This window comes from Jaculus jaculus, chromosome 1 (genome assembly GCF_020740685.1).
Source record: "Jaculus jaculus isolate mJacJac1 chromosome 1, mJacJac1.mat.Y.cur, whole genome shotgun sequence".
Taxonomy (NCBI): domain Eukaryota; kingdom Metazoa; phylum Chordata; class Mammalia; order Rodentia; family Dipodidae; genus Jaculus; species Jaculus jaculus.
In genome coordinates, this window is record NC_059102.1 from 21126598 (window position 1) to 21414955 (window position 288358).

Consider the following 288358-nt stretch of genomic DNA (forward strand, 5'->3'; position numbering starts at 1 on the left):
AGTGGCTGGAGGCCCTGGAGTGCCCATTCTCTCTCTATATATATCTGCCTCTTTCTCTCTGTGTCTGTTGTTCTCAAATAAATAAATAATAGACTACATGAAAGTATGAAGCACCAAAAACCTCAGCACCTTGTCCTCATCCATCCATCATTCCTCTCTCTTTAAAATAAAGTGATATGTAAGGAAATTAAAATCATTTCTGACCCCAAGAGCTTTTATGAACAATACAATCCAATATCTATTTTTTTACATCAATTTAAGGCCAAATATTCAATCCTTAAAGCCACATTAGGTTCACACGTAGAAATGAGGAGGGACCACAAGTTACTGACCTCGGGTGTCCCCACACATCCTTTCTCTATTGCAGGCCTCTGGGGAAAAGACAGAAGCTGTAAGCCGTTCCATGAGGCAGCTGCCTTTGACCAAGGGTCTGAAGAAATGAAAAGCTTTTAAGGCCATACAGCTTGGTGGTCATGTGGGGTGTCAGACTTGGGGAGGGATTTAATTTTGGTAAGTCTCCAAAATGATATCAGACAGAATGAAAGAAGGACAGAGAGAGAGAGAATGGGCACACCAGAATGGGTACACCAGTGCCTCCAGCCACTGAAAGCAAACTCAGACATCTGGCTTATATGAGCACTGGGGACTTGAACCTGGGTCCTTTGGCTTTGCTGGCAAATGCCTTAACCACTAAGCCATCTCTCCAGCCCCCAGAATTCTCTCCTTTAAATTCTTCTCCAGTGGTTCCCAGGAAAGCTGGCTGGAACCCAGGTCTGATCAACGAACACAAGGAAATGATAGAGATGTGGATGGAGGGTTAAGAATAAGGAGACCAGGGTTGGGGAAGCACCTCAGTGTGAGAACACTAACCTCAAATGTCCCAGGTTCAAACCCCCAAAGAACAGGTAGATGAGAGACACAAACCAATGTGTACAAAGAAGCTGACTGGAGCTCCTTTCCTTGGGCTCAGCGTTCATTTGGTCCTCAGAGCCTAGGAGCGTCCACAGCACATCCACTGCCTTCAGAGTGAGGCTCCAATTCTAGAATTTTCCTCCTTCCCTGACACACTGGGCTCAGTGCCTACTTTGTATGATCTTAGCTTACAAAGGGAAGCAGCTGTAGTCAGATTCTAGACATGACATTATTGTTTTTTTTGGAGACAGAGTCTCATGATGTAGCCCAAACTGGACTTGAACCTTAGGTCCTCCTGCATCAGCCTCCACAATGCTGGGGTTACAGGCGTGAGCCACCCCACCTAGCACAGGGCAGTTATGACTAAGAGATGCCAGGGGTCTCTGTGGATGCGTGTGTCCCTGGCCCCACACTGAGGAAGGACAGTGTCACTAGACAAGCCCCACACAGTACAGTGCATGTCACAGTCATTCCTCCGTGTCTACAAAGCACTTTCAAGAGTCCTTTTCTCACTTGCCGTGGGTAATCTCATGAGGCGAGCGCAAGTGGCATGGATGCCTTTCCCAGAAAGGAGACGTTAATCCTGGGATCGAGCCCACCTTCTCAGCCTACCTTGGCCTTAAGCTTGTCCTCTCTGCTCTCTATCCAAGGTCTTTTTTACTGCAACATTAAACACACCTCCACCCCCTGCAGGAAGCCAAGGTTTTAGTAGCAGAGGAAATCAATTGGCCCCTGGAAAGGTGTCAACTGCGGAGAACAGAAGACAAGGGCCAAATTTCGGAAAGAGACATTTGAGATTCCTATTAAGAAACAATGCAGGGTTTGTCCTGAAGAGAAACAAAGACAATCAGTCACTACATCGTCCATGGAGACATGGATGGAAGCAAGGGGGGGCCACGTTTCAAAGGGGGCAGCTTTCCCCCACAGAAGTGACAAGGGCAGGTGGGGGAGGAGTGGAGAGGGTCACGGACATAAATGCAGTTAGTGCCACCTCCTGCATACTGGATGGATGTCATTTCAGATAACATCCATGACAGCCCCGTGGATTAGATAAGGATTAGAGCCTGCAGTTTGGATCTGAGGGAACCGAGGCACTGAAAGCAAGTCTATCCTCTGGGATCATGGTTGAGATGCCATGGGCTTTATCTTGAACGGGGACTGGGCTAGTGGCTCGGATGTTTTTGTTGTTGTTGTTCATGTTTATTTGTTTATTTATTTATTTGAGAGCAACAGAGAGAGAAAGAAGCAGCTAGATAAAGGGAGAATGGACATGCCAGGGCCTCCAGCCACTGCAAATGAACTCCAGATGCATGAGCCCCCTTGTGCATCTGGCTTATGTGGGTCTTGGGGAATTGAGCCTCAAACTGGGGTCCTTAGGCTTCACAGGCAAGTGCTTAACCACTAAGCCATCTCTCCAGCCCCAGTTTTGTTTGTTTTTGAGGCAGAGTCTCACTCTAGCCCAGGTTGTCTTGTTTTATTTTATTTTATTTTTATCTTTTCACAATTTTTATTAACATTTTCCATGATTATAAAAAATATCCCATGGTAATACCCTTCCCCCCCGGCACTTTCCCCTTTGAAATTCCATTCTCCATCATATTACCTCCCCATCTCAATCATTCTACTTACATATATACAATAATGTCTTGTTTTTTAAATCATTTATTTATTTGCAAGCATAAAAAGAAAGAGAGAGAGAAAAAATGGATTCATCAGGGCCTCCAGCCACTGCAAAAGAACTCTAAGTGGATGGGCTACTTTGCACATCTGTCTTTATGTGGGCACTGGGAATTGAACTCGAGTTGTTAGGCTTTGCAGACACATGCCCCTGAGCCATCTCTCCAGCCCCAAATGATCTAGCATTTATGGCGGAGAAAACTGTATTGTAGAGACAAAACAAAACAACAACAAAATCTTTAGCTATTATAATGGCTTGGGCCCTCATCTTTACCCAACAAAACCATCTTCCTTGATATTTAGTTTATATGTTTAGGGAGAATTTAAATTAAATTGAGTGTTTTTGGGGGGAGTGGGAGAAGTAGATGGTAATTAAAGAAAGGTTGAGGGACTGTGCTCAGTGAAAGAAGCCAGATACCAAAGACCACAAAGCGAACATGAACACTTCCAAAGAGACAAATCTACAGGCAGGGCAAGTGCGTTGGCTGTCACCCTGGGCTGGGCGTGGAGTAGGAAGTGACTGCAAACCAGCGCAAGGACCCTGCTGAGGGTGATGAAAATATCCTCAATTGAACTGTGTTGATGGCTGTGCAACTCTGTAAGTTTTCTAAAAGCCATGGAGCTGTACATTAAAATAAGTCAGATATCTAAGTTACATTCCAAGAGGCTGGAGAGATGGTCAGCGGTTAAAGGCGCTGGCTTGTAGCCTCAAGGGAATTCTCTAGTACCCACGAGAAGCCAGATAAACACAGTAGCTCCCTTGCATCTGCAGTAGACTCTGGTACACCTATTTTTGCCTTTCTCCACTTTTCTGTCTTTTAAGTCAATCAATCAATATATAAAAATAAATGAATTATTTTAACTAGTTAATTAAAAACAAATAAAATAACTTAAACTAATAAAACTGTATTTTTTTAAAGGAAGAGCACAGACTTGAGAGACCCAACTCCAGTTCTCCCATTCCTATGCCTGCCGAGGAATCAGCTGCAGGTTTCAGTGTCAGCCTTGATGAAGTGAATGTTTTGTTGTTTTTTTTTTTTTTTTTTTTAGCCAGAGCTTTAGGAAGCTGTACAGATCCATATGAGATCAATGTTGCTATAACAGAATGCCTGTCACTAGGTAATGTGTAAAGAAAAGAGGTTTGTTCTGTCTAATGATTAAGGTGGCCAGAAAATCCAAATAGCATGAAATTCGTGCCTGGCGAGAGATTCCTGGCCACATCACAATATGGTGGAAAAATAAAGAGGAATTTGAGTATGTGTAGAAGGTGCCAAATGCATGGGATAGGTTGACTTTATAACAACCCACCCACTCATGAGAGAACTCATCTAGTTCTGCATGACCTAACTCATTCCCATAAAGTGAACATTAATCTTTGGTGGGGGTACCCCAATGATCTAGTAGTACCCACTCTGACTTCTTTTTTTAAGTTTTTTTTTTTGAGAGAGAAGGGGAGACACACACACAAACACACACAAACACACACACACACACACACACACACACACACACACACAGTGAGCACTAGGGATTACTGCCACCGCCAACAAACTCCAGACACACGCACCACATGGTGCATCTGGCTCCATGTAGGTACTGGGCAATAGAACCAGGGCTGTCAGACTTGGCGAGTGAGAGCCTTTCACCACTGAGCCATCATTCCAGCTCATGTCTTCTTAAAAACCCACCACCTCTCTTGGGCTGGAGAGTTTGCTCAGTCGTAAAATGCATGCCTTGCAAGAAGAGTGAGGACGTGACTTAAATCTCCAGAACTCACATCAAAGTGCCAAGCATGGTGATACTCCTTCATAGTCCCAACACTTGAGAAGTAGAGACAGAATACCTGGGCCTTACTGGCCAGTCAGTCTAGCCTTCTTGGTGAGTTCTAGACCAGTGAGAGACCCTTTCTCAATAAGAGATTGTCCTCTGGCCTCCACACATGCTCCTTTACACACACATATACACACGTACACACACACACACCACTTCTCATTACCATTACACTGGGGATTCAGTTCCAGCCTTTGGAAGACACATCATACCTAAAGCCTAGCAGATATGCCCTTAACACTGTAATGTAACCTCAGGACACTGAATCTGAACAGATGACAACTTCTTTTGTCTTTAGGCATGAAGTAAGATAGCCTTTCCTTGAGAGCCATCCTTGAGCCCTGAATGTTGTCACCCAGCGTGTTTGCTAGGTGAGATGCCATGTGGCGCCTTGGCTGGTTCACTCACTCACTGGAAAGTCAGCTCCAGGTGGGAGGCACTTTGTCTCCTGTGCCCATTTTTGTTATAAGGGCACCCATGCTGGCACAAAAGAGGGGCGTCTACATATCAGTTATTATCATTATTGATTGAATAGCAAATGAATGCAGACATATGTTTGGAGTTTATTTATCACAAATGTGCAAATTCCCAGAGCCTTCTTTACTTAGGAAAGACTTCTATGTCAGGTGTGTGAAAGGCTGAACAATTCTAGGAGGCAGGAGGGATTGCCTTATTAACGGCATTGAGTCACTTGTCTTATGGGTCAGTAGAGCGATTCTTACCCTGGGATCCAAGGAGCTCATGAAAAGGAAAAGTGGCTGTTTGTAGTCTAGCATTGCATTTGGGGTGGGATGATGGCGATGAGCACTTACCAGAATCTCCGAAGGGTTCATGAGGGACAAAGTCATGACTGTCTTGTGCTCTGGGTAAAATCAAGATTCCACATCTCCTGGGCTTGTGCTTCCTTACACACACACACACAGCCGACTCCCAAGCTCTGGGTTTAAAGAACTTCAGGATGGACAGGGATGGGGAATCTTCTGGAAATTGCAGAGACCAGCTTCGACAGGCTGTCAGGGAAGTGGACATATCAGCTCCTGGAGTGATTTAAAAGTAAGAGCCTGCGGCTGGGTCTGGGTGCACACACTATGAAAGCGTCAGAGATCCAGTGAGGCAAAACTTCCTTGCTCCTCAGCTATCAACCTGGGACATCTGTAAGGGAGGAAGGCTCAGGAGGGTGGGGCCTGCCAAGCCCTGTGGGACCTGAGAACAAGGCATTCTGGGAAAAATGCTGAGGCTGTGATAAGAGGCTCCTCCAGGTGGGTTTACAGGGTGTGTGTGTGTGTGTGTGTTGCTTGAGAGAGAGAAAACCCAGTTATCTACAGTGCGCATCCTCAACTTTTAAAACAGTGAGGAACCCAGGGCCAGTAGTTTCAATTCTCTGAATATCCACTGTGGCCCTTGCAGAATAAAAACAAGAAGGGGAGAGGCCCAGGGAATGGACTAATTACACCTACCAAGCGACAAATCACTCAGAAAACATAAATACGATTTCAAGGACACTCCTCCACTAACGACACTAAAGTGTTTTTCTTTCAGACCCCGGCAAGAAAATCCAAGGGATGAAACAATCTTCGCTTATTTTAGTTTCTACTCAATTACCTGTTAATGGAAAAAATCTGGCACCAGCAGTAATGAGGGCGGCATGAGCTCACTGGCGCGGGGCTCGGGCTGTCAGGCAAGGCTGCAACAAGCACAGCCTTTATCTGCTTCTCTATAACCCTTTTCAAGCCACTGTCACGGAGCCCACCGGAGCAGGCGGGAGAGGAGGAACTTGGAACCCGCTCCAGGCCTCCAAGGCCCTCTGGGGAAAGGAAAATTGTTGTTGGCAAGTCTGCCTGGCTCCAGAAATTGATCCAGTGCCCCCCACTTGCCCGAGCAGCAGCAGACAGAGCTAAGAATTCTGTTATAATTAAATAACAGTGCTGATTGGTTGCTGGAGGTGGTCTAGAAACTGGTGTTTAAAGGCAGAGAGAACAACCGTTACTATTCATAGGAAAAGCCCAGCGTCTTAAAAAAAAAAAATCCATCTGTTTCATTCCCAAATTTAGGCCAAAAAAATGCTCACTTGCTGTCTTTAAAAATACCACCTGCTTTGCGACGTTTTATAATGTACCATTATATAAGGGACAGGGGTTAAGGGGAGGGCCAGGCAGGAGGGATGTGATGTGGTAAGCGGAGGCCCCTTCTTCAGAAAACAGCCTTGTAGGGCCCCAGCCATTCTAGGCAAAGGCAGCGCCTTCATGACAGATATCCAACACCAAAGGCACTGAGAGCCTTACAAGTGTCACCCCAGTGAGCTGCCGTCAGGAGTCTCCAGACGCTTGGTCCTGGTCATTACGGACACCCACTCTGCTTCCCTCTGGTCCTAAGGACTGGCTGTGGGTTAGTTCCACCACGGCTGCCTCGGGCTGTGATGTTAATGCATAGGTGACCTCAGCTGGGCTGCAGGGTGAGGCTAAGGCTCCTGAAGCCTATTAGCCCGGCCACTACACACCATCCTAACCCTAGGGTGTGGCAGCTACAGGGTTCACATGGAACAGCCCTGTTTTTTTTGTTTGTTTTTTTTTTTTTTTTCCAAGAGGATCAATGTCCCCGTCTGGCCAGGCCCTGACAGCATTTCCCGAGACTTATGGAAACACCAGGGATCGGTTTCTTCGTATGATTCCTATTCACAGTGAGTGAAGAAACCTGGCCCTAGAGTCCTAGGCCTTATTGGAAGCCCAGATCTGCCACGTTCAGGCTGCACCATCCTGAGCATACCCCTGGGCTCCTTCCAATGGCGATGGAGGTAAGACTGGCGTTATAGCACCAAAGCAGAGAATAGAAGAATGTCTGCTGTCCTGGATGTCTGTGAGCAGAGTGATGTCTGTCACCCCAGAGGCACCACTAACAGGTGGCTGCTGGGCCGCTGGGAATATCACACTAGAGTTCTTCATCACACTGGAGTCCCCAGAGATTGAGACTTGGAGCTGGCAGCAGGGGCGAAATTCTCCACCTCAAAGGAAGCGAAAGGAGAAGACAAGACAGCAATATCATCAGAAAGATCCCTGGTCTAGGTTGTAAGGAATCATGGCATTCACCCAGACCTTGTTGCATTCTGCGACGTGGCCTCAGGCAAGACACGCCTGGGCCCCTTCTCTGAGCTTCAGGTTGCTTTGGCCCATCTTTCCTCCTCTTAGAAACTAGGAGGTTTAGCAGGGCATGGTGGCACACGCCTTTAATCCCAGCACTCAGGAGGCAGAGGTAGGAGGATCATCATGTGTTCAAAGGCCACCCTGAGACTACATAGTGAATTCCAGGTCAGCCTGGCCTAGAGTGAGAGAATGGCTATACCAGGGTCTCTAGCCACTGCAAATGAACTCCAGACACATGTGCCACCTTGTGCATCTGGCCTACATGGGTATTGTGGAATCCAACCTGGGTCCTTAGGCTTCCCAGGCCAGCACCTTAACCACTAAGCCATCTCTCCATCCCAGCCATTTGCATATTTTGTTACAAATTCCCTGCCATACTTGATCTCCTAAAACCAACAAAATGTGTGTGAGGAAGTGGGCAGTAAGTAGCTCATTTTATCTAAGTAGCAACTGCTACTACCTTTAGAATCCAGTGGAATTTAGCACTGCTTAATTCGGACTCTTCATCATTCCACAAATCAGTGAATAAAGGGTGTGAGCAATTTTGGGGAAAGGTCTGTGTACCGACAACCTGATAACACCCTCTTTAGGTCTCACTTCATAGCCCACATGGAGACCACAGCCTCAGGGTTTCAAACAACACAACAACTGCAAATGAACTCCAGACACATGCACCACCTTGTGCATCTGGCTTACATGGAACCTGGAGAGTCAACCCTTGGTCCTTTGGATTTGTAGACAAATGCCTCCACAGCTAAGCCATCCCTCCGGCCCTCTTTTCACTTCTTGATTTTAGTTCTTCGTCACCTACTGTGTCACATGCATTGTCTTCTAGGCTGTGGCTTGACTTTGGCTATTTAAATGACTTTGGGATAATTTGTTATTTAGCAAACTAAGACTAGAAAAGAGTTTTATTAACTTGATTGACAAGAACACACAGCTGCCACCAGACTTACGGTGAAACAGTGATCGCTCTTCTCTGAGTTCAGGAAAACAAGAGTGAGCCAATGTCTCCCCTCCTGTTAGTCAACATTCAATCAAAGTTGTTGCTAGAGCGCGACTTGAAATCCCTACACCGTACTTTACTCGCATGTAAAATAGGGATGGCAGTTCTATCTACCTTATAGAACTGTAGTGTTAAATAAGATGCAAAAAGCAATTAGTGCAATGCTTAGAGAGAATTATATAATCATGATACCCTTGCCATTAGACCTCATGGTTTCTTCAGATATAGGCAGTGTATGATTTGCCACCCCACTGATATGTCACTGAACCATATGTTTTGGCCAATGGAAAGCTGGCAGAAATAACAATTGGATATCTTCAAGCTGAGTCCTTAAGAGGACTCATATTTATGTCATAACTTTAGGAGGGTGCTCTGGGGAGCCACAATCTCAAATAAAGAGACACACTGAGAAGATCTGAACCCACCTTGCCTGGACATAATCATAATCAATCCCTTAATCAATTCCCTAGAAGAAAGAAGCAGAAACACTTGCTCCTGTAAACCTCTGGGGTTTGGGGTAGTGTGTTACATGGCATAAGTGAAGAACTAGCTGACAAATACACCTGACATATTAGTGCTTAATAGACAGTACTTACTTCACTTAAGCCTGTTTCCTCATCCCAATGTGGGAAATACTGCTACAACATGGCACTGTCAAGGGGATTAAGGTAGTGCTATGCATGAAGAGGATTAGATTCCCAAAGACTTATTCCAAGGAATATTAATTTGGAAAGATGTGACAAGTATCTTCCTTGTTAAAAAGATCTTCTAGGGCTGGACAGATTGCTCAGTGGTTATGGCGCCTACCTGCAAAGCCTAAGGACCAAAGTTTGCTTCCCCAGTGCCCATGTAAAGTCAGATGCACAAGATGGCACGTTTGTGTCTGGAGTTCATTTGCAGTGACTAGAGGCCTTGATGCACCCATTCTCTCTTTCTGTCTCTCTCACCTGCCTCCCTCTCTCTTTCTATTTCTTTCTCTCATGAATAAATAACTTTTTTTTTTTTTTAAAGATCTTTTATGGTCAGGGCTGGGGAGATGGCTCAGAGGTAAAAGGTACTTGCTTACAAAGCCTGTTGGCCCGGGTTCACTTCCCCAGTGCTCACATAAACCAGATGCACAAAGTGCTTTGCATGCATCTGGAGTTTGTGGTGGCAAGAAGAGCGCATACTCTTTCTGCTTATAAATGAATAAATAAAATTATTTTCTTAAAAATAATGGGGGCTTTAAAAAGAGCAATGGTCTATGACAACTGGAGAAATGTTGTATGTAAAGAGGAGTCTGATAAATTCCTGAGCATTTTGCAGCCAGAAAAGGAGACATAATAGAAAATGTTCCAAGAGATTTGACCATGTAGGACTAAGACACCAATGAACCTATCTGGGGAAATGCTAAATGCTTAGTAAAACATTTAGTAAGTTGTCCATCAACAAACTTTATTCTAAACTATATTTTATACACATGGATGATGCATTTAAAATATTAAAATTGTTGTTCTCAATATATTACAGCTACCGTTTCGAGTTGGCTTTTGTACTCCCCCCCAACCATAGTAAGAAAGATTATACACAATGTAACACACACATTCAACAATAGACTATTTTCATAAAGGCTGGCCTTGGTTCATTAACTTGATCACCTGACCTTCAATGGGTTACAACCCAATCTGAGAAACACTATATAACTTGACTATACAATACTGCAAAATAAATCTACATATTCCTAATTTTCTTGCCATTCTGAAATTCTTTACTTTTAGTGCTGAGCCCAAAATGGCTCAATCCAAGCAATTATCAAATGTCTTTCTTATTACTACATACCTAGAAACCAGGATGAGAAATCACAAACAGAAAGAAAACCCATGCACATAGCCAGGAAAGGGGCACACCGCAGCTGGTCTCAGCAGCAACCTCTCAGGTGCATGTCTCCAATTAGCCCCGTCCTTCAGGTCACGTGCTGAGGCCTCCACAAATGACTTGGTTGTCTGCGTGTCCATCATCAATCACACATCGCATTCAGCTCCAGAGTCGGTGCCTAGTTCAAACCTTAGGCTTGTGGTTTTTCAGATAGGTTCCTTTGAGAAACCCACTAAGCCTAAAGCTCATTCTCCACTTTTATAAAATGATCATAAAAACAAATTCTGGGAGGGAGAGATGGCTTAGCCATGAGGCGCATGCCTGCAAAGTCTAAGGACTCAGGTGCAATTCTCCAGGTCCCATGTAAGCCAATGCACAAGGGAGTGCATGCGTCTGGAGTTCGTTTGCAGTGGCTAGAGGCCCTGGTGCACCCGTTCTCTCTCTCTCTGTCTCTAATAAATAAATAAATGAATATAATTAAATCTTTTAAAAAACAACTTATATCTTCATGCAGGCTATATGAGAAGAGAGGGAGAGTTTTTAGTGTATTCCTTCTTATTGCTCTTGGATAAAGAAAGGTGTGTCCTATGAGATTTGCACAGGATTGAGCCAGTGCCTAGAACCACTCTTGGTACAAGAAGTTGTCACTGAATGAATGAGCTGCTGGACTTGACTAGTGCTGCCTGCCACACCTATGCTAGAACTCACTGCACTAGGCCTGGGCACGCTCAGCCAGCCCTGTGGAAGGAGATGAAGATGCCAGGCTCAGCAGGGAATACGTACCTCTAGTCTATGGCGCTGTTCCTTGGTGACCCCAGTTCTGGTCTATGGCACTTGTTTCAGGCACCATTCACAAGAGACTTTTAGGTTGCATTTGAATTTCTTTCCAAAGGGCTTTGATTAAAAATCCGTTTTATGTCACCGAAGCACTCTAGCCAGGAATGCAGATCTCTAAGGAGTGAGCATCGTTTCTAGAGGGTCATTAAGCTTTGGATGAGTCACCACATTCCTGGGCCACGTGCATGTGCCGTCTACATCAAGAATCTTTGATTCTCCAGCTTGCCTATGAAGAGTTAGGACTGCAGAATCCCAGAGAGAGAATAAAGACAGAGCTGGGGTGCAGGGTAGCTGGTAGAGTGCGTGCAAAGCTCATATGAAGCTCTGGGTGTGGATCATAAGCAGGCCATCGTAGCACACAGCTGCAATCCCAGCTCTCAGGAGCCAAAATGATCTGAAGTTCAAGGTTGAGGCTGAGGCAATGCCTCAGTGGGAAAAGTGCTCACTGTGCAAACATAAGAACCTGGCATCAAATCCCAGGCACTCGTGCTAAAATGCCAGGTATGGTGGTGCATACCTCTAATCTCAGCGCTGGGACAGCATAGCCAGTCAGATTCCTAGGGCTTGCTGCCTAGCTAGTGTAGCCTAACAGGTGAGCTCTAGAATCAATAACAGACTGTCTCTCTATATATGGTGGAGCTGGAGAGATGGCTTAGCGGTCAAGGTGCTTGCTTGCAAAGCCAAAGGACCGAGGTTTGATGCTCTAGGACCCATGTACGCCTGATGCACAAGGTGGCACATGCGTCTGGAGTTTGCTTGCAGTGGCTGGAGGCCCTGGTGTGCCCATTCTCTATCTGCCTCTCTCAAAACCAAATGGAAAATCTTAAAATATGAAAAATATGTTAGAGAGCAATTAAGATACCCTATTGTGACCTCCACACATAGTTGTACATACATTCATGTGCAACTGCATACATGTGCACTCACACACGTATGAACATGGATGAATTACCCTCCACACACACACAACTAAAAGGAGAGAAAGTTTAAGGTCATCCTTGAACTCATAGTAAATTTGAGTCCAGCCTTGGCTACCATGAGGCTCTATTAAAAAAAAAAAGAAAAGGAAGGAAGGACTGGAGAGATGGCTTAGCAGTTAAGGGCCCTGCCTGCGCAGCCTAAGAACCTAGATTAGATTTACCAGAATCCACTTAAGATGCACATGGTGGTGCAAGCATCTGGAGTTCGTCTGCAGTGGCTAGAAGTCCTGGCATGCCCATCTTCTGTCTGTCTCTTTCTCTCATTCTAACAAATAAATAAATTTTAAAAAGGCATATACATGACTGGCTTTGGGGTTTTGTGATCATAATAAACACTTAATGATTATCATCCCGGGCACTCTGCACTTAGTCCTTGGAAGAATCTGGAAATGAACAGTACTTGTCGCCACTGGGCTGAAGAAGCAGGGATTCAGGGGGACGAGGGAAGTGGCCAAGGACACACAGTGAGAATCAGAGAATCCAAGCTCGGACGTCCCCGTGCCTCCAGCTGCTTCCCCTCTCAAGGTCATACATCTGGATGAAAGGCACCTGGCCTCACATACAACCACATCACTGCACTAAAAAGTGAAACTTCTGTTATCTGCAATGGGAAAGTATCTGCCTATCGACAGTGGAACAGCTCTCTGAGGTCAGTGGTTGTCCCAAGATCAGCAAAATGGGCTGAATGATGTTCTCCCCAAATATCTGTCCATATCATGAGGCATGGTAGACACTCCTGTAATCTCAGCACTCTAGAAGATGAGGGTGGAAAATTAGGATAAGGTGGATGTAGCCAGTATGAGCTATATACTAAGTACTAGAGAAGCCAGGGCTATATTCCAAGACCTTGTCTCAAAACACAAACACACGCATCCCTGCACCTCTTAGAAATCCTAGCATTTACATTACTTTACATGAAAAAAGATATGACTAAGGATATAAAGAGAATGGCATATCCAGGATTACCCAGAGATACAGAGCACATTTGGGGACAGACACAGAAGAAAAGGCGATGTGAAAACAGAGGCAGAGAGAATTTGAGGACAGACACCAATATGACTCAAGAGGGTGAGAGTCATATTCTCTTGAAGTTGTCTTTGGGTCTCTCAGGAACAAAAATACTCAGTATGCATTCTTAGGGATAGAATCGGAAGATGCTCAGTTTAGAGAAAAACTTGAGGTAGGAAGACATCAACTAGATTACCGTGAGGGATGGGGAAGGAGCAGACTTGGCCCACCATTTGGGAGACTAGAATATCCATGACCCAGACCAAGACAAACATGGGAGAAAAGGAAGTCATATTTTTGGGAGGAAAAAGACCTTCCAAATTATTTATCAATCTGTATATGTCAGGAAAGCCCTACCCCTAATTTGAAATTTTAAAAAATATTTTTATTTATTTGCAAGCAGAGAGAGATAAGAGAGACAGCTGCTGCAAACAAACTCCAGACACATGTACCACTTTGTGCATCCGGCTTTACGTGGGTCCTGGGGCATCAAGCCTGGGTTGCTACGCTTTGCAGGCAAACACCTTAACCTCCAAGCCATCTCTCCAGCTCCTTTTATTTTTTAATTTTTTAAAATTTTGTTCATTTTTATTTATTTATTTATTTGAGAGCAAAAGACACACACACAGAGAGAGAGAGAGAGAGAGAGAGAGAGAGAGAGAATGGGCACACCAGGGCCTTCAGCCACTGCAAACGAACTCCAAACACATGCGCCCCCTTGTGCATCTGGCTAACGTGGGACCTGGGGAACGAAGCCTCGAACCGGGGTCCTTAGGCTTCACAGGCAAGCGCTTAACCGCTAAGCCATCTCTCTAGCCCCCTTTAATTTTTTTAATAAGAGATCTCAGGACCCTCATGCACAGCAACAAACATGAAAGCCACATTCCCTTTCTAGATAAAGAAAGAGGGTTCAACTGGAGTAACATGGCCTCCCCCAGGGAATATCTGGAAACAGTTCGGTTTGCCTTGGCTGTCAGGGATGGGGGTGGTGTGGACAATTCTGCTGCTGGTGGGTGGAGGCAGGGTGTTGATAAACATTTTATAATGCACACACCACTCCAAAAGGTCAGTAGTGTTGAGCTTGGGAAATGCCTTCAGGGTAGGAAACACCATGGGTGCAGCACCTGACGTCAGGTAAGGGGTTGCACAGAGACCTCATCGTCACTGGATTGAGGGGGTTGTTGAGAACGGGGTGTCTATGAGGAGACCTGAGGCAGGAGGGGGAGATTGCAAGCAGGAAAAGCAATAGTGTTTGCAGGGAGCCTTGCTCTGGGGAGATGTAGAATTCTGGAATCTGAGTGCACGGTGGAGGAATGGAAGGATGTTCTCATGACTTCTGTCAAGGAAAAGGCCCTCTGTATCATGTGAGGGTTTAACTTGGGGTTGAGAACGCAGCTTGGAGTCAAGTCTCCATTGAAGTCTCAGTTCTACCACCTACCAACTATGGCTTTCAACAAGATGCGCTTTGTGCTTCTCAATCCACTTTTAGCATAACAAAGCAGAGGGCGCTGGGCTCACAGTGTATTCTCAAAGGTCACTCTGGGCCCAGTGTGCAGAGGTGTGGTAGGGAAGAACAGCCTCACCAGGCGTACAAACACAGCAAAAGCAAACTACCAAAATTTCACGCAACAAAAGCTAGCTCAAGCAAGGCAAGGTTTCCAAGGAGCTTAAACATCCTGGATACAGCACCATTGTGGTGACCCTAAGTAACAAAGGCAACAGGAACGGCTTCTGGGACTGTTGAAACCACCATCCTTTAAAGGTACAGATGTCCGAGATACGTGGACAACATATACATTCATCCACCACACCAGTGAGAGAAGACATATCCGGGCAACTGTAGGAAGGTCTAAGGTGACAATGACAAACCTACATTCATGCCAGCAAACAGCTGGGGACATGGGTCCCATACACAGAAAGACCCTCTCCCTACAAAGCTAAAATGATCATCTTGATCCAATTTTCTAAGACCCTGCTACAGGACGCCTACACCCTCACCTCTCACCCGGGCAGCTCCTGGAAAAAAGTCAGGATGCATGCCCTGTCACCATCTTTAAGCGCTACCCACACAGATCCTTCATTCCACTCTGCGTATACAAGTCTCGCTTGCTAGAATTCAATCTGTTCTATTCCATATTGCAGGTTGAATAAGTACGCTGGCCAAACCAGTGTCCTTTCCTCTGCTACCGTGCATTCCCTTTGGAAATGAGCTGCTGGTGACGGCAGAGTTGGTCAGAGGAAAGATCTGAGGAGCCCCTTGAATATGGGCAGTCTTCACTACAAACAAAACAGGACACCAACCAAGCACACAGAACACACCAAATGGGCATCAAGGATGGGGGAAGGGAGTCAAGAGCTTAAACCACCTTTTCTGGGTCTAGTTACCACCCACCACTACACACTAAGCCCAAGGAGTGTCCAGAAGAGATGGAACCCCCAATCACAGAAGCAAGTGACCAGCCTTTCTCTGCACATACTAAGTTGCTTTTATTAATCCAGAACGGCATGCTACAGATACTGTACAGCATGAACATTTATTCATTACAAAAATGGCTTCCAAACCATTAAAAATGAACTTGGAATAAGAGCATAAAACAGAACAGTAACATCACAACTGTTAGGAAACATTCAAAGTATTCACAAAAAAATGTTATAGTTAGCATTTTAATAAACCAGAGAAAACCGGAGACAGTTTTACAATCGCGTCATGTCAACTACAATGGCACTGAATGGACAGAATTTAGCTTTATACAGCATTTTGCAACATCAACATGCCTAGGTTTTCTTATTTTTAAAGTTCGCTACCTACTTGTATGTCATATGCGTCCATAAAAGCGGCAGCTGGATTTTCATTTAAGAGTCATCTAATATACAGAATTTTGGCCCTTAAGGGTTTAGACCTCTTCATTTAAAATGCTTTCCGGACAGTCTGCTACCAAACACATTTTGTTATAGGTGACATTAAAACTACATACAAGTCTACCTATGTAACATCACAGCAAAACATGGTGAACGAAAAGTACAGCATCAGAAGAGGGAGTCAGCGGAAGTCACTGAGAATTTTGGCACATAGTTTTGCACACGGTCAGTCCATGTCCTAAGAGCACAGGGCATTGGTCTAAGTCAAGGGGCGAACGGGGTGCTTCCCACTGTGGCTCGGACAGCGTCACAAAGATTCCCTCTAATGTTCAAGTCTTGTTGGTTTTACATAATGGCTTTTAAAGCAACTTTTGTTAATGCTACTGATCCTTAATGCAACTATTAATGTCCATTTGGTGGCATCTGGGTTCCATACGGAAACAACAACAACAAAAAAGTCAAAAAGGGAAACAAAAAAATATATACACATTTTATATATAAACTTAAAATCCTTGTACAAATGAGTTGTTATATATATAAGAGGCTTATGCTAAGGGGGGAAAACAAACTTTATACAGTTTCAAGAAAAAGGAAAACATATTTAAAAAGGGACAACATACAGGTACAGACAAGCAAACTCTAAAGCAATAAATACTACTGGTCCAACAGCGCTGTGATTTCATTAATTGTTGAGTAGCGTTCCCCTCCCCCCAAAAGAACAACACCATGGAACAAGGTATATTAACACATTTTTAACCCTTTGTTTCTGTACATTTAAACAATAACAAGTAACATCACAATAAAAGTTGTTTCACACAGAAAAAAAAAAAAATAATGGCACGGCATTCATTGTGCCCCTGCGGTTTAAAAACCAGATGTAAAATGATTGGTTCGCAAGCTCGTATTTAATACAAATAATACAGAACCAACTCCTGCTGGAGGGTGCTCCAAAACTGCTTCTCTTTTTTTTCCTTTTTGTTTTTTAATCAGTCTTTTAAAACTAAGCTATCCGAACTACATAACAGTTATGTATATATATATATATTTTAAACGCTACAAAGACTTTAAACAGCTGTTGATAAAAATTTTGGTAGAATCATGAGGTTCTTCTCTCATCTACATATTTAAAAGGAGAAATCGAAATAAGGATGGGTCAAATATTGACCAATGAACTCGATAAACATCAGCTCATGTAGCCACGTGGCACAAAATTAAGAGTACAAAACAGAAAGCTTTCAAAGTGGGTGGGGGAGGGGCAAACCAAGATCTGGAAGGAGACACTGGGACCGAGGGGGGCAAGGGCAGAGCTATTCTAAAGACTTGGTTACAAGGGACAGGGGCTGGGGCTGGGTCCCTGCCAGCGAGCTGTGGGAATGTAAGGAAGATGTTGACGGCTGTGGGAGCGATGAGGTGGGGACCATGGGCGGCTGAAGGGCGGCGGGCGGCAGGTCCAGGGCCCCGTTGGGACAGAGGGCAGAGGCCTTGCCGTGGGTGGCCTCGGCCAGCAGGAGCGCAGGCGGAGGAGGCATCATGGATAGGTGGGCTAGGGGGTCGGGCTTCAGGGACAGCGAGAGTGGCTGGGTCTGCTCAGTCTGTGACTTGGCGTCGTGGGGAGGGGAGCCTAGCAGATGCGGGGAGGGGGGCGGCGAGTCTAGTAAGCTTCCATCTGAAGAGGGTGGGCTGAGGCAGCTGCCTTCACCTTGTATGTAGCGAACGCACTTTTTTTTTCTCCTAGAAACAGGGGGAGAGAGTTATCTGTGAATAAAGGGCAAAGATGCCAGGGGAGAGAGTTATCTAATGCTCATGGCCAAGCTGATGTCACCTAATGGATGTCCCCAAGCACAGCATGGCTGGTGGCCAGAGTCATTAAAGGGATACCACCAGGCTGTGTAGTGTCCTTAACCATGGCCCATATCTAAATCTTCTCTGGCTAAGAAGGCACCTTCCTTCTTACTTCCCTACCCCCTACTAGATTACCCATGGGCCCTCCCTTGCCCTATACGTGAGCAGGCTGAAGCGGTCACCTGTAAATGGTGGTACAAATTTGCCTGAAAGTAGCTTTGTCCAAACTGAGACTCATCGAAACACTCACTTCTCTCTTCGGGCTTAGGTAGGTTTTCCCTTTCCCATCAACTCGCCTTGCCCACCTCCCATCATTTCCCAGCAGTCCCACCCCAGGCCTCCCCCCAAGGATGCGTGAGTGTATTTCAAACAGAAAGAGAGCTCCTTCCCCAGCCGCCTCTTATCAATATGAAACTCTCAAAATGCTGCCTAGTGAGCCACATAGCTGAAGGCAGTGCTGGCAAGAGGCTTAAAGGTTTTAAACACACCACCACCAAGAGGCTGCTGGTGCCCAGAGAGCTTTTGGGCTTGTCTGTTAAGAACCACACCAAATCGAGAGGTCAGAATCAGGTGAGAGGGGAGGGGGCGAAGGTGGGGGAACAAAAAAAAATATATATAACAAAACAAACTAAAAAAAAAAAAAAAAAAAACCAAAAAAAAAAAAAACGAGAAACAAAAAAAGAACCACCAAAAAACAGGTAAAGAGGATAAATGAAGGTGGGGGAGAAGGAAGAATAAGAAAAACAGAAAATGATTCAAAAGAACAAGAATAACTGGTTGTATGGCCTGCAGGTTGTGGGTTATTAGGTTTCAAAGTTGGGCTTTAATTTTTTTTTGTTTTGCACATATATATATATATATTTTTTTTTTCTCTTAAAGATTTGGGGCTTCCCTTCCCCCACCCCCTAGTGAGAAGTTTGGAAGGTTGAGGATGGGATGCAAGGGCACCTTTCTCTGGTCAATATGCCAAGGCTAGGAAATGGAGGGCACAGCACAAGCCAGTCACAGAGAAGTGACCAAGGAAGAAGTGGCAGGGACGGCAGTATGGGCCTTTGTGGGTTGGGGTCACTGTGATTAGGGTCGGAACCACCGAGACTAAATCTGTCCTGCACCAACACCAGAGTCTTTCCTCTCCACCACTCATTTATGGAAGAAAAAGAATGAGAATTTCAGAGCCTTTCTTGCTTATCATCAAAGGATGAAGTCAGGGGAAATCAACTCAAGAAGCAGGGGCTATAACTTCAAAGCTTCTCCCACCATTAATCCCAGGCTGATGGGATCGCTCTTGGTAGCAAGGGCGATCTTGCAGATCAACCCACTAACCCTATAAAAATCATGCAGCTAAGAGAATGTGTTTATTTAAAGACCCCTGGGTATATAGTCAGAACCATAGCTGGTACCTCTGCCTCTGAAACCAAGTGTGTGAGCACTGGCCAGCTTTCTACCATTGCAGATGTGTCTAGATATTGCCTGTGTGAAGGCCACCACTGTGGGATGGTACCTGTGACCTTTGCAAAGAAGGGGAGGCACTGCGTTCCTCCTCTAATCTGAGCCCCAGAGCTGCGTGATCATGGCGGTCGGTGCACGAGGCAAGGACTCTGCAGGGTGGCCGGAGGGTAGGGGAGAAGGGGAGGGTGACAGAGGACATGCTCAGCCCTCCCTCCCTTCCAGAGGCTGAGACTCAGGGCAAGTGCCCTCACAGTCTGTCTAGGGCAGCTCCCTCTCTCTCTATCTGGTAAGGGTCCTTTCTTTGGGCTAGACTGGCGTAGACGGTGGGTTCAGTTTCCGTTTCAGGAATGAAATGCATACTTCAGCCTCTCCGTTTTTAAACCACCTTAGTCTGCAGATCAAAACATGCTCACGAACTAGGAGGTCCATGCATTTTGCAAATGGGGGAAGGAAAGGAGGCAGGGGTGCGGAAGGCATAAGCAAAACTGCGAAAGCCACAGGGGGAAAGAGAGAGAGAGAGAAGAGAGGATGGCAAAGGAGGGTGTGGAGGGACAACCAGGAAGACAGGAAGGGGCAGCACGAAGCAGCATTCCAGGCTCTATTAGGGCAAAGTGAGAAGATGGAGAGCAACTTGGTGGGCTCAAAACAGAGTCTGGTTCAAATGTCCTCTAATGCCAAATAAAGTCAGAGGCCCTGTGTGGCAAGCTGGGAGCCCTGACAGCCTAAGAGTAGAAGCTTTCCTTACCCTTCCCACCTTCCTCCTTTCCAGAGGTTGCGTGCGGCACTCTGAACACAGGACATTAACACTGAAGGCGGGGTGCCCCCCCCCACCAGGGCTGGCTAAGCAGGGACATACACACTGCTGCTGGGCCACAAAAATGTTTCTATTTGATTTCACATCTAGCTCAACAGATCGATGGCAGAGTGAAAAGGAAGAGTTACGGAATGGGACTGGTGGCTCCTTGTTTAAGCGTGATAGCGGGACCCACCCCTTCTGGTCAGAGGGGTGGACTCATTTCTAGCATCTCCTGGATGTATTCTGAAAGGAAACTACGGTTCTATTTTAGGAAGGACACTCTCAAATGGACAGCAGAAAAGAACTTGCTAATGTCCCCCACAGAAAAAATATGGATGCTGAAAACAGCAAGGGAACTTGGAGGGCAGGAGGTGATAGGGACCATTGGATTCTGGTTCCTGCCCAGCGCTCCATGTTACAGAACCATGTCACTAAAGCACACATTGAGTTTGGGGCCGTCTCTGCCCCCCCCATTTTTTTTTTTTTGGTAAAAGTATCAAGAAATTTCTGGTCTAAGCAAGACTCCCCACTATGGCTTTAAGCAAGCTGTGGGTCATTTCTGAAGAGAGAATATTTATTCTGATCATTGTTAGTAATAAGTTCCAGAGGATGATGAAAAAGCGAAGCGTAACTCTGCGGCAACTGATTCTGAAAAACGGGATTCATAAACCACCACTCACCCTGGACCCCCATGGATAAAATCCCCAGGCCAGGCATCGGAGCCAGCCTCACTGTGAGGTCCACGCAGCAGCACCAGTTGTAATGTTTCTGAAGAGCCCTCTCTACGGAATGCTTCCTGGCAACTGGTGACATGCTAGGATAGGGTCTCACAGATTGGCTTCCATTCTCTTCCCATCAAGTGTTGACCAACTCACTGCCTACAGCAGGTGCATAGGAGTCTCTAGCCTCCCTGGCTCATCCAAATTCAATACTAACACCCTCAGGCATTTCATCATGAAGCTCTTTCCTGGGGCCCAGAGAAGCCCCCTAGATCGGTGCTGTGGGGACGATGAACACAGCACTGTCCCTGGAAGATGGGATTGTTTTCCTGTTGTAAGTTTAGCTTACGCCCAAGTCCCTTACTCTTGAGTAGTCACCCTTGTGGCTCCCTGTCAGTGAAGATTCTTGGGCCACCTCTCTTTCTCTCCCCTGGGGTCTATGTGGTCAGCAATCTCTCAGACTGGCACCAGAGAAGGGGGATCAGAGACACAGCAGACTTGTGGGCATGCATGTGATGGGATGAACATCTGATCTAACGTCTAGACACGGAGCACGGCAAAGGGATGGAGCAGAGGGACACGTGACGTGGGAGGCACTACAAACAGGGACGTGTGTTCGGGGTGTTGAGATACCTACCATCATAATATTCCAAATTCAAAGACTGCTTGTATCAGAACAAAGAAACAACAAAATTTAACCAAAGGTGGTCAGTGAAGGGTAGGAAAGGAGACAGGAACTAGTGCGCATCCCTCCATCAAAACGGAAGTACCTACGCCTTCCCTGCCGATACCCTGAGAGTGGGAAACCTGCAGGCAGAATACGGGGCTCAATTTGGATTCTTTTGGGCTGATCTGATTGATTTTGGGGGTCCGTGCAGAGCCATTAGCAACTTTTCACTGCAGGCCTGGCAACGCTGCAGCGAGGGACCGCAGGCCGTGTTGCGTGCAGACCGTTAGCTGGTGCATGCCGTTCAATGCCACGCTTCGTTTTCAGCACTGTAAAACACTGTCAGCTAACAAGCTCCTCTGGATAGATAGGGGATTCGTAAACAGAAAACAACCAAAGAGGGGAAAAAAGGAAAAAGAAAAGCAAAGCAAAAATAAATAAATAAAAACACAGCCTGCCCCAGAGCACTTCTCCGAGCAATTTGACTCTTCTAAGTGAATGGGAATGTTCCTGCTGCCAAGCTCAGGTTCCAGCTCATTCACACCTCAGGGAACGGTGGCTGTCTAGGCTCAGTACACAGGCCGCTGAGGTACTCATCAGGCCAGCCAGTTCCAGGATGCTGGCTTTCAAAGGAAAAGCATCAATGCCCATCTTTGTTTATTAAGGACATGGTCTTGGTCCTGCCACCAGGGACATGTTATTCATAAGAGCAGGGATGAAAGAGAACGTGAAAAGTGGGGAGAGGAAACAGCATGGAATCAGCAAAGAAAATTTGAAGAATGGGGTTTATTAGTCATTGGTGCCAGTGGGGGAAAGCAGATGGGAATAAGGGCAAAATAAATCGTCCCACTAAGGTAGCAGAAGGACAGAAGGCTCTGATTTGTCCCCAAGGCCTCGTAATGGTGATGTACCTGCAGGGTTTGCACCATAAAGTCTGTCGGTCAAGCCCGAACAGTGCCCGACACTTCTTTGGAGTATTTGCATCTGTTAGCATAAGGTAAACATAAAAAAAAAAAAAAACACAACACAATGGTGGGTCTTGCTCGGCTGGATGTGAGACCTCAGCTACTGTCTTCTGCATCACTTTGGTTCTACTTGACAATCTTTTCTCACCAAGGGCATGAAAGGAAAGGACTTCTATGAGTCAAATGAAAAAAAAAATCAAATAAAACAATAAAACACACACACATACACGCACACGCAACAAAACAAAACAAAAACAAAAACAAAAAACCAACAAGAAATCAAACCAAACCAAACCAAACAAAAAGTAACAATGAAAAAAAAATAGAGAGAGAAAAGGAGGGGAGAAGGTGACATCATTGGCTTCTACCTAGGCCAGGATGGGGATCCTGGGCTGTCACAAGGCAGGGGGAGGGGGGTTGGCAGGCAACATTCCCTGGAAGAGGGCACACTGGGAGCTGAGTCGCAGCCCCGAGGAGGCACACACACTGTTTTACAGTGGCATTTTGGCTAGCAGCAGCGGGCAGACAAGCACACCCTCATTGAGCCCACACGCTGGCAGTGTCCCGCTCCCTTGTGTCTCCTATGATCCACACACAGAGCTACAAAGCAACAGGCCAGAGGGGGGAAAGAATGGAAGAGACCAGCTGCAAACCAGCACAGCGAATCTGGGAGACTATACACACCTGCAAGGGCCGCACCAGTTATTCTGTTGATCAAGGCCAAAGCGCGCTCGGCATTTCTTAGGAGCGCTCAGGTCTGAATGAGTTCAAGAAAGGAGCGAGCAGAGGAGGAGGACGTGGGAGAAAGGGAGAGAGAGGAATAGAGGAGAGAGAGAGAGAAGGGAGAAAGGGGGGGGGGAGAGAGATACAAATAAGAAAAAAATAAAAATAAAAAAGGGAATAAATCAATGACCTGGTTACTAATAGCAAAATAGTGACTTTGTTTTTTTTTTTTTCAACTTTCTTTAATAAAAAAAAATAGATAAAAAAACACAATCTCATTCAACTTGTGACATTAGCTGTGGCAAATAAAGCTGCAGTATCCCTTATTAAGGACTGTCCCAGTTTCGGTTCGAGCCGACCAAGGGAAGTTAAATACTAAGAACTCGCTTTTTCAATTTTGTTTTTTTTTCAGGTTTTTTTTTTTTTTTCCAGTTCTGCTTTCCCCTTTTTAAAAATTTACTCTCAATCTTCTTTGTCTTAAAGAAGAAAATTAAGCGGAGGAGGGAATTAAGTTTGTAACATGCTTTTTTCCTCTTAGAGTACAACAGTTTTCAAAAGAAAAAAAAAACTACAAATAAAAACAGAACGAAATGAAAATAAAACAGAAAGAAATAAAGAAAAGAAAAAGGTCGTGGATATTGGGATATTGCAGCTTTTGGAATGTTTTCCCTTGCTTTTTAATCTCTTTTCATTAACATGGAGAGGAACAGATGAGAGTGAACAGGCTATGAGATGAGCGGTTAGGTGTTAGGAACTCACAGCAGCGTGGAAGCAGGCACCACAGTAAAATGCTAGCGGATTTGCTAACGGTGAGCAGAAAAGCAAAGGAAGGAAAAAAAACAAAACAAAATAAAACTAAAAGCAAAAGAAAAAAGTAATCATACTGCGGATGCATGCTGGCGTGAGAAAACTTAGTGGGAGCAATGAAAAAATGCCATTAGATTAAGGAGGTTTATTACTGAATTCCTTCCATTTTTCTTTTCTTTACCAGTCTCTTTTAAAGAAATACTGCATATTCAATTTGCACAGTTAGTTCAGCTCTAAACCACTGTCATTGCTGCTTAAACAACTGTTATGGGAAAAATAAATAAACGAAACAGAAGTTAAATTAAATTAAAAAAAGCAACTGAAAAAAAAGAACATCTACCGAAACACATGAAACCATGTAGATGGTCATTTTAAAGAATGTTCAAATGTCATACGTGTTCAATGTTAATAAAACTATAATGGCAAGAAAAATTTAAAAACAGTTTATCAACTATTTTAATGACTCAAAATGACACCAGCACCTGTAATCGGAGGAAGTGAAAGGCAAGGGTTTAGGAAACATTCGCTGTGTTCTGAAAAAAAAGAACAAATTATACAAAGTCTTCAAAATGTATGTTTGTTTGTAAAAGCCTGGTCTTCTGAGATTGCCTATGCAGTATTTCTAATTTCTTCTAGAGAATGACAAACCTCCTTAATTTAAAATGGGTGCAATTTACCACTGTAAAGGCATGCATCAGAACATTCAGGAACCGCCCAGTTAATAATACCCAGCACTCACACACGCACCTCCCCCTTTGGTCCCCTTCTCAGACACATACAAAGTAAGCAGACTGTCTACCCCCCCCCCACCCCGCAGAGGCATGCCTACCGCTGGCTCTCCAGTTACAAGCTTTGCAGTTATTCAAAAACACATTCCGCTAGAGTTACAATGTGCTTTTTCATGCAACAATGGATGCTACTAGCTTTAAAAGGGCAGTCATGAAGCAATTAATTAAAATGCATAAACAAAAAGGCTGGCTAAGATGGGCTCCTTCCCCTAATGTCCTGGCCTTGAATTTCTCCTGCCTCCCCCACACGGAAGCCTGACATAAGAGTGGCCCTCCAACTACTGCTTCTTCCTCAACCTGATGAATGTCACTTACCATTGGTCTCTCCCGGCTGCTTGTCCCTTTTCCTTTTTTTCTTCTTCCCCTATAGAAAAAAAATGAAATTAGTTGAAGAAACACACAAGGCAGAAGACACCTAGGCTCACCTAGAGGGAAGGGAGAGGGCGAAGAAGGGGACTGGCCTTTCATGCCACCTATACCTATCCAGGATGCCACTCCTGAAACCAGATGTCCTTGAACTGTGCCTGGCTGGAGGGACACACAATTCTTAGTAGAAGGTATTAGGGGGTAGAAAAGAACTTAGGGCCTCTGTCCATCCTCAACTCTGACCCACGGCATCTGATTCTGTAAGAGGGAAGGGGAGAAGGAGGCGAGGATGATTCAGGGAGATGTGGAGAACCAGGGCAGGTAGCAGTGTGAGCACAGGTCAGGCAAAGAGAGCCCGAGCTGCCCCTGCATGCCCCAGCCAGCTGTCACTTATGAAGGCCAGAGAGGTGCTCTTCTGAGCTCAGAGGTTCATCACAGTAAGAGGGGCTTCCCTTGGAGCTGTACTGTAAGCCTTTGTTTTGTTTTTTCTTTATTTATTAGAGAGAGAGACAGAGAGACAGAAGAGAGACAGAGAATGGGTGCACCAGAATCTCTAGCCACTGCAAACGAGCTTCAGATACACATGCCCCCATGTGAACCTGGCTTACATGGGTTCTGAGGAATCAAACCTAGGCCCTTAGGCTTTGCAAGCAAGCACCTTAACCGCTAAGCCACCTCTCCAGCATATGGGGTGGTGGGAAGCAAAACAGAACAGTAATCATCTTGGTTCCTTTCAAAACCGGGCTCAAGGGTAGGTAGAACACTTGCCTAGCATGGACAAGGGCCTAGGTTCAATCTCTAGTACTGCAAAACTGGACCTCTTGCTCCAGGGCAGCTGTGTGGCCTCCAGGTCCCTAAGAGAGGGTAAATGTCCCCTTCTCTCCTCAGTCTGATCCAACAGTGACAGTGTGGCATCCCAATAAGGCCAACACTAATCAGAATTATCATAATTCAAAAGTGTATTTACCAATAAACTCCACTGAGAACCTGTGACCAAGCTAATAGCTGGGTTCCTTGGAATACTCACTCATAACTTCCAACATCACAAGCTTAGCCAGCTTTAACAGTGCCCAGAGCAATAAAAGTAGCCTACAGGTGGGTAGAGTCATCTGACAAGAAGCTGTTTATAATAAAGTATTGAATGGCTTCTGTTTGTTGGATGTTTTATTGAAAATGAAGCACAGATTGGTCATAGGCAGATGCTTTCAAACCACCATGAAGTTGAGAAATTGTTAAGTTCAACCATGGCAAGTTGGGGACCATCTGTATAATACATATTGTCACACTCATTATAATGGATAGCTCCTAGTAATTATTAAAATTATGAATCATTATAACAGCTAGCTCCTCATTATAAGAGCCCTTTACAATCATAATGGCCAGCATTTGTGGAACATATACTAGGTCTGCCTGACATGATTCCAACTGAGTCCTCGGCTCCTCTCAACAACCCTACACAATAAAAGCACTGCCACCACCCCAATGCTAGAGATGGAGAAACTGAGGCAGAAAGGTTAGATAATGTTCCTGAGGTGGCACATCCAGCAAGAGGTGAAGCTAGGATGAGAACCCAGCTGGTCTTGGCACCACAGCCTTCAACTACAGGGCACTTCTGCTTTCTGTACAATCCTGCCCTTCACGGAAGTTCTTCTTCGAGATCTCAAGGTAAGGGACTAGACAGAGCCATTCCCACCCTCCAGCCTGGCCTTCCTGGATCCCTTGGGATAATGCCCATGGAGTGGGATGATGTTCTTGGCAGGGAGTGGCTTCTTCATTGAAGGGCTTATAGAAGTCCTTCCCCCATGATGGCACCAGGCCACCCCATGTGAGGCAGCCACCTGGTGTGAATTGAAACCAATGGTCCTACATGCTTGTGTGCTTGAGGAATTCTCAATGACACTTCTGCCTACAGTCTCTTACAGGATAGCAAAGTGGATGCCAAAGAGAGAAGTACATAGAGGGTAACAATCTGGGGAATGTGCTGGGCTCTGCAGCTGCCTCATACACCTGTTTCAGAAAGGACATCTTACCCTTCCAGGACACAGGGCCTGTGTCACTGGGAACATGTGCTGTGGCCTTCTGTGTGGCTGTGCACCAGATCATGCTCACAAAGAGCGAACAATGGAGCCAAATGCCATGTGGCTGCCTTACAGTGGGCAAGAGCGTTTACCTCCACCTGGCTGAGGTGTCAGAAGAAAAGCTCAACAGAAATGGCCCAGCCTTGGAGGCTCTAGCACCCCCTCAGTCCAGGGCCTCTCCATGGTCCCTGTAGCACATTCTGACACCTGCAGTGTGAGATCCAGAAGTGACGTGTTGGTGACCTAGCCAATGTGAACAGACCTCAGGTTTCTAGAGCCAGGGACTGACTGTGTTCTAATGGGAAGAGGAAATGATAACATTACTAAGGGAGGCAGGTCAGCCCATTTCCTTTTTAAATGTAAAGAAAGAAAGAAAAGGCTGAAGATCTGAGAACAAGAGAAAGAAAGCAGATGAGAAAGCATACGGCATGGATTTTCTCTACTTAACATTGAAGTGATGGGAAGAGATACTCTGATGTAAGGCCAGGGTCCGTAGACTCTTACTAAGGCGCCCAGCTATCTTCTCCTGGGTCTTAAAGAATGCACCGAGCCCAAGAAATCAGATGTAGCTGCTTTATGCCATTCTCCTTCCCTAAGGTGTTGGCATAAAGGATCCTGCCAGCACTTGACTGAAAACTGCTCAGAGTCCGCTTCCCAGGAAAATCTGCGGACCCTCCATGGTCAAGTTGGTTAGGAAGGAATACTAACATGTTGCCACCATAATCAAATCCATAAGAGCTAGTTCCTGTGTGAAAGGTCTAAAGAAAAAGAGGAAGGAGCCTTGAAACAGCTAGCCAGAGCAGCAGAAAGCCACCACCCCTGAGGACCACTGCCATGTCAAGGTTGGTGCACTAGCTCCAAGGGGATGGCAAGTTCTGGGAGACTAGAAATAGCTGAGTGAATTCGGAATCCCCTCGACAGCTTGTGCACAGTCTGGTCACAATCAGCAATGATGTAATGACCTCAATCCTGTGGCAAGCATCCTCCCCAGGGTAACACCCACGGGAGAGTGGAGTCAGAGGCCCGATAGGTAAACACTGTCCTGGTTCCCAGGCCTTTGCAAGGGGGGAAGGGAGCCCATGCTGGCTATGAGACGAGTTTGCTTGTGACTTCAGAGAGCAGCCCGAAGATGCCTGCTTGATGTTCCTCCTTAAGTCTGTAGGTTCAATCATGCTCCCTCCTCCCCTCTGCCTTGGTCTTCCCTATAGAGCCATACCAATGATAGTCACCACCGACCAGTGTCCTAATCTTCCCCTGGGTACCTTTGGGTGTATCATCCAACTTCATTTTTATTTCCCCGCTAAGAAGTGGGATGCCCAAAATCAGTCTCTAGGGCCCTGCATGGTAACTTGGACACCAGCATTCTCCACTTTCCCTGAGGAACCACCACACACTGGCAGAGCCACACCAGAAGCCAGGACAAGACCCCCGATTTGGGCAAGCAGGCCAGAGGAGAATGGTTCCAGAAATAGGCAGAATGAATGGGCCTGAGGCCTGGTTCAAGTCGGCAGTAACCATGCACCATGAATCTAGACAGATGGGATCTTCCCACAAGGGTTCCACCTACGTAGTTATCCCGTGCAGACCAGCCAGGGTACAGCTGCATATGAAGCTGTCGCTCCTTCCGGGCCAGCTCGTAGTATTTCGCTTGCTCTTCTCTGGACAACGCATGCCACTGGGGAGGACATGGGACAAGGGAGAAAGAAGTGAAAAGCGTCCCAAACCACACGGTGACCAACAGAGGCAGGATGCTTCTACAGAGGACCAAGAAGTCCCTCTAAAAATGGTCAAACAGCTTGCTCGGCCTCAACACTAACAGGAATCCAGAAGACGTTTACTATTATCCATGTCATTCTGTCATTTACTCTGTCTGGGCAAGAAGAGTGGGGATGTGAATGTCCTGAATGTCATATGAACGCACAATGACTGGTCCTAACCAGCGAGGGCTTCTCAAAGACTCCACTGGCTAGTGGAAAGGGACTTGAGAGAAAAGTGGACAGGGACATATGGCCATCTGACATGTTCCCTCTGTGGTCCGCTCTTGCTCCTCTTCTCCACACAAAGGGGCCCACTTACCCTGCGCCCCAGAATCTGGTTGATGGCCGCGCTTTCTTTCAACGTGCACTCAGCCACAACCTTTGCTCTCATCTCCTTCATATACAACATGAATGCGTTAAGGGGTTTTTTTATGTGGGGTTTCTTCTTTTCTTCTTCCTTTTTGGAGTCCTGGTGCTTTCTGGATAGACAAAACAGATGGATACAAATCACCCATAAGTAACCACCTGCTCAACTTCCCCCAAAGGCAAGAGCTCCCACCCCTGGTTCCTTCCTACCCAAGCCTGGCAGTTTCAAATAAAAGCACACATCCGCTTTCAGTCCCCTACTCTAGAACAAGGGACAAAAATAGTTTGGGGAGCGGAGGAGCGTGGCTGGATGATCTGAAATCACTCCCTCGAGCTTCACCAATAGACACTTTCCCAGGGCACAGGGAAAGCAGGTGGAAGCAGACCCCACCACAGAGGGCTTTGTCCTCTTGTGGACAAAACTCCCAGCACCCCACTTAGTGGGCAGTGGGCACAATGGTAACAGATCTGAGTCCATGCAAGGATGCACAACAGAGCTCTATTCCACTAGGCCGAGGGACCATCAGTGAAAGCCACCAGTGTACATTTTCTTCTACAAGGAAGCCAGAGCCCACGTGGGCATTCACCGGAGTTCTAGCATGTGGGGCTGACCTCAGGCCAAAAGCCACCGAGCCACAGCTACTGCAGAGCTCAACACCCTGGCCACGAAGGACACAGGCACAAGGTCAACACTTACGAGCTGTGGAGTGAGCCAACGTCACTCTGCGAGGATTCCTGCTTGACTGTTGGTGTGACTATGGCCGGGTGGGGAATGCCGGTCGTGTGTAGAGTATGGTGTGGTGGGACCATGTGGGGAGGGAACCTAGAAGACAGAAAGCTGTGTAAATCGTCAGAATCAAAATGAATGAATGAGGAGGGATGTGAACACACACAATTAAAAAAAAATTTTTTAAAAAAAGCTCATAACATTCACATGAAAGCAACCCAAGACATATGAAACCTGTCAGCATTAATTAGCAATAAATTAAACATAATGATTCTTATAACGTCATTAAAGCCAATCTTCCCCTTCATTATGGCTACTGACATGAGACATTATGGTTTTTAACATCTTTAGCAAAAGACAAATTCAACTGATGTACTTGGGTGGAAAAGGGAGCTTGGACAACCAGCCGGAAATTGCACGTCCACCTTCTTTCGGAGGCATGATTAGTAGCATCTAAGGAGACAATTTCCTAAGTCCTAATCAGCTCCAGAAGGAAAGGTGAAGTCTTTTGTTGTATATTGACAGCTAAATAAAATATTAACGTGGTTGAAATATACATGCATTTTTGACAATGCTGTGCGAGCCTCATTAGGCCTCATTCTGGATGGAGGGCAATGAAATTTTTATTTTTCTTTTGTTGCTGTGCCCAGTGTTTGACAGGAGTGGGAGAGAGTTATGCAGAAAGGGAAAAACTCAAATATTTCCTATTGGTTTCTCATCACAAGTCATGGACATTTCAAGCAATTTTGTATCCCCCTTCACAGAGAAATGTTTAAAAACAAAAACGTGTGCTTGCACGCAGACACACACACACACACACACACACACACACACACACACACAAATTCTAATTGGAATACCCTTTCTCCTCTAAAACTTAGGCTTTCTATGTTATATTAACCTGATATGTTATCTATACAGTACTGAAAGCCTTCTAAATGATACAGTTATGAATAAAAGACACAAAGTTCATGGTGCCTTCTGTAATACCATTTGTTTCTGACAAACTTATCTATAACATATTTTGACCCATGAATTGTTGTCTCCTAAACAAGCAAATGAGTCTGAACTCAGAAAGCTAGATCCAAACTTCTCTTACCATATCTGTCAACGGCTTTCAGGTTTTCTGGTATGTTTAGAGTCCCCTTGAATGGTGTTGGGTAGGAAAACAGCTTCCCCCTTACTGTACCCACTGCAGAGAAAAGTGGCCGGCCACCCAGGTATAAGGATCCTGGATTGAGGCAATGGCTGCTCTCCTAGTAAGCCAGAACCAGAATGGGACAACGACCAGCCAGGGACCAGCAGCAGCCTGCTCTTTAGAAATCCAGTTTCAGTGGGAATGAGGGGATCCTGGGCGAGGCTCTTATGATAAGCATTATTTCTAAAGGACCTCGTATTTATTTTCAAGGCTCTTTCTGTAAGTGGATCAAAGATATAAATACTGCAACAAATGTTCATTTCAAAACAAATTAAAAAAAATTAATAAATGCACAGCCTTTACACTAACTGACAGAGACAAAAATATTGAGATGAAGGATTGCTGGTAATTGCCAAATTCAGAGCAACTGTGGGCCCCTGACTCTGAAATTTCATCGTGAGACCTTCTACTGCAGTAGCCATTACAAACCAGCCAGTGGTGAAGTGGGAAGAATGACTCGATTTATAAGCAACAACTCTTTCATGGGAAGAAGCCGGGGAGGACATAACCTCAGCTCCCTGCAAACCACTGGACTCGCAAGATACACCCTGCTTCTTCCCACTGTTCCCAGGCCTTAGAGGAAACGTAAGTAAAGAACACGTGTTCTTAGAAGCCCTTGAGTGGAGAGGTGGGCGGAGTGGCAGTTTTTACTATGAATTTTAAAAGCTTGACATTTCTCAAATACATATGTTCCCTTCCCGCCGAATGAAAATCTGGGCATATGATGGAGAGGGCAAGCCAGGAAATGCGTATGGGGTGTACACCTGTATACTCGCCGAATAACCACAGAAAGATACTGCAATGAGTAAATTTTGAGGCTTAGGGCAGATTTTGGGTACAGCCATAAAGATCAAACACTTCTTTGGCCTGAACAAGTGTTCATGTATCTGAAAGAGTGCAAAGCAGAGAAAAAGACCGCATGAACATGCATGTGGCCCACATGCATGGCTTCGCCCTAGAAATCCCTTCCTGTAGACAACTATTTCATGGAATGCAATAAACACCCTAACAATTCTCAGAAGCTCATTATACACCCCTGTCTGCTTCTATGGCTCCAAGCCAGAATATAATGATGAACCTTAACTTGTTAAGGACAACTAATTTTTGTTTCTGGCTGTCTCAGGGGCTTCTCGTGTACTCACTCTCGCTTTGCTTCATTGTTGACACGTTTCTGTTAACTGGATGTCATCTGCCGGCCTTGATTTTATGCACAAGCAGTAGGATGCATTTTCCCGTGCAACAATCCTGCTTTGAGTTGCATTAGGTTTGTCATTATTCTCTCATTTTCCCCCTTGCACTTGTAACATTTCATCTCTTCCTGCCTTATTTTTTGTGAGCCACGGTGCACCCACATTATGGTTTATACATGATCTCGCTCCCTTTGAAGCCGGCAGATTTCAGAGCCCGCTCTCGTCAGGAGAAGAGCCTTGCACCAATTTAGCAGGCTGAGGGCCCGGAGCTCCAACATCTCAATCTAAAGGGGGTCACAGGGTGGCACAAGTGAGTGTCAGCAAGAGCTGTTTAATTGCCAATCTAGGCTTCTCCATGGTGTTTAAAGTATAATGACCCATCACTTAATTCTGAGAAGTCCTGGCCCTGCTGCTGAATAGAATGAATATCAAAGGGTGTTCTGGAACAGGGCAAGCTGCCTACATTTGCTATAACTGCCATAAGTATAATAGACCTATACTTCTGTCGCCCCATTACCACAATAATGTATTTAATTTGCTGTATACGCTATTTAACTGGCTACCTTTTCATACAGCCTACCTGGGGAATCGGCCGCCTCCCCCCACCCCCCACGCCTGCACCTCAAGCCCCTAACCTTTCTTCCCACTGCTCCCTTCCTTTCCTCTACCCCCCGCCCACCTATAAATCATCAGCTAACTCCTAATGATAATTCAATCGATAAGCTTAACCCCAATCCCTAGCCTACGATTACTTCACCGCTTTCGACCTCTGGGTGCATCAAATAAACAGGAAGAACGGTCAGGTGAGCTGTTGAAACGCTGGGATGGAAGGAGAGTGAGCTGACATCATGAGCAGCTCTCCCCTCCTCCAGGGAGACACCCCATTCGCTTCCACGCTGTGAGAAGCTGTGGTGATGACATTATTTAATGAGCATAACCTTCCTCTTCTGGCTAGCCGAGAGGACACTGAAAAACATTTTCCCGCCTAACTAATAATGATGTGAATCTTGAAATTTAGATGATGTATTCCATGTGAGAAGCAGAATCTTTACAGCCACCTAATATCTATGGTATAATTATAAATGCCATATCCACTGCAGTTGCTTCTGTGGCGGGGGTGATTGCTTACTCTGTCCCATGCCAAAACCACTGCTGTGGACATTGGAGAATAGACATTGTAGCCAATCTTTCCAGCTCTTTCTCTGGTCTTGGTTCCCCATTTTGGCCACAGAGCATGGAGGAGGAGGCCGGGGACAGCTTCCTCACCATGTAATGCATGCTAATTTAATTATAAGCCATCATCAAAATGGATCGGTTGCTTCAGCCCATCAGGAAAGTCTAAACCTCCACCGATTTAATTAACTTGACTGAAAATCAGATGAACAGAAAATAAAACTATCATTAGGAGCAATTAGTGACTACTTAAACATACTGCTGCCAACCAGTTTGTAAATAAACTAGCAGTCACTAAAAAATTAGCCAGAATTAATTAGAGGGAGGAAAATGAGACCTAAGGATATGTATGCATGCTGGACATATGTTTGCATGTTTAAATAATATAAAGATACAGGAAGGTACACACACACACACACACACACACACACACACACACACACTTTCTCTTCAATTTTCAAAGATTTAGCACAGTGCAGGCACATGTGACTACAAAGTCCCTCAAATGTGGACTGTCACATTCTAAGTGTAAGATACAAAAGTCAAGTACCAAAAAGATACAATGAAATAAAAAGCCCACCCCTAAAACCCCAAAATAAAAGTTCATTAGTGGTTGTTTTATAGTAGTAGCACACTAAAAAAAAAGACAGTCCTGCAGTCACACTGTGTACTGAGCGGAATTAGAAATAATGTTACCTTAAAAAATGATGGCTACCAGAAAATGTAAAAATGGTGTGAAAACGTAAAATGAACAAGAAAAAGTAATTCATGTGAAATGTACAACGCGTATTCCATTTCTACCAGGGATCATGACAAAAGGGAGCGTGGCTTTCTCACAGACTGAGTCAGCGCATCAGCTATGAAAACACGGGTGATTTTTTCTTTCCTCAAACTCTACAAAGAGTTTTTCATGAAAAAACGATTTCCATTCCTTTCTTTCTTGCACAACAATGACACTGTAAAAAGCTCCACCTGTCCCAAGTGCTTCCCCTGCCTTCTTTTGTGACACTGTACTGCTCCACTGGCTGACACATACAAACCTTGACCTGGAGAGGCACTGCTTACCCAGAAGTTCAAGGCATTTTTTCCCCCAGAATTTTCCAGAAGGAAAGTCCAATCCCACATAAGACCTACACACAGCCTTTCTGTATGTGCCCTGGGTGGGCCGGGGGCTGAAAGGCCTAATGCTTGGAACTCACCTGGACACAGAAGCGTTGACCGTCAGTGCTGTGGGGTAGGGGTGTCTGAAGCCTCCTGTTGTGATTGGGTACACAGGCTGACCTTGCCTGCAAAGAAGGGGTACAAAGTGAGAGACTGGAACTAGACCAGGGGGTGGGGACAAGAAAAAAAGAACAGGGAAAAGTTCTCTCTGCACAGTAAGCTTTATTCTCATTTGATCAGAACAAAAATCTTGGGGATTGTACAGGAAGGATCAAAGGGAAGAAACACAGAACAATTTGAATGCCATAAATCTGATAGGAATGGCTAATTAAATTTTATAACCTCTGCTTATGTCAATAGAGACCCTCTCCCCAAGCTGAAACTAGGTGTTTTGTTGTAATAATTAAAGGCGAAGTCTCGCTTGCTTTAATGGAGCCATCACACTAATTGAGGGCTACACTTCCAAAGGAAAACAATAATGAATGTAAATTTATACCAAAATAAAGTACAGTGAATCAAAGGACTTCAGTTGCGCTTTGGGCCTCTTTCGGTATTTAGATCTCGGTGAGAAAACATTAAATTAACAGAGCTTAATTTGTAGCCTTTTGTCAAATTAACAAGTGTTGACAAGAGTTACCGGGGGGAGAGTCCCCAAGAAGAATTGTGGGTAACCAATAGACAATCACACCTCATTACAATAATTAAAAAATACAGCAACATGCAAAATAGCATCCTCATGAAAGACACACAACTTTTCCTGACAGAGGGCTGTCTGAGTTGGCTATTCCTTTTTATGTAGGTTTCTGTATGTCCCCATCAGCTGAACAGGGTTAATGACGATTGAGAAGTTATCAAGGCTTGGCCCCATCCAGTGGAGAAGAAATAGGCCACAGGTTTGCATCTGCCTCACCAGACAAAAATAAGAACACAGAGAAGCAGAAAGTGCACCAAGGACTAATATTGTGGCAAACTAATATTGTGGCAAACTAGTGGTTTTTAAACAATCCAAAAAAAAAAAAAAAATCCATCGTGGATTCTGGAGGACACATGACTCCAAAACTTTATCTTCCTGAAGACTATGAAAGGTTATCTTCCTGCAGACCTAAATTTGAAAGATTGATCAGGATTTCTTTCAGCATTCAACACTGTTCTGTGTTTTCGAAAGAGGAGAGATCAATGAGGAACACTGAGCCCTATATGCACGGAAATCTATAGTCTGGAAACATTATACGCAAACTCACACTCACACAGCACATACGAGTTAGGTTTATATACTGGAGGCTTCTCTGCTCTGATTCTGAAACCCATAATGCTTTTAAGTTGTAGGAGGGAGGTGAATTATCCAGGTACTGTCCAGAACATGGGTCAACATCCAGGGAGGCCCCACATGAAGGGAGGGTGGTTTCAGCTGTCCCTTTCCACCCCCCCCCCACAGCTGGGTTACAAAGATCTCAAAGAGGTGCTGACTTCTGAACACCCCGAACTTCCCACTGTTGCTAACAACTTTGGAAGTCATGGCTTAAGTGAGATTGAGGAGACCCTCACCCCAACCTCCTGGATTTCATAGCTAGATTGGTCCTGTTCCCTTTATTCTCCCTCCTCTCAGGCCCCACCTCAAAGGGAGGGTCCAACCCACATAAGTCCAGTTTGGGTTACCACTGGCAGAAGAGTCATGATCAGTCTCATTAGATTGAAACCCCTTGGAGCTTTCTGCTATTGCCAAAGTATCTTAAGGACATCCTTACCCATAATGCCTTTGGGACCATAGATTCACATATATTCACATAAATTCCACAAACCATAGATTTGCAATGGCAGTTTCCACAAAGCCCACTGGAACGGTGTGTCCTAAAAATACATGTGTGCATGCACACACATACGCACACACACACACCACATACACACTTGTGCACACAGACTAAATAATAAGCGTGCCCATGCAAGAAACGAAAAGGAAATTAAAAAAAATGGAACTCCTTACTGTGGTACTAACCATCCTAGCGGATGGGGGATTTGTCCTACAGTGCCAGGCGACAGCGGGTAATATGGAGAGATATCTGGAGGGTGTGGAGGCCGTGGGATTCCTGAGAGAAGAAGTGGCACGTTTTAGGAATAGAGGAAGGACAGAAAGCAAGAGGGGAGGCTGGGGGAAGGGGACCAGGGAAGGCATGAAGAAAGGCACCCATCTCTTCTAGAACCCCAACAGGATGTCATTCCTGACTCTAGTGGCAAGGGTGAGGCCAGGCCTCCTCTCATTTCCCTGCTGCCCCCGACATGGATCGGTACGCGGGTTCAACTTACACTCCCAAAACGCCTCTTGGGTATTTCTGCCTTGTGTGACGGAAGGGATTATTTCAAGTAAAAAATAAATAACCTCAGAAGCCTGGCATACTTTTGGTGAATATGTTATGTTAATTCCCTGCCCCCTGCTGCCTTTTTTTTTTTTGAGGCAGGATCATGCTCCAGCCCTGGCTGACCTGGAATTCACTATGTAGTCTCAGGTGGCCTTGAATGCAGAGTGATCTTACCTCTGTCTCCCAAGTGCTAGGGTTAAAGGTGTGCACTGTCACACCCAGCATACTAACTCCTTTTGCCTTTTTTTTATACCTTTTTTTGGGGGGACGGAGGGTTTCAAGGTAGGGTCTCGCCTTAGCTCAGGCTGACCTGAAATTGACTTTGTAGTCTCAGGGAGGCCTTGAACTCACGGCGATCCTCCTGTCTCTACCTCCTGAGTGCTGGGATTAAAGGCATGCACCACCATGCCCAGCTCCTTTACATCTTAATTCTAATGACTTGTCAGCATGAGAGTTACTCTGATGTGTAACTTTATCTGTCTGTCTGTCTGTCTAATCTATCATCCATCATTCATCTATCTGTTACTGTGCTTTGATACAGATTCTAGCCACATAGTCCAAGCACACATGCAGTCCTCCCTCAGCCTCCCGAGTGCTGTGATTGGAGGAGTGTCTTACTCATTTTAAACCATGGCTTGCCTTCTTTCAAATAAACTGACTCCCAGAGAAGATGAACGACAAAAATCCCCAAGTGTTAACTGGTGTCTTTCCCCAGCAGTCAGAGCTGAGCTAACAGGGAGAAGCTGCAAGCGTGCGGTGCCGCCTGTGGGCACTGACCCCACAAGCTGAGTGGGTGTGCCATGTGTCACAGAGGCCACGAACCTTCTCAAAGCCCCAGGTGTACATGCTGAAGGTATAACACACTTCCTGACCGCACAGAAATACATCCTGTCATCAATTCTCAGGAAGCTCAGGGCTGGGAGCGGAGCAACTGTGCTGGCGAGGAGCAGGCGTCAGCGGCTCGAGAACGAGGCGGGCTGCTCACCGCTGCCGAGCGAACCAGAGCCGCGCATTCGCGGATGAAAACTATTTCATTTTCTTTCTTTTTTTTTTTTTTTTTTTAAAAAAATTCATTCAGGAAGCTTTTAATCTGTAAATTAAGTCTCCCTGGGTGACATTTTCACGCAGACATTGCTTTCTCTCTATTACAAAAACCAAACAGATTAGCTGGGCTTGGACCCTACGCCGAGCCATTAGTGCACTTGAAAGAATGTTCGCGAAGGAAAAGTAAACAGTCCGCAGACGTTAATCATATGTTTTACGATAACCATTTAAAAAGCTATTCCCTGGCCTACCATTATTTAAATGAGACCTTGATGCCGCCATTCGCTTCCAGAGCCTACAGCTGGCTGGAGACCTCCTCCTCCAGCCAGCCAGGCCAGCGCCCGGCTGAGCCCAGCACCAGCACAAAAGGGCTCAGAGGCCAGTGGGATCAGCTCATGCGTGGCTCCTCAATCTCACATCAGCTCCTCCCTCGGATAAGGGGCCTGGAACAAATATCTTCAACCCATCCTCGTGATGAGCTGGCTGAGAAGGGGAGCCCCGGGCCAGCCTCAAGGAAGCGCCTTGGCCTCGGCTGTTCTCCTAAGAGAGCCAGATGTGACCGTGTGGCAGGGAGGGCTACGTAAGTGGTTTTGCCTTCTTTCAAGGGAGGACAGGAAGACAGGATGGAGTAGGGAGGCCACGGCTTCTGCCTGAGATCTTGTTGGATGTTCTCATGGAATGAGGAAACCTTGCTGGGCTTTGGTTTTTCACATTGGTATAACGGGATCAAGAAATAAACACCCAAATATGATGGAGAATGGAATTTCAAAGGGGAAAGCGCTGGGGGGGGGGTATTATCATGGGATATTTTTTATTATCATGGAAAATGTTAATAAAAATTGAGGAAAAAAAAAAAGAAGGAAATAAACACCCAAGATATTGAGAAGTTGGTAAACCTCAAATTAAGCTGCAAAGATTAAGAGGAGCCTGGTGATGTTACCTCTTAGACTGCCCCCAAAAGTCCCTGTCAAGTGACTACAACCCTTCAAAGCTATGGTTTTAGGCTGTTCATCCCATCAGGAAGTAGAAAGCACTTAGGAGACACTTCCAGTCCCACCACCACTTCTCTGACTGGGAAGAGTACCATATCCCACTGCCAGGTGTCACAGGCAGCCAGCTCCCTTGAGGAACTCTGGCATCAATCCTACAAATGGGCTGCTCTAAAGAGGGTGAAAGCAGCCCCCCAGCCAACCTCCACCAGGCTCTGGCCTTGCCTGGGAGCTTCCTTTTTTAAGCTTGTGGGAGAGGAATCATAGTGGCTCCCCGCCCCCCAGTTCCCACTCCATCCCTGAACACCTGCCCCGAGATCTCCAGAGACCTCTTCAGTCCACTAGAGCCCTGGACGTACCTGTTTTGGGGTCTACGTCGGCTGGTAAGTGTGGAGGTGGGTTTCCTGGGGTGAAGTGTTCGTTGCTGTAGGTGATGAGAGGTGTGAGTGGGTGGACATGGTGGGGGTGCTGAACCACCGGCACTTTGTTCGACTGTGGGGAAAGAACAGAGGAAGATGTGGTCAGCCGGGTCCAGCAGCCCAAACCTCAGAGCACAGGCCCTGTCCCTGCCACGCCTTCCCACCTTGGTGTCGCGAGACGCACTCCCTGCCCACCCCCAACCTCCACAGCCTGTTTCAAGAAGGAGGCAGGTTATGATGGCTCTCCACACGGGTGTGGGTTTGTAATTTTCCCATCAGCAGGTGAGATGGAAATAGAGACTTTAATTGCCCAGGCCCACTGAGCTCTGCACATGGGGACAAATCTCCTCCCTAAGGGCCCCGTGGTGCGAACTCCAGGAGGCAGAGTGACTTCCTGGGTGGGGCCAGGAAAATCTTCATTGACAAGAAATATGGCAGGGACCACACCCACCCACGTAGCCCCTCACCCGCTTCCTAACTCCACCCTGACCCAGGAAGCAGCAGCCAGGTTGCTGCCCTTCACACACAGCCCAGATGAAAGCCTCACTCCTGCTTAGGGTAGGAGAGTGAACTTTACCAGAAAGCTCGAAACTGGCTGGCAAGCACCTGCATATTTTATGCAGATCACCACAGCCCTGATTCATTAGGAATTTCATTAGGAAGTCATCAGGGACCACTAATAAATTAACTGGATGATGATGAATTGGGCTAATAAAAGGTAAGCATTTGAGAAATGGGCATTTCTGGCCAACAAAGTACGTGCATTTGGGTGCCTGGGCAGAGTGAATTGGTGGAAAGAAGCAGAAAACAAATAAACAAAAAAAAAAGACAAAAGCATCTCAGATGTTTCTCTTTGCCACCCCCAGGCTTTCCCCAAATTACTGTCCTCTCCCCCCAACGCCTGGCTCAATCCACTCCCCTTCTCTTCTATGCTGGCCTATAACTCAGCCCGGCAAGATCACAAGGAAAAAAAAATTAAGCTGAAGCAAGCAAACTACTGGGCCATTTACTGAGAGTAATCCAATTGCAAAAAACCCTATTCCCAATAGAGGATTTTCACTAAAATCCTACAACAGGGACATTTAACCAGATTAGGTACCAGCGAAGATAAAGAGGCCAGTATTAGATGATGAATGGATTAGAGTCAAGTTTCATTTCAGAACGTGTCTTCATTTCCTTTTATTACTTTTAGAAAGGCACAACTTGCATTAACATCAAGGAAAAGGAACAGCATTAAAAGAAAAGAAAGCAGGTTGTAATGCTGCCCACCAGCGCCCCTTGAGTTCAGGGACCACTGAGCAGTTCCTTGTCTTACTGTTTCTTCTTGTGGGTTTTTCTCCCCCCTTTTCTTTCTTTTTTAATGAACAAGGAAGGCATGACACGCAGGAAGAACGTTTCCTACCACAGTTAACTATGGGGAAAGCATCTTTAAGAAGTATGACTTACTTTTTCTCAGGTATGTTTGGAAATAAAAATATGGTCTTCCTGGACGATCCAGAAAGAATCATAGAAAAAGAACCACTCCAACAGCTTCCTTATAGTTTCCTCTAAACCCCTAGGTTCCTCCACAGAAAAGGGCTACCTAGTGGCTCACAGAAGCCTGGTCCCCTTTCTGCAGATGAAACAAGTAAGTTAAAAGCCATCAGAGCCTTGGAAACCATAAATGGCCTCTGAGAGTCATCAGCCAGGAAGGTCTGGCTAGGATGTTTGCATCAGGGCAAAGGGCAGCTGTGCCCAGGCATGTGGCCACACCTCATGAGTATGGGAACATTCTTTAGGGGTCACTTGTCTTTAGAATGATTGACAAGGAATAAAGAGATTAGCTTCCAGGGTGTCCTGCGGTAGTGGGAAAGAGAGAAGGACAGGGAGGGAATTAAAAAGCCAAACAGAGGATGGATGGAATCGAGACCATCCAGAGGAAAAGAATGACTTTTTTTTTAAACTTCCAGAAGTTTTCAACTTGGTTGGAAAGATAAACCCCCTGATGACATGAAAGAGAACAGATGGGTCCCAAACAGGTTATAGCGTGCAGAAATGGTTGGAAATAGCAGGAAGGACCATATGTACCTCAACAGAAGGAATGGCTGTCACTTAGGAGGCAGAGGACCGGTCTGCCATTATTACAGGGTTGCCATAAGCAGTAGAAGCAGGCATGCATCATGGGGAGGGCTGGATGCAGGCATGTCTCAGGAAGCCTACTACTAATATGGACCCTCAGCGCTAGGAAATCCCTCAGCAGAAACATGATCTAATAGGTCCAGGCTCAGGACCCGGGCACGTGAGGCTGCTGTGGAGTAACACAGGTGGTTCTTCTGCCCACCACGACTGCAAAGGCCACGTGGACACAGGCTAACGCAGAGGCTGAGACATGAGTTCTAATCCTGAACGAAGCCCTAGCTCTTAGAGAACACAGGAAGGAAGGTCATTAATCGTGGGGATTTCTTATCATTGTCCTGAGCTGCAGGTGACATGGTTCTGTTACAAACCACAGGCTGTCTTCGAAGTGGGACTGATGGAAATGTGGGAGCTCTCTATTTAAAGAGGGAAAGATGACCACAGCACGTTGACAGCTGTGGCCTTTCCTCTTAGTTGTGCCTGAAAAAGCAGTTTGGACAGGAGACTGAGCTGTGACAGTTATGCACCCCGTGTTCCTCCGCGCCGAGCTCACTCTTGTGAGTGGAGTGGGGAGGGACTAGAATGTTTAGGTGCCAACCAGCTTTAGAGGAGAAAGTGGGAGTCCTACTGGGGCATGACCCTCTTTTCTGTCCTTGTCAACTGGGTCTCAGGCAAGAACGAGGAATTCCGTGGACATCTGCAGTGGCAGGGCGCACCTGCTGAGAGCTGGGCTGCACTGTGACGGAGGATTTTCTTTGTGCAAATGTCTGCATCACGCCAGCTTGGAACCTCGTGGTCTTTCCTTTCCATACCACTGCTAGGGTAGGGTGTGCACTTTTCTTAGCCACGCTGTACCTAAGTACCACACAAAAAGAACTCTGTGTTCTGGAACTGTGCAGTCCTATGCTGCCCAGGCCAGGGGAACAGTAGGTACACCCCTAAAGACTTTGAGAGCCACAGAACCTCAAGTACACGTGGTGGAAGGAGGCAGCATGGAGCTCATCACGTGGATGCGTTTCACGGAAAGGACAGGCTCAGTCACTGCTCAGAACCAGAGGTGAGGGCTGGCTGAATTGTCCTTGAGAAACCCCCTGGCCCAGAGGTCTCGTAGACCTCCTCAGTTACACCACACTAGTGCCTTTAGACACCACTGGCTTCTCACAGGGACTATGAATCCAAGGAGGCCAGGGTATAAGTTCTGCTTCACTGATATGACTGTGTTTCTTGCTTTCCTCCCTCCCTCCATTCCCTCCACCTATCCCTCCCTCCCTCCCCTCTGCCTCTGTAAGGTCCAGATTAGCACTGTGTGGGCCTCCTAGGGCTGTGAAAACTGAATGAGATCACACAGGCAAAGTGATCAGCACAGGACTAGGCTTCCGGGTATACACACAATACAAAGAAATTTTGTAAAATACCATCTAGCCAATATGAACGACAATGTAGTTAGCTCCCCCTCTAGTCTTCTCATTAAACTCACAGGGAAAAGAGCACAGCCCCAGGTCACACCCCTTGTCAAGGAAAGTTAATGGTATTGGGCAGGAGTGTGTAAGGATGATCTGTCCCATGTCCATTTTAAACATGTTGTATTTAATAAATATATTCTAATATCTCACGGGGAAAATTGTCTTTACTGTGCCAATTATAACTCTGTTACAGAGGAGCTAAAAACAAACAAACAATCAAACAAACAAAAACCTGGAGAAGACCAAGTCCTTTCAGAATCAACGTGAGAACCTTGAAAGCAAAACCTGATGTAAGTGAGACCGAAGTTTAAAAAGCAAGTGAGCCCTTCCATGTTCCTTTTCTCCCCTAGCAGCTCACACTTTGTTAAAAAGATCCTTAAATATCATGTTCAACCATCTCGCCCTAGACAGTTTTGTGAGAAAGGAAACTTTACTTGGAGAGGACCACAAAGTTCTAGAAACGTATGAAAGCAAAAGTAAGGCCTGGAAGAGGTGTTCAGCAGCCTGCAATATTTATCCCCTTTTATCTTCTCATAGACCAGAGACCAATGTTCAAGGTAACCAATTGATGTATAAACCTTCAGGTGTTTTAGGTAACTGCTTAAGTATGTCCTCCAAAGGACCTATGACCCAAAAATCAGTGGCAGCTGTGCTGGAGAGATGGCTTAATGGTTAAGCGCTTGCCTGTGAAGCCTAAGGACCCTGGTTCAAGGCTTGATTCCCCAGGACCCACGTTAGCCAGATGCACAAGGGGGCGCACACGTCTGGAGTTTGTTTGCAGTGGCTAAAGGCCATGGTGTGCCCATTCTCTCTCTCTCTCTCTCTCTCTCTCTCAACTAAATAAAAATAAAATGAACCAAAAAAATAAAAATAAAAAAAATCAGTGGCAGCTAACTAAAGCTCAAGGTCATGGTGGGGAAAGTCAGAGGCCCTTCAGTGAAGAGCCTGGTGCCAGGATTTAACCCTTTGAAAACCAGAGAAAAACTATGTACCTCTCAGCCACCAAGCAATATATAACCACAAGATATTCCATGTAATTACAAAGCTATGAGGCCACCATTATCCACACATTACCAAAATCATGACTACCTGTAACACTCAGGGAGTCATTTCTAGCTGTCTGGCTGGCTGGTTCCAGGCCAGAATCAGGACTGGCCAATGGTGGCACCAAAGCAGTGTCATCCAGGGCAGCTCAGAACTGCCCTTGCCTCACAGAACAGGGTGAAGTGCTGAGTCACTGTGTGTCAGGCACTTTCATTCTATGAAACTCTCCAAGAACTCTATGAATGGCTAGCATTCTGCTAGTGGCTCTGCAGAGCATGTGAAGAAACACTTCCTGAGAGTCACGTGCTTTGGGAGAGTGGTCTTTCCAAAATCTGCAGCTCTACCTGCCTGCCTCCACCATCCCAAAGCCCCATGACCTGAGCCGCGCCTTCAAGGGTGACGTTATTAGGACAGTAACGGCTATGGTGGTGGAGCCATCTGGGCCAACCTTCCCAAGTGGACACAGATGTGTCAGGACCAGGCGAGACTCACTCCTCACCCTCCCCAGATGTCCTGCAGCCTGTGCCCGTTTCATCCAACCATGTCCTTTGCCCACTTCATCTCCAAGGGTAAAATTACGGGTTGTTCATGGAGCTCCCTGATTCCACCAGGCAAGCCTCTTGCCATGCGCACTGGGTACTTTTAACAGAACCTTTATAGCATGTAGGGGGGCGGGCGAAGCAGCTGGGACATTTAATAGGATGCTTCTGCTTCCCAAATATAAACTGGCAGCATGGGGGGGGGGGGGAGGCGCTCAGCAGGATTCTGGTGATAAAACACTACATATGGTCAGTTCTACTACATAGGGAAACAAACAAACAAAAAAGCCCAAACCCTGAAATCCTTAAATGAAACAACACAGTATCTAGTTAGAAGGAACCCAACCCATCACCTGACTTGCCTCGCTGGAGCTTTCTGCTTGCTACCTGACAAACCCGCCACTCCCCAAGCAAAGGCTGCCCTGCCCTGTTCGTGAAGCTGCATGGGTTTGAATGCAGTTAAATGATAAAGAAAAGATTCTTTGACGGCCCTCAAAGCACACAAAACCCATGCAGCAGGAGTATTCATCCAACTACAGTAGGGGGAGTGGGGAGGGGGTGCTCTGGTGGCTGACCTTTGACCTCTCAAGGATCCTTAAGTGTAGTGTTCTGCAATTTTGCCCCTGCCACCCTCATCGCTAAGCGCCCACACACCCTCCAAAATGCTACTCATAAATCGGGACTTGGCAAGTGAAAGATTGATTAAGCCACTTCTGGATTCCTCTGCTGGCTCCCCTCTAACCCAAGCCCTTCAACCTCCCATAACTGGGGGTAACCTAAAGCGAATGAATGCTCGCCATTCACCTCCACAACCTATTAATCAAAGACACTGAAAACAAATACAGCCTCCTCTTCAGGGCTCCCCCCATTGCTCCCTCTTTCTGCAGGAGGAAGGGCCGTTAGGAGCTCGGCACAATGTAACAAAGCCACACAGAGGAGCGCTTGTCAGTCCCTTCCCTTCCCCAGCACGCACTCAAAAGGTGTTCAGGGGCTGTAAGTTACCAGGCCTCTGCGGGGCTAAAGTGGGCTTCAGGAGGGACCCACTGGCTTCAGGTGTATGGTGCATCTGTGCATTTTTTTTCCCTCTATGCTGTCTACGATGGCTTCACTGAGACCATTGGCGACTGGTAAAACATTAATGCCTCACGTCACCAGAGCCATGGCGGGTTGGTTAGGAGGAGGGGCTGGGTGGCAAGAAGGAGTAGCTATGGTTTATGAGTCATCAACAACCCCGTGGTCAGTCTCAAGCCACACACCAGAGGGTGGTGGCATGGTCAGCCAAGGGGACCATCCTGCCCCAACAACCTGGTACCTCAAACACTGAGCAATCAAACCCTGTATTGCAGAAATGGTCACTGGAGGGGGGTGGGGGGAGACTCGCAGAAGAACCAGGACCAGAGCGGCACACACCCCCACATGCAACTCAGCTGGCCAGCATCTTGTATCTTGTGAACCTTTTGCATCCACAAAGGGAAAGGCAGGCATACCTTCCGCAGCCCAAATGGACTTCAGCCTTCCTCTCGGAGGCACCAGAAGCCCAGCCAGGTCACACTCGACACAGCGGCCAAGGGCCTTTTATAAGTTGAATATTGTTCTTTTCTGTTGAAGGCTTGGCTCCCAGCGAAGGGTGCATTGCACTCTCGGGCAACTCTATGCTAGCTACAGCACGACGGAACGTAGTAAGTAAAAGAGGGCGAGTTTCTCCAGGTTTGAGTCTTACATGGAGAAATAAGGTGGTAAGAGAGAGATCTGCTTGTGAAATGTGGGGGAAGAAAATGTCCACCATCACCTTGCACCGCTAGCTGGCTGCTGTGCAAAGAGCACAAGGTGGCAAGGCTCCAGCTTCTGCAGCTGAGAGGCCCGAAGAGAAGGATGATACGCATTTGTTTTGTAAATCATCAGTCTCTCTGTCCCCCTCTCTCTTTCCCTCCCTTCCCTCCTACCTGCCTTTCTTTTCTTCCCTCCCTTTCTTCCTCTCCCTGGAATCAAATCAAATCCATTCAGACAGCAAGAAGATTTCTCCTGCTGGCTGCAAAATTCTGCCGACTCATAGTTTCACATGGACTCACACAGGCATTCCAATTCTTGCAAGGAAATGAGTGCACAGAAAGGGCAGGGAGAGGGTAAGCGGGCAGCTCACGGTCATGCAAAATCTCCACACCTCCCACGCGCATATACAGAGAAATAGCTCAAGCTACCCCTAGCCTTGGCCTTTGTTAGGGGATGGGAAGGGTCCTATAATATAACCACCCAGCTGATAACACACCAAACAGATTGCCAATCTCAGTAATGGAGGGGCTAGAGGGTCAAAGTTCAGCAATTCTTAATGACCTTTTCTTAAGTTATGGGAGGGTGGAGGAGAGCAGTGGGAGCTGGATGGACTGGGGCACACAAGCGGGGTTGTGGGGGGACTTTAAACTTGGAACGAGGTGCTCTGTCTGCTTGGCCTTAACCAGCAAAGCCATGCTTTCTCACAGCCTCTTCAACAATCACTTGTAGTTAAGTTCATTAAACATAATTTATTTCTACTGATTCTCATTTATCTTCCAATAAAAAGCAAGCATCCTGTTGTGCCTCCTCCAGCTAACCTTTAAAACCCTTGCAAGTTTAAGTCATGGCCCACTAGTCCAGGCTCACTCCAGGGCAGCTGATTTCCAGCGTTTTCCTCTGTCTGTCTTTGTGAAGCAGCACTGAAATTCTCCACCGGGAGGTCAGTAAGAGGGTGCACAGCACCCCATCCCCCTTGTCCTAATCCTCCACAGGTCTAGGGGATGAAGCAGCAGCCACTTCACCCCAAAGTCATTTCCCAGGAATCTGTAACCTCCGCCCTCCCGCCAAATATTTCTCCACTACCTGGGTATTAAATGATTAGCGTTAGCATAATCAATCTCGCTGTGCCTCTCCGTGTGCACGGAATGTTTGGGAACTGAGTAAGAGGGTACAGCTGTTTCTAGGAGAACAGATCTTCCAAACAGAGCCAGGAATAAATCTAACCTATTCCAAATGAAGACCTCGGAAAGCTCAAATCTGAAACAACTTTTAAACATGATAATGATTTCCAGGCCAGCCCTTTTGCTCTGCCTCAGAAAACACACACACACACACACACACACACACACACACACCCTCAATAACCCTAAATCTAGGGCTTCTTAAATACAATGGAAAAGGAAATCACCAATTTTGATTGAGAATAAATTTTAAGTGCATAATGGTTATTACATCCTGGGGAGTTCAAGTAGAAAGCAGTGAGCAGATCCGACAACACCTTCTGAATTTTCTTACAAGGGAACAGCTGTCTACAAATGCCTTCTGCTGTGCTTCGGCACCAAGGCCTAACTTTGCCCTCTTGGTCTATATTTGGCATATCTGTGTCAAAAAGCTCAAGCAACAGAATTCCCTTCAGAGAGCAAGTTCACTTTTGTTCCTAGAAGACAGGAAGTAAACCAAGGAGGAAGGCATGTTGCATTCATGGGGCTCAATAAGCAGGAGCCCCCAAACCCTAGAATTCACCACAGTCTACACATCACTGCAAGGACGACAAAAACAGAAGCACTTTGACCTGTTAATGTCCCAAACGTGAGCAGTCTATAAGGGGCATCTAAGCTTGGTAGGTGATCTACAGGAAAGGACGCAGAGTTGCCACGGGCACGGCAGCTCCAGCGTGGTGATAGCTCCCTGTGACCACCAGCTGAGGTGTGGGGAGTTTACGGGGAATGAGTGAATGACCCAGGCAATGTTCCATTTTTGAAAAGTCCTCTGGGTGTATAGAAGTGCTCATTTGGCGGGCATGTCAGGATTTCATTGCATTTACCAAAGGAAAGCGTTCCGTTACATAGTTCAACCAGGCTCCCTCCAACCCCAAAGCTCTAAGGAGAGGTTTCCCAGAGAAGATAATGGTTGCAGGCTCTGGTGCTTCGGGAAAATGCTGATAGAGCAGCCTGTGGTGACAATGCAAAGACTCCAATATCTGGATCACTGGAGTTGGGAACTCATCCTTTCAAAGCAAGTTCCTTAAGAATGGAGGTTTATTCTTTGCAAAACCACATGACGGCTATTAAGACCAAGTCATTTGTGTAGAGAAGAGTCTGGAGTGTCTCAGGAATCTTGACACTCTACAAGGAGCTGGGTGTGAAATCTGAAACTACATATAACTTATACAACACCAGCCATCACCCTCGTCCCTGCAGTTCTTGACACTGTCTGTACACAGCTAGACTGAACTAGAAGGCTGAGGAATGGAAGACTCAAATCGAGTGTTACTTTATGCTCCACTTTAAAAAAACTAACTACGGCTGTGGCCTTTAATATGGCATAGGGTTTAATTTATGAATTGCAAACATAACAATTCTTATAGTCTGCAGTATATTCCATTCCTTCTCTCTTTCTCTCTCTCTCTGTTCCACAAATTTGGATCTGAGCTGGTCAAATACCCTGAGTATTTGGTCACTCACCAACAAAAAATAACAGAAGTGACCATAATGAAAATGGAAGACCTGCCTGCAAATTCCAGAGAAAGCCCTCACTGTCTACAGCAGCAAATGATGTGAGCCAATGATGGAATGGGTCATAATGTGTCCTGGCCCCCAAATGTGTGATGCAGAAGAGCCTCTTTTCCATCAACAGCAGCACAATGATGACCTGGTTATAAGTCCCATGTTTGGGTGTCCCAAACAATTTTAAAAAAAGTAAGTTCAAAAAATAAAACTACAAATACCACCAGTAACACCAGAGCCCCAAAAGGTCAACATTTACATCTGGAGATTAAAAATAAATACAGCCCAAGACAGTACAAGCGAGTTAGCATTACACAGGAAAACAAAACACACAGTGTACAGGAATACTCCACTGCAAACGCCTCGTGGCTCAGGAGTGCGGGAGGCCTCGAAGGCCTGCTCTGTGAGGAAGAGCCATTTCCCTCCTCTCTCGCCCAGTGCAGCCCTCTGCAGTGGGTGAAGGGAAATCAGCTGGTTAGGAGAAACCTAAGCCATGCCACCCTCTCCTACATTCCAGTTCACTTGCCATGGATATAAGGACCAGGATAAAAGTCTGACTTTCTCTCCTCCCCATCTTCTTTTAACCCTTTCTCTTTCTTCCCCCCAAAAACTGCTGTAAAAAGAATGTCATGATTAGGCATAGCCTGAGTTGACCATTCATTCTTGGTGTTCTTTTTTTTCCCACTAGTGTCTGAATTATTATTTTTTTTTAAAGAAAAGAAAGCAGTGCTTTAATAGTCAATACCAAGAACATGGACACATACTCACACGCGCGCGCGCACATACACACACACACATATACATACACACACCACTACTCACCCAGCAATTCAAATTGAGGTGCCAAGCGCCCAACTGCTGCAAGAGAGAGACCCCGGGGGCCACTGCACCTCCCTTCCCACACAGATCTTCCATTCCCACGAGCACAGCATCCCTGGGGTACATAACTGTCTGCTTTGCCCTCACTCCACCTCAAAAAAAAAAAAAAAAAAAAAAAAACTTTCTCCCTTCAAGATGGGACTAGGCCAGCTTTTTTTTTTTTTTTTCCCTTTTCTTTCTCCCTCCCAGCTTCCCTTACTTTTCTTTTTCTTCCCAGTTTCTCCTCCCTTTATACTGCTCACTTAAAGGGCTGGAAAAAAACATCTTAAAAGACTGAGATGGCTCTAGATTTTTGGCCGGATATACTCCAAGTCCTCTCACTTGTATTACATATAATTACTCTGCTAATTCTTCCTTCTGCCCTCTATCCCTGGGGGGGGAAGAGGGAGAATGTTTAACTAAAAAAAATAAAATCCTAATAATCCAATTCAGCTGATTGTAGGTTAAATTTAAGTTGCTTTCTTTTCTTTTCTTTTCTTTTGTTTTAAAAAAAAATCAAAACCTTCTTCTAGTTCCTAATCTTTACTAGTTCGGGATCCATGAAGGAAGGGGGAAAAGGGGCCCATTTTCCCCAGCCAGCTCAGGGCACCTAAGAAGAGTCCCCCGCCCTCACCTTGTGCGGCAGGGACAAGGCTGTTGGTAGTTGTAGCAAAGAAATTACGGTCAGCCATGAGGGAAAATGATCAACCGGGTGCGGGAGGCAGGCACTTTATCTGCAAGATTGTCAAATCCCTCAAAACAAATTTCTTAGGGACAGGGCTGCAAGGGGAGAGTGGGAGGGAGGAGGAAAGTATATTTTCTTGTCATGGTGATACAGAAGTGACACTTTGCGGGGCCTTGCCTGCCACCAGAGCACGCCCTCCTCTCCTTCCTTCCAGAGAACGAGGCTGCCTGAGAGATTTCTCCCTGGAAGTGGGAGAAAGTTGGTTTCCTGTGCCCACTGGCACTGCAAGCCTTACATTTGGCAACCTGCCTTCTTTGGCTTTCGGGTTTCCTAAGCTTCCTCCCAGGAAGGGAGGAAGAGGATAGAGAGAAGGGGAGAGGAAAGGAATGGACAACTTGAATCCCACACACCTAACTTACTTTTCCCAGGGCACATACAGGATCCGGGGTTGGGCACACTGGGGTGGGTTTAACTTAATGTGAGACCTCCAGACATCACAGGCCTGAAACAGTCCCTCTGCATTCAGGAAAGCAGTGTGGGTGGGCGGCTGTCCACAGAGGGGTTAAGTTAGACAGCAGAAAGTCCAGAAGACAAAACTCTTCTAGAACAATTTCACCCTCTTCAGAAACACACAGAGACCTCTGATTTGCATGCAGGTAAGAAACCATTCCAGACTCTCTTGCTAGAAGCAAGACCAGTGGCAAAGATCTGGCGGGGGGGTGTGGGGGGAGGACACCTAATATAAAGGAGATGGTTTTAATTTATTGTACTGACTTGCTGTTTATCTCCAACTCCACAGGACTGTTTCATGATGTGGGTCTTCAGGCAATCTGTTAACTATATGGGACAAGTTAATCGCCCTTACCCCCCCCCCAAAAAAAACAAAAGTCAATAAAAATGAAAACAAAGGCTGGAAGAGCTTAAAGATTAAAAAAAAAAGTAGAATGTCTTCATTGCCTATTATCTTTCTTAAAAAACTAGTGCCTGCTCTGTGGCCCCTTTCTGGACATATCTGGCTTTCCTGTGTAAGTGCTGGGCAGCAATCTTTAAGGTCCTTAATACCAAAACAAAACCCTGCCATTTCCCTTTACATGGCGATAACAAAAGCAATGAGCTTCCAGTTTGACAAGTAAAAAGCCCCAACCGCACAGTTCCCTAATTGCCTTCCCTCCCTCTATTCAGGGAGACCACCACACTGGGGCAGCTGCCTTTGTCAAACCCGCAATTTCTTAAGTAAACTGCAAGTTCTCTGCCAGCTGACAGACAGGTCCCAATCATTCGACAACAATCACTTAGAAAGTTCTGCAAACATCCCCGGCAACTTGGACTAGGAATTTACTTTCGGGCTTTCCGGAAAGACAAGGAAGATTGGAAACACCAAGAAGCGCCAACCCATTCCGGACAGATAGCCTCCTCCCCCTTGAAAAGAAAAGGGAAATCTCTCAAAGTTCTTCAAACTCAGAACTTCTCCTAAGAAAGTCCTCAGGGTGATTTGCTGTCCCACGGTCCTGTCCTGAACTGTTCCCCAACTTGTCAGAAGTGTATCCATGCACACAGAATGTCTCCATAGAGAACTCAAGAGGGGCCAGCAGCCTGCACAGTTCTGTGAAATTAACAAGGGGGTGGAAAACAAACCTCCCTCAAACCAAAAACAGAGAGCAGTCCTTCCTTTTTGGCTGAAATTTACAATCAACAATCACGTGAAGGAGAAATAAAGTAGTGAGGAGGTACTGCACACTCACAATCCAAGGTGTGTGTCTCGCCATTGTAAAGTTTTGTTGTTTTAAATCAATAGGTTTGAGTTAGGAGGACCTGGAAAGGAGCTTTGGAGGAATGTATATATATGTCTAGATAAAATAGATGCATGTCTATAGGCTAGAGAAACATGTCTATCTACTCATCCAAAATCTATGTGTTTAGGAAAATGCATCTATTTTATGAAAATACTTGGGGCTGGGGAGGAGGGGAAGCGGTAGAGAGCTGTCACTTTAACTTGGTTAATGAAAAGAATGTAAGGACCCCCACACACACACACCCAAGAACAGATACTGACTTCCAAATTAAACAACAACAACAAAAATAAAGCCTATTTTGCGTGAGAAAAGCGTAAGCTATAGAGGTGCTGTCCGTTTCTTTTTTCGTTTCGAATGTTAAACCAAATCGACTCTCTCCTTCGGGACACCTTAGCAGTCAAAAGACATCAATCTTAAAGTTACTGCAAAGTGACAGCCGGCCCCTCACGAGCTGGGCGCGGAGCATGCACCGACGCTGGGCACGCGGGAAGGGCACGATGATGCTACGGGACTGGCCACAGGGCACCGCCCGCCCGCCCGCCCGCCCGCCGCCCACATGCGCTTACCATCTAGAGCAGGTCGCGGCGCGGTCCTTCCCGCCGCCGGCTCGCGGGCATGCTGCCGCGCCGAGGGCCCGGCCCGCGCCGGCCGCGGGCTCCACTGGAGGGCAGCACCCGCCCTGCAGCCCGAGCGAGCCCGGCGAGCCGAGCCAAGCAGAGCCGCCCGCCGGCCCGCCCGGCGCTGGCAGCCGCGCTGAGCACAGCCCCGGAGCAAGCACAGCCGCAGCGCCGCCGAGACAGGATGCTCACGCACAGTCCCATTCACCGGGAAGCGCACAATAAGCCGCAGCTCCCCGGGTTCCACAACAATCCGCCCCCCCAAAAGAGGGAGGGGGCATTATACAGATATATATAAAAAAGGCAGGGCTTTCTTACTCTTCTCCCCCCCACACACACACACCCCAACCCGGCATTCAATCAAAAGAACAAAGCCTGATATTTTGTTTGCCGACTTGGCAAACATAAAGGCAATTTCAATAGTCCAAACGAGTTCACCTAAGTTGGTGAAAGTAATGTTCCCCAGTCCGCCAGTGAAATGAAGCTTTAATAGCTATCTGATGCCGTTCAGAGAAGCAGGGGGGAGGAAAGTAGCTGAATTTAGATAAAGTTAGAGGACCACTTCACTCCCAAGTTGTGGGGTTTTGTTTTTGTTGAGTCTGTCTGTCTGTCTGTCTGTCTGTCTGTCTTTCTTTCTTTCTTTCTTTTGCCAGCTGAAGTACCCTGTAAATTCTTGACAACATCCAGAGCTTAATTATTGCTGAATTCTATTTTTGGGAAGAGGGAATACAAAAACCAAAATAGACTATTAAAAACAGTCATATGTAAGAGAATTCAGAACAATTTACTGTATAACATTTTTTTCATGACTAACTTTAAAAAAAAAAACCTACCAAAACTTGTGGATGTGTTTCTTTAAAGCAAATGGTCCTAACACATATTAAACCACCGCTGCGCATCTTCTAAGCATAGTAGGAAAAAAATGACTATTGATCTTCAAATAGCGATAATTGAAAAGATCAAAAAGATTAAACAAAATCAAGAATGTGCTGACTTACCATGCTATGCTTTTTTTGTTGCAACTTTGTAGAAATTTCACTCAAAGAAACTGCATCAGAGGTGTCAAATTTTTTAGCGGACTGTGATCGTATTATTTCCGCAGCCCTGCCTTCCAATGCTTCAGAACTTTTTCCCCTTTCTCTTTTTTGTTTGTGGTACCTAGCTTTTTGCTATAGACTTTAAAAGCCTTCAGCTCAGCAAACCAGCACAAATTATCTTGCCACCTTGCGCAGCTCTGATGCTTTGGCCGCTAACTTTGGAAGGCCCTTTACTACTGCATCAAAATTAGCATTGTCAAAGCAGTTAATGAATATTAATATTGTATTTGTCATTGGAGCCGGTCCGTTGCTGAACTCCAAGTCATCCATCAGGGACAAGATTAAGAACACAATTATTTCTGACTGACAGGGACCAAATCTGCTAGAATTTTTTTTTAAACAATTCGGGGGGAAAAAAACCCACAATATCATCATCTTAAGGTGTCTCCCAAGAGACTAGGAACCAGATTAATACGCTTTTAATGAAGTAGAGATCATTATGTATGAAGAGGAAAAAAAGAAAAGATGTACTATTCAAGCTATTTAGTTATGGTGGAGGCTAGAGATTTAAAAAAAAAAATGCAGACGGCATATCTTTTTCGACAGCTGTCCAGATTTTATTCATACTGTTCTAAAGAAAAAAAAAGATGACTTTTTTCCCCCTGAAATCTTTTCCGTTTTTAAAAAAAAGAACAGAGAATGAGCAGTTCGTCCCATCTGGGATAATTTTCCATGTCTTCACTTTTACTGTGCCGGCTTAGGAAAGACAGCACGGTAAATAATTCCTACACAAATTTGACAAGAAACACCTTTATCAGCTCGGCTCCTTCCACCCTTATTCCCCAGATTCTAAGCACTGTCTCACTTTATTCAGGATGAGCCATTACATTTACAGAAATTCTTAAGTTCCCTTTAACAGTGACATCTTCCTGTCATCTACACCCAGGAAACAACGCAACTCAACGAAAAGCCACCCCCCCCCCCAACATTCTGCGGATCCCAAAACACCATTAAGAAACAGTCCCCTCTACCCTCCTTAGCAGCCAATACTGGCTGATTTGGGGTACAGGAGAGTTGAAATGGAAGTTCTGTCAGAAATTCAACTAACAACAACTTAATGAATTGCACAACCAGCGTCAGAGCAAATGGATTATGAAATCACTACAACACAGAACCTTCTCTACAAAAGACTGATTAAAAGGAATGAAGTTTAAAAAACTTGTAGCTTACCTGCTATAACCAACTTATGTGAACTCACCCCAAGCATTTCAACATCTATAGCTCTGTGTTGTGCAGTGATCGCATGCAGAACGATATACATTTAGACACACAGATACATATATGTAGCGATTTCTTAGGCGTTTTAGGAATAGCATGCTTCACTGGCTTGCTCCATATAAACTGTCTTCGAGACGATATTTCCACCCCCCCTTTTGTATTTTAAATGTGGTAAAAGGGATAAAATGACAGATGTGATGGTTAATCTACCCAATGAATCGCGGGGGTCTAGGTAAAGCCATCCTGGCCACTGAGCTAATCTTCAACACCCACTGACCACCCCACCGGCCTTCTAATGCCATTATCAACCCTTAGATGAACATTCTAAATTAGAGTTTTGTTCGAAAAGGGTGTGAATCTGACCTTCGACGCTGGGAGGCCTGTGCTGTACATACAGATGGCAAAGTTCTTATTGCAAAAAAAAAAAAAATGTTTTAAAGGTTTCTACTTTCTTATGATTTACATCTTTGAACTCTGTGGCTTTATATCCTCCCCTTTCACTTAAAAAAAAAAAAAGAGCCCCCCCTAACCCCTCCCGCAATAGCCACTCCGCCATCTCTACCACATACCCTACATTCTGCTCATCCCGGAAGAAGGACCCAAGCCAAAAAGTCACACTAAACAAAGAAAAATTACAAACACACATACAAATATGCCACCTTGCACAGCCTATCATCTCCCTTTATCCTACTGGTTTCTTTGGGTCCCACAAGTCTTTAGAGAAGTTCACAAAAATTTATCACCCCCCTAAGTGAAAAGACCTGAGACAAAATCTTGAAGGGATATGAGGCGAGTGTGCCAAAGAATCCCATTGGTTTGCTCACACACCGAGTGATGCTATAATGAAGGAAAGGAATTTGGGGCTCAGAATTTTTTCCTGAAGTTTTTTTTTTTTATTGAATTCAAATAGACTGTTATCATTTATCAATGACTATCTAATATATACTCAAACATATGTTCCCAACAGGCTCTTCATGATGTACTCATACATTCAAAGTTCCTTTCAAAAACTACATATTGTACACACCATTTTATCCCTCCCACATTATCCATCAAAGCTACGAATGGTTCTTGTGTAATAAAGTAAGAGGTCCTTGAGCCGTTTTACTTTGGAAAGGCTAGTGCATCTCTTTCCTCCATCCGTTGTCCAAAACAAATTAAGATAAATGCAAACACACATGGGTAACAAACTAAAGAATTTTCTAGCACTGACTCGCTTTCAAATAAAGAATTTTTAAGCAGAAACCAGCTTTGAAGTAATCTGAGATGTCTAAATTAAGAGGCCCTTGCTTCACCTATCCACAGCTCCTCCATTCCTGGCCAAAGCCTGTCTTTTCAGGGCCATGCACACATCCTCAATGTGCATCATTGTGCACTCTGGCCCGGAGTTGTTAACAGACAGGCTTCTCTGCCTGCCTCTCTCCGTCTCCGTGCCCCTCTCTCTCCCTCTCTCTCTCCCTCTCTCTCTCCCTCTCTCTCTCTCCCTCACACTCTCTCTCTCTCGGCTTCCCCAGCACGACCGCATCAGCACTAGTATCAAATTAACTCTCCGACTTTGAAACGTATTGATCTGCTATTAAGACACCAGTGAACTTGATGAAATGAGTGCTGTAGGTGCGGTCATGACTTCAAAGTCTCGCACAGCCACATAAAGCAAGCGCCTTTGATCCTAACTCCCATCTACTGAGGGTTTAAAGCCCAGTTCTCCCTAAGCTGCCCTTCACTCTCGTCATGTCTGATGTCTCCCCAACCAGTGACTTGATAATGTTAATAATGCAAATTTTACAAATGATTTTTACAATGGCAAAATTAATTAGATGAATTGCCGCTTCTTGCCATGCAGGTTCCCGCTCTTCTCTGCCCTGGAACATAACAACGGGGTAATTTTGATGGCTTAGGGGGGATGTCAGGCCAGGTGACTCTGACAACACTAAGCATCGTCTCTCGCTTTTCTTTCTTGTACATAAGCTCAATTTAATAAAAATGTCCCTAATCATCCTAGTAATGCCTTTTCCTTCAATTCTCATTTCCTAGTCAGTACCTACTTTTGAACACAAGCAGCTGCTCTCAAGCAAGCCTTCCACATTCACCTCAGGGGCAGTACAAAAATCTTTTATTTTAGTGAAAGGTGCCTTTGGTGGATCCCAAATCCACACTAAAGTTACAGGATTTCACCCCCTTTGTTATTACCTCCCCCATAAGGAATGACCTAAAGTGCTAATACTGACAAGGCTCAGAATGTCCTGTTCAGATTCCATGACAGGAAATGTTTTTTTAAATATGCATCATCAATTGTCTTCACAAAACTTTGAATCTAACAGTGATGTTTTCATCACCAAAGAATATATGTTTAGGCACAGATTTGTTTTACAAATTTCCTTAAATATTCTAAATCACGATATTAAAAAATTCCGTTCCCAGTTGAATTCTCAATAGAAAGATAAACCATACTGATTCTGAATCAATGAGAAATGTGTATTTATAAAAATAAAATGGGTTAATATGTTCTAGGTTGAAAAAGAATCAGATACACAACCACAACAACAAAAACTCAGCCTCCTGATACTCGAGTGAGGAATCAATACCAAAGAATAAATCCTTTGCCAAGAGGGTTCTTTGTGTGTTGATTTTAGAAGAACGTCAGGGTAAAATGTATTTGGCTATCAGGAGCCTTATGTGACCCTGTGATTTATAGCACGTTACATAACATTAGTACCACAGTTGTTCCAAATCTGTTAATTATAGGAAGAAACTAATAGATGTATTTTCCTAAATCAGTATGGCAAAGTATTTCCTCATTCCAAATGTCAGGGCTGTCCTTAGCCCATGGCAAAAATATATCGGAAGCTTAAAAGGACCATAATTTTAATACTTGTCCTCAATCACGTGTGCACATGTGCGCACACATGTGTGTTGCGGGGATAAATCCAATTAGTTGGTTTTCCAGTGTTACTCTAATCATCATCGTAGGTGGGTAACAAGGAGTGTGTTAGTGTGCCACCCCCATGTTGACACTCACTTAATCTACTTGCAATTCTAAAGAAGTCAACACTTGATTGTGACAACGTTCAAAAGAATTTCCTCTGCCACTAGCACAGTAAAAAAACTTTCACCAATTAGTGCAGGGGGAAAAAAGGAGGAAAAGGCACAGTGCTGGCGCTCAAAGAGCCAGGCCTTGCGGCAAATCTGTCATGTCGAGAGGATTGATCAACGGGACGGCAATTTCTAATGGCATGTTGTCACGAAAAGTCAGCCACAGGGAGCCACCTGCTTTGCTCCTTGCAGACAGCCAGGAAAGGAAGGAAGAAGGAAAGAAGGAAGGAAGAGGGTGGGAGAGGGAGAGGAGAGGAAAGGGCCTCCATCTCCATTTCTGCCAGTTCCCTTTAGCTAATGACCTGGGTAAAGGTACCATGATTTTTCATTCAGTGGAAACCTGTCATGTCTCTAGTCATATTGCCCTTCCTGGAAGATTACAGTGGTCTGAAAGCTGACTCCATCTTTTACCTCAATCCTTTCCCCTCCATTTTGCAAAGAGGTTGGGGTACTACTATATTTTACCAGATTTCCTTCCCTCTTGTCAACTAGTATTGCTTAGATCAGGAGACATGTACCATGGCTTTAAATCAACAAGGAGCATCCTGACTTAACAGAATCTATGTGTGGGAGATTCTGGAAGACGAAAGAGATACAGATGACATCATCAGATATTCTTTTTCTGAGCCAAGCGTTTCATCATATCAATGTATGCATAGCTGCTGTTGGTCCAATGCTTCTAGGCCTTGTCTAGTAGAGAAGGGGTCCCCAGACTAAAGTTCTGATCTGTCTAACCCACAAGTATCTATGCTGCCATCAATATTTTCCAATGAAAGTGTACTGAGTTTATTGTCTGTTTTATTGTGTTGTAACTCAACATTCTACAACAACCTCAATAGATCCTTGAAAACAGATGATGGTTCGCTTCTGAAAGCTGGCCTAGAAGCCAATTTTTCTGGAGCCCCAAACCAATATTCCTTCTTCATTGAAATGCCTACTCAATGGTTTCTGTAGCTTTCCCAGAAGATGCTGCATCTGCCTTACTAGCATCACATAATACTCTCCCAGTGCGGATCCCAAAAATGTCAAGCTACTGAAAGAGCCTCAAGGGACTCAACACTAAATTGCAACATTTGCAAAACTCCTTTCCGTTGACTTGATCTTCCCAGAAGATGTGGTTGCTTTCCATAAAAGCTAATAACATAAAGGCCATCTCTGTCTCAGGAAGGATGGTCCAAAATATCATTGTGACCTGTTCCTGGTAACTCTCATATTTTAAATGCTCACAAATATACTACCCCTCAATCTACTTTGAACAAAGGGGGAAAAAAAAAGTCAAATAAAAGTTAAAGAACTTTTAAGTTCATGAAACCAAACCCCACTTGGCATGCAAATCACGTACTGTAACCTTTTATTGGCGGAGCCTCTGGTCTCATCAGTCGATGAAATTCTCAGCCCGCGGCAACAGCTTAGCCGAGGGACACAGACCAATGAGAAAATATTCATTGTGTTAGCATTTCAAATGGCGAGAAAGGAAGAAGCGCCAACTGATCACTGCCCGTGGAATTAATTGGATATTCCAAGAATAATGTCTCTCACTGAAGATCCTTGGAGGCCGAGCGCTGGTCGAGACCACATTTTGTGCGGCGCCTTCAAAAAGAGACCGCTTGGGGGTACTGGACATATTAGGGTTTTAGCGCATTTCCCTAAAGGCCAGAAGATAATCAGATGCACTGGACCAAACTCAACTAATCCAATCCATAATTATACACACAAATCCAATAAACTTTGTCACATTACTGGAAAATTAAACTATTATATATTGAAACCTTTGATAACTTAAGAAAAATCTTTAAGGGGCACCACAGCTAAAATATTTCTTGAGGAGGCAGAGGCATGTAGCTCAGAACTTTATTCTGTTTTTTTGCCTTCTGTTATGTTCAAGGACTGGTCTTAGTACCAATATGGTCTCTTTATTCAGGGAAGGATTTGCGTTTCGGCTTTCTTGCACATAACCCAAGCATCTACAATGACCCTGACCGATATTAGTATATCTTTCCTTAAGACACATCTTAATCTAACCTTTTTAAGACTCTTTTGCTTTCAAACTCAAGACAGCATAAAAAATAAGCATTGTTGAGGGCACCAGGAGCCTGAACTAAGGGCCTGGCGTGGTCGGCAGCAATAGCTCCCTGGATAAGCAGCTGCTGGTGAAACTAAATAATCATCGGAGACCAAAAGGTAAGGGGGGAAAAATGAGATTAGGAACTTTCCCAAATGTTCCATTTCTCCTATCGACCACTGGCCTAGCGTGAGGTGTCAATTTTGACTCCAAAGAGAGCACACGAATTCGCAGTGGTCCCATTATGCGGTCTCTGCTCTCATTGTAAATTCTGTCAACGAAGTCAATCTTATTAACTTCCGCACTGGTTCACACATGACATTTTCTTCAATTTTCTTGCTGACATCAAAAACATCAATTAGCAGCCCGAAAATAGGAAGGAACGAATGACAGGGCCTGATAACGTCGACTATTTGAAGCCAAGGGTAAATCTATTCTCCAGCTCTGAATGCGTTCATTACAATTGCATTTTCAAAGAAGACCTCCAAATAGCAAAGAAAATTAAATTTATCATCTAGAAATGCCTAGAAATTGTTTTTTTAATCCTATGTCTATCTCTCAATCCCAGAGCGTAATACAAAGTATCACAATTGAGTTTTATGATAACATACCACAACTTTAATAGAAACTTTATAAAATATGCAGCCTGGACCAAGCTTACTATCAAATAGCAAATGCAAAGCTTAGAAGAAAAACTTCTCGCAATGGAAGGCAACCTTGCCTGCAAGGGTTGATCCGTTTTCCTGGGCTGTCACTGCACACGAGGCAAGTGTGCAGGTGAACACATACACATGATTAGTTGGTTGAAAAGTGAAAAGAAAAAAATAGAAAGGAAACTAATGTCTGTAAGTAATCAATGCCATACCTTCCTATACAATTAACAGTATCTATACACCCACACCACTGGCCACCCTAATTCATAATACGTGAGCTTTGTCCAAGCCCGCTACGCCAGGGGCAAAACAGTGATTCACCTGCCCCCTCCCCATACCCAACCTAATGATCACCTACCACATTCTTATTAGCTTTTTCCCTTCCAAAATCAAATGAACAAATAATAGAAATGTCAAGTGTTCTCCCCGGTCAGAAAATGAAAACATTACAATAAGCACATCTTTTAAGAAGCTATCTCTGTTGGGAGTCTGGGAGAATCTAGGGACGGATGGAGATGGAGCAAAGAGGCACATTCCTAAAAGTGCTTGTTTGTGTAGTCTTAAGAGAAAAGCTTTTATTTATTTGCTCATTTATGAGGGAGGGGGCGGGAATGGGGGAGCCAGCTAGCGCGCAGGCTTTGTGTGCGATGTGCTAGCTCCCAGGGAGGCGGCAAGGCAACTTCGGTGGCTGCCCGGATGCCGCCTCACCTCGGACTCGTGGCGGAACAGAAAGAGCCGCTTCACCCTGGTAAACAGATCGCATTGCTGCGGCCCATTGATTTTTTGATCTTTTGACATTTTTGAGTTGTTTCTATTCCCTTCCTTGCCTTTTCTTCAGTGTCGCAAAAGACAAAAATGTCTGAACAATTGAAGGCAGAGATATCTATTAGCTGTCAGAATGCTGTTTTCCCAGCACTGACTAGGCAAGTACCACAGAGAATATGCCGAGAACCAGTAAGATGACAAATTATATCTTTTTTTTCCTTAAATAGGGATAATCATATTCCAATACCCTGCCTTCTCCTAGCCAACTAAAAGTAGGCGATAAGAGAAAGAAATCTCATTGTGTCCATTTCTGTAATTTCTGTTACATTAGCTGAGTGAGAGAGAGAGAGAGAGAGAGAGAGAGAGAGAGAGAGAGAGAGAGAGAGAGAGAGAGGAGAATCCCTTCAAGGAACACACTAACATTATTTCAGGCAGCTGCGTCTGAGAAGTAAGCATCAAGCATCTCTTCCCGATTATTTTCCCCTAAGAACTGCTTCCATAGAGTAAGTACCATATTAATAAAAGAAATAATTTGTTATACTTAGGGATGAAAGACTATGAAAGAATGAACTGATGTCCCCTAAGTTATTTGTTTCCCCCTAAAGACAAGTAGAGCCATTTTTTTTTCTTTCAAAGCAGTTAAACTGTGGATTTGACGTACAGCCAACCTCACCTTTCATAAAACCTAAAACCTGAAACTTAGCATTCCCAGTAAATAATGTCCTGACAGAAAGGCTTTAAAAACTGTTTCAAATGGGTTTTCTCTGTTTCTGATCTGACTGCAATGAGCATGTACCTCCATGATTTCAAAGTTAAAATTCAAAACACACCCTTACCATGCGCTTTCCTTCAAAACTAATAATCAACGATTTATGGACAAGAAAGCTAAATTGGATCAACTTTTCACTTACATTTAAGAAGATTAATGATTTTCTTTCAGAAACACTGTGTAAGTAACAGTAGTCTTCAATATGTATTTCTGTATTTAATAAAAATATTTTGTTTAAAACTCTATTTACCTAGACAACTATTTATCTGGAAACTGATTTTATGATGAAAGTATTTTTAGCTCTTTTTAAAAAAATAGGGTCAAATGAAAAGGGTTCACAGAGGAAAACAGATACTGAAGAAGGACTCTTTCAATTAAGAGTAACAACCTTATAATCTTCCAAACAACTATTTCAGAAATTTTAAAAAGATGTTTTGGATTTAATCGCTATTTTTATTTTCAGGGGTTTCTTTTAACATAGATTCCTACTTGACATCTAACATTTAATGTTTACTTTCCCATTTTCAATTATGCTTTCAACAGACTAACATTTGAAGAAACCAGAGTATGTTTGCTTTATTATTATGTATGGAAAATATTAATTATATATAATATATGGACTGTAAGCAGTAAAATACGTTACTCATATTCAGAGGGAACAAAGCCAGATGATGCCTTAAGCAATTATGTGAAATAATCCAGTTATAAACAGAGTAGCAAACCTACAGTTGTCAAATACGGGGTTCAAACCAACAAATAAAGGAACAGATTTGTTAATTCCAAGAGGGGAGAAAATGGTAAATATTTTCCTTGCATTATCAAGACAAAATGTTTGCAAATATAACCAACCAAATTTTTCTGCCGAATTGCAATCATGTTGGCTCCATGCACGTGCGTGTTCTTGGTAGAACACACCATACCCACAACAGACTTTCAAACATGACAGCAGGGCATACACGCCCTCTTTCCATCATTCCACAAAGATGGAAGATAGCTGCCAGTGGAGAGCTGTATAAATTTATATGTAACTTTACAACTCCTTGGGTTTTTCCTTAAGTTTATGAATACATATGACATTTAAGTCCATCATTTAAGGTGGAGTGTTAGTGAGAAAGCATGGGCCACCAACACAGACACAGACACAGACACAGGCACATGCACGAGCGCGCGCGCGCGCACACACACACACACACACACACACACACACACACACACAGTGTCACAAAACTGACCACAGGTTGCAGACGGGATGGTCGGTAGTTGTGGTTTTTAAAACCGCGCGCTGTCCTTGAAACGGAGGCCGCACACAGCTCCATTAGATACACATCCAGTGCTCTTGATCTATTATTTACAAAGAAAAACCCTTCAGTGCTTAAGTGCCCCCTCTACTTCAGCCTTCCATTTCAACAGCATCAAACAACTTCGTGGGGGGAAAATACACGACACAACAACTTGTGTTCATCCTAACGTTCCTGGCAAGTCAAAATTCTACTTGGATGGAGAAAAATGGAGAAAAACCTGAACACAGATGTCGGCTAAGTGACAAACAAATGAGAGGTTTGCACTGAAAATCTGATTGTCATTTTCTAACAAATGACACGAGTGTGTGTGTGTGTGTGTGTGTGTGTGTGTGTGTGTGTGTAAATCTTTTTTTGTAAGAGAAATTCTGCTTTGAGAAGAATGGGGCAAAATTTTACCTCAAGGAAGTGAAAAGGAATGTTTTCAAACCATATATTCAGTATGAAATTCTTTAATTATCAAGTCTGCTCTTTAAGTCGAACTGCATTCGATCTAATTAGTAAGCTTAGATCTCACCTTCGTGCTGAACTTTAAACTCTCTGAAGCCAATTAAAAACTATTTAAATGAATATTAAAAGGATTCCTGTGATCATTTTTGACATGAGAGAAAACATGCTTTTCAGCAAAAAATGGGTTTACACAGCATGCCTGCAACTCACACAGTATTTGAATTGAATCTTGCATGGAATCTATGCATTCGATTCCGTTGTCCAATGCATTATCCTGGCTGTTTTGTCATCCTTTAGACCTACCTGCTGCTAATACATTTTTAACTGCAATTAGAACTGCTGTATAATTCAGAGCACTCCAATTTCCAATAACTTATTAAGATTTACTGGATGGCACCTATTTCCCATTTCTATTTAGATCCACTATTGAATTAAGCACATAAAGCCATGTACTAGGAAAAGTTGGAATGAAAAGGGAAATTCCTGAGCAATTTCCAATTTGATAAACCAAAGCAAACTGAGACAAGTTAAATGCTTATTCTAAGTTAAGGTCTTAAAATAGCTTTTGAGAATTAATAAATTATTCTGTTTGCTTATGAAATTAAATGCTCCATGCAAAGCCGTTACAATTAACACGACTAAATGTGTTAGGTTACACTAAAGAAATCTTCACAGCATAATCATATCAATGAGTCATTTAACTCACATGTATTAAGTCAATTTATCTTCATTTTGAACTATGTCTACTGATGGATTGTCATCATTAGAAATGACAAAACTCCACGCTGGAGAAAAACACAGACCAGCTAATGTTGTGACTTCTCCCCAGACCACACACCATTGCCTCTGCAAAGGGTGCCTGCAAGTAACCAAGGGAAGAAAGGTCTTGGTAAGGAAAAGTCAATGCTTCTGACCAGAATGCAAAAGAATGTTAGCTGGCATCATCCAAGCTTACAAACTGGCATCCATAAAGAAAATTCCTATGCTGAAACCACAGAGCTAAAACAAGGACTGTTATATATTTATTTTTAGAATACTATTGCATATAACATCCTTAAAAAAAAAAATCTCCAAACCCTTTTTTGAGAGTATTACAAAACAAATGCCATTTTCCCCAACCACACAACCTACTGATAAGTAGTTCTGATTAAAATTAAACAACCTCAGCCTAGAGCAAACCTACTACCAAGAGAGCTGAGCTGGGGAGTTTGCCAAGAAATATGTTACCAACAGCAACTCCTGAATTGCTCATCAAGCTTTCCTTCCCCAAACTCAGAGGATTAGAAAAGGCATTATTAAAACTGTAACAACCATGGGACAACATTTGACCTTACTAGTGAATGGTCAAACTAAACCCACCCTGTGTGTTTTGAAAAGCAGAATCATAGTGGAACACCTGTATGTAGGAGACCAGCTCTGCATTTGTGTTTAGCTGACTAACAGAAATCTTTGGGTTTATGATGACCACAGTGTCATAGATCTCTAATGAGGAACAAAGGGAATTAATTATTACTTTAAATGGTAGTGGGATAGGAAAGAAGCCATACTGTTCTGGGTGATTTGAAGTGTAAGTCAAGACTCATCAAGACAGGAGTCTGATCTCTAAGGGGACAAGTGACTGGTCAAGGAAATGCCTCGCACCCCCCTCCCAAGGTGAGGGCAACAGCCACACGGAGTCCCATTAAGAGACCTCACCCATCAAAGGTGTGTCTAGCCCCCACCAACTCTCCTAGGAGAGTTAAAGTCTTCATAACCACTGACCAGTTAATCAAGTCCTGGGCGTGCATGTAGGGGAGAGGTGAGCTAGAAGTTGTTCATGGGGTCACAGTGAAGACAGTTCAAAATAAAGTACTCAGGAGTTTCTGGAACTATTTTCTTTACCTCTCCCTGCAGACAGGGATATTTGAGAAGTTACAAGCTGTCAGGAATTCTCTGGTTTGTCAAGGCAAACCAGCATAGCCAGTGTTTGGGGCTGGTTTTTGGTTAATGAACCCAAAACTCCTGTCACTCATGGAGGGCCTTAATTAAGTATTACCACAGCGATACGACAATAATCAGGGGAGGTATGTGACTCTCTGCTGGATGCGACAGTTGAAATTCACAAATGCATGGGGCAGTGGGAGAAGTAGTTTTCATAAACAGCAATGAGAAACACAAGCTCTCTGCCTTCTATGTTTTCTAAAGGAGGAAGATCTGAATATGTGGATACTGGCCAAATCCACCTCATTTGATTGCCTTCATGCTTAAAATACAACATTGCTCATCCCTGCAGAAAGACCACATGGCACCATAATGTCAGTGGCCAGGGGTCTGGGGTCAGCAAGAAGACATTATTCCATCCTAAAAGTCTTCAGTGTGGGGGGACTTTGAACTCATGTGCCGATGTGAAGTTTAGAAAGGTTGCCAAGGAAAGTCACCCAAATCTAGAAGTTGATGTATACTCTCCAAGTCAACACAGAGACACATTTAGAGGCTGTGTGTGAGAGAGAAATTAGATGCACACGTGCCCAAGCTCATGATCTCAAAGGGAAATTCAGGACTGGGGAGAAAGGACTTTGGGAAAAGGAGACACTTCTGAGCCTTGCCCAGGCACTGGACAGAGGGGGTTATCACCCCACTCCTTGCCCCCAGAACTACCGCTGGATGCCAAGGAAGAAAGGGTTGTGTGTGCACACTGACGTGTGCGTGCATGCATGTGCATGTGTGAGAATACACCCATCTCTTATGGTGACAAGAGAGCCAAATACAGACATGACAGTCTCTACCCCCTTCTTAAGCTCCTTGTAAACACACCCAGAGGGTAACACACAATGGCACATCCAATGAATAATAAAGTAAAATTAAATTATGTCATGCCTCCACCATAGAAACAACGCCCATTGGCTCTCGAGGAGAGAGCCTTGCCAAGGCTCCTGCCACAGCGTGGCGTCAGGAATGCGCCCACATTAGGCCCAGATGGAAAGCATGTTGCAATTGCCTGCCTCCAGTGGACTGGGTAACTGATTTCAAATGCAACCAAGCATCTTCACACAGTCTGGACTGTGGGTTGTTTTTTTTTCCAAAACCACCTTGTTTTTGTCTAGCATGTCTCTTCAAGGAAGTTTAGGACAGACTATTTCTCATACCCAAATAAAGCCTCTCCTGACAACAACCCCATTTTATAGACAGAAAAACAAACATGCTCCGAGAATGTGGAAGAAGTGATTGTTGCCTGGCTGGTGAGTAACTGCAGCAAATGTAGGGCGGGGGAGGATGGCGGCTACTGTCGTCCTGAACGTAGGAGAATCTTCCTCGCATCCTTCCCTGAATGTATCAGACATGTGCTCCCCGATTCAATAAATACCAGGTCAGCACTTAGCACATGCTGGGCACTGTTCCAAATACTGGGGCCAAATAAATAAAACAAAGGGGAGGAGAAGTCTTGCCCTCAGGGGTCTCAAAGTCTTGAGACTTGGTACTGCCACAGAGCTCACAGGCTTACCCCAGGAATATCCTGAAGGTGTCGTTTGCTCAGTGTCAACTAGCCTCAAACAGAAGCCATCTCTATGACTACTCAGCCCCACGCTCAATGCACTTCAGTTATTCCGTTCTCTGGAAAAATATAAATGAAAAACTTCTTAAGTGTTGGAGAAAAAGCAAAAGTTTTATATCACACCCCCACTTTTTCTTTTCAAGGTGGTTTTTCTCACTCTAGCCCAGGCTGACCTGGAAGTCTCAGGGTGGCCTCAAACTCAAGGCGATCCTCCTACCTCTGCCTCCCGAGTGCTAGGATTACAGGCGTGCGTACTTTTTTAACACTCTCAAATGCTCAACTATACGGAAGTCAGAGGACAGCGCAGACTGGAGGAACATGTGTACATTTTTTCCCCCCACACTACCCTAAACTCCGTGAGCTGTTGGCTACTTTCTGTGACTCATTCAGTGGGCCAATTAATCTATGACTGGGATGGAAACATTAGCAGCATATCAGTGTGAACTTGGATTTCATCTCTGCTTAGTGTGGGCTTTCCAGTATCTTCTGTGTTTGACTCAGGCTTCCTGAACTAAGGCAGCTCCAATGACTGGCATGGACACTGAACATTTTTAGCTGCTTCTCCAACTATAAATTAGGTAAAAATATATACTTGTATAATGGTCAGGGGCCCCTAGCAAGAATCCACTTTGTCCTTCACTGTAATGTTGATACTAAGCTTGTCAGGAAAAGCATTTTCTTCTGCCAATGTGGTATATAACTACAAGCTTACTGCTGTCCTGAAAAAAAAAAAAAATATATATATATATATATATATATATACACACACACACACAGGACCAATCAACACTGGATAAGTGCTCAATGAATACATGGTGCAAAAAATCATCCCTGCTGGAATATTCAGAGGAGGAAACGGAGAAGGAGGAGATAGAGGAGGGGAGCCAACAGACAAATGTCTCAATGCTGGGATAAGAAACTGTTTAAATGTGGCTCCTAAAACCAACTTCTTTAAAACAATTGTTCAGACTGTGATAGGCTGATGACAAAGGTACTAGAACCTAGTGTAACCACTGCAAATTCATTATTATCTGAAAAGGTACTATGTTTTTAAGACCTCTTAACTCCAATACACAGACATCTAAGAATTGACTTCTCTAAGAGAAGAACTTCTTAAACTCAGAGGAGGAAAGCAAGGATGATGGTTAACAATTTTTAACATGTCTCTTGATTGGCTTTAACAAGCGGCTTTTCTAGAAAGCCCAGCAGAGCTGTGTTCTGTATGGAATGATTCGTTATCTTCAAGCAAGAATTACTGTTTAAAAGATCTATAAAATATATGTCCTTATTTAAAGCACGGTTTTATGGGAACATTAAAATGATCAAAGAGTCAGGTAAAAGAGCAACACTGTGTTTAAACAAAACAAAACAAAACATGAAACAAGGATTCCACTGTACTAAGCTTCTTGCTCACAAAAGTGGGGTGGGAACTTGGGGACTGTGTGGCCCTCAGGCAAGGATGTTGGAAAGCCTTTCATAAGCACAGCTGTTACATCCTTCATTATTCCTGGAACGGATACCAGTACTGTCTCCATTTTACAGACAGAGAAACTGAGGCTGCCAAGGAATATATCACCCACTCCCCAAAGCGAACACTGCCAGTGGCAAAGTCCAAGTTTAAGTCCAAGTCTTCTGACCTCACTGCTCAATCTTCCCAGTCTTATGCCTAACCTCCCTCTTCAAGGCGAGGCTTTGTGGTAGGGCTCAGAGTGGAAAATGACGTATAGCCATTCTAAAGCTACAAAATCCTGTCTCCAGTGAACATATATATCACATCACTTTAGGTGCAGTGTCAGAGAGAGAGAGAGAGAGAGAGAGAGAGAGAGAGAGAGAGAATACTTTGCTGGGGCAATGGCAGCGGTTCTCTTTACTAACTGAACGGACAGTTGGCAGATACGATGGCACAATTAATACAGATAAGCACTCAATAGCCCATCCGCCTTTTGATTTTTAAATAAACAAAGGCTGAATGCGGTAATTAAGATCAGAAGTATCTCTGAGAGGCCATATGGCAAAAGGAAAGTGAAATGAAAAAGTTACTGGCAGGGAAGGGAATGGGGGCAGTTTTGCTATTTCTAAACTGGAAGAAGTGAATATTTTTAAAAAGTTTGTTTAAAAAAAAACAACAAACAAACACACACAACTGATGCCTGGAGGAAAACAGAGACCTCCCTGCAGAAACAATGACTCCAATCAAGGCGGAAAGAGATGAACAACCTGCGCGCACAGCCGCAGGAAGGCCTGGTACGCAGATGCTCTCAGGAAATACCAAGTGCTCCCTGTAGGGGGTGCTCTCTGGCGTGCCCAGTCTAAGAGGACCACTTCCCAACCTTTCTGATTAGGGGACACTTAAGGGACAATGCAAACCTAGAATTGCAGAGCGGTCAGCACAGTGGTCATGCACATTGATGCCTGGAGGTCTCCAGAGTCTTACTCCTTTCTTAATACTTGGGACACAATGGCATCTCTATGCCTACAATGGCTTCAGTGTGAGCCCCACCCCCCCACAATGGCCCCATTCAATCCCCTACCATGAGCGATTGCCCCAAGTTTAACAGCCTGTGTTAGGGGAGCACAGGGCACAAAAGGAGGTGTTTCCAGGTTCAGTGAACACTTTACATCCATTCATCAGAGAAGGGACAAAAGCGATTCCACTTCACCTCAGACAGGGGCATCCACCCCACCAGAGAGCAACCTTTTCCTGATGGGGGCAGGGACCTTACTGTTTAAGGATGGTTGTGCTAACATGGTTCCAGATTGTTTTTACCTCCAACTAAAGACATTTGCATGAAAATGTGATTCTTTTGTCCTATAAGAAGGACTTTTTTTTTGGGGGGGGGCAAGGGGAGAAAAAGGTTCCCAAAGAAGGTCAGCAGACAGATCCTAAATTATACACTGGAATCTTTACTAGGAAAAAATAGGCTACTTTTTTGCTTTGCTTTAAATTTTTATTGGGGTTCACTGCTATTTTTATTAAGGAACCTGGTGTTTGCTTTCTATAACTACTTTAATTACTGAGTTCCCTGCCAACAACACTTGACCAATACAAGCTGTTTCAGGAAGCATTTCATGTGACCCAGAAGCCCGACTCCCCTAACTGCAGGAGGAAGAGCTGGGCTCTCTGCTTCTACACCAAGGCTGCATGGCCAGTCAACTGTCCCCACGGCCCTCGCGCAAGCAGGAGGCTCAACTTACTTTAGCTAGTTAGGTACTTAGGGGAAAGCGCTAATATTTGAAATAGAAAAAGTCATCCCTCCCTCTCAGAGGGACACCCACCTACCCCTCTGTCCTGCCAAATGGGGTTAGTCATACTAAACACAGCCTGGTCCCAACCAACTCGCGGAGCCTTGGCAGGCGCTGACATTGCGGACCCAGTTTAACATTGCATAATGAGGGTTTCACTCCCTCCATGGGCCGCAAGTCAAAACAAACTTGCTGAACTCACCCAGGGCACCAGCATGCTTCCTGGTTACAGGGCATGGGGCTGCCAGTACAGGGGAGAATGGAGCTCTTAGCAAAAACTAGAAAATCACCAGTGAATTCTTGAGTCTAACCTAGTCGATTCCATCAGGGTTGCCTAAGCCTCCAGTTTTGGTGAGCCCCAACCTATCTTCTTCCTCAGTTTTACTATACACCCACAGTGTCAGGATCAAACCTGTTTAGAGAGGATCTTTTTTTATAGGCTTTTTATGTCTGAGTTATAAACGGAGCCCTGAAAGAATTCCCAAGTACCAGTTGTCAGGGAAAGAAAGTGCCAAGGGTCAGGTGAGAACACAAACCTCCTGCCAAAGACTAGATGCTCATTCAAAACACGCACCCAGGGTGCTGGAGATGGCAGATGGAGCGTTGGCTATGCAAGCCTAAGTACCTGAGTTCAGATCCTCCGAATCGCATAAAGCTGGACACTGCAGCACCCGCATCTGTACTTCTCAGCACAGCAAGAAAGGAGGCAGAGAGGAAAGAGCTTCCCCGAAGCTCACTGGACAGCCAGCCTGACAAACGCAGTGGTGAACAACAGAGGACCCCCCCCCCCCAAATCACCCACACCATCTCAAATGAGGTAGAAGGTAACGATCGATACCGGAAGCTGTCCTCTGACCTCCACATGAATGACATGGCATGTGCGCACTTGCAAGCATGTGCCTTCTCCCCCTATTAACAAATCTTTTCCCACTGTAGCCTCCTCTTTCCCTGTTTTCATTTCCCTCCCTCCCTTCCTTAACATTTCTTGTTGTACTTTTGTTTGTTTGTTTGGGGTTTCTGAGACAGGGTCTCACTCTGTAGCCCGGAGAGCTCCCAACAATCCTCTTTCTCAGCTTCCCGAGTGCTGAGATTACAGGTGTGAGCTGCCATCCTCAGCAAGACCTGCTTGTGTGTGTTCTGCTTAAAAAAAAAAAAAAAGGATAGCCATCTCCTAAAGATTCCCATTAATTCCCAATTAATGGGAATTCCAGCTCACCTGCTTCCTACTAACCATCAGCAGGGAAGACTACAACAATCCCTCTGCAGCACCGCACGTCCCGGGCCTCCTCTCCTCCTCCAAAAACACCCAGGGCACCCGAGAAAAATCAGGATTTCAAGTGGAAAATAAGTGAATTATGCTGAATATCCTGAATTTCACACACTAATCCACAAAATGGCTTAAAATTAATGTCATTTAACATGAACGGTGCACAAAATTAACTCTGCCTTGCGTGGGAGTGGAGGGGAGGGAGAGAAAACCCAGGAGCACTGCATTTTGCCCGAATACCTATACCCACTGCTTACAGGGACGCGGCGTCTTGTGATCTCTCTCTGGACCTCGATTTCCAAGGTTTTACAGGCTTTACGGGGTAGGGTTGTTGGTCACCTCTCTATAATTCCCAGATTGTAGGGGATCAATTTCCCCACTCCAACCACAGTGAACAAATTCCTTAGCTGGGATTGTCCCATAAGAGCCTGCAGTGTTGCATTTACATGTTTAGGACACTCCAGATAAGTTCATTTTACTATCTGAGTTACTGAATTTGCTTTTACCAGGAGCCCAGGCTCAAGAGAATAACAGCCCGCCATGCACAATCATTGTCTCTTAGGTCACATTCCATGTAGTGCAATCTCCCCGCTCTGTGCTTACCCACAGGGAAGACCCAGATCATCTCCTCTTTTCAGCCTGGGAGACCACAAACTTTTCTTAATGAATCAGGACAGTAATTACAAGATCATTGACTGTAGCCCTAGTGTGAATAGCCCCAGTTCACAGCACATTTATACTTCTTTTGAGCTCTTCCTGGAGTGGAACAGGCTAGAATGCTCAAAGATCAAGGTCAGCCTGCAACCTGAATGGGCTGCTTATAACAGACAGGTGTGTACTGTAGATCTTAGTGTTAGCAAGAGGGGTAGGCAAAGGCTTAATGCTGAAAAGGCATAAATGAAAATATGATGGGAAAATCCACTAGATATGGGAAAGGGAACAGTCGGCTTGGGACCAAAAGGACTCCAGTCATTAAGCAGAAGAAAAGACTTGACACTGGGTTTGGCAGCGCACGCCTTTAATCCCAGCACTGGTAAGACAGAGAGGTAGGAGGGCTGCTGTGAGTTTGAGGCCAGCCTGAGACTACATGGTGAATTCTAGGTCAGCCTGGGCTAGAGAGAAACCCTACCTCAAACAAAAAGGGGGAGGGGTGGAGAGAACTGACAAAGCAGAGAAATGGGCTTCATAGAATCTGGACTCTATTCAGAACCACAGCTCTGATAACGCCCTCAACTCGGAAGGTCAACTTGTCCACCAAACAGTGTGGCTTTCCTGGAACCTTACTGCCAAGGACATTCGCCCCAAACCTATTCACAACAAGATGCAAGAATCTACCCACAGACAGAGCTTTGGATCCCTGAAGCTTCCCAAGGGATTTCTTCTGGTAAGTGCCTCAGAGAGGCACAAGCCACAGGGTGGACAGGGTCCCTGCAGGAGACATCCAGGGACCAAAAGCAGTCCATGACTTGTACTGGAAGTGGGAGGGTCACTTATCTCTAGGACACACCAGTGCCCTGCACCGAAGTACTTCTTAACACTCTACGACATTTGACTCAAAATATCCCTGGGGCTTTAGTCTCTGCCACACACATCTCCTGAGAGTCACTAAGGCCTATTTTGCAGTCTTTCCATAATTCCTGTCCAAAAGCAGTTAAGAGAGACATACTTGCCTGCCCTGGCAACTCCAGCTACCAGCCTGTGTTACAGTTATTCTCACACACCATTTCCAGATTCCTGTCCACACTAAGGGGAGGATATGGGTCAGAAGTCTGACCTAGATAAATGGGATCTAAGGACCTAGCTGTGCCCTGTGTCTCCCTGCATCCCTCCAGAGCCTCCTGGCTCCCCGCCAAGCTCATCAATGGTAATGTGCCATGTCTGGAGAATCTGATCTGGGAGCCAACGCCTTAGCCAGCAGGAAGGGTAGACTAAGTGATACTAGAGGGTCACTCAATGTTACAAAATACACAGGCACATGCCCAATCTCTGAAAGCAGTTCAGATGGCAGGACCAGTAGTGCCAAAATGGTCCAGACCAAGTTGAGTAAGGAGTTTGGCATGTATATTTTAAAACAATCTGAAAGGGCTGGGGAGATGGCTCAGGGGCTAAGGCGCTTGCCTGCAAAGCCTAACAACCGAGGTTCGATTCCCAGTTCCCATGTAAAGCTGGAAGCACGAAGTGGTACATGCATTTGGAATTCATTTGCAGTGGCTAGAGGTTCTGGCATGCCCACTCTCATTCTCTTTCTCTCTCTTACTCCTTGCTAATAAGTAAATAACATATATAAAACCTCTGCAAGCCTATCAGGGCACTACATCTTTTGTCCTCCAATGGTACCACTATTCCACAATCACTTATCGTACCACTCAGAAAAGGAACAATAAGAAATGAGAGGATAGGAGGGCTGGAGAGATGGCTTAGCAGTTAAGGCACTTGCCTTCAAAGCCAAAGGACCCAGGTTCGATTCCCCAGGATCAACATAAGCCAGATGCACAAGGTGGCGCATGCATCTGGAGTCGGTTTGCAGTGGTGGAAGGCCCTGGTGCGCCCATTCTCTATCTGTTCCCCCTCTCTGTCAAATAAATGAATAAATAATAAAATAAATTTTTTAAAAAGAAGAAATAAGAGGATAGGAGACAGCAAGAGAGGTAAAATCCAATGCCTAAGTTTCTCCCAGTGCTCTGTGATACCCCTCCCTGGTGTCCAGATGACATCGATTAAATTCAGGCGCTGCTCCACATGGGATCTTGGCCTCTGGCTATGAGAAGAATAACATCAAAAAATTGCTCGCCAACAAAGCAGAAACTTAAACCAGTCAGGATGGCAAGAGGGGGCCCCCATGGGAGTCAGCACCAGCTGAAAGTCATAGCAGTGTGGTTTCAAGGACCACAGGGAATCCAGCACCCTCCAGTGGGACTCCTGTGGCAACTGCAAGCCCTCCAGCTCCCATGAGGATTAGGAAGTCGGTTCTTTGACCGTGCAACTGTGTTGAGCCTCAGAGGGACAAGGAGAGAACGTAGAGCACACGGCACTCCAGCAGACGACACACAGCGCTGGGTCAGTCACCGCACTCAGCCTCGGGCTGGCCTCTATCTTTAGGGTAAGGGTGAGGGGTGAGGGTGAACGCAGACGTGCAGGGGCCCTTGAGTTTAACTGGGCATGACAGGGGCGCCCTCGATGGTGAAGCATACCCCTTAAGAAACTAAGGACCCTGGGAGCTGACATGCAGCCTGGCATGCCCTTGCCTCAATGACTTGGTACATACAATGGGAATAGTCGCAGCTGTGCAGAGACCTCCTCCGCCCTCTCCCCCACTTCTCTCAGGCCACCACCCTCAGGAGCAGCCAGGACCACACACTGCACAAATGCATGCTTCATTCTGTCGCCGCTCACGCCCACTCTCACAGAAGACATACCATTAATCAGTACAGAAAAATGTGGGTTTCCTCCCAGACTCGTCTTGGGCATTGTGATCCCTCCCTTCACTGGCTGCCACCATGAAGATAGAGCTAGGCAAAGGGGGTAAAAACCAGAGGACCCCGGCACATTGACACATCCTTCCAAAATGGACTTCCTGCCTTAGGCTCGGTTTTAATCATTCTACTAAGTAACCCATCCTTCCCTCTCCCTCCCTCCCTCCTTCCCTCTCTTCTCCCTGCCTCTCTCTCTTTCTCTCTCTCTCTCTCTCTCTCTTTCTCTCATTTGCGGGATCCAAGAGATTTTTTTGCTGTGGGTGGTAACAAGAGTTGAACTGTTTCTAATTATTTAAAAAACAAAACCACACACACAAAAAAACAAAACAAAACTCTATGTTGCCAATTGCTGAGAGACTCAGAAGCCACAACTTCCGGTAATGGAGATGGTTCTCTTCCCAACTATCATAAAACAGCTTGTCTGGTGAGCATGTGTGCGCATCGGCTCCGAGCTGCCTGCAGCTTGGCTCACTTTCTTGTCACAGCGCAGTGGAGGTTAGGGGCACACAGTGGGAAGGTGGGCACCCCAGCTTGGAGACCATCTAAAGCCCTAGGATTCAAATCCCTGGATCCCAATACATTCTCAATGGAATAAAAAGCGACAAACCATTAAAAAATAAAAAATATAAAAATCTGTGTGTTCATTTCCTCTTTTTAAAAATGAAGGAAATGCTAGCTGCTGGCTGACAGGATTAAACGAATTATTATTCAAATCCCACTTCAAAGCAAAGCCTGGTATATAGTAGACACTCAGTAAATGTTAGCTGTTCCCTTACTGATATGCAAAATTAGAAGAGTATAAGTTTTTGTGTGGAGAGTAACTATAAGGGCAAAAGGAAGATATTTATGAAAAAGTTAACTCAGTGACTAAAGGACTTTTTTGCCCCCTTAAAATGAGGTGAGAATTTGCTCTGTTGCCCAAGCTGGCCTTGAACTCTTGGATTCAAGTGATCCTTCCATCTTAGCCACCAAGTAAATAGCTGGGACTACAGTTGTAAGCCACCCGCTTCAGGACACAGGATTTCTGTAACATGGTGAGTAGTATTAATCTGAAGCCCTACCACACCCCATGAGGGATAGGGTTCAAGTTCTTTCCTCCCAAATCAAAGAGATGAATGAAAAGATACAGATGTTTGCCAGCTTCTACATATGCCATCTGCCCCACAGGCTTGTTCAACTCTTCTGATAAATGAAGGTGGGGACAATAACCACCACCCCCCAAGTTTTACAGATGGCAAAGCTTATGCCTAAACAGGTCCTGCAACATGTACACTGGCAAGTCAGCCAGCCACTGACAAAGTCGAAGTTCGGCTCATGGGGGTGCTGGCTCCCCACTCCTAACTAACTGTTCCATAAAACCGATCCTGCTAACATAGCCAAGAACCAACACCACATACTCTTCTTCTTCTCAAGTAAACATACTTTTCTTCTTTTCAAGTAAAGTGCTTCCTTATGCAAAAGGTTTGCAAGAATGATGACTTTACTGGACTGAGCAGAGGAGACTAGAGTTCAAGGGCAGACCAGGCTATAGAGCAAGACCCTGTCTGAATAAAGCAATATAAAAATGAGGTCTTTGTCATTAAATCGGAATAACAGATGTTTCCTTTTTATGTGCATGTGGAGGTCAAGGGACACCCCTGAGCGCCAGCCTCAAGAACACCACTGACCTTTAATGCAGGATCTCTTGGGGGCCCGGGGCTCGTCACCTAGGCGAGACTAAACTGGCTAGCCCAGGAAGCCTCCTGCCTCGGTCTCTCCAGTGCAGGCATTACACGCACATGCCACCATGCCTGGCATCTTTACATGGGTTCTGGTGTTTGAACTGAGCTTCTAATGTTTCTAAGGCAAGCGCTTTACCAAAGTTCTGACTCCTCAGTACACAAATGGTTCCTTTGAATAGAAAGGATGACCACTGAGAAGGTGTCTAGTTGAGAGTCAGGAGGAGGAAGAGAGAAACCAGACAAGGCTGCTTTCTTCTGAACCTGAATTCAACTTCGCGGCCCGATCCCACAACTCGTTTTATCAACACTGTGAAATCCCCCTACTGACCAACTTCCGCTTGCTCTCCCCTGCAGTCGCGTGAGCCCGAGGTAGTGGTTACTCCAACTGCACACTGACGTTTTTGTTAATGGAATTCTAAGCCCATCAGCTTTCAGCCGGGAGGATGAGAGGATCTTTCACTGTTTTTCTAAAGCAAATATTTAGTGCTTTCATCTTTTCGTGCCCTAACATGCAATCTGTCACCCAAATAAGAGAGGGTGGGGGGGAAACCCTTCTCATGTATTTATCGAAATGACATCACACTTCAGACAAATGGCAAACACGTTCGGAGCACAGCTGATCACTTTGCACTCTGTCTGCTTGAGGCAGATGGGACACACTCAAGACCCCACACTTAGACTTGCTCCACTGGGACCAGGAAGTCGACTCTGGCTTCCGAAAGTGCTTTCAGCTTTCCAATCAGGATGCTGACGGTGTGTTTCTAGGGTGCCGGATGCTTCTTTTGCAAGGCTCTCATGTCGTACTGTCAGTGGGCGTGCAGAAGTGTGCAACCCATAAACATAAACACATACACACACACACACACACACACACACACACACACACACGTGCACGCAGAGGCCAGAGAAGGATGTCAGATGTTCTCCTCCATCACTCCTTGCCTTATTTACTTAAGACAAGGTTTCTCACTGAACCTGGAACCCAGGCTATTTTTTGGTTGGGCTGCTGACCAGTGAGCCCTGGTGATCCTCCTGTCTCCGCCTCCCTCAGCACTGAGGTTACAGTTATGTATGGCCAAGCCTGCCTTTGTATGTGGATGCTAGGAATGGTGCAAACTCAGATCCACATGCTTGCAAGGCCAGTGTTTTACTGACTAAGTGATCTTGCCAGCTTTTGTGTTTCTTTTTAAGTAAGAATCATCCTTCCATCTGGAAGACCTTGACTACAGAAACCTGTTGTTAAACAGCACTCACTCCTTTCCTTCATGGATGTCTTGAGCCCACCACACTCTCTGAGATTCCGCAGCCTGGCCAGGGAAGAACCAGAGGCTCATGTGCATAAGGCAGTTAAGATACCACTCCCTGCTTCCCAACACATTTTTTAGACACTGAAATTCCAGCAGGAAAGCTCACTCCCTTCTCCCTTCTCCTTTCTGTACTGGGTCACTGCTCCTACTCCTCAACTGACTGCAATGGCAGGTGGCCAAGTAATTATAAAGACAGGAATTAGATTGCCCAAGAATTTACATGTATGCAATTGCCGTTACCACCCCCAGCCAATGCATCATCCTAGTTCACTCAAGTGTGACACTGAGCTGGGGACTTTCAGGTCACCTCACATCATGTCCCAGGAGAACAGGCACACACATGGGAGCCGCCCTGCCTTTACCTTAGCAATCACGAACAGCACCTGGAGGGTCAGCAGCTCAGGGTCCCCACGAACATATCAAGCATCTTTAAGAACTCGGGAGACAGTGCCAGCATCTCCCACTTCTTCCTTTCATCTGGCTAATAGGCCAAGTGAGGCCAGCCTGAGCAAACCAAGTTGGGTCAATGAAATCTATGGGTCAGGTTCCATCTTCATTTTGGACATCATGTCCACACCTTGGTCATCTGTACTGACCAGGGAAAAGAACAGTACAGATAAATGTAAAACATAAGCCAGGCGTGGTTGTGCATGCCTTTAACCCCAGCCCTCAGGAGGCAAAGGCAGAAGGACCGTCATGCGTTCAAGACCACCTTGAGAATACATAATGAATTCCAGGTCAGCCCGGGCTAGATCGAGACCCTACCTTGAAACTGCCCCCCAAAAAAGGGCTGGAGGGATGGCTTAGCAGTTAAGGCATCTGCCTACAAAGCCAAAAGGACCCAGGTCCAATTCCCAAGGACCACTATAAGCCAGATGCACAAGGTCTGCATCTGGAGTTCATTTTCAGTGGCTGGAGGCCCTGCTGTGCCCATTCTCTCTGTCTCTAAATAAATAAATATTTTTTTAAAAATTTAGAAAAGAAACAAACAAAAACAAAATTAAAGCAGAACGTCCTCACCTGCTGCCTCTACGAGCAACACTACTATTGGCCTGTGACATTATTCTTTGGCAGTAGCCTGTATTTTCCTAATACATGGTAGTCCAAAGTGTCCTAGAAGTAAGTGCTGCAAGAACAGCTTGGAGGGCTGGAGAGATGGCTTAGGGGTTAAGGCACTTGCCTACGTAGCCTGAGGACCCATGTTCAGTTCTCCAGACCCCACATAAGCCAGACGCACAAGGTAGTGTAAGCCCGCAAGGCTGCACATGCATACAAGATGGTGCACACATCTGGAGTTCTACTGCAGTGGCTGGAGGCCCTGGCATGCCAATTCTCTCTCTCCTCTCTCTCTTACTTACTCTCCCTCCTGTCTCTTCTCTCTGAAAAGAAAAAGAAAAAGAAAAAGAAAAAGAAAAAGAAAAAGAAAAAGAAAAAGGAAGGAAGGAAGGAAGGAAGGGAGGAAGGGAGGGAGGGGAAAGAAAAGAACATTTCAGAATAAAAAATGAAAAGAGTGAATGTAGATGCACCAGTAACTAACAGGCTGACAAACCATGCTCTGGGGCTGGCTCTGTGCAGAAGGCCTGGGAGAAGGGACAGAGTCAACACTTAGACCAATGGTGACAGATGGGCTTCTGAGAGAAAGAGCTGGCGGGAACCAGCACGCTCCATCAAAACGAGAGCAGCATAAAAGGAAAGCCCATGCCTCCCACGGCCACCCAGGGCCACACAAGGGTGCGCACAGGGACGGAGCAGCTCCATCCTGCTCGCGGTGCTGGTGGCAATGATATGGTCTTGGGAGAAAATTCATAGAGCTGTAGGCCAAATGGAAAAGTCAATTTTCTTACCTAATACATTTAATTATTTACTTACTAATCCCATTATCTCAGAAGAAACCTCATCATCAAACTTTAAATCGAGAGTAGGTAGTAAGTACAGGGACTGGGGTATTGGCTCAGCAGTTAACAGCATTTGCTTGCAGGGCCTACTAGCCTGGGTTTGATTCTCTAGCGCACATACAAAGCCAGCATAAAGTGGCATAAGCCTCTGGCATTTCTTTGCAGCAGCAGGAGACCCTTGTGTGCCCATCCATACACACATACATGTGCAAATAACAAAAATATCTTTCTGTAGTAAGTACAAATGTGAAAAGCAGATAGCTGCAGGTGGCCCCACTTGGCAAGACTGCACGGAAGACCCAAGGAACCTGACCTGAGGGCATGTCACTATCCTAAGCAGAATCAAAAGGGGGGAAAATTCATTCCCCTTATGGGAAAATACATCCTACATTATAAAGGCCACAATTTGTCCCTAAACACTGCCATCCCTGCCTATAAGAAGGGCAAGAAGTGGCCCATGTTTCATGCAGGGCCACCATGTTTCTGAAGCCAGTTTAACAGCAGCCACAAGCAATCCTCTCTGGTAGACACCCTTCCCTCGAAGCTCCATCCAAGTTTGTTCAGAAGCCAGAACGTGACCACCACCAGGCTGGATCTCCAGATGGCTACAAGTTTCTCGTGAAGGTTTCTCATACTCCCAGGGGCAATGGAGTTTTCACTTGTCACACGGCCCCAAGCAAAACTGATGCCTTCCAGAAGCCCAAAGGACATGAACCAAACCAAGTATCTATTGAGTAAAAGGCTCCAGGAGTATGCCTGATTCCACCCTGAAGATCACATTCACTCCAGTGCTACCTAAAGCCAACTCAGGTTTCTTGAATACTAAAAGCTGCTGCCAAGAACAGGGGCCCATATGGGGTCCACCCCAAGCTTTTCAGCTCAAATGTCCAGCAGGAGCTGGGAAGTAAGCGGAATGGGCCAGCCATGTGTCCCACAGTTGCCTGTGTGCTTCTCACTTCTTTTTTCTTCTTTCTCTGCTGTCTTCGCTCCTCCCTCATCCCCACCCTCCCTTCGGGAAGGAACTAGTTCTTTCCAAAACTGAACCTTTATGAATCCAAGCAAACATCTCACTGAGACCTTTCTAGAGAAGAGCCTTGCACTCCCGTGGCAGGGGCCATCCGCTCTGCCCGTGAGCAGAATGCGTGGCCCAGCCGCAGAGGGAGACGAGTGTTCAGACAAGCACACACCCAAGAGGGCTAAACAGAATTAATCACTGTGGCTGTACAAAGGGCATCTCCTTCCTCATTCCCAGCCCAAGTAGAGGTGGAGGCCAGGGCTTCAAAAGGAAAGGCTGGCCAAAACTTTAACTTGACCTCACTGGGGACTATCCAGAGCTTCAACCACCCTGCTCCCAAGCTTAGAAAACTACTGATTAAAAAAAAAAATACAAATAGTTTTTTTTTTTTGTGACTTGTTAGAGATATGACAGAGAAATGGAAGGTAGGCATAAAGGAAGAATGATGGTATAGCTTCTTGTTTAGACTCACTAAACTAGAAGTTGAAGCAGTAGGTACCTTTCAACAGGGTCTGCAGGACGGACTGTGAAGGAAAGGTAACATCTTGCATACCTAGCAATCATTGCCCTTAATATAAATGAGCAAATTGCAATCCCAACTAGGGGGTGAGATAATGGTTCTCCTCTATGTCCAAATCCCCAATGCCTACCTCACTGATAGCACTCAAGGGACTGATAATAGGAGTCAGAATCAGACATTCCACAACATATGGCAAGTGACAAGTAAAAGAGTGTCAGAGGTATCAGTACAAGGCATGTCCCCACCCAGGTAGTGACTACTTTATGGGGGGGGGGGTGCAACCAGGAATAAAAAACTTGAGGGTCTCATATTCTTCCATGATGAAGTTTAGCCCATGAAGCAGTCATCCATCTTTTCCCAGAATTACAAAAGGGAATTATTTAAAAGAAACTGTGGGGAAAGCAGGCTGTCACAAGTTTTCTCTATTAGTGAATGACCTTTGTTATCAACGCAAAGAAAATGTGTGTTGGGCAAAGCTACATTATGCTGGAGAGCAGGACTTCACTCAGGCATGAGAAATAGCTAGGCAGGCCTTGTAGACTAACCCGCAGTGAAGGTCTATGAACTTAGTTAAACTGGAAGATTTCCACTGAGAAACAACACCAAGAATGACAGGAATATGGTGTGGTCTCACATGCTATCCACTCAATGAGTATGAACTGGGAGAGACAGGGTTTGCTGGTCCACTGTGTATAGAAGGCCCCAGGGTCGTACAAGGAAGCCATGCATCATACACACCATGAGGGCATTATAGAATGTTCCAGAATCACTGACTTCACTATCTCCAGCTTATATCATCAGCAGCACAGGAACTCAGTGAAGAGACTGTTTGCTTTGGAGCAATGGACAGTCAGGAGACATCCCATGAAGAATCTTCACGGCACAGGAACACCTCCTATGACGCACAGGTGTAGTGAGCATACGCGAGACCACCTCTGACTTTTAAAATGCAGCTTTGTGAAGTTGGAATGGAGAATGTCCAAATACGAACTTTGCCCTTAGGAGAGTTTTTTTGTGTGTGTTTTGTGCACCCGGCTTCTAATTGGGGTTTGGAAGGAATGAAACTCATTTGTTTTTAAGTTTCTGTTGAATATTTCCTAACTGAGACCTGTAATGCAGGGATTTATGGATTAGCAAAAACTTCCCTTATAATATATTGTTATGAAGAGAAGTGTTTTCCATATATACTATGTACTAAAAAACTAAGTGCCAAGGAAATGAAGTCATATCTATATTTGTTTTCAAATAACTAATAAGCAAAAATAAAGCTCTGGTAGTGATGCCACGCTTTTGAGAAATCAGACATATACTAAGCCACAGATTTATAGGATGTGGTCTAATAAACCGAAGAAAAGTTTCATTTCCTCCCACCAAACTGGTTAACTCCCTGTCTGTGACTAGCTTTGCAAATTTAGCTGAAGTCTCCTTTTCCCTTAAATTTATAGGTTGAGCAGTTCATGAGTAAGTAGCAATGATACTCTTCCCTCTTCAAAAACGCACAAAGTGAAAAATGAAATGAAAACAGGCTCAACACTTAGCAAAAGGGTAGGCCAACCAAAAAAAAAATATATATATATATATATATGAAGGGACAGAATAAGTACCATCTTACTAATTCCTCAGCCACCGATTAGGAAAAGGTTACAGAACTCCCAGAGGAAGGAAACAGGAGAGCAAGGGAAGGGTTCATACAAAGACTTTCAAAAGGGCTAGTGTGCAAATATTTCAGTAGCATGGTGTCTACTGACTAAGCCATTACAGGGGGGGAAAAAGCTCTTTTCTTATCTGACGGCAGTTATGCTGGGGGTCACACCCAATTATTGTCACTATTCAACATGTTAATAGCCGCAGTGCAATGAGTTTGTGTGACTAGCTTTAAAATATACATGAATAAGTAACTAGAAACAAATGACTCATACCTGCCCAGGTAGGTGGGTACTGACTTGCTGAGTCATATTTACTCTTTCTCTCTGAATTCCCTAGAGGAAGAGATTGAAAGGGTTAGAAGCAATATGGATTAGAAGCATAGAGAGAAACGGGACAATGGGTGTTCGATAGAGATAAGCTCAGAAGGTTTCTTAAAAACTAAAACGTTGGCTGTCCTCAAAGTTCCCTTCCAGCTCCCAAGAAGGCGTCAAGGAGGCCCACATGAATTCTCCTTCAGCAGGGCAAGACTCTAAACTGGAAATAACTGTATCTTTCACTAGCAGCATGTTTTTGATGCCCATCCATCCGCTAGCTGCGTGATCATAAGGCACGTGGCGGAGTTGCTCTGCAGCTCAGCTATCTTGTTCTCCAAATGAGAAGAATCACAGCGTTGCCCTCTGAAGGTTGCTGTCAGGTTTCAAAGAGTTAAATACAGTAGTACAAAACATTTCCAGTAGTGTCTGGACCACAGGAAGCCCGTGTTAAATGTCAAAAGATCTCCCTAGGCACCCCATGGAGCACGCCTGGCTAGTGTTCCATTACCAGCCCTTGAACAGATCCAGGGATTGCATCATGGAGGAGCGAGATCCTGGCCAACAGAGGTGACAAGGCTCAAACGTACGACTGCCAATCACGTGAGGTTTCCACTGCACTCCCTAGGGCACACTCACATAGCAGACTGAGATGTTCACACCCCACCACAATTCCTGAAGCAGCAAGGACGAGAGCAGTTACGTCTAGATTTCCATGAAGACCCACATGCCAAGAAAGCGTGCTGCACCCAAAACAGCATGGGAGCAGCACCAGCACCCCCCCCCCCCAGTCCCCAGCAGCACCGGCTGCGCATGCTCCACCAAATGCAACCTGTAGGACAGGACGCCTGAGGGCAAGAGAAGTTGCGTACTGGCCCATGCGTGGCATCTTTATGTCTGGCCTATTCTTAATTTGTGCGTAAGAACCTCCTCGCCCTAGAAGATGTTTCTGTCATGAGGACAAGGCTGAAAACGGCTCGAGGTCACTGGTCCTAAGGGCTCCTTCAGACTTGTAAGGAGAAGTCTTTCTGTTTCGGTTTCCTCATATCCAAATGGGTGCCTGGTTCTCCTTGATCCACCTCCCAACTCTGACCACAGAGGTAGCTTTGCCAGGCCCTCGTGGGTGAAGAGCCTTATCCTTGACCATTGGAGTGAAGAGCTTCACTTAGAGTGGTCAGCCATGTTGGCCAGGAAGGGGCTGCTAAGACAGGCTCCCAGCAGGCCATGGACACCGCAGAGGAGGACATTTGTGCCCTGTCATGGAGAGTGGAAGTACGGCCCACATGCAGGCACAAGAGGCTGGGAAAGTTCAAAACACACAAGAAACTCCATTCCCACATAGCTGAAAGAAGGGAACAGTTAGATCAAAGAACACCGACACAGGAAGTTCCTAACCAGAATTAACACACATCAACACACAGAAGAGCGTCCTTGGCATTCTAGTAAGTGAGAAGAGAACACAAAACTGTCTGGGGGACACCCCCAACGTTAATGCTTTTCAAGTTTATGAACATGAATGACTGGAAAGAAATGCATCTGAAATTAAGAGATTATCAACAGGTTATATAAGAGCATGGGTGTGACATTTTTCTACCTGTTTTTCTGCCTGTCTCTTGTCCTCTGAAATGCTACTTTACCACCTCTTACGTTTAACAAGGGTTTAAGCATGATTTCTTCCACATTTTCCCTCTCTAAAAGCAAAACACGGGCATACATGTCCTGTATTCCTGCATGTGCACTCCCTAGCACCTAGTAGGGACACAACAATTGTTTCTAAGACACTTTATTAGTTGGCTCATGAATATTCATGAAAAGAAAGAAGTAGCATTAATACTAAGTCATCTGTTATTTACATCTAAGAGTTACTTTATGATTATTTTAAATCTGCATTGACTTGCTTTCTTGAAGATAAAAGCGTGTTCTAGATGTTCTTTATTCTGTGGGACTACTAATTTGAAGAGAACTGTCACTCACCCGCATGGAGCAGTGTGAGGTATTGACACTGTATTGAATTATTTAAAGGAAATTAACAATGCTTCCTGTCCTTGGAGAGCAACATCTGTGAGAAGAGCTATCAAGCGGCATCCGCCTCTGCTAGGGGAGAGAGTCTTTCTCAGCACCATGAATCTGAAAAGACAATCTCTGGGTCCTGAGCTGCTAATAGGCACAGCAAAGCTGGGGTGATAACTTTCCTGCCATTGGGAGCTGTACAGAGTCCCAGGAAACTACTTCCTGGGGTCAAGTTCAGTGGGATAACATGCTGGTACTGCTTGTCATTCTCTCAGAGCCTCACGTGACACCAGATCACGTGGCTTTTACGGGGGAGTGCTCTGGGGGTACATTCTCAGTACAACTGCCTCCACCCTCCTCTTGTAAACTGGCAATTTTATGGCTGTGATTTCCCTATCAGCGGTCAGCAAACCAGACATCATGGCACCAAAACGACAGTGACAAGGAAGGCGGTGGGTGCAGGGGCCCTGCCCTCAGGAGAGGTAAACTTTGGAAGGGTGGCTTCGCCTTCAGAACTGGCTCATCTCATACCGTCATTCTGCTCCGAGACCTACCTCCAGACACCAGGGCTCCCCAGCCTTGTGTAAGGAGTGGCTGCTTTTCATGTCCCTGAAGACTTGCGTGCTGACAACGAGGTCTGAGAGGGGGCAGAAGTGCTGACAAGCACACCCCTGAGTACAGCAAGGGAGGGGGCTCTGCTGCCAGGGAGAAAGGGGGACAGCGTGAGGCTTGGCACCTGCTTACCAGGGTGAATGCAAGCCCCCAGCCTGACTGTCTCCCTAACCCACCTTCCCAGAGGAGCTCCACACCAAAGGGAAGGCAGATCCCAACGGGAGCCCAGAACTCGCCACCCCCCTGCCAATCAGCCAGTCCCGGGGGACATCTCAAACACAGCCTCTCCCATGCAGCCTTCCTGCGTGACCCTTCCCACCACCCCAGCCCTACCCATCCATGCCCCAGTGACTCCTTCCTCAGAGCCACCAGGCAATCACCTAGCTGGCATCCTCTCCCTCAGCTGATGTTACTGAACTTCTTACGGCTAAATGGCTGGTGTTTCTGCCCACATACCTGTGGCTCCCTTTACTACTTGAGCAGTTTGGGGATCTGCTGATTGCCACCTTTTCTTCCCCCAGACTATGACCCTTTGAGAGAAGCCATCATCCCAGGCCTCTCTCCCGGACACACCTCAGGTGCTCAGGAATTCCATGAAACAGGAGCTCCATCCTATGACCACCTCAGCCATGGGGGCTCTAAACAGCAATGTGCTTGCTCACAGCCGCCCCACGAGGCAGGGATGTGGCTGCCCCTCGCCCAGAGGAGGAAACTGACTCAGAGACGTTAAGGAGCATGCCCAAAGTCACACAGCTAGTGAATGGTAGAGGGAAAACATAGACCTTGTCTCAGTCAAGTCTGGTAAGTGACTGAATGTAGACATTTTCCATTACGTACATAGTCAGATGCCACTATGGGTCTATTTACAGCATAAAGAATTTAGGGGTATGAAACAATTTAGGAGAGAAAAGGGCTACTTCACAACAACAAATCAGCATTCTTTTTTTTATATATAAATTTGTTTGTAGGTTGGTTGGTAGTACCAGGGATAAAACTCGATGCCTTACACATTCTAGATAAGCAATTTACCATCGAATTCCGATTCCATACCCAGCTTGGGAGGGAGGGCGGGAGGTCCTTAATGTTCATTATAAAAGATGGAGTAGGTAAACCTGTCTACTCTTAGATGGGTCTAGATGATTCTAGGAGATAAGTGACCAATGAAAATAAAGGATGGGTTGGTAAAAGAGCAGCCATGATTCTGAGAGCAGCTAGCTTGGCTACTGTAGTACCACCTTCCCTAGGAGCCTGAGTTTCTTTCAGGTGGATTAGAGCTATCCACAAGCAAAATGTGTTCCACAGATGAGAAAGAGCCTAACTGCCTAGAAATGAGCTGTCACCGCCAGTGCTGCCTGCAGCTGACTCTATGTATGGAGGTATTTGTGGCCCACCAGCTGCCAGAAGCCAGGGACCAGCCCCCAGGAAGCCAAGCCCCAGAGGGAGCACTTGCCTCCCCTTACAGAGGTCTGGGTCTCAACAAAAAGAGCAGGGACCCCACCCTGCATCCCCCTGCTGCCGTCATGGTAAACATGGTGAGTCACAAGACAAGTGTGAGTCTATCTGTAAGATCAGCCCAACTTTACAGCTGAGGTGATCTTATCCCGCCCTGTCACGGTGGTGACTCACCTGAATGCCAAGGCAACAGGGTTAACCCTCCCATTGTTTCTGGAGGGAACCCAGAAACATGAGGCTGGGAGCAAAGAGGCAAGGCTCCCCAAATGCAAGTGGAAGGAGTTGGAAAAGAAATGATGCAACCAAACCACGGTTACATTTGCACACATCTTTTTTGTTTGTTTTTGTTTTTCAAAGTAGGGTCTCACTCTAGCCCAGGCTTACCTGGAATTCACAATGTAGTCTCAAGGTTGCCTTAATCTGATGAGGATCCCTCCTACCTCTGCCTACAAGTGCTGGGATTAAAGGTGTGTGCCACCACGTCGGGCTTTTTACACACATCACCTTTTAAATTCTCTCCCCCAGTTACTTCCTTGCCACCTTTGCCTTATATATGCAGACACACAGATACATACACACACGTGCATGCATACACCCCTCTCTACAGACCTATATAATCTTCCATGCCTCGAAACATGGGAATCTCAGAGCCAAATTTACAGATCACATTCTCCTTACCACTAAGAGCCACCAGCTTTAAACTTACAGAATTTGCCTTTCCCTTGTGTTACAGGGTTAGGATACGTGGCATTTCCCACATGTAGCTCTTGACCAGACTCTGGGAATGGGGACAGAGGGTCATGCAACAGCCACATCTATTTGAACTGCCCCAAAGTCCTGCTTCTCCCCTGTTGTCTCTAGATGTAGACCTAGGAGCACAATCACCCTAGAGCCAGGGGGAAAAGGGTGCAAATTCGTAGCAGTGCCAAACTCTGCTCTTGACTCCCCAGAAGCACTGCCCATGGCTGGCTGCATTTCTGGATATAATACCTTCCAGCAAGCAGTATCATGCTGAGAGAGAAGGCAGGCAGAATGGGGTGGGTCTGGGTCTCCCTGGCTGCCCAGCACCTAACGATGGGCAAATGTGTGAGCTAAGTCCACACAGAGCCACAGGAAGGGGAAATCTGAGGGCCAGCCAGGGCCATGGCTCTATTTGTGAATCCCACTCCTTTGCTTGCTCGTAAGCTTCCCGTGCCCTCCACCAAGTAGCTGAGTAGCAGTCTGAGTCAATACACCAGAATGGAGGCAGCGAGCTAGCAAGTCCAACCTTCTCTACTGAGAAAAATACCCACAGAATGGGAAGTATAGAAAAAGAGTTAGAAAGCATTTAAAAGGACAGAAACCCCTAAAAATACCAAGGCATGCAGATAAAATTTATATGAAATAATATCAGAGTGGAACTGACCAATGGCTGACGATCACTAGGAAAATCTGAACCAATCACTAGGCAGAAGGAAAAGGCTTGAGCATTTGACCTCACAACAGTTGCACTCAGTGAGGTCAATGTTATGCATCCATTTAACTGGACTGGGGTACACAGATATTGGGTCAAACATTTCTCTGGGCTTGGGCTGTAATTCAGTAGTAGAACATTTGTCTACCATGTTCAATGCTTCCATTTTAAGTCCCTGACATGACAAAAAAATAAAATATATAAACAAAAAAAATTAAAAAACACTCTCTGGTTGGCTCCATGAGGCATTGTGGATGAGTTTCACACTGGAATGAATACACTGGGTAAAGCAGACTGTTTTCCCTACTACAAATGAGCCTCGTGCAATCACAGATGAAGGCCTGAGCTGACCAGAAAGTGGAGAAAGGGAGGGAAGTCCTCTGGCCGAATGGTCTTTAGGAGGGAACATGGCTGAACTGTATCTCTAGGGTGCTGAGCCTCAACTTACCAGGCTAGAGAAGGAAGTTCTGCTATGAGCTCTCCTAATCTTTGGGACTTTGACAGATTGGAACAATGCCATCAGTCCTCCCGGGCTCCCTGCACGCCACCTGAAGATGTGGGGACTTTTCAGCCTTCATAACAGCATGGGTGCACTCCTTACACTAAGCCTTTTTCTGTGTCTCTGTGTCTAAGGGCTTGGGTTGTGTTTTTCCTACAGCTTCTAATTTCAGCAAAGAGAGAGGACCACCCGTGGGTCTGTAAAGAGACCAGAATTTGGACATGGAGTGAATCTTGCAATCACTCATCTATTTTTTTCTTTGACTGTTTTATAGATCCCAATGCCAGTATATTAAAGGACCTACCCAAGTCTATGTAGTGAGAAAGAAAAAGTAATAATAAAAAAAAAAAAAACACCTGAAACTAAAACCCAGATTTCAAAATACAAGCACTGAAGGTTCTATGTCCATGGAAGAATTTTCTTAGGAAAATGTCTCTGGAGGAATAATGAATCTATTTGAAAGAGAAATATTAAGAAAAGCTAATCTACAAAAATAAGCAAAATAAAAAGATGATTTTTTAAAAACAGTTGGCAAAAGGGCAGAACTTTCATTTCACACACACGTGTGCACGTGTACAAAACAAGGAGACTGAGAACCAAACAGTAACAATGATTCAAACCTACAACTCACATGCACACCAATACAGAGGGAGAGAGGGAGAGAGAAGGTCTTCATAGGTCAGGCTAATCTGGCTTTGAACACCATCAACAATTCTCACCTCAGAAGGTGAGGTAACTTGATGGAAGTAATTGCATCCAGCTAGTCTAGCTATCTTAGCAACCAAACAGTGAAAGACCCTGTCTCAAAAACTAGGTAGGGGCTGCGGAGATGGCAAAGTAGTTAGGTGCTTGCCTGCAACGTTTAAAGACCTAGGTTTGATTCCTCAGTGCCTATGTAAAAGCCAGACGCACAAACAGGCACACACGTCTGGAGTTTCTTTGCAGCGGCTGGAGGCCCTGGCATGCCCATTCTCTTTCTCTGTCTCTCTCCTCTATCTTCTCTGCTTGCAAATAATAAAGATATTTTTTAAAACTAGGTGAAAGCAGAGAACCAGCACCCTAAGTTTATCCTCGGACCTCCATGCTTAGAGCACCGCACTCACACACACGCATGCCCACACAGTTCTTTTTAAAGAATGGGACCTGGAAACATCTTGATTTTTTTATTTTTTATTTTTTATTTTTTTTTGAGGTAGAGTCTCACTCTAGCCCAGGCTGACATGGAATTCACTATGTACTCTCAGGGTGATCTCGAACTCACGACGATCCTCCTACCTCTGCCTCCCAAATGCTGAGATTAAAAGCGTGTGCCACCATGCCTGGCAACATCTTGATTTTTTTAAAAAAAGTTTTGATGGCTTGTTTCCTCTCTCTTTATATACAGCTGTCAAATATTGAGAAGTTGATATTAAGATATACTTTGTTCATTATGGTATCATAGCAGGGAAGGAAGGTACAAATGTTTTGTGGGTTTTTTTTTAAAGAGTTTGGCATAAAGTTTAACATTAAAAAAAAGAAATAAGGGCTGGTGGGATGGCTTAGCAGTTAAGGTGTTTGCCTGCAAAACCAAAGGACCCAGGTTCAATTCTCCAGAACTCACATAAGCCAGTTACACAAGGTGGCACATGCGTCTGGAGTTCGTTTGCAGTGACTGGAGGCCCAGGCATGCTCATATTTTCTCCCTCCCCCCTCCCCCCCCCTCTCTGTCAAGTAAATAAAAATTATTTTTTTTAAAAAGGAAAGAAATAGTTAACCAGGTATGGTGGTGCACGCCTTTAATCTCAGCACTAAGGAGGCAGAGGTAGGAGGATCTCCATGAGTTTGAGGTCAGCCTGAGACTACATAGTGAATTCCAGATCAGCCTGGACTAGAGTGAGACCCTACCTTAAAAAACAAACAACAACAACAACAACAAAAAGTCACTGGGTCATTATGAGGAAAGAAGATACGTTTACTTTTCAATTGGTATGGAACTGAAATTACCTCTAAAACTTAAGGTCAAGGCCTTCCTGGGGAAAAAGGCAATAGGCTGGCAACAGTAACTGCTGCCAGACATGGGACACTGGCTAAGGCATGCAAAGGGGAAAATCATAACAATGATAACGAATGAAGTGCTAGCAGTTTTGGCTGGTACACCAAATAACACCCTTCATGGGATAACCCTGTTTTCAGGGACATTCACCCATGGGATCCTCTTGGACAGCAAAGCCTTGCTCCCATTTGCTTCCTAGGGTGGAGAGCAGATGAAGTGAGCAACCCCCCCCCCCCCCGCCACCCCAACAGCCCTTATTTCCATAGGGAACTGAGTGTGTGGCTCTTAGCAGCGTCAGCTCTCCAGACACTCAAGCCACTCATAGAGCCATGCTCACCAGCGACTTAAGAGAACGCACTCGGGGGTAACACACAGACCAAGTCCCCTACTCAGCCACAACTGGCTACAGAAGAGCTTGAGGCAGGAAGCCTGGGTTGAAGGAGGACAGGCTGCAAATACTTGGGGAGCCCGACTGTTAACAGTAACCGTTACACTGTGCTGGTTGCAGGGTTCTTGTCAGCGGGTGGTACTTTCTTCCCGGCCAGCTTTGGGGAGGAATGCCAACGCATGCTGCATTGTGTGAGCAGTGCTGGGCAGAATCCTGATCAGGGGCTTAGGAGTTAAAGGTACTCGCTCTGCAAGCCCGCTGACCAGGAGTTCAATCTGCCTAGCACCTCTGTAAAGCAGGATGCAAAGTGGACTGTGCATCCGAGATCCTGACAGGGAGTCAGTAGCTTTGTTAGGTAGTTTAGGGTGAAAGAACCTCGAAAAATAGAAAGCAGAAATGTCCTTAAGTCTGTCTTTGCAATCTCCACTTTACCAGAGATCAAAGAAGGAGCTCTCCTCTCCTCATCTCTTGACTAAAAGGAGTTCCCTAGACCTGCTTTTCCAAAAACATCCTGAGCCTGTGGGGGGAGGGGGGAGTTCCCTTTTCCTAGAATGTAAATCTGATCCTAACATTGTGGATGGCTAAACTCAGCCCTAAAACTTGGCTTCATGGCTGGCCTCTTCTTGGCCCTGACCATCAGCCCTCTGGGTCACCAGAGCCTGAAGGTAAGGCCCACCACCCTGAGGTAGATGCTTAACAGGGGAGCAGGCCCCTCTTTCTGCTGGCTGTTCATCACTCCTGAACTTCCAGGTCCTGGAAAGCCCCCCTTCCACTCCCACATGGGCTCTGTATCCCCTCCTGCCCTCTAAATGGCAAGAGCTCTCTGCACTTTCTTCTCTCTCCTCTCCAATCCCCCCCATTTTTAAAAAAATTATTTATTTGAGAGAGACAGACATGGAGAGAAAGGGGCAGATAGAGAGACAGATGGGCGCATCAGGGCCTCCAGCCACAGCAAACGAACTCCAGATGCTTGCGCCCCCTTGTGCATCTGGCTAGTGTGGGTCCTGGGGAATCGAGCCTTGAACCGGGGTTGTTAGGCTTCACAGGCAGGCACTTAACCGCTAAGCCATCTTTCCAGCCCCTCTCTAATTGCTCTTCACGGCGTCGGCCCATGCTCATTTCCCCCATGGGCTCCCAGGACACATGATGTATCCATTTTCCCTTCCTCAGTGTGTGGACCCTCCTATGTTCCTGAATAAAACTTAATAATTATTCTTTTCACTCAGGTTTGTCCAATTTTTCAGTTGGAAAACAGACACGAGCTCAGGGTTTGGCTTTCAGGACTTCTCCTGAACCCCCATAGCCCTATTATAATTCCAATGTGCCTACAGCAATGGAAATGGAGCCAGAAAACTTATGATACTCTAGAGCTAGCTCAACACCCATCACCCTTACAAAATAACAAGTGATCCTGTCCCCCAGAGGGTGGAAGGAGAGGACTGACACAGGTTGTTGTCCTCCGCTCTCCACTGGCACACATATATGCCCAAATCATTTCCCACAAAGGGACAAGCTACTTAATATAAACCCGAGGGGTGGCGAAAACCACAGAGGTTGAATGTGCTGGCAAGTCTGCAGGAACCGTAGATCGCTTTGCTAAAAGGAAGCTTCCCCCCCATCAATGGGAATCAAATGTTTTAAAATGCAAATAACAGGTTTCCAAAACAACCTTGGAATTTCTCCTGGAAATGCTTCCGTAATCCACATCTTGTTAGCCACGGGAACCCCAATTATGTATCCCCCTTTCTCATTTCTACTCACCAATTATTAGCATTAGATAATACCATGCTATTTTCTGCTAATATGTTTCCAGACACCATCAAGCCCCAGAGGGTCTTCATGGTGTAATGACTGAATGATTGTGCAAACAAGGGGCTAACTTATGAGAAAATGTTGTTGGGATACAACACAGAGACTATGTTAATTGCACAAAAAAAGTTCCCTTGGAATGACTTCTTTGAAGTTTCTCCAGGTATAAGGGAAGGAGCTAAAGATACAAATATTCAAAAGCAATGATTCCCATAGACAGGAATGGTCCTGGCATCCCTGGCTCCAAAATGATATCTATTCCCACTATTTCACCCTCAGAAAGAATCACACCATTGTACCTGGGCCTTTTAGGGAGCCATCACTGTTACCTATGAGCATGATCCAAGGTCATCAAGAGCACCTCTTGCCTAAAATATGGTGATGTGGCCAAAGGCAGCGATTTATTATTTTTATTTATTTATTTGACAGAGAAAGAGGGAGTGGGGAGAGAGAGAGAGAGAGAGAGAGAGAGAGAGAGAGAGAGAGAGAGAGAGAGAGAGGGAGGATGGGCACACCAGGGCCTCCAGACACTGCAAACAAACTATAGCCCCCTTGTGCACCTAGCTAACATGGGTCCTGGGGAATCGAACCTGGGTCCTTTGGCTTTGCAGTCAAATGCCTTAACCGCTAAGCAATCCCTCCAGCCCCTATTATTATTACTACTATTATTATCATCACCATTATTATTACTATTTTATGATGTGTGTGGGCGCGGGCACACACGTGTGGAGGTCAGAGGACAACTTTGGGTATCAATCGCTGCTGTGTTTTCCAGGCTAGCTGGCCCAGGAGCTTTTTGGAAGACTCTTCTGTCTCCTCCTCCCTTCTTGCCCTAGGCATGCTGGAATTACAGACACGAATGGCACAGCGCCCACTCCTTGGGTGCTGGCAATCCAGTCAGGTCCTCATACTTGGGTGGCAAGTGCTCCTTCCAACGAGACATCCTGTGCCCCACCCCCCCAAGGCAGGGTTTCTTAGCTTGGGTTAGACCCAAGATGTCTCCATGGCTCCATAATTACTTCTCTTAGAGTGGCAGAATTTGGGGATTCCCCACATGTAAGGGTGAGTGGGAGTCCTGACCTAAGGGGCATAAAACATCTCCCATGAAAGACAAATCTTGGCCTGCTCCTTCTGACCCCAAACATCTTTATTAGTAAAGGGAATTTTACTCATGTAGCCCATTTGGCCTCAAGCTGGCTTCCTATGTAGCCAGGGATAAACTTGAACTCCTGATTTTTCTGTCTCAGCCTCCAGAGTGCTGCATGTGCTACCATGTCCAGGTTATGCAGTGCTGGGGATCGAACTCAGGGCGACACACATGCGGGGCAAACATTCTATCGTTTTGATCCCATTTCCCCCTACCAGTAAGTGAATGGATGACTGCCAAAATCCCCCCAGGATGAGAATACCAGGCACTGTATCTTTGTGTTCTGATGGCCCTGACACACACCCATTATCTAAGGTTCTCTGAAACATCGTTGAGGGCTCCATGTTTCATGAGTTGAGGTCCTCATCAAACATATAGCATGTGCAACCAACACATAATTGTTTAAGTTTTCCTTGAAAAGTCTCTCCACAAAATACTAAAGGGTCATGGATTCCAAAAGCAGCCCTGGAGAGTAGCAATGAGACAATCTGACCTAGGCTGGTTTCACCCTGAACAGAAAAGCCCTGACTCCAGCCAATCAACCACAGAGCGAGTGCGAAGTGAGTTTCCCATGTCCGGAACGCAAGCTCCACTGTGCTTCTTAAAGCCCTAAGCACCAACCAAGAAGAAACCCCAATGCAAACAGGAGGGTTCCACAGGCTGGCCCAACCTCAACTCATCAGGCTGCTGGCCGGCTGTCAACCCAGTTTCAAGGGTTTCTACAAGGCAAGAAAATGGTGACAAGGGAAGACAGCTTTATCTGAGACATGCCTGAGTCACTGGAGATAAGATCTTAATCCTTTTCCAACCTACAGACAAACTACCTGGAAATAGTTATTCTTTTATTGACTGAAAGTCTTCAGTACCTGAGAGACTATGAACTAACTCTACGTTCCTCTTGCTCCAAGGTTTGAGATACAGACTTGTTGAAATACACAGCCTTGGAAATCCTGGTCCTTAAATAGTCGTTATCATAATACAGACTCTTAACTTCCCAAAAAAGGCATATATGTTGAAAATTTAAGAAGTCTAGCTACACAGTGGAATATTACTCAGGCACAAAAAGTAAGTGCCGGCATGTGCTACAACCTAGATGAACCTGAAATTTTTATGGCAAATCACAGAAACCAATCACACAACCTGTTTTTGTGAGCATACTGAATGCTACAAATAGGCAAATCCATAGGAACCACAAGTAGATTGGCCAGTATTTAGGGCAGAGAGAGAGAGGATGACTAGAAGTACCAGCAACTGAATTTTGTGAGGAGGATTTGGGCAAGGATGGGTGAGGTGTGGGGAATGTGATGATATGCCTTGGTTGGTAAAGGGCTTGCCAGGTAATCATGAGGACCCAATTTCAGACTCCTAAGTACTCAGGTGAATAGCTGGACATGGGCTGGAGGAGTGGCTTAGTGATTAAGGTCATTACCTGCAAAGCCCAAGGTCCCAGGTTCAATTCCCCAGTACCCATATAAGCCAGATACACAGGGGGGTGATTACATCTGGAGTCTGTCTGCACTGGCTAGACATCCTGATGCACCCATTCCCTCCCTCTCTTTCACTTGCTCTCTCTCTTTCTCTCTCAATTAAGTAAGTAAATAAATAAATATAAATAACTTTTTTTTTAAGTTGGACATGGTGGTAAGCTCGTGTAATCCCAGTGCTAGGGAGGTGGAGAGAGGCAACCCTCTGAGCCTTGTTGGACAACCAGTCTAGCCAATCAGTGAATTCCATCCAGGTTCAGTGAGATGCTCTGTCTCCAAAAAATCAGGAGAAGAATTGAGGAAGAAACCCAGTGCCCACCTCCAACCTTCACGTTGAAGAGCACGCTTTCAAGGGGTGAAGCCAGTGGGATATGGATGAACTGAACTTTTGTGTTTTTAATACAGAATGGGAGCTGGTAGAGCTGCCCTTTCATCCCTGTACCTGTTTCACATTATGTACATTCTACCAGAAGGACATCCACAGCTCTGGAAGCAGGCCGGACAAGAATTATTATTCCCATTTTACAGGAAGCCACTGTCTAGAAAGCTTCTGTTTTCTTTCAGTGCTGGCTGGGCTTCCAAGGAATTGAGGAAAAGGACTGTAAATTATGGGAGAGAATGAGGGGTCACGGGACTTAGCATCCTCTGAATCAGGGAGGCATGATGGGTAGCCAGCTCTTTCCAGATGTCTTGAAATTTATAGTTGGGTCACACAGACAATGCTACTAAACAAAGGCATTGAAAAATGGCCTCTGATTCACGGGAACGCAGTTCTGAATAGCAAGAAATTCAGGTTAAACAATTTAGCTAAAAAAGCAGGGGAGGGGGAGAGTCACCCTTCCATAGCTATCTGTTGGGGTGACAATATACCCAATTAAACGTGTCCGTATAATTTTCACATCAAACATCTTGTGCTCCCAAAGGCAACTAATGGTGCGGCTCGCTGTGGATTTTCCCAAGTTTTCAAGAGCAGTGACAGCCCTCTTCAACAGAGCCATTTAACATAACCGAAGGTTAAAGGGGAACCACAAACACTTGCTTTTCTTAATTTACACCTTTCATTTGCTTTCCTAGAAATGTCACGGAAGAGCCATGCAATAGATGATGATGTTCTGTCGATGGGCGTCTCTTTTAAGAAGGGCATTTAGAAAGCAAAAATGTGAATCCTACAAGGTAATCTGAAACCCTATCTTAAAAACAAACAAACAAACAAAAAAAGCTTTAGTGTTCTAGGAGAAGCAAGAGGATTTGCTTTTGGGTGTCTCACTTTTTAAATACGGGCTTAGATGAGTAGAAAACTAAAATTATGAGAAATGCAAATGTGGATCTGTATTCTTGCTTATACAAACCAGGTTACACTAAATCCACTGCTGTATCATTAGCAAGCAGAACACAGTGGGCAGGGAGCCCCTCCATGCCACAGACCTGTAACAGAGGAAGCTACTGGTTTTCATGTCTCTATTTTAATCATTTCTATTTTTTAAGGATTATTTAACAGGGCTGGAGGGATGGCTTAGCAGTTAAGTCATTTGCCTGCAAAGCCAAAGGGCTCAGGTTTGAATCCCCAGGACCCACATTAGCCAGAGGCACAAGGGGTCGCAGGTGTCTGGAGTTCGTTTGCAGTGGCTGGAGGCCCTGGCGCACCCATTCTCTCTCTCTTTCTCTGTCAAATAAATAAATCATAAAATAAAATCTTTTTTTAAAAAAAAGTTTATTTAGCAATCTATCAAGTGTTTTTCTTTAAATCACAAAAAGTAACTGGCAACGTGAAAAAAGAAAGGAGGTAGGGTATACATTTGGGGTGTTGGTTCAGTGGATCAAGCACTTGGCAAGCGAGCATGAGTACCCGAGTTCGGATCTCCAGGTCCCCTAAAATTTGGGTCCCGAAAACCCAGCATGCTTAGGACAAAAGGGAGATGGACACAAGAGAACTGCCTACCAGCCTGGCAAGTGCAACAGTGAGCAATGAGACTTTGCCTCAAAAAACAACATGGGGCTAGAGAGATGGTTTGGTGGGTAAGGCGCTAGCCTGAGAAGCCTAAGGACCCAAGTTTGATTCCCCACTGCCCACATAAGCCAGGTGCATATGGTGGCACATGCAGTCTGGAATTTGTTTGCAGTGGCTGGAGGCCCTGGTATGCCCAATCTCTCTCTATCTGCCTCTCTCGAATAATAAAATAAAATATGATGTGGAAGGCAAGGACCAAGGCGCAAGGTTTTCCTATGATTTCCACACATATGTTGTAGCATGCACTTATTCATACACACATAAACACACATACACATACACGCCAAAAACAAAAGCAAAACATACATTTGCAAACTGTGTTGCTATTTATTTAAGGTATTTTCTTCTGTATCTTAGTTTATCCTTCAGCTATTCAATAAACACTTTCATTTGAGCAGGACTTCTCGGCTGGGGCGCTGACAAGCGTGTGCTTCTCCGTGGTGAGGGGCTGCTCTGCCAACATTCCCGGCCTCTGCGCACTGGGTGACAAACAACCCCACCCAGCTAGGTCAACCCAGCCTCAATCCAGATGTCTCCTATGGAACACAATCGCCCACTGGAAAGCCACTGAGTCAAAGATACTGGCTTGAAATTCTTCATGTGACGGGGCCAATGCTTATAAAGAACTTGGATGGTGGTGGCAGCCAGAAGCGAACCCCAAACCATCAAGCCCAAATCCAAATCGTGGATGGAGATGAGGAGTCCCAGTACATGTAAACCTGCCAGGAACCCCCACCCCTAAATAGCCTACAGCAATGTGACAAGGACCCACCCAGTTCCACAACTTTGTGTCCCTAACATTGTAAATTACAAGGCATGAACCATAGGATTCATTACTTGCAAGATTAGCCTGGCAAAAACCTGGCGTGTCATGAGAACCCTAACCTCTTCATCTAGTAGCTCCTAAAAGCTCCAACTATCCTTTGTGAACGAAGGGAAAACTGATGGTAGCAAGTTGGCAAACAATGATATTTTTATCTCGGGTCTCCTTAAAGAAAGAATCCAAAGTACAAAATAATAAACTGAGCCCAAGTCTAACTCATAAATCCAGAATGTTCTGCATAAATTCAGTCCAAGTATCTGAGAGATCCGAGACGATGTGTGTGCTCAAGGAAGAGAGGCGCTGGCACCAGCAACCTCCCTAACCTTTGGTGTGTGAGTCACTTGACGACTGCCCTCTACCCGCCAAGGGGACACGCACTCCTCTGTGGCCCAGCAAGGCCAGCTCACCAGGGGTGGACACTGAGGCTCACAGCGGCCACAGATCTGGGGTAGATAAACCCCAGGCCCGGTGTGTGACTCCAGGGACTCCCTTCCAAAGCGAAGAAGCTCTCTTAACATATCATCACCAGCCTGAGGTGTGGCTTGTTTTCTGGATTCTGTGCCAGCAACTTGTGTCGGGACTCAGTCGTCCAGGCCACAAGGAAGGGCGGCAGGCGGCAGCGGGCCAGGCAGGCTGTCACTGTGACTCACGCTGACGCTGGCAGGTTGGGAAGGGAAGGCAGGGTGGAGGGGTGGAGGGCAGAGCAGCTCCTGAGGGAAGAATCAAGAACGCCTTGTGTTCTTTTAAGTCCAAACACCCATCAGGAGCAAAGCTTTCACGGTTGACCATCAATCATCAAGATAACTCATGCTATCTGGGACCAAGCATAAAGTGAGGGGGAACTCCGCCTGTGTTCAGGAGTGCAGACTGGAAAGACACCTGGCTTGAAAAACAGAAACCTACCCATATGGATACCACGCACCTCTATCTTGCACACACACACACGACCACTCAGCTGTACTGGCTGGCAACAGCCCAGGGACAGCCCCCACCTCTGGAGGCGTGACAGGGTTGTTATTTTGGCTCAGGGTCCAAGTTCACCTCTTACGGTTTAACGCCTGAATTCATCAAGTCTCAGACTGGGTGCCATCAATAGATACTATGTCACACACAGAAAATCACACTGCTTCATTTTCCCTTGAGAGTGAGAGAGGGCGGCCGATAAGAAGGGGCACGCCAGGGCCTCCAGCCACTGCATACAAACTCCAGACGTATGTGCCACCTTGTGCATCTGACTTATTTGGGTGCTAGGGAATCGAACTAGGGCCCTTAGGCTTCACAGGCAAGTGCCTTAACTGCTGAGCCATCCCTCTAGTCCTTCATTATCACTTTCTTCCCAAAGGTCGAACAAGAAACAACAGATCACTAAAGAGAGGCGAGTCACCAGGCTAAGCAGCATCTCCAAGTCACCTGCTCTTGCTAGATGGCCTACAATGACCAAGATGTGTGTAGGTTCCCTCTATGTGGGCAATTGAAAAGCAACTGGGTAACTGGAAATGTGAATACTCCACGTATTCACAGCAAGGTGTGTGAGTATCCAAACGGGCATTCTTCTTGGGGAATGGAGAGAACATGGAGATGATCTTCCTGCCTTTGCAGCCAAGTCATCCCCTGCTCTGCAGGAACCCGCTCCTGTTAGTGGGAGGAGGCATGACAGCCCTTCCTGGATCGGCACCAGCGTGGCCTGCCTGACAGCAGACAGCACTGTCCCCACTGTCAGGGTCCTTAGTGTGCCACATGTCCAGGTCAAATCCCCCAGGGACAGGCCCACAGCATGGTGGCACACCCCCATCTCACACACGGCCACCTGGCTGTCTCCAGCTCGGGTCAGTTTCAGTTCAGGCACCAGCAGGATTTGCGCCTGAGCCCAGTTCCAACACTGATAACAATACTCCTACAGCTGCTGCCCAGAGTGGAAAAGTAACATTCCGCCCTCCAGAGGGTGAGCCGAAAAGGGGTGCAGACGGAATCAAAACTAGAACAGAGGAGGTTCCGAGAAGGGAGATGTTAATGTTCTCTGCCCTGGTTCACCCCCAAAACTAGAGCTCCCTGTGCGGGTCAATACAGGAGTAGGCACGCATGCGCCCTCCCAGCACCAGATCCCACCCAGCAGACAATTGACTCCTCATCCTAACATGGCTCTTGGACGCTCAAAAAGTCGGGGTTCTTATGACTAATGCGTGCTGAGCAAAAAGGACGATGACTTCCAAAAGGCCGCGGTGAAGAGGAGAGTTCCGTCAGGTTTCCATGGGCCGTCTCTTTCTTTGCTAAGAAAAAGAAGCCATCACTAAAAAAACACATGTCATATAATGTCACTGACCTCCAATGTGCAGAACAGGCAGTGCCTTGGACTGGGGGTGATGTAGGAAAAGGGGATAAGGACTAATGGACACTTGGGGCTTAAGTAAGTGGGGAGTTGGTGCAAAATACTGACTGGGGGGGTAGACCACAATTAGCAAGTGTACTCAGGCTACTGAATCACATGCTTGACCTGGGTGGACTGTGTGGCGTGTGAACTATATCTCAATAAAGCTATTTTTTTTTAACAGATTCGTGTTTACAAAAGTTTCTGCAGCTTTCGCCATAGCAAACAAAACTATGTTTTCACCTTGCCCTGGCTGAGTCACCTTTAAGTATTATCTCCTGGAAAGGCAGACACTTGAGACCTAGGCGCCTCACACGGTGATAATAGTATCTACTCTGAGACGTCACATTTAACGATGCATGCAAGGAGTCTAGCCTGGAGCCTGGCACATGGCAGGCACGCCACAGGCCAGGTCTGTCTTAAATGCCCTTGTAGCGCCTTCCTGTAAAGACCCAGATACAAGCAGCTCTCAGACGGCAGGTCACACAGACTGACGACTGGCTTTGCTTGTGTCACTAGTTCCCACCCTCAAGAGACTCTGATCAACTTCTTAGAAAGAAAGAAAGAAAGAAAGAAAGAAAGAAAGAAAGAAAGAAAGAAAGAAAGAAAGAAAGAAAGAAAGAAAGAAAGAAAGAAGGAAAGAAGGAAAGAAAGAAAAGTAAAAACTCCATGGAACTTTCCAGAAGCTCGCATGTCTTGATAACACATCATATAACCATTGTGTGCAAGACTCTCCTGTGGCTGGCCAAACTGCTGGAGAACATGTCTAGGATTACGACAGATTTGACAGAAAGATGCTATCCCCGACTAATGATTAGGTCAAAATATACAGAAGGGGTCTGTTCACATCCTCCTGAAGGCAGATTCTTCCACTTAGGTGAGCAGGACAGACAGTCTTCGGTCAATGACACACTTGCCCCTTGTGAGCAGGACACGGTATTCCTTGTGCCCCCTTAACACACTATCCCCTCCTGTGGGGAGGGGTCTATCATACCCTGGGCCCCTCCGACAGGAAACTAGCTCTGGACTTCCCTGTCTCGAGCATGTGAAAGGTCTCCCTACAAACTAGGATTTACTCAAGGTCAGCCAGCTTCAAGGCTGGAGAGTTGATGGTGAAATTATCTAGCACAAACATCACCCCCTATACAGAGATAAGCAGGACCTAATTCTTGTCACGCTCTTGCTTAGTGTTTTAAATTTTTTAAAATTTTTTCTGATTTATTTTTATTTATTTCTTTGATAGTGACAGAGAGAAAGAGAAAGGCAGGGAGAGGGAGAGAAAGAGAAAGGCAGGGAGAGGGAGAGGGAGAGGGAGAGGGAGAGGGAGAGGGAGAGGGAGAGGGAGAGGGAGAGGGAGAGGGAGAGGGAGAGGGAGAGGGAGAGGGAGAGGGAGAGGGAGAGGGAGAGGGAGAGGGAGAGGGAGAGGGAGAGGGAGAGGGAGAGGGAGAGGGAGAGGGAGAGGGAGAGGGAGAGGGAGAAAGAATGTGCATGGCAGGGCCTCCAGCCACTGTGAACGAACTCCAGACACATGCGCCCCCTTATGCATCTGGCTAATGTGGGTCCTGGGGAAATGAACCTTGAATCGGGGTCCTTAGGTTTCATAGGCAAGCGCTTAACTGCTAAGCCATCTCTCCAGCCCTTGCTTAGTGTTTGAATTAGGAAATACAGACAGAATTGTGAGCCCTGAGTATAGGCGATACCTAGAGGGTATGTATGCAGCAGGAAGGACCGAGGTTAAGTGTGCAGATACTTAAGTAAGGGATGGGGCAGAAGAGGGTGAGCCTAAAGGCTAAGAAGGGTGATGGGAAGAGACACAGAGGTGAGAACAAACAAGCCACATCAAACAAACCATGGCAAGGCACAAAAGTGAACAGCGTCACAAATGCTCCAGAGGTCCTTTATGAGACCTGGAATAGCTGTCATCACCAGGTGTCACAAGGCCAACAGCCAGAAGCCCATTTAGTGTTTAAGCTCTGGGTGCTATAGCTGCTGCTGTCTAACCAGGAGTTCTAGCACCAAGGGACATTTGTGCCACCTTATAATAAATGTCCCTTGACTTATAGGAAGTGACCAAAGCCCCTTAGCCTCCCCTCCCCCAATGGTGCTCTTAATATCCTTCCAGTAGCCTGGATCACTCCCAAGGGCTTCTGGGTAATTGCCTTGCAGTGGGCCCATCTCTAGCTAATGAAGCCCTAGAGTGAGGATCTTTGAATGGAGTCTAGGAAAAGTGCACAGGGCAAAGGGCCGAAAGCCTTTTGGTACAGTGCCATGACACTCTGGAAAGGAGAACTGTGCCATTTAGTACATTTTCCAGAGGATAGATGGACTCTTAGGACTGTACGTCCTCGACAGGTTTAACAAGGCATTTAATACTTCAAAAAATTTTTGAAAAGGATTTCAGGCTCTCAGTGAAGTCTATGAAATTATAGTACATGTCATGGAGGAAGACCTGAACCCCTTTAAAGGGACTTTTAAGGGTATCCAGAGACTCAATGAAAATAACGTAACAGACCATCCTGCTTCTCCAAAGATTTAGGCTACTATACCATCTCCCATTCGGTACTCAAAGTCCAAAGAATACAGCCTAGAACTCTGCGAGCTCTAAGGGACCAAAAGTGATTCTATGTAGCCCTCCCTCCTCTGGAATTGTTTATTTTCCTTCACGAGGGAAAACAATTCAAAACTTGATCAAGGTCACACAACAAGTTTATGACTACACGATGACAAGGAATCTGGCTTTGGGATCTGAGCCCGGCATTTATTCCTTTCTGCTCTGGAATTTCAGTTTCAACCCAGAGAACGACTGATTCTGTGAATTCTAGTCTGGGATTACTTTCCACGAACTCTTAACAGAAAAACATAATGCTTCCCATGAATTTCAGATAGTGCCCAGGCTGAGCATTGGGGTGGTGGAAGTTGGTTTATAAGGGAGTTTCTTGCTAATAAAAAGCATGTCCAGTCCAAACTGACCCACACTTAGAAGTCTACGTCCAGTGAATCTGACATTGGTCAATTTTGTGCTGGAGTACAAGCATTTGAAATTTTACTTTGGGTTGAGTATTACCAGAAAATTCTTCTGCCAGTGAGTGGGCTGCATTTCTGCGTATGACAACCTCAATACCCTGAGTTCTAACCCTTCTGGAACCTTTCCTCCAAGCTCTCAGCTGGTGGATTTTGTTCAAGGTCATCCATGTAGTATATATCATTGTCTAATTCGTATAATATGTTAATAACTGTGGGCTATTGTGTTGATTTATTCAAAACTGCTCACAGCAGAAATGCATATCTTTGGAACACTCTTCGGCCGTGTGTTCAAACGCGTCACACTTCAAGTAAGGTTAATGCACGGCTCCCATTCTTCCTATCAGAATACACAAGCACATTAAATGCCCTAATATTGCCTTCCGGTGAAGACTCTGTTCATTGTTTCCATTCATACTGCAGCCCAACGCCTCTCAATGGGGAGGATGCTGGGGAAAGGTTGGAATGTGGACATGTTTTTAACGACGTGCCTTTGGAGAAGCAAGCGTGCAAAGCAATTCAGTCTCTCCTGGACGGTCAGAAGCAATGAGAAAACTTCCAACCACAACATCTTTATTAACAGGGTTCTGCAGAATTAGCCGGCAGGGTCTTCTCTGTGCTGATCACATTGAAGGACAGGTTTGCTCAAGAATATAGCCTGTTCGGATCCTACCTCACGTGTGCTCAAAAGTGAGTTCAGCGCTGGGGCGATGGCGCAGTTAGTTGGCTACGTTACTGCCACGCAAGCATGAGGACCTGAGTTCGGATCCCCAGAACCCACTTAAGTGCCAGGCACAGTGGTGTGAGCATGTTATCCCAGCATTCGGGATGTAGAGACGGCAAGATCCCCAGAGCAAGCTGGCTAGTTAGACTAGCTGAACTGGGGAGCTCTGGAATCTGGGAAAGATCCTGAATCAATAAGGTAGATGGAAAGTGATTGAGGTCAGACATCTGACATCAACCTTGGCCCTCCACATGCATACATGCTCACATACATATGAACACACACATGCATGTCAAACACATATACAAATGCAAAACAAAGTAGGTATGAGGCTTCGGATTAGTCTTCAAAATCAAGTGCCCAGGTTTCAATTCAAAAGTCTATTCCCAGGCTGCAGGGATGGCTTAGTGGTTAAGGCCTGCATCCAGATTCAATTTCCCAGGACCCACGTTAGCCAGATGCATAAGGGGGTGCACACGTTTGGAGTTCTTTGCAGTGGCTGGAAGCCCTGGTGTACCCATTCTCACTCTTGCGCTCGCTAACTCTCTCGCTCTGACTCTAATAAATAAAGTTTTAAAAATTAAAATTAAAAAGTCTATTCCCGCAAGCCATTACCTCCTCCACTCTACTATATTGTTTCTATATTTCTGCATTTCTAAAACGTAGATGCCTAAGAATACAAATTTAACATAGTAGTGTTTCTTTTCTCCCTGAACTTTTTCATTCTGGATGAATCTTACAAATCATGATATAAAACCTAGTGCCGAAAAGAGTGATTCTCACACCCCTGAATCTGCATTGCTTCTTTTCTTCATGTACAACACAACCAATCAGAATGACGATAGGTAGCTTAACGTTCATGCACCACGTACCACATGCAGAGAACCCCAAGAACTAACAACAAGCCCCAGCCAGCAATGGGACACATGGAAGGCAATTCTGTCTCCATCCATCTTTCTCAGAACTACAACTCATAAGGGAGGTAGTTATTCACTCCCTTGACAGGTAAGGAAACTGCAAGATCAGTATCTTCCTGAGCTGATGCCACACGGAGACAACCAAGTCCAGGTGAATTCTAAAGCATGTCCAACTCCAAAGCCAAGTGCGCATTGCTGACTGTGTGGCCACCCCCTCTACAGTCAAGGCTGCCCCATTCTTCACGGGGGAAGATACCAAGGCTTCATTTTAAGCTATGAACATGAAACCCCAAGGCAGCGGGAGGCAAAAACAGTATGAGGAGGAAAATTCGGACAGCAGGAAAACACTTTTCCAAGTATCCTAGACAAATATACAGTTCTGGGCTGGGGATGTAACTCAGTGGTAGAGTACTTCCCTACCATGCACATGATGTTGTGTAGTTGTATGCTATATCCAGCCTCAAAAAGGAGGAGGAGGAGGAGGAGATTCCAAACAGGACCTATAAGGGACACTGATGTGGGACAAAGTCACTATCTATGAGGACAAATCTGTGAACATCCCACCGACCCACAACCATGCCCAAGACACAACCAAACTATGTAGATTCTGTGCTTTCTGCATTCAAATAGGGAGCTACTGGAATGGAGAAATGGCTTAGCTGTTGAGGTGCTTGCCTGTGATGCCTAAGGACCCAGGTTCGATTCCCCAGAACCCACATAAGCCAGGTGCACAAAGTAGTGCACACGTCTGGAGTTTGCAATGGATAGAGGCTCTAGCATTCCCATTCATATTCATTTTCTCTGTTTCTGTCCCCACCCCCCTCTCTCTCTCATAGTAAATAAATAAGAAACTACTTTGTCCTCATTCAAAAACAGGCTTCTCAGCCTGCTGCAAAGGCTGCTGCTAGGAAACAGCATGTACACAGCCCTCGTGGTGAGTACAAGTTCTCACAGGGTTCCAGAAAGGACAGCTGGAACCAGAGAGGCAGAGATATCTAGAAGTTGGAGTTCTGTCTGGTCCAAGACACAGGTCAGGGAATCTGGCTGGACTTCACTTTTAGTCTCTGTAGATTGGGATGATCAAGCCACCATTCCCACACAACCTCCAAGTCGCAGATATACACACACACAGGACATAGGAAGGCAAAGCATTGTTTATAAGGATGGTCCATAGAAACAAGTTTCATGGCATGATCTACCAATCAGTGAGTCTGGCGAGACAATGGCACTTCTGCTACACAAGAATGGGAGAACTTTCATTTTAAAGAATGACAGCCTATTTTCCCAGACCCTCATCTGCTTACATAAATACTTGCCTTATTTGGGGAGAGAGAAACCTGGCTGAAGTGCCCGTGGCAGTTTTATTTGCCGTGAACTGGCAATGTTTTGGAACAAAAAACAAGTTTTGCACAAGGGTACTTATAGCATCATTATCGCATTTTCCAAGCCCAGCGACAGTGCGTGCCAGGGAGGGAAGGAAATGGCCGGCGAACAGTAGTACCTTCACCGATGGCCGGGCTGAAACAAGGGGGCTTTAGAATAAATCGGGGTTTGTGAGCGTATTTATGGCAAAATAACCCACATGCATTTACCTTATAAAAGTGTTACAGGTAGGCATACTTATGTAATTTATTTAATGTTCTTTAACATCCATGCTTACTTAGGTTTCATACAATTTATTAAGTTTTTGAGTCTGGCCTGCAGAAAAGGGAAAAATAGAAGCAGATGTGAGCCTACAGCTCCCATTTACATGTTCAGTAACCTCCTGCAAGAGGGGAACAGGCTGGAAAAAGTGTCTGTGGCCCAGACTAGGAGCCCAGCCCGGCCCAGCCTGGCCACGCCCTCTCACCATGAGGAAGCCTGTCACTCATAAGTATGAAGGGTCTTTGCAGCCAGCCTGAGTCAAAAACAAAAATAAACCTGAAGCGAGAAAATCTTGATGTCTGATTGGAAACCTTTTACCTATTCCCTCTTGCAAAGTAAAAAGGGACAGGTCCAGCGGGCCTCCAGGAAGCCCTTAACAATCTCCTCATGCAGTCATAAACACCTCCCCTTCTTCCCAGGTGTTCCCTACCCTTTCTACTTCAGGAACCCCATGGCCTTACAGGAACCTCCTGCAACCTGCCTGGGGGAGGCAACCTACCCAATTCAACAAAATGCACGTGTATACACCCACGCAAGCACGCACCCACACATTCTTCCCCTGCTGTCTCACCTTCCCCACACTTGGCCCTTCTCCTGAATACTTACCAGATCTCCTTATGCATTCCTCTGTCTTAAATAAAAAGTCTTTCACTGCTCTTCTCCTGGCCCCTATTTCTTCCTACTTTTCCCTCTACCTATAGGCCCCCCTTTGGAAGAAGCTCAGAATCAGCCACATGAGGGGACAACGGGGTGACAGATTCAGGTAACAGAATCAAGGTCATGCCTCACCCCACGGCATGTTTCCGTTAGAGCACAAATTTCATGCATCTCTTCCTTATCTCTCTCCTCCACATCCCCAAGCTAGAACCATGCCACATGAGAGCTTCACCACATGCCATTCACCAATGCACAAAACACTCTAAAATGTCATTGCTTCATTGTTCAAGAAACTGGAGGTGGGCTGGAGAGATGCCTAGTGGTTAAGGCACTTGCCTGAGGACCCAGGCTCAATTCCCTAGCACCAAGCCAGATACACAAGGTAGTGCACGCATCTGGAGTTCATTTGTAGTGGCTGGAGGCCACGGTGTGCCTATTCTCACCAGGCCCCCACTGCCTTTCTCATAAGTAAATAAAAATAAAATATTTATTTAAAAAAAAAAGAAATTGGGGGCTGGGGATATGGCTCAATTGCATGGCAAGGGCATGGGCAAGGCCCTTGGTTTGAACAGCACCACCACAAAAAAAAAAAAAAAAAAAAACCAATGGCGGGGGGAGGGGGCACGAATCTCTGGGTGCTTGTTCTCTCCTTTCCTTGCTTGAGACAGGGTCTCCCTTGCTGATTTCATTTGTTTGTTTTTGCCATGCCTGTGAACCAGTCTAGCTGGCTCTGTGCCCCATTATCACATACACACAAACACACAGATTACAGAACACACACATCACTTTGTGTCCGGCTTCAAATGGCTGGTAAAGGATCCAACTATGGCCAGTGGGCTTGTAAGCAAGAACTTTCGGCCACTGAGCCATCGTCCAACCCCAGCACCATGCTTTCTGACCCAACATAAAAGGAGGCAAATAGTTTGGTTTGGAAATTCCAAAGCCAAAGACAGGGAAAGTGAACTGTAAACACCAGCAGGGCCCCGTCACCAGAGTGTGCACGTGTGCAGACGGTGGAGTCTGTGCGGTGGACGAACTCAGAGTCCAGTTGAGGACGCCTTCTGCCATAAAGACGGCCGCAGGTGTGCTCTGCCTCAGAAACACGGTCCTGCCTGCCAACTCCGTGATGAAGCAGGACAGAAAAACCGACGTTCAGGTCTATGCAAGGCCCCTTATACAATGCGAAATGTTGTGCATAGTCCCCCAACAAATTACTCATGATATGTGTGTGCTCATAAATGCACAGATACTCTTTATCTCTGTGGCTGCTGATATTTCCAACAAAAACATCGCACCCAGTTCAATCACTCATAGTAAAGAGCTCAAAATGAAAACCTGCTCATTTATTAAGAACCCAGAGTGTCCCTCGGGCCAGAAACTCCGGGGATAATGTAGCAAACCGCAAAACCCTGAGCTCTGTTGGGTCTTGGTTCAACTCTCTCCTGGGCTTATACAAACATGTAACTGGCCCTTAATTGGGTTGATGTTACCTGAGCGGGGGGGCGCTAAATAATCTGGCCTAGAAAGTCTAAACTTCTTTAACCATTATCTGCTTATGCCCTCACTTGCCACCCCGCTTCCAAGAAAGGGGGGATGGGGAGTGAACAAACAAAACGTACTATGACCACAAAAGAAGTTGGTTGCCCTGTGTTTCTACTGAGTCCGATGTCAGTGGAGGATTTTAGGGGAATATGATGTGGTCTGTTTCCTTATGCCTCCCAAGAATGCATTTTGAGAGCAAGTGTGAAGAGAGATCAGGTAAGAACTAATGGGGTGCTAAGGAATTCCAATCTTTGGGGGGAGGGGACAAAGTGCAGGACAGGAGCTCCGCACCTTGACATCGGCCTTGGGAAAGGCTGGTGATACCAAGCGGGTCACCACCGTAGAACGAGTCCCTCCACGGTGCCTCAATTTCTAGCACATAGGTGCCCAAACCATTTCAGCCAAGGCATAACTTAAAATTTGTATTTTCCATACCCTCCTTCTTCCTAGCGAAAGTTTAGTAAGCAAAAATCCCAGCTTTTGTCAACAACAAAAGAGACAGGTGTAGAGCCACAACAGCAACGGCCTCTTTCCTCTCATGTCTTCATGTCATGCTTCTAAAGCTCTCTGCACTTGGAAGTCACCAAAGAGATTCTTTGAGAAACATCTCCCCGCTCTTAGGATGAAGCTGACTAACGTGGGACTCTCAAGAGGACGAGCATCGCCAACTTTTAACTCCTAAGCAGCCCGTGCGTGTGCGCACCAGCTAGCAAACTGGGAATCCCCTTTGTAAGAAAAAGATCAGAACAGGAACTGTACAGCGCCAGGGGAAGATCAATAACCGTCAGGGGGAGAAGGAGAGAAAAAGGAGGCACTTAATTCACTGCCCTTTCATCTCAATGGAAGGGCAAATTTCCTAGGTGACAAGGCCTTTCCTCTCCTCCAAAGTCTTGACCAACTATGAATGCATGAAATATTTATGACTTGGGCCTTTCTCACTAATACTTGCAACACGCGTTACAAATATTCTCATTAGTACCTAGACGCAAGAGGGAATCTAGAGACTGGGGGTGGACAAGTCATGGTAGCTGCAGTCTGTCCTGCAGAAGTCACAGCCCAACACAGGGAGGTCCCTGGAGTCCATTCCCCTTCCTGGTGGGACAGGGAGGACTGCTGTCACTTGGGGAAATGACTATCAACCATACTCCCCACAAAGGCAAGGGGAGAGACCATGCTGGCTGCTGCTGTCCTCGGGAAATGGTCCCTCAAAGTCACCAGACTGTCTCGGAAGGAAACATTACAGAGAACTTTCCTAACCATCTTGGGAGCAGGGGATATGCAAAGGCAAAGTCGGGGCAGTCCTTAAATAATAGATTAAAGGGAGATGGGGGGCATACCAACAACAAAGCTTAATAAAAGAGTTACAAGACCTTGAACCTCTGACGTCCCCCGGGCACTATCACCCTTAAGATCCGGGGTCTTCAAGTAAAGTGAGGTCTCATCTGGACGTGAACTTTGCTAGGGATGTGACAGGCAGGGCTCCTCAAAGATAGCTACAACCTCCTCTTCACCCAGAAGGAGGCCACAGCCACCTCTCACAGGGACTGGAGCAGGCGCCATTCCGGGCAGTGCCCACGCCGTGGCCCCCAGCCTCGTCCCTGCAACGCTCTTCCCTATGAACTTTGGGCACTCTGTGATCACACAGTGTACCAATTTGTGCTTCCGTATCTAGAAACACAGTCTTCTGGGAAAAACATGCTCTTTTCAGTGTGGCTGGGGAGTTTTGCCACAGCTTGTAATTTTGGTGAAGGAAGTGACTTCCTGTCTGACAGGAAACTGGAGCCCAAAGCTCACTTTAGCTGCCTACAAAACTCTGGCTTAAAAGTTAAACAGAAAGAAAGCCTTAAGTTCCTCAAGAGAAGACAGCCCTTGACCACAGCCCACGGCTTCCAGGATCATCAACCTCTCCCCTGACCCTTATTTATTAGCAGAGTTTATCTAACAAACAGTGCAAACGCATTCTGTCCTGAAGAAGTAAGCCTGGCCTGGGCTTTTGAAACAACATGGCCCTTTTAAAGCTTGTAAGGACATAATTACCAGTTGAGTTTTGAACTTTGCCCAGATAAAGACTGATACAGCAGGCTGTGCTGTTTGTTTCCCTAATCAACGAAGTTCAAGTGTGAATAGAGCCCTGGCCTGGCTTTGTGCCTCCAATTCCCTCTAAGACAAAGTTACTTCGTATCCCCCCCACACACACACACACAGACACACTTTGTAGAGTATTAAGTGTATTTTTACAGGGGAGGGGTGAAATCCCATTTATCTTTAAAAAAAAAAAATTCCAACTAATTGATATTCTTATTCCATTGGAGTACCTTTTAAGAAAAATAAATATTCACAATGTTTACCAACTGAAAGTTAACATTTAAATGGTTATCAGAAATGACACTTCCTTCCCTTAAACTCCAGAGTCATATCCATGGAGGTGGGGTGGGCGTAATTATCTACAGGCAGCTATCTCTGGAACCTGACGCAATGCAAGACTGATATCCAAATTTAAGAAGCAATCCCCTGCTGTTCTTGACATTCATGTATCTATGTCCCCCACATGCTCTCCATGAATATGGAGTTCAATGGTTGATGCTAGCAAAAACAATCTGTTCTTTATCACTTACTGACATGTTTTAATAGTTTCTAAATTAAAAAAAAAATAAGATGCAGTTTTCTATTTTTGCTTTTTCCTCTCCAAGTAATTTCCCAGGCAGTCTTGGGCAGTAAACAGTTAATATTCCATTCTCCCCTGCTGCCTTGAAAAGCAAGGGAACAATTGAGACATTGTCCAGTGAACAAGACTCCCAGGGACTGACATTTTTGTTTATGTCCCAGTTCTCAGTCTGTCAATTTCCACTAGGCACGTTAAAGCCTGAACGGCACCAACACAGCTCTGTGAGCTGAAAGGGCTCTGCTTCATTTATTTTATTAAAGCTTCGGTGTCTGTTTTTGATTCAAACCCCAAACCTCCCCACCCCCGCCTTTTTCCCCAGAAAGTTGCCTCCTAACTCTGAGACTGTGTTGCAATTCCTTCTTGGAACCGGTTGCCAAGAAAAGTAACAAAATATTTTTGAATACCAATGTTTGCATGGTTTGGCCAAAAAAAAAAAAAAGTGGCGGGGGGCGGGGGGGAGAAGCCCAGACAAGTGGCCCAGCTAGAAAAGCTGAGTGTTTTTATGAAGTCACAAATATATTCAGCTAAAGAGAGTAAACGCGAGTGGGTACCTATGGTGACATCACACCCGAGCACCAGCCAAAATTCCAAGAGTCAAAAACATTTCAAAATCCACACATGCCTCACAAACCCCCATACTTCAGGTTCAAAATCAGAGGGCACGTCAATATTTTCCTCGCAACCCATGTCACTGCCTGGTGTATTGCTGGGATGACAGCCCAGGCTCCCCTCCCCATCCTGTTTCCCTATTGCTTCCCACCCCCCCCCACCCTTCGTGGGGTTAAGCGGTGGCAGGCTTGGGGCCACCCTGACACTTTATCTCTGTGAAAGTGTACGCAGCGGTGATCCGGTTTCCTGTTGGCGGAGTGGGCGCTGGGCGCTCACACCCGGGCTGCAGAGCTCGGGAATGCCAGGGCTCGCTGCTGAGGGCTGAAGCGATCTTGCTGCTTGCAACCCACCCTTCACTTGGTATCGGTGGTCTCACTTTCCCACTGGCCCCCCGGAAATCTCCCTGTGGTACGGTGCACACAGGCCTACATGCACGTGCACAAGGGCACGCACCTACTTAAAACACGGAATTCTGATAAGGAATGGGTCTCCTGACAACTGGAATGTCACAGGGGCCGGACCCCTTGTCATTCCAACCCAGGACACAACACCTTTCCTTCACAAACTGGCCAGGGAAGCCCAAAGATGGAGCCAGAGCTACTATTGCCCCAGAGGTGCCTAGTATAGACGCACACACTGCCAAGGGGATTGTGTCAAAACGTGTGTGACGCCACATTTTCCAACCAGCCGTCTACACCTCTCTTCTCCCTCTCGCCCGCTCCAAACCCAGCATTTGGCTCTCCTCCCACTGGGCCTCTCTGTGTGGGATAAGGAGGCCCCAACCCCTTTCAGCTCTCCAAGGGGCCTCTTCAGACCCTTCCAAAGCTTCCTTGGGCTCCCCCAGCCCTGGTTATCAGAATGAAATAAACCATGCTTTTATGGCATATTTGAACGTAACAAGCCACTCACCCTTCTTACTAAGAGGAAGCCCTGTTGGGCAGTCGTAAGCTTTCACCCAACACAGTCCAGTCGGAAATACAGAATCCCCCAGGGCCAAAGGTAAGATTGTAACATTTATAGCCACCACCTTGTCCTCCCTTTTAAGGGCCTAATGAAGCAGTGTAAGACACATGTCAACAGTTAGCTCCTTCTTGCCAGAAGCTTCCACGTGCTCATCACTGGACCTGTAGGGAGTATCTCCACTTTGCCACCCAATGTTCAGACATTGACTTGTAAACTGGCCTCTCATTATGCAAACCAACCTCAGGCCCGAGCATGCATGCTCTGCCCCGCTACCCTCCCAGGTACCCCAAACCCTCTCTGAAACTACCCGCCCATTTTCAGCTAAGAACAAGTGAGACCTTGACTAGTAACTACCACTGCCAGCACCTGACTTTCTACCTGTGAAGAAACCACCTTCCTTCCCTCTGGGCCTAAATTTCTTTATCTATAAGATGGAAATGATAACATAAACTCCAAAGTTCATAATGGCTAAGCTACTGTATGTAATATCTGCCACAAGATATAAGTGGACAAGGTATTACTTTGATTTCATTATTTATTAATTTATTAAGTTTGTCCCCATTATTTCCCTATTTCCTGGCTTTGGTTTCTGTGGCCTTCTTTGCTATTGCTACCTCCAACAGAATAGGAACCCTGTAAGAGTAAGAATATCTTCATGACCACTTACACACTCCCAGCCTGACCTCTTTGTAGAAAACCACTGAATATTTACTAATAGCGTGAGGTTGGAGGGAAGGGTCGAGAGATTAGCAAATGTTTGGCTTTGCCATCAAGAAACCAATCATATTCCTCTAATGATCAGTCTGCTACTGCTATTCTTCCTTCATCATATAAAGGGGACAGAGGCAAATCAAAACATTGGTGCTGGCTAGGAGGGGCCCAGATCCTTACCCACACTTGCAGCAGCAGCCACCCCCATTCTAGTCATCTTGTTTCCACACACGCGCTTCCCGGAGGGTGCGAAGTCCGGGAGATACTGAGAACCAGGCCCTGGGAAGCAGCCCCCTCCCCGCTGCCCACCCCACGTGATGATGCTTTACCAAGTGGCAAATGAATCATGTCAGACCAAAAGCCATTTTAAAAGTACACTTTGTGAGGGGGGAAAAAAACTCGTTGAACAGCACTTTCCATTTATTAATTATGCTATGGATTAGGGATCAAAGTGGTAGAAACCTCGGTGTACTCAAAATAAATGGCTTTTGTGGTTACCTAAATCCTTGGAGTCCCCTGGAATGTAATTCCTTAGGCAAAAACAGCTTCCCAGATTTCTTGCCTCCCTTGCCCCCAACAATACAGGGAGGATGATTACTCATCAGCAGACCTGCATGATGGGCTTTTAACATCTTAGTTACATGAAATATAGAACTAGTCGTTTGGAACTGCCCTCCCAGCTACAGGTTTTGTTTTGTTTTGTTTTGTTTTGTTTTGTTTTGTTTTGTTTTTTACTGGATCTCAAACTTTGTGCCCTCTACCTTTAACCCCTTCTTTGCAATTAGATTCAAGTTAAAAGCAATACAGAATGAGGTCAGGACTGAAATTCGGAGTTCACTATTGCTTCTTTAGGATCTGAGGTTTTGGTTTCTGATCTCTAAAATGGCAATCACCTGCTTCAAGAGGAACTGCTGGAAAGACAGATGGGACAGAACACAGAGGCTTTGGTCACTCAGCCGGGAGCTAGTACCTTCTGAATACAGGACAGATTTTTACTGTCCCTGCACTTGCGAATTTCCAGCTATGCTTCTGCACATATGCTTCTGCAGTCTTAGGATGTATTTGTGCATGCAGTGTGAGTGAGCCACATCTGAATCCTGGTGTAGATAGCTACCAAAGAACAGTGGTTTCTACAGATGCTGCCTGATTACCTAACAGATGTGCCGTCAAAATGAGAGTCCTTGCACTGTATGCAAATTTTGTTGCTACTGAGATTAGGTACAAAATAAAAGCATAGAGTAAAATATTATTGAATTAAGGCACTGAAAATAAAAACTTATTTACTTATTCACCTAGGTAACTTTACTTAGAAACTCATCTTCTTAAAGTTTAACACCGATGGGGAGTAGGAAAAAATATTTCCAACCTTTATAACTCAGTCTCCAACTTACATAAAGAGTGCCTATAAATCAACATGGGGAAACTACCTGAGTCTTTCAAATGAAGAAAGGAATAAATCAGGCATGCCAATGAACACACCAGATGTTCAATCCCAGAGGTCAAAGGGGTAGAACATAGATAAGCCGTCATTGCACACTCCTCAGACTGGCAAAGACCATTAACCATGACAAGACCAAATACTGATGACATGGAATGCCCGTACTGGCAACAGAAGTGCTAACTGATCCAACTGCCCTGAAGAACCTGACAGTATGGATTAAAACCAAAAGCCAGAAAACTATGTCCTCTCTACTCCTCTGTTCTGGTACAAACCCCAGAGAAAGCCCAACACGCATACCTGGTGGTGGTTGCTGTAGTATGAATCATAATCTTAAAAAACAAAACAAAACTGTAAGCAACCTAAGTAACCCTCAGAACAGACCTATGAAACTGGAGTACAGCTGGCCATACAATGGAATACTACATAGCAGTTAAATGAGTGAGCTCACTTTAAATGTACCACATGGATAAAATTCAAACATAGTATTGGGAAGGGGAGAAAAGTGGCATAATAGCATGAAACCACTTTAAAATTTCTTAAGGGCTAGAAAGATGGCTTAGCAGTTAAGCGCTTGCCTGTGAAGCCTAAGGACCCTGGTTCGAGGCTCGATTCCCCAGGACCCATGTTAGCCAGATACACAAGGGGGCACACGCATCTGGAGTTCCTTTGCAATGGCTGGAGGCCCTGGCGCGCCCATTCTCTCTCTATCTGCCTCTTTCTCTGTCTGTCACTCTCAAATAAATAAATAAAAGTAAACAAAAAATTTTAAAGCAGAGTTTTTTTTAAGTTTTTAAAACTACTACTATCAATTATAATAGATTAAAGATACATGCATACACGTGGACATCTGTACACCCACTGTACATATATAAAAAAATTGAAGTTGAAAATATATATTTAAATTTGGTTGACAAATATGGAAGAATCAAGCTGGAACTGAGCTGACAGCTTCCTCCTCACTGACTAGCTTTCCCAATGCCATAGGGTGCTCTGTAGGCTGCTGGGGGAGAGAAGTCATCTTTCCCAGTGGGAGACTCTATGCTACCCAACCACCCTGCCAGGCAAGATATGCCTACCAATGCAATAGTGGCATGACTGTGATAGAGGTAAAGCAACTGCTTTCTGATTGGATTTGAGGCCCACTCCACATGACTGGTACTGCAAATAGCTAGCAAGATCATAGACCCAAGGAGAAATCTAGTACTGTTGTTCTGTCAAACAGACATGATGCCAAACTGTTTTTCAAATATTTCTATCAATACCCATAGATGAGCCCTATTCTCAGCCAATGAAACTCTAATGAAACTCAATGACTTATCAAAGAACTAAAATAAGCAAATAAATAAATATAAAAAGGAAAGGGATATTCAGTGCAGTGAACCTGATGGTTCAGGTCTGATGCCCCAATACCCACATAAAGTCAGATATGCAAAGTGGCACGTGTGTCTGGAATTCTTTTACAATGGCAACAGGCTCTGGTGTGGCCATGTTCATATATGTATTCGTTCATTCATTCATCCTTCTTCCCTCCCTCCCTCCCTCTCTCTCAACTTGAAAATAAACAAATAAATAAAAAGACATGAAAGTAAGAAGGACTTGGAAAGAAGGATTCAGCAGGAGTAGGAAGGGGATGAAGGCATAACAGGGCATGAATATAATATCATAGATAGATAGATAGATAGATAGATAGATAGATAGATAGATAGATAGATAGGTGGGCAGGCAGCCAGACAGACAGTCAAAATAAGTAAGGCCAGGCGTGGTGACACACGCCTTTAATCCAGCACTTGGGAGGCAGAGGTAGGAGGATCTCTGTGAGTTCAAGGCCACCCTGAGACTACATAGTGAATTTCAGGTCAGCCTGAGCTACAGTGAGACACTCCCTCGAAAAGAAAAAAGAAAAAAAAAAGAATAAATATACATAATACTTTTTTAAAAAAACTATATAGGGCTGGAGGAATGGCTTAACAGTTAAGGCGTTTGTCTGCAAAGCCAAAGGATCCAGGTTCGATTATCCAGGACTCACATTAACCAGATGCACAAGGAGGCTCACGTGTTTGGAGTTTGTTTGCAGTGGCTGGAGGCCCTGGCTTGCCTATTCATTCTCTGTCTGTCTCCTCCCCCCTCCCTTTCTTGGTCAAACAAATAAATAAATAAACTACTACATAGACACCAAATTTTGATGCAGTCATTGCTTGTGAAGCAAGACTGTGGACTAAGAACAAAGAAGATAGGTTTTGTTCTCTAAACGTAGGAGATAAAATTATCATTTTGGGGACTGGGTAAATGGCTTAGCGGTTACAGCATTTGCCTGCAAAGCCTAAGGATCTGGGTTAGATTCCCCAGGACCCACGGAGGCCAGATGCACAAGGGGGCACATGTGTCTGGAGTCTGTATGCAGTGGCTAGAGGCCCTGGCATGCCCATTCTTTCTTTCTCTCTGTCTCTTTCTCCCTCATAAATAAATAAATAAAATATATTTTTTTAATTGCCATTTTGTGCTAGGCGTAGTGGCGCACGCCTTTAATCCCAGCACTCGAGAGGAAGAGGTAGAATTGCCATGAATTTGAGGCCCTGAGACTCCAAAGTGCATTCCAGGTCAGCCTGGGCTACAGTGAGACCCTACCTCAAAAAAAAAAAAAAAAAAAAAATTGACATTTCGAATGGCAGTATGTGTTATAACTAGTCCTTGTCCATCCTTGTTTGTTTGAATTTTTAAAGAGGCTACAGAGCAAATCAGGGGTCATCAGCCCTGAGAACAGACACTCAAAATAGGAAATCCCAGGAACTTCCCTCAAAGTTGCTGTCGAGACCAGGAGATAACACCTAAGGGAGACCTTGACACTGAAAGTCCAAATCCATAAGAAAGCTGATGATCTGAGAAAAATACCCAACAAAAACTGCTACCCACTGGGACCCAACAGATTTGCATTTTACCCACAGTTTGCAGTCACAAGCCAGATAGTGAACACGGTATAATCTGCAAGAATGGGGGCCGGCAGTGACGTGGCTGTCTCGCTGCTGTCCCTCTTAGGAACCCATACACCCATATCCTCCCGGGAGCTGACTTGCCACAAAGCAGCAACAAGCCTCTAGGTCCTGGAGCGTCTGGCAGGCACCAGTCTGGCATGGTGCCCAATGCAGCCCCTAGGGAAGAAGCCATGTACCCTGTGAGCCCCAGCTCTGGCTTCTAGCTGCGCGGGTTCAAATCCCAGCTATGTGGTCTTACGGCATACACCACTCTCTGCGCACTCCTCTCCCAACCCCAGCTACCTCATCTCTAGAATAGGAGTAACGGAGGCTAGTGAGATGATGCAGTGGGTGAGGCACTTGTCACAGAAGTGTGAGGGCTGTACTTTGATTTGCCAGCACACGCAGAAACGCCAGGCAGGACGGGTGGATGCTTGGAATCTCAGCGCTCTAGGAGGAGATGGATCCTTGGAGCAAAAACTGACCGCCCTAGGTTCAAGAGACAGACCCTGATCTCATATATAAAACGGAGAGCAATCAAGAAAGACATCCAACATCAACCTGGGGCCTTCACATATGTGTAAACATAAACACGTGAGAATGCTCATACTTACCAAAAAAATGAATATAAAATGGGATACCGACAGCTAACTTCTGAGGGTTCTATAGGATTAAACATGATGATTAGGGCTGGAGAGATGGATTAGCGGTTAAGGCACTTGGCCTGCGAAGCCAAAGGACCCAGGTTCAATTCTCCAGGACCCATTTAAGCCAGATGCACAAAGTGGCGCATGCGTCTGGAGGTCATTTACAGCAGCTGAAGGCCCTTGTGTGCCCATTCTCACCCTCAAATAAATAAATTTTTTTTAAAAAACTGATGATTTATGACAGGACTGGGCACAGCCAACATTTTTTCATGAAGGTTCATTTGCACCCCTCTACTTCTCAATGCATTAGTTCTGCTACCAAAATGTGGGCGTAAACTGGGCATGGTGGAGCATGTCTTTAATTCCAGCACTCCAGAGGCAGAAACAGGAGGATTACTGTCAGTCTGAGGCTAGCCTAGGACTACAGAGTAAGTCCCCGGTTAGCCTGGGCTACAGTGAGACCCTACCTCAAAACAAACAAACAAACGAAAAGTAAGCTTCCTCTGAAGGAAGTCTAACATGAAAAGTCAGACCAGGACAGATAGCATGAGAGAGAGCAAAACCCTGGTCTATAACTTGCAGTCTTGCAGTGACTGAGGCTCCAGGAGAGAGCATGACAAAACATTCCGTAAGCCTTTTACTTTGGCTTCTGTTCTGACCTTGGGTATCACAGGCCTGGGCCCAGCAAGATCCAGACAACACACACCCTTGTTCCACATCCAGCAGGTTCTACTTTGCCAACTGAAAACCTGTGGAGGAAATTCACACAGGCGTCCAGACACCACAGCACTTAGCTAAGCCTAGCACTGCTGGCTTATGGACCTGGTGTTGGCCACCCCTAGAGCCAGCTTCCCAGGGCCAATGGCCCACCCTGGCTCTCCTTCATAAGTCTCCTCCACCATTCACCTATTCCACTCAGATGTCCAAACACACACTAGCTCAACCATGTGTCCTTACTGCCCAGCTCTGAAACATCAGTGGCAGATTACTGGCATGGGACTTGTGTTAGAAGTGAACGTGTAATGTAGCAAATAAATCAGATGCAAATCACCATACACGTGCACCCAAGAAAGTATATACATAAAACATGTTTATTATAGGGGAACAAAATCAACGACACTTCTAAATTAAATGTTCAGGACTGGAGAAATGGTTTGGCAGTTAAGGTACTTGCTTGCAAAACCTACTAGCCAGAGTTCGATTTCTCAGTATCCACATAAAGCCAGATGTACAAAGTGGCACATGCATCTGAAGTTTGTTTGTAGTAGCTGGAGGCCCTGGCACACCCATTCATTATCATTCTCTGCCCCCACCCTTGCAACTAACTTTTTTTCAAGAAAACACTAATCACCCTCTTAGAAACATCATGACTTTTATGCAATGTTCCACTGAGGAATGGAAGAAAGGAGACTTGTGGCAATCCATTCTGAAATCCAGTTTTACTGCCAGAAATCCAAGAGGGCACATACTGTGAGCAGTCACAGGTACAATACCCTGAAAGTAGCATGTCACACTAGGCTCAACATAGAACGTGTGTCTCATCACAGACTGCAAAGGGATATCTCTGTGATAAGGAAACAAAGTGGGAGAAATCAAGACTGTTTAATCACAACCCTCCTCCTAACCCCTGTATTCATTTCTTGGGCATGTTCTTTCTTTTATGTTCTGATGAAAAGAATTCCTCCTCATCATCATTTCACTTGGAACAGGCGTCTAAGTGGTGAGGAGTTAAGTATATCATTTACCACGTCACCTCCATGGACATTAGACAGGACTCTAGTAGTCCAGTGAGGGGCTTAGTATTGTCCCTCAACTGTGAATACCCAAGGCAGCAATGGAAGTGGTGAGCCCTGTATTGTCCCTTGCTTTCTTCCTTCCACCAGGCAGATATGAGCCCATCCCCACACCCTCACTCTTGGAACCTTGACAAAGCAAGCCTGAGAACCAATTTCACTACACGTGATCCAAGCAGATGCTGCCCAGCCCCAGCCTAGGAACGAGCGCTGCCCTCAGCTCAAAAAATCTCACAACAACAGTTTCAGCCTTTTGTAATTGTGCCACTTTTTGGTAATGTCTAGCTGCCTTGCAGTTAGGAAAATGGAGATAGCCTCCACCAGATAGGAAAGTTGTCCTAATGAGTCAAAGAGCCAAACTGTTGTATTCTACATTTGCCACCAATTATCCATGATAAGAAAACAGTGCTACGAAAATAAGACAAGTAAGTGTTCCTAAGAAACAAAAACAAGAGAGCATTAGGGCAAAGATGAGCATGTGAATGGGAGCCAGAAAAGATGAGAAACTAAAAATATGGAAACAGGAATTTCATGAAAATACCTAAAGCTCATTTTCAAAATTCCCCATGACCGCAGAAACGAGTCATGGAAACTCCTTTTTATTTCCTTTTTGTCACACAAGCCTCCCTTTACAAATGGCTTTTGGAGGAGAGTGGTACAAGTTGTCTCCTTCTGATATTAACTCTCAGATTGACACGAACCGAGTGTTTGGCTCCCAAGACCCATTCATATAGTGGTGGAATAGGTTCATGACTCGGCACTTTTACTTTGTGAGAATTAAAAATTCAGAAGCATAAGCAAGTCTTCTGTGTGTCATAAGCCGAAGGCTTGGATAACTACTTAGAACACCTTTGGTGCTAAGTGATGGAACCACTCCCAACTAGCTAAGGTGCTGGCTTCCTGCCTGGGGTAGTCCAGGGCTGGAGCTGGCTACACAGAGTTAAACAGTGCCATCAAGGCATTCTCCCTGGCACCCATGTTAATCCACTGCAAATGAAGGTCCCCCACTCAAAGGAAAGGAACATGTGCACACCACAGAGAGAGTGCACATCAGGACATACATGAAGGCAGCTGCCAAGAGCCAAGGAGGTAAGCTCTGCATAGAAACACATATTTAGGTCACATGCCCACACCTCACTCAATCCCATATCCACCAGGACAACAGGAACAGGGGAAGGGCAGCCCTCCACAGTGATAGGAAGGAGAGTGCTATCATCAGGAAGAAAAGTGATGTAGAGACAGGTGTCATCCTTACAATGTTAGTCCACTTTTTATTTATTTATTTGACAGGGAGAAAGAGAGGGAGAGAGAGCATGGGAGCTCCAGGGTTCCAGCCACTGCAAACAAACTCCAGACACGTGCACCCCTTCATGCATGTGGCTAACATGGGTCCTGGGGAATTGAACCTGGGTCCTTTGGCTTTGCAGACAAATACCTTAAATGCCAAGCCATTCCTCCAGCCCTTAGTCATTTTTAACACCTCAGCTATCCAGGCGGAAGAAGCAGGATGCGACAGTTAGCCATAGAGTCTGTGCCTACCACGTGCTTTGCAGGAAAGCAAAGGGAATGGCTTTGAAGAACACAGGAAAGATGTTTGGCTATATTCTATGAGCACAAGTGACTTCTCCCAGTCCAGTGCACTTCCCTTGGTCTCTAACAATGCCTTGCCTGGTCAGTGAAATGCTGGGTCTCCCATATCCATGTTTGTGGGGTTTAGAGGAAGGGGGCTGCTACCGCATTTAAAAAAAAAAAGGAACAGGGCTGGAGAGATGGCTTAGCTGTTAAGCGCTTCCCTATGAAGTCTCAGGACCCTGGTTCGATGCTCAATTCCCCAGGACCCACATTAGCCAGATGCACAAGGGGGCACACACATCTGGAGTTCATTTGTAATGGCGAGAGAGAGAAAGAGAGAGGGGGGGGGAGGGAGGGAGGGAGAGAAAGAGAGAGAGATCCACTTTCTCTGTCACTCTCAAATAAATAAATAACTTTAAAAAAACCTATTTCTGATATCCAAATGAATCATCCAAAGTTTTCCCTGAAGCCTTGTGGCATACACCTTTAATCCCAACACTAAGGAGGTTGAGGTAGGATCACTGTGAGTTCAAGGTCAGCCTGGGCAAGAGTGAAACCCTGCCTTAAAAACAACCAAAACAACAACAAAAAATGTTACTGAGAAGCCCTTCTTCCCACCAGCCACATTCCCCTTCGGTTAAGAGGATTTTTATTTTCTTTCTTCCCATAGTCCCCACAAGGCAAGCTTCCTCCTTGGATGTCAAAGGGTTTGGGACACTTCATAATCTTTCATGTGTCCCTGAGTCAGGCCTAATGTCAGAGCCACTGGAAGACTCACAGTGGGGAGGGGCACAAATAAGTATTAATAAAGCCCCCCCCCAATCTACCTGATCCCTACACACCAGTCCCAAGGCTGCACAGTGGGGTTTTGGATCTATGGCGATCCCATCTCATTCTGATTAAACAGCCGCGGTGATGTGCCTGATCGTTGCCCAGATCCACCCCACTGATGTGGGCCTGTGCTGAAAAACGGGTTGCCTCACATCACGCGTGGAGCTCCCGGGCAGCTGAAGATGGCAGCAGCCTGCAGTTGGACGGAATGTAAACCTTAGGGGCAGGCAGGGCTCGAAGCCCACCATCAGAAGCGTCCAGCTCTCACTGAGGGTACAGCCATCAAGTACTGGGCCGTACTTTCACACAAAGCTGTAAGCATACAGGGTGCCTAGTTTTAGCCAATCTGGATTCTCTCCCTTCTGAATATCAGAGTCCTCCTTAAATCGGAACTGTTCCTACCTGCTCTGAGCTTCTTTCATTAGACAGGATTTAGCCTCGGATTTTCAGCAGCAGTGTATGATAGCATCTAAGGTTTTTCAAAAGGCATCTCAAGTATAGGAATGAACTATAGGGACCAAGGATGGACGATGGGAAGTTACAAAGGTACGAAGTAAGTAGGCCAACGAAGATATCCTGGCCACATCCAAGTAAGAGATGAAAGCCGAGTGTACTCCCTCCAGAAAGGGGGTCGACTTCACAGGCATGTTGAAGAGACAGCAGACATGGTAAGCCATTGGAATAGGAGCCCGGATGGACTTACAGGTTGAAAGAAGAGGCACAAGAGAGAAAGAGGCATCAAGAATGGATTCCCAGGCTGGGGCCTAAGCAACTGGTAAATGTCCCTGATCTTCTGTTTGATGGAGACATGCTAATTTTCCCATCTACGACATCCAAGTGGAGGCTGGAGCTGCAGCCAAGCCCCAGGCCTGGAGATTTCCCGGGACACTTAGCCTACTACTGCCTGTGGAAAACGACCACATGCTTCCCCATACAGGACAGGCTGGGTCCCTCCCTTACTCCAGATCTAAATTCCAGAGGTTTCCTTTTTCTATATGAATGTATCAAAATCTGATCTGTAGGCCATTAACAAGTCAATCACAAAATAACTCCCTAAAGGCTCCAGCAACATTAGCAAAATACAACCATTTCCATTTTCAGACCTCAAGTCCTAGATTTCCCTGTTGAGCATACTCTTTCCAGAGCTCACGTCTCCCATCCCAAGAGCCCTAAAGAACAGCTGGTTTCAACCCAAACTAGGAGACACAAGCCCACAGGCTGACTTGCTGGAGATTTTGTATAACCGTGCGCCACATCAGTGCTGCTTCAGCAATTAGACATGCCAGGCTGTGAGCTAGAATGTGTAAGGACGGATTATCAAGTTACCAGCAAGCTGTGCCCCAAGTCATAACCCAAAATTATGTTTCTTCAAAACATGCTACCACATCACGTAGAAAACACAAACATGGACAAGCTCTTGTGTTAACCGAGACACTCACCGAACACTGTGCAGTCAAGACGAAGTCACAGTCATTCCAAACTAAATGAGCTCCAGTCCCTCACCCGAAACGGGTTTTCTGCTTAATTACCCGAGCCCCACAGGGGACGGGGAGAAAGCCACATGCAGAGAAAAGAACCAAAGGGCTCCTTGGCTTCAAGAAACTTACAATCTGTTTGGAGAAACAAGCAAGCCCCAAACACAGGGTTCATCAGCAAGACAAGAAGTGACAAGCAGGACGGAACGAGTGCCAAAGGAACACTTTTGTTTTATTTACCGGAAAGATAAACATAGTCCAAACCATGAGTTGAGCTCTAAGTAGAGCCCTGTTAATTTAAAACAGGATCCCAAGCTTGGTATACAGAGCAGGTGCTAAAACAGAAACAACTTCCCCAAGTGGGTTCCGATCTCGTCCCTTCTGCTAGGAAGAGCTCTGTGGTGAAGCAAGCATCTTCTAGAGAGGTGCTGATAGTATACCTGTGGAGTTAAGACCCCAAATTCAGAGCTTCCCAACCCTATTTTAAGAGAGAAGCCTCCCCCACAAGGAACCTTATTAATTCTTAGGGGGACAAATGAACTAGCCAGCAGTTGCCCGAGCCACTTCCGCAAGCCCAACAGGCCCCCCCAGCATTGAGAAACGGTGGACAGCCAAGGAAGGCTGCTAACCTTCCAAATTGACAAGGGGCACAGCTAAGACACAGGAGCCAATGCATCTCCCATCAGTGGGGATGTCTGCCCAGCAACCTAATCCATTGTCATCCTCCTGACCATGCTCAAAAACATCACTGAGTAAATAATCCTTCCCCAATAAGATGTCACTAAGAGAAAAAGTCCAACCCAAGTATAATCCCAGAACCTTGGTGGTGGAGGCCGCAGATGCCATTTTTAAAGCACTCTGGCATACAAAGTAATACCCTGCCTCAAAAAGAAAAGGGCTGAGGGCTGGAGAGCTGGCTTAGTGGTTTTAAGGCGGTTGCCTACAAAGCCAAAGGATCTCAGTTCAATTCTCCAGGTCCCATGTAAGCCACATGCACATGGTGGCACATGCATCTAGAGTTCGTTTGCAGTGCCTGGAGGCCCTGGTGTACCCATTCTCTCCCTCTCTCTGTCTCTTTCTCTCTCTCAAATTATATATATACATATAAATAAAATATATATATATATTTTAAAGAAAGCGGCTGCGGAGATGGTTCAATGAGTGGTTGCTGCCCAAGCAGCCTGAGTTTAGATCCCCAGAACTCATACAAAGCACCTCTAATCCCAGGACTGGGGAGGTGGAGATGGGGGGGATCCCTAGGGCTTGCAGGCTGGCTTGGCTAGCTCAGTCAGCGAGCTTCAGAGCCAATGAGAGACCTGGCCTCAAAAATACATATATATGGGCTAGAGAGATGGATTCGTGGTTAAGGTGCTTGCCTGCAAAGCCTAAGAACCAAGGTTCAATTCTCCAGGTCCCACATAAGCCAAATGCACAAGGTGGCACATGTGTATGGAGTCCGTTTGCAGTGGCTGGAGGCCCTGGCACACCCATTCTATCTTTCTCTTTCTCTCTCTCTCAAATATCACACACACACATACATACATACATACATACATACATACATACATACATACATACAGTACAGGGCAACTAAAAAAGACACCAGACATCAACTTCTGACCTCCATACACACATGTTTATACTTATCTACACAGCCCACACAGGTGCACACATACACACACATGTACACGCACACATACACAAAGAGAGAAAAAAAGAAATACTGCATCACATCCTACAACTCACTAATATTATGAGTGCACTTAAGACCTCAAAAGTACTGAAAGTATTTCAGGGCTAAGGAATACCAAAGCATTTATGAGGTAAGAGTTATCTGAGTTGATTAAGGCCGAGTCCATGAAACAGTACTACAGCAACTAACCACTTAGGCAACCAGTCTTTGTTTGGCTAGTTTGAAGGTGAAAGGCCCTGGGGAGGCTGAGCTGGTCAGTTAGATTCTGAGCAGGTGGAGTTAAGAGCTCAGCTCTCCAGAGAAGCCTGAACTTTTTCTTTTGTTAAATTCCCCAAAGACATTAAAAACATTCTGATTGTGATAAACCTAATACTAACATCCTGGTGGCTGACAATTATAAGAACTGAGAACTTTCAGAACCTAAGAAGCCGAAGGACCCAGGTTCAACTTCCCAGAATCCACATACGCCAGATGCACATGGTGGCACATCTATCTGCAGTTCGCTTATAGTGGCTAGAGGCCCTGGTGTGCCCACTCTCTCCCTCCCTCCCTTCCTCCCTCTCTCTCTCTCTCAAATAAATAAAGTATTTAAAATACTTTAAAAAATTAATTAAGAACTCACAAAGATAATTTATGGCTATGTATGCTTGCCCCCCCAAAAAAAATTTTTTTAATTTTATTCTCTTTTACCATTCTTTTGAGGAATATATCCTGAGAGGTAAGGACAAAGAGAAGGCAAAAACTCATGCACACAGCAAAGATCACTACAGGATAATCCAGAATAGCAGAAACAAAGGGGGATGATAGAAAGGCTCAATAGCATGGCATTGATTAAGTAAATTGGAGTATAATGATATTATAAATTGTTACATGGTCATTAAAAAGCCTGAAGAATTTTAATGACATGGAGAAGTGCTTATTAACTATAGTAATTTTTGTTTTAAATAAATACAAGGCTGGAAATATTGAGCACTGCTATGAGCTCAAGTGTGTTAAAAACAAATATAAATATTAATACATTCAGAGGAGAAAGGCCTAGAAGGAAACATGCCAAATTATTCATAAGGTAACCTCTGAGTGGTAAAATTATGGGCAATTTTCCAAATTGTCTACAATGCACATTAAGTTTATGAATGACAAATGCTACATTCATTTAAAATTAATTTCACTTACTTCAGAGGCTTAATCAAACATAAGCCATTCTCATGCTTAAATAGTCTTTGGTTATCAGTCGCCAAGGAGATGAAAAGGATAATTCTGAAGAAAAGTTTTGGTGAATGGGGGATGGTGACAGCTACCTTCCAACTGACAAGACCTTTGACTTGAAGCAGATGCGGGGTTAAACAGGGAAACCTACGCCCAGGAGCCAGCACTCCACGGGCAGAGACTTCCACTCTCAGCAAGAGCAGAACTGTCCAGAGTCCACATCATTCCAAGAAGAAACAGCCTCCCGTCAGAAGATACTTCCTTCCCATCCAGGAAGTACCCAAGAACAGTCAGGAAAAGAGTCAACTACCAAACTGTAATGGGACCACAGGAGAGGGGCGCAGCAGGAGAGACACTGTAGGACTTTGAGGCCCTGGAAAATGTGGTTGTCCTATGAGGGGACACACAGAGGTTAAGCAATCACCATGGTGGTCAGCTGCCACACCAAAAACACAAACCTCGAGAACTTCAGTTTCTGGAAGGACAGAAGGACACTGTAGACTTTTGACCCTCAACTCCATGATGGCCACTTTGGGGTTTATACCACACACTTTCTTCAAAACCTCTGGATTTCATCCATCACCAGCCCCAGAAGAATACTTAGGTGCTCAGTTCTCCATGTTAGGTACATCCAGCTCTCGTCAAAAAAAAAAAAAAAATAGTCTGTTTATAGACAAAATACACACGCTCATCACAGCCCAGTCTGTGAAATGGGAGAGTTCTGACTTAGCTGCTGCCAGAAAACACACACCAAGTGTTCTAGGAAGTCTAGCTGAATCATAGATAAATGGATTAAATAAATAAATAACAGGGGAAACACATGCACATAAAGCAGAGGAAATGGAAGACTGTCTGTGGGGATTTAAAAAAAAAAAAAGTTTTAGGAAATCAGTATTAGTGTCACAATTATCACCCAAAATTCACTGCCCACTACCCCAAGAAGTACGTACACTGCCCCTTTCCACATTCACACCCAGAAGGCAAATCGCAGCCAATCAATCTTACATACGTCCTGGAGGCTGGCAGGCTGCCTTGAGCCATGCCGATGGAGCGGAGGGTTCCCAATGATGCATCACCCCGGGCAGCCCTTGGCACCACATACACTGTAGCCTTGGTACCCACTTACTTGTCTCCTCAGGCATCTCTAGGGTAGGGATCTGTATGCCAGGGGCCGGGTGGCCTTGGCTCACTTCTTGGCTCCCACTCCTCTACTGTGAAATGGAAGCACCCATTTCACAACGTCCGGCGCATGTGAAGCATCACAGTCCTCTTCGCCATCACTGGGATTGTGTGTCATGGACTCTAACTTTCTCTCAATGCCCACAACACTTTTTCATGCACAACAAGCAGTCACAGAAGATTTGCGGGATCAGACAATGAATCCATGCATTGATCATCTCTAGCCACCCACCTTCTCACGTCTGTGCCAGAATCTAATCCTGAACCAGGTTCTGTTAGGTACATGTTCCATGTTAGGTACATCCAGCTCTCGTCATTTCATTTCTGTTGCTGTTCCATCCAAATCTGTCCGCCTTCACCATCCCTGTGGCCTGCAGCTTAACACAACAGCCAAACCCCCACATGACTTCGCTCATGGATGCTAGATCGACATTCCACCATAAGTCTCCCCACCTGACTCTGCTTCTCTCAACGGCAACTCTTTCCTTTGGCACCTTCATACAGGTTGTGTCTTCTGCCTTGAATGGTTTCCCATTCTCACCCCATTCTTTGCAGCTTCATGTGCCAATTCCCACCAATCACCCAAATTCTGCTGTTGGTATACGTTAAGAGGCTGGAGAAATGGCTCATTGGCTTAAGGCACTTTGCTTGCAAAGCCTGATGGTCGGGGTTTGATTCCCCAGTACCCATGAAAAGCCAAATACACAAAGTGAGCCCATGTTCACTCTGTCAGTGTCTCTCTCAAATAAATTCATAAATATTTTTAAATACATGTGTGCATGTTTGGTTTTAGTTAACACATGCTACATGTATAAATGCATGGGATACAGTGTGATGTTTCCATACAAGTAAACAATATGCAAAGATGAGAACTGACAAATCCATCATTTCATTGACCATTCCTTGAGTACTTGTATCCACATAAGAATATTTGAAATCCTTCTAGTACGTATTTTGAAATATCAAGTTAAATGTCAACCAAAGTTAGCCTACTGTACCTAGAACATTGTAAGTTACCCCTTCCATCCAACTACACCCCTAACAATCCCATTTACCATACTCTAAATAAATCTTCTCACAGAGACACCCAGGCACATAATCTCACTGTATTTCCAGTCCCAGTCAGGGCCAATGGCCACACACGCACAGGGCCTCTATATTCTTTCTAACAACCTGGCCCACAGCTAGGGGTCATTGTGGTTTTGCCAGCCTTCTCATCTGTCTAGCACAGAGCCTCCTAGCACATTCTAAGTCTCATTGAATTAAAAATTGTACAGCAACTGCTGCTGGGCGAGGTGGCGCACACCTTTAATCCCAGCACTCGGGAGGCAGAGGTAGGAGGATCGCCGTGAGTTCGAGGCCAGCCTGAGACTACATAGTGAACTAGGTCAGCCTGAGCTACAGTGAGACCCTACCTCAAAAAAAAAATCAAAATAAAATAATAATAATTTAAAATTGTGAGTGAATTCGCCTAAACTCTAGAAACAAAAGTTACCGGCTCCTCGGGCCCTGAGCTTGCTAGTAAAGACTTTCTGTGCAGACAGGAGAGACCCTGTCTGAAGTCCTACTCACCAAGCTAAATTTCATAAGTTTTCCACTCTCAGTATTTAAGCAATAAAAACAAAAATTTGCACCACCACCATCTGGCAGGCTTTCTTCCTCGGGATTCAGTGTTCTCTCTCATCCCACACGTCGATGCTCATTACACAACGAAACACCCAAGACCGAGAAACACTGGAAATCCAGCCTAAGGTAACACTCTACACCGACTTCAAAAGGAAACCCCCGAGATAAAATTGTAAAAACTTTTGAAGCCTTTTGCTGGTGTGTAAGATACATGCTATACCAAAATACCACCATTTTTGGTCCAGAATCTTTTTTTCCAGGTACAAAGGAAGTTAAATGAAAGTCTTTGTATAGCAAAGATACCAGCGGTGGTACCCAGGGAGCGGTTCCTAACCCCGCAGCTTACCAGCTGCTGGAGGCAGTCAGCCAAGGCTCACGCAAACACGACCGCCCAGCATCACCCGGCTCCCCGGCCCTCGACTCGTGAGAGGGAAAGGGAGCAGGGAATCAGAAGTAGAAGTGTCTAAATACTGCAGAAAATGGGCAAATGGAACGAATTAGAAAATGGAACCTGAAGAAGAAAGGACCTTGGACCACATGCCTGGAAGTCAATACATGGGGGAAGAGGGAGGCAAAAGTAGTTTCTTGGTGTAAATGCTTATTTTTCATAGCAGGACAGTCAGGATCCCCCTATGGAACAAATTCTGTCCTCTGGACACAGATTTTCACAAAAATGCTCTGTCCACTAGAGGAACTAACTTTTTTGAAATTTGTTTGTTTGATGTTTGTGTCTTGAGATAGGCTCTCACTCTATCCCTAGGCTAGATTCCATAGCCTTGGCAGGCCTGGAACACAAAATGATCCTCCCACCTCAGCCTCCCAAGAGCTGGGATTAAATGGCATGTACCACTACACCCAGCAGAACTTCATTTCTTAAGATGATTTATTTACTTATCTATTATTTATTTGCAAGCAGAGAAAGAATCAGAATGGGCGGGCCAGGGCCTCCAAACCCCTGGAAACGAATTCCGGGTATATGTGCCACTTTGTGCACTTAGCTTTATGGGGACACTAGGGAATCAAACCCCAGTCACTAGGCTCTGCAGGCAGGTGCCATAACTGCTGAGCCTTCTCTCTAGCCTTCTGCAGTCTATTAAGTTAAATAATACTGGAAAGGACTAGGGTAGAGCTGGGTGGCAGAGCATTTGCCTAGCATGATCAAGACCCTGGGTTCTATCCCCTGTGCCTGAAAATGAATGAATGAACAAATGAGAATTTATAGTTAGAAAATCTGGGTTCTGCTTAAAAACATTTTGGGGGAGGGGAGAGGGTCTTATGTACCTTAGGCTGACCTTATACTTCTGATCCTCCTGCCTCCATTTATATCCCTAGTGCTGGAATTATAGGCAATGTGCCACCATGCCTAGTCTATGCAGTGCTGGGAATTGAAGATGGGGCTGCCCGCATGCTAGACAGGCGCTCTACCCACTGAGCCAACGTCCTCAGTCTGAGAACATTTATTGCACACATCAATTTTATAATATAGCAACCCATGCCCCACATGAAAAATCCCAGTCAGATCAAAATATTCCACAAAACCCTTAAAATTCCCATGCAAGGCTTCTCCCCCATACGAGTCCTGGAGAAAGTGATTTTCTTGGTAATGTGTGACAGTAGTCACAGCAGTCAGATAATGACTGCTAACAAACCCTGAACACTTCTCTATTTTCAAAGTGAAACATCAGAAATAATTATGAAAGAGCTTGGCCCGCAAGTTACCATAAATCTAAACTTCAGAGAAATTAGGAAGCAATCCTTAGAAGATTATTTTGAAATATGTCTGGTGACACACTGTGATGTGACAACATCTCATAGAACAGAATGAAAAACACAGTGTGAGGGGAAGAGCCGCAAGTGTCTGGAGGAAAGCTGGCCATTCACACTCGAATCCAAACACGAACTAGACCCTCTGGCCATTCCCATACCGAGACCTCCATGACGCATGAGCCACACTGCAGAAAGCTCCTGTGACAGACAGACATACATACATAGACTCTGTCCTGCCCGTAGTATGGGCGGTTTTGGTTGACACACTGGCCCATGAAAAGATAATTAAGCTTTTCTCATATGTGGTCTCCATTTGCCCAGACTTAGGGCTTTTCTCTTTTTTGCACTCCCAGGACTGGACTTTGTTCCACCAACCTGTAAGTCACATGCCCTGAGAAGTCCCACATCCCAAAAGCGAACTGCAGGGAGCAGACAAGACTGGGCGGCCTCTGCCAGCTCCTTTGGACACAGCGTCCCAACTAGAAGGTGGTGTGTGCGGGCCCAGTGGTTGCTGTGGTAAACACGCCTTGCATTACACAGCAGAGTCCCCACTTGACTCCCTTCACCAAAACACACACTGGTTCTAGAAAGACTGCTTTACTGTGCTATAGATCTTAATTTGCACACAAGAAAAGAGGGGCTCTCAGGATCCAAGTTGGGGCAAGTGTTCTCATGGGATTTTGAAGGGACAAGAGTGGGGCAACTGTTATGTCTCCCCAAATGGACACTCTCATATGGCCCTCATGCTCATCATTGCTACAAGCCTTGTGGACTATGCCACCAACACAAGAAGCTCAGAACCACTTCTCCTGTTTGCAGGAGCTTCCAAGAGATTTCAAGATTTCTTTGTAGCCAAAACATGTGGAAAATTCATACTAAGGGCTTCCAAAAACAGAGAGATATATTTCAGAGCCCGGACTCACTCTATGAAACCCACAGGCACCCCACTCCAGTGACTTCACACCTCTGCCACTATCCCTGGTGGCAATCTGATTTGTACTAAGCAAAACATTAAGGAACATGGTACAGGGCCCCAGAAAGCAAACAAAGAACTGGAACCGATTCTTGCTATATACTACCTCAGCGTGTGACATTGGGCAATTCACTTAAGTCATCTCTGGGCCTCAGTTTCCTTTTCTGAAATCAGGTTGGGCCTAAGGTGGTCTAAGGTTATCACCTCCATCCCTAACGTCTTAACATTCCAGGAGCACATGTAATTATGAGCATTGGCTTAATTGTAGGTTTGGAAAAGGGAAGAAATTTCTAGCTAATGTCAGCCTTCTTTCTACATGCCTTATTTATACCATGAGAAGTTAAGGCATTTTCACAAATTATTGACTTCAAATGTAGACTTATAGAAATGAATTCTTTTCTGATATACACACATACAACCGAGGCATAGCTCATTAAATAATATATAGTCAGTTACACCAAGCTACAAAATCAGGAGGCAGTTAGCTTGAAATCTGACACAATACATCTTAAGATTTCTCTACTCAAAATACTTTGTAATTTTTGGAGATTACAAGTAATACAGAGGCAAAATATACTAATGGGGAACATTTTGTGATACTTAAATAAAAAATACATGAATTGTTCCATGCTTTGCATAATTCTACCTGTTGTAGATTCATTATAAAAATGTCTCTCATTAATTATTTCAGAAGTATGATGAGGTCCAGCTCATGATATAAATATATAGAAGGGAATAAATATTCTAATAAGGCTCAGCTATCTTCTCAAGAGGTTAATTTATAAACTTTCAGAGACTACAACAGCCTAAGAAAGTGCATGAAAAATAGATGTCAACACACACTTTATGCTGAAATCTCTTAGTGCTAAAAACAAACTTTTCTATGTCAAACCCATATGTTTTCAAAGCTATGGATATACAAATTGAGTTTAATTTCAGCCTAAGTTCATATCTACTCTAGGTTTCCAATTAGCCCAAATGAACATTTCTAATATGAACATACAATGTAACTCTCTAACTAACACATAGCAAGCTCAAATGGCGGGAGAAGTGGAAAGTCTAAAACCCAGGGATCTTCCTGTCTAACTTCTCTTCCTCACCTCCCCTAAGTACATGTTTGACAACTGCTCCAATATCATTTCTAATTTCTCCCAATTATGGTGAATTATGGTGAATATTAAGTAGAACCCACAGGATGGATTCTAACCCAAAACACAAACCAACAAGGGATACAAGGAAGACTTGGAAGTTTTCCTTGTACATTACAATTGCTAAGGCACAGTCATAGAAAATAAGTGGCTTATAGATGGAAACCATGTCCAAAAATATCCCCCAGAAACAAAATTGTAAAGAAAGAAGTGACAAATAAGGGCTTTTATCAGTCCAAAAAGCATTCTCTTCTTTGTAGTCCCCCCGCCCCCGCAAAAAAAAAAATCTGTCATCAGAAGGTTACTTACAACGATGTGCGCCGGCGATGGCGAGCGGGCATCTTTGAGGGCTTGTCTGCTCTGGAGACTTCCTGCCTGGACATCAAGCAATGGCCATTTCATCTGAAGATACTGGAAAACCAGAAACAATGAATTTAACAATGAAATGTAAAACAGCACACCCAAGAAATAACTGTTACTTGTCAAAGAACTTAAAAGCATGCAAGTAAAAACAACAAAAGAGAAGTTACGCAGATCGATAAGTTTTTCCTTAGGGCTAAAAGTTCAAATACTTAAAGTACTAGCCACTATGGTTTTTCGTCTTTACCGTTAAATTACAGGGCGTGTGTGGATAAAATGGATTTATTAACACTCCCTGACTCGAAGGGGAGCGTGGAGAGGAAGAGCAGAAGGGAAGAAAGCAGGGCTCTTCCAAAGGTAGATAGAAAGCAACCTGAGTGTCAAGCCCAAATGTCCTTCAGGAGACAGTCAAGTCCATGCCTGCCCTTTGAGTGACCTTCATCTTTAAAATGCCGCTGCCCTTCACTTTAAGTGCCTGTGCAGCATTGTCCTAGGTGTAGTAGATGCTCAAGCAATCCAAGTTTATAGGATAAAAATTATTTCCTGGCAATAGATGCACACTGGAGGACTCAGTGCAATTTACACATTTATTTCAAAACGCCACAGAAAACCAGGCATGGTGGCGCACGCCTTTAACCCAGCACTGGAGGTGGGGGGGGTACAGAGGTAGAAGGATTGCCGCAATGAGTTCAAGGCCACCCTGAGATTACATAGTTTATTCCACCTCAGCCTGGGCTAGAGTGAAACCCTACTCCTAAAAAATAAATAAATAAATAAATAAAAGATAAACATACAAACAAACAAACAAAAAAAAACAATCAAAATGCCACAGAAATTCTCAAATATGTCCAGGTTTAGTGCTGAGATAAAAAATAAAGGTATAAGCCAATTAGGTCCTTCCCTGCCTTTTTCTGAGGTAGGAATTAAATACATAGTATAGGAAGATAGTGGTGTTAAAAGTGGTTCCTCAGCTGTGAGAAGGACATAACTCCAGTTTTGTTTTACAGACAAGGGAAACTGAAGTGAGGTGGCTATCTCAGTCTCAGAGATATGTCACATGCCCTAAGGCATTCCTAGGCTTTGGACTCTGGTGGGTAATAAGAGTTTCACTGAGGAAAATGCCAAAGATCTAAACAAAACTTAGAAACTACGTCATCAGTAATAGTCTCTGAAGATTCCAAAGACCATGTGCCATAGTACTCAGAAAGTATGAAAGGAAGTGAGTGCCTGGGTCATTTCAAGGACCCAAAGTAGCTGACTCGTTGTAATATGTATTCAATGATCAAAGACTGACTCTTGCTTTGTGTCCAATCTTCTAGCTAAGCCTATCCACAGACAGCGCATGAGAAGTGACCAGCACTTGCATGCACAGGTCAGTCAGGACAGACTGGAGGGAAGCTGTGGTCAGGTAATGCCAAGGTAGGATTTCTGAGAAAAGATCGCTGAGTGATTTAGATTTTGGTAAGTCAGAAAAACTTCACAAGAAAGTAAAAGGACAGCAAGGAACAGTCCAGAAAAAAGAATACACAAACCCCATGGGGTGCAGAAGGGTCCCAGCTTCTGGAAGCTAGTCCTTGTTTTTTTGAAGGTATTCCAGTTTGCTGGAATATAACCAAACTTGGTTACCTCCAGTGCTGAAGGACCTGGTCCATGGGCTCCCTGCCTAAGCATACAGAGCTCTACAACGTTAGCATGTCTTCTACAACTTGAGAGCTTAACCAAGAAGCCACCAAAATGAAGAAACCTATTTAGTAATCCCGGCTCTGTGGGTAACCTGACGGGACTGCCCGTCAAATCTGAAGATCCCAAGCCTCTACTCGTAAAAGGATGCAGGACGGCTGAGTGGGTGGGTGGGTGGTGGTCTGCACAACACACTGTAGGACCTAGGATTCTCGGCCCTCAGACAATAATTCCCAGCAGGAAACTTCCAGTCATCCTCATGATCAAATCATGTCCAAATATTGGAAGCTTTGGAGTGACTATCTCCCTGAAATTGAAAACCACTGAAATACATGTTTCCAAGATATCCTTGAGCCCCATACTCCAAGCCAGAGGGTTCTGGAAATCTATTCTGCCTGCCTCTCCCTGACTTCTTACCATTCCCACTTGCCACATAACTACAGGGACTGTGTTGGTCAAAACCACGCAATAGAGTCATTTCCTTGAGGCCGACCGAAATGAGCACCCAGCAACGCTACCTCCCCTTCTTGCAAAAACCTGAGGACAAACGTGCTGAGTTCAGTAGACACACCCGCACCTCCTGCCTTGGATGCGTGCATGAGTGGGCAAGTTTTCATCTCAGACCATCTATCTGTAAAGCACATCTGATTGAGTCTAATGCCAGCTCCATTGAATCAGGACATTTGACAGGCCTGCCCCAAGGACTCTGCCCAAGTACTATCATACCCACAGTGTAACATCAACATCAACGGAGACTTAAAATTCCTAGTTTACATAAAGCTTCATTGTGCACCATAGCCAGTCTCCGTAGGCTACCTGCGCCGCATATTTTTATGAGCCTACATTTCAGCGCTCCTAGCCCACAATACACATAATTTTCAATTATGTTAGGGCAGCCCAGGATCACTGCCTATATAACATTACTGGTTGGAGGAAATGAGACTCGGCCCTGCTGCCCGGAGAGAGCTAACCAGATCCAGATGGCAGAGGAAGCCAGGCCCGGCCCCGCTTACTGGCAGAGACTCCACAACGTCAGTCCCAAACTCTCCTTTCCGGGTGCCACCTGATGCCACAGAATAGCTGAGTACCCACAAATCTGGGCCCATTCCTAGAATCTTAGCTGGCATTTAGAATGATGGAGTTTCTTTGGGAGAAGTAAGTAGTATGTCAGGATTTTTTTTTTTTAAGGAAGTTATTAACCTCTTCCAAAAGTGGTAGTATTCCTAGGTTCCTTTATCTTTCACAATTGGTCCTTATTAATCGTTAAAATAAATAAATAAAGAGGGAAAAGGAAATTAGGCACTATTACAGCCTAAAGGGAAATTCTTTTCCTTCCTGGAGACAGTAAGCTACAGGAAATTCTATTCTGTTGGGTCTTGAAGGAAGACCTGAGGAGGCGGCCTCTCGTTTTCACAAAAGGGCTGAAACACTATGCTATATTTTCCCAACAGTTCCACTGCAGTTTTATGTGTGTGTGTGTGTGTGTGTGTGTGTGTGTGTGTATATCCTTTGAGGGAAAGAGGAAAAAAAATGTTCTCACCTTCCCACTATAAAAACAACACTGGGAGCCTGCTCTCTTCCTCTCAGGCTGTTCAACGTGGAAATTATGAATTGCCTACTAAAACATCAAGCTTTTCAACAAACGGCAATCAAAGGGAGCTGAGGGAATTCCTGCACTGAAAACTGTTGAAATGGACTTTGTTCAACTTTCATTTGTTAAATAATAATAATACTAAACCCATCTTAGATTAAGCATTTCATCCTTTGTTTTAATGACAATGTTCTGATCCTGGCCCATTAAAATCCCCCCCCACACACACACACACAACAAATCATATTTTATGATGATCTACCTCTAGAGCTATTGGCAAAGTCTCAAAATACATATACAACAGCAAGGGCCTCAACTAAGCCACTGAAAAGACTGCTAAATTATAAACAGAAAGAAAGAGGTATACATCTCTAATCTTCTCCAATAATAATAATAATAATAATAATAATAATAATAATAATGAAAGTCAAGCCAGGTGTGGTGGCACACACCTTTAATCCCAGCACTTGGGAGGCCACTCTGAAAATACATAGTGAATTCCAGGTCAGCCTGGGCTAGTGTGAGATCCTAGTTCGAAAAATCAAAAAAGGGGAAGAAAAAGAAAGAAAGAAAAAGAAAAAAGAAAGACAGGTGAGGAAGGAATGCTTCAGGATGGGTTAGTCAGAACTTGCTCTCCCAAGTCCCCTGGATCCTCCAGGACCCACCACCGCAACCTGCCACCTTACAGCTGCTACGGAGTGTTGGCGGTACATTTCTTTTCTAAACAAACAGGAGATCTCAAAGAACAATAGTGATGATGACAACGATGGTAGGAAAAGTCACATCCTTAATTAAACACTGGTGAGACTTCCCAGCACTTCCTTTCAGTTGCCCCGATCCACAGATGGGGCAGTCAATTGGAGACTGTCCCCTTTATTTATTCAGGACAGGGCTCACAAACTTTTTCTGTAAAGCACCAAACAGTAAATGTTCTGGGCTTTGATGTCCGTGACTACTTTTGCCATTGTAACTCGAAGGCAGCCCCAGGCAAGTTAGGGAAGTGTGTTGTGGCTGAGTTCCAATAAAACTTATGTAAAGGACACCAAAATCCATATTGCGTATAGTTTTCCCACGTCAGGAAAAAGTACTTGATCATGGTAGCTGTTAATCCTGATAGGTAGTTAGGTAGAGGACTGGCCCCCAGCAACGTGAGGGACACCACCTTACCCACCTTACTTACTGGTTTAAAACTTACATCTGATCCAGTCTCATCAAAGATGGCTGTTCCTCTTGGGCCCACCAATCAGTTAGGTTTCTCCCTACACTCCAACCACCTAAGCCTGATGATGAGGCTCATTCTAATTAGATGTCTGGTTTATATAAATGGGCCTGAGACACACGTGTGAGCTCTTCTCTCTACTTTCACACCTCCTTCCCTTCCCTTCCCTTCCCTTCCCTTCCCTTCCCTTCCCTTCCCTTCCCTTCCCTTCCCTTCCCTTCCCTTCCCTTCCCTTCCCTTCCCTTCCCTTCCCTTCCCTTCCCCAGTGACTATCTCCCAGGAGAGAGACTTTTCCCTACAAGAGGAAGATTTTCTCATTCCCTTCTTTTGGCTTAGACACTTTCCTGCTTTGTTTTCTCTTATCTTAGCTCTCCCTAACATAAATTCCATCATCTACACTTCTCTGAGTCTACAGTTTCAATTCTTTGGTAACTTGGACAAGGACCCAAAGTTGGGGTTCACAGGCAGGCATGGGGTCTCCTGAATCTTTGTGGAAATCTAATTCCTCCCAGGATTGCAATCCTGCATCTGTAATAACAATTATTTAATTAAAAGCTATTCTTTGCTTATAAGTCATTTAAACACAGGTGGAAAGTCAGTATGGGCTTGTAGTTTTAAAAAGAAAAAGAAAGTCTCCTAGGTCATTGTGTGAGTGGAGCTGTCTCCATCTAGCCCTTTGGTCCAGATAACCCAACACAGTCTTAAAGGAAGTGTCTGGTGGCCCAAAGCAACACTTTAGATTGAATTGTCACTGGTAGATTCAAGTGTGGGGGTAAACACTTGTGAAAGAATTTAAGCTCTGTGGCTGACGCATCCAAGTCACAAGGTCTAACCAAGTAAACCACGGTTTCACTGAAATAACTACCTCTCTTTCCAAAATGGAAGTAAATCCCTGGGCAATTCTGACTGGAGAGGGTTCATGTGTTCAAAAGCTCTCACTTAATTCCCAGGGACACCATGTCATATGACATCAGATTGCCACTCCCACCCCTAACCCCAGAGCAATGGGGGAAACTTCCTCAGGTCACAGAGAAATGACCTCACAGCCACTCTCTCCAGAACCTTTTGGCAGCCAAAACTTTCACATATAACAAGGCTGAGATGAAGCTCACTTGGGGCTCACTCTGCCCACCTCCCAAGGATGGCACCGTGCCTTACAATACAACGCAAAAGTTAAGTGGAAAGAGGAGCAGTGTGGAAGCAGACTGTTAAATCGTGCCGGTTAACACTGTCAACTTGGTAGAATCTAGAATCACCTAGGAGACAAATCACTGGGCATGTCTATGAGGAAGTTTCTAGATGGGGGTAACTAAGGGGCAAGATCCACTCTAACTGTGGACAGCACCATGCCATAGGCTTTGGTCCCAGGCTGAATGAAACGGAGAAAGTGAGCTGAGCTCCAACATTCATCCCTCTGCTTCCTGAGTGCAGACTGAACAGGATCGATCAGCTGCTTTCCGCTCCTGTTGCTGAACCTTTCCCACCATCACGGGCTGCATCCTTTTGACCTGTAAGCCAAAATAAGCCCTCCTTTAAGCTGCTGCTTCTCAGGTGTGTTATCACAGCAACAAGAAAAGCAAAACTAATACCTCAATGAGGGTGAAACTAGTCTCTTCCAAATAGCTAACTCCCATAGTCAGTCTATGGGCGTGGAGCAGTAAAATCCTCATCTTCTACAGGACAAGCATCGACACAGCCTTTGCAACCCAAGCTTTCTGACTGGGATAATTCACTTCCCACAAAATCACTCATTGCAGGCATCCTTGCAAAGGATTCCCACTGATAAGTCTCTGTAATTCACGGATGCCAGGAAGTTGTGCACATTTTGTTTCTAATAAAATGGAAAGTCAATATTAATATTGTCTTTACACCACAAAGTGAAGATTGGGCCAGTCACGGCCCATCATGTCCAAAGCCATGAGTCTTCTTCCTCTTCAAAAGCAGCTTGATCCACCCTCACAGTGAGGCCTCTCCGTATTCCACTCCTCCTGACTCCCATACCAATGGGCATCACAGGACAGGAGACATAGAACCATGGCTACCTTTTATAGCGCTAAGCTTTACAATAGCAAAATACACAAGAAAGAAAGTACCAGAAAAGCTTATGATGTAAGAAAATAGGAAGCTCAAGTGTCTCACCCATTGAGTTTCTCCAGGAGCTCACATTGAAAAGCACACCTGACAGACACGGGCACACAACACTGCTCAAAAATGAACCTGCCCAGTTCTTTCTGAACCTTTTTCGTTTCTTGGAAATGAAGGACAGAAAATTCAGCCTATCTTCTATGAGCAAACCTTGCCCTGGGGAGCAAAGAATCATCATTGATCCGCAGTGGCTAAAACACATGAAGTTGTGATTAAATTATTAGCCTTGGATTATGTTTGCAACAAGTTATCACTCGTCAAACCCACAAATGCCAAAACTAGGTGGAACTTGCTAGAACCCCCTTCAAGGCCCTGCAGAACCCTCAGGGGCAACACTGCAAAGTCTTTCTGGGCAATGCTCTCGCACATGCATAAGGTGCAGGAAATTACATACTAGGGGAAGAGGTTCTTTCGAAAGTTCTAGAGTGGCTCTATTTTTAAAAGATTTGATTTGTGTATAAAGCATGGCTTCATAGAAAAAGAAATTCAGATATGGGATTTCTGGCTTGGGGATTATAAGTATGCACTACAGGTTACTGTAGTAAAGAAAATCAAAGATCTCTGAAGGCTTGGTACTATCTAAACTTGAAGAGGGAATAAAGCCATAGAAGAATGTCAGGGAGATGTTAGATTTTTTAAAAATAAAACCCAAACATAGCAGGAACTCAAAACTCAAAGACTTTGCCTTAAAATCTCCATCTCGTTTCTCACATAAAAAGACCACAGGAGAGGGGAAACCCTACAGAGGCACCTATGTCCTACAACTTATCAAGAGCTTTACCCTCCGTTTGATGTGTAGGTCATTTTAAGATTTCCAATGCAATGCTATGGGTGACATTTTCCTTAAAAGTCTCTTAATCACAGCCATCAAAACAGGCCCGATGCTATCTTTGTGTGTGCATGCTGATGTGTAAGCAGACTGTGTGGGAAGGCCAGAGGACATGCTCAGAGCCGATCCTCAGGTGCCATCCATCTTTTTAAAGACAGTGCCTCTCGTTGACCAGGAGCACTTCTCGGACCAAGCTATGTGCCCAGTCCATCAAGAGAATCACTTCAGGGCTGGAGAGGTCTCAGAGTCAGCTGGTAAACATTCGCCTCACCTGCATGAGGACTTGAGTTCAATACTCAGTACCCACATGAAATTGCCAGGTGTGGGCTGGGGATATAGTCCGGTGGTCAGCAGTACTTGTTGCTTAAGCATTAGGACCCCTCAGGCCAGAGCCCACCAAGTTCAACTCCCCAGAGCCCACAAACAATCCTGGGCATGGCCATGTGTGTCTATAACCCCAGTCCCTGGTGCGGGGGGTGGGGGTGGAGACCACAGAATCATTGGGGATCACTGATCAACAGTAGCTCTGGATGGAGGGAAAGACCTTGCCTGTCTCAAGGAAACACGTGAATGAGTGATAAGAACACGGACCCTTCTACTCTGGCCTCTACACGCATGCACACTGGACATACTTCACACATCACTCATACCACACCACATACATACTCTACACACATGTACCTAAAGAAAAGAAAACAGCTGGGCATGGCAGCATGGGCCCGCAATCCCATGCTGCGGGAGACGAAGATCTCTAAATTTGCTCCCTAGCTAGTCTAGCCTAATTGTTAAACTGCAGGCCAGTAAGAGACTGCCTCAGAAGAGACAGACAGGGCTGGAGAGATGGCTTAGCGGTTAAGCGCTTGCCTGTGAAGCCTAAGGACCCTGGCTCAAGGCTGGATTCCCCAGGACCCACATTAGCCAGATGCACAAGGGGGCGCACACGTCTGGATGGAGTTCATTTGCAGTGGCTGGAAGCCCTGGCACGTCCATTCTCATTCTCTCTCTCTGTTACTCTCAAATAGATAAATTTTAAAAAATAAAAAAAAAGAGATGGCCAGCACACCCAAAGGGAGTAGAGACTCCATGAAGAATGGTCCCACATCTGACCATATGGTTCCCAGTACTCATGAGCTTAAGTGCATACAGTTTTCTCCTGACCAACTTCAGAACCGTTGACCCCAAGTGATGAGAGAGGATCTGGGAATCTGAATATCCTTCCAACTTGCCCAGGAATTCGGGTGCCGCTCCAGCAGTGTCGGGAGGGAGGGAGCGTAAGGTGTGCATATGGATTCGATCTTCCTCCCTCAGCGACACTTTCAAACCTGCACGGTAGTTGCCACTGGGTGGTCAAAGGCAGAGGGAAAGCACGTGACTCAGCCCTCCGCAGTCCCCAGGGGCTGAACGTCCGAGCTTCCTGTTCTCCACGCACCCTGCTACATCTTTCTGCTCTCTTTGAGGAAAAGCACCATGGGCAATGGCTGCCCAGGCAGAAGAGACATCTCCAGGGCAGGCCACAGAGAGTCCATGTGGCAAGCAGAAGGCAGCCCCAGAGGCCAGGCAGTCAGGAAACCAGACTCAGAGAAGGTCTCACTCCATGACAACCAAAGGCCACCCAGGCCTGGCCATCTGCGAGTCTTCAGCCAGCTACAAGATGGCAGTCTCAAAGGGCTGTGGTGTCTGAGCCAGTGTCAGCCCTACCCCAAGTGCCCAGGTCCCTAAGCCACGAGTCCGAGAATGTGAAGCCACTGGAAGAGCTCTTACACAGTCACCAGAGCCACACAGCTTGTTCCCTGCACCCCCCTCCCAAGCTGATGACTAACAAATAATGAATGTCTGCAAGCTGCTGCAGGAGCCTTCTGTGGAGAGGCAGACCAGAGACATGCACACTTAGGATGAGGAGCATTAATAATCACCCATTACAGCCACCACGCTCTTTAGGACTTATGAAAAGACCAAGTGCAGTCACGTTAATGGCAATGTATGAGTTATCTCCTGTGTCTCGGCAGCATGCTGAGGGAGACACGGGCATCGACAGACCAGCAGATGAGCAGATGAGACACAGAGTAGCCTGGCGGGCCAGTGAAAGTGTCAGTGTGTGTTGAGCTGAGAGGGGAGCAGTGTTCGAGTCTCAAATGGTGACTAGATCAGTAAAATGTGGTACATCCATTAAAATAGAATACTATGCTAGGATAAAAAAAAAAAAAAAAACAATGAAAGATGTCCTGGCACATGCTACATTATGGATGGCCCTTGAGAATACTGTGCTAACTTTTAAAAGCCATATAAAAGGGGAAGTCACCGACTGTACAATTCCTTTTATATAAAATAACCAAGAGCTAGAGAGATGACTCAGCAATTGAAGATCTTGCAAAGCCTGATGGCTGGGGTTCTACTTCCCAGTACCCATGTAAAGCCAGATGCACAAAGTGGTACATGCATCTGGAGTTCATCTGTGGTGGCTTAGAGGCCCTAGCATGCCCCCCATCTCTCCTTGCAAATGAACAAAAAATACAAATTTGTAAAAATAAAATACCCAATAAGCAAGTTCAGAGAGATAGTAAATAAGTGATTGCCAGGAACTAGAAAAAGGTGGGGAATATAAGAATCTTGTTAATATTCATAAAAACCAATGCATTGTGCATTTATTAAATAGACAAATTTTACATGTGTATTATATCTCAAAAGTAAATCTTAAAATATTTTTATTCGTTTATTTGAGGAGGGGGGCCTTCTGCCACTGCAAACAAACTTTACCTGGGTACTGAGGAATTGAACCAGAGCCATCAGGCTGTGCAAGCAAGCACCTTTAACCACTGAACCACCTCTCCAGCCCAAAAATGAGTTTTAAAAAGAGATGGAGTTGGGTCCTTTACGGGACATCATAAGGGACAAAGGGAAGGAGACAACACGCACATGCGCACACCCCTGCCCTTCATGCCATGCATGCTGCGTGGAAGAGTGGACAGCCTACAGGCATGGCGCTCTTCACAACATGAGACCTTGCAAAGCTTTCTGGGAAGCAAGTGCTTTCCAGCTGTGGTCGTGGTTGGAGCTGAGTCTCAGGGAAGGACAGTTACAAAGGTGAGGTGTCTGCATCACGGTCCACTGTGGAAGAAAGGTGGTAATGAAGAATGGTGGATCCAGTGTGAGAGCCACAGAGAGAACTGGGCGAGTCAACAGCCCCTCTCATTATCTATCCACACCTCAGTTTCTCAGTCTAACAATAGGCATGGAGGCCGGAGAGATGGCTTAGAGGTTAAATTAAGGTGCTTGCCTGCGTAAGGACCCAGGTTCGATACCCCAAAACCCAAGTAAGCCAGATTTGAGGCAGGCATCTGGAATTCGTTGGTAGTTGCTTGAGGCTCTAGCACTTCCATTCTCTCTCTCTCCCCCTCCCTCCCGCCCTCCCTCTCTCTTTCTCTCTCCATCCCCCACCCCAATTAAAAAAAATCAAATTCAGCAGGCATGATGGCACACGCCTTTAATCCCAGCACTCAGGAGGCAGAGGTAGGGGTAGGAGTATCGCCGTGAGTTCGAGGCCACCCTGAGACTCCATAGTGAATTCCAGGTCAGCCTGGCTAGAGTGAGACCCTACCTCGAAAAACAACAAAAAATAAAATCAAATTTAAAAAATTTAATATGAAATTTTAATAATGAAATCACTCACATCCCCTAACTGGCTTCTTCCTCTGTCATTCATCCTCAAAAGAAAAATCATGGAATTGAAATGAAAGGAAAGAATTACATAAGTCTGGGCAAGTTAAGATTTGCCTTTTTATTTTTTCCCTCTAACTATTGGAAGATTTTAAAGACCTAAAACTTCAGGTCTCTCCTGAACATTGGTACGGATTTAGCCACCAGGTGACCTCTGAGAGGCACACAGAGAGCAAGTGGCAAGGTCCTGATCCTGAAGGGACAATTTAAACGTGTAACTTCTGAATGCAGGTGATATTCTGAAATCATAACTCTTCTCAATTCTTTTCTTTCTCCATGGCTGGGAGCACTGGAGGCTTGAACTTTTCAAACTGGGGTCTCCTGCTCATCCCTCACGACAAAAGTCACTCAAAGTCCTCACAGTTGACAGCAATGAATTCACTTCCTTTAGTGAATATGGTTGGGACCAAGTTTAAGACAGCCCAGCCAGGGCTTCCAGCTCCAGATGAAATCGCAGCCCAGGCTGCCTTTTCTTTGCATTTTCTTCCCTTGTCACATCTGAAAGAGGTCAGTGGCTCCAAGGAGGTCTCGCTGTCCAAACTTTTATTGTCTGTTTCTAGCTGTGACAAGCTTGTAGAGATGCTTCGTAATGTGATACCCGGGGAGCCAGGAGGTCATTTGCACTGGGAGGAACGAACCCCTGGTCAGGGGGGGGATTGCTGACCTCCTGCAGGCCCACGACCCCCCTGCATGCCCATCTTGCTGCTTTAGCCAGCGCGGCCTGCCACTCAAGTATCATCTTGCTGTAACAAATTACTCCTAACCCAGGATTACTGCTCTTTCCAAATCCCTCCTAGAGAGCAAGGAAATAAACATTCTCTCCCAGGACTCTGTCCCAGTCGTTTCCCGGGTTAGTAATCCTCCTCTCTTACTTGCTTCTCCTACAAGCCTCATCTGGGAGGTCTGCTGAGCCATCCTAGCCCACTCCGCTTTCAGGCATAAACTGAATGTCTCAATTGTCCAGCAGGCACAGTCAAAGTGGAAGGCGGGCTTTCGGTCCTCGGGGGCCCAGCACAAAGGCTCCTCAGCCCCCAGGCTTCTGTCTGCAGGCAGACCCTGCTTCCCTAATCCCAGCCACTCCCGGAAGCCCACACCCCGCACTCCTTCCTAACAGTCCAGGAGTAAGGAGTGGACACGGCCTGACTCAGCTGCTCGGGACAGGTTAGAGCCTCCCAGAGAAGCAGTGCCATGACCCAGGGGTAGCACAACATCTGGGAACAGGTTTAATAGGGTGAGGGGGTAACAGGAGGAATATCTGAGGATTACAGACAAGGGAACAGGTTACAGGCAGAGAAACACTGAGCCGCCACCCCCAGCCTGTAGCCTCCCTTCACAAACTGGCAGGAGGTATTTCCAGCACAATAACCTCATTTGGGGAAGGAAGTACAGTTCTGTCCACTTCCCAAGGCACCTCTGAAACACTGGGAGATTCCGGGCACTTCGGACAGAGAAACTGTTGGGTATTTTTAATTATATATACAGCCTGGCTGGTATATGTCGCGAAGCAAAGGACAGAACAATGGATGTTATAATCAAAGTCGGCGATTGGGGAGATAAGGATCTGGGGGCTGTTGTAAGTATAACTTTCTCCCTGGAGAGAGAAAACAAGGTTGACAGCATACTCCCTGACACATAATCGACAAGGAGAGAAACTTCCAGAAATAACCAAGACACTGGAGGAACATTCATCTGAGACATCAAATCTCACATTCCTGCTTCCTCCCAAAAAGGAAGATGGAGAGAGAACTAACAAGCACTGGGAGCTCAGAGCAGAGTTCAGATGCCATGGTCTCGGGTGGGGGCCACCAGGCCACGCTAGGTCACCTTGCCTTTGGGAGTTCAGAGTTTAAGAGAACTTGGCTCAGGAAGGGGCAGTTATGATCCAAGGCTAACCACGTAGCTCACGAAGACGTCCTCTGGACAGGCAAGATCAATTCTAACACCATGAAGTTTGGTTATTCTCTTCTTCCCTCCCTCCCTCCTTCCCTCCCTCTCTCCCTCCCTCCCTCCCGAGGTCTGTACTATTAATAGCAAGAAAATTTCCCAGGCTTGGGTTTATTTGTAACCCCAACCAGCCCTGACCACAGAACCTGGCCATGTGCACACTTCTAGAGCTCCCAGGAATCTGGGGGATGGAATGACAGCTCTCAATATTTCGGCAGCAGTAAAAGATATAGAAAGGCAGAGGAAGGGATTCAAGTAAAGGAGAGCTAGACCTACATTCTCACTTCTTAACCAAGCAACCCCGTCCCTGGACTCTCTCTTCCAGCCCAAGCTCTCTATTCCAATCCTTGTCCCCTGCCAACACACACACACACAGAGAGAAGGACCTAAAACAAGAAGATTAATTAAAAATAAAGGCCGCCCTAGGGTGGGGAATCGAGTGGCAGAGTACTTGCCTAGCATGTACAAGGTCGTGGGTTCCATTCCCAGCACTGGGAGGTGAGCGGGGATCACTCCCTAATTCTGACCCAGGTAATACAGCTAAACAGTCACCCATACAGGCACACAGGTATGAACGGTTGAGATCCAGGGCAAATGACTTCACTTGTGTATTTCTCTGAAACCTAGCCTGTAAAATGAAACTAATAATATAGCTGTGGCAATGGTATTGCCCCACAGCCGTGTATATACCCACTACCAACCAAAGCCTGTGAGGGGTTAGGTTCACGAGAGAGCATGAGAGAAAGGGGGAAGGGCAAATGTGTGTGCACATCCCATGGTCAGTCAACAGAGGCTGCCCAGGGTGTGCATCTGATTAACAGACTAGCTGATAGCCCGTTCTTGGCCATATGCAAATAGACAAGGAAGAAATTGTTCCTTCAGCTATTTTCAATCGATCCCTTTTCCTCTCTCTATACCCCAGAAAAGGCTTTGCCTTGAGAATTCAACTCCAACTGTCTTAAGTCTCCCCTAAATGCCTGAGAAAGTGAAGACAAGTTAATGAGGTCCCGGCTGCAGAAAGAGCAAGCGAAGCCACGTTTCTGCTCAGGTAGACGTGGATTGTCATCCCAACCGATGGGTCTTTGGGAGCTCAGGCCGGCTTGCTCTGGACACAAGGGCACAGGGCATGCCACACGCTGCCAGACACAGGGAGAACGCTGCCTCAGCACATTCTCTTGAATGACAAATGTGTACGATGACGACTTCACCGCCACTGTGCCCAGGAGTACTCCAGAGCACGGTTCCTCCCTCTGCCATGTGTCTCTGTTTGTTTGTTTTCCCCCCTTGGCCCACTGAGCCCCCACTGGGTTAACTGGACTCGCTGCTATATGAAGGCATAACAAACAAAAATGAGTTAGAGAGTTGCAAGCACCCAGAGGTGGTGAAGACCTCGGTTCAACCCAAGCCCCACAACTCCATCCACTCAAAAAACATTTGCTGAATGACTAACACATGCCAAGTCTGATAGCTAAGAGAGCTGGTTCATTTTTTTTTTTATTTGCACGCATGCACAAGTGTATGTAAGTTTGCATGTGTGTGCAAGTATGCATGCATGTGTGTGGAGGTCCACATCCAGTGTATTCCTCAATCACAATCCACTTTATTCTTTAAGACAAAGTCTTTCACTGAACCCAGAGCTCACCTGTTCAGCTAGACTAACTACCTAGCCAGCAAGTCCCGGGGGATTTATGGTCCCCACCTCCCCAGAGCTGGGATCACAGGTCTGCATTTCCACACCCAGCATGTTACATGCGTGCTGGGGATCTGAACTCAGGTCCTCATGCTTTTATGGCAAACACTTAACCCACTGAGCCAGCTGCTCAGCCCCAGAGCTACATGTTCTGAAGAAAGAACAGGAAAGCCAGTTATCTAAAGGCAGGTAAGTAATGGTTTCCTCATCTGGAAAATGGGAATATAAACCATCATCGCATTGCGAATCTTGTAAGGATCAAAGGCTTGGCAAGGGGCCTGGCGTTTGGTGGGAGCTTAGTAAGTGCTAGCTATTATATTATTAGCTAGTTATTATATTGCGATTAATATAATCAGCATCATCAGAATAAACCCGTGAGTTATTGCAAGATCCTAAATCACCCGAAAAGAAAGTGCAGGGGCAGATACGCTGCGCAGTGCCTGGAGGGGAATGAAGACTAACATGTTCCAGTTCAGTAACAAACCTCCCATTCTCTGTCCCCATCACTTTTGGCATTTTTTTGTGGGTGCTGGGGACCCAAACCAAGATCTTCATGCGTGTTTAGTGACTGCTTCCCCCCCACACCCCCACCGAAGCCTCTCAGCAGCCCTAGAGCTGGGTTCTTGAAGACAACACACAGGAGATGACCATGCTGGAGAACATGCCTGGCCAGAGGAGAGAATTCACACCTAATTCACGCCCAATTCGCTCATTCTCCCAAGTCTGATGATTACGCGGAATGATGCTGTGGGTCTCTTGGGTTCTTTGGGGGTACCCACAGCTCAGCTGCAACCCAGGGCTCTTGGTCACTCTGCCTCTCATCCTGCAACTGGCACCCACACTTACAGAAGTCTTGCAAAGCCAGCAGCACTTGACACAGAATGGCCTACAGAACAGGCGGTTGCAATGCATCAGGTTAAACCTGGCATGGCTGCTCAAGGCTGCGAAGAACCACAGAGATCACCACCCAAAAGAGGTTCTGTAATGTGCGCAAGGGACAAAGAAAAGAAAAATCACACAGAAAGCCTGACACTTATTTCTTTGGCTATATGTTGATTCTTGCTTTTCCTCTTCTAGATATTTCTTTGGAGTTAGTAAGATTTAAAAAGCAAGGCTCTTGGGAAGATTGCCTAAAGAAGGATAGATAGCTGGGAAAGCAAGATTCAAAGAAGCCCCTGGTACCCCAGCTTATCACTGTAAGGCATAAAAACAAGCACCAGCCACTTGGCACCCAGTTTTGAAAAGTCTGCCAGTCCCTGGTTCAGTCCAAAGATCAGTGTGTATTTCCTCCAGCACTGGCCATGTTCTCTAAGCATGGGGAAAGCAAAAGTCCAGGCGGGATGGTAGCCAAGGGTGATAGGAAAACACTGAGAACAAACCCATGCAGTGAATCAGCATTGAGTACGGTTTAAAAAGAGGGAAAGTCAGACCAACTCTAGCATTTGACTCCCGGCCACCAAGTCAACTTAATTTCTCTAAGCCTCAGTTTCACTTTCCATAAACCAGGAGATGCTAGCTCTTTCTAATCACAACTATTGGCAAGTCGGCAGCTTAGGGACACTCTGAGCACGTTATCAGTACAGAAAACAACAGTTCTCTGGATAGCCTGGGCTCATAGCAAAACTGTCAGAAGAGAGGGGTGGGAGAAAATAAGAGGGAAGGGCTTATTGTCTTTTTATACACCTTTTTTTATTTCTGTGTGGTGTATGTGGTGAGTGTACAGTATATGCATGCTTTTGGGTGTATACACACATTCCCTATATACACATGCATGAGAGCACACTCTTCCACTTTGTTTTCTTGAGACAGAGTCTCTATGGAACCTGGAACTAATGTTTTCGGTCTGTTTGGCTGACCAATATAACCCTGCATGGTGGTTTGATTCAGGTGTCCCCCATAAACTTAGGTGTTCTGAACGCTAGGTTCTCAGCTGATGGAGATTCGGGAATTAACGCCTCCTGGAGGGAGTGTATTGTTGAGGGCGGGCTTATGGGGGTTATAGCCAGTTTCCCCATGCCAGTGTATGGCACACTCTCCTGTTGCTGTTGTCCACCTTATGCTGGCCAGAGGGTGATGTCCACCCTCTGCTCATGCCATTGTTGTCCCCTGCCATCGTGGAGCTTCCCCTCGAGCCTGTAAGCCAAAATAAACCTCTATTTCCCATAAGCTGCTCTTGGTTGGGTGATTTCTACCAGCAGTGTGAACCTGAGTGCAACACCCAGTGATGTTTCTGTCTCAGACACCCCCTCCCTCAGGGGAGAAGCTATGGGTGTGCGGGGCCAGAAGCACTCTGCACTGAGCCACCTCCCCAGACCCTGACGTGTTTATTTTCTAAGAGGCACCAAAAGAAAAGCAGATGGTAGGAAAATGAAGAACAATTAATAATGGAACCTTAATACTTGGAATCTGACTGTGAGAAACCTCCTCTGATAGTCTATCCATTTTTCAGAGGAGCATTCAGGGAAGAGATAGGAGAGCCCTCAAAAGCCCCAGGTCACTAGATTTGAAGTGCACGTGAGAAAGGCAGGAAACGCGTTTCTCTCACTTTGACTCTGTGCCAGACATAAACAGTCTCTTTAAGCTTCACTGAATATTTAACAAATATTTATTGACACAATCTCTTTGCCAGATATCCTACTAGGTGTTGGAGACAGAAGAGAAAGGTCCCTGCTCTAAGCATCACGGGGTCTAGATGACAAACCTCAGGTGTCACCCAACTTGTGTGAAGGTGGGCAGAGAGTTGGTCTCCATGACCCTTGGGTACTATGGTTACTATACAATAATGTCTCCTCGCTAAGTGAAACCTCACTAGTGGGCAGCTTCTGTCAGGGTCTCGGGATTCACCCAATATCGTTTCTCTTATCTATGCCCCCCTAAAAGCCTTAGTTAATATATCAATGAAACAAATAGTGCCATCCCCGCAGAGGACAGGGCGGGAGGGGGATGGAAGGAAGTAAGGCATTTGAAAATCATGGTCAACTACTAAGTATTGCAGGAACACAAGTAGTTTTTATTATAGAACTGCACCCTGACGCTACACACAGCTGCCTCCTTAATGGAAACCTGCTATTGGCGCCATGTTGGCAAAGCCTGCTCTACCAGGCTCAGTCAGCCTGATCCCCTAGCTCAGCAGCAGGGGAGAGGCTGGGAGGAAGGATGCAATGGAGAGCTGAGCTGCAGCCGATGCACGTCCAGCAGGAAGGATCGTGCGGCACCAAGTGAAGTCCAGATGCAGCCAGGGAGAGACCCCAAAATGGGTTCCAACGTGGAGGCCACAGCCTTCTCCTCAGCTGTCTACTCCTCAATGCAGAGGTCACTGCATCCGCCTTTCACCTCCTCACGTCACTCAGGAGCTTTCTGAGGCCATGACAGTTGGCCAGGCGCATTAAGGGTGACAGGGACGCTAAGGTGAGCTGTAAGGCAACACTGCTGCCCTCACTGACCTCATTAGCTTTTGGCCCCAAAGACTCATTAATTAGCACAGCAGAGCACACAGGATGACTCCTTGCTACCCTGGGGCCACAGCTTTCCCACTACTTTAAAAGGCATCCATCCACTCACCACCTCTCACTCGTGCTTTTAAAGAAGGGCAAAGGTGACATTTCTGCACGCCACCAGCTCAAAGACGACAACAAAGAAAGAAACGAGAGGTTCCGGGTTGTCAACTAACCAACAGAACACAAACTCACGTCCCCCAATGCGGTCCATGGTTAAAACCATCGGGGGAATCGGGCTACAGTTTCCTTTTTGTTCAGGGGGAGGGCAGGTGTCAGGCCTGGCTGAACTCCACATGAAAAACTGTGATGGCACACACCTGAAGAATCGATATATGTCCAAAAGACTACAGAAAAAAAGAAAAGAAAAAAGAAAAATCTCCACCTTGAAGGGTCCTTTTCTTCCGGGTGGTAAGATTATAGACATTTCTTGCTTCTGATGCTTCCTAAAATCTTGTTTTGATTTGACAATGAAACTATTAAATATATATTATCAGCAAAATCACACAAGACAAAAGAAGTGAAGGGCTACCAAGAATGGTGGCATTCAAATTTAGCCAAACAGGGGAACTAGAAAAGTCATTCAGTTGACTGAATGCACCTACCATGCACGAGGCCCTAGATTTTAACCCCACCACCAAATAACCAAGTATGGTGGCATATGCCTATAATCTCAGCACCCCGGAGGTAGAGACAAAAGGTGAAGAAATTCCAAGTCAGTGTTAATTATATAGAGTTCAAGACCAGCCTTGGATACATGAGACCCTGTCTCAAATAAAATAAAAGAGCAAAAGAAACCAGAGGGGCCAATTATGCATCCTGTGATCAAGGGACAAGATACTCAGGATTCACCATCTTTTCATAACTGCACCTGTTTCTCCAAAAGGCCTCCAAAACCACCAGTAAGACTTGTAAGTGAGGACTCATTCTTCCCCAGAGACTTGGAATGTTTTCTTCATGGCCATGTTACCATCAGGAAAGCTGGGCTGACTAGACACCCCTGTCCTTCCCCAAAACCCACCAGATCTGTACCCACAACATGTGTTAAGAGGCTCATGCAACGTCAACGTAACATACCCAACATGTTTATTTCCCATTGCCCATTCTCATACGTGTTTCTGACTTTCACAGAGACTCTCATCAAGTCAAGAAAGGGATGTGGGTGCCCTACCAGGTTGCCATTTGCTAAGATGACTGCAACGTAACATGTTGCCTCCCACTGGCTCCAGAGACCCGCTGAAGTTTGTCCCTCCCTCTTGAGCCCCCTCTGCACAGTGCTCAGACTACCCCATCCCACTCAGGACACCTTCGTTCACTTCCTCAGCCTCACGGCTGCCTCCCAGAACCAACGCCTACTCACTGCTCTCTCCAGCCTCTAACATCACAGCTGCAAACACTTGAAGCATAGGAAATACACAAGGTACAAAACGATGCTGGTGTTGGCAATCCACCAGGCAGAAGGACTCAAGAGAAAGGCTGCAAGGGCAACTGGGTGTCTGCCACCTTCACCTAGTGTCAAGACCATCGAGTCACTGGCTGAGAGCCTTCACGGTCCAACCCAGCTTGTCTGAAGTCCAAGGTCAAAAGGAAGCAGCAGAGAACAGGCGAGATACTCCCGGGAGACAATTTAACATCTTAAGAGAGATGATTTTCACTGAACACCTGCAATGTGCTACACACCAGTCAAGCACTGTACATACCTAATGTGACCTTCATACATGTGTGTAGATAGGTAGATGATAAATAATTGATAGATAGATAATAGATAATTCGTAGATAGATAGATAGATGATAGATAATTGATAGAGGTAGATGATTGATACATAGATATATACATAAAATGATTGATAGATGTTACAAAGATAGATGATAGATAGATTGATAGATAGATAGACAGACAGACAGACAGACTGTCGAAACCACAAGGAGATGGACTCAAAACTCAACCAGTGTCTCTTAGTGACCATCGCTGTGCCCAATCTTCAATGAGCACCCCCAGAACCATGTTCTGACTGCCAAAATATTACCTTACTCGAGTTTCTCCAGCCTTCCTGAATACACTGGCCTTCTTGGTTTGCAAAGAAATGCACTGTGAAGACCACAGGTCCACATTTTAACTCTCTGAACCACACTAAGTTTTATCATCTTTGAAATGAATATAAACATAATTCCATTTGCACAGCTGCTGTAAAAAGTACATGCGAGCCAATGAATAGGCGCTGCCATGAGAGTCAATAAAAAGTAGTTTGTTGGTTCTTTTACTGAGAAATACGGTGACCAGAGTAAGAATTTTTTTAAAAAAGCAAGCCCAACAGACTGGCCTTTTTTTAAAAATGAGAGAAAGGGGGGGTTGAGAGAGAGAGAGAGAGAGAGAGAGAGAGAAAGAGAGAGAGAACTGGTGTGCCAGGGCCTCCAGCCACTGTAGCTGAACTCCACATATGTGCCATCTTGTGTACACGTGAGACCTTGCACAAGCTTCCCCTTGTGCACCTGGCTTTCATGGGATCTGGGGAGTTGAATATGGGTCCTTAGGCTTCACAAGCAAGTGCCTTAACCACTAAGCCACCTCTCAAGCCACAGAGCAAGAATATTTAACCATCACAATAACTATGTCTTCTGAGGAGATTCCCCCATGCAAGATGCCTGTCCTCTAAGATGGGACAAGGGACAGAGAGGAGAAAGGGCACAGTGACCTAAGAGAGTGTATGCAGGAGCCAGACCTCCTTGAGTACAACTGCAATGGGCCACAACCAGCCCTATCTCCTTCCCAGCCGGGCTCCAGCCTGTCCATCTAAGAATCTCCCTCAAGGGCCTTTCAGTCACTGCAGAGCTCACAGTGTAGAGACAGACGCACACCCACAGAGGAATGGGCAGCAAGCATGCTCAGCACCTGGTTCACCACTGGGTCTTCCCGCTTCCTTGTACACAATGTGGGCTACCTGCATTCTCACGCTCATTCCTGCTGCCTTGTGGACAAATCGTCTGCTTCTCCCAGCCAGGGAGGGTCCCTCACGGGAGCAGCCACTGTGGGTCTGTGGAGGACCTCACTCGAGCATCTCAGGCTCTTCCCAGGTACTATTGCTCATCAGTGCAATTGGCATTCCTCCCAGTTTTTAAAAATATTTTTTATGTATTTATGAGAGAAACAGAGAGAGAGGGATAGAGAGAGAGACAGAATGGGTGCATCAGGGCCTCTACCCACTACAAATGAACTCCAGATTCATGCGTCACCATATGCATCTGGCTTACATGAGTACAGGGAATCAAAACTGGGTCCTTAGGCTTTACAGGCAAGCTTCTTTTTTTTTTTTCTTTATTTTTATTTATTTATTTGAGAGTGACAAACAGAGAAAGTTGTAGAGAGAGAAAGTGAGAGAGACAATGAGAATGGGCATGCCAGGGCCTCCAGCCACTGCAAATGAACTCCACATGTGTGCACCCCCTTGTACATCTGGCTAATGTGGGTCCTGGGGAATCAAGCCTCGAACCAGGGTCCTTAGGCTTCACAGGCAAGCTTCTTTAACCGCTAAGCCATTTCTCCAGCACCCCCAGCCCTTTCTAAGTTTTAAAAAGTCTTATAAACAACATCGTGGGTGACTATGAGAGTGAATCATTCAGAATGCTAGACATGTGGCAATATTTGGCTTCATAACAGATAAAGATTCAAGTGCCAATGGCTAGTCTACATATAAAGGGGACAAAAAAAAATTAGAAAGGTAATGTGTTAGAGAGGTGGTAAGGAGAGAAACACTGCTGCTACACAAATTCTCTCTGCTTGCCAGGGGGCTCTTTGCATCAGCTTTAGGAAGTGGTCAGTCCTCCTCTGGGATTCTAAGCCTTGGGGCAGAAACACCTGAATGCTTACAGAGCTGCCAGAGGCTCACACTGCGGCTCCCGCCAGGAGCTGGTGGGATTCAGTGGCATTAAGGGTACAACTTTCTCTGGTAAGCTAGGAAGGGTTGAAGCGTGGGGTTCAAAGCATTCTGCCAGTAAGTACAAGGCAAATCTTTCCTTCCAAAAACACCCTGTTTGAAGCCTTTTCTGTCTTCCTTTTCCCAACCATGGAAAATGACATAAACCTCCAGCAAAGGATGGATTCATTTCCAGCCTAAATCAGCTGGGATGGCAAGAGGAAGGAGCACAGAGCTCCCCGCCTCCTGACTGTGCCTGAGCTCCGGGGTAGTTGCCTTGACATGTCATAATTTAAAGAAAAAATGGACTATGGACCCACTCTTAAGAGCTACATGAATGGAGCCAGAACACCCCGCCCTAACACAAGAGAACACTCTATCCTTGCCCTTAGGACTCAAGTACATTTGCTTTGCCAGGAAGCAGATTCCTTAGGTATCATTAAGTTTAGAAACATTTAAACTAAAAGCAAATGTAGAAAGCATGACTTAGCTTGGTAATGCTCTGAGTACTAATAGGCTACCATCACATAAGCGGGCCAACAGTAAACCTCTGCCTGACCCCACATCGTCACCGCCCTGTGGCACCATGCTCAGTCTTAGGCACACAGCATTTCCCGGATTCCAATCACACACACCTTCTTCAGTTTGGATACTGAATAAAGAAAACCCATCACGCAGAGCCCAGGAACACCGCTGGACCTGATGCTCCACCATTCTGCTCAGGCTAATAATAAATAATAATACTTTGCGCTTCTCTGATGCCTTTCATCTGAGGATTTCAAAGTGCTCTGCAAACATTAGCTAATTATTGCTCACAGAATCCTGCGAGGCAGCACAGGGAAAGGACAAAAAAAAAAAAAAAAGAAAGAAATCAGGGCCTCTAACATCCTAGGATTCCATACTCTCCCAAGAACTAATCTCTTTTTTCAATATTTATTTATTTATTTATAGAGAAAGTAAGAGAGAGATACTGAGAGAGAATGGGCACGTCAGGGCCTCCAGCCACAGCAAAGAAACTCCAGATGCGTGCACCACCTTGTGCCTCTGTCTGACGTGGTGGTGGGGGAAAGAACCGGGGTTCTTGGACTTTGCAGGCAAGTCTGCAAAGCCTTAACCACTAGTCCATCTCTCTAACCCAAAAATGAATCTCTTGACAGAGGGCTGAGGGAAGAAGTCTGCTTGTTTCAGGACTAAGGCTTAGCACTGGGCTTCCTGAGTTCTCATATTGACATAATCAACAAATAAAGCTCAATGGGCTTCCATTCTACAAACATCGTTGGCCTTGAAATGAATGAAGCCTTACAAAATCACTACCAGTCTAAATCTGGTCCCAACAGGAGTGTCCTTCAGAATTTGTCAATACCAATGGATGACTTTCTCGAGACCTCCCCTGGACCCAAGTGCCTTGCTATGGCCAAGACTGGGTGCTTTCATTACAGGGTCACAGAACACTGTGGGGGAAATGCAGAGCAAAAAGACATACCAGCATTTTAGGGTAATACCACCCCAGAAACCAGCCGTGCCCTATCTAACCATGCTGCCCATCAATAGGCTGGGCTCTTCCAGCGGCATCTCCTTGATTGTACACACCATCCTCAAATGCACACTCACCTAGTTTTACATCCAAGTTTCATTCACACAGTTATGGATAACTAAGAGAAAGAAAAATACTAAAGTGCAGAGGCAGTTTCAGATGGCGGGCACTTACTGCTCCTCACACATCAAGCAAAACTAATGAAGAAAGTAAATTACAACTCAGTGTCATCCTCAAGAAAAATGTTTTGGTCCCTTCAAGAACTTAGAGGTAACCCCCAAAATATGCAAAGCAAATATTCCCAGAGACAGAGTCTTTAGGAAGTACAGAAATGAGCAGCTCATCTAGTCGGGTGCTTATATGTAAATGACAGGGCTTCTGAAAGACCTGGATGCAAGTTAATGGACCCTCTGCTAGCTCAACACCCAGAAAATCCTTTCATCATCGAGAAGAGAAATTTCAGGTTGGGTACTGACCAAATTGCCTGTAATTCCAAAGTCCTCATATCTCCTTCCTAAAATGCTTTCAGCTCCCGCCTTTCTTCCTTCCCCACTGCCTTCACGCACAGGTTTAGGCCTCCTTCACAGCAGCACAGTCCCGCACCCCTGACCCCCCGGACCAAGGACTCAACAAACATTGCTCACCTAGAGGAAACACCCTGCATGCAGGGACTGCTCAGCCAGGCCATCTGGCCCCTGCACCAGTGAAGGGAGCAGGATGTCCTGAGGAAAGTTCAGCCAGGCCAACCCCACCCCCAGAGCAGGGGTTCTCAAAGGACCCTGCCCACAGGAGTCACCAAGACGCTGTAACACTCTGGACACCTGGTGCCCGGACCCCAGGCAGCCGGGCTTACTGGAATAAGGTACAACCAAGACTGGAGGGTTTTAAGTTTCCCAGATGATTCAGGGAAGCACTGAAAAGCCTCCTACTCAAAGTGCAGCAGCAAGGCCTGGAAGAGCCTGGAAGAAACGCCCACCCTGGGCTCCTAGGGATTGGAGGCAGTGCGCCAGCGTCAAAGCTGTCCACCACAAAACTCCACACAGCCTTTGGTCACCTGGCCTTTGTGAGACCTCAGAGCCTGGGCAGTGCTATTTCTCCACCAGCTGCCCTTCCCTCCGCTCTGTGTAAGAAATGCTACCTGTCATCTGTCAAGGTCTCAGCACTCAGGTACCACGCGCTTCCCAGGCTCCCAGGAACAAGTCCAGCTCTCTCCCCCATGTCCTAAACCATTAAGCACCCTCCAGCTAAAGCTTCGCTGCTTTCAAGGTAGCAGTGTTATAGGCTACAGACATGCGTATCAGACTGAAAACCACCTTCCACTGCTAACATAATGACCTCGGTCAAGGCCTTAAGCCTCTCTGGGCTTCGGGTGTATTTCCTATGTAATGGGGGTGATACCTCCCGCCTACCTAACTGCGTGAGGATTGACATGACATGTATAAAAATGCTTCGGGGATGTTGACTCTAGATGACTCTTAGAATAGAAATGACTGGGCTCTTAGCATCCTGCTGTGTGACTCCCAAACTGCAGAATCACTCAGGGAATCTTAAAATGCCTGATGCCTGGCTCCTCCCAAACGGGGGTCAGCACTGAATTGCTACAGAAGCTGCTCACATGAATCCAATGTACAAAAAGTTGGTGGAGGGCTGGAGAGATGGCTCAGTGGTTAAGGCACTTGCCTACAAAGGCTGAGGTTCTTGGTTTGACTCCCCAGAACCCACATAAGCAAGACGCACAAGGTGGCGTGTGCATCTGGAGTTCATTTGCAGTGGCTGGGGGCCCTGATGTGCTATCTATCTGCCTCTTTCCCTTTCTCTCTCTCTGTCCCTCTTAAATAAATAAATAAAATATTTTTTTAAAAAAGTTGACTTGGGGCTGGAGAGATGGCTTAGCGGTTAAGGCCTTTGCCTACAAAGCCAAAGGATCCCGGTTCAATTCTCCAGGACCCACGTGAGCCAGCTGCACAAGGGGACACATGCATCTTAAGTTCACTTGAAGTGGCTAGAGGCCCCGGCGTGCCCATTCTCTCTCTCCCTCCCCCTCTCTCTCTCTCTCTCTCTCTCTCTCTCTCTCTCTCTCTCTCTCTCTTTCTCTCTCTCTCTATGCCTCTTTCTCTCTCAAATAAATAAGTTAGTAAATAAAAAAAAAATTAAAAAAAAAGTTGACTTGTTCCCCAGAGACTTGCTGCTGGTTAGAATTATCAGACTTGGAGATTTGTCACTGACTAGAGTTGTTGGAATTGAAGCTACAGAATTTGATGTCTGCCCTGGTTGTTTTAAATCTTGTATTGACTAAATATTCTTTGCTATGTCCAATGCCATCTTTTGCAGTGTGAATGTCTATTCTGTGCCATTATGGGTTTTTTGAGGTTATTTTTGGTATTATGGCTCAGTTAAAAGACCTTGGATTATGAGGATGTTTGAACATCACTGAGATTGAGTAAAAAAAAAAAAAAAACATGGGGACTTTTAAAGTTGGATTGAATGCATTACATTTTGCATCATGGATGTTTATCAGTTTATGGGAGCCAGGGGCAGAATGTGGTGGTTTGATTCAGGTGGCCCCCCCACTTAGGTGTTCTGAATGCTAGGTTTCCAGCTAATGGATATTTGGGAATTAATGCCTCCTGGAGGGAGTGTATTGTTGGGGGCGGGCTTATGGTTGTTACAGCCAGCTTCCCCATGCCAGTGTTTGGCACACTCTCCTGCTATTGTCCACCTTCTGCTCATGCCATCGGTTTCCCCTGCCATCACAGAGCTTCCTCTCGAGCCGGTCAGCTTCCTCTTTTCCTAGAAGCTGCTCTTAGTTGGGTGATTTCTACCAGCAATGCAAACCTGACTGCAACAGTAAAGTTAGAACCCCAGTTCTAACTTATGGGAGAAAGGAACCACCCATGAGTTAAGAGAGTCTGTCACCAAGACTTACTGTGGCATGAGACCTTTATACTTGCCTTAAGGGTCATGGCTCTTGCCTGGCTGTCTCACTGCGGCCAATGCATGCCCAGCCATCTAGAGGCAAGCTCATATAGGATACTGTAAGAAAACGCCAAGTTCCCAAATCAATCTCTATTCTCCAAACCCCAACTACAAAGGACAATGAGAATGGAGCCCATAGTGACCGGTGTGACACATGAGGGAATGGTCAAGAAGACCAGCCGAAGATTCAGCACACTTCATGAGAGTAGCTTGTGCCTTGTCTTTTGTAATTTCCTTAATTACGTAAAAGAACAGTCCTTTCATGTCTCCCCTATAGGCTCCCCCAGGGAGACTCAACAGGTTTCCCGAAACGTATGAAAGGACCTGTCCAGAAATGGTATCATTAATTCACCATCTTCTGAGGAACATGAACTGAGAAGCAAAACAAAGGTGACAATGGCCATTTACGGCTTAAAACATGACAAAAACGAAGGCCTTGCTAGCGACGCCATGTGCACACCTGGCCAAGGGGGAAGGGAGAGCAGTCACTTCCCTAGGGGATACTTTCAGAAGGGCCTTTCTTCAGTGCCCCAGGATTGGACTCCAAACCCTCCTCCCTGGAGAGTGGCATCTTGTATTTCCAAAAGAAATTCCCAGAAGCCCTTGACCTTTGATGGCAGAAGAAGCCTTTTCCAAAGGCACCAAATGGACACGTATAATGAATGCAGTTGAGTCCCCAGGGCCAAACCTGGAACCACGACCTGTGTCAACCACACTGAGCAAGGGACGGGCCGATATTTACAGAGATCCTTGAGAAAATAACTCAACCCCAAAAGAGCACCAGCTGCCCCAAGTCAGTTTAACCATCAAGATTGGGGGACGAAAAAGGTGACAACCTGATAAATGAGGATTCTGAGAATACACAGGCAGATTCATGGGGTGTTGAGGAAGCAACTGGGGAGAACCCAGCCAACCCAGAAGAAGTGCTCATCTCCAGTCGTGAGATTTCCCAACGTTTGCAGACTTTTGCAAACACTCACGCTGTTGGAGCAGCAACTCACTGAGCCGAGTGGTCAGCCAGCCCTGAGAATGGGAGGATGAGGGCCAGACAGATGGCTTAGGAGTTAAGGTGCTTGCCTGCAAAGCCAAAGGACCCAGGTTCAATTCACCATTCCCCAGGACCCACATAAGCTAGATGCACAAGGTGGTGCATGCATTTGGAGTTTGTTTGCAGCGGCTGGAGGCCCCGCTGCACTCATTCTTCTCCTTCTCTCTTTCTCTCAAATATATACATATTTTAAAACCTTAAAAAAAAAAGAATGGGAGGATGAGCAAGATACCATCAGACACCCTGAGTTACTAGTTCCCAAAGGGAAGGAAGGGAGGTAAGCAGCTCCCCCACCTGAGGTACTACCAAGCATGGTTTTAGGTTGTACCGGGTGTTATTATATTAGTTTCAGGATTGTATGAATGTAAAAAACAGTAATAATGGCTAACACATCAAACTTACAAATCCCCAGATGGTAGGGCTTACAAAGAAAGAGGCTGAGTTAAATGAATCAAATGCTTGACTGCATCAAATAGTAATAGTGCAGATGGCATACAGTTATGCCAGAGATTACGAAGGGGGTGTGGCCATGAGGGATGCCACAGAAACCACACCAAAGAAATCCAGTAGGAATTCTGACCACAGAGAGATGACATCATCAGGCTTAAGACCCTGAAGAAAGGGAAGTTTGAGAGACAACCCAGGCAGACAAGGGAGTCCAGAAAAACTGACAGCAAAAGACTGTGGTAGCTCGCAATGCTACCCAGTGACAGGGGCAACATGTCCAAGGGTGCCCTGGACACACATACCAAAAAGGTACCCGCAGCAGACACAGGGACAAGGCGCCTACCCAGAGGTGAATCCTACGCCAACTCGTGTTGGAACCAAAGGTTGTTTGCAAACCACTCAAACATGGCTTTGGAGGAAAATCTAAAGTAAGTGCAGAGAAGAGAATGTTAAAGGAAATAACCTCCAAACAAGTGCCGCCGGCAAAGCTCAATAGAGACAGGGCAGTGGAGCCGGTGGGCTGCTTTCGGTCTAGTTCCGATGCAATTCACTTACGGCTCCCAGACCCGAGGCCTGAGCTTGGAGCCAAGCTGCCCGCGCAGCCAGCCTCCTTGGAACGCCCTCAGAATTCAGAAGCGCCCGGCTAGATGGCGATGCCAGTGAATGCACTAAGACCAGAAGGAGAGCGGGTAGACCGCAGTCCGTCAGAACCTGCGTGAGGACGCTGCATCGGTGCTGAGCACATATATGAGGGACTGTCCCTCCCCAAGATCCACTCTCTGGGCTACTGTGTCCCCACACATACACACTCCTACCACCGTTTCCACGTAAAGGGAGGGAAGGAAAACAGCCAGAATTCACTGGAGATGTAAATGAAGCCCATTTCCAATGTTAAGTGCATTTCCAGGAAACAGAGGTGGAATCTCTCTGTTTACTCCGGCCTCAGTGATGCCTCCTCCACACAGCACAACCTCCAGTCAAGCTATTAACTTGAACGTTGAACTTCACAGCCTGGCTGTCTTCCTCAGCCTTCCTTTTGATGTTACCTCCAAAGCAAAAGATCAAAGGCTTTGAGTGTGGTGAGGGGAAGTCCCAAGCTCTTAGCCTAGCAGCCTGTGATATATGTTAAAATCCTGGCCAAAAGAGAGCAGACAGGGAAGAGAAGGAGCTCCAGAGAGGCCTGGGGCGGGCAGGCAGCGCAGAGATGGAGGGCAGGGAAGGAATGAGGTCACCGGTGACAGAGACATCAGGGACATAAGATAGAGGTGTCTGGATCACGTAGAACCCACAAGAAAGAAATTGCATCGGTAGGCATCATATATCCCCAAAACAGCCAAACCCTACTCCATAGGTCCTTTTGACTTCACCATGAATCTCCACTTACGAAACCTGAACTGGGTGTCTACTGGGTCATAAACACTGGCCCTGGGCTCTAGGGAGAAAGCACTTGTTAACTAAGTAATCACACCAGGTAATGCACAATGACAAGCAGATGTCAACGCGATGGAAAAGAAATGTAGCCGTGAGTGCACAGAACACAGCCAGTGCTGGGCTGCAGTCGGGATAGATGAAGGCCCCAGTACGGCTGTGAGGAGTGGGAAGGAGACAGGGAAGCTGTGAGGGCAGCAGCAGGCACAGGGGTCAATCCCAACAAGGCAGAAGCGAGAGGTTAGAGCAGTGGGAAAGGCCAGTGTGGCTAACGGGCGGGCAGAGGCCAACACTCGCATAGGAAGAGACTGGTGGCCTTTCCACCTACAACGCTCAAACACTCGGACAAGCTATAGAAAGCATCATAATGAAGAGACATCCAGAGGCTCCAATAGACGGTTCTTTGGAAGGTGGTATGAGATTGAAATGCCTGCGATGAATCTCTGTATCTGACATTCCAACAGAAAAACTAGTCTATAGTTATAGGAATCAGACACAGGTCCCCCCCCCCCACACACACACACATGGCAAAGGACTGGTGGTCCTGTATCCACATTGGTTATGCAGGTGCAGACATGTAACAGCTGCAGGTCCTCACAAGCTGCTGTAAATTAGCCCCAGTTATCAATGGTGGGGGGGTGTCCACAGGGCAGGGAGAGGTATCCGCATTGGAGGGGGCAACATCCACAGCTGCGGGCACCCTGCCCTGCCGCCAGCCCTCCAGGATTGGACTGGGCAACGAAGGCTCCAGAACACCTCTCAGAACCAACCCTCAGGCTCTGCCTGTTCTCACACGGGAGAACAGGCTGGAAATACAAAACCCTAAGGTTTCAACTAAGCAAACAAACAAGCCTATCTCTGGCCCCTTTCCAATTTTAGAAATAGAAATTTGGCTAAAGGGATAAAATAGAGAAATTCTTGTGGGACGACTCTCATTATGAACAGAATGTGCTGTTTCCCAAGTTGCTGCCTCTCCTGAGTTCCATTTTATTTTTTACAATAAAAGTCTCTAAAAGGAATCAGACCCTGAGGGCCAAATTTATCCTCATTCTCTGCAATACCAATGGGTTCTCCCTCCAGGACACCAGCAGACAGTTTCTTCCCCATCCTGTCAGAGCTCACTCAGCCACAACCCACTGGGCCCTTCTCCTGCTACCTCTGGAGGCTCTAGACCAGGCTGAGTGGCTTAGTCCCCAGACAAACAATGGCACAGGGGAGGTGGGGTGCCTGAGAGGGCACTCCCAAAGCCAGATGACAATCCTTCCCTGCCCATTCAGTCTGTTTTCCCTTCCTTCTTTTTCAGTCTAGCCAAGTCTCTGGCTAACAAGGACCAGTGTGTAGAAAATAGGTAGCTCCTCCTTCCCATGCCACACCCCAGCAAGCCTAACCCCCAGGACAGCAATGCAGAGCCAAACCCTTCCGCAGCGGGAGGGGAGGAGAGCGCAGGGAGAGGCCCCGTAAAAGCAACCCGAGCCGGCAGCTCGGTGTGCCGGCCGGACTGGAGGGTCACCCGGGGTTAAGGCTTCCAAAGCCCCGCAGAATGTGAGAGGAGAGAAGAGCATCCAGGTGGCCAGTCCAGGCTCCCATCCACTATGAGGAAATTCAAGGTGGGGAAATGGTAAGGTCCCCCGGTTACCCCTGGCAGGCTGACAGAGGCAGACCCATTTCTAGCGCATCCTAAGAACCAACCTTTCTCCCTGGACTCACCACAGCCCACAGCATGACAAACTGGACAGTGGAAGGACCCACCCTTCCCACCTCATAATGCACGACCGACCTTCAAGCGGCAGGTCAGGCCATGTATAGCACCAGCTGGAGCCCTGAGAACTTCATCCATCCATCTATTCACCTGCATGTCCATCTATCCGTCCACCTGTCTGTCCATCTATCCACATGCCCATTCATCCAGCAATCCGTCTGTGTTTGGCCCAACATTGGCCAGGCTCCAGGAAATTTTTCTGGAAAATCTTTCAACAATATCCCCTGCACATCCTGAACGGTGTCTCCCAACAACAGTAAAGACGTCCCCAGGGCTCAGAAATGGGGCTCAAAAGCAGAGATAGGCAACAACCCACCCCCAACAGTACATTTCCATGAAGTGCAGTGAGTTTCACATTAACTGTCTGCAGACATTTAGTGAGTCACATATGGGAGGGAAACAACAGGCCATCTCAGCCTTGCTGTAAAAAGTCAGACTTCTGAAAAGAAAACACTTCCATTGGAGTCAGCTGCCACCTCTGCTTGGTGGCCTAGCTGAATGCATCTAAATACTAAGCCAGTGGTCTTCAAGCATGTCTATACCTTCGGCTGTGCATTCAGCAGGGGACAGAGTAAAGAGCTAGTTTAAACTTTTAACTTCCACACCTGTCAATACCCTCCTGAAGTATTAAGCATTCTGTTCCCTTATCCACAGTTTTTCACGTGCTATAGTTTTAATTACCAGTAGCCAGCCAGAGTCCAAGAATATTAAGTGAAAGAGTCCAGATATAAACAATCCTTAAGCTTTAAATAACTTCTGCTGTGGAGTATTACTGTAATTATTCTTTTACTGTTACTATCAATCCTTTATTATATGTTACACTTTATCAGGTATGCATTATAGGAAAATGAAAGTACGCTATTGGTTGGGTTTAGCACTATGCACAAATTCAGTCAGCCAATTTGAGAACAAGGGGTCATGAAACCCTGCAGATTAGGGGGACAGTTTGTGTAGCTCATCTGGAATCTACAAAGACTCCATACATCCTTGGACCTTGACCGCCAGCTCCTTCCTTCCCTTCAGACCCCTTGGTTCCCTCCCCGCACGCTCCCTGCTACCCCAAGTCACCCCAAGTCACCCTGTCAGAGCCTTCCCACACGTCATCAGTCTTCCTCCCTCAGAGCAGAAGTCCAAAGTCTCTTCAAGGAACTGATAAAGTTTTGTCTTATCCATGAAGAACATGCACCTGACTGGTCTCAGGCTATCAGCCCCTTCTTTCCACACATGCTTTTACAGTCCCAGTCTGAGCAGTCTCAGAGAAACAAAGGGACTTGATTCTTTCAGCCTCTGAAGGCGTACACTTCCCTCATAGTAAAGGAGTCTATCCGTGGTCTCTATTATATGACACGTGTGGAATACACAGCCTCTCCCTACCAATTGCAGAGCCATGTAAAAGTGAGATCCATGGCCAACTTGGGGTGGAGGGAGCAGGTATGGTGTCCAACCAACTAGGGTCCCAGTCCTGTTGCTGACACTTGCTGCCTATGGAACTTTAAGCAAGTTTCCTAACAGAAGTCCTGGGCTTCTGGTCTGTTTAATGAGAATCCCAGTTCCCACCCTCAGAGGTAGAAGAGATGGCTGTGGCACTCAGTGGTCAGCACAAAGTAGGTATCTGGACAAGCCCCCTTTCCCTCCTCTGCTTATCCCTACAACATTTGGTAAGTTACAAGAAACAAGTACAAAAGACAAATGGTTCTGGCTGGAGAGGGGGTCAGGGAGGAGAGAGAAAGCAGGAATGGGGCATAGTTATTATTCATGAGCCCAAGGGACTCTAAGAGAGATCCAAGAGCAATCACAGAGACCATCCCCACACCATGCTAAGGTTCTGGGGACTGGTCTTCACAAGCAGCCACTATGGCACCACGTGGGTGGCTGGAAACAAACACTCTGGTGGCCAAGGGATCTCTAGGGGTAGGTAGGTGAGATCGTAATGGGGAAAGAACATCAAAAAGAAGGCCCAAACCAAGACTAGATCGCATATTGGCCATAATAAATAATGTTTGCTCAAAGGGAGGGAGAGGGGGTAGACAAGAGACAGGCCCTCATTGGAGAAGGCAGACTTGCCATCCAATGTGGAAGAACAGCTTGTTTTGTATGTCACACAATGGAGACACTGTTCACAAGTGTTTTGCCCATACATAATCAGGCCTGCCTCTGCTTATTACACAAGTCTCTGATGGGTTAAGAGTCCAAGAATTAATTTCTTTCTATATTTATTCCTAAGAAATAAACAAACACTTTATGTTTACATTACATATATGTACACGTATATAGGTAAGAAAGAATAGAGGCTCTAAATTTAAAAATGACCAAAACTGGGCTGGGAGATGGCTCGCTGGGTAAAGTGCGTGCCATGGCAGCATGAGAGCCTGGGTTCGGATCCCCAGTACCCACTTCAAAGGCCAGGTGTGCACCTATAGCCCCAGTGTTTGGAGACAGACAGGGAAACCCTAGAACTCATTGTTAGCTGGTCTAGCCGAATTGGTGAGCTCCAGGTTCAGTGAGAGACCATGTCTCAAAAAATCAGGTGTGAGCAGGGCGAGGTGGCGTACCCCTTTAATCCTAGCACTTGGGAGCCACAGGTAGGAGGTTTGTCATGAGTTCGAGGCCAGCCTGAGAGTACACAGTGAAGTCCAGGTCAGCCTGAGCTAGAGTAAGACTCTACCATGAAAAAGAAAAAGGAAAAGGAAAAGAAAAAAGGACATGTAGAGAAATTGAAGAGCACCAGCTTTGATCTCTTGCTTCTACATGCGTGCACACACGTGTGCCCATATACATAAGCACACTGACACATGCACACGTGCGTGACCACATACCTAAACACACAGACACATGCATGCACCCCACACACGCCTACCTGTGAAAAATAAAGAAATAAACAAAAGTTAGACATACCAAATTGTGAAAAATGTTTATAACTAGCTGAACAATTGAACTCCACTGTTCTCCCTTACCCAAAATAAAAGGCAAATAGAATTCTTATTTTCTTTTTTAAATTTGTTTATTTATTTATTTGAGGGTTGGCAGATAGAGAGAAAGAATGGGTGCACCAGGGCATCCAGCTATTACTAAGAAACTCCAGATACGGGTGCCACCTTGTATATCTGGTTATGTGGGTATTGGAAAATAGAACCTGAGTTCTTAGGCTTCACAGGCAAGTGCCTTAACTGGTAAGCCATCTCTCCAGATCTTGTTTTTATTTTCTTTCATGTCAACGTCTTTCTGACAATTTCATAGAACTGCCAAAGTAGGTGAAATGCTTTACTTGCTAATTCTCAGAGGTATTCACTAGCTTGATTGAGCCTTCATACTCCCATCAACCAATACCAAGACTTAGACATAGGTACCCCCTGGTGGTCACCAGGCAACAAAAGTAAGTTTTCTTTGCCTAAATGTACACAGGACAGGAAGTCCCCATGGAACCATGCCAAGCACAAAAGCAGTTGTCAACCGCAGCACTACTGGTACCTAGGCTCGGCCCGCTGTGGCGGGCACTGCCCCGTGCACTGTGTGCTGCTGTGCCACCTCTCATCCCTGCCCACCAGATGCCAGTAACACCTCCCAACACTCAATCTAGAGGTCACCACACATTGCCAAATACGCCCGAGGGGCAAAATTGCCTTCATTTGAAAACCACTGGGCTGGGGGCTGGGAGGTGGGTAGGAGTGCCCAGTGTGCAAGCATGAGCCTGGAGCTCAGATCCCGAGACCCTATAAGCTGCTGGGTGTTGTGATGTGTGCCCGGAGCCCCAGCACTGGGGGACGTGGAGGCAGGGAATCCCCGGGGTTCACTGGCCAGCTAGGCGAGCCAGTGAACCAGTGCGCTCCGCTCAGGAAGAGACCCTATCTCAAAGGATAGGGCGAAGAGCCGCTGGGAACATTCCCCATCAACCTAGCTCTTCCTAGCCCAGCAAGTTTTCTTGATGGCCAGCAATTCTGACACACAATTAGTATTCAAGGACCACTGAACACAACTGAAGTTGCCTAGGCCTCATTTGAAATTAAGTACAACCAAGAGGTTTCTTAAGTCGCTCGTTTTTCTTCCTAAACGCAGGAGCTGGGCAGCAGAAGCTGTCATCCCAAGTAATTCTCAGACTCATCCTTGAGGGGAGGTGTTATGGTGCCATTTCACAGATGGAGAAATGAGGCCCAAAGGTGCCAGGACTTGCCTCAAGTCTCCAAGCTTGCTGAAGCAGCTGGGCTCCGACCTCAAAGCCCCCGCCGTTTAAAAGCTGATAATCGGAAATAACCCAGAAGTTGTCATTCTCCAGGATATTAATTCAGAGAAAGAAACTAAGAGGACTACCTTAGAGTCACATTTCTTGTTAGTTTTCACTCAACACTCCAAACACAATTTAAAAAAATGTTTTTTTTTTTTGTTACAACTGGTATCTCAGTTTCTCAGTTGGGGAAACCACCCCAACCACCTCCTATCCACCCCCTCCAAGCTGTTTGTTTGGTTGTTTTGCTTGTGTGTGTGGCTTATGTGGTGTGCCCAGGGCAGAATGCCAGGAGTATCCCGCTCCACCACTCTCCCACTCGTTCTTTCTTTGTTTTGTTTTGTTTTTGTTGTTGTTGTTTTGTTTTTGGAGGTAGGGTCTCACTCTGGCTCAAGCTGACCTAGAATTCACTATGGAGTCTCAGGGTGGCCTCGAACTCTCTGTGATCCTCCTACCTCTGCCTCCCGGGTGCTGGGATGAAAGGCCTGTGCCACCACGCCCGGCTTTCTCCCACGTTCTGATCTCAGCTAGATCGCTTACAGACCCCAGAGCTCTGCCTCTGCTTCCTGAGCTCCAGTGATTATCGGGGTCTCTGGTCCCCTACAGGACCAGGGCTGCAGACACACGTGGCCTCACCACGCTGTCTGTGTGGGTCGTGGGGATCAAGCTCAAAGTAGTCTCCTGGGCCAGGAAGAGCTCTTAACCACGCAGCCATCTCTCCTGCCCGCTCCGCAAAATTTCTCTGCGGCATGAACCAGAAAGGCTACAGGACCCTTCCAGGAGCTGCTAACAAGCCCAGAGAAAAGTTGAGATCACCTTCCGTCTACCCCAAAAGAAGCAGAGGAGAAAACACTGAATGATTTAAAGACTCCAGCAACAGAGGGGCCACTCCGAACACCACACCGCTAAGAGCACCAAGCTCCGAGCTGGCTGGCTGGAGCTCTGCGAACCCTGCAGGTATTTTTCTTCTTTCAAAGTTTCTATTAACTCCCCACTGATGTGCCCTAAAAGAATTTTTAAGGGCCTGGAAACACATAAATAAAATAGTCTTTGTCAGACCAGCACAGGCAAATGAAAGTCTTTCACCTGTAGCAGTGGTGATGAAAGTTTCAGGCCCTGCTTTCCTAGGAGCTGTCGGCAGACTAAGGAGAGCCAGCAGCTCTCACCCAACTGCTGCTCTCTGACCCTAGGCAGCAGCCAAGGGCAGGGTGGGGAAGCGAGCGCAAGGCAAGGCCCATCTAACACATAGGCACAGAATCACAAATCGCAAGGAACCTCCTGCCCCCGACGCCCTCCCTGGAGAGCACACTAGTGCTTCCCAATACTCCCAGCTCGTCACGGTTGCTGGAACCCAGGTCACACAGAGTTAAAGATGGACTGGGACCCTCAGAGACTGCGGCCCAGGGGCACCAAGTAAAACCAGGAAGTGACAGGTGGAGACCAGAGATGGACGCAGAGGTAAAATAAGACCGAACCACATCAAATATCCAGAAAGAGAAATAAAGGTGTTTGTCAACCAAAGGCCAGCGCTGTTTCCCTTCAGCCATCCACCGCGTGGGCACAGCCCAGGCACCCGGGCAGTCTGCTAAGGTACTCACGCCTCCTAACGGAGTGAGGATTTCTAGCCTCCCCTCCGGGCCAAAAGATGGTTTGCCAGCGCTAAGACAACAGCAGCATTGCCAAAGGCCATCCTAAGCAAACAGCACGGCTTACACTGTCCAGGAAAGCCATCATCCCCACACCACTTGGCAGATTAAACAGCTCTGGAGTCTTGTTATGAGCTGTTTCGTCAAACCTGGGCCACTGGTTCACTACGGGATCTGAGGCGTGGCTCTCTGCTTCTTTGGGTGTAAGGATTTCTCACCTTTAAAAAGAAGAGACTGGCCAGCTGTGCCAATGCCTCCCAGCCACTCAAGGGTGCATAAGTGCTCCTCAACTTACTAAGAGTTGCTTGAACCTCTTACCCTGTGAGCATCGTACCTTCACCTGGCCTGCCTTCGTTGTGCTAAGAATGCATAACTTACCCTAAACTGGACAAAGTCATCCCACAAAAAGGCAATTTTGTAAACGGTTGAATAGCTTATGTCATTTATTGAGCACTGTAGTGGAAAAAAAAAAAACAAAAACAGCGTGGTTGTACGGGAAATGCTTTCACACCGAAACTACTAAGTCAATCCCTAGTAAGTTAAGACTGACCACTGGTACTTGAAACCCCCAGGCCCAGGCAGATTTCTGTTTTTCTTCTGCCCCCCCGAGCATGGTTACCACCCACCCCAGGCAGTAAATTACAGCAGCACTGATCATGCACAACTCGCTCCTGACAGTAATACCCCTTGACCAAAGCAGGTACCCAGCCACACTCCCTAATAAAGGAAGACTGCATCAGTGCGTGCGTGCGTGCGTGCGTGCGGTATCTGAAGTTCCCCCCGGACCTCACAGTTTCCCATACCAACAGCTAACATCCATTAGATAATAGCACATTCTAGAAATGGGCACTCCTTAGGCTGGGGTGTTTTCTGCATTTGCCTTACTTATATGACAAGTAGCTGAATTTAAGAATAATCAGTTCTCCATCCATACCAGAGAATAGCTAGCCAGGACCCTCTTTCACCCATACTCAAGGCCCACAGCAAGGACATCATCTCACAGCAGGATCCTCCCTTCCTTCCAGAAATCAAACTGGGAGAATGTCTGCTGAGTGCCTAGAGCTCCCGAGAAGAAAGGCACCAAGCGAGGCCAAGGGACTATTCTGTGATAACAAGGGCTTGGAGACTTGCCACAAAGACTTCAGCAGCATGAGGACTTGTTCAGGCCCCACACCTAGTGGGCTACAAGGCACTTCCCTGCCTCTCCCACTAATCAGGTTATGGGGTTTCCATGCAAGCCACCAAGTCTCCAAAAGGCTGCCAGCTTGGCCATGTGGGGTACATCAGATACCACGGGGCTATTCAGCACATTATTTTATACAGGACTGGACTGACTGGGCTGCCAATAGTAAGGACCTCAGCGACTTGAAAGTCCCACACAGAAGGCAAGCCTAATGCCCACTATGGGGGTTCTCCCAGAAATGGGTACAAAGGAACTGCAGAGAGCCCAGAAAGAATCATTAGGATAATTAATTAGTAATTGCAAGTGACTGCTAACAGAGAGGGCTCCGGAAACAAGCTCGAACACTGCTGAACACTGTCTTAACTTGATGGAGATGCCACGGTGACTAACAGAAATTCAAACCTCTGCAAGTATTACCAAGTTCCAACCATTTTTAGGCATTGTGCATTGATCCCCGTCAGCAATACAAAAGGAAAAACCGGATACTGATGAGAGGGAAGTTTGGCCAGTAATTGCCTGGGCTTCTCAGCAGAACTAAACCCAAAACCCTCAGCTAATCCTTCCCAGCTGTGTGACACTGGTCAGGGTACCAGCCTTCTCTGTACCTGTGCCTCCTGGGATGAAAAACAAGCATGCCTCAACTGTCATTAGGTTGCCTCATGTCTGTACAGCGTGGAGGCTAGGAACCGCTCAATAAACAAGGGTTGTAATAAATTTTGAGGTGCACAAATTCCATGAAACTGAGCACAAAAAACTTCTGGGGGATTGACAGAGACTTCTCTAGATCTGCACAGCCACCCCATTGGTTCACCCTGCTTAATCTTGTTTCCTTTTTATGTGACAAGTGTGACCTTCCAACAAAACAACTGCATGCCTTAGAAGGAGAGGAAGTCCAAAAAAAAAAAAAAATTGAGGGCCAGAAAGATGCCTCAGTGGTTAAAAGGCACTTGCTTGCAAAACCTGATTAATGCCCATGCAAAGCCAGATGCACAAAGTGGTACATGCATCTGGAGTTCATTTGCAGTGGCAGGAGGCCCTGGCTCTCCTATATACTCTCTCTCTCTCTCTCTCAATGTCTCTCTCATAAATAATAAAAACTAAAATAATAATTTAAAAGTTTTTTAAAAAAAGAAAGAAATTGAGCTCAGTGTATCTTTAATCCCAACACTTGGAAGGCTGAGATAGGAGGATGATCAGAAGTTTGAGGCCAGCCTGAACTATATAGTTAGTTCCAGGTCAGCCTGGGCTAGCATGAGACTCTGCTGAAAAGAAAAAAAATGAGGGCTGGAGAGATGGCTTAGTGGTTAAGCACTTGGCTGTGACGCCTAACGACCCCGGTTCGAGGCTCGGTTCCCCAGGTCCCACGTTAGCCAGATGCACAAGGGGGCGCACGCGTCTGGAGTTCGTTTGCAGAGGCTGGAAGCCCTGGCGCGCCCATTCTCTCTCTCTCCCTCTATCTGTCTTTCTCTCTGTGTCTGTCGCTCTCAAATAAATAAATAAATAATTTTTTAAAAAAAAAGAAAGAAAAAAATGAGGAAGAAGAGAGAAGGGGGTGGAGGAAGAAGAGGAGTAAGAGAAAGGGGAGGGATTAGAAGACAAGGAGGAGGACGATGAGGAGGAGGAGAAACAGAAAAGAAGAAAAGGAGCGTGGCGTGGCGGCGCACACCTTTAATGGCAGCACGAGGGAGGCAGAGGGAGGAGGATCGCTGCGGTGTGAGGGCAGCCTGGGACTACAGAGTGAGTTCCAGGTCAGCCTTCACTCAGGTGAGACCCTACAAAGAAAAATAACAAGGACACTGAGTGCTTTTTCCAGCACAAGTCATTCATAGATGAGAAGACTGAGGCCCTCCAGACAGGTCCCGGTTTCTACGTAAGAAAGTGACCAGGCAAAAGCAGACCCTTAGTTCTGGTCTCTGAGGCCAGCGCTGTTTCCATTCCCAAAGACTGTTTCTCCACCTCATCCGCGACCCCACTTTCCCCCTTTCCATGGTAAACCAAGGAAAGACATCATCAAAATGTCCTCACTTCTGACTAACCACCAAGACAACTGATTAATCACCTCCACGGAGAACTGCCATACACTGGCGATTAGAGTGACTTCATGGCAGGTGTCATGGGTTCCATACAAGACAAGGTCACTGCTAAGGGGTCTCCCATAAAGGGGTCTCTTGTAGCATGGAAGTTGACCTCAACAGAACACACAAGCCCCAACAGAAAGGAAGCAGTGGAGAATCTGGGTCAGCTTGATTCCTGACCCAAGCAAGCCAGCCACAGGAGGGCTTTTCCCCTCTGACACTGGATGGCCACGTTGCTTGAGTCCTTCCTTGGGAAGGCAGCACCTGTACCTACCTCTCTCCCAGTGATGCCAACAAGCCTACTGTCCCTTTGATGACTCTTGTTGATTGAAAAGTACCCGTCAATGCACGGCATCGCTATCGTTCTACTGTCTCAGTGACTCACATCCCAACCCTGGCCTGGTATTTCTCAGTCTTTGGCCCACTGTTCTCAGCCTATCTACTCACCCCCACCACCCCCACCACCTCTGGCCACAAAGCAACTGTTGAAAATTTCAAAATAAAAGATCCTGGTTCAAACCAAGACAAGCACAGGTTTCCCGTCTGTCTTTGTGGATGTTGATGGCCTGTAGTAGGCCTCAGCTAGCCCAGCTTCATCAGATCGGGCTCCTCCCAGCAGAGAGAGGTCGTCTTCCAGCTATGGTATCGGGACCACAGATTCTCAAAGCCTTCTAGGGCTACGGACCTCGCAGCACATAATGGGGAAAGGTTGGGGAATCCCCCATCTAATGGCAAGAGCCTAGGCAAGCATTCTGCAAGGCCTCTTTGGAAACCCCATTATTTTGTGCAGACCTCAACACTTGAACAGGATTCTTGCCAAATCTGTGGGACCACTTGAAATTCGCTCACCACCTCCACCACCCACAATCTCAGAGCCAGATCCTCATCAAAAAAAAAAAAAAGTGTTTTCTCATTCCCCAAGCAAAATTCCAATAAACCCGAGGATCCTAGGGTTTTCCATGCAAGGAGAGAATAACGAAAATAACCTTGAAAAACAGTCCCCTTAATGCCTCCCAACAAGGCTGTAGAAATTCTAACCCCTACCGAACCTATTTCTAGTCCCAACTCAACTTCTAAGAAGCGATGACCTTCATATCCCTCTGTCACTTCACCTCAGGAGGTGGAATGAGACCATCGCTTTGTCCCTTTCATCTGCAGCGTCCCTTACATCTTATATCTGACCTGACATGCCAGATATACGTCCCACTGGCCTGTGAGCTTCACCCTCGCTGACTGCTAGGCAGAACTTCTGAGCAGCCAGCAGATCCTGGGAACCAGCTCGGGAGGAAAGGGTGACCACTAAGGTCCTGGCCACAACCCACACTCATGAGGACTTTGGCCATCGCTGAACGCTGAGGGCCACAGCAGGACGCCTTGGCTAGAGAAGCACCAACAGTGGCCTGAAGAGTGGGCCTCTTCCTGGAGGACGTCAGTGGGGATCTTGGGAACACACCAACACCGCAGAGCCCTTCTAAGTTTCGGGTGTGCCTTCATACAGGTTTCTGGGTAGCCCTAAAGCAGCATCTTTCCTTGGTGCTACAGCAGGTTTCAGTGATGGGGCCCAGGCTCCCTGGGCTGCCGTATCCCATAGAGTCGCCCTCCTCTCAAGTGCCAGGTCTCCTCCGTGCATAGCATGATTTCATATAATCAGTCTCCCTGGGGACAAGGAGGCGTGCAAGCTGTGGAGTCAGTGATCCGGCTTCAAGCTCGGTCCTTCCCAACCTGCTTCTTGGGAGTCTCAAAATCACTTAGTCCAGCTCAGCGGACTACAGGAAGGGGTACACTTGGAGCCCCGAGAATAACTAAGCCCGGCTCAGAGGACTGAGGTGAGAGGTACATGCAGAACCCCGAGAACAACTCAGTCTACCTCAGAGGACTTCCAGGAGGGGTACACGCGGATCTCAAAGAACAACTCAGTCCAGCTCAGAGGACTGCCTTGAGCACGGAACCCCAAGAATAAATAGGTCTACCTTCCATGTGTACACCATCACTGCAAGGAATTTAAGGGAAAGATTCCTTAACACTTATTTCCTCCTGCACCCCATATATCATGTGCCCCCACACCTAGAAATAGACATCTATCTATGCCATCCATGGATACACATGCCCCGCACCAAAAAAAAAAAAAAAAATGGAGAAAATGGGGCTTTTTTCTTAAAGCATCCAGGTAGCTAAATTTTATAGACAGAGTCACGAACTGCTGAGAGGAAGGAGTGTAGAAGACTCGGGGAAGCAGGCTCCTCAGATTTAAACAACGGGGTGAAGGGAGCTAACAGAACACTTTTTCCTTCTGGATAATCTTTGTGTCTTTCTGTCACATTTTGCTGTGTGGCCTGACACAACTAAAGCATATTGATTCTAAAAGTGTGATTGTTTCTCAAAAAGTTGTATTATCATGTGACCTAGTATTCCACTCCTAAGAAACATCCCAGGAGAGCTGGATGTAGTGGTACACATTTCAATCCCTATACTTGGGAGGCCAAGGTAAGGGATTGCTGTGAGTTCAAGGCCAGTCTGGGACTACAGAATAAGTTCCAGCTCAGCCTGGGCTGGAGTGAGACCCTATCAGAAGGAAGGAAGGGAGGGAGGGAGGGAGGGAGGGAAGGAAGAAAAAAAGAGCGAAAAAATATATATATATACATATATACATAGCCAGAAGAAATGAAAACATACTTGCAGGCAAAAATGTCTATAAATGTTCATAGCAGTGTTCACCAACAGCCAAACAGATGGATGGACTTAACAAATAAATGAACCCAATGTGGTCTATCCATATAATGGAGTTATTTGGCTATGAAAAGGAATTGAGTACTAATACATGCTACCACATGGATGAACCTTAAAAATGAAAAGTAGGCAACAGGATAACCGGGCATGAGTCCAGGCGTGCCCAAGGAACCTCACCATCGAGGTGCTGTGGCTCAACACAGGACACAGGGCATGGCCACAGCATCCTTCCAAACGCGCTGATAAAGAGCAGGCCCTGCCGCGGCCTGCCGCAGAGTACTGGGGGAGCAACAGGGCCCAGGGTGAATCTCAGTCCTGAGCAGCGTAAGGGAGAAATGATGCAAAAGCTCAAAGACCATGACAGTGATAACAAAACAACCTTGTACTCTAGGATCTCACAGGGCTCACGTCTCAAGTGCTCTGAGGAGGCTCCCGGGCCAGAACCCCAGCATGATGCCTCAAGTTCCCTCCAGCCCCTCCCTCACGAGTCCTAGGACTGACTCTCCTCCCAAGGGCCCAAGCGTTGGCAGTGATAACGCAATCTTAGCGCCCAGCGGGCCTTGCTGGGCAGGCTACACTCCTTTTGGTTCCAGAAATGTTAGCCCAGCATTCAGACAATTGGCAGTGAGCTGGAACTCGAACCCAGGAATCCCAACGCCCACAGATTCTCACCTCTAGCTCCAACAAAGGTCCCTTTGTCAGGCTTAGGAGTCTCCCAGAGGGCACGCTTCCCGCCCAAGACTAGGGAGCGGAGGCGAGGGTGGTGTGTGGAATGGCATCCATGCCACTGACATAGGTTCTCCACTTTCCAGGTTGCCCAATCCCACTGCCCAGGGGGATGGATGGTCAGAGTTTGGCATGGGGTGCCCTGCAGGAAATCAGGCCCTAACCAGTCACACCCCCGCTCCTTCTCCAGACCTCGAAGCTCTCTGCCTGACCAGCGGTCCCGCCTGGAGGCTGCATCCTGCCTGGGCAAAAGGGCTGCCAGTGAGCAACAGAGCTCTTGTTCAGGCATGCTTTTGAGCCCATGAGGTTTCCCTCTAGAAATACTGCTACGTCAATCCAAAGCCAGCCAGCCCCCAAATCCCCATGCAGACCAGCCCTAGCACAGGACTCATCTTGGTGGCATCTCATCACCACCTCTATTACACCGCGCAGTCCACCTTCCCCGAGGTTTCTTGGGACTTGGGGTTTTATTGGTGTGGGGCTGGGAGGCAGAGCTCAGCTCCTCTCCTTCCAAAGCCCCCTACCTCCTCAAAAAGGGGGGGGGGGGGGCAGGGAAGAATGATGAGCTGTGTCTGAACACACTGACAAAGGCCTTCACAGGGACTCAGTCACCTGCACCATCACTGCTCCACCTGCAGGACAGACAGCCTCGGAAGGAAGCCCACTAGCCCTGAGACGGCATCTGAGCCTGGCCTCCTTGGATGCTGGGAGGAACTTGCCCTGTGGTTCTTCTCACCCCAGGGAGGAGTGTACCTCACTTGTCAGACCTCTCAGGAGCTTAGGACACTTTTCCTTTCACATACAGTGCAAGTACTGCACCAGCCACATCTCTAAAGTGCCCTACTTCCCACAAAGGGAAACTGAGTCCTGAAGGTGCTAAGGGAAACCTGGTGGCCCCTCAACTTGGCACATACTCCCCATATATATATAGGCTATAAGGAAAACCAGAAGTTTCCTAAAGGCTTCGGGAGAAGGCCACGGAGTTCCCCTCAGTGGGCAGTATTGGAAGGATTGAGGAGCAGTACCGAGCTACAAATTATGGGGTTCAGAATCCTGCGTAGAATACACAAACAGCAGTTTCGGTGGTTGAAGTGGAGGCTTGGGGTTCTGTCCCAAGTACCACAAGAAACAAAAGACAGGAAACTTCTTGTCTGACAAACTGAATGGTTCCATATGGCTCAACAGCCCTCCCACAAGCTCCCCCATACAAGGCATCCACCAAACTTTACCATTTCAGGTGCTCCAGGCAACTCACTAACACAAACAAGGAAACACCATCCCCTCTGAAAGGTGAAGTGTGAAAGACCTAAGCATCTAACTAACTTAATTTTGTCTGTTTGTTTAGACAGAATATCCTGTATCCAAGGCTTACTACTACATAGCTGAGGATGACTTTGAACTTGTGACCCTACTGCCCCGACTTCTGGAGTGCTGAGATTACAGGCGAGCACCACCCTGCCCAATTTATACAGTGCTGAGGATGGCGCCCAGGACTTCACGCATGCTAGGCAGGCACTCTACCAACTGAGCTACAAACCTGCCCTAAGTTAATGTTTAACAACCCTTAAGGTCCTGAAATTGTGGGAAGGAGGGTATAGGACAGAGAAAAGGGAGGGGACAAAGAGAAATTTCAGTAACCCAAACTGCTCTCGTGCTTAAGGGATGTAATACAGGTTTCTCTTTGAGCGACAGGAATAAATGAAAATATCTAATCTGAGTTACCCTGGAAACTTGCAGGGCGGTGACAGCTAATTGAGCCCCCCGTCCCTACAGCCGTGTGTTCAATGCCACAGAGGAGGGACTCGGAGGGCCGCATGCGCGCAGGAGTCCTGGGGGGCGGGCACTTGCCTTGATATTGATATTATTAGCGGTAATGCAAACGCACTCCCGGGAATAATCACTTCTGCATCATGCCAACCTGAACTTTCATTTCGCTGTGGGAGCTGCTGGGCATCAAAGCCTACAAATTCTGAGAAAAGCTCAGAGAAAGAAGGTAGGGGTGGGGGCAGGCCTTTCTGCCCACCACCATCCACCCCATCCTATCCATTAGAAAATATATTTCTCAATGAATCATGAGGATGGCCAATCTGCAAAGTATTGCATCCTGCGAGAAGAGCGAAAGCCACCCCTAAAAGACATCACACCACAAAAGAATGTAGGCCCGAGTCTCCCCAGTTCATCTACCCCACCTCGGTCCCAGTGAAAGGAAATGCTGTCACACTGCTGAGCTCTTAAAACAGGGTCCGCAAAGGTAGGAAAGGTTACCCACAGCAAGCGAGGGCAGCCCTCCTCACCATGGCAACACGCCTATTTATAATATAGTCTACCTGCATCAAAGGCTCCAGACACTCGAGACGAAGGCGCAGCCCTCGTCAATGAAGCGCTTCCGGTTATACGGCGGGCCACAATTGTTGGCGCTGGCTACCTGGTTTTTTGGGTTTTTTTTTGTTTTTTTTTTTCCTTTCCACCCAAGTAAGAAGCAAAGAGAAAAATGAAGTGCTGTAGTTTCTAGGACAGAGCAGAGACCCAGCATGGGACTTTCTAAAGCACTTTGGCTAGTTATTGTGTCCCTGAGAATGGAAAGCGAGGCTGCCGAGAAGAGCTGTAGCCGAGGCTGCGAAGCCGCAGCCAAGTCAGGCTCTTGCAGCCCAGTGCGGTGGGTACGAGGCGCGCTGTGATGATGCACAAGGCATCCATCAGTCCACAGAAGGACACATTCCGGGCACTATGGAGTGACGATGCACAAGGCCTCCATCAGTCCACAGAAGGACACATTCTGGGAGAGGCCAGATCCTGACCTGCTCTGAGCTATGAAACAAGGGCCTTTTGCGTTAGCCCCTGGGAGACACCAGAAATCTACCATCAGATGACTCACCTGCAAAAGGATTGTTTTCCAGTGTCCAGAATTTGGAAAGACAAGTCCAACACTGTTCCCAGCTGCAGTCTCCCCCTTCCTTGTCACCGTAGCTACCTACAGCAGGACAGGCCAACACACACACACACACACACACACAAGGCCCACTTACTGGGTGTGTGTATTTCAGCAAGGCACTCAACTGTGAGGGCTTTCTCGTCTGTACACAACTATTGATGTGTAAAGTTGTGAGTTCTGAGTTAATACAGTATGATCTAAAAACTGGCCATGCTAAGAGCTTTTAAAAAAAAACATTTTTTTTTTTTTTTGCTTTTAACTTTGAATAAAATTAAGATCCTATATACAACAGATCCATCAACCTCAGAAATAAGATTTTCCTTCCTTTAACACACACTCCTAGCATAATGCCAGGCCCATTTCAAAGCTAGGAAAATGGAGGCTAGAAACATTTGTATTACTGATGCTATCCTTTGACGATCATGGCAGGGAGAGTGAGGGACTCAGCAGACCTGTCTCGAAAGGAGTCATTAATGGAAGGCAGGCGGAGAGGAAGAAAGACAAATTGCATCTCCTACACTGAGGTGAGTGAGCCCCAAGACAGGAGCTCCAAACAAAACCAGGGTTCATGGCTGTGGAGAGCATCCACTGCTCAGAGAGCATCCACTACTCAGACAGCACACAATGCTCACTCAGACAGCATCCACTGCTCAGACAACACACAATGCTCAGACAGACAGCACACACTGCTCAGTGTCCACTGCTCAGAGAGCGTCCACTGCTCAGACAGCATCCACTGCTCAGACAACGTCCACTGCTCAAACACCATCCACTGCTCAGACAGTGTCCACTGCTCAGACAACGTCCACTGCTCAGACAACGTCCACTGCTCAGACAGCATCCACTGCTCAGACAACGTCCACATCTCAGTATTCCTTTGTCCAAACACTCTTAAAGGGCAGGGATTATGTCACTGTACACAACAAATCTCAGTACAACTAGCATATTATCAGCCCTAAATAAGTATCTCTTGCTAGTGGGGGCATTTTTAGAAAAAGAATCCCAGGCTTTTCCCCTCCTGTGTGCTTTCATCTCACTTCTTTGAGATCCACAATGCCAGCTGGGGTCAGTACAATGGTGCCTAACTACCTGGACAGGAGCAGATAGTTCTGCCATTTTGCTATATTTTTAATATTTTATTTTATGTATTTGAGAGAGAGAAAGACACGGGGAGAAAGAGAGAATGGCCTCCAGCCACTGCAAACAAACTCCAGACGCATGCACCACCTTGTGTATCTGGCTTACATGGGTCCTAGGGGATCAAGCCTAGTTCCCTTGGCTTTGCAGGCAAGTGCCTTAACTGGTAAGCCATCTCTCCAGCCCCATTTTGCTACATATTTGAGCTGGGTGTCAAACCTGTGGCCAATCAACCTCATTTCACCTGCCCCATGAGGTTCACAACAACCTTCCAGTACTATGGTCATCCCTGATTTGAAATCCACCAAGGTCCTCAGAATTCTCCATCACAAGCAGAAACTGGATGAGGACTATGGAGCACAGCATCTCTGCTCCACAGTGTTGGCATCCCTGAGAGCACCGGCCGGACACTGTGATGATCGATTAAGAGGAAAGACGGCAGAAGGAGGCTATTGGTGTCTCTTGAATGCACTGGAGAATGAAAAGGCTTCTGAGGGCTGGAGGGATGGCTTAGCAGTGCCCAGGTTCAATTCCCCAGGACCCACATAAGCCACATGCATAAAGTTTGCAGCAGCTAGAGGCCCTGGCATGCCCATTCTCTCCCTCTTCCTCTCTCCTAAATAAATAAATAAATAAAAGATGTTTTTAAAAGAAAGAAAAGCCTTCTGCTTCCTGCAACTGGTGTTTTTAAAAAGTAGAAGCAAAAGTTAAAGGCTTAACTCATTAGTTTTACCATGTCTGTTCTATAGACAAGGAAACTGAAGTTTAATAATGTTACAAGAGTCAAGGTTACATACAGTGGCAAAGCAGTCAAGCCAGGATTCAATATGGTAGGTTTATCTGAGCGAAGCTCTTACTGTTTCCTTATTCTTGACATTTCTCTTGGTATATCATGTGCCTCTAGAATGGATTTTTTAAGTACTAATAAATGTTCAATACGTTGTTTTTTCTTTCTTTGATGGAAACACAATAGGAAAGGGAAACTCAAGTTGTAGCTCCCAAACTCATAAACCCAAGACCAACCACAACAGACATGCGCTAACTTAATTCCTCGCTGAGGACACTCTGGAGAAAGAACTGGACGCACGCCTTTACCCACTGGTGTCTCCAAGCCCAGGAGCAAAACCAGTGACACGAAACAAGCTGAACTTGTTCAGCTCCAGGTATTACATTATTCTGGACCAGGGATCGAGCATCCCCAAAGACAGGAAGCAGGAGAGGTGAAGACAGCGCCCATCTGAGCCAGGCTCTCAAACAGACCCTTCTGGGGAAGCGTGGAGACCACAGGAAGGGAGGTGTGCAGAACATACTCTAATACATCCTCTTAGCCACAGCCTGAGCATTTTTCCACCACAGAGACACACCAAGTACAGCAACAACAGTGACTTATAAGTGTGCAGACCGATTATAGCTTTACTTTCAAAAGAGCTTTGATTGATCTTTTTTGATAGACCTGAAATAAATTAAACTAGATTGACTCACTTGAGAATGGACTCTAATCCCTTAGTCAGATCCCGGAGAACTCAAACCAAACCAGCTGTTAATTTAGGCTTTATAAGATAAAGCATGAGAAATCCAAGTTGATGTACCCCAGAGCAAAGCTTACATCATCTCTGAGCAATCAACCCACCGCTTCTTTCAGGAACTAATCAGTTCTTGGGTGAGTGGGTGCCAAACTGGTGCTCTCAGAGCGAAACCAGCCCAGAGAACGGAAGAAAGGCGAAAGAGGAAAGAAAACGGAGCCCAAGAAACGTCCACTGACTCACGCCCCAGAGCAAACTCAGACTCAGCCAAGGCATTTCCATGACACTTTCTGCAGCCACTGGTCCCCTGTCTACCAACAACCAACAGCTCAACCAGAACCCAGGAAAATATTCCCCACTAATGTCTTGTTCCCTCTATCTTTGAAGATCACCCTGGCCCCTTTATCTTTGCTTCTGGGCGCCTTTGATTTGAATATAGGAATTCCAAGGCTTTCAAGTGTCAGCCACCTCTGGCACTAATAGAGTTAACAAGAACACACACACACACACACACACACACACACTAAGAGAGAGAGAGGCTTCTTCAAGCTAAACTCCACTCCACTTCCTATGCCACCAGAGAGCCCTCCCAACTTCCACCAGCCTTTTTGTCCAAAGTGACTAATGCCTCCATCTCACACGAAGGTGGGCTTTCACCCCTAAGAGGTCCCACCCACCGCCTCTGTCCAAAGGCTCCAATACCTCTACAACAGCAAGGCTGCCAGCCTCTTTTGCCCCTGAACAATGATGTTTCATAGAACACTCTGTTTACCGAACATAAAGGGATCAAGAATTGAAATCCAATTTAAGGAATTATGGTGCCTTCAGACTGTTTTTCCTCAACGATGAAAAAAGACAGGCATGTTGTTTCTGGAATTTAGCCAGAAGAAACTGATCCTTATAGTAATACAAGGCAAAAAAAAAAAAAAAGAAAAGAAAAAAAGAAATCAATGTGTGTGTTTACGTATGTGCTGGGGGGCAGGGGGATCACTCCAACATGCGTTAAAACCTGAGTAGTCAATGAACTTATTTCATTCCCCGCAAGGAGCCTGAAGTTTATTTCAAAGCCCTATTTTGATACCCATCTGACAAGCAGAATGCCATTCATCTCGTAGGCCTTCTGAGAAGCAGAAGAAATAAAACCAGAAAAGACACATCGGGAAGACGCAGCAAAAGCAACCACAGTCTACTTGCCTCCCTAGTTCGTAGCTCACTGAACCAAAGTCCACCAACTGGCAGGAGGAGCCAGGCCTGCAGGGTCATTCCCTTTGAGTAATAGTTGCCACTGAGCCTGGCACTGGATGTTGTGCCATGTCTCTTTGTCATTTAATCATGAGAGGTGTCCTAGCCCCGTGCTGAAGATAAAACTCCTGGTCAAGGAGGTTAAATAGCTGGTCAAGGGCCACACAGCATCAATGGATAATGCTGACTGGAGTCCCCAGGTATGCCAGACATTGGTACCAAAGGGCATACCCATCAGCCCAGAATGCCTCCTTTTCACAGCAAAATCTTTTTTGCCTTTGTGGTGCTCAAGCCTTATACATGCTGAGGAGGCACTCTACCATTAAGCTGCACACCCAGCCCCACAGCAAAAGCTTCCAAGCCCACATATAATAACCTTTCTCCTGGCTCCTAACTGGTCTTGCCATGGCACAACTCCTGTGGAGGGATTTCACAGATGAGCAAACGACCCCAACAATAAGCTATCTACTGCCAGATAATCTGATAGCAGACTGAGGAGTTTTCAGAGCTCCTGGGCCCCTAACTCCAGTTATTTAGCCTCACCTGTCCCATAATTAATTCTCCCCCACCAGTAAGCACAAAAGCAAGGTTCTCCGCTACAAAAACTATCTTCCCAAGTGCTGCGTGGAGAAACAGGTTGAGGTTGGTGTGAAGTGGGCGTAGCGACCATTAGATTAAGAGAATTAAAATATTTCTGCTAGAGTGGAAATAAATCATCACTTAGAGAACTTACCCACTTTCAGTGTAATGGACAGGCCTTGCTGAAAAGTCGCATCATCCACCAGGTTGGAAAAACGAGTGGATGAGAGAAGAAGAGGTAAGCTTTTTCTACAGCCTAAGGCCAATGGGAAACTACAGAAGTCTGGCCAATAATAATACACACATTCATACACAAAAATGAAATTTAAAAACCACCATAGCTTTCTGAGTAGCAAAGCCTGTTAAATGCAAGTCCTTTTGTTATTAGGAGCTTAGGGAGACCCAAGAGAGGTAATCACACTCTATTGTTTTACATCTCCCCAAGCCAAGAGGAAGAGAGTGAGGACAAAATGGCCATGGACCAGGAATGCCTTCTGGTTCCTCATATTTCACTTGTTCTGGTCTCAGGCTGGCCTCTGAAGGGCCAAGGGAGGAAGACAGCAATGAGCGCAGACAGCTCTCAGGCCCAGGGCTTACATACAGCGTTCTGCAACGGCTGCTTTCAAGTCAATGGGGAGAACTTGCATCACTTCTTAACCTCTGCTGGGAATAAATCATTCTGGACAGTCTGCCCTCTACATCCCCGCTACCCAAGTTTAAGTGTGACCAGGCCCAAGTTGGCTGCCAATAGGATACGCTTCTTGCTCAGAAGAGAATGGCAAGAAAGTTCCAGCAAGCTGGCTCGTGCTAAGAGCTCAAGCAGAGATGCCAACACATTCTCCCAGGGCAGTCTGCATCCTTCCCAAGTTCTGACCTATTTCATCCTGGTAACCAACGAGCACAGCGTGTCTTTGAGGCAATTTGGAGGAGGAGGAGGCTGTTATACGCTCATTATGAACTCAGACAAACGAGAGCCTGACCACAGCAGCTGAGGGAAAATCCCTTATAAAGAAAGAAGTAAGTGTTATTAAATTTACAAGCCAGGAGCCACAATTCTGTCTCAGAGAACAAAAATAAAAACAAACAAAAAACCCTGTCTTTAAATCTATATTTTTAATGAAATACAAAGCAGCATAAATTCAACCAAAAGGCCACAAATTCCTGTCTTGCTGTCACTAATTTCATGCCCATCAGAAGTTGAATGATTCTAAGTCCAGCACCCCCCCCCAAGGTCTTTTTGTTTGCCGTCCATGGGGAGATAAATTACGTTACAACATGGCCTCTTTCACCATAACTCTCCTCTCCAGAAGGTACTCTGGACTACTCTCTCCAAGAGTCATCACTCAAGCCCGGATCCCTTCTGCGGTGAGAGGGGAGAGAGAAAAGAAAGAAACAAGATGCTTCCTAACGTAGTACATCATTTCACAAAGCTGCCAGCTATGCCGAAGTCTTGTTTTTTGTTTGTTTGTTTGTTCTTGGTTTTTTGAGGTAGGGTCTGGCTCTGGCCCAGGCTGACCTGGAATTCATTGTGTCATCTCAGGGTGGCCTCGAACTCATGGCGGTCCTCCTACCTCTGCTTGCAGGGTGCTGGGATTAAAGGCTTGCGACCAGCCAGGCAGAAGTTTTTAATAACAACTGTGTTAAGTAAGTGGATGACGGATGCCCTCTCCAGCGTTAACAATGACATACCACTGTGACTTTCTGGTGTGGCAGACACTACGTTAGCCTCTCTGACAGTCTCACAAATCTTCATGACAGACAAATTCTCTCATTAAACCCAATTTTCACAGATGAGAAAATGAAGGCGCAGAGCACCTCAGCCATCTATTCAATTTAAACTTTTCAGTTTAAATATTTAATATTGAAAATAGAAATAAAATGAAGTTAAACTTAAATATTTAAATTTAAAATATTCAAAATTAATGGAGTTTTTTTTTATTTATTTAGTTGTGTAGGGCCTCTTGCCACTGCAAACAAACACCAGACTTTTGTGTTCACTTTATGTGGGTGGGGGGGGGGGGCGGCGAGGGAATTGAAGCTGGGCTGGCAAACTTTGAAGAAAAGTGCCTTTAACCACTGAGCCATCTTCCCAGCCCCAGACTCAAAAGTAAATAAATAAGCCATACGTAGAATCTAAAATTAAATGTATGACATGGAAGGAGAAGGGGGACTGTGGAGGGGAGGAAGGTGCCAAAGGGGAGGAGGAAGAACAAGAGAGTGTAACAGGAGGTGGGAACAGAGACAAACTATCACACATTTTCTCTCATATGGAACTAAACTATCCTAAAATGGTAAAACCGTATGAGGAGAAGGAATATAACAGGTTTTCTTTTCTTAAGAAATTTGTAAATATAACTATGCATTTATAAGTATAATTATATATTTATATAACTATGTATGTATATGTGTGCATACATACATACAGAAAACCAGTAAGAGTAGAGACAAGGGACCGAGAGGGGAGTGGGGAAGTTTAAGTGTGTGTGTACGTATAGGTATGTGTGTGTGTATGTATATGTGTGTGTGTGTTTAACTGCCATAATTTTATATACTAACATTAAAAATTAATTTAAAAAGGGGGAAGGGAGGCAGTTATCATGGTTTATTGTCTATGATGATGGAAGTTGTCAATAATTAAAAAAATAAATAAAAATTTGAAAAGGGTGAAGCCAGGCACGGTGGCGCACGTCTTTAGTCCCGGCACTCGGGAAGCAAAGATAGGTGAATGGGTGTGAATTTGAGGCCACCCTGAGACTACATAGTGAATCCCAGGTCAGCCTGAAGTACAGTGAGACTCTACCTCAAAATTAATTAAATAAAAACATAAAAACAAAAATAAAATTAAAAGGGGGGGAAGGCAATGGAAATGAAATGCTAAGGTAAAGAAAAGTTCTCTAGGAAACAAGACAATGAGAACTAACTAATTTTTTTTTAATTTTTATTTATTTGAGAGCAACAGAGAAAGAGGCAGAGAGAGAGAGAGAGGGAGAATGGGCGCGCCAGGGCCTCCAGCCACTGCAAACGAACTCCAGACGCGTGCGCCCCCTTGTGCATCTGGCTAACGTGGGTCGTGGGGAATGGAGCCTTGAACCGGGGTCCTTAGGCTTCACAGGCAAACGCTTAACCGCTAAGCCATCTCTCCAGCCCCTAACTAATTTTTTAAGTGGAAACTAGTATAATTAAGTAAACCAGCCGGGTGTGTGACACCTTTAATCCCAGCACTGGGAAGGCAGAGGTAGGAGGATCACCATGAGCTCGAGACCACCCTGAGACTACATACTGAAATCCAGGTCAGCCTGAGCTAAAGTGAGACCTTACCTCGAAAAGCCAAAAAAAGAAAGAAACAAAAAAATCCTATTTCTTGTCAAAGGAAGGACTCAAAGAAACACAGAATAGGAAGGAAGACCAATGGCAAGTTGGGCTAGATGCTTCCATAACAGTCCTTAAAGGTATTGTTACATAAGGGACATAGAGCTATGGGGAGGAAAAGTCAAGGGGGAGAAGCCGGAGACAGGAACAGTGGCTCTGCATCAACCTGCCACGCCCCCGGGGCCCACACTCCACATCCCCAGGAAACACCATGGCGGAACCACAGCCCGGGTCAACTCCGTTCCAAAGCAGGCAGATTCGCAAGCTCAAGCACCAATGGGAACCGCAAACCAGAAGTCAGGCTGAAAGATAAAAAGCCACTCTCAGGGCCAAAGCAGAGATAACGGAACTGCGGACACCGGAATCAAAACCATCGCTGCTTTGCATGTGGCATGTGGTTTTGTGTGTGCACTCCTGACATGCCAGACGCTGGGTTTCAGTCACATTTAAGTCACTGTCATGCTCTTTTAACTGGTATGCAAAGCAAGCTAGCTGCCATCCTAGCCAACATCTCCAAGGCAGGGGCGTGGAAGCCACACAGCAAACCTCTCCCTGATGGTTCTTAAGTATGGCGGGGCACCCAACCCGAGCTTCGGGAGAGCTAGTTTTCTTTGTCCTTTAATAATCTATCCAAAGATGGCAAAATCAAGCCAAAAGTAACATAAATGTATTTACTTCCCGATGAATACAAACTGATAGGATTGATCCAACTGAAACTTGACCCTCATAAAGTAAAACAACCTTTTTTGGGGGGGGGTTCTTTTTCCTTTCTTTTTATTTTAGAAAAAAGATGGGCTTCTTTTCCAAAGAAAGAGGCCCTCGCATCATGGAAGCCTTTTCCCTAACTTAAGAATTCAAGCCAGTTCTTCAGAGACAAATGGCTTTACACGCTGAGGCTTTTGCAGGGAGACATTTGTCATCTGCTTTCACTCAGCACTGTGACAACAGTGACAAGTTTTAAGAAAACACAAACCAAAATAGTATGCCTGAAAACCACTGGAGGTTTGGTGGGCTCATCCTTAGCTCAGGGGCACTTTCAAACAAAGAAAAAAAGATGTCTCGAAAACAATTGTCTGTATAGGTTAAGTCTCTGGGTTAACTGTTCTTATGTTGTTTTTTTTTATTAGCAGAAATGCTGGGCTTCTCCAGGAATTATGAAGAAATAAACGCCTCTGGATTCCAGAATGAAAATGAAGCTACTAGAGAGAAGGAGGAAGCGGAGGAGGTTTGTTTTTGATTTGAAGGATAAGAATCAAGTTCAGAACTTTGTGACTCCTAGAACAATTCTGAATTGAGTCTCATACATTCCATAAATCAATAAAGCCCTTATGCAGGCATCTCACTAACCAGTTCCCTTCTGTATTGTAGTCGGTAGTCCCAGTTCTTTTGATATATATTTATATCTTAGGAGCTAAAAGGACAAAGGTCCCTCTTTGTACATGGCTGGAAGGTTTCAGCTTGGCTATAATACCAGAAAGCAGGAAGTTAACCAGGAAAAAAACAGAAAACAGACGGCCCTGAGGCAACTTACCACCAACACACACGGGCCACCCTAGCCTGCAAAGGGGTGCTTTCCTTCTAAGTACCCATGCTCCAGAAATCCCTTCCTTGCTTGTCAGCCCAATTCATGTCTTTAGCCCACCCTCGAGCATATAAATTTGGGCAGGAGAGTTGTCTCAGCTGCTTAAGAGCACTTCCCATGCACTCATGAAGGCCTGGGACCACCCCTCCCTCCTGAGTTTGATTCCCAAACACCCACAAGAATAGCTAAAGGTGTCAACACACAGCTTTCACCCCAGCCCGATGGCCAGCAGAGACCAGAGAATCGCTCGGGCTCACAAAAATGGCACGCGTCAGAGCTAGTGAGAGACTCCGTCTCAACAAACGCACGTATGAGCAATGATATGATGGGAAGCACCCAAAGTTCCCCTCTGACTTCCTCACATCGGTATGCACGCAGGGTATGTACATACACAATGCACACACAGACCAATTTACCAACGCATGTCAAGACAAACCAGATTCTTCACCAAACTCATGGAAGCCAGGAGAGTAGGTTTGTTCCAGTGAAAAGGGCTTCCAATTTGGAAGGACATCCCAGTTTGTTTCCTCCAAGTCCATTTGATTATGTTATGTGACTCAGAGATCTACCAGCCATGGGTAGGGCAAAGGGGGGGGGGGGGGGCTGAATACATTGGGGGGTGGTCTTTGGAGGACAGAGTAGTTTAAATTTTCTCTTGTTTTATCTACATTCTCCTAACTAGACCGACATATTCACGTTCTCATTCACGTTCTCAGAATTCAAAGTGTACAATGTCATTGTAAGTTTTAATTACTTTATTTTCAAACCCTTTATTGGTTCTTCATTTGGGCTGAAACTCGAAGAGGGCTAGAAAGTAAAATCTCATCAAATAATCCCCTGAGAGAAAAGAATGGCCCAGAACAAGAAGAAAAAAAAAAAAGTATGCTCCATAAAAATGAACTGCCCCCTGAGGACAGGAAAAACTCCATGAGGGCTTTTAACCTCCATTCGCACCACTGGATTTATGGGGGAAGAGATCATCATGAGTTCTTCCTTCCACTGCACTAAAGCGTGCTGGTCTTTCAAGTTCTTCCTTCACCAAGTCCAGTCCAACCCACAAAGGGCAAAAAGAAAACCGTTAAAACCAAAATAGAAAAGGGAGAGCAAGGGCCAATCACGTAATCATTAGGAGCTTTATTAGCTCCTCCCAAAATAAAAAGCAGCTGCAGGCTTCCAACAGCATCCTTGGCAAAACAAACACTGCAGAAAAGCGAGAAAAAGCAAACCAAAAAAAAATCCACTTTTCCATTTTTATACAAAACCAAAACTTCCTTGAGAATATAAGACATGAATGACTGCTGGGTGAAACTGGGTATTGGGGTCCTGATATTTCCTCATGAGATTGAATTATGGGAAACCCCAGTACCCCACAATCCCTGAAAGTTCCCTCAAGTTAAATGTTTTCATCTAACTAGCCAGTGAAACATGGACTACTTCCTATGTATAAAACTCCATCACCACTCTAGAGTGGTTAAAAGGACAGAGAGAATGTTTTCATGGGCAAGACCTTCCAAACTACTTCAAATGAGTGTTACAGATAGAGCCCAGAGCAAGAGACTGCATTTTCACTGCTTCCTAGTAGATAATATCCCAGGATATCAACTTGCAATGAGCATACTTTCTTCCACACATATTCTCCATCATCTCTCTCTTTCCATCATCATTCTTTGCTTTCTAGGATAGTTTTTCTCAGCTTCCCACCACAAGGCTCAGAGGACGTTAAGGGCTGGAAACACAGTTTGAATATCTCAGATGTCCTTCCTATTTTTGGACTGCTGATGGAAATTTGGGGGGAGGGAATGCCTTCTCCTTTCTGCTTCATATGTTTTCCTTATTGGTTCATTTACACAGCACCGCTGTCCATGGCAGCGGTTAGTACATCGTTTTGTCATTTTTGCCTTTCCCCGCCATTAGTGCAGGCTGCTGAGACGCCACCCAGCTGCCTCGCCAGAGTGGCCGCAGCACGGCACATCCCTTTCCCCTGTGGTCACCCCTTTGACGAATGTTCGCCAACACTCATATATCATTCCCAAATTGGTCCAAATGAATTAAACACAGCTCTGCTTAACATTACGAGATTTAAATGGATTTTCTCTCTACAGGTCTGCCCCATAATTGGGTTTATCCATCTTGTTGAAGTACAGTTTACACTTGCTAACATCACGCCAATTCAAGCTACATTTTCTGCTCCAGTGACAGGAGCAAGGCAGATTTGTCATCGGATCATAACAGGTAATTCAAACAACAATTAGTTTGATGACGGCCCGTATGTCAATGTCTGCTCCCAGCAGCCTGGCTCACGCCGCTCACGCCCGATGCTCTCTGTTCCTCAAGATGAATTGTCTTCACAATTCTTCAATTTCAATCATCAACAATGCTTACTGAATCAACTGAGAAACTACTGACACCAGGCTGTCTACCCTGCTGGGCAGTCTCACCACAGCCCTAGTGGGAGGAATCTTCCAGTCCCCCTAAAATGGGCAACTATCTCCGACATCCATTTTCAACTCATGGAAAATTTCCAGCTTTCAACCAGAGCCAATTAATTCTGGTGCCTCAACTCGACCTCAAAATTCAGAGGCGCGCAGGGCTTAGGAAGAGGCAGGAGTGAATCTGTTTACATGGCTTAGCCCTATACACGCAGGAAGGTCCATTCCAGAAATGACTGATAGTTGTCAAGCCCTAAAAAAATGTTATGATGCTTGTCATTTAAAGGGGGGGAGGTGCTGGAGAGATGACTTAGCAGTTAAGGCACCTGCCTTATGTAGTCTAAGGACCCAGGTTTGATTCCCTAGTTCCCACAGGGGCACATGTGTCTGGAGTTCATTTGCAGTGGCTATAGGCCCTGGCATACCTGTTCTCCCCCACCCCCCCCTTTCTCAACTAAATAAATAAAAAATATATTTAAAAAAATCATTTTAGAAAACGCTAAGCTTGCATTTAAAATCCAGCAGACTGGGCTGGAGAGATGGCTTAGCGGTTAAGGCGCTTGCCTGAAGCCAAAGAACCTCGCTTCGATTCCCCAGGACCCACATAAGCCAGATGCACAAGGTGGCACATGAGTCTGGAGTTCATTTGCAGTGGCTAAAGACCCTGGCATGCCCATTCTCTCTCTGTGTCTGCTGCTCTCAAATAAAATAAAAATTTTTAAAAAAAATTTTTTTAAATCCAGGGGACCTTCAAGCACTTTGGAAATTAGAAAGCAGTCACAGAAAGTGAAATAGAAACCAGTCCAACCACATTACTCATTACTTAAGCTATGTCATTCATCCATGGCCATTAAGACACAGTATGAATTTACATCCAAGATGGAGAAAATCAAAATATGAACAACCTAGAAAATAGTATTATGTTGACAAAGGAGTCGAGTGCCCCTCTCAAATTATTCCATGGCCTCAAAAAAAAGTTATTGGGCTGGAGAGATGGCTTAGCAGTTAAGCGCTTGCCTGTGAAGCCTAAGGCCCCGGTTCGAGGCTCGGTTCCCCAGGTCCCACGTTAGCCAGATGCACAAGGGGGCGCACACGTCTGGAGTTCATTTGCAGAGGCTGGAAGCCCTGGCGCGCCCATTCTTTCTCTCTCCCTCTATCTGTCCTTCTCTCTGTGTCTGTCGCTCTCAAATAAATAATAAAAAAAAATTTTTAAAAATAAGAAAAGAGTTATTATTGATTTTCATATCATGAAAGGAGCTGTTAATATAAAAACCGGAAAAGAGCCAGGTATATGGTGGCACATGCCTGCGTTCCCAGCACTAGGGAAGCAGAGGCGGGAGGATCCCACAAGTTTGAGCCTGAGTCTACAAAGCTAATTGTATGTAGACCTACCTGGTGAGACCCTGTCTCAAAAAGAACGAAAGCAAGCCCACAATCCAGCAAGAAACTGAGAGAATGAGTGGAAGAATGAAACAACAGAAGAGGGGAAGTGAGAAATGAAGCAAGTGAAAGACAGAAAAGGGGAGAAAAAGGGAAAGAAACAAGAGAACAAAAGAGAAGAAAGAGAGAGAGAAGGGGAAGGAGGAGGAGAAAGGTGGAAGAAAGGGGAACAGCATTCTTCAATTGTTACCTCTGATACTCAACTGCCCATCCCAATCTCACTCCTGAGCTACTTGCTTTCTGCTCAGTGAGGAATTTAAACCTTCACACCCACATGCTTGTCCATCTCCTCCACCCCAACTACAGGATAGAAGCGTGTGTAAAACACCATCCCATCCCTTCCAAGTTGCTTGCATGCTCACCAAATGCAGCAAAGATAAGGCAGAATCTTTAAGTGGCATAAGAGAAATGCAAATGGCAACCAACAAGAGTCATAAATCTTTGTTACGCAGCAAAGAAAGCCCGGGTTATCAAATTCATCATGTGTGATGTTCCTGACAGCAAATAAAAAAATACATAATGCATGTCAGGATAAGACATACTCCAGACCTGCAAACTAGTGAGAGCTTCATGGCTCCCAATGGCAAAGACAGCAACTTGAGCCGCCTCTGCACCATTGCACTGCCCAGCTCACTGCAAACTTCCTCTCACTCAGCCTCCCAGCCCCCTCTGGACATGCGCAGTACCATTACCCCATAAGCCCAGGTTATCCGTAGGACTCCAGAACCACCCACCTCCTCTAGCACTAGATTCTTTAGGATACAGAGGTAACTATCACACCTTAAACTGCGACATTAGGCCAGAGGTTCCCAGTCAAGGACGATTGTGACCTCCAGGGAACAGTCATTTCTAGAGATAATTTGGCTGCCATACTTCTGTCAAGTACTAGTCGCCTCACGAAGGGCGGGGCCAGGGATTGGACTGGGGATCAGAGGGCTCAACAGAGAAAGTACTTCCTGTGCAAGCATAAGGACCTGAATTCAACCCCCTAGCCCCCACGCAAATGCCACGTGGACGCTGGCAGCCTGTCTACAATCCCAGAGCTCCAGGAGCGGACACAGGGGATCGACTCCCTAGTGCAACCAGCTAGCTACACTTGACAAATCTGTGAGCTGCGGTTCAAGTGAGACCCTTCCTCAATAAATAAGCAACCAAAAACAGGGATCCAATGTCACCCTGTGGCCTACACACACACACACACACACAGATGTGTAGGCACACACAAACACACACACTGACATGCATACATACACACACACACACACATACAAGATCACTACTGCTGAGCTTAGTGACTGAGCATTAAGTCTCCGCCACTAACTGCCCCTAATACTAACCAGGACAAGAACCAGAGGACCAACCAGAACGGCAGCCCAGGCCTCAACCTGCACCACACCTGGTGCAAGTCGTGTTTTTCCAACTGTGTGAATCCAAACAGGACTTCCATGCAGAGGCGTCAGAGAGTCCACCTTGAATTCTACTGTTTCTCTCTGTCACAGTGATAGACATACAGCACATGTAATCACTTTTAGACTTCATTATAAATTTCACCAAGTACCAAGCACACTACCCAACAACAGTCTTGATGTTCCGCTGGAAATTAACACCTACTGGCACTTCTGTTTAATTGAAGAAGATGCTTAAATTTCAAGGTAAATCAGCCAAAAAAAAAAAAAATTACAGCCACTCATCTATTAAATCATGTTTTGACCAAACCAAACTCCAGAAACAAAGCAAGTGCTAAGTCTGGTAAGCTTGCAAATGACAGCTATCACCTATCCAGAAATTTCTGCGCTCAGCTAGAATAAACAGTTCCACGATTTTCAGGGACATTGGACAAAAGTAAGTATTATAAAGTAGAACTTAATAAAGTAATGGTAAGAAAATATAACCAAATGAGACCTCCCTATGTACTCGCTGTAGCCCGTAACAGGACATGCAGGCAGCCAACAAGGGCCAGCAGACTTCTGCCTAGACCCTAACCAACCTGTTGTAACAACGCACGCTGGTCCCCAGATGCCTTAAGATGATGAAAAACTGAACAGGCAGATCTCAACCCTTGCAAATACAATCTCATGATCAAAGCAGGTGTAAGTTTAAAATAATACCTAGGGACTGGGGAGATGGCTCAGCAGTTTAAGGTGCTTGCTTACAAAGTCTTCTGGCCCAGGTTCAATTCCCAATAAAGCCAAATGCTCAAAGCGGTGCATGCATCTGGAGTTCACTTGCAGCAGCAAGAGGCCCTAGTACACCCATGCTCACTTCCTCTCTCCCTCTCTCTCTCTCTCTCTCTCTCTCATGCGCGTGCGCACACACACGCGCGCGCGCGCGCACACACACACACACACACATACATACATACATAAATAAATAAATAAATAAATAAATAAATAAATAAATAAATATACTTTATAAATGATACCTAAACTAAATAACTGGCCAATGTAATGCAGCTGCTATTGACTCAGACATGACACAAACTTGTACTTGAAACACTGCAGTATAAAACAGCAGCGGATGTCTTGCCCTGTTGCCATCCAGCCACTCCAGGCATGGGACCTTGGGCAAAACAATTCACCTTTCTGCATCTCAGTCACTTTCATGACATCAAAACTGCTCTGCCTTTGCTCTGCCCCAAGAGCAGCCTGAAGGACAAGCATGAGCTTGTCAGAAACACAGGTTCTCCAGGCCCTGCCCCAGAGCCCTGGGACCTGATTGTGAATCTCTGACTGACCTGAGAGAACCATCGTGGCACCAGGCCCTTCTGCTCTAAAGACTCCTCAGTCCCCGCATGCAACATCAAAGCAATCCTTTCTAACTGATACTAACCTGTGAGGCAGTGGTCACCATGGACTGCCCATTCATAATGTGTTCTCAGAACAAACTCCCACCATTCCAACAGACATGACCATTTACGTGAATAACGTGTCAGGCTACAGACACAGGGACACCCAAGGCAAATCTACAGAACGTGAGTCTGGAAGGAGACCCAAATCTTCTCTTTAGCTCTCCAAGGTGCTTCCTGAAGATACATGTGCAAATCTGGAGAAACCAACCTAGTCTTAGTCAACAAGAATCTCCAAGGAGGAGAGCCCGGTATGCTCACTTACATGGGCATGTGGGCAAAACTTAGGAAGCTGGGTGGTAGCTTGCTTTAGGAAGGAGGTAGAGCATAACTAGTTTTTTTGTTGTTTTTTTTTTGTTGTTGTTGTTGTTTTGTTTTGTTTTGCCAGTGCTGGGGATGAACTCCCAAAGCACTGAGCCACATCCTTAGTCTGGAGCAAGGTTTTAAGCAGACAGACTTAGCAGGAGTCTTTGCCAGGACTTTTTCTCATCTCACTGACTGGGTCTGAATCCTAACTTATGTTAAGCAAAATATCTATTTCCTCATTTACTGAATGAGGAGAATGGTGCTGATAACAGGTTTCCCCCTGGTGCTATTATGAGAAATCAATGAGTAATTCACATAAAGCACTTTAACACCAGATCCAATGCATCAGAATTCAATAAACATAAACCTGCTATTATTATTAACTGTTGTTGCCTTTGACCCTAAAGCCAAGCACCTTATTGTCCAAGTTACTCTTTGGTAAACAGATGCCTCTTGGGAAGCTTTGCACAGACCCATCTGGATATGTTCTCAGAAGCAAAGACGTCTGCAAACTCTCACTGGAACATCAGGGCAGTCCACTTTCTCACTCAAAATGAGGAAATGTTAGCCCAATCAAGTACCTGCCTGATTTGGCACCTGGAAATGACTAAGCACTCAAATTATGATCAATGACAGATTGATTTAAGAAAGCTAGGGCCCAATTCTGAACTTTAGTAGGCTGAAAATTCACAACTTATTAAAACTGTAACTCCTGGCATGGGCAAGGCCCTGGGTTCAATCCCCAGAACCAGTACATAAATGAATGAGTGACAGAGAGAGATGATTGAAATGATTGACACACAGATGAGAGAGAGAGAGAGAGAGAAAGAAAAAGAAAAGAAAGAAGAGAGAAAGGAAGGAAGGGAGGGAGGGAGAGAGGGAAGGAAGAAGGAAGGAAGGCCAAAAATAAAATAAAATAAAATAAAATAAAAAGATAAAAAGAGCCGGGCGTGGTGGCGCACACCTTTAATCCCAGCACTCGGGAGGCAGAGGTAGAAGGATCACCAAGAGTTCGAGGCCACCCTGAGACTACATAGTGAATTCCAGGTCAGCCTGAGCCAGAGTGAGACCCTACCTCGAAAAGCCAAAAAAAATAAAATAAAATAAAAAGGAAGGAAGGAGAGGGAGAGGAAGGAACAAAGGAAGGAAGGGAGGGAGGAAAGGAGGGAGGGAGGGAAGGAGGGAGAGAGGAAAGGAGGGAGGGAGGGAGGAAAGAAGGAAGGAAGAAGGGAAGGAGGGAAGAGAGAGAGGAAGGAAGGAAAGAAGGGAGGGAGGGAAGGAGGAAGGAGGGAAGGGAGGGAGGGAGGGAGGGAGGGAGGGAGGGAGGGAGGGAGGGAGGGAGGGAGGGAGGGAGGGAGGGAGGGAAAGAAAGACCCCGACTCCCAGCACTAAGCAGGAAGCCTGTTCAATCGGACCAAGAGACTGGTTTGTTTGCTTTTGTCTTTTTTAAAGGTATCTTAGACAGCATTAGAGCTTAAGCTCGATGAGAACAAGGCATTTTTATCAGCTTTGCTCACAGACACTTTCCTAGAACCTGACGCAAAGTAGATGCACATTATATACTGATGGTGAATGAACATTCGGAAGTTTGGACTGAAGACTAACCAGGCTGCAAGCCAATGAAGCTCCTGCCTGAGTTACCTGGCGCCATAGCCGCTGGCTTCACCAAACCTCTCCAGTAACACCTCCTTCTCTAGTTCACACAAACACACACACACACACATTCAATCCCCTTCATTTTTGTATGGGAAATGGACACGCAATCTCCACACTTGATCCAGCCACAGGACTGAAAATACACAAGTGGCAGTACTAACAACATGGTTCAAAGCAAAGACAAGGTGGCACATACTGTCACGCCAGCATTCAGGAGGTAAAGGCCAAAGAATCAGGAGTTCAAGTCCTCCTTGCCTAGGCTACAAGAGCCTCTGTCACCAAATATGAAAATAAAGATTACAAGACAGGGACAGGAACATAGCTCGGTTAGCTGGTGGAGCAGTTGCCTTGGGTTTCATTCCCAGCCCTTCATGAACCAGATGTGGTGGTGCACACCTGTATTCCTACCACTCAGGAAGTGAAGGCAGGAATATCAGAAGTTCAAGGCCATCCTCAGCTACATAGTGACTTTGAGGCCAGCCAGAGATACATGAAACTTATTGTAAATATTTTTAAAGAAGAGATCATTTCTTAGATTTCTTCATTTAATCCATATCCACAACTCCACATGAAAATGGAAGGCCAGGTAATTTGAAGTAGATAAAAAGGCAGGTTGAGAACACACAAAAAAAAGGCCATCAGAAACTGGAATAAGGGGGAAGCCAGAAACCCTTAGAAACACCATCACCCTTAAATTCTAACCAAATATTCTGGTGCTGGGCTGGAGAGATGGCTTAGCAGTTAAGGCATTTGCCTGTGAAGCCAAAGGACCCAGGTTCAACTCCCCAGGACCTACACAAGCCAGATGCACAAGGGGCACATGCATCTGGAGTACGTTTGCAGTGGCTGGAGGCCCTGGTGCGCCCATTCTGTCTCTCTCTCTACCTGCCTCTTTCTGTATCTTTCTCTCTCTCAAATAAACAAATAAAAATAAATACTTTAAAAAATATATTCTGGTACTAACCTCTCACCAGCTTTAACATGTGGGCAAAGTGACGTGGTTCCAGCCACAGCATGTCCAAAAACAATTGTTTTTGTTTTTGTTTGGTTTGGCTTTTTTTTTCAAGGTAGGGTCTTGCTCTAGCCCAGATGACCTGGAATTCACCAGATAGTCTCAGGCTGGCCTCGAACTCACAGCAATCCTCCTACCTCAGCCTCCAGAGTACTGGGACTAAAGGCATGCACCACCACGCCTAAGAATCTTAATGGTAAGATGTGTACTAGACATCCATTTCACATCTGGGAATAAGGAATAAGGAGCTAGGGTGGTGTGAGGAATTCTCCAGTTTGCATGCAGAAAGCACCCAACCGCTGAAGGTCCTACCAGCCACGGGAAGCCATGCAGGGGAGCTCTAGGACCAAGAGGACGCGTTGGGCTTTGGAAACGCTCATCAGATGGGGTCTTGCAAGCAAGCGCAAGGACTGTGGGAGGACTGCATCCACAGCAAAGGCTGCACTGCTCAGCTGTGTAAACAAATAAAACGGCCCATTTCTTCTGGATCTTCTCTTCGTTGTCTTTGCGCACAGGCACCAGCGCGTGCGCACAAGCCGCTCCACATCTTAGAAGGAAAACAACCACGAAAGGTCTACACAGTTTGTTTTTGCTGTGTGTGGTTTTTTTTTTTTTTTTTTTTTTTTTCCCTAAATCACATCTGACTTACTGTTAAAACATCAACCTTTGGCCAAAATACTCTTAAAACAATGCTTAATTGGTTTTCAAGTAGCTTTTCTGAGAACCAAAGAAAACATCGTCTGTGGGTCTTGACCTTGACTGAGTCCAGCACCGTTCTCGGGGCTAGAATAATGACAGGAGTAAGAGGATTGGAAGAGCTTCCAGGGCGGCACCAGTGATACCTACCTGTGCATCTACAACCATCACAGCGGATGGCATCAAAGTGGCTCTAGTGAGAGCTCAGGCCGTGTTTCCTCACAGTGAATGGTGCCACGGTGATTCTAGTGACAGGCCCTGCCTTTTCCCCTCATAGTGCATGGCATCAGAGTGATTCTAGTGAGAGTCCAGACGTGTCTCCTCGCAGCAAATGGAATCACAGTGGTTGTAGTGACAGGCTCCCACCTGTCTCCTCACAGTACATGAGATCACCAGTGAGAGCCCAGGACATATCGATTTTGGAAATCTACAACCGGGCTTCATCTCCCTAAAGTGAGCCTTTCTCCATCAGTGAACAGGACTGGAGGAGTTCTTAGGAACTGTGACCAGAGACCAAACCCCTGTATGAAAGGCGAGCAAAGCATGGCTAGAAGTGGTCTCTGATCACATTTTATCACACTCCCACCCAATATGCTACTTACACACCTAACAACTACTATGTGCAGTACACTTCAATGACAACATTCAAAATTCAGGGCCCAGGTCTCATTCAAAAAGTCAATGCAGAGCCAGGAGCGGTGGCACACGTCTTTAATCTCAGCACTTGGGAGGCAGAGGTAGGAGGATCACTGAGTTCAAGGCCACCGAGATTACATAGTAAACTCCAGGTCAACCTGGGCTAGAGTGAGATCCTATCTTGAAAAGAAAAAAAAAAACTCAATGCAAAACTAAACACATACTAACTTACTCTTCATCCCAAGTGTACTTTTATGGTATAAACAATGGAAATGAGCACCTATATTCCCCCTAAGATGTATGAGACTGTTGCTAGAGCTTTATTCTTAATAGCAAGCAAATATCCAACAATATCTAAATGATAAATGATTGGGGCACATTAATACATGAAATTCTCATGGCAATGAAGGTAAAAAAAGACATTGCGGCTATAAAGTGGATGCAACAGACATGAAACAGTAGACAGTACATGATTCCAGATACCACTTACATGAAGCAAAAAATAAAAAGGAAGAAAGAAAGAAAAGGATAGGAAAGAAAAAAGAACAGGCAAAAGTCATCTACTGTGATGATTGTCATCAGAGATTGGAGGGAGAAAGGATGACACCAGAAGACTGGGAAGAGAGGGTAACAAGGCATACAAAAGTTTCTGATCAAAGACCAGCAAACTCATGAGGGCAATGTTTATCTTTATAAATAAAGTATTATTGAGACATGCCCATATTTATTCTTTTGAGTTTATCTTAAGATGTTTTCAAACCAAAATATCTACATCGAATAGTTGCCAAAGAGACTATATAGCCCTAAAACCTAAAACATGTATTATCTGATGCCTCACAGAGAACGTGTTACCTCGTTCTACATGATGATGTAGATGATAGTCTGAGGGACGCTGAGCTGCGTACTGTGCTTACTGAAATTTCAGTAACACCTTTACAATGTCAAGGAGCTCAATGACCAACCATGTGCTTAGCACCTACGAGGCCCTCAATCACCAACACCAAAAAATGAGGAAAAGCCAACAGAATTAAACAACTAATGTATTTGTAAGGCCTTTTAGTTTTCATTCCAGTTATACGTGTCTTAGCCATTTTGGAAGACTGAGGTCATCTGCATATGGCTCCAGTCTTTTCAGAACCAAAGAGAGCTGGAAGACAGTCTAAAGTGGTTAAGATCCCAGCACAGCAACTAATACTGGCCCCAAACCTTTTATGAGTGACCTGTCTGTAGAATAATCGCTCAGAGGCCATTCACACATGATGGAAGTTAGCTGAGTGCCAAGATTAGAGGCGGGACGGGCAGGGCAAGGGGATGGACTCATGTGATTCACGGTGTCATGCTACCGGGTTATTTTAAGATGGAGCTTAGGACAGAAACAAGCTGGGCTCCTATTGAAATGCAGTGTTAAGAAGAAAATTCCACGCAGACGTCATGTTGCATTTGAGCCCTGGATGGGAGAGTTGGGGTGGGGGGTGCAGAAAGGTCCGTCCTCCAGGCACCAAGTTCTCTCACAGCCCCTCCCACCCGAGCTGCTGCTGAGAACTCTGGGAACAATCTCATTTTGTCTGAGGTTTCCTCTTTTTTTCCACCCTTTGTTTCTTTTGTTTTGTTTTTGGCCATTTATCCTTTGATGATCACACTAAAATTACAGCTAGCTGCCATTTGGCTTGGCCTCGTGCTGGTCTCAGAGACGCAGAGGGAGAATGAACACTTCTGAAAGCATGCTGCTGGGTCTCTAATAAAATGTCTCTCTGTTTGCCCACATGGGCATCGGGCCTTTGCAAATAGAAGCGGGGGAGAACAATGCTACCTGTTCATGGAGGAATAGTGATGGTCTAAGTCCTCCAAACAATGAGCTCTGTAATTTACTCCATCTTCCTCCCGAGAAGGCGCTTCGCGGGGCCTGCACCGTGCCAGGTGGCTTGGAGAAGGACTAACTGCTCCACCAAACAAGGGGCACTTCAGTGCCTGGTGCAAAGATTCGACAGCTGGTCTGGTCTCCCAGTGACATGGCCCCAGCCAGCCTTTCCACACCAAGATAAGGATCACTATCCTATTCAGCTTCAACAATTCCCACACCCTGGGCAACAGGATTTTCCAGCCCTCCAGAGATCTAGTAGGCCTCAGGACACTGTGTTCATCCACCCATTCATCAAGAGTTGGAGGTTGGGCTGATTCTCCAACAGAGCCCTGAGTTTAAAGTGTTTTCTGAAAGCAACACGTACTAGGCCTTCACCAAAGGAAGTGGGGTCCAACAGGAAGTGTGCCAGCTAGTTCTGAGAATATCTGGGTGAGCAGAGGAAAAAAATCAAGAGCTGTGCTTTCAGACTGGGGAGATGGCTCAAAGGCTAAAGGTGCTTGCTTGCAAAGCCTAATGGCCCGAGTTTGATTCCCCAGTACCCATGTAAAATCAGATACATAATGTGGAGCATGTATCTGGAATTGGTTCACAGTATCAAAAGGCCATGGTGCATCCATTCTGTCTGTCTCTCACAAATAAATAAATTTTTAAAAAAAGAGTTGCACTTTCTCTACACACAGAAACTGAGTATAGTGGCTCACACCTATAAACCCAGCTTTTGGGAAGACTGAAGTGGAAGGACTGCCATGAATTTAAGGCCCCGCAAAGTAAGTTCCAAGTCAGTCTAGGCTAGACCATGCCTCAGAAAAATAAATAAATAAAAAAAAGAAAATGCACACAAACTATCAATACCACAACCACAGTGGTAAGCAAAATATCCTTAAGTTCAATAACTATAGCCTTTAAATAAATACAAAAAGACCAAGAGTCCACCCAAAAAAACAGCCTGCTGATGTATGTTTTTTTCACTAGTGGAATGATCCCATTTTCCTGGGGGACATGGCTAGTATCGAGGCAGATGCACATCTGAAACAGCTAAACTCCCAAGACGCAGGATGGCTGAAGTTCCACAAGCCTCCGCACCCCCCGCAGACACCCCCATACACACACACACATAGACACACAAACACACACCCATACACACACACACACACACACAAGTGATCAGCAGCACCCACACACACACTCACACATACACCAATACACACACACACACACACACACACACACACACACACACACACACAAACTGATTGGCAAGGGCTTTCTAGAAGACAGGAAGTGATGGGATAACAGGCTTATCGACCAGCCAATCCCAACATGCAGGAAGAGAGAAACCAAAGGCAGCCCCGCACACAACTACAACGTCCCAAAGCCTCCTGGCCAAGGGCTAAATTAGCGCAACACTCAGCAAGTTCTGGTACCATGAGGGACGCCAACAGAACATCCATCCTGAAAGGACCGCACAGATAGACGAAAATCACGTAAATCTGCTCTGATTCCACTAGGGCCTTCTGTTGGCTCCATCGAGCCCAAGTCCATATCAGCCTGTGATTTGTTTAGCCTTTGGATTTCAGAGAATGGGAGGCCTACGTGAGCAGGAAACAGGACACTCATCAGAAGCTGGGATCTGTCGCCTTTCCCTTCCAGCCCTGTTAGTGTCGTATGTCAACAGGCCAAGAGAAATCAACATTTCAGGACCATCAGGTCCAAAGTGGTATTCTTAGCACCACTTAACATGATTTTGATCCACCGGAAACAGCCCTCTCTGGCTATCACGTGGCCCCCCTTAATTCTTCCTGCTCACATTTGGGGGTCCTCTTTAACTCCCAACTCAAGGTCTCTCCCTAAGCAAAAAGTAACAGACAAACTGGGTTCTGTGCGTCCTTGATCTCCCAATGGAGACATTCTTAAACCATAAACACAAGCATCTCTTTTTTTTTCCATGTCTTTAAATCATTTTAGCAGTATTTTCTACTGCTTCTCATTGCTTCCCGCCACCACCCCCAATGATTCAACCACCACCACCATCACCACCACCACCACCACCACCACCACCACCATCATAACGACATCATCTTCATCTAGGTGGGGGAGGAGGGGCAGAGAATAAAAGACACAGGAGACCTACACATTGATCATTCAAACTTCAGAATCTCTTGCATTTCCTACCTGAATTGCAATCTGGTGTTCAATCGTTTTGTACGCAGAGTAATGAGTGTTGCCGGACTGAAAATGGAGCTGTAGGAAGAAACCAAACCAAAGCGTTCTGCTTATGTCACAAACTACAAGGTCAAATCTTAAGCAGTTCATGAATCGAAGATAAACCTCTCTAGATTGAACTTACAGCCTTGGCATTCAATCAAGACCTACGTACTTTTACTTGTTGCTATGGATAAGGTGGTCATAATAAGTTTTTTTTAAAAAAAAACAAAAAACACACCAATTCAATAAGCAAAAGGGAGAGGAGGGGCAGGCATGAGAATCAATGACATGAAAAGGAAAGACTGATGCCCATGAAGACATAAAGGAAGCCAGTGTGTGCTGAGCAGGACACTAAAGGAAAATTAACGGTGTGCTGCATAAAGTCACCAGAGTTGCGACACGCAGGCGACAGTAAGGACTAGGAGAGGAAGGGTTGTGAGAAGCCACAAGGCTGCAACAAGTTCAAGCGCCTCCCCCAAGTTCTAATAAGTAGGTCCTGGCTCTCCAACACAATTCTATTTCTGGGAAAACAAATGCGTCCACTGATTTCAGGGGCCACCCGAGGCCTTATACATTCTTTCACAGTGACTAAGCTGTTGGGTCTTAAGAGTGAAATCTCCGCAGCCCGCTCTCTAGTAATCCACACTTCCCCAATGAGAGCCATGCATTGCCCAAGAGCCCAGGTCTGCTAAAGAACCACCTCTCGCGTAAGTCACTGGCTTCCGCAGAACAAGGTTCAGGGCCCGAGCCTTCTTCTGCAGCCCTATACAGGGGACATCCAGCACAAGAGGCGCTAGCCCCCAACTAAAAGGAACTCCAAGAGGCCTCAGCAAATTCTCATTCTCCCAAATAATAATAGATGTTAACAGCTTAGGATACTATCAACTGGGAAAGCCAACATCGCCTGCTGATTTATTTTATAAAGGATCCAATATTCACTAAAGGATCTCAATAATTATCTGAAAAAAACGCACTTCCAATTGCATATGCATACAACTGAGGAGGCACCAATCACGTGAGCTCCCCAGCCACCCCAACCACTGCAATCAGCAAATCAGTCACCTCCCGAAACATCTGGATCTGTATTATGACCACTGTTAGGGTATTACTCTTGTTACCAGAACACGTCTGTTATGAGAGCACAATCATCATTTGGACTACAAAGGAGTTTCAGTCCTAATTAGCTTGTGTACTGCTCCTTGGAAGGGAAGTTATTCAATCCAGTGTGCTCATTCTTTAAACAAAAAAAGGTGGGTGGGAGGGTTCATATAAATTTTGAACTAAAATATACACAACACAGTAATAAGTAATTTTAAAAATTAAGTCTAAATCTACACTGCTCATAGCATAAGACAGTATCTATTTTAGGAAGTGGTGGACTCAGAGAGAACTGTCTTTTCTAATATATAAAAACACCACATGTACATAGGGCTGGTGAGATGGTTCAGTGGTTCACGGCACTTGCTTACAATGTCTGCTGGCCTGGGTTCAATTCCATAGGAAACATGTAAAGCCAGATGTAAAATGTAGCATATGTGTCTGGAGTTTGTAGCGGCAAGAGGCCCATACACTTTCTGTCTGCCTCTATCAAATAAATAAAAATAAAAAATAAAAATAAAAACTAGGGGACTGGAGAGATGGCTTAGCGGTTAAGGTGCTTGCCTGTGAAGCCTAAGCACACAGGTTTGATTCCCCAGTACACATGTAAGCTAGATGCAAAAAGTGGCACAAGGGTCTGGAGTTCCTGTCATGGCTAGTGGCCCTGGCATGCCCATTCATTCTCTTTCTCTTTTCCTCTCTCTCTCTCATAAATAAATAAAAATATTAAAAAAAAAAAAAAACTAGGGCTAGCCGGGCATGGTGGCACATGCCTTTAATCCCAGCACTTGGGAGGCAGAGGTAGGAGGATCGCTGAGGGTTCGAGGTCACCCTGAGACTACAGAGTGAATTCCAGGTCAGCCTGGGCTAGAGTGAGACCCTACCTCAAAAGACCAAAAAAAAAAAAAAAAAAAAAAACTAGGGCTGGGGAGATGGCTTAGTGGTTAAAGGCACTTGCTTGCAAAGCCCAACGGTCTGGATTTGATTCCCCAGTACCTACGTAAAGCCAAATGCACAAAATGGCACAAGCATCTGGAGTCCGCAGTAGCAGAAGGCCTTACATGTCCATTCTCAATCTCTCTCTCCTCCTCCTCCCTCTTCCTCTCTCTTTCTAGAGTAAATACTGGGGGAAAAACAAAACTGGAGCTGGAGAGATGGCTCAGCTGTTACGGCACTTGCCTGTAAAGCCTAACAACCTAGGTTCAATTCCCCAGTTCCCACATAATGCCAGATGCACAAAGTGGTGCACGCAAGTAGAGTTTGTGTGCAGTGGCACCATGCTCTGGCATGCTCATCTTCTCTCCCTCCCTCTCTCCACTTTTAAATAAATAATTTTTTTAAATTAAAAAAAAATGGACTGGCAGTGCTGGAGAGATGGGTCAGCAGTTAAAAGTACTTGCTTGCAAAGCTAGACAACCCAGGTTAGATTCCCCAGGACCCACGAAAAGCCAGATGCACAAAGTAGTGCATACATCTGTACTTCATTTACAGTGACAGGAGGCCCTAACACAACCATTTCCCCCTTTCTCACTCTTTCTCTCCTCTATCCACTTGCAAATTTAAAAAAAATGAATAAATAAAAACAGATAGACTGGCTAGTGCACTCATGACCCTACAGCAAATACCAACAACCCCATTAAGAGGACCCTCAGTGAAACGGGGCCAGGGGAGAGGGGATATAAGTTTATAACTCAATGGGATTATGACCAATATGCAGTATGTGCATACTGTAAAGTTCATCATAATAAAAATAACTAAAAAGAAAAAATATTGCATGTGTGCATCAAAGCAGATTAATCAAATTTAAAAAATACAATAAAGGTGGATGAAAAAGAAATCTCTGCCTCTCTAAGCAGAGTAATAAACCATATAAGCAATGAGTAACTAGAGCCCCCCCAATAGGCACAGCCCCCACCCACTCAGAGAAAGTCCATCCAAAGTGAAAGGCTAAAGATGAGTATGCCTCTTTTGTCCCTCTATCCTCTTTGTAAAAAAAAAAAAAAAAAAATGCCCATAAGTAAGCGGAGATTGCACTAATTACTGTGACAATTCCCCATCATGTTCAAACAACTTTTGTGCGTGGGGCAGGTCCCTCTGCGAGTTTGGAATTCCTGGCGAGACAGCAGCTCTTGTCTGAGAGGAAGGTCCTCTTCTAAGCGGGGCAGGCAACACTAACAACTTGTCCTTCTTTTCAGCCAGTTTTTATATTCTCTTTTCCAATTGCCCAATTCAGAACTTAATGGAAACTTGTCCAAGCTTTTCTTCCCACAAACCCTGCAGAGCCCTAGGCGATCCGTACTCGGGGTAACCACAGGAATCTCATATTGTCAATTAAAATTGAATGGACACCTGATAACTGAGGATATGCCATGGAAAATAATTTCATATAGTCATAGTCTTATGAATAAATTAATGAAACTGTGGCTCAGCCAAATTCAATTTTCACTTGTCCGGCTCCATTCTTAACCGTTGTATTCATCACCTCCCCAACAGCACTGACAATGCTGCAGCAAGGACTGCGATACTAACAGGGAAGAGAAATACAGCTGCAAGTGTGCTGAAGATGAGCAGAGAAACCAGCACACCGGACCACGTCCATTTACCTCGAGTTACACACACACACACACACACACACACACATCACACATGCACATATGTACACCAACACACACCATTCTAACACTCCCCAAGCCCTGCAACTTCCGTCAGGAGTCCAGCAACATGAAGCCCTCCACCTGCTCCAGCCCCAGCCAGCACAAACAGCATCCTTGGAATCGCAAGGCGGATCTGCACTCCCAGTAACATTGTGTTTGTTGCAGAGGATTTCTGAGCCAGACTCTACTTCCATCTACAGCAAAGACAAGATGTTCTTGTTTCTCCTTAGAGTTTCCACCCCCTCTTTTCCCAAAGACATTTTTTTCTGAGCCACACATTTTTAGCCCTTTTTGCCTTCCCTATAAAACATGAAGATGTCTTGTCTGCTTACAGTCTCTCTTCTTAAAGATAAAATACAAATGCTCAGTAAAAACTTGGCACCCACACTGGAGAGATGGCGCATGCCTACAAAACCCAAGGACCCAAGTTCGATTCCCCAGTACCTATGTAAAGCCATATGTACAAGGTGGCATATGCATCTGGAGTTTGTTTACAGTGGCCATAGGCCTTGGTGTGCCCATCCTCCCTTTCCCCTATCTTAAATAAATAAATAAATAATTTTTAAGTACTTAAAAAAAAACAACTTGACACAGTCAACTGACCAATCATGCCTCTCTAACAGCTACAAATAAGGAAGAAGAGAGCAAGACAGGCTTGGGTGGCCCTGTTTGGGAAGGGGATAAGATTCAGGACAAGATGGCTTAGGCTTATCTGGGGTAAAAATGCAAGTACCATGTGCTTGACCTCCTGGGACTGTACTACACAGGTTACCTGGAGGACTCCAGGTCACTTCCTCATCCAGCAAGTGCCTGTTCTAACTGGACATGTCCTTGAAGTATCCAAGGAACCAGAAAAGAACTCCAAGATCCTTTTCATTTCATTGCTTCCCTCCCAGGAAATTGGACAAAATGACACTGCCTAGGTTCCAGATACAGGGGTCAAGGCCCTTCTCCCAATGGTCCCACCAGTCACCCGATCGATCCCCACTCGTCCACACTTGTCCAGAGAAGATTCATGAAGTCTTGGCAGTTCTCAGCTAAGGCTTGCAACACTTTAAGACGAACTGCTTCCCTTATTACCCTATCTTGATTCCTCTCATTTTATTTCTAATCATTACTCCTGGCTCTAAATTTGATGAAGATGAGAGATATCCAGAGATGGAAGAGGAAACAGCTTTAGTCAACCACAGGAATCTCATGCTCCAAGGCACCAAACAAGAAAAGGGAAACAAGAAAAATTTAAAACCTCATCAGCCTGGGTTAGCTTCCGGTGGGATGAAGATGCAGCTCACTGCGCTGAACTGGAACAAGGTGGGGCACGCTGACTTTGTTTTCAGTTTTGTGAGTCACTTGGCTTTCTCTTTTATATGCGTTAAAAAATTGGGGCTGGAGAGATGGTTGAGTGGTTAAGGCCTGCAAAGCCAAGGGACCCAGGTTTGATTCCCCAGGACCAACATAAGTGAGAAGCACAAGGTGGCACATGCGTAATACTTAAAAAAAAAAAAAGGAAAGAAAGGTCTACTTCCTAAAAGGTTTTGATTTCTTTGCTCCCCGTTTCTTCTGTGCCCTTTTGGAGTCACCTGAAATCTAATTTCCATGTCATTATTTTTAAAAGTGTATCTAAGACCTTTGCTTAAGTCATCAGCCACTGGAGCTTGGGAAGACTGAGGCAGCAAAACCATAGACCATTATGTGCATACAACCCCCACCTCAGTCCTATTTTCAAAGCCTTTTTCATTCCATGGGAAATAAGACTTCCTCTTTTCCCTGTTTGTTTGTTTGTTTGTTTGTTTGTTTTTGAGGTAGTGTCTCACTCTGTAGCCTAAGGCTGGCTTCTGGCAATCCTCCTACCTCAGCCTCTGGAATACTGGGAAGCCACCATGCCCAGCTGGGAAATAGACTCTTTCTTGACTTGGATTTTGGGATACTGCCTGTCCTTATACTATCCCCATTAAAAGCTCCGTGGGAGCCTCTAACTAAAAGTGGGAGGGCCAAGCCAACATGTCTAGTGAGTGCTTGAGTTAAAACACTCAGCAACAGCTCGACATGGAGCATCCGCAGCGTCTTAAGGGCATCAATGGCCTTTCACTTCCTAGGGCTCCCTTCTCAATTCTGCTGCAACAAAACGCGTGCCCTCAGACATTAAGAACAATCTCTCTTCCTGCCTCAGTGTTCCATCAAATGTCTATTTACCCTCATTAATTTCTCCTCTCTTTTTTTCTTTTCCTCAACCTGAAACCATCAGCTATGAGTCACAGAACGATCATTAAATTTTACAGCTTCCATTCGCATCCACCTACTCACATTTGGGGAAAAAGTATTGACTTGCAACACTGCCTGAAACCAAAATCCTCTGAAAAGGAAAAAAGGGGGGAAAAATCGTTTCAAGAAAGTTTTAGCTACAGGTCTACAGGGGATGTTACATTCTTCGTTTTTTTCTATTTTGTGCTGCAATCACAGGCAAAAGAAAAGTGGAGGTTGAATCTGGTGATGTTGATGGGTTTTTCTCAGTTGGTTTTTGAGGAAAAAAAAATAATAAAACCTAGCTGACTTTCTCTACACATCAAAACATAATTAAAGTTCTTCAACTGGGGAAAAAAATAAAGTGAATCAAGTTTCCAGCTCTTGTATAAAACACATTTCTAGCACATAAAAACACGTGGGCTGAAGTGCTGAGACATGCTCTTAACACAGCATTTTTCATTAAAAGTTGCCACACTAACTAACACTCTTGAAATGACGTGCCATCATTACTCCACTTAGCAGTCGTGAAGCTGCAACTCATAACGAATTAATTTGCATTAATGTGGGTTTCATGTGTCCTTCCCTGGGTATGCCATTGTGATTCAGGCTCAATAAAACTGACATGACAATAATACAGTGCCTTTTATTTCACTTTCCAAAACAAACCAACCCACCCCAAGACCCACACGAATCCTCTCGATTTTTTTTAAAGCATTTTACTAATATATTTAGTACATCATAATTGGCCCAGCACGCAGGAATCTAGTTATCTTCTCAGTAAATATTTATAGCATCACTCTTTCCCATTCATTCTGCATTTTCTTAGAGGATCTCACTGTAGCCTACATCTGCAATTCATTGACTTTACAATTTACCACATGTTGGGATGGGAGAGGTCTTAGCTCCATTTGAATCACTACACAAATATGCAAGTGATTTATCGGTTTCAAACTGAAGACTGCAAGAAAGGGACTCCACTTTTCCTGAGCATTACTTCTTCTGGCAGACCATGAACAATTACAGTTCGTACTAATTAAGCTCTGTAAATGTGCTGGGCCCTGCTAATGCCTACCAGGCCTCAAATTTATTTTCATGATGCGAAAACTTTAGCAAGCAACGTTAACTCCTTCGGAGCTGATATTGCTGACAGCCATGTCTCCCCCCACCCCCTGCAAACCCACCTATCTGGGCCCACATCATGACAAAAAGAATAAAATATAACAGGCTCTATTACCCACACGAAATCAGATGTGCCTACGGAAGAAAGACCTATCCTGGGAAAACTGAGAACACCATGGCTGATAACCAGTTCAAAGATCCACAGCCCCATCTTTGTAATGAGCTGTTAAGGGATTCACATCCATCCCTCAGGGCTAGTAAGTTTCTGGATTCCATTGATTAGAAAATAAAACCTTTCAGTCTGGGTCTTTAAGTTTGGGTTAGATAGAGGGAAGACTCTGACCATAAATGACAGAGCTATCCACTCACTCCCCTTGTCATTCAACAGTTCCCAACACTTGCTCCTGAAAACACACACAAACACACACACACACGCACGCACGCACGCACGCACGCACGCACGCACGCAGCACTACATGGTCCATTTATAACATACTCAACAAAACAGTTAAACCTAAGGTAAAACCTCTCTCACAGCCTGGTCTGGACCACAGATAATGGTCCAGTCAGACTCTCCTCCTCCAGATGCTTACAGGGTAACTGATAGGAAATATATTTGTCACCAGATAAAGTACTTGGGTGAGGACTGGAGTGCAACCAGTCTCTGCAGAGCAGGGCAATATGGCTTTGAATGGCCCCTCCCATGGTACGCCAGGCTCTCATAAGGAAACTTCAAGCTCGCAGTTTCCAACAAACCAGTCCCCCAAGCTCAAATCCTTGCCTTTGCTTTTCTTAGTCAAGCATTGATTCGGCCACCCCAGGGCCACTTTTCCGTTCTGTCTCCTCTCCCAGCGGCCCTATCTCCAACATAAGCGTGAATTGTTTGGGTTTTTTTTCTTGTCCATTAAATTATTTTAATCAACTCACCTCCCTCTACCTCACTTTTTTAAGCCTTCATATTAACTACAGCACTGTACAATGAGTGTATTTTCCCTTCCAGCTCAGTGGAACATCATATAAATTAAAGCGCAGTCTCTGATATCAGGTTTCTTTAAGTATTCTGGGAAACATTCACAATATAGGCAAAGTAGTCTCACAAAAAAAAAAAAAATAGGGCAAGGGGATTAAGAAAGGAAAGGGAGGAATGAGAAGAAAGGGGTAAAGATGCAAACACCCCAGCAACTCTGCTTTTGAAAAATGCATTTGTGTGGAGCCCCCCCCCCACACACTGAATTTCCATCCCTGAAAGTGCTCTTTATAAATGTGTATAACAATAGCCTAGAGGAAAAGTACAGGTCAGCTGCCAAAAGAGGGGATGGCTGTCTCAGTAAACTAAGATGGCAGAGCGGGGTGGGGGGGTGGAAGAGGAGGAGGGGAGACAGTGTTTGCAATGCCCCCCACCAATCTCATTGCTTATAATTAGTGAGAGAAATTTGAGCTACTGCCAATGTCTGCGGACCTTGAATATTATAAGGCCAACGTGGCGTCAAATATCTTAACATTCATAAGTGTTATGGGCTGTAAATAAAGCCTGTGGATTTATGACCCAAAGTCCTTGCCAGCAGAGGACTGGGGCACATTTCTTTCAGCAGCAGACCTGTTGAGGTGCAAGTTTGCCTTTGGTTGTAAAATTAACCATTTCCTTCACAAATGGGCTCAATTATAAGTCCGAGTTGAAGATTTACTTACATGGTTGCCAATATCCAGTCCCTAAAGAAACACAGACACACACACACACACACACACACACACACACACACACACACACACACATTCTCTCCAAAAGAAAACCCTAGAGGATTTGGATCAGCCTGCTTTTTCAAAACACTGAAATATGTCACCTCCAAAGAGTTACAAAAGCGGTCAAAGATATCATCTAATTCCACTCACCAAGACTAAAAAGCTTACACCTACCCACTTCCTTGGAAAGTGCTTATTTATATGGTAACTCCATGATTATTTTTTTTTAAAGGAGTAAATCGTTCCCTGCCTGAAGTCGCCTCCCCTCCCCCCATATAATGTCATCTACTTCCTGTGTAGGAGAAAGCATTTGCTAAATCCAGGTTGTCTCATGCTTAACTGCCAATAAACCAACTTCCACATAACTTCCAGACAGCTGGGGACAGGGTCCTCGGAGTTTCAGTCATGGTCCAGACACACGCGTCCACACAAAAATTTGCAGCTGTCCTCTCTCTACAGTGCATTTTTAATGTGACTCGGGGGCCCCTGTTGTGAAACATCTGACAAAATGCAAAATCCTCTCAGATACCTTCTAGTTCACCCCACTACTTATGTGTAAGAGAAGTTGCACCAGCATTTCTGAAGCGAGAAATCTAGTCACCTTCTGCACGTAGCCGGGCATCTGGTGGGACGTGAGAAGCCATTCAAGCTCTAGAAAGACTTCTATTATAATCTTGACAAGCACAGCTCCAGTACAACGATTAAAATACTGGTTTTCGAAAACATTTTTTTTAAATGGCATGCAGAACTGTAGCGGATCTGCACGTAACCGAACAGCATTCTTGATCTGTCAGCTCCGGGGAAACCTTCCCGGTCACTTCTGCACAGCCTGCTAAGAAACAGAAAGCTAACCAAACTTCCAGCAGGGACTCCAAATGAAATCCTTCGCAGTGCAATTAAAATCAAGGTGGAAACAGCAGAGCAAGGGCAGGGACTGTTTTCCTCAACATCTTTTTTGCCGAGCCATCAGAGACAGAGGATATCAGCCAAAGCTACTTCCCTCCAAGCAGTGCAAACACTCCCCAAAAACACTTCTTCCAGATAAGCACTTTAGACTCCCCCAGTGCTATGAGTTAGTTCTTAGAGCTTCAGAAAGCCTTAATATCCACAAAGTGCAAAACGCTGGCGTGTTAACTTTACAATCATTAAAATAGGATGTATTGTTGAGTCCATAAGTTATACTGTGGAAATTAAACCCCAGACCTATAAAGATTAGCACGGAATTAATACCGTTGCATTGAGATTAAAATCTAAACATGTTCACCAAATATTTCTGAAGATGAAAAACAATTAGCATAAATACCAAAGGAGGGCAAGAACACCTGTTCTTTTTCAGGGCGATAAGCATTTTATTGTTCTCTATTTAAAATGTAATGACCTGTGTAATTACAGTAATATTACATTGTTATGTAGGGGGCTTGGAATGTCACACTTTGAAAAGTGTTGTCAAAACAATCAGGGGTGAAGGTGGGGGGTGGAAAGACAACTGAGAAGATCCAACATTAACCCTTCACACTCCAGGGTCTCAATCTTTTGTATTAGAAAGGATTATGTTGTTTGAGTGAGGAGAAAACATCCATTTTTCACAAGCCAGAAAAAGACGTTGTCGGGGCTAAATGAAACCCCAGTGAATAGGCCCCTTTTGGTCTCCTTTAAATACTGAATTCCAAGTTCAAAAATGAATTCAAGATGCTGCTGATTTCTCTGTTCAACCTAGTAGCAAAAAGCTCAGTTGAAAAACAAATCACTTTGGATAAGGGAAGAGGTACGAATTTCTAATAATGCAGTCCTCAAAAAGAAATTTCAACCCTAACTGGAATTTCCACCACTTAGCCCTATTTCTTGTTTGCCAGGGGAGAAAGAAATGTAAAACTACTCTTTCCTATCAACTTGAATACGGTAACAGTATTCTTATCTTTAGTATACAAATGTTACCATAATCCCAATATTTGCAGTTCTAACCCTTCCCATCTACTTAACTAGACCTCTCCTTAATGCATTTTTGTATCTGAATCTGTCCTTTTAAAAGCCATTCTTATTACAGTATCAAAGACTAAATTAATGGTATGCAGAAATCTTTGTCGTTTTAAAATAAAATTATTACTCTGAAGCTTTATGGAGTCTTCAGCAATTAAAGCATTATTCTTGAGATGATGTATTATTCATCATAAGCCGATTTAATGATACTACGTAATTCTTTACATTCTTAAGCAGAAAGGCAGAAATCAGGGTTCCAGAGAGTTTGCTTTTGAAAGGATGCATCTGTTTCGCAGGTTCAGTAACAGAAAATGTAGCAAGCCACCCCCCCCCAATAATAAGGAGGAACAGGAAGAAAAGGAAGCACGCCGATAATCTGTCTTTACACCCTGCCCTCAAAAAATCAGACCCTGAAAAGCTCTGAGTTTCAGAAGACCAGGGTACAAATGCTATCTTGCCTATGGGTTCCACCCCACAGCTGTATCAAATCTGGAATTGCAAACTGGCCCTCCCATCCAGGACTTCAAGAGTGACACACAGCAGCCTCCTCTCTCCTGGCCACTGTTCAGCTTACCAGCCTAAATAAATAACTTCTAATTTTGGAGCATAGGTAACAGAAAAGGCTGGAGGAATAGGCAGTGGGCACTGTTGTTTGACGTGCAAATAACTAAAACTGCCTACTGGGTTCAGAAATGACTTCTCAGACTCAACCTGATGCCACAGCACAGGGCCACCCGCTATGTCCACAATTAAAATAACTAGACACAGTCTATTCCTATAACGCCCACAAAGGGGACTGGGGGTTGGGAGCCTTCCTCTTCTCACCAGGAAATCGTTTATTTGCCTTTAACAATTTCCCTGTTTCCTAATTACAGCACAACACAACTGTTCGAGTTCGAGGCAATAGGAAGACAAGATTGCCAGCAGTCAAAGACAGTCAGTTTGAAAAGGAGTGAAGAAAGCCAAGAATAAAAATTAAAAATAAATAAATAAAACCCGCCATCAACGCTCAATATTCAGATGGCTAAGTCTCCACCCTAGGAAGGAGAGGAAGAAATTCCCAAGATTACTTTGGAATGCTGTTGGGCTGTTTGTTAGTATCCTGAACATTTCTATTCTGAACAGATCTATAATCTTTTAAGATATCCACAAACTCCCAAGAAAAACACTTAGCAACAGGGCACCACTTCTTCCCCTGCAGGGACGAAGCCAGAGCCCGGCCCCAGTAGCCTGCAGGCGCGGGCCCAGCAGGAGGAGGTCGGGCTGAGCCGTTCTCCAGGCTCCCCAAGCAGGCAGAAGCCAGGGCGCAGGAGGTGTGTGGTGGTGAAGGAGGGGGGTGAGGGGTAACTATTTTTCTTTCCGAGCTATTAAAAAAGAAAAAATGACCGGTCTAGCATGCTCTTGCTATTTTGCCAGGGCTATTAAAGAAAGGGGGGAAAAAACGAGTCAAACCTGATAGTTAATATTTTAATACTTAAAAACACTTGTAGATCTGATCTGACTCCGGTCCCAGCAAACCCTTTGTCAGGAGCACCGAATCCACTATTGCCGAACAGTGGGTATATTATTTCAAACTACCACCTTGGGTTAGCAAAAAAGAAAAAAAAAAAAGTATTGTGTGTAAATAAGGGGTGGGGACCAAACCCGAGAAGGTGCCAGAATGACAACGCGGGCAAACCAGGCTGCGTCTAGAGATTTGCAGCCTAGGCTTTCCGGAGAGGAGAGAGCTGGGGGAGGGGTGCATGGTGAGGGCAGGGGGCAGTGGCCCTTTGGAGGGGGGCAGATAAGCCATCCATAATAACAAATGCCAGCGGTGAGTGCCGGACGCACGCTGCAGGAAGCTCCGGGGATCGAGGCACCCAGCGCTGCCCTGGGGACCCCCTAAAGTTCAGAGGCCTGGTCGCCTGGAGAGGAACCCCCTGGGTCTCCTGCATTCCCTTGAAACCGCGCCCCCCCCAAACCGGAAACTGGCCTTAATCAAGACCCTCACTCTCTACCCCAAGGCGCCAGATTTCCCTAGAAATACAAGTCCGCTCCGAATAGGCCATCCTGGCCCCGCATCCTAACCAAGAACCTCGGCCACCAGGGCCTACCTATCCCGCACAGCCCCACGGCCCCGCGCGGCCCGGGAAGAGCCGCAGCCAGTGCGTGGAGCCGCGGAGCGCACCTAGGAGCCCAGGGTGCTCTCGGCCCTGCCGGGGGTGGGGGTGGCCAGAGAAAAGGACCCCCAGGGTCCCCAAGTCTGCAATGGGATCAGGTAGGGGAAGTGTGACCTTCCAAAAAGGAAGGGGGTGGGAAAGAGAAGGCCTCGAGCCAGCGATCGCCACTAGAAACCCAAATAAATAACCTCCCCGCAGGAGAAAGCCCGGGCGGCTCTCTGCTCGTTAGTTCTCAAGTGCAAAACGCCTGCAGTTCAATGCACACAACTCTGCTCCCGCGCGCTACGGAGGCAGCAGCCCAGTGCTCCAAGGCAGGCAGCGGCAGCCAAGGGGTTAACCGGGGAAAGCCCAAGACGCCAACGAAGAGGGAAGGAAGAGGGGGAGAGAGAGAGAGAGAAGAAAGAGCCACACAGTCTTCTTCCCGGGGTGAAGAAACAAACACCACCACCAAAGGGGGAGGGGGAAATCTAAGCGCAAAACAACAACAACAAAAAAAAAAAAAGTTTTTTTTTTAATCCTCCCCCCCACAACCACCACCACCACATCCCCTCCAAGCCAAACCCTGCTTGGAAAGAAAAGGGACTCCCCAAGATCGCGAGGCAGCAAGTGGAAAAGCAAGAACATGGCGAAGTGCAAACAAATCCAGTCCACAAAAGGCAGAAAAGTTTGGAGTTTCGGGCAGCCTGGGCCGCGAGCGGGGGAGGGGAGGCCGGGATGGAGGGAGGGAGGAGGGGGGACAGCGGAGGGAGGGGAGAGCCCGGGAGGGAGGGAGGGGAGGGGGCAGGGCCGCGTGCAAGCGGGGCCGGGAGGGACCGGGCGGGGGTCCGCGCGCGGAGGCACTTACGGTTCGGGCGGTGGGCGAGAGCGATCCGTTGGGGAGGTAGGGGCTCGTCAGGTCCGGGATCATGATGAAGGGGTAGCCGGGATACGGTGGCCCCTTAAAGAGCCCTCCATCTTGCCTCTTGGCCGCTAACATGGCGGGGCGGCGAGGGGACGGCGACGGCCGCGCGGCGCGGGAGAGAGCGGGAGAAACTTTTTAGAAAGTGACCCCCGGGGGCCGCGCGTCCCCCCAAAGCCCGGGCCAGCGCGGAGCTGGGGACCCGGCGGGGCGCGCGGCCGGCCTGGGGACCAGGAGGGTGGACTTGGGGGGGGTGGGGGGGGATTGCTGCAAGGAAGGTGGGGGTGCAGAGAGAGTGGGAGAGCGATGCACGCGGGGCCAAGCCCGGAGCGGGGGGACACAGACGGACAGGTCGGGTGGCTTGGGGGACGCGTGGGATGGTGGACTCACCTTCTTCCAAACTTTCCCGGGATTTATCTCGGAAACTTTCGGAGCGAGGCGGAGGCCGTCTTTCCGCCTTCCCGGAGAGGGGGTGAGATGAAGGAGGGCGAGGGGGGGTACCGAGGCCACACGCCGCAGGGGCGCCGAGACAGGGGGGGAAGAGAGCCGGAGGAGTGGGGTGCAGAAAAACCAGGGTTACTAGTTTGGACCGCGGTGGCCTCGCGCGCACCCGCCACCCCGACCGGCCGGCCCTGCGCCCGCCGCCCCCAGCCCGGACTTGTCTAGCCTTCTTCCAGCCACATTTGCCAAACCCGGGGACCAGATCAAAAAAAAAAAAAAAAAAATCCCACCAGCCCGAGGGGGCTTTTCCTTACCTCGGAATCGGAGGAGCTGTTTTGATTCGTTTCTGATTCATTGACCAGAGACGACTTGACATCGGCTAAATCCCTCTCGGCCGACGAGTTTTCGGAGCTCTTCTCCTCCTGCTCGCCCTCGTCTTTGAAGGAAATCAGTTCGTCGTTGGCGCCTAGGTCATCTCCTCCACCGCCGTTCAACTGCGGCATTTTTTTTTTCACCCACCAGCAGCAATTTTGGAAGAAAAACGAAGGGGGAAGAAAAGCAAAAAAAAAAAAAAAAAAAGACCCAAAAAAAGTTTTTGCCCCCCCACCCCCAAAAAAAATATTGCAAGAAAAAGACGAGTCCAAGGTGAACTTTTTTTTTTTTTCCTGCTTTGGGGTCTTTCTCTCCTGGGGAGGGGAAAAGAGGGAGGAGGGGAGGGGAAGGGGGGGGAAAGATCTTCTGCACGCGTGAGTTTGGGTTTCTTTTTTTTTTCTCTCTCTCTCTCGTTCCCAAGGATCCGATCAATGTGCAAAAAAAAAATAATAATAATAATAAATAAAAAAGGGGGGTAAAGAAAAAAAAAAACCACCAACAACAAGAAGTCAGATATAAAGAGCAAAGGGGGGGGGGGGGAAAGCCGAAGATACAGGAGGAGCTCGTGCCGCTCGGATTTGAGTGAGTTGAAGTTAGACTGAGAGCTTTTCAGTTCAAAGGCGGCGCTGATTGACAGATAGAAAAAGGGGGATCGAAATCCGGAGGAACGGAGTAGTCTGGGAGCGGAGATTATTGACAGGGCGAGAGGAACACACTCGCCTTAATGAGATGCCAGGGGGCGGGGCCGGCCCGGTGACGTGTGCATAAATAAACAGCCGGGGTGGGCGGGGCGGGGGCGGCCAACAATGATCCTTTCGGGCGCCGGCCGCGGGGCGGGGTGGGGGACCGGGCGGGGTGGGGGGGGCGCGCGGCGGCCGGGGTGGGGGGGCGCGGAGGGGAGCGGCCTGCGCGCCGTGCGCGGGCCCCGGAGCCCCGGCCTGGGTGCAGGGCTCGCCGCGGGAGGGGGAGGTTTCCGCAAGACAATGCGGAGTGGGAGAGCCGGGGAAGGGGGGTGGCGACCGAAGTCCGGAATCGGAGCCGTGGAAGGCGGAAGGAAAGCCCACTTGTGGGGCGGGGATGGGGAGAGGCCCAGGGGGGGAAAAAAAAAAAAAAAAAAAAAGTGCACTTTTGGAAATAGTAAGTCTTAGGGAAGGTAGAGGTGGTGGGCCCGGGGACCGTGCGCTGAGTGGCGGGTCCCGCAGGGAGATCGGCCGCCCTGGGGAGGATTGAGACCGAAGTAGTCAAAAAAGGAAGGGGTCACCCCCATGCCCCCCTCCGCTCTGGGAGAGCTAGGGGAAGCAAGAGGGGTTGGGCAAAGTTCCTGGCCTTCCACAATGAAAGACACTATATTAACCCACGACGTCTCCCCTCCCTTTTTTTTTTTTTTTTTTTTTGTTTAGTAAATAGTGAATCATGTCATTAAATGTGAGGTCCCACGAGGCTAAAGATGCCAACATGATATCTTATCCAAAAATTACTGTTGAATTTGTCTGGGGGCATTAAAAATATCCTTAAGGAAAACATAAATGATTCTTTTCAGTGTAAAGTGTTGTTCTATTTTTTTGTTGTTGTTGCTTATCTCTCTTTCTCTCTGTCTCTCCTCTCTTTTCAACTGACTGTTGGAAGTAAGTAGGAAGTGATCTAGGATTCAAAGTCCTTTCTGACTTTGGAGGTGAAAAGTTTGGGCGTTAACAGCACCAGTGAAAATAAAACTGAAAGTTCACCAAAGCCCTGGGATGACTTGGGCTGGAGTCTTTCTCCAGGGGGGTCTGAAATGAAATCCCCTAAAGACTGACCAAATAATCAAGATGTATACAGCCCTGGCAGGGGATTGGAAGCCCTCCGGGAGGAGGTGGGAAGCCTGGGATTTGAGGCAGGCATTTGTGGATTTGTTAGGCACCCGCGGGTTGGGGGGGGAGCACAGTCATTCGCTACAAAATTGGGAACAGAATTATGTTAAGAAAGGCCAGATTCTCAAAACACAGTGTTCCTCAGTGATAGAGCAAGAACCTTCTTTTTCTTACAGATATCCAATGAGAGAAGTCAATGGAAGCTCCACTGGAAAATTGGAGGGGGGAGGACCAAAAAATAATAAATCAGTAGTAATTAGCAATTTATCTATTAAGAACAATGTTGATCTGTAGATCACTATGTAAATTATCCTACCTTTCCCTTAGGTAAAAAAAAAAAAAAAATCTTACCTGTTTTTTGGTTTTGTTTTGTTTTGTTTTGTTAGCATACCTGTCAACAGCTAGATTTCCAAAGGAAAGTCAATTGATCATGTAATATTTAGAGTTAGGGGTTTCAACAAAACTGTTTTGTAGACGAAGGCCTCAGAAAGAAGACTACTAAAAATAATGGAACTGAGATTGACAAGGCCAATGAATTCCGTTGCACTGGAAAAAAGAAAATTCACAACCACATTTGCACACTAAAGCACAAGATGCAGGCAAAATAAAGATGGGCTGGGGAGGAGGTAGCTGAGAGTCACCACCTGACTCCCAACTTTAATATTCATCAGAAAAAAATCAGAAGTGCAGTGAGAAGGATCCTGAAAAGAAGTAAAACAAATGTGTACATTTAATCAGACAGGATTGCATAGGATTCAAAGCGCAGGGCTAATTAGTCTCAGCAGGTAGGACTAACCTTCAGACTTCATAAATAAATAAGGCGGGCGCAGTGTCTACGAGACAGTGGAGACAGAGGGGGTTATCTCAAGACACCAAGTAAAAACACCAGGAATAAAATGCTCCACTGTTAAATCCGTGGATTTAACAGTTTCCTTTTCTAGGTCTTTCCAGTTGGTTGCCTTTAGAGTTAACTCATTTAGCCAATGACCATAGCTTTACACACTTGCTAATTGCCGCTTGTGTATGTGTTGTGCCTAAGTCTGTCTATACATAGCGTAGGCTCTGCTGAGGCCTGGTGTAAAGCTCAGTGGCATAACTAAGCAGGACTTTACAGTAACTCAACTTTATGACTGCTTATTTTCCTGTATGGTGGGTTTATATTTTCTTTGTTTTTAATCTAACCCTGATTTTGAATTAAGTTGGTCTTCATGTTTCTTACAGGACCACCTGTACAATAAAAAGCTAATAAGTAGACTGAACTGTACTTTTATTTTGTATTTTTTTAATTTTTTTTAATTTATTTTTTGCAAGCAGAAATAGAAGCACAGATAGAAGAAAGGTAGACAGGATGAGCACACCAGGGCCTCTATCCGCCGCAAACAAACTCCAGACACATGTGCCACTTTGTGCATCTGGCTTTACATGGGGACTGAGGAATCGAACTTGGGTTTTTAGGCTTTGCAGGGAAGTGCCTTAGCCACTAAGCCATCTCTCCAGCCTGGATTGTACTTTTAAAGTAGACATTGTTTTTAATGTATTGGCCTGCATTTTGATCATATGTAAATACTCAGGGCTTTCTTCCTATGATGGGTTCCTTCATCTGTTTTGGCATATTCCTCATTTTTCTCATTCAAAGGGGACTCTTGAATCTTTCCTCCCTTAAATCTCTGACTTAATTAAGCAATTAAAAGTTACTCCAGGATAGCACAAGTGCCACATTCAATTTTATTGCTTGGTACTATGAAAGGGTTGTGGGGAGAGAGTGTGGAGATCTCAGAGGGTCAAAAGCCCCTGGTTCCTGGAAGGGCTTGTGCTGGTGCCCAGCTGGAGGGGAGAGAGGGCAAGATTGGAACTGGGCAACTGGCAAGAAGCAAGGTAATGCAGTCTGCAAAAAAGACGCACAATGTAGACATGCAGTTTACAGACTTGGTAAGAAATTTTAAACACCAACTGGCATGTGTCCAAGTGTTGAGGCAACCATCTCTCCTGGCCCTGATGACTCTTAGATTATAAGACTGAATTGTGCCCAGATAGCAGTGTTATTAAAAACACAAGGGGAGAGCCGGGCGTGGTGGCACACGCCTTTAATCCCAGCACTTGAGAGGCAGAGGTAGGAGGGTTGCTGTGAGTTTGAGGTCACCCTGAGACTACATAGTGAATTTCAGGTCAGCCTGCGCTAGAGTGAGACCCTACCTCAAAATTAATTAATAAATTAGTAAAAAACACAAGAGTACACCAGGCTGCTCCTGATGTTCACAGGAACCTTGTAAGGCACTGGACCACCCTGCCCTGGGCCATGATGGGGGAAAAGCGGTGGGCGGGGGGATGAAGGATAAGCTAGGCCTCATTTTTAGAACTACTTCCTGAACTGGGCACTTTTTTATTTCCATGTTTATGCCTGTGGAGTGGGGCAAATGCCCATCTAGGTGGTCAGCAACCTCTGGATTCTGCTTTGCCTCTCATTGTGGTAGGTGCCTGAGGGTCACAGATGCATGTGCTACTTTGTGCCAGCTTTATATAGGTGGTGGGAATCACACTGGTTGGCTGGCTTTGCAAGCAAGCACCTTTCACCACTGGGCCATCTTTCCCAGCTCCAACTAAGCGCAGGAGGCAGAGGCCACAAGTTTGAGGTCAGCCTGGTTTACAAAGTGAGTTGTAAAGCAGCCAGGTCTACATATGAAAACCCTGTCAATAAATAAATAAATAAAACTTACGTTTCCTGAGGCGGGGTGGGGTGGGGTGGAAGGTGCCGAGAGGCACTTCCTTGACATCACTAACTGTGAGTGTGATAAAGAAGTTACCATTTTATATAAATCACCTTCCAGTTCCTTATGGAGGAACTCAAGTGATAACTGAAATATGAGAACATACTTCATGGAGACTCCAAAAAGAGGCTGGCTGTATGCCATGTTACCTACGGCCCCTTTGTCATGTCTCACCTGGAGGGTGAGGTTGTTGGACTGAATAATTTCCTGGGTGCTTTTTAATACTCAAGGAGCTCATAATTCTATATTTTCTTCTTACATTCCAGTTAGGCCCAGAGCTTCACAGCACCCCACAAAGAAGACAAACCATGCAGAGAGACTGGCTTTGTAATTCAGGGAAAGCAAGGATGGTCTGTTCACTTACCAGAAGTAGCAGGGAATCCATGTTGACAACCACTCTCTGTTACCCCAACCCCTGGGAAAGGGTCCACTCAGTTACCCTTGACTGATCTGTACGTGTGTGCGTGTGTGTGTGTGTGTGTGTGTGTGTGTGTGTGTGTGTACCCATGTGTGCTTTTGTCCCTGGGTAATTTTTCTTTTTAGATTCAGCCTCCAAGATGGATGCTGTGTTAGCCACTATGTTGGATATCTAGGCAGGGAGTGTGCTGACTAAAGGAAGCCATGAACAGCATCCGAAAACATGAGGAAGCTATAAAATGGGGAAAATGTTTAGAAGCCAAAGTCCTGGTTCCACTGTGAGATTTTCTGTTTGTTTTTGCCCTGTGTGGATGATGGATCTTTATTTGGACCTCAGGAAGGCTCCTCCCTTAGCAAACACAGGAACATTAAAAAATCGGATACCTAAGAGCTGTCGATTTGGGCAGGAGGGAGGGGCAGGCAGAAGGGCCTGCTTCACAGGCGCCCTTTCTTCCCCTGGAAAGATTCCATCCAAGGACTTAGAAAAGGCACACGCCCTCCTCTTGAAACACTAAGGAACACACTCTTGGGTTCTTCCATTTCTCATCTGGTTTGCCTCGCTTCAGCTAATATCTGGCCCAGGTAATAAAGGGACAATAGTACTTGATAATCCAGAGGCTAATGGGGGAGGTGTATGCTTTTGTGTAAGCCGATCACTACTGCTGGAGGCATCTGTGACAGGAGCAGCCTTCCAAAAGACATCAGTGCTCTGTAAATACACTTTTCTTATCGACAAGATGTCTTTTAACCCTAATAGTAATGGAAGAAGGCCAATAAATGAAACATTTACTGCATAACTTGCCTTATTTTGGGGTGGTGTACGATCCCTTTCTTGCCATCTCTAGAAGATGTTTGCACACTAATTTGCTCCCTAGAAATTTCGCTTGCTACAGTTATACGTCTATGACGTTTTATCGCCTGAAGCCAAGTCTGCATGAGAACTTTCTTAAGATATACTTATCCTAATGCCAGGCTACAAGAACTAGACTTTTTTTTTTTTTTTCCTGAATTATTTGTGCTGTCCTGATATACAGGGTAGAGACTTTCCCTGTAGTCATTGCCATAGGGTAGGTCTAAATGTTTTTGAGCAGGGAGAAGAGGCAGAAGAAAAAAAAAAAAAGGTGAGAAAAGTTTTATCTAAGTTGATCTTGGAGAAGTCTTTAGAATTGATAATTGGTTGTGTATTTAACATATGAAAACGCCTGAGGGTTGTTTTTTTTGCTTTTTTTCATTTGTAAAATAGCTTCTTTGACCCCACCCAACATTACAGAACATCTTTGCCCACTCAGTCCCATTGTCACACATTAAAAAAAAATGTCCTAAAAGCCAAAGCAAGTTCCACAAAAATGTGCACTTTAAACTGATGTCAGCCAACATCCGGCGATCTTACAAGTTGTTTTGCCTGTGTTCCAGGGACAGTGCAGGTAAAGTTTTTGGAAAAGACAGCGCTGCTGTTCCCCTCGTAACTCATCTAGGTGTGGGCTGACACACCTGCTTCTGGCCGAGGGCATCATGGTATAGAAGAGGTGATGGATCCAAGGAGACTCCCGGGTCCAGAGTGTGAAGGTTTCAGGCTCCCCACCCCGACTTTTCCCCAGCAGCATTCACCCCTGCGTGATTTGATGAAGGACGGAATTGATCATGATCTAATCGCTTGAGACTGGATTAGAATCAACAACCTTTCCTCCTCCCTTGCAAAATTCCAGTTGTTTCTGTCAATTGCGGATGTGTTTCCTGATGAAGCTCTCTTCTGGATGGGGGAGAAGAAGAAGGCGAAATGAGGTCTGTGCTCTGGAGTGAGTCTGGATCTCAGCATAAACAGCAGCCTGAAGCACAGGGGTTCAGCAACGACAGAGGCTCTTGGTTGACTGTCATCTTGAGCAAACTCGGCTTCGTGGTAGCCTGAGGGCACACTGTAAATACTCAGGGCAGGCGAGAAAGCATTCATCATTATTTCTTAGCCTCCTGTGTACTGAGAGCGAGTGCTTGTAATGACCCTGCGTCCTGTAAGCACCACAGGTGCCCTCCCGTGGAAACCAAATCTCTCTACCTCACTCTGGTTTCCTGACCGTGGCCCCTTTGCTGGAGGCCTGTTCACTGCAGTAAGGCAAAATCCTCCTTGCCTGGCTTGCAAACCCAAGAAGACCTAGGTAGGGATGAACCCACTGAGGCCTACTTGGCCCCAGCACTCCCCATTCCTTTCAACAGTGTTCTTCCCATCTGGAGCACATAGAAGAGAGGGTCTATGCCTTTCAGACTCTCTTGCAGGCTTTAGTGACCGAAGCCCTGGAGGGGTCTATCTGGAACTCAAGTTGGGTATTTCTGATGAATCTTTGAGCTCTTTGTCTTTGACAGAACCTCACCCCCACCCCTTGTACCAAAAACATCTGTCTGATATGACCTTTTGGCCACCCATGACATATTATTGAGGGTTATCAAACAAAATGTACTAAAGAGTACTCAGGGATGGAAATGTAATTGTTCGGTAAAAACATTTGGAAAGAGGGATGGAGAGATGGTTCAGGGAGTAAGAGCTCTTGCTGTGTAAGCACGAGGGCCTGATACCAACACCCCCATCAAAAGCTGGGCGTAACCAGGGACACCTGTAGCCTCAGTCCTGGAGGACGTGAACACAGAAGAATCACAGGGGCCCTGTGATCAGCCATTCTGGGCAAAAACGGCAGCTGTGGCTCGGTGAGACTCCTCCTTAAGGAAACAAAGGGATGAGTGAGAGAGGAGGACCCCATGTTCTCCTCTGGCCTTCATGCACATGCACACGGCATGCACATGTCTGCACACATGGGTGCACACACTTCACACATGCATGCCAAAAATATTCAGAAGGAGAGGCGGGAGAGATTGCTTAGCAGTTAAGGAACTTGTCTGCAAAGCCTAATGACCAGTTCCCACGTAAAACCAGATGCAGAAAGTGATGCATGCATCAGGAGTTTGTTTGCAGTGGCTGGAGGTTCTGGTGTACCCATTCTCCCTGTCTCTCTTGTATCGCTCTTTGCTTGCAAATAAATAAAATATTTTTATCCTTCTAACAACTATGCATGGGTTCTTTACATTATCAGAATGGATACCATGCTCTATTTTTAGAGGTGAACTCTGACTTTCTTCTTTTATTTCTCATATCCTTACTTCCTGTGCCAGTTGGAGACATTTTAAGGTAGCCATTGCTGATATGCACCTAGTGCTAGATTTTAAACTCGTTTTGTCAAATTTACTCTTATTCTTGAATTTCAAAGCACATGGATTGGTTGGGAGGGGTGGTATTACTCTGTGGTAGAGTATGTGCTTAGCATGTACCAAGCTGTAGGTTCTATCCCTAGCATGTGTACATGGATTAAACAAATTTGAAATTCCTTTAACAGTAAGTGATAAGACTGGGGACATAGTTCAATGGTAGATCACTTACCTAACATGCAGGAGTTTGATTCCAAGCGTCACAAAATATAATAAGTGAATTAAGTAATGAGCCCCAACCCCCAGAAAACATGCCTGCAGACCTGCATCCCTGGTGTGTCCCAGGGATGGCCCCCTCTGTCCCATAAAGGGATTGTCTTACAAAGCTCTTTCTTACATATCATCCCACTTTAAACACCTTGTTGGATAGAGAACAGATATACTTATCCCCATTTTATTTACTTATTTTTAAATATTTTTATTTATTTGCAAGGACACAGAGAGGGAGAATGGCACACCAGGGCCTCTGGCCACTGCATAGATAAATGTGCCACTTTGTACATCTGGCTTTACGTGGGTACTGGGGATTTGAACCTGGACCTGCAAGCTTTGCAAACAAGTGCCTTTAACCACTGCGCCATCTCTCCAGCCCCAAATCCCCATTCTACTGATAAAGAAACAGACTTTTAGAGATCCAAGTATCCCATGACTGGTAAGTGACCAGACCAGGAGTTGGAATTCAAGTTTCCTGACTCGAAGCTCAGCCCTTTTTGCTTCTAGATCCTGATCAAGCTAACCATGGGAATCACTGTCACAATTTTTCTGACTTTCTAGGTTATAAAGAAGATCTTGGCTATATATTGAATTTATTTATTGGAGAGCAGTAATCAGAGAAAGAAGCAGAAAGAGAGAGTGAGAGAATGGGCGCGCCAGGGCCTCCAGCCACTGCAAACGAACTCCAGACGTGTGCGCCCCTGGCTAACGTGGGTCCTGGGGAATCGAGCCTCAAACCAGGGTCCTCAGGCTTCACAGGCAAGCGCTTAACCACTAAGCCATCTCTCCAGCCCAACAATGTATATTGCAACTGATCCATCCCAGCCTGGGCCATACTGTCAAGTACCTAAGTGTTTTCAGAGCCCTTTCACTGTTTCCCCCACCCCCACTTACCCATCTTCATGAATACTCACAGCTCTTTCCTCAAGTTACCCTTGCCTCGTTTCCACCTCAATACAACACTTTTTACTCAACATCAGTTTCTGGGCACTGTTGGCTTTGGGGCTGCACTGGAGGCAGGGCTGTCCTGCTCTGTTGACCACGAGCAGCCTCCCAGGTCTGTATCGAGACTCACTGCTAGAGGCAACCTCTCTCTCCGGCTGTAATCAAACCTCTGCCGAGGCCGGGAAAGGCACCTCCCTATAGAACCGCTGCTCTACACAGAAACCTCCCTGGGAGAAATGTGATTCCTTGAGCCTCACTTTAGACAGTTAGTTTTCTTTTCTTTCTTTCTTTTTTTTTCTCCCATCACTTTTTTTTTCCTTTTTATTTATTTATTTATTTTTTCAAGGTAGGGTCTTGCTCTAGCTCAGTTGTAGTCTCAGGCTGGCCTCGAACTCACATCAATCCTCCCACCCTCAGCCTCCTCAGTGCTGGGATTAAAGGTATGCGCCACCACACCAGGGCCCCCCCCATCATTTAAAAAATTTTTTTGTTTATTTTATTTATTTATTTGAGAGTGACAGACAGAGAGAGAAAGAGGCAGAGAGAGAGAGAGAGAGAGAGAGAGAGAGAGAGAGAATAGGCGAGCCAGGGCTTCCAGCCACTGCAAACGTACTCCAGACACGTGCGCCCCATTGTGCATCTGGCTAACGTGGGTCCTGGGGAATCGAGCCTCGAACTGGGGTCCTTAGGCTTCACAGGCCAGCGCTTAACCACTAAGCCATCTCTCCAGCCCGCCCCCCCCCCATCATTTTTTGAAAGAGTCTCTCCTGTACACAAGGCTGGCCTCCAACTCACTATGCCGTCAAGATTGGCCTTGAACTCCTGGTCCTTCTGCCTCCATTTCCGAGATGCCGGAGTGCAGTCCTGCCCCACCACGCCAGTTTCATAAATTAGATTTCTACCTAACCAGAGCTTAACCACTCCTCTTCCACGGGACAGCTGCTCTTTTACAATGGTCCGGGAGGATTTGCTAGAAAATAGGCACTTGGGTCACGCCGCCACCGCCTCCAGAACTCAAATCTTGCCTTCCCCTTGTAAGGACGCGTGACCTTGGGCCTAGCCATGAATCACCTGATTCTCCATCCATAAAATGGGGGTGTGGCAGCTACCTTGGAGGGTTATTATGAGTCAGGAAAATAGCATGTGAAATTAATAGCTGTGATCACCGGCTGCAGCATTCCTGAGGGTGCTTTCCCTCTCTTGCCTACCTCTCCTGAGGGGATGGGATGCCAGGATTACCCTGGTCCTGGCACTCGGGAGGCCTCCCAGCATCCTGGTTCTTACTCCTGTTCCCCTCTTTCCCAGTTACTTGGCTCAAAACCAGCTGTTTGGGCTGGAGAGATGGCTTAGTGATTAAGGTGTTTGCCTGAAGCGTCAAAGGACCCAGGTTCAATTGTCTGGGACCTAAGTAAGCCAAAAGCACAAGGTGGCACATGCATCTGGAGTTCCTTTGCAATGGCTAGAGGCCCTGATGTGCCCATTCTGTCTTTCTCATGGGCTTTTTTTTTTTTTTTTTTTTTTTGAGGTACGGTCTCGCTGTAGCTCAAGCTGACCGGGAATTCACTATGTAGTCTCAGGCTGGCCTCAAACTTACAGCCATTCCCCTACCTCTGCTTCCTGAGTGCTAGGACTAAAGGTGTGTGCCACCATGCCCAGCCCATTCTCTCTCTGATTCTCTCCCTCTCTCTGTCTCTCAAATAAATAAATAAAAAATAAAATATATTTTTTTAAAGCAGCTGTTTTGGGGCTGGAGAGGTGGCTTAGTGGTTAAGTGCTTGCCTGTGAAGCCTAAGGACCTGGGTTTGAGGCTCCATTCCCCAGGACGCACGTAAGCCAGATGCACAAAGGGGCGCACGCATCTGGAGTTCGTTTGCAGTGGCTGGAGGCCCCGGCGGGCCCATTCTCTATCTCTCTGCCTCTTTCTCTCCATGTCTGCCCGTTGCTCTCAAATAAATAAATTTAAAAAAATGTAAAAAAGTACAGCTGCTTCATAACAAGGAAAATGGAGCACATCTTAAACTGGGATGCAGAACCCCAAGATAACCTGGCCAATTGCTGCTAAGTGCAGGCCACCAAAGGGTGTCTCCAACCAGAGTCTGTCCCTCCGAGCAAGTACCTCCCACCCAGTTAGTGCAGCATGCAGATTGATAAAGCCCCCAAGGCTTCCCCTCAATTGTTTAGTAATTTAATAAGGCACAGCCCTTTGCAAACACTAATTAAGCAGGAACCTCGGCCCCACAACAGCTCTGGGTTAGGAAGGCTTGCCACCCTCCCGCTCAGGCCCAGGCTTTCGCTGGGAGACCACAGGGAATAGTGGCTCCCGTGGCTTGCCTCTGGCTAGCTGGGAAGGAAAGGAAGAAGGCTGAGTCCAAAGGGAAGAAGGAACTTCAGGTCACAGTAGCCCCTCTCCAGGCCACTGCTGCTGGACGATCCGGGCCTAAAATCTTCAAACCCATCCATTTTTAGGGGATGATGTATAGACAGCTTGAAGAATTCAAAACTAGGGCTAGAGAGATGGTCCAGCAGTTAAGGCCTGCACCTAACCACCCAGGTTGGATTCTGCAGGACCCATGTAAAGCCAGATGCACAAAGTGGCACATGCATCTGGAGTTTGTTTGCAGTGGCTAGGGGCCCTGGTGTGCCCATTCTCTCTCTCTCTCTCCTTGCAAATAAATAGTAAAAAAAAAAAAAAAAAGTTAAAGAATCCAAAAGGCTGTCTCTGATCTCTATATTTTAATTATAATTGCCTGCCTTAGGCTGGGGGTACTGGTGCATACCTGTAATCCCAGTATTCCAAAGGCTGAGGCAGGAGGATGGCAAGGCCAAAGTCAGCCTGGACTATAAAATATGACTCTATCTCAAAAAAAAAAAAAAAAATCTTGCCTTAAATGTTCCTAAGTTTTATGTGTGTAAAAGAAGTTTTTTGTTTGTTTACTTGGTTTTTGAGAAAAGATCTCAAACTCATTATGTAGGCAAGGATAGTCTTGAACTCCTACCTCTCTCCCTTCTAAATGCTAGGATTATAGGCATGCGTCACCACACCCAGCTTTATGCAGCTCTGGAAATCTAACCCAGGTTACTGAGCAGGCTCGTACTCTCGCGGCTGAGCTACATCTCCAGCCATCATGTGTTGGAACTTTCTTGTTTGCTCTGTGATTTTGAGACAAGGTCTCACTCTGTAGCCCAGACTGGCCTGGAACTCCTTATACACGAAGCCCAGGCTGGCCCTGATTGTCAGGCAATCCTCCGCCTTCAGTCTCCCCAGTGCTGGGATTATAGACGTGCGCCACCACACAGGCTGTGTGGGGTCTTTCACAGTGGAGGAAGCTTTTTCCAGTAGCAAAGATGCGAGAAGTGATGGTGGACAGCATGAGAGAACAGTAGGCTTACCCCTACCAATGCCCCTCATTGTCTGGCTTGTCCTGAATGAACTAATTCACCTCCCTGCATTTCCAATTTCTCGGGTGTAACATGGAGTCAGTAAAAGTAGCTCTGATTGAATTTATTTCCACTGTGCGCATGCACACACACACATAGACACACACACACACACACACAAAGAAAAGATCAAAAAGAAAAAAGAAAAAAAAAAAACAAGGCGTGAAACAGTTTGGCAAAACTCATGCAAGCCAGCAAGAACTGGGATTGGAAGCCAGGATTTTTAATCCAGGACTCCTAATTCTCTCCTGTGTATTCATTCTCTTTAAAACAGCCTCTCCCAGCCAGGCATGGTGGAGCACGCCTTTAATCCTAGCACTTGGGAGGATTGCTGAGAGTTCAAGGCCACCCTGAGACTACATAGTGAATTCCAGGTCAGCCTGAACTAGAGTGAGACCCCTACCTAAAACAAACAAACAAGCAACAAAAAAGACAGCCTCTCCCTATGTAGCCTAAGCTGGCCTTGAACTCTCTATCCTCTTGCCACAGCTTCTCTGGGGCTAAGACTACAGATGTGCAACAGAATACCCAGCTTTTATAGAGGGTTAAAACCTTTTCTTGTTGAAGGAGAATATTTATGTCGTAAGTGTTAAACTTGCAACTCTCGTTACATGCATGTTTGTAGGGGGTTAGGACCTATATCACAACCATCTAAAATGCCATCCAGCCACAGAAGTGATCCTCATGATCCCCATAGGCCAATGTTCCCTCAAAGTGGGGCGGTCAGGCTGGAGGGATGGCTTAAGGGTTAAGGCATTTGCCTGCAAAGTCAAAGGACCCAGGTTCGATTCCCCAGGACCCACGTTAGCCAGATGCACAAGGGGGGTGCACACATCTGGAGTTCGTTTGCAGTGGCTGGAGGCCCTGGCACTCCCATTCTCTTTCTCTCTCCCCTCTTTCTCTGTCAAATAAATAAATAAATATTTGTTTAAGTGGGGTACTCGGTAATAGTGCATGAGGAGATAATGGAGAGATGGTTCAGAGATTAAGGCGTTTGCCTGCAAAGCCTGACGACCCAGGATCAGTTCCCCAGTACCCTCATAAGGCCAGATGCAGAGGGTAACACATGCATGGAGCTGGAGGCCTTGGCCAACCCTTTCCCTAGGTCTCTCTTCTATCTGTCTGTCTCTCTCTGCTTGCAAATAAATCAATAAAAATATTTTAATGAAAGAAATATTGCATGGAACAAATTCATACTGAAAGTTATTTGTTATTTATCTGAAGTTCTAATTTAACTGGGTGGCCTATATTTTATCTTGTAATCTTACCCCAAAAGGCAACCCCAAAGATTAAAATACATTAACTTTGCTCAGTTTTTTTTAAAAAATGTTTTATTTTATTTACTTATTGAGAAAGAGAGAGAGAAAGAAATAGGTAAAGAGAGAGAATGGGTGTGCCAGAGCCTCCAGCCACTGCAAACGAACTCCAGATTGTGAGCACCCTTTGGGCATCTGACTTATGTGGGTCCTGGGGAACTGCACCTGGGTCCTTTGGATTTGCAGGCAAACGCCTTAACCACTAAGCCATCTCTCCAGCCCCCACTTTCCTTGGTTTTGTCAAGCATGCAAGTAGACTCATGCAGAAAGTGCTCATTTGGTTGTGCTCTTTTGTATAACATTATGCCTATAAGATTCAATCATATAACACTCTTTTTCATTACTGTATAGTGTCTCATACTATTTTTATTTTGTATTTTATACTTATATTTATTTATTTATTTTTTGAGGTAGAGTCTTACTCTAGCCCAGGCTGACTTGGAATTCACTCTGTGGTCTCAGACTGGTCTTGAACTCACAGCGATCTTCCTACCTCTGCTTCCCAAGTGCTGAGATTAAAGGCATGTACCACCATGCCTGGCTGAAACTTCATTACTTTTAACCAACATAAGCAGGCCCTCTGAAAATATTCTTGTGCATGTGTCTTTGTTCACATATGAATGCATATGTGACAGGAATTCAGCCCTGTATTCTGGAAAAGTGATATATGTCCATCCTTATAGGTAACACCAAACATTTCCAAAATTGTTTAACTGGTTTATTCTAAAGGGTTCAGATAGGTCCAGATGCTTCTCTGGCATTATCAGTTTTTTTTTTAATTACTTTATTAGTATTATTTGAGTGTGGGGTTAAGATAGGGTTCCATGTACCCCAGAGTGGCCTCCAATTCCTGATCCTCCTGCTTCTACCTCCAAGTGCTGGAATTACAGATATGACCCAACCCAACCTGCCCAATTCTAGTGAGGTTTTTTTCCCCTTTAGCAGTATGAATAGAATGGTATATTATGGTGTCTTACCCCTCTATTTCAAAGTGATATATATATATATATATATATATATATATATATATATATATATATATATATATATATATACATACATACACACACACACATATTTCCGAGTGCTGGGATTAAAGGCATGTGCCACCACGCCCAGCTACATTTATTGATGTTTTTATATTTTATTTTTATTTGCTTATTTGAGAGAGAAAGGGGGGGTGGGAGAGAATGGGCATGCCAGGGCCTCTAGCCACTGCAAAGGAACTCCAGATGCATGCACCACCACGCGCAGCTGGCTTATGTGAGTACTAAGGTATCAAACCTGGGTCTTCAGGCTTCTCAGGCGAACACATTAACCGCTAAGCCATCTTCCCAGCCCATCTTCTAGCTCTTAAGTGGGGTCTAAGAATCCCTGCTCAGGTCCGCAGTGAGCTATCTCCCTAGCCTTTCCTATGTCAACTTCTAAAAGCATTTCTGTTTTATTTTCACATGGAGATTGACTCAATGTCTTGTCTGTGGTATGTGTGTGATATGTGGTTTATGCCGATGTGTGTGAAGGCCAGAGGAGAACATCTGGTCTTCTTTTATCATTTATCCAGGTATTTCCTTAAGACAGAGTCTGTCCATCAACTCAGAGCTACTGTCCATCAGTAAGCCCCAGAAATTCTCTTGTCTCTGCCTCTACCCGTGCCCCCCAATGCCCCTTGACTAGGGTAACAGCTGTGTGTGGCTATACCCAGGTTTCTGGGGAACTTGAGTGCTGGGGAGTCGAACTTACTGGTCTCGGACCCAAGAGACCCTCATGCTTAAGCGCATTGCAACTTGCACAAGAGGCAGTCCTAGATGCTGCCGGGGGCCTAGGAGACTACAGGCTTTTCTGAACTCTGTTCCACTTCATTCCACAGGATAAAGTCTCCACCTGCGGAGCTGAGCTTGAGTTTCCCGGAGGCAGCAGCATGGCCTTTATGAAGGAAATGGTTCCTCTCTGACGTCTGCAAGTGGCTGCTCGTTGTGCAGACAGGCTCAAACTCTGCTCAGAATGCAGGGTAACTTGGGGGTGTGCACAGCCCTGCATCCTCCCCCCATCCCCCCGCTCCCAGTAACTCTAACACTTATTCCCAGGGCCTTTTATTTGTGCTTTTTTTTTTTTTAATTTATGCTATTTTTTTTAAATAACCCTAGGGCAGCCCACCCCACTAAAAGGAAAAAAGGGAAACAGGTGCATGCCATTTTTAGGAAACAGCGTTGTGTACAGCGGGCGTGAATCAGGGCCTGGTGTATGCTAGGCAAGCGCTCGACTGGCTGAGCTACCGACCTAACCCTGTTTTCTTATTGCCTTGACAGTTTTTTATTGACTGGGTGTAAGCCCTTTATCATACATACACACATGACCTGAAGAAACTTTCTCCCATTGTGTGGCTTATCCCTTTATTTTTAAGGTTTTTGTTTGTTGATTTTATTACTTTTTGTTTTTGCTTTGGCCACGCTAGGGATCCAACTCAAGGCTGTGCTCATGCCGAGCAAGCGCTCTGCCCCTGGCCATATGCTCATCTCTGGCAGCGGTGGTTGTTTGGTCACAGGGACTCACTATGTAGCCCGGTTGGTCTTGATTCTGTTATCCTCCTGCCTCAACTCCCTAAGTACTCTAATAGGAATATATATAAAACTGTATTTTATATATAACAGGTTATACTCTTCCCTGTGCTCCTGCTCCCGTTACCCTGGGGTCCTCCTCTGTAGGGTCATGGAGACCGCAGTCAGTCCCTGTGGGATAGAGGGACTCTGCCTCAGGGCACTCCCACCCACCCTGGCTCTTACTGTCCTTCTTCCCCTCTTCCACAATGTTCCCTGAGCCATGGTGGGTCTGCTGGCAATCTGACTTAGTGTTGAGTTTTCTGTAACCTCCAGGTTTCTGCTTTGATAGGTTTTGATTGATCACCATGTTTTGTTTTTGGTGTTTTGCTTCTTTCTCTCCCTCCCCCAAGGCGGTCTCAATGTAGCCCAGGCTCACCTGCAACTCACTCTGTAGTTCCTGGCTCACAGTGATCCTCCTACCTCAGCCTCCCCGAGTGCTGGGATTAAAGGCATACACCACCACATGCAGCCTGTTGATTTTAAAATTTGCATTAATTCATTTTTTTTTATTTGAAATTGAGAGAGAGAGAGAGAGAGAGAGTATGAGCATGCCAGAACCTCTGGTCGCTACAATCTCCAGGTGTATGTACCACATTATGCAACTGGCTTGATGTAGGCACTGGGAAATTGAACCAGAACCAGAGCTGGCTTTGCAAGCAAATGCCTTTAACTGCTGAGCCATCTCCCCAGCCCTCTAATAGAATTTTGTTTTGTTTTGTGTTTTTTTGAGGTAGGGTTTCACTCTAGTCCAGGCTGACCTGGAACTCACTCTAGTCCACACTGGCCTCAATCTCACAGTGATCCTCCTACCCCGACTCCTGAGTAATGGGATTAAAGGTGTGCACCATCATACTGGACTTCTAACAGTATTTTTTTTTAAAAAAATATAGAACTAAGGTTCTTAATTTGATAAAGTCCACCTTATCAAGTTTTGTTTCGCTTTTTTTCCCCTGAGGCAGGCTCTCGCTCTAGTCCAGGCTGACCTAGAATTTAGTATGTAATCTCAGGGTGGCCTCAAATTTACCGCAATCCTTCTACCTCTGCCTCCTAAGTGCTGAAATTAAAGGCATGTGCCACCATGTCTGGCTTGTTTTCTTTTCTAAAACATTTTTATTTATTTACTTGAGAGAAAGAAGCAGCTACAGAAAGAATGGGCACTCCAGGGCCTCTAGCAACTGCAAATGAACTCCAAACACATGATCCACCTTGTGCATCTGGCTTATGTGAGTACTGTTTTATTTTCTTTTTGGTATCCATTTTAAGAATTCTTTGCCTAGCCAAAGATCATTTATATCCTTTTATATCTTCTCCTAGCAGTTCTGTATTTCAAGGATTAACAATGTGTAGATTGTTGATCCATTCTGAATTAATTTCTCATATGGTGCAAATAAGATATGAAGCTAAGGTTCTTTTCCCTTCCCTCTCATGTGGTGATTCAATTATCCCATCAACACTTATTTAAATGATTATAGTTTTTCCATTAAATTGCCTTGTAAGATTGATCAATATGTCTGAGTCTATTTCTGAACTCTATTTTATTCTTCCACCTATGTCTGTATTTTTGCACTAATACATCATCACCAATATCATTATCATCACCATCATCATTATTATTTCAGATATGGTCTCATGTAGCCCAGGCTAGCCTTGAAATCCTGATCCTGCTATGTGCTGACATTACAAATGTGCCTCGCCACACCTGGCACATATTCCAGTTCTTTAATGTCTTGAAGTGAGGTGGTACAGACCTTCTAATTTGCTTCTTTTCTTTTTCTTTCTTTCCTTTATTTTTCTTTTCTCTTGGTGGGGGGGAGTAAGGTTTCAAGGTAGAGTCTCACTCTAGCCCTGGCTGGCCTGGAATTCCCTATGATGGCCTCAAACTTACAGTGATCCTTCTACGCCTCCTGAGTGCTGGGATTAAAGGTGTGGCCACCACACCCACCTTTGTTTTTTAAATTAATGAATTAATTTGCACATTTGTGCGTGTGTGTATGTGTGTGTGTGCATGTATGTGTGTGCCAGAGTCTCTTGCCACTGCAAATAAATGCCCATCCAGCTTTCTATGGGTGGCTAGGGAATTGAACCTGGGCTGGCAGGCTTTGCAAGCAAATGCCCTTAACTGCTGAGCCAGCTCCCTTATCCCTAACTTGGTTCTCTTTTTTAAAAGTTGTTCTGGTTTTCTGCATCTCCTTGATATTCATGTGAGTATTAGAACCAGTTGGTTAATTTCTATAAAACTGCCTCATGGAATTTTAAAGGAATTTCACTGGAATAGAGGGCCAGTAAGACTTTTGTAAAGAGCTAGATCATCTCTTTTCTCTGTCTCTCTCTGCGTGCAAATTATATATATTTGTTTTTTCAAGGTAGGGTCTCACTCTAGCTGGTTGGACTATAATTCACTTTGTTGTCTCAGTGACCTTGAACTCTTGGTGATCCTCCTACACCTGCCTCCCCAGTGCTGGGATTAAAGGTGTGTGCCACCATGCCTGGCTCTAAATTTTTTTTTTTTTTTTTTTGAGGTAGGGTTTTGCTCTAGTCCCGGATGACCTGGATTTCACTATGTAGTCTCAGGGTGGCCTTGAACTCAAGGCAATCCTTCTACCTCTGCCTCCCAAGTGCTGGGATTAAAGGTGTGTGCCACCACACCTGGCTTTAAATAAAATATTAAAAAAATAATAATAAAAAGGTTTGGAGAGGTCAAAGTAATTGCCTGCAAAACCTAATGAACGGGTTTGATTCCCCAGTACCCATGTAAAGCATGTGCCAAGGTGGCCCAAGCATGTGGAGTTCACTTACAGTAGCTTAGAGGCCCTGGCATGCCCATTCTCAGTCTCTCTCTCTCATCTGTTTCTCTCTGGGTACAAATAAATAAATTAATTAATTAAAAAATTAAAACCACTAGACCATTCCAGGACTGGTGGCATAGGCCTATACTCTAAGCTATTTATAGAGACTGAAATTAGGGAATCAAAAATTCAAGGCCTGGGGCTCTAGCAATGGTTTAGCAGTTAAGATGCTTGCCTGCAAAGCCTGATGAACCCAGGTTTGATTTACCTGTACCCACATAATGCCAGATGCACTGGGAGGCACATGCCTCTGGAGTTCATTCCTTTGCATTTGCTGGTGGCCCTGGCATGCCCATTCTCTCTGTCTCTCCCTCCCTCCCTCTCTCTCCTAAATGAATAAATAAGTAAAATATTTTTTTAAAGTTCATGACCTGCCCGGACTAACAAGAGCCTTAATAAAACTTATGACTCTTTTGAACTGTAGGATCTCTCTTTTCACTTACTTTTGACACTTAACATGGCTACATAGAGAAGAGCAGGGTTGGGGAGATTGCTTCATAGGGGTTGGGGAGATTGCTCAGTAGCTAGTGTTTTCCTTGGCTGGGTGTGACGTCACACGTCTTTAATCCAAACACTCCAAAACTGAGGTAGGAGGATCACTGTGAGAATTTGAGGCCAGCCTGGAGCTATGAAATGAGTTACAGGTCAGCCTGAGCTGGAATGAGACCCTACCTCAAAAAAAAAAAAAAAAAAAAAAAATGGTGGCTCATGCTTATCATCCCAGTGCTGGGGAGGTGGAAACATCCCTGGAATTCACTGGCTAGCCAATCTAGCCTGGCGGATGAACTCCAAGCCCAGCGAGACACCCTGTATCAAAAACAGGTGGATGCCTTTTGAGGACAGCATCTGAGGTGTTCCTCCAGCCTCCACATGTATGTGCAGTTGCATAAACACATTTGAGTGCCCACACACAAATGAACACACATACACGTGACACACGCAAAAGAAACATAAAGCCGGGCGTGGTGCCACACGCCTTTAATCCCAGCACCCGGGAGGCAGAGGTAGGAGGATCACCATGAGTTCAAAGCCACCCTGAGACTACATAGTGAATTCCAGGTCAGCCTGAGCTAGAGTGAGACCCTACCTCAAAAAGCCAAAAAGAGTTGGTGGGGGGAGAAAGAAAGAAAAAGAAGAGAATCATAAGAGTGAACGTGTGACTGTCTCATTTTCTTTTTAAAAAATATTTTTATTTTTATTTATTTATTTGGGAGAGAGGAGAGAGAGAGAAAGAATGGGCACACTAGGGCCTCCAGCCACTGTAAATGAACTCCAGATCCATGCGCTACCTTGTGCATCTGGCTTATGTGGGTCCTGGGGAAGTAAACCTTGGCACTTTAGCTTTGAAGGCAAGCACCTTAAATGCTAAGCCATTTTCCCCAGCCCAGTTGCATCTTCTAGAAACAGGTTGCAGGCGGGATCTGATGGCAGCCCTTAGTTTGCTTGTCCTTGACCCCTCTCAGGTGGGGGGAAGTAGCATCTTAAGAAAATGTAGTCTTCCTACCCATTACCATGGTAGATGTTACTCTCCACTTACCAATGTCTTCTTTTTTATTACTGTTGTTTTGATTAAAAATATTTTATTTATTTATTTCTAAGGGGGGGGGCAGGAATGGGTTACCAGGGCTTCTTGCCCTTGCAAATGAACTCCAGATACACTTGCCACTTTGTGTATCTAGCTTTATGTGGGTACTGGGGATTCCAACAGGGGTCACCAGGGATTGCAAGCAAATGCTTTGACCACTAAACAATCTCCCAGCCGCTGTTTTGATTTCTTGAGACAGGGTATCACATAGCAGAAGCTGGCTTGAGCTCCTGGTCCTCCGGTCTCTACCTCCCTCAGGCTGGGGTTGCAGGCATGTGCTACCTACCACACTCAGCTTTAGGTATGTTTGTTTGTTTGTTTGTTTTTTAACTAATTTTTAGAAGTAGATGTATTGGAGAATGTCATATATCTTGTAATTTCTATTATAAACATCTTAGATAAACATCTTAGATAACATGCTATATTTGTTGCAATTAGTGACACCTTACTGCTAATCCCAGTCCATATTTTGTACTTAGATAACCTTGGATTTTTCCCCCCATATTTTTTTCTTCTTCCAGGATCACATTAGACTTAGTATAATGTCTTTTTACATCTGTTGCAGCCCAGTTCGCATTGCTGTTAGAAATCACCCAACCAAGAGCAGCTTCTGGGAAAAAGAGGTTTATTTTGGCTTACAGGCTCGAGGGGAAGCTCCACGATGGCTGGGGAAAACGATGGCATGAGCAGAGGGTGGACATCACCCCCTGGCCAACATAAGGTGGGACACAGCAACAGAAGGGTATGCAAAACACTGGCATGGGGAAACTGGCTATAAAGCCCATAAGCCCGCCCCCAACAATACACTCCCTCCAGGAGGCATTAATTCCCAAATATCCATCATCTGGGAACCTAGCGTTCAGAACACCTAAGTTTATGGGGGACACCTGAATCAAACTACCACAACATTCCTCTTGACTATAAACATTTGTCAAATGTTCCTTGTGTTTGACAACTTTGAGGGGCATTTTATCAGGCATTTTGCAGTATGCATCACTACAGGAATCTGGCTTGTAGTTCTCATTAAACTTTAGATGTGGGTATTTGAAGTGAAGTACCATTTTCACTACATCATAATCAATGTGCATAGTATCAACATGATTTATGAATATCAAAGTTAGACATGATGTTCTGGCCTTTTCTCTACTGTTAAGTTACTCCCCCTTTTCTGCCTTCCTGTACTGTACACTTTGTAGGAAAAGTTATTTGGGGACTGGAGAGATGGCTCAACAGTTAAGGCTCTTGCCTGAAAAGCCTAACAACCTGAGTTCAAGTCCCCAATACCCACATGAAGCCAGATGCACAAAGTGGTGCATGCATCTAGAGTTTGTTTGCAATGGCTGAAGGCCCTGGCATGTCCATTCGCTCTCTCTTCTCTGCATGAAAATAAATGAATTAAAATATTTTTAGAAAGAAGTTATTTCATGGGCCAGAGAGATAACTTAGCAGTTAAGGTGTTTGCCTGCAAAGCTAAAGGATCCAGGTTTGATTCCCCAGGACCCACATAAGCCAGATGCACAAGGTGGCACATGTGTCTGGAGTTTGTTTACAGTGGCTGGAGGCCCTGGCACACTCATTCTCTTTCTCTGTCTGTCCATCTCTCTCTGACTCTCTCAAATAAATAAACAAAACTTAAAAAAAAAAAACCTTAAAAAAAGTTATTTCAGCTAGGCATGGAAGTGCACACCTTTAATCCCAGCACTCAAGAGGCAGACGTAGGAGGATCACAATGAGTTTGAGGCCACCCTGAGAATACAGAGTGACTTCCAGGTCAGTCTGGGCAAGAGTGAGACCCTACCTCGGAAAAAAAGGAAAAGAAAAGAAGTTATTTCAAGCTGAGCGTGGTGGCACACCCTTTTAATTCCAGCACTTGGGAGGCAGAGGTAGGAGGATCGCCGGAAGTTCAAGGCCACCATGAGACTACATAGTAAATCCAGGTCAGCCTGGACTAGAGTGAGTCCCTACCTTGAAAAAAAAAACGTTATTTCAATAACAACAATGCCAAGGAGTGGAAAGTTAGGTCTTTTAAATTTGATTTTTATAATGTTTTATAATATTTACTGTACAAATCTTATACATCTTTTGTCAGGTTACCTTTAAGTAGTTCATATGTAGTGTTAGTTCTCTAATTTATGCCATTGTCAATTATATGTATATTTGGAACAGAGGATCATGTAGCTCAGGCTGGCCTCAAACTCCTAATCTTCCTGTGTTTATCTCCCAAGTGCTGAGACTAAAGGGTTACACCACCACATTTAGCATAAAGTGGAATTTTTAATATTTCAATTTCTAATTGTTTCTTGTTAGTATATAACATTATGCTATATAATTATGTAGAATATAACTGTGAATTGATCCTCTTTATTTCTGGCAATATTCTTTGATGTTAAATCTAATTTATCTTGTGCTAAAATCACTGTTTTGGCCTCTTCATTTTTCCTTCCTTCTTTCCTGTCCTTCTTTTCTCTCTCTTTCTTTCTTCCTTTCTTTCTTCCTTCCTTCCTTCCTTCCTTCCTTCCTTCCTTCCTTCCTTCCTTCCTTCCTTCCTTCCTTCCTTTCTTTCTTTCTTTCTTTCTTTCTTTCTTTCTTTCTTTCTTTCTTTCTTTCTTTCTTTCTTTCTGTCTTTGACAGAGAAAGTAGGAGAAAGAGAAAGAGAGAGAATGGGCATGCCAGGGCCTCCAGCCACTGCAAACGGACTCCCCTCATGCATTTGGCTTATGTGGGTTCTAGGGAAGTGAACCTGGGTCCCTTGGCTTTGCAGGCAAACACCTTAACAGCTAAGCCATCCCTCCAGCCCCTGGCTTCTTTTTGATTCATGTTAGTGTAGGATACCTTTCTCAATCCTTTTGATTTTGATGTCTTTATAATTTTATTGTTGTAAAATGTCTTGCTGATAAGGTTTACTCTTGTGTGTACATAATGTGTGATGTGGTCTATGTAGTGTGTGTGGTATGTGTGGTATATGCATGTGTGTGTGCTGATGCAGGGTCCCACAGCAGCCAGAATAGCTTGTTAGATTTTCCCCCCTCCATCACTCACAGGCCTGTTTTTCCTTGCAATGAAGTCTCTTACTGATTCTAGAGCTTGCTGTTTGTGGGTCCCATGGTTTCTCCAGCCTCAGCTACTCAAACAACTGTGGCTTCAAAAATGTGTGGCCACGTCCTGCTGCTTATGTGGATCCTGGAGATTCAAGCTCCAGTGGTGCCAAGCCCCCTCATTCCCTCATGCTCTGCAGGAGCTGCACTTAACTATTGAGCCGTCTCTCCAGCCCAGGCTTGCTGGTTTAAAATTCAGTATGATGGTCTCTGCCTTTTGGTCTAGGCACTTAGAGCATTTATATTTAATGTGAATACTACTATGGTTGGGTTTAAAATTTCCATTTTGTGGTGTAGTTTTATTTGTCATATCTTCTCTTTGTTCATTTTAGCCTTTCTTTGAATGAACTAAACATTTTTATGATTCCATTTTTACCACCTTTGTTGGTTTGTTAACTGAAACTCTTCATGATATTGTTTGATGATGGCTTTAGGGTTTAATCACTCTTAACCTTCAAATGACTGTATACTTATATACACATAGTACAAGACTCTTACAACCATGTATTTCCATTTTTCCTAATATAGTCTTTGTTAATATGATTAGATTATTTCTAAATTTGTTATACTGCAAACTTTATGACCCTCACAGTACATTGTTCATAGTTTTACTTTAAGCAGTCAAACATGTGGTGGTTTGAATAGAATAGATGGCCCCCAATATATTCAGTTGTTTGTTTGTAGTTTGCATCTGCTGGCTACCTGGCTGGAGGCAATGTCACTTGGTGGATCTTAAGTTGTGGTGATGGGTTTCAGATTTCAATCTAAAGATATGCAAAGTGTGCCTAGCTGGAGTTCCTGAAGTGTGCTGTGGCTTTTGGCTTTTGGCTTGTGCTTTTCTTTCTCTGTTTGGGCCTGTGAAGGCAGGCCAGCTTCTTCTGCCATTATGGAACTTCCCCTGGATCTGTAAGCTTCAATAAATCCCTTCTTCCATAACTGTGCCCGGTCTGGAAGTTCATCTCAGTGAACCTGAATCTGTCTGCTACAGAACTTGGTACTGAGGAGTGGGCTGAGATGTACCTGGCCATGTGGATGTTGATCTTTTGGAACCTTTGTTTTGGAGGAATAGGCATGGACTTGGTGCTTGCAGCTGAAGATGTCTTCTGGAGTGGTAAGCCAAGTTTTGTGGACTATTCTGATGAGAGTCTGAGAATGCTATGTGCAGACAGCATTGAACTTCGAGGCTTGGCTTATGAGCTTTCTAAGGGGAAGGAAAGACTGCAGAGGACTTTGTTGGAACTGGGCTACTGGCATAAGGGCTGGCTGCGTCCTGCTGCCCTGGCCCAGAGAGTTTGATCAAGGTTAAATTTGTAATGGACTGATGTGCTTGGCTAGAGATATTGGACTGAGAGACTTAAGATTTTAAGCTGGAAAACTTTAAGCAAGTTGAATTTACTGGCACAGAGACTGGCTTTAGATTACTAAAGCTGCTATTGTCAAACACATTAGCAGTCTTAAAGGACCATGGAAAGGATGCCTGAGGAAAGACTATCATAGAAATGCAAACACTTTTGGAAAGAGTTAATTGAAGAAGGAACCTGCTTTTCAAGGCTATGATTTGTTTCGTCCCTGAATTAAGAATATGGCTGTGTCCTACACACCTGGTATTGGTTTCAGAAGCATGAAAAATGTGAGGAGTGGTCATGAATTGCACATGGTTCTAGGACCTGCTGCTGAGATGCAGCATGAGGCAGGGCATGATGCCCTGATAGGCTGACAGAGCCTTTGGAAGATGGACCGTGGTTTGCATGAAGACCTCAAGAAGTTTTGGATATACCAGGACTGTGCAAGGGCTACCATAGAGCACACTACTGGCCTGGGATGGAAGTGTTCCCTGGCTACTCTGCCCAGCTGGAAGGGTGGAATTGGAAAGTCTGGAGACTGTTAGTCTCTGGTTATATTGAACTTGAACTGCAGAAGTTTGATGTTTGTTTGATGGTGGTTAAGTTTGCATTGTTTTAGTCTCTCCTTGCTGTGCCTTATACCAGTTAAAAATGTTTACTCTGTGCCTTTATATGTTAGAAATGTTTAACTTGTTTGATTTTACAGGTCTTAATATCTTAAATTGGTCAAGACTGTGGGGACCCTTAAAATTGAACTGCGTACAATTTGCAATGTGTGATGATTATAAATGTATAGGGGGCCAGGGGCAGAATGTGGTGGTTTGAATAGAATAGATGGCCCCCAATATATTCAGTTGTTTGTTTGTAGTTTGCACCTGCTGGCTACCTGGCTGGAGGCAATGTCACTGGGTGGATCTTAAATTGTGGTGATGGGTGTCTGATTTCAATCTAAAGATATGCAAAGTGTGCCTAGCTGGAGTTCCTGAAGTGTGCTGTGGCTTTTGGCTTGTGCTTTTGTCTCTCTGCTTGTTCCTATGAAGGCAGGCCAGCTTCTTCTGCCATTGTGGAACTTCCCCTGGATCTGTAAGTTTCAATAAATCCCTTCCTCCATAACTGTGCCCGGTCTGGAAGTTCATCTCAGTGAATCTGTCTGCTACAAACACCTTTGAAATATATTTACAGAATAAAGAAGAGTCACATTTACCTACATAATGAACATTTTTTTTGTTTGTTTTTGTTTTTGTTTTTAATTTTTATTTATTTATTTGAGAGCGACAGACACAGAGAGAAAGACAGATAGAGGGAGAGAGAGAGAATGGGTGAGCCAGGGCTTCCAGCTTCTGCAAACGAACTCCAGACGCGTGTGCCCCCTTGTGCATCTGGCTAACGTGGGACCTGGGGAACCGAGCCTCGAACCGGGGTCCTTAGGCTTCACAGGCAAGTGCTTAACCGCTAAGCCATCTCTCCAGCCCTATAATGAACATTTTTGATACTCATTTCTTGGAGTAGATGTTGATTTCCAATGAACAAATGTTTCCTATTGCTTAAAGGAGTTCTTTTAACATTCTTTGTAGTATTGGCATGAAAAGTCTTTATTTCATTTCTATTTGTTTTTTTTCCCACTTTTATTCTTTTTTTTTTTTTCAAGGCAGGGTCTCACTCTAGCCCAGGCTGACCTGGAATTCACTCTGTATTCTCGGGTGGCCTCGAACTCACGGCGATCCTCCTACCTCTGCCTCCCTAGTGCTGGGATTAAAGGCATGAGCCACCACACCCAGCTGCTGTTACTTTTGTAAGTGTACTGTATCTTTCAGATCAGTAATGGTTCTAGATCTTTCCCATGTGGTCTCTACCCTACATGTACAGCTTCTTCCACTGCCAGCATCCAATATCAGAGTGGTATATTTGTTACAACTGATTAGTCTAAAATGGTATGTCCTCCCCATCCAATCCCCCTCACTTACAAATAGTAAGGTACATCCTTGCCTATTTTATGGGTATTTGTTTTATTATTATTATTATTATTATTATTATTATTATTATTATTTATTTGTGAGTGGGTGAGAAAAATGGAGAGAGAACATATGGGTGTGCCAGGGCCTCTTGCAAACATTGCCGGATATGAACATTACTTCATACAGCTGGTTTTACATGGGTACTGAAGAAATTGAACCTGGGATGTCAGACTTTGCAAGCAAGTGCCCTTAACCACTGAGCCATCTTCCTAGCTCTGTTTGTGTTTTGAGATAGGATCTTGCTATATATAACCCAGTTTGACCTCTAACTCATAATCTACTGCCTCAGCCACTCAAGTGCTTGGATTCATTTTATGGGCTTGGGCAAATGTATAATGACATGTATTTACCATTGTGGTGTCATATAGACTAATGTCACTGCCTAAAAAATACGCGTTCCACCTACTCATCCTTCAATCTCTGATGACTGCCCATCCTCTTCTTGTTTCTATTGTCTTATTTTTTCCTGAGTATTATACAGTTAGAATCACACAGTGTGCAACTTTTCACATTGGCTTCTTTCACCTAGTAAGTTTACTTTGTTCCATAGATTTCTTTTTTTCCTTTCTTCTGAGTAGTGCTGAATAATATTCCCTAGTCTGGAGGTAGTATAGCAAGTTTATATATTCAGTTTTCTTATTCTTGTTGTTTTTGAGGCAGGGTCTCACTGTAGCCCAGACTGACCTGGAATTTACTTTGTAGCCCAGGCAGGCCTTGAACTCACAGCAATCCTCCTACCTCAGCCTCTCAGGTACTAGGATTAAAGACGTAGACCACCATGCCTGGCTACCTATTCCCTTTCTAAAAGGGCATGTTGATTGCTTCTGAGTTTTGGCAATTATGATAAAAGCTGCTATAAGCATTATGTGCAGGTTTATTTTTGTTTGATTTTTTTTTAATTAAGTAGAAACTTTATTTGGACACATTATGTGTTGGTACCATCATTTCCGTCCTCCCTGCCCCATCCCACTGAGGGCCTTTCTCAGCGGGATTGCTGGTGTTCACCATGGGGTTGTGGGTTATGTGTTGTGAGAGAAGCATTCTGTCATTGTTGGAGTTTTAGCAAGAGACCTTCCATGTAGTTCAAGCTAGCTTTAGCTCATGATCCTTCTGCCTCAGCCTCCTGAGTGTTGCAATTACAGACGTGTGCCACCATGCCATGCTCTGGATTTGTTTTGATAAGGAAGCAAACAGAAAAGGAGAAACTTGCTCTGGAGAGACAGACCCTATTGTAGAGAGATTCATGTTGCCGGGATGAACAGTCAAATCAGACACAGTTTAGGGAGGAAAGGATTTATTTCAAGCTTACAGAGCCAGGGGAAAGTTCATCGATGGCAGAAGCAGCTGTTTCCATATATCCATGCACAGAGAAAAGAACCAAACAGCCAGTAAAAACCAACAGCAGCAAGTGCAAACTGCACAATAAGCTGTATACCCTTGGGCTACAATGAGATCCACCCCCAAATACACCTTACCACTGGACCCAGGATCTGCCCCCAGTGACACCTGCTCCATCCAGGCGGCTGGAAACCAAAGTTATAAGCTATAATAAAACACCTGAATCTAGGGTTGTGGTGGTTTGATTCAGGTGTCCCCCATAAGCTTAGGTGCTCTGAATTCTAGGTTCCCCAGCTGATAGCAATTGGAAACTGAAGCCTCCTGGAGGCTGTGTATTGTTGGGGGCGGGCTTATGAGTGTCATAGCCAGTGTCCCCTTGCCAGTGTCTGGCACACTCTTCTGTTGCTATGGTCCACCTTATGTTACCCAGGGGGTGATGTCCACCCTCTGCTCATGCCATTGTTTTCCCCTGCCATTGTGGAGCTTCCCCTTGAGCCTGTAAGCCAAAATAAACCTCTTTTTTTTTTTTTTCCCCACAAGCTGCTCTTGGTCAGGTGATGTCTACCAGCAATGAGAACCTGACTGCAACAAGGGTGAGCATACATTCAAACTACCAGAGACCCCATCCAGCATGGATTTCTCACTCATTCTCCACCTGGTCCTCATTTGTGCCCTTTCGAAGCTCCCTGTAATTCCGAGCCCCTCCTCTTGCTCTTACAAAGATGAAGTTTGAGAAGGAAAAGTCTCTTCTATTTTCCTCAGAGCAAACCCTGAATACATCTAGCTCTTCCCACTAACTTTTGTCTCCCAAGATTTTGGTAGAACTTTGAGCAGTGCAAGCCTTCGATTCTGACTCTTCCTAACATCCTCCCCAACCCCATCCTGTGAGCTCCCACAATTGTTTCCCCATTCCTTTCAGGGGTGTCTTTTCCTGGCTTGGCATAATTCTCTCCTCTCTGTCTCGCTCTCTCTCTCTCTCCACACACACACACACACACACACGCACACACACACACACACACACATATATATCACAGGCTGGTTAGTCTTGGGAGACTTTCTTGAGTTCTCTCTGTGCACAAGTCTTTCCACCATGGTATCCTGCTTTGCAAATTCCACCCCCCTGGGCCACCCCTGTGCCCAAACTTGCATCTTGAACTCAGTGAAACTGTCAACTACCGTCCTTCTACCTCCAGGCACTAAGAGGGTGATATCATGTACTCCCTGACAAGGAGGAGAGGGCAATATCATAGTATGGCCATCATAGCACCCCCTGACAAGTAGTAGGATGCCATCATAGCACTCTCTGACAGGCGGTGGGGCAGCCATCAGAGTACCCACCGACAAGCAGTTGGGATGGGCATCATAGTGCTCTCTCACAAGTAGTAAGAGGGCAATATCATAGTACCCACTGAGTTTATTTCTCATCTCTTAGTGACCACTGTTGAGAAAGTTTTGTGTCATAGGCTTTGACCCTTGAGTTGTTTCAGGCAGGAGAGTAGATCTGATCTTTGTCACTCCATTTGGATTGGCAATGAAAGTCTGCAGTCTGTCCTAGGCGTTTTATTTTACTTAAAGTACAGGCCCTGAGACCATGTCCATAACCTTTACCAGATGGCCACCAGGGACCAAACTACACACTAAAAATTAAGAAATCCTGCTCAAGGCTGGGAAGGTGGCTCCGTGGGTAAAATGTTTGCCATGTGAATGGAGGACCTGAGGTCAGATGCCCAGAACCCATGTAAAGGCCAAGCACTGGTGGGGATGGGAGGAGATGCCTGTGATCTGGTGCTGGAGAGGCAGAAACAAGGGAATCCTCGAGGCTCGCTGACTACCTAATCTAGCTTCAGGTTCAGTGAGAGATCTTGTCTCGAAAAACAAGGTGAAAAGTGATTGAGGAAGACAACTGACATTGACCTCTGGGCTTCACATGCATGTACTTATGTATACCACACACAAGAAAAAAAAGAAGTCCTGCTCAGCGCTTCATTTTATTTTCCAGAATGTTCTGCAGTTCCTTGGACAGACGGGACCATCCTGCGCTGCTTCAATTCTACCCTCAGAATCTGGAGTCAGAGCACAGGGCATGACCCTCAGGAGGCCTGGATGCTGGGCTGCCAGTTGGGGTGGCTGGAGTTGGTGTGGTTGTACCCCGATTCCGCCTAGCACTCTCTCTTCTCCATCGGGGAGAAGTTGCAGAGCTGTGGCCTTTGCCCCGTGTGCCTTGGAGTTCTAATCTCTCTGTAAACCTAGTCATTAACCTCTTTGTTTCTCTCTCCAGTTCCTTCCTGGAAACCCTTCCCAGCCCCATTGCAGATTCCTCCACTTTTCCCTCTTCTCCGTAATTATGGCTTGTGCTTCCTGAACCTGAATGCCGTTGCTGGCTGCAGGAATCCAGGCAACCCACCAGAGCGTGTCAGTCATCCCAGCTCCAAGTCACGACAGGTCGGCTGTCCTTGCCATCTCTGACTAAGGAGTCGGAGGAGGTGAGCTTCTCCCGGAAGCTATCAGGCTTGTATTTCCACCAGTTGTCTAAGTCCCACCTAAGTCCCTTGGGGCAATTGAAAACTACCCACACGACTGGGTGGGGACAAGGGAAAGGAACCCATGAGCATGTGTGGGCACGTCTGTGGTCGTGAGGCTGGGACCTGTGATCCAGTCATTAACACTGCTTCCCCCAGCCTACAGCGCAGAAGTCTCTCCTCTGAACCTCTCCTAGGTCTGAGGATCGTCCCAGGGCTAACACAGGCAACAGTTCAGGGGTCTCCACAAGCCAGCCTTGGCCACCAACGCATTGTTTAGTTGAACAACTATATGAGGGGCTGGGGAGGTGGCTTTGTGGGTAAAGTGCCTGCAAGCATGAGGACCCGAGTTTGATCCCTAGTACCCGTGTGAAAAACCAAAACAAAACACAACAAAAAGCCTGGTGTGGCATGCACTTGTAATCCCAGTGCCGGGGGAGGTGGAGACAGGAGGATCGTGTCACCGTCATTTTAAGCCATCATGAACTGTTGGCACGGTTGGATGTGTAGCTGTAAGGCAACACGTGTGTCTGCGGTAGTGGCTGGGGGCTTTGAAAGGCCAGTGGAAAAGAACAAAACAGCTTGAAGAATGACTGTGACCTGAGAATGAAAAGGGAGCGAGGATTAACCCTGACCTTGTTGCTGGCCAAGTGATAGCAGCTGAGGCTACTTTCTGGGCAAAGAAAGACCCCGGTGCATAGCTTGGCCTTTGGTGGAAGAGTTGCATTTTAGCCCGCTCCCACATCTCAGTGACATTCTTACCCAGAGCCCACAGCCACTACCATACTCAGGGGTCCTGCTAGATCATGGGGAGCCCCAGAGGCTGAGCCATGGGCTTTGGTCTTCTTTCTAGGAGCAATGTGGAAGCTGGAAGGGAGTCAGTGAAGTCATTCTCACCACTTCCACGCAGAGGCTTTCAAGGGACTTCCCATAGCTACTGACCATAAGCTTTCAGCTTCTGTTTCCAGGATAGAGAATGGAGCAGTCAAGTCGGCTTCCTGTTTTCTCAATATTGTTCTTATCAAGGTAAAGGTAAATTTTCCTACTTAAACACTGGGCCCTATCTGCGTGTTAATCCCAAGACTAGCCAAGAATATCTAAAAATGTCTTCAGGTGTGGAATGTGCACAGACATTTTTTCTCATTATTATTCCCTAGTATTACAGTGTAACAACTATTTACATGGCCTCTACATTGTCCTGGAACCTGCAACCCTTCTGCCTCCGCTTCTCAAGTGTTAGGATTATAGGCATGAGCCACCACATTTGCCGACCTACCATTTACATTGCATTAAGTAGTATATGGCTAATCTAGAAATAATTTAAAGTACATAGGAAGGTATGTATAGATTGTATGCAAATTTGTGTGATTTTATATTTACTTATTATCTGAGGATGGTGTTGCTGTGTATTTCTAGGCTGGCTTTCAAGTAATGGTCTTCCCGCCTCAGCCTCCGAAGCATCTGAGATTACAGGCACACGCTACCTTGCCCAGCTCTGTGACGTTTCACCTCAAGGACTTGTGCATCCACAGAGTTTGGTGTCCATGAATTAGCAGTTGTCCTTGTACCAGTCTCCCATGGATACTAACAAGTGGCTGTTCAGCCATCAGTAGATGAAAGGGAAAGATTTGGTCACAAAAGCTGGGCAAATTTTTTCCTTATTCAGCTACCAGAAGCCCACCATGCTAGAAGGTACTGGTGAAGGGACTGGCAGTTCAGCTGAGCATAGCTTGCCAGTCATCTATGCCAAGGCTTCAGACACGTAAGTAACACATCTCACACCGCAAAGTGCAGCCGGTCAGCCTGAATGGCACACCAAGCAACGTTCATTGATGTCACATGACAGAAGAATTGATCCTCTAAGTCCTGCTTGAATCTGTCTATCTATCTATCTATCTATCTATCTATCTATCTATCTATCTATCAATCATCAATGTATGTATCTATCTATCTTTTATTTGTTGGTTTTTAATTTTAAACATTTTATCATTTATTTGTGATCAGAGAGAGTGTGTATGTGTATGAGAGAGAGAGAGAGAGAGAGAGAGAGAGAGAGAGGGAGAGAGATTATGGGTACATTAGGGCTTCTTGCCACAGCAAACCCCAGACATTATGCACCATTTTGTGCATCCAGCTCTATGTGGATACTGGGAAATCAAAGCTGGGCTGGCAGGATGTCCCACAAAGTGCCCTTAATGGCTGAGCCATCTCCCCAGCCCTAGTTGTTTTAAGGTACTAAGTTTGGAGGTGCTTTCTTACACAACTGATAACCAGGGCAGGCAGGCTTTATTATTTCTATATCCACAGATAAAAAAGAAAAACTTTAAAGCAGGGGACCAGAAAAATGGGTCAGTTGGTAAAGTGGTTTCCACACCTGAGTTTGGATCCTCAACACACGCACAAACTAAAGCGAAGTTCCGAGTGGCTAGTGAGTAATGGAGGCAGGGTTCGACACGAGGTTAAAACCAGTTCCCAAGAGCTTCCTTTATGCAAGGCCCCATTTCTGGTCTCCTTTCGGTCATCAGGTCCCAAATCTGGCTTTATTCTCTAGACCTGTGATTCTATCTTGACTTTTCCTCCTTATGTAGACTTTCTCTCCCTACCCAAATGGTGGCTTAGCCATTGCTGCCGGTGCAGAGGCATGCCTGTATCCTCTTGGGCTGTGTGGTATCTCCCGGTGAGTGTCTGCTCAGTTCCAGGTACTTGAACAAGTATCTGATTTACCAGCCTGGGCTCCCGCAGAACTGATAATGTTCCTCTCTCCGAACCAATCCTTCTTGCCTCTGAAGAGTGCTCAGGAAGAGGTATTGGAGCTGGAGCGATAGCCTGGTCACTGAAGTGCTCTCCTTTTAAGCGCGAGGAGCTGAGTTCAACACCTAGAGCCCATGTAAACATGCCAGGCATGGTGGTGCCCGCCTGTAACCCCAGTCCTGGTGAGACAGACAGGAAGAGTCACTGGCCAGCCAGTCTAGCCTGATTGGTGTGCTCCTGGCTAATGTTTCACTAAAGGTGGATGGGGCGTCGGGAGGAGCAACATCCGAGGTTGTCCTCGGGCTTCCACACACATGAACATGCACACCTGCATGTACGCACATGTATGAGTGTGCCCCCACATGCACACCTGCACACGTGTACATGTACCCCCACATACCTGTATCTATGTGAATACACACTAAAACGGGCGGCACTGGTGTTGCCTCTGCCCTCCAGGGCTCTAGCGAGCTTCCTTTGTTCTTCCTCTTTTGTTCTTGGTTTGGCCTTTGCTCCGTGCCACGCTCAGCCCGAGCTTGCCCCACTGGCGCACATGTTCCCTGGGTCTTTAGGTGACTAGGTAGGTAGCTGGTCCTTGGGTGGCGTCAAGACTTTGGCCAGAAGAAGCCTCAAGCTCATATGTCTCTCTCTCTCTCTCTCTTTTTCAGGTTAGGCTCTCCCACCTCAGCCTCCCAAGTGCTGGGATTAAAGACATGTGCCACCAAGCCCAGCAGCACCTCTCCCTTTTGCATTCCCCCCTGCAGAGGACCTGCAGGGCCTGGAGATCTAATCTGACCAGAGGATGTGTATGCCTGTCAGTGTAAAAACACCTCCCTGACCACCTGACGCAGTAGGAACCCCAGGGCACTTTTTGCTACAAGTGAGTCTGTACCATTTCGCAATCCCAATCAGGACCAAAGGAACAGACAGTGGCTGGGCTCTACCAGCTGTGTGACTTGAATGAGATTCTTAACATTTCTGACCCTCCGTTTCCTCCTCTGTGAAAATGGAGATGACGGCTCTGCTTCACACAGTTGTGCAGAGGCAATGAAATAGTCACACAACGCATGGTGCCTACCACAGGCTTAACTGAGACACACGGGAGGTACCGATGGTTACCATCGCTGCCTGCGTGTTTCAAGTCCACGTCACATGTCCTCTAGTGCCTCAAAGGTCTCGCCTGCCATGCTTGTAAAAAACGAAAGGGTTAATGCCCTGGAAGGCGCCTTCTAGTTCCTGGTAGAATGCAGTCTCCTGAGCTGAATCAAATGACTCCAGGATCTTCCCTTCCAAGCCAGTGGTTAGGGGCTCTGCCTGCCCCACCTGTCCCAGTAAGGACTGAGAGTCTTTCAACAACAAGCCAGCTGGAACTGGATTTTCTTCCCATTGCTTTAGCTCAGGTTGTCTTGTAATCCTTTGTTCTCCCAAACAAAGCAAGAGGAAAACTTATAAATAAATATATTGGAGCTGCAAATCCAGTCATGGCAACACAAAGCAACTTTCACCTGAATAAGGCCCAGCCCCTCCCCACCACCGTGACATTCCCCAGGCTCTTGGAGCCTTACAGTAAATATCACCGAACAAATGAATGAAATGAATGAGTGACGTGCAAGCAGAATGAATACGAGGCCTCTTTTCAGTCTAGACAATCATTTCATTCTCCTCCTTCCCTCTTCCGGTTCTCTTCCGGGCCCCACGCCTTTGGGCATTTTCTTCCAACGCTGGCTAGTGGCTCTTAAGGCATCTGTCATCTGTAGCTATCTGCCCTAGGCTTGGAAAACAGATCTATTCAAAGCAAGCACTTGAGCAGGCACCTGTAGGATTATGCCAGAGAAATAGCAGTGAAGAGATGTCAGGTAACTAAACACAAGCATCTTTGTACAGGACTATTTAACGCGTGACTCCATCTGTAGCCACTGAAAATGTCACAGAATGCATCTCGGGACGGAAGCAGCTTCCTTGGGCCAAATGAAGCCCCAGATGGAGAGTCGTAAGTGGATAAAAGCAGTTTCTTACATAGCCACTAGAAATGGCACCAGGTCTTAGCGTTTCTAGAGAGGATTCATATCTGGGAGATTCATGTCTCAGAGATTAGAATATTAGGAAAGATTTGTCATGAAATACATTAAGTTCTACAGCCACATTCTACCCCCCTTCCCCCCCCCCCCACACACTCTAAACCTCAGTAGCCAAGCAGTCAGAGATAGTGGTCACTGCTTTGAGTTGTGAAGATGGTCTGGCTGGAGCAGCCTCCTGCATGTGGAATAACAAGGTACTTTGGGGAACCTATTAAGTTACTGCCCTTGTTCCTCTCAGTGGCTGGAGACATGAATTATGTGATTCTCAATTGATACATTAAGGACTTTCATGACCCCTGTGTGCTTTGTTGCAACATCTGAACCATCTTATTTGTGCTTAGGGCTGGATGGTTTGTTGTGGTTGGAAACATCTGCCTGTCTTTGAATGAAAATCAAGATAGCCAAATGAAGAAGCGTACTTTAGCACTGAGTTAAGAATGATATTAGCTGGGGACCTTCAACTGGAGATCCTGCATGTATAAAATGGCTGCTGTGATAGAAATGGGCACTTCTACTTTTCAAAGTATTTTCACATCCATTTTATAGTCTCATTTTGTAAGTCTCAAATTGTAAGGTAAATTAAACAGGATTTATAACTCCCCTTTAAATGATGATGAGACTTTAAAAACAATTTTTTTTTTGTTTTATGTTTATTTATTTATTTGAAAGTGACAGAAAAAGAGGCGGGGGTGGGGGGGGGGTGGGGGAGAATGGGCGCGCCAGGGCTTCCAGCCATTTCAAATGAACTCCAGACGCGTGTGCCCCCTTGTTCGTCTGGCTAACGTGGGTTCTGGGGAATCGAGCCTCGAACCGGGGTCCTAAGGCTTCACAGGCAAGCGCTTAACCACTAAGCCATCTCTCCAGCCCGAAGATGACACTTTTTTGTTTATTTTTATTTACTTATTTGAGAGCGAGAGACAGAGAAAGAGGCAGAGAGAGAGAATGGGCTCTCCAGGGCCTCCAGCCATTGCAAATGAACTCCAGATGCATGCGCCTCCTTGTACAATTGGCTATCGTGGGTCCTGGGGAGTCAAGCCTCGAACTAGGGTCCTTAGGCTTCACAGGCAAGCGCCTAACCCCTAAGCCATCTCTCCAGCCCTGATGATGACACTTATTGGGGCTGGTTGGAGTAGCCCAGAGGTTGAGGGCCTGCCCAACATGACACACACCCAGCCCACCCTTCCTCCATCAGAAGCTCTTGGTTCAATCTCAGAACCTCTCTAGTAGTCACAATGACAAATGATGATTATAGCCATTATGGGAGCAAAAACAAAGGTGAAAGGAACTTTTCCATGGGAAAAGGCAAAAGAAAAGGTTAGAAATGGGGCACTTACTCTCCCTCCTCCCCCTCTCTAAAGGGAGAAACAGAACCCCATTATGATAAAATAAGAGTGTACTAAAAGTATTGTGTTGTTGTTGCTGGCATGAGGTTGCACATCTGTAATTCCAGCACTTGGGAGGCTGAGGCAGGAGGATTGTCATAAGTTCAAGTCCAGCCATTCTAGCCTACAGTGTGAGACCAAAACACCAACAAAGGCAACAAAAACAGTCTAACTCAGCAAGGCTGGACTTGTGCCAGGAACCTGAGCAGCTGCTGAGCTCCACCAGGGGATCCTTGGGTAAGATCCTTGGACCAGATTTGGGGGGAGTTAGATAGTACATTTTTTATTTACTTTTATTTATTTATTTTTTGAATGATGTAGCAGGTAAAATCAAGAATGCTTATTTTCAGGCTGGGGAGGTGGCTCAGCAGTTAAGACACTTGCCTACGAAGCCTGACGACCCAGTTTGATTCAAGACCCACATAAAGTCAGATGCACACAGTGGAGCATGTGTCTGGAATTTGTTTGCAGTGGCTGGAGGCCCTGGCGTGCCCATTCTCTTTTTCTCTTTCAGTGTGTGTCTGTATCTCTCTGTTTGCAAATAAGTAAATAAAATATTTTTCAGGGACAGGAGAAATGTCTTAGTGGTTAAAGGTGCTTATGGCAAAGACTGACAGACCAGATTCGGTTCCCCAGGACCTACATAAAGCCGCATGCCCAAGGCGACACATGGTCTGGAGTTTGTTTGCAGTGGCAGGATGCCCTGGAGCCCCCATTCTTTTCCCCTCCCCACCTCCCTCTCTCACTCCTGGACCAGGCTGACCTGGAATTCACTATGTAGTCTCAGGGTGGCCTTAAACTTATGGTGATCCTCCTGCCTCTGCCTCCTGAGTGCTCTCATTCTATTTCTGGAATAGCAAAGCCACCCTGAAAACTGAAGCTTGCCCGTTGCTGAGATTTCATAGGAACTGGTGATTTTCCCCAACTTTAGAAGTGTTAGAGTGTCTTCCAGCGCGGGAGTGAATAAGAGACACACACAGCCCGCCCTCCGTCCACCAGAGCAGCATATGCAAACACTCTTATCTTAGGAAGAGTATGTTCCACCCTGAACCACTGAGATTTTAGACAGCAGATTGAAATATTGAGCAAATACGAATGAATTCTTCATTAGTTAAGCTGGGAATCCTATGGCCAGATGTGTCTTTTCATCAAGCAACCATGAACTCCGGAGAGTTTAAAGTGCTGTATGATATGAGTTACTAATCTGCCAGCTCAATTACCAGGTTATGGTGGTCAGTCAAGAGAAATCCCATGCAGTGAAATAGTGAAATCCCATGCAGACTCAAGCCAGACATTTCTTTTCTTCTTCCTTTTCTTTTCTCCTCTTCTCGTCTCGTCTCGTCTCTTCTCTTCTCTTCTCTTCTCTTCTCTTCTCTTCTCTTCTCTTCTCTTCTCTTCTCTTCTCTTCTCTTCTCTTCTCTCCTCTCCTCTCCTCTCCTCTCCTCTCCTCTCCTCTTTCTTCCTTCTTTCCTTTCCTTATTTCTCCTTCTCTCTCTTTCTTTCTTTATTCTTGTTTTTTTAATTTTTGTTTATTTTTACTTATTTCTTTGAAAGTGACAGAGAGAGAGAGAGAGAGAGAGAGAGAGAGAGAGAGAGAGAGAGAGAATGGGTGTGCCAGGGCCTCCAGCCACTGCAAATGAACTCCAGATGCATGAGCCCCCTTGTGCATCTGTCTAACATGGGTCCTGGGGAATCAAGCCTCGAACCGGGGTCCTTAGGCTTCACAGGCAAGCGCTTAACCGCTAAGCTATCTCTCCAGCCTTTTTTCTTGTTTTTTGAGGTAAGGTCTTGCTCTAGCCCAGGTTGACCTGGAAAATTAATCTCAGGCTTGCCTCAAACTCACACATAGGGATCCTCCTATCTCAGCCTCCTGAGCACTGGGATTAAAGGCATGTGCCACCACACCATGCTCTTTTCTTTTTAATATTTTTATTCGCTTATTTGCAAGCAGAGAGGGGGGAAAAGACACAGAGAAGGAATGGATGTGACAGAGCCTTTAGCTGCTGCAAACAAACTCCAGATGCATGCACTACTTTGTGCAACTGGCTTTTACGTGGGTACTAGGGAATTGAACCCAGGTCATTAAGCTTTGCAGGCAAGCACCTTAATGGCTGAGCCATCTCCCCAGCCCAAGCCAAATAATTTTTCAGGCTTCAATTGTAAGGGCCTGAGAACTTTTTAGCAGTGCCACTTTCACTTTTTGGTCATTAGCAGTCTGTCCCACGTCTGTTTAAAAGTCACCTTCAATCAGCCCTTCTGTGTCGTCAGTTGCCATTTTATTGTACTAAAAATGGCACCATAGGCATGAAAATAGGCTGCTGGTTTCGCGCAGCTGGTGCGAACTCGCAAGCATGGCTAATGTTGGAGTCACCTATGGAATGGAACTTTAAGGAATACATAGATGATACCTAGAGCCCTGCCTCTGGCCTCATGTCTCTCAAGCTCTGCGATGAAACCTGGGTGTGTTTATTTTTCCATCTTTTAAAGTTTCCTAGGAAGTCATTACCCACCCATCCCTTCTAATAGCTCGTAATTTTTTTTGGGGGGGGATGTTTTCTCATAGTAATCAGATCTATCATTTATAAAAGCCTCTCATGCGACAGGGCTTTGCCTTACAACACATCTAATCTCACTAACAACTTGAAGGCAGGAATCCTCTTGCATATTACAAATAATGCAACAGAAGCCCAGAAGAGTTTAAGCAAATTATCCTGTTACTAAGTCCAAATCTATGCTTTCTACACGAAAATCCATCATTCCCTAAGAGGCTTAGGGTTCAGCGAGATGAATTACTTTGCTCAATAGAGTAGCAGCAATATTTTTCATCCCAAATAAAAAGTTCCACTTCTTCCTCTCCTTGCTGTTATCCTTTGGATCTCAGATAGTGTTTCTGTATCAGAGTCTAACTGGTCAGCTTACCCTCCTGCCAGCTCCCAGCTTGTTCACACTGGACCTCCCACTGTCTGTCTACTTCTTCAAAAGACTATGGCCCCCCACATCTAGTTGGGTACCGGACTTATGTTTATTGAATGAATTGACAAAGGGGCAGATGGAGAGATGGAAGAATAAATGGGTGGGTGGGGTGGATGAATGTATGAGCGATTAATGGTCAGCTGAATTTTACTGGTGAAGGGAGCACAGGAATAAAAAAGAGGATGTGACAGAAACTTGTGAAATTCTTTGACGAGAAATATTCGTTTTTAAAAAAATGTGGAATTTGGGTTGGAAAGATGGCTTAGTGGTTAAAGAACTTTCTGGCAAAGTAAAGGTCCCAGGTTCAATTCCCCAGTACCTACATAAAGCCAGATGCACAAATGTCACATGCGTCTGGAGTTCATTTGCAGTGGGTAGGAGCCCTGGCACACCCATATTCTTTCTATCTATCCTAAATAAATAAGCAAATATTTTAAAAAATTAAAAAATATGTGGAATCCTGTCAGTTAGCTGAGCAAAAACTGGCAGCAAACATAATTTAGACCATAGATATGCATGACACTTCTGCTGTCTCTAAGGAAACATTTAGGTGACACATGAATGAAAATTAATTTATTACAGTAGTAATGATATCACTTTTGTTTTTGTTTTTTCCTGAGGCAGGGTCTCATGTAGCCCAAGCTGGCCCTCGGACTTTCTATAAAGCAGAGGATGATCTTGAATGTCTGGTCCTCCTACCTCTACCTCCTGAGTGCCTGGATTATAGGTGTTCTGATGATGCTTGGGTTAGGTGGTGCTGGGGATGGAATCCAAGGCTTCTTGCATGCTAGGCAAGCACTTTATCAATTCAACCACATCCAGCCTCAACCTCGGTCTTATATACTCCTTTTCTCCCAAGGGGTTAAATCATTCAGTAGAGGACAGTTTGTCATGTCCACTGCAAAGAACTTGCTCAACAAGCTGGTTATTCCAAGTGTCTGAACAGCAAGCGAGCAGAGTGGGACTAAAGAGGCTGGACGCTCCCAGATTGTAGTTCCTGTTTTGTCTTTTCCATCTCAGCAGGTTCATTGAGATATAACTTATACCCTATACAGTTTAATAAATACATTGTGATAATTTAAAACCCTGTGGCTCCACAATGGTTCCTATAAAGAAGAAAGGCTTTCAAGGCCGTCGGGTGTTCAAGAGTCACCATGGCCATCCTAGGAAACAACGCAGAACAGTAACAGCGTCAACACTACGAGGCAGGCAGCCCGAGGGCCGCGGGAGGGCACGGAGGAGATGACGCCGCAGATGCTCCAGGACCTGGGTTACTTGTGTTGAAAGCGGCGCCTCATGGCAGGATGGCGGACTGTCCTCCAAGGGCAACGACAGGCAGATGAAGAAAGATGTGAGCATTGCGCAAGCCTGTGTGTACACACATGCACTACGTACGTACACACATTCCACCTCCATATCACCTTCAGTGCCCCCCCTCCTGCTTCATCCCACTCAAAAAGGAGACTGATGTGAGATTAAACCCATTTTGAACGTGAGTGAAGACTAGCCCTGCCTCCCCCACACCAGAACATTCTTTCCTCATAATCACCTCATTAAGATCCCCCTAAGGTCCTTACTATATGTAGGTACATGATGATATCATGCAAGGAGCAGGCCCTGCATGTCTGCAATGAAGCATGTCTGATATTTAAGACCAACCATTCCAAAGCATCTGATGGCCTCGTGTTTATTCAGAGTGGCACTTTTATGTGAGGATATAAAGTGGTGAACTTCCTACGCGGAGCGGTGAGTGTGAGCGGAGCAGGCGGGGCGCAGAGGTCTGAGGTAGCGCACGGGAGCTCCGATTTTAGGCCGCTGAGCCACAGCAGAGACCTCTCGTCACTTCCCTGCCAATGGTTGCGCTTGTGTTGCTGAATCCCATCGCTGGCCCTGTGAAATGGGAAGAGGCCGAAATGATGCTGATGAGCAAAAGGAAATCAGATAAGCACAAATTGTCCTGAAGAAAATGAGTCAGACATCTTCTAATCAGCTTGTTCTGAGCAAAGGAAGCCATTGTTACTTGAACTGAACCTCTGAGGCGCCAAACACTGGGATACTTAAGGGATGAGTCTTTGTACTGGCGGTGGAATATTCCATCCCTCCCACATAAAGATACTACATGCAAAGGTCTCTAAATTTTGGCCATAACCTCAAACTTGTCTGCCTTTTTTTTTTTTTGCCATTGGAAGAGAGAAAAGAGAACAGTGGTGACTCAGGCTGAACGAATGGACCACTCAGTCTCCATCAACTTAGCCTGGGTAAGTTGCTTGATATGGATAGCTAGCAATTGCTTAGTCCTGTGCACAGTTTTTTATGTATAAAGACAGCCCCATCCCCCATGTAGCCAGATTGTAGTTCCTGTTTTGTCTTTTCCATCTCAGCAGGTTCATTGAGATATAACTTATACCCTATACAGTTTAATAAATACATTGTGATAATTAAAAAAAAATTGTTCCTGTCTTTTCATATTAGAAGTGTTGGTCCTGCTGTTGGAGAAGGGAATCAAGTTGAAATATAGGAGGAAGTGAACAGCAGTTCGTACACGAAAGCAGAGAGTGAGTCAGGGACGGGACAAAGACAGCTTACAGGCTCCTCAATCTTTGCACTGGAATTCAAAATCCAATATGGTAGCAAAACCCCTAAGGAAAGCAATGGAGGGAAGAACCAAACTAGGTGCTGTGGGTTGGGGCTGAGGGAGGAAGAGGCTTCTGAGGAGGCCCCAGGAAACCTTAGACTCTGCCTGGGTTCCCTTCGCTCTGTTCTCTGGAGGAAGACCAGGCAAACCAGCTACACGATCACAGCTCAGTGACCTGGACCAGGTGCCAATTTCCAACTCAGTCTTTTCCTTGGTTCTCAAATTACAGCATTTAATGAGGTAAAAACATTAGATTGCAGAGTTGTGTTTTTTTTTTTAATGGGAAGTCAGGGAAGTTTCTGGGTTAGCTGAGAAGCATGAAAGTGTTTAGCCTCTGCTCAGCAATCTGCCCTTTGTTAACATTTCCTTTCCACTGTTGCTCACGGACTGCAGTTTCTCACAGGAGCTCACCCGTTCTGCGTTTGGATCTGGTTATAGCCAGGCGGTGTGTATCACCACAGTAGCGTACAACTTAGTCAGGACTTGATTTAAGGACCAGAGTTTCCAGGGCAAATGCTTGTGAGAAGGAAGAAGAAATGCCCCTGCTCTAGGAGTGACCAAGTGGATGCTTGGAGGAGCCACGCTAAGAGGATGCAGTCCCTCAACCCCATTTGCTTGTTTGCATGGATCCCTGTTTGTTTTAAATTTATCTGTTTATTTGCAAGCAGAGAGAAAGATAAAGAGGAGACAGAGAGAGAATGGGCACACCAGGGCCTCTAGTCTCTGCAAACAAACTCCAGAGGCATGCACCACCTTGTGCATCGGGCCTTACGTGGGTACAAGGAAATTGAACCAGGGTCCTTAGGCTTCACAGGCAAGTAATTTTTTACTGCTAAGCCATCTCTCCAGCCCAAGTCCAATTTTTTGGAATGGATGGTCCATCAGGAAATCCTCCAGGAATGTGCTGAAAAGAAGCTTTTCTTTTTCTTTTCCTTTTTTTGCACAAGGTCTCATGTACCTCAGGCTGGCTTCAAATTTGTTATGCAGCCAAGAATGACTTTGATCTTTGGGTCCTCCTGACTGGTGGGACTGCAGGTGTGTGCCACCATGCCAGGATTGTGCCAGGGACTGAATGCAGGGATTCATGCATATTAGGCAACCACTGAGCTGCATCCTCAGCCTGAGGACGAGCCTCTTGAAGAGAGGGAGACCAGTAAGACTGAGACACTCTGAGTTCACCAGCGTGAATCTGAGTCTTGATGGTTAGTTCTGAAGCCAAGAAGATGTGGAGCAGAGGTAGGCCTGGAGAGAAGACCTTGAGGTTAGGAGACCTCAATATTCATCTTCATTCTGGGTTTACAACACCCACGTGGCCCGGCAGCCCCATGTTTCCTCAGAGCTGTTAATTCTGAGGGGTTGAATCATGGCCACCTGGCACTCCACCCACATCCTGTAATCCCTGGAGGCCGAGGCTGCCACAACGTTAATAGTCCCTCGGAGGAGAACATGTCCCCTGCTCTGGTCTCAGAGCGCGGTGAGTGCTCTCTCACTGGATGCAACTGGGATATTTTGCCACTGGACTCTCCACAAAGAACAAAAGGGAGGCGAGGGACTGTGCAGATGCTCAGTGGATGAAGAGATTCTTTCACACATGAGTATCCGAGTTTGGATCCCAAGAACCCATGTAGAGCAGGATGCTGTAGCACAAACATCTGTGATTCCAGTACTCCTACAGTGAGACAGCAGTGGACGCAGGAGGGCTGGAGAGACGGCTTAGCAGTTAAGGTACTTGCCTGCAAAACCAAAGGACTTTGGTTCAATTCCCCAGGACCCGCGTAGGACAGATGCTCAAGGTGGTGTAAATGTCTGGAGTTCGTTTGCAGTAGCTGGAGGACCCGACGCGCCTGTTCTCCCTCCCCGCATCTCCCTCTCAAATAGATAAATAAAATATATATATATATTTTAAAATAAGTAGACACAGGAGAATCTCTGAGAAGCACGTGGGTCAGCTGGCCTGGTGAATGCAGCAGTTCACAAGAGGCGGGGCCTCCAGCCAGGCAGAAGGTGAGGCTGACACCTGGCGTTGTCTTCCGACCTCCACATGCGTGTCACGGTACACACAAACAAGCAAACAAACAGGGGGGGGGGCGTAGGAAAAAAGAAAGCCAAGCCCCAGAGGGCACTCCCTATCAAATCGCTGCGGGTTGAAGGGCCAGCCTGCCCAGAGGACAAAGGTGCCACAGAAGCCAACGTCACCCTAAGACAGCTGCTGGTGCTGCCCTGCACGTTGCTCCTCTGAGGTTCCCATAGTTACTGTGCAGATCCCTTCTTCCAGGACCCGGAGGGCTTTGCAGTTAACATTCTGCAAGATCTAACTGCTGACACCTTCCTGGAAGGCACAGGCTGCCAGCGACCACATGAACAGGGTGTCTTTGTCACCCAATGCTTCAGTGGTCTACGTTGGGAAATCTCTATACTGTAACTCACTTTGTCTGCAAAGCCTTACTTATGTTTTGCTTAATACCACGCGGTACTTCGGCGCCTGGGCTTTTCAGATAGGCCAAGTTGGAATTCTGGTTTCACTGTTTCCCTTGTACTTTGGGGCAAGCGTGTTGTTAGCCTTTCTCTGTTTCCTTAGCTGTGAAAAGAATCTGCCTCCATCTTCTGCCTCATTGGATCCTTCTACGAACCCAGCGGGCACATGCTGGCTGCCTCTTCCCTGTCCTGGAGGTGCCACGTCCCGCGTGGACAACACGGTGTCACCCTGGTTAGGGCTGCATCCAAGACAGCTCTAGGGACCTGCTGAGAAGGAGTCAGTTGATCACATTCCATCCCCTCCAGGGCTCTGCCATCTGGTTGGGAAGCCAGACTATTAAGTCATTAAGATGCACATACTTTCCTATAATTAAACAGCACATTGGGGCGCTTCGAGCGGCTGTGGTGTGGTCCCAGACCATCATGGAATGGAGAGGCTGTGGGAGGTGGTGTGGTTTCCTGGGAGAGGATGAGGGGGGGTCAATCAGTTGTTGAGGTGGCCTTAAAGACGAAGCTCATCCGTGGCCCAAAGAGAAATCCCCAGAGTGAGTGGCCCTTGCCTCCTTCTTTATTTTAAAGCAGCATTTTGTTGTTGTTGTTTAGTTTGGTTTTTCTTTTGTTTTTTTTTTTTGAGGTAGGGTCTCACTCTAGCTTAGGCTGACCTGGAATTCACTATGTAGTCTCAGGGTGGCCTCAAGCTCATGGTGATCCTCCTACCTCTGCCTCCCCAACTCAAGTCATAGCTGACAAGACCCATACCTCCTTACCCATTGAGGACACCCCATTTAATCACGCAGACAGTGTCCAACCTGCAGACAATGGGCCACATGTGGCCCAAGATTGCTATGAAGTCAATCTAAAACAAAATTACAAGTTTAGGGCTGGGAGATAGTTCAGCAGTTAAAGACACTTTCTTGCAAAGCTTGCTGACTTGGGGTTCCATTCCCCAGTACCCACATAAAGCCAGATGCACAAAGTTGTGCATGTGTCTGGATTTCTCATGCAGTGTCAGAAGGCCTGGTATGCCTATTCTCTCTTTGTCCTCATAAATAAATGAATAAAAATATTATTTTAAAATTGAAAGTTTATTTAAAACATTATGAGATTTCAATTTTATTATCATTATTATTTTTTTATTAGTATTATTAGTATTTGTTTTTCAAGGTAGGGTTTCAGTCTACTCCTCGCTCACCTAGAATTCACTATGTAGTCTCAGGGGGGCCTCAAGCTCATGGTGATCCTCCTACTTCTGCCTCCCAAGTGCTGGGATTAAAGTAGTGTACCACCACATCCGGCTCATTATGAGATTTTTTTTAAAAAAAGTATTTTTAGAATCTTGATTGTGTTGTTCTTGAGTTTTGCAATGTCAAATGGTTGAGCCTCCTGCTTTCCCCATCTCCACCCAAGAACACAGCTTTGGTGGGCATTCCCAATCCCTCCCAGGCTCTTTCTTAACCAGCTGTTTATTCCTTTGGCTCCTGGTCCAGTGGCAGACTCTGTGAGGAGAACAGGACCAGGCTGTCACGCTGCTTCATGTCTGTCGCTCCATGGCTGCTTGGTTTGCTTCAGGCAGATCTTTTATTTTCCCTTTGGCTTTTTTGAGGTAGGGTCTCACTCTAGCCCAGGCTGACCTGGAATTCACTAAGGAGTCTCAGGGTGGCCTCGAACTCATGGCAATCGTCCTACCTCTGCCTCCCGAGTGCTGGGATTAAAGGCGTGCGCCACCACACCTGGCTTCAGGCAGATCTTAAAAATGGCCAAATGCATCTGTAAGCACTAAGTAGGGCAGTCTCATTGGGAACTTGCTGGAAGGCCACAATGGCTATATATATATATATATATATATATATATATATATAAATCTTTTTTGGTGAGCTCTCTCATAGCCTTGTGAGAAAGATGAGGAGACATTTTTGTGACCCTCATTTAGTAGTCAGAAAACCAAAGTTCAAAGCTGGGTGCGGTGATGAACATCTGAAATCCCAGCATTCTGGAGGCAGAAGCAGGAGGTTCAGGAGTTTAAGACTGGCTTGGGCTACAAAGTGAGACCCTATCACAAAGCCAAACTAGAAGGAAGGGAGGAAGGGAGGAGGAAGAGAGAGAGGCAAGAAGAGAAGGAGGAAAAGGGATGGAAGGAGGAAGAAAGGAAGGAAGGAAAGAGGGAAAGATAGAAAGATCACTTAGCTAGCTAGAATTTGAACTTGTATTTCTGACTGCGATTGTTACATCATTATCTTCAAGCACACAATGGCTCCCTGTGGGCAAGTCTGCTTGCACAGGTCTGTCTCCCTTGTACTAACTGCATTTTAGGCTGTGGTGTGTTGGTACATGTTTAAAAAATGGCTCTCCGAAGAACCAAATGCCTGGCTGGTATCTTTGTCAATGTTCACAGTGTAAATACTCCATCATAGCTGATTTTGAACTACCAGTGTGACATCAGGCACTTGCGAAATCCTTGAAAGTGTAACAAGTTCTCCTGACAAGGCAGTGCAAGCTGGGGTGCTGTTTGCAGAATATCTTATGTATAATGGAACTTACAGACACATAGTGAATTCAGCGGTTATGATGCACCTGCCTCCATTCCAAGTTCACCAGTTTACACTGAAGGATGGTGTTTACAGCACTCAGCATCTCCTGGGCCTACAGATCCCTAAAGGTTCTCTCATGCTGGGCGGAGGCTTCTGGTGCCTGCGAAGAGAGGAAAACCACATGTGGATAGGAAGGAGTAAACGAATGTTGATGAGAAGAAAAGGAAGGAGAGAGAAACAGAGAGGAAGTAAGAAAGGCAGAAAGAAAAGGAAAGAATAAGAGACTCATCAGGTGGTGGAGGATAATGTGCTGTGACCACGGGTAGAACGCACTTCACTCTAGTGGCCAGCACACAGTAGGCTCCTTGCGGTGGGGAGGAACAAAGCCAATGTAAATATTGGTGACCAAGCATCCTGCTGTGCTGGCTTCTGATTCCTGGTGTCTGATCTGACCTCGCAGTGACATCCGGGCATCTATGAACAACACATCACTCATCTTTCTACCTGCCACAACATTGCCTCTAAAGAGTTTACACAGACCGTGTTTAATTTTCCCCACAACTCTGCCCTGTAGAAAGGCTGAAGCTCAGTGAGTTCACATAAATTGTCCAATCTTCCATGCTTACTATGTAAAAGGAATAGGACTCAAACTCCCTTCTTCCATGGCCCTTCCGAAAGGATCAGGAGTGTGTCTGCCAACAGAACAGTGAACTCACCTTCACACCCCGAGACCTCCATGTCCCTTCTTTTCTGTAGGAGCCACTTGTCACTTGTCACAGGGGCCCAAATAAGAACCTCACTGGTGCAGGCGTGTGACATGCATTCTCCAAGCCTGTGTGCCCTGGCTAGTAATCATGAAATATTACGACCATGAAATGATGAAACTTCACAAACTCTCAGTTCTGTGGAGCACACAGAAGACACATGCCTATGCATAGTACAGTTGTGAGGGATGTGGCTCATTCATAACCAGAGCCTTTTACCACAGAGAAAACCTGGAGCCTTGTGGCGGTCAGGCCATCAGCCATACAGGCTGAGAAGCCTTGGGCCAAAATATTCAGGACTAGAAGTGTTCTGAGTTTAAGATTTTGGAATTGTTCTGAGCATGTGTGTGTGTGTGTGTGTGTGTGTGCAGGTACGTGCGCATGTGTTTGCATGCAAAGGTCACAGATTGATGTTGGGGGGCCTTTTTCAGTCACTTTCCACATTATTTACTGAGGAAGGGTCCTTCACAATTCAGCTAGTCCAGCTTGCCCTGGAGACTCCTTGCCTCTGCCTCCCAAGCTCTGGGATAACAGGTGGGCTGCTATACCCACCTGGCCTTTACGTGGGTGCTGGGCTCTGACCTCATGCCCTCACCCTTGTGTGGCAAGCACTTTATCAACTGATTCATTGCCTCAGCCCAAACTTTGGGATTTTAACACACATCAAATAATAAATCCTGGTGAGTATGCCCAAGTCCAAACATGAAATTTATTTATGTTTTCTTTTTTAAATATTTTATTTATTTATCTATTTGAGAGAGAGAGAGAGAGAGAGACAGAGACAGACAGACAGACAAAGGCAGATGAAGAGAAAGAGAGAATGGGCGCGCCAGGGTCTTCAGCCACTGCAAACGAACTGCAGATGCGTGCACTCCCTTGTGCATCTGGCTTACGTGGGCCCTGGAGAGTCGAACCAGGATCTTTTGGTTTTGCAGGCAAACCCCTTAACTGCTAAGCCATCTCTCTAGCCCTATTTATGTTTTCCTAAGGTAACATGCATGCATTTGTACATGTACTTTATACAATGCTTTTAGTGTACTTACATTTGACTGTGACCCATCCCATTAGGTCAGGTGTGAAATTGTCTACTCTTGGCCTCGTGTTGGCGCTCAGTTCTAGATCTTGGGGCATTTCTGACTTTGGATTAGGGACATTGCGCCTGCTTTTAGCAGATCCCTAGGGAAGGACTTGGGAGCAGGTAGCACCGGTGAGGGAATAGAAGGATGAGATATTGTGGGCACTGCCATGGACAAGTGGGACTTAGTACTTCTGGGGGCCCTGTGAGGAACCAGACTTCCAGCAGCATCACATCCCCACGAAGTGATTATCCGCCAATCAGGTCTCTGTTTAAAGACAGGGAAAGCTGGTGGGGTTCCAGGCCAAGCCTTTTTGTCACCAAGCAGAGAGAGAAGGGGGGAAGGGAGAGAGAGAGCGAGACTGCAGATGCTTGATGTGGGAGACTGTCAGCAGGCACAGGGAATTCCAGGTGAGCTTGAAACTGAACCCGGGTCAGATATGAGCACGTTTGCCCCAGGTCATACTCACCTGAGGACACATCAGGGGTTGAAAGAGCCCAAGTGAAATTCAAATGTATGTCTATTTCACACCCAATCCATTTCCCTCCTGTGAAGCCAAGCCTTTAAGAACAATTAATAAGGTGGTCTTGCTGGGTCTTAGAGGTGGAAGGGGTGGTCTGGTGAGAAAGAGGAGGGGTCAAAGATGAGTCACAAGTCCCAGGCTGATTGGATTTGGCTGGCTGGGGACTTAGCCCTTGCTTGAGGGAAAGAATGCAGACCCCAGGGCTACAGTGACTTCGAGCTTGCAGGTGTAATTTAGCTGCTCCCAGCCCTTCCATTCTTGCCACATTTGTTTCTTTTTAAAAATCCAATCTCTTTATTTTACAGCCTAACTCCATAAGCAAGAAGAATAAGGCCCACAGAAGGAACAAGTCCACAAAAGCCACACGGGAGGGAAATGAACTGAGAACACAGGCCTTCCCCAGGCCACCCAAGCCTCTTTTGAAGTATGCAGAATAACAAAATATCCAAAACAAAACAAAACACACACACACACACACACACACAAAAACCCAACAGAAGCCAGAGATTCTGTTTCTCAGGGCTCCTTAGCCAATGATGTCTGGGTGCTGTTTTAAATGGTGTTGTTTGTTTAAGAGACGAGCAGGTGCTCTTCTCTGTCATTCACAGGGAACAAAGCCAGCCGTGGCCTAGGCCATTGGGGACAGCCATTAGCGCGGGAGAACGGAGGGAAGGCAGGCCTGGGCCAACCTCTCAATGTGGAAAAAGGTTTTGTTTTGTTTCTTTCTTTCTTTCGAAGTAATTTCTTCTTGGCAGAGCCACTGGGTTGAAATCTGACTAGATTCTGTCCAAATGTTAAAAAAAGAAAGGTGGAAATGTGAAGGAGAGTAAAGAACCGATGTGGCAGGTCCTTTGACCTTGTCCCTCTGACCTCTCTGTCAGTGCCCTCATCCGCCCTCACCTGTGGTTGAAGGTTGGCACTTTGAACTCTGGGCTGAAGGAAGCCCACATGGGGAGGAACCCAGGGGTCACCCCGGGAACACTCCCTGTATCTTGTTTGAATGAGGAGACAACAACAGACTTGCAGAGGTCTCTTAGGGAGCCTAGGGCACCCCAAGTCAGGACCTTTCTCTTGAGTGCTGTGTTCATATGACAGAAATGTCCACATGGATACAAAGAGCCAGTCTTTGGCCATATACAGAACCATTTTCTGGTACCAGCCCGACTGCTTCTAACTGTGGCCTAGGGCAAGTCACTTTCCCAATAGGAGCCTCAGCTCCCCCACCTAATTAGCTGTGATTGTACCTTCCTCAAAGAGCAGCGGCGAGGGTACAAAATGGGCTACAGCAGAGCAGTAGTTCCCCATCATTTTGGTCTCAGGATCCATTTGTACTTCCGAAATTTATTGAGTACACAAAGGACCTCTGAAAATTCTAGAAAACACATTCCATTGTCCATAACAGTGACACCATCATGTACCATAGATTCTCTGGAAAATTCTATTTTGTCCTTTTTTTTTTTTTTTTTTTCCTTCTGGAGATGAGGTCTCATGAATCTCAGACTGGCTTCTAACTGATTATATAGCCAAGGATGACCTTGAACTTCTGATCCTCAAGTCTTCACCTCCACCTGCTGGGATTATAGGCCAGGGCCACCATGTCCAGCTTGAAGCCGTCATTCAAGCCCTGGGCTTCATGCATGGTAAGCAGGCACTCTATCAGCTGATCTATATCCCAGTCCCTTAAGAGAGACTAACACAGGGTTTGTGCAGCGTAAGGCCCTGGGTTTGATCTATTGCAGAGAGAGAGAGGGACGGAGAGGGAGAGAGAGAGAGAGGGAGAGAGAGAGAGAGGGAGGCCTTTGTGGTATTAGGAAATGGTGATCTCACAGAGCCCCTTGGAAGGCCCCCAGGGAATTTGAGAACAATGACACTAGTGCCTGAAGCCCCCCACAGAGTTGGTTCATAGCACTAAGAACCAGCATTTGCACGTCGTGTCACCGGACAGGTGTGGGGGCCTCGCAAACTTGAAGTTGGTGTGCAAGCCCCACACGGAGCACCTGTCCGCAGGGCCTCTCTAGCTGTAATTCTTCCAGACTGTGCTAAGTGGGAAGATCAGCGGAAGGCCCGATGGGCTAGCAGGGAGGGCAGAGGGGAGGTATTTGTGGGCCACTGTTCAAGCTCCTGTTGCTCCGCAGGGGCCGCGTCATGCTATTAGGCCAGTCCACATAGGCCACGTGCAGGAGGGAAGAAAGACAGGCGGCCGGTAGCGTGGAGGGCTTCCCCCACCCGGGACGCTGGCTGCAGGGTCCTAAGAGCAGAGATTTTGTTCCTATTTGCTTGTGTGTAAAGCGGGGACAATGTTTACCTCCAGCATGGCTGGCTTAAACAAACTTCCTCTGCAACAAGGGGAGATTGGGCAAAGGCGAGTGGATCTCAGCCAACCCGTTATGCACAGGTTCTCTCTCTACCTGTCAAATGCAACAGGTCGCTTCGGATGGCTTCATGGCTTCGTTTTAGTCCGCTTTGCTATGTCTGAGCTATGTTCAAGAAGGCAGGAGCAAGGAGGTGGGCACCGGCCTTGAATTCTCTTGCTCTTGGGCGGAGAGGGGTCTGCGCTGTTCTCAAGCGCACCAGGCACCAGGAGAAAAGAACGGGCTCGCTCCCTCCCTCCCTCTCCATCCTTCGTCCCCAGGAAAATGCTGGTTCCCAAGAAGAGTTGACCATGGTCATCCATGGTCACAGGTCTGCTCTGCTCCTATTGCCATCTCTGGTTTCTTCCCCACAGAGCTCAGGTTATGTCTGTCAAATGACTTGGTGGCCACCAAAGGCAGAGCCTGAGTGGTCCTGACAAGGATGAGAAGCGCTGTGCTTTGCACCCAATTGCACTGTCGGTAGCAAAGCAAAAGGCAGACCCGATGTCACTCACGACGGGTGGACTGTCTGTGGAGCCGACAGCTGTGAGCAAGATCTGCCCTTTCGAAAAGCCTGGAAGACGGCAGGAAGGCCCGGCCGAGGGAGGAATGATACGAACCAGCACTTCCCTGATGTGCAGAGCCTTCACCGAGCTCCGGGCTGCATCTTGCCTCCCTCAGAGGTCAGCAAAATTGTCAGCAAGGACCTAAAGGGAGCTCATTTTAGGCTTAGTGGACTATGTGACTATGCTATGCAGCTATGTAGTACGACAGCGGTCACAGACAATGTGACTTATGGGGGTGGCTGTTTCCAGTCGATCTTGCCACTGTATCTGAAAAACAAATACATTTGGCCCATGAACCAAACCCTGACAAATACCTCTCCAGCAACAACTCTACAAATTAGGTTTTTTTTTTTATCTATTTATTTTTTGCGCTATGTGTGATTGATGTACATGTGTATATGTGTGTGTACGTGGGGGTTGTAGATGCACCTCCCTCATTCATAATGTGCAGACAGGCCAGAGGAGAAAGTGAGGTGTCTTCTTTTCTCTCACTGAATCTGGAACTTCCAGGTTTGGTTTTGTTTTTTCCCCATCAGACTGACCAGCACGCCCTAGCAATTCTGCAGTGTGTGCTCCCCATGGGCCGTGCCCATCTGTTCTCGGGAGTGCCCAGGGTGCATAGGCACTCATGCTTGAGCAGCAGGTGCTCTTACCCACTGAGCCATTCCGCAGCCACCTACACAGTCTTGACTCCAATCTCTGATGAAGTGAAGTGGTTCACAGAGAGTAAGTGACGAAGCCAGAGTAGAACCCAGGGTGCGTGTGGCTGGCTGGTTTCTTCTTTTTTGAGGTAGGGTATCACTCTAGCCCAGGCTGGCATGGCACTCTGTAGTCTCAGGGTGGCCTCGAACTTTAAGCAATCCTCTTCTCTCTGTCTCTCAAGTGCTGGGATTAAAGGTATGAGCCACCATGCCCAGCCTGAAACCCAGTTATTATTCTAAAAAAAAAAAAAGAAAAGAAAAAAAAAGTTCCTGGGCTACAGAGATGGCTTAGCCATAAAGGCTTTTGCCTGCAAAGCCAAAGGGCCCAGGTTTGATTCCCCAGGACCCACGTGAGCCAGATACACCAAATGGTGCATGCGTCTAGAGTTCACTTGCAGCAGCTGAAGGCCCTGGCACACCCATTCTCACTCTCCCTCTTTTTTTTTTTTCCTCTCTCTCTCTCAAATACATAAAAATAAAAAGCACTTTAAAATGCTCCTGGTGCTCTGACTGGCCTGAGGACACTTCTGGAGTGCCTAGTGGAGGCCCTCAGCCCTCAGGATGAGACTTGAGGGCCCTGCCTCCATCTCTAGGACACCCCAGGAAGGCTAAAGGCCACCAGTTGCTGTCACTTGGACTCCACATTGTACCATGAAGGAGACAGCCAGAGCTGAATAACAGCTCCGATTCGGTCAGCATGATGCTGCTGAAGACTGGCCTGGGCATCGGCTTTCTGGCGCCCAGTTAAACTTTTGACTTTCCAAATTAGAGAAGTTGAAAGTTCTGCTGGTCACTTTTTTTTTTTTTTTTAAGGAACATATTTTGTTGTTAATTATTTACCAGAAATGGCTGTTCTCTCCCTCGCCTCCACTGGAATTGTGTTCCCTGAAAACTCCTGACTTCAAACTATTGAATACTGTGTACAGAACTGTTCAGGGCCTTCTTTCAGACAAAGGGAAGGTGAGTGTGTTTAAGGATAGGAAGGGGCTGGGAAGGCCTTGCTCAGTAGGAGTTGCTTGCTCTCTGCCCAGCCCAGCTACCTTGTATCTGATGTAAAATTTAGTCACCCAGTACCCCCCACCCAGCTCCATGGTTATCTGCAGATGTTTATAGACCCTCTCACCCCAGAAACTGCCTGGGATAGGGCTGGGGGAAGATTAGCAATCCCATTGTCATCTAGGTTAAACATTAATTTGGATTTAAAGTTTGTTCCACACCCCCTTAAATTACCTTTTGACCACACCTCCTTGTCAAAGTAGGAGGTACTAATGGCCTGATTCACTTCCATGAAAATCTGAATAGAGCACTAAAAAGCCTGGAAGTGTCTGGAACGTGAAGGCTAGCTTTCCTAGCCACCAATGAGACCCCACAGGCCCGACAGAGAGATCTACTGAAGCCGTAGGACAGACACAGCCAAGCAGAACTCCCAATCCAAACCCCGCCACCAGCTCCAAGGCAGCAGGGAAAGGGTGAAGGGACAGGCGACTGTCCCTTCCCCCAGTGCTGCAACTCTTTGGAGACACCTCTCCCTGCTGCTCCCAGGGCGTGGAGGCTTAGCCCAGGACCATGTATAATTGATACAGGCAATGTCAGCAAGTCCTGTTTCCCCTGCTGGCAACGACAGGCTGAAGCCAGGGCAGAGCATCCTAGGCTGGGACACTGAGTGTTCACATCAGAATTTGAGGACAAAGGTGTCCACTCCAGGAGCTGGTGGTTGAGGGGCATCCACCATGGGCTGTACTGCCTGACGCACAGTGATGGGGGGCTGGGTTTCATCCTACAGCTTTTTCCTTCCTGTGTGAACTCCAGAAAAACATTCTACCTTTTCCAATGCATGAAAGACTGTCACAGTCATATCTCTCTGAGGGTTCTGGAGGAGATTATGTGTTCAACTGCACATAACACAGGTGATTGGTAAAATTTAAAATCAAATTATATATGTGTAATATATATAATATATGTAAAATATATATGTATATATATACACATATATACATATGTATGTATATATATTTGGGCTGAGAATATATCTCAGTTGGTACAGTGCTTGCCTAGCATGGATTTGACTCCCTAGAATCACAAAACTGATGGCGCACACCTATAATCCTAGCACTTAGAAGGTAGAGGCAGGAGGATCCGGAGTTCAAGATCATCCTCAGCTGCACAGTGGGAGACTAGCCTGGGCTACATGAGGCCCTGTCTCAAAAGAAATTATTTGAATTGACACGTTTGTATGCATTTATAGTACAGTATGATATTTTGATACATACACGCAATGAATTCAATCATTTTATCCATATTCAGTTCGAAGTGGATGGCCCTTAACAAATACAAGGATGGCAAGACGAAGGGAGAAAGAAAAGATTAGGGAGAAGTAGATGAGAATTATCTCCCATCCAGGCACAGGCTGAAAGTCATTGACAGTTGTATGATTGGGGACAGCCCTACGGTGTTAACCTCTCTGAGCTCAGTTTCCTTATTAGGAAACTGGGAGCACTTAATCCCCTCCCGGGCATGTTGCGGGTGAGCTCTTTGTGTAGTCAAGAATGTGAGAGAACTTTGGAACCTGTAATCTCTTTATGTGATAGCTAATTTCACTGGTCAACATGACTGGGCTCAGAGATGCCCAGATAGCTGGTAAAACCTCAGCTCTGGGCGTGTCTGTCAAGTGTATGCGGAAGATATTAGCATATGAGTCAGGGGACCGGAAAGACAATGGTGCCAACCCTTCTATGGAGGGTTAGAGATGACAGAGAGGCGGAAGAAAGGCACATTCACTTTCTTTTTGGTGGTGGGACATCCTTTCATTTCTGTGCTTAACATGGGATCGGTTGGTCCTCAGGTTTTCAAATTCAGACCAGGATTTCTACATTTGCCCTCCAGGGCTCAGGCCTTGAATTCAGACTTAGGGAGACCCTGGCTTTGCTGCTCCATTTTCAGCTTGCAGATGGCAGACTGAGCTGCCTCCGCTTCCATGTGCGATGATCCAAGTTCCATAATCTCTCTCTCCTCGTTTCCTCTCTCTGCCTTCTTCCATCTGTTCTTCCATGTATGTAGTATATGCGGTCTGTGACCCTGGATGCAAGGGGTTCTTTTTTTTTTTTTTAATTTTTATTTATTTATTTATTTGAGAGCGACAGACACAGAGAGAAAGACAGATAGAGGGAGACAGAGAGAATGGGCACGCCAGAGCTTCCAGCCTCTGCAATGCAAGGGGTTCTTAAAGGCATCTAGGCAACAGGGATGTGCTATGCTTTCTTGATAATCACATTGGGGATGACAAAGTGAACATTCTCTACGTCTCTTGTGTTACCTTCAGTTCTACCCGCAGGCTAGCACAGGTGGAGGGCCTGAGATGGGGTTTATTCATGCATCAGAACCAGTTCTGGGCTGACCCCACCCCTATGGCCACAGAGCAAGCCAGACAGAAGCAAGGACAGACCTGTGCTCCTTCCCAGGTAAGCCAGCTCTTCCTGTGCTGGGGGCTTGTGCCTTGTAAGTGCGCAATAGATGATAGTTTAGTGAATGAATGAATGAAGGAATGAAGGCCTATGTGCTGTTACCAATTCACTTCCTCCACAGAGCTCTCTGTTCCACACTGCCATACAATAAAGATCATTTCCACTATAGAAGTATTGTCTTTTTTCTTTCTCTCTTTCTTTTTTGACATTGTAATGGTTTAAATGGCCACCCACGCTTTGATAAGTCCCGTCATTGAGAGGTGAGGCTCTGTCTCTTCTTCTTAGATCTAGGTAGACTGGCGACTGCTTTGTCCTGTAGAACATGACATAAATGAGGCCTCGTGATTCCACTTTTGCTGTCTGATGCTCCCTTTTGGACAGCGACCTCTGAGGACCCAGCTCCAGGCTGAGAGAAATGGAGGTCATGCAGGTTGACCACATGCTGTGCCCCACTCCAACGGCTCCACTCACTGCAGATGAAACTCCCGATGATTCCACGCTGCACCCACTTCCAGTCCCCCTGGGCTTCTAAGGAGCTGGGTTGGCATGTGCACCTGCGTCCTCGGCCAGGCCCTGCCTGCTGCTCTACGTGGGAAGCTCTCTGAGGGCAGCGCTCAGGTCTGGACTCCTCACTACTACATCTAGGCTGAAGCTAAGCAGGGCAAGACTTTAGGAGGCACTCACCTTAGAGCCATGGGTAAGCACTGGGGAGCCACGGCCTCCTTCCCTGTCATGCTGTGTATGTCCTTCCTGTATTGCCTGACTCCTGGCCCTGATTGCTGGAGACTGGTACTGAGTGTCCAGTCATGGCAAACACCCCATACCTACTAAGTGGATGAATGAATGAAGACAATGGAATAGACCTGAAATGACACCCTCCTTGAGATGGAGTAAAAGAATAAATGCTGGACTTGGAAGAGTATGGGTGTGGATTTGAATCCCACCATGACTCACAAACCATGGAGCCTAGCTTCTCCAAGCCTGCAGCAATAATACCGTCCCGTGAGGCGAATGTGAAATGACTCTATACTCCGCTGTCATGTGCTGGCATGAGTGACCACTCACTGCATGTCAGTTCTCTTCTGCTCCCCTCTTCCCGTAAAGTAATTCAGCAAGTCACAATTCCATAACTCAGTTCAGCCATTTCACAAAGCCACCCCTTGGAGAACTCTACTGGGGGCAGCATTTCCGAGTCTCAGGAGAAAGCATGGCTTAGAAGACTTCAGTTGTGCCCCAATAGGAAGCTTGTCTATATTTATTTGTACTCTTTTCTTAGCAGAGAGGCAGAATGCATAGTAGTTGGAGTCCTAGGAATCTGAGACAGGTAAAAAAATTCTAGCTCCCCCTCCTACTAAATCATTATGTAATTTTCCTGAAGTCATGTAAGCCGAGCCTTAGTTTCCTCGTGGAACAGCTGTGAGCAAGTACCCTAAACTCTCAGTGACTTAACGAAATGGAAATTCAGTTCATGGTCATATTATGAGCCTCACACAGGAGTATTGGGCAGGTGGCCTTTCGTGTAGCTCCAGCATCCTCTAGGTCACTGCCTGGATCCTGGACACCTGGAGGTGCAAGAGGAGGGAGAAGCATCAGGGTGACAGGCTTTGCTGGAACACACTCCTTCCTCTCATGTTCCATCGCACTGAGGACAGTCATACTGATACAAGTTAGGAGCAAGACTTTCTCAGTGAGGGACTGGCCCCCCCAAACATGGATGCCGCCACCTTGCCTGTCCTGGTTAAGACTAGAACTCCGGTCTGTTTCAGTCTCATCCAAGATGGCTGTAAGCAGCCACCTCCTAGCCCCTCCTTGAAGCAGCAACAGCTTTCGATTTTCCCCAGTTTCACAGCTCCTGTGGGCCCTTTCTAAGTCAGTGGTCCTCCTGGGCCACCAACCAGTTGGGGTCCTTCCTACACACCTGACCCTGATGATGAGACGCATTCCAACTGATGACTGCCTCATGTAAATGGGCCCGAGCCCCCGGTTGTGAGCCCCTTCCCCACCAGGCTTCTGAGACTTGGATTCCTCGTGTGAGGAACAGTCAGTCCTCCCTGGTCTCTTCCTTTCCCTTTCAGCATTGCCCGGAGGAGAATTGTTCTTTCTTCTCTCCCGTTTTCACCCTCATCCTTAATAACTTCTCATAACTTACTTACCCTTCTCTGAGTCCATGTTTTTCAGTTCTTCCATGATTTAGACAAGGACCTGAAGTTTGGGGTTCACGAGCCGGGAGGGTCAGCTGCATCAGCATGGTGATTGCATCCCTCTCAGAGTTCCATTCCTGCACTGATACGATTCCACTGAAGAGCAAAGAAACCCGTGCGGTCTGCTGAGATGCTCTGGAGGCTGAGGCAAAGATTGCCAGCCAGTCATGTATCACCAGTCAGAGGAAGTGTGTCTAAGATGCAAGCTAGGCAGGTGCTGGGAGAATTTAGGAGACAATGCGATGCGTGCAAAGTGCTAAGTACAGACCCCGCTCTAAGATCAGTGCTCAATAAATGGCAATGACTCGGGCCATTGTGGGTGTACGTGTTCCTGCCACTCTCTATCTGCAGTGGAAAACAGCACATTATACCAGCAGAGGATGAGGTAGGAAGAGCATTTGCTTCCTTGTGTGGTTCCTCAAGAGCCATAGGTCTGGAGCGTGCACGGAGTAGCTCATGGGCAGAGGTACAGTGAGTCATACCTGTAATCCCAGCCTCAGGAGGCTGAGGCAGGAGGATGGACAAATTTCAGGAAAGACAGGGCAGCATAGCAAGACCTTGTCTCGCAAACAAAACAAAAAGAGGACTGGAGAAAGGGCTCAGTGGTTAGAGGTGCTTGGTTGCAAAGCCTGCTGGCTTGGGTTCAATTCCCCAGTACCCATGTAAAGCCAGATGCACAAAGTGACAAATGTGTCTGGAGTTCATTTGCACTGGCTAGAGGCCCTGGTGCATCCATTCCCCCCCCTCTCCTTGCAAATAAATAAATGAAATATTTTTAAAAATACAAAACAAAATGCAAGCTGAAGATGTAGCTCAGTTGGCAGAGTGCTTGCTTAGCACACATTCGGTCCCCAGCACCTGTCTCGAAAACCAACCCCCAAAAGAGAGAAAAACCGAGCAAGAAACAATTGTTTTTCACAGGAAGCTTATTCTCACACATGGTGGGATTCAGACTTGGTCTCAGTGCCTAAAATACGAGTAAAATGTGATTAGAGGCCACAGGAACTTTTGCTTAAGGGACTGGGAAAGCCATTTGGAGGCTGTGACATCTGGGCCTCACCAGGAAGCTTCCAAAAGGTTTGAAACAGCAGGAAAAGTCAGTGCAGGGGAAGGGCTGGTGGAGAGCAGCCCGGGCACCACGGGGCAGCAAACGGCTCCCGTGGAGCACGGTACGGATAAAGGCAGACCGTAGGAATGGACATGGGAGCTTCAGGTGTCCTGATGGGCAGGTGGGCTTCCTTCTGTGGACAACAGTCATCAGAGTTCAGCGTAACACGACAGCATAACCGTGCACACAACGCTGAGCAAGCTGTCTCACACCTATCATTTTATCCTTATCACACCTCTGAGAGGTGAGTAGGGTAACTGCTGGATTCTGTCTGACAGATGGCAGGAGTGAGACCAGAAACAGGCCCAGTATCACAGATATTGCCTGGCTCTGTGTCACTGACTACATATCATCTACAAAATCAGTGGCAGGACTAGATCTTGAATATCTTCTCTGAATGAGCTCCTTTTCAACAATGTCATAGAATAAGTAACTTCTTTTTAAAAATATTTTATTTCTTTGAGAGAGGGAAAGAGAGAGAGAGAGAGATAAAGAAAATGGGCACGTCAGGGCTTCCAGCCACTGCAAACAAACTCCAGATACATGTGCCATCTTGTGCATCTGGTTTACCTGGGTCCTGGGGAATTGAACTGAGGTCCTTTTGCTTTGTAGGCAAGCGCCTTAACTGCTAAGCCATCTCACCAGCCCCCTAGAATAAGTGACTTCTAAGACCCAGGGACATGCAACACAGAAATGAATATTTCTCTCTCTCTCTCTCTCTCTCTTTCTTTTTTTTTTTTTTAGGTAGAGTCTTGGTTTCACCCACATGGCCTGGAATTCACTATGTAGTCTCAGGGTGGCCTTGAACTCTGATGATGCTCTTACCTCTGCCTCCCGAGTGCTGGGATTGCAAGCGTGCAACACCATGCTCAATAGGCTCACATATTTCTAGTCACATATTGGACAAGGTAGCTCTGCTTCAGGCAAGGGGCTTACTGGGCTGGGTTTTCCTAAAGGAATGCTGTCAGAGGGAAGTCAAGATACTTTGTATGTACACACACACACATATTCATTGTACTTGTATATACACACACATACATAAATATACATATACACACACATTGGACTTGTCCTTGAGTACAGTTTAAGCTCCTGAACCCATCCAAACAGACACATTAACTGGGATTGTTCGTGGCGTTCACTGCAACCCAGTATCTCAAGTTGGTCCCCATTGCATCATCAAGAAAGACTAGCTCTGCCATTTGAAACACCCAAATGCTCCCTTCCTTTGGAAATCAAAAGGCAAATTACCTTCCTTTTATTAATCAGTTCCTTCCTTACAAGCTTTCACCTTTTGTTTTTCTGCACTTTACAAGGAAAAGGTGTGTTTTTATGCTGTGTGTAGTGCTTGGCAGTTAAGGGAACCCTTTGATTTTTTAAGTAAGAAGGCAAGTCCTGCGTATGCAGAGAAGGCTCCAATAGGCTGGGGACAGTACCTTTAGGTTCAAGCCTTTCCCCAGCGCTTGGATAGGAAGGATTGGACTGAAACTTTAAACATTTTGAGCAATACCTAGAATATGCATAATTTATAAGCCACACACCGTTGGCTGTCAAATAGGCGATTGATCTGACTCGGATCTTGTTAATTATCTTCCACATACATTATGCCTGAACAGATCTCCAGTATACTGTGTATCAATATTAATAAGACTATAAAACACTATTGATAATTAGGAACAGGAAGAGACCAGCCTTTGATTCTGGCTGTTACAAATGCCCTGAGTCTCTCCAGATTAGAAAGCGGCCACTTTCCATTTAATAACATCAGATCAGGATGTCCGTGTCCTAAAGTGGGTTATTAGGAGAGAACTAAGATGTGCACCAGGATGCAAGGGGGTGGGGAGGCTACTTGGAAATGGATATGGCAGCATCCCTGATGTGTGAGAAATTTGCTTCTCTTGTCCCCAGGAGGCCTAATGGGGCGGGTGGAGTTTCAGGGGTGGGTGTGTGCCTACTTTGATCAGCCAAATTCTTCATTGTTTTTGTCCAGACTAATCACATTGGTTTGGTTTTGCAGTATATTCACCGGGATGGCATTTTTCTTGATTTTTTTTCCCATTGGATGAAAGGGGGCCCTGTTGGGAAGATAGAGAAAGGGGCTGGGGAGATTCAAGGCGGATTTCAAGCCCATCCCATTTTGGATGGCACTTTATTTTCTATTTTCCCTCTTTGCAAGGGCCTCCTCTTTTATGTTTCTGTTGGGTTCACAAACTCATTAACATCAAACACGCAGATCTGCCACTAACTAGGAAAATGCAAGCAATTTCACATGTCAATAGGAAGGATCTGAGCTGGGTGTTGAGGGCCAGGCCTCCTCCCTGGGGTCTCACCTGGCTGAGGAAGCAGGAGGCTAACCTCCTCTGGTCAGGCCTACCCTATTCGAACACACACCAGTGGCTGGCTGTGTGCAGGAGACACCAAGGACTATTCACAAAACCACAAAGTACCTGGGCTCACTTTTAGTCTGTCTAGCTTTAAGTCTGCCAAAACTATTTTCATAAAAAAAAAAAAAAAGGGAAAAAAAATCTACGAAACCTGGCAACTCACTGGCTTTGGTAACAGTCCAGGAGATAATCTGGCTCCTGATAGAGCTACAGACAACCCCAGACTCCACGTCCACATCTCAGCTCCAGTTTATCTCAGGCTGGCTCCCGAGATTACAAGATGGCTGCCACAGTGCCTATCGCTGGGGAAAGAGACAGTATCTCTTCTAGAAATGAAAGGCACAAGTTTCTTTCTTCTAGAAGCTTCCAGGAACCGACTTTCATGTCTCTTTAGCTCTGAGTTCACTATCTGCCTGGACTTGAACTGGTACTGAGGTACTACTGGCGGTGCCTGGGATGGATTGAGTGTACTGGTTGCAACTGGAGCTGTGGGAGGAGGAGAGATGCATTTCCAAACTTCTGGAAAAATGGATCCTGGAAAGCAAAGGACAGAGGTCTTTCATCTGTTCCTTTTGATGCTGGCCTGCCCTTGCCCTTGGTCTTCGGACAGTCTCTGCTTGAGAAGTCCACGTCGGAGCTCACTGCTTGCTCTCCCAGGCTCTGTCATGTCCAGAGAGCGCTCTCCCACGGGAGAGATGTACACAGCCTCCCCAGCGATGGTTCCTCCCTCCATGAGCCAACTCCGGGCCTTCAGCAATTAGGTTCCTGCCATCGCAACCATATCCGCTTGGTAACTCTAGCTGCATGCAAGTCATTTACTGGGAGCCACAGAAGGACAGTGTGCATGTCTCCATATATCGCACATATCTTAGGAATCTGTCCACTTGGACAAGTTTTGTTGTGGCCTAGGACGGCCTGGACCTCATGTTTCTTTTGCTTTTGCCTCCTGGGATTACAGGTGAGTACCACGATACTTGATGAAGATTTATGTTGACCTTTTTGTCCCATTTTTATAAAATATTTTACTATTTATCTGCAAGGAGAGAAAGGAAAAGAGAGAGAGACTGGGCACATCAGTGCTTCTTCCAACTACAAACGAGCTCCAGATGCATATACCACTTATTTTGTGCATCTGTCTTTAGGTGGGTACTGGGGAATCGAACCTGCACAATCAGGCTTTGCAAGCAAGCATCTTTAACCATTTAGCCATCTTGTCAACACTGTGTTGACCTTTTGAAAATTCAAAATAGTTAATGAAATAAAAACTTAGATGACTACATAGGAATAAGAGAGAACTAGGATTAAATAATTAGAGGATGTCATAGCATGATAGATGGCGGTATTACTTGAAGTACTATTATTAAATGTATTACCAATTTGAACTTCCAAGTAACCAAGACAAAGAGGAAAATGTGTTAAATTACGACATTTACATTTTCAGGAAGTACTACTTTTTTTTGTAGTACTAGGGTTGAACCTAGGTCCCTATGCATGGCGGGTAACTGTTCTACCACTGAGTTATATCCCTAGTCCACTTTTTATGTTTCATTTACAGACAGGGTATTGATTGATGAAGACACCCAATGTTAAGCCTACACACACATGTACGTGCACACATTCATACAAATGTGAGCGTGCATACACACACTCCAAACAAATGCACACCCACACAAATGCTGGGCATGGACCCTTGGGACTCGGGCTCCCATCTAGACTAATTGGTGAGCTTTAGGGCAATGAGAGACACTTTCTCAAAGGATGGAGATGGTACACCTGACGATGTTACCCAAGATTTTCCTTGGGGCTGCACACATACACACACACACACACACACACACACACACACACACACACACACCAATTGTGAGAGTGAAAGAGAAGGAAAGGTCTT

At 45.9% G+C, this 288358-nt stretch overlaps 1 protein-coding gene across 32 annotated transcripts; it reads right to left on the bottom strand.

Annotated features, from left to right (window-relative positions):
* Positions 1–15703: 15703 nt before the first annotated feature.
* Tcf7l2 (transcription factor 7 like 2) lies at positions 15704–223284 on the bottom strand. 32 transcript variants are annotated; one of them, XM_045148872.1, is made up of 16 exons: positions 222919–223283; positions 222554–222620; positions 222110–222234; positions 208242–208310; positions 136789–136890; positions 39619–39751; positions 36854–36956; positions 34911–34997; positions 30121–30261; positions 29377–29536; positions 28868–28975; positions 25172–25220; positions 24551–24601; positions 23223–23295; positions 22485–22557; positions 17698–17831 (listed from the first exon to the last, which is right to left on the bottom strand). In XM_045148872.1, the coding sequence occupies exons 1-15, from the start codon at positions 223105–223107 to the stop codon at positions 22515–22517; spliced, it is 1500 nt and encodes a 499-aa protein (XP_045004807.1). In that variant the 5' UTR covers positions 223108–223283; the 3' UTR covers positions 17698–17831; positions 22485–22514. The 32 variants fall into 32 exon arrangements, with proteins under 32 accessions (XP_045004719.1, XP_045004730.1, XP_045004714.1 ...); XM_045148784.1 differs by lacking the exon at positions 22485–22557 and having other exon boundaries at positions 15704–17831; positions 36866–36956; positions 222919–223284; XM_045148795.1 differs by lacking the exon at positions 22485–22557 and having other exon boundaries at positions 15704–17831; positions 30121–30246; positions 36866–36956.
* Between the last annotated feature and the right edge of the window lie 65074 nt (positions 223285–288358).

Coding starts and splice junctions, on each gene's coding strand:
- Tcf7l2 (XM_045148779.1), bottom strand. CDS start 223,107: ATGCCGCAGTTGAACGGCGGTGGAGGAGATGACCTAGGCGCCAACGAC. Junction 36,957..39,618: donor CGACGTAGACCCCAAAACAG/GTACGTCCAGGG, acceptor TTCTTCTCTCAG/GAATCCCACGGCCTCCACAC. Junction 24,602..25,171: donor GCAGCCGGGAGAGACCAATG/GTAAGTGACATT, acceptor CTTTTTTTTCAG/AACACAGCGAATGTTTCCTA.